General features: G+C 43.5%; 1 long non-coding RNA gene across 1 annotated transcript; it reads right to left on the bottom strand.

Annotated features, from left to right (window-relative positions):
- Positions 1–78,466: 78,466 nt before the first annotated feature.
- LOC144791222 (uncharacterized) lies at positions 78,467–206,776 on the bottom strand. Its single transcript, XR_013602333.1, has 3 exons — positions 206,644–206,776; positions 151,988–152,049; positions 78,467–79,217 (listed from the first exon to the last, which is right to left on the bottom strand). It is a non-coding gene; the product is annotated as an uncharacterized LOC144791222 (long non-coding RNA).
- Between the last annotated feature and the right edge of the window lie 81,582 nt (positions 206,777–288,358).

Below are 288,358 nucleotides of genomic sequence, written 5' to 3'. Positions count from 1 at the left end.
CGGGTAGTCCTCCTCCTCATACTCTACCTGGAGGCTGGCCTGTCAGGTTGCCTTTAGGCTCACCACTTGTGGCTAGGAGTAGAGGTGGCCAATCAGTAGGCTATACATCCCAGACATCATGCCTTTAAACGGCACCCCATGTAGTAAGGCAGGTGAGCACTGAGGTGAGAGGGACAACCTGGGCTGGGTACCTAGCCTACTTTAAGGTAATGGCGCAATTGGGTGTAGAGCCACTGCTGGGTAGAAGGCAGGCTGAATTCTTCTTACAACATCACAAAGTGTTTGAGTTTACCCCGGAGAGCATGTGGGCCACAGTGAGGATCCCCACTTCACACAGGTGCCCTAATTAAGTATGGTTCCTCCTATGCGGATATGTGGATATCAAGGGAGACACCATCACCGCCATTCATAATTGTGTATCTTGTATCAATTTTTAGCCAAGGTTTTGATGATATGTAACAAAAACCCATTGGTGATGATTTTAAAATATAAATGTATTTACTTAAATAATTAAAACTCACTATTTTCTAACTTTTGTTATTCTCTGAACTCATTTCCTACATTGCGGATGTTCAAGACTGTCTGGAAAGTTTCAATTTCCATTATATCCTCCTATGTGGATACCATTGTTGCGTCAGATGGGTGCCTTATCATGAAGGTGAGTGTCCACCGAGAGTAGCTTGTGAGTCCATGCCAAGATTCTGGACATTGCTTGCAGTATGAGGTTTGGAGTCTCAGCTCTGGAGGTATCAGGCAGAGAGAGACAGTGCAGCCCTTACGGACTATTCATGAGTTGTTTTTCAAGTGCGACTCATAAGGGGGTTCCAGACCAAGGTGTGCATAGACACCAATTGCACCAGGTAGAGGGACATGAAATAATGCTCTAATGGATTGTACACCAAGCCCTCGACGAACCTATAAGTGATGAGTTTTCCAATAGCCAGACGTGGTCTCATCAGACCCCAAATGAAGGTTTTGATGTCCTTGTCAACCGACTATAATACCGTAAGGGACGTCAGCAGAGGAAGCATGGCCAGCACATAAGTGAAGCGTTGGAGGGCCACCATCAACACCTTTGTCCAGCGATAAGTTCATGTGGGACCACTTCTCGAAATTGAGCTGCAACCGTTCAAATAGCAGATCTAAGTTGTCCTCCACTGTGCGCTCCAAACCTCTATTATAGATGCCCAGGTATTTAAGATGGTGGCTCTCCACTCGAATGGGTAGCTGGCGATGGCAACACAGGTGGTCTCTCTCAAGAGTGGGAGGGCTTCATTCTTCCTCAGTTTGACCTTAGAGCAACATGGCTGCAAAAGTTTTAATAGTCTCCAGCACAGCGGGGATGGAAAAGTGCAGTGTTGAGATGATAAGGAGGATATCATCTGCACATAAATAGATCATTGAGGACATCCTGTGCGAGGGGATACCCACAATCCATTCCAACTGGTGTGGGGCCACCACCAGGGGACCCGTGACAAAGATGGCATTGGAGGGGAGACTGTACTTTGGTAGCGCGTGCCCGAATGTACCAGGAAAGAATCTGATAGGAAGCCCTCACAATTGATCCGCACCAAGGGAGAGTCATATAGCAAGCAAACTCTAGAGGTAAAATGCGTGCCAAGGCCACGTTTCAGGAGTACTGCAAACAGGTACTCCCACTCCATCCTGTTGAAGGCCTTCTTGGTGTCCAGCGACAGAGGAATAGGCTCTTCCAGCAGATCACCACCAGCTAGACTGCCTGGGCAAACCCTACCTGCCTGTCATGGACGGAGGAAACAACCAGTTTGAGGCAGGCCGCCAGTATGCTGACCAAGATCTTGACATCCCTGTTAATGAGGGAGATGGGGTGGGAGCTACTGCAGGAAAGGGGGTCCTTTACCAGCCTGGGGAGGATCGTAATCAAGGTTTTGTTGGAGAGGAGGCACAGGGAGCCCTACTAGTCGACCTTTGAAAGGCCTCATGGAGGATCTCCACCACGTAAGTCTTGGTCTACATGTAGAATTTGCCTGGGAAGCCGTCCTCCCTGCGGACTTTATGGTAGGGAAGGTTAGAGATGTCCTGCGCAATCTCCTCTTGGTTGGACGGTGCCTAGAAACGAAGTGACCTGCACCATATCAGGGACCTCATCATAAAATCTTTATTCGGCTGTAACCAGCCATAAAAGAACACATCATTTCATAATAATAAAAATGCAATACAAGGATCCAATATAAATGCCATGTACAAGGAAACAACTACAAGCGTAGCACGCATCAGCAACACAATTCATAAATAGATTTCAACAATAATCACTGTAGGAAAAATAAATAAGATAAAAAAAAATTCCAATGATATTTCGTGTCCGAAATGCAGAAGACATATATTTATAGACCATTAGGCAAGTAAACTTGTCATTTAAAAGCTGAAGATGACACAGGGCGGCCCGACATTTTCTAATATCTAGGAATTTTAACAATGGTTTTAAAAAGGTGCGTCTTTCGTTAGTGTACAGTTTACAAAAGAACATGAAGTGCAATGTTCTCTGTGCTGATTCTGAGTTACAGGGGCATAAATCCATATCGGCATCAGAATATACATCCGGGGGATATGAGACCAACAGATGAGAGATTCCAAACATGAACCTAATGAGATAATACAATTTGGTGTGGCTAAGGTGAAGGGATAAATAAAACTCCATACCTGGAGAACAGACTAAAAGTGAGTGGTGTATAACCCTTTTTTTTCGTTGTTTCCTATGTGTCTCTCAGAAAATATTAGTGAGTTAAAAAATCCCTTTCCAGCTTTGCACTTGATGCTTTGACAATATTCCCGGGGTTCCCGAAGCGATCCAACAATCCCAGTGTCACCAGTTGTGCCTTGACATAAGAGATCCAAGGGATTTTGCTCACCCGTTCCAATTTTAAACAGTCTGTAATTATGGCACGATTTAAAACTGCTGCTTCCTTCACCCAAGTGTTATGCTACAACAACAAAGGAGCCAAGTGTATACAAAAGGACAGGGGAATCACCCCGAGCTCTCTATGACAAATAGGGACCATTTCAGGGGAACGGAAGGCCTGGTAATAGGAGGCAAATGTATCCGCAATTTCCTGCAGCTTGATGGTGAGGTCCCCAGAGTTGGTGGTAATGGCAAGGATAGCCATCCCTACTTCCCTTTGCCTCAGCTGCATCACCAGCAGCCTGCCTGGTTTCTCCCCTTGTTCGTAATGCCTATACTTCAATTTCAGGAGCACGTATTCAGGTTTGGCGGTGAAGAGGGTATTGAGGTCCATGCGCGCCTTCTTGAGGCTGTGCTTAGTGACATCAGAAGTGTGGGCTGCATTAGGCGGGCTATGTCTATCTCCAACCTCTCTTTGCTTGTTAGACAGAGTGGCATCTCTCATCAACTGGTCACTGACAGTCACTTTTGCTGCCGCCACCAGGGTCAGAGCCAATTCCAGCTAGCCTTTACTATGCTCCTGCTAGGTACAAATGTGGGATTTGAGTTGTTCCTTGCTCGCAGGTTGATTATAGCAGGATAGGTTAAGGCACCTAGGTTTGCGCATCGGTTGCGTGAGACCCAGATTAGACAACAGGTAGATTGGGTAGTGATCCGGGAGTAAGCCCTTCAGAATGCAGGTGTTGCACATGAGGGGGAGCACAGGAAGGAATCCAATCTCAATCATGTGCTGTGTACTGGGGACAAGTAGGTGTATTCCTTGTCCATTGGGTGCAGAAAGTGCCACGCGTCCAAAAGGTCGTGGCCCGCCCCGAAATCTCCCAGAAGAACCCGATCTGCATTATTGACTGCATTGATAAGGTCCATACGGTCTAAGATCTTGTCCCATGCCAGGTTCCAGTCACCTTTTATGAACACATTTGTTTTTGTCTATCTGCATCAATATTTGGGTGAGCTGAAGGAAAAAGGAGCATTTTGGTCCCGTTGGTGCATAGACAGAGCCCACGCAGAGCACCTTGTCACCAATCTTTAGTTTGTCAAGTGCATAGCGGCCCTTAGGGTCTGTCCAGGATTTGAGCACAGTGTGAGGCAGGGTTTTGTGAATCGATATGGCCATGCCACATTTCTGGGCTGCCGCCAGACGGCCAAACTGATGCAGAGGAAAGCAACTGTTGATATTACCCGCCCACTCCCGCTGAAACTTCTCTGCTTCTGTCTATGTGAAGTGTGCTCCTGGAGGATTTCTCTTTCGGCATGCTTAGTGTTAAGGCATGCAGGCATCTTCTTGCACTTGATATACAGTATAAGGCTGGTAAAGTTCCAAGAGATGACATTTAGGGCAGTCTTGGGTGGCATTGTGAGCAGCAGTGCCCAGAGGGGTGCAGAGGTAGTTGGGGAATGCAGGGGGGTGGGCAGTGTGACCTGTCAAGCTTAGTGTACAGGTCCACTCGAAGGCAGGACCAGGGAGATGGCCATCCACAGGTCCAGAGAGAGGGAGGAAGGGATGACAGGTGAGGAAGGTAGGAAAGACACAGGGCAAGGAAGGGTAAACGTGGCAAAACAAGAGAGTAAAGGAGGAAGAATGAGGATGGTTAGGGGAAAGCAAAGCAATGAAAATCACAGCTATCAAAACCAATACACTTGTTAAATTTCAAGGCAATGAGCACTAAAACTGTAGTCAGCATGTCTAAACCTTAAGACCCCCTGAGCCCAGGAGGCCCAAGGGCAAGAAGGAGGGGGGAGTGGGAAGGGGAGTGAGCAGCAGTTTTTCTGGGAATGGCATTGAAGTGAGTGACAACAATGGGTGGCCGAGTAAGAGGAGGGAGCCTGGCAAACAGCGGAGGAGGGGGACATTCTGGGAGGTCAAAGGGGGGCACGTTCCCCATGTCAGTCCGAGGTAGGAGCCTGGGGGCATGGAGCAGGTAGTCCAGAAATATGAGAGCGGTACGGATGGAGCGGGAGGAGGGGCACAGCCATGTTTGCCCCCCTGTATCATTAGGGCTTGTATGGATATGGGCATGGAGCGTCACAGTGCGGGTGGAATTATGTCAGGGAGGGGAGGGAATGGGGCAACATGCGTAGAAGTGGGTCAGCAGAGAGTGTGGCAAGCACACAGCATGAGCTACAAATGGGGAATTCCAAGAAACTAACATTAAACCATCAATATTGGACATACCTGCCATACTCAGCCTTCAGGCTGGAGGGTACAAAACATATGAAATACAACCAATTAGCTCTGGATCTGTCAGTCATTGGTTGGCTCCGGCTTCAGTTGCAAGTGTGACTTGTCACGTCCTCTGTCCTGTGTTAGCTCTGTTATAGCTTTGAGACCCTTCTCCCTGCCACTGTGCATGCCCTGCACCTTGTCCTGGTGTTTGGGCCCCCAAGGCTGGTTGTCCACACTCTTCAGTGGCAGCTGGACCACGGCGGAATGGTGAGGGGAGCTCTAGTCGTATCAATGGCCCTGTCTTGCAATCTATTCAGGAATGTTTGTAGCATGCTTCAGGGTCTTAGAAGTCCTTGGATTTGCCATCCATTGTGATCCACATGTGTGCCAGTGCAAACAGCCCAAAATTGGTGTCCCACTTGTGCAGTTGAAGTCTGAGGGATCGAAAGGCCCTCCACTTTTCATTTGGTTCCCTGGAGAAGTCAGCCACAATTTGAAACTTGTGTCCCTCGAAGTTGTAGGGCCTATACTCCTTTGCCGCTGCAAGTATCTGCCGGGCCTGCTCATGGTAGGTAGACATGCTATGCGGCTCATGCCTATCGGTGCTAGGAGCCTACATGACTGGATTCTGTGGCCCTATGCATTTCCAGTAGGGGAGGGAAGGTGATCCTGATGAGGGTGGTTAGGAAGTTGCAGAGGGAGCCCCTGGTATCAGTGCCCTCCGACTTTCCCGGGTTGCCAAAGAAGCAGACATTGTCTCTGCGACTCTGATTCTCGAGGTCAGTGATCTTGCCATGCAAGACTCTATGTTCCTAGTCCCTATCTGGAAGGAGCTCAACTCTGGATTCAAAGGAGGACAAGCGATGTCCTGACCCTCCATCTTGTTGTGGAAGCTGGTGAGTTCCGCACAGATCGATTTTGTGTCCATCTTAAGTTAAGTTATCTTCGCATCCATGGCCTTCAGCTTGTGCCCCACCACCATTATTTCTTTGAGGATCAGATTCATTGTGGCCTCCGAGGGGCCTGGTGGAAGGGGGTAGCAATTTGGATTGGGAGACTACCTCCATGAAGAGCAGTTGTCTTCTCGGCTCCCTGATGCCTTTGTAGTTGGTTCAATGGGTCGGAGAGGGGCACTTGTGTGGGGAAGCAGCAGGCGATATACCTAAGAGTGAACCCCTTGTTTGGGCACCAGCTGAAGAGGGCGGTAGTGATAATTCCAAGAGAGAGTCCAAAGAGGAGGTAGACAGTCCGCTCCGTAAACGTCTCTGTGTACCAGTGGGCACCTGAGCTCAGCGGAGGGAATAGCAGGAAAACATCCTTGGAGGCACTCGCATGGCCCAACATGTTGTAGAGGCCAGATCCCAGAGGGGGTAAACAGGAGGTGGGGGGACATCTCAGCTTGTGTGATAGCAGATGGGCCAGAGAGTCAAACAGGCACATTGCAAAGTTCGAGTAGCCACCTGGGTCTAGGCAGTCAGACCACCTCTCTAAGGCCATTCTACTCCATTTTTGGGTTGTTTGTGGGGGTCTCTGATAAGTGACCCCAGCAGGTACCCCGGGAGTTTGTTAGTTGGCATACAAGTGTCCAGGCTGGCCTTAACCAGGGGTTCATGTGCAAGGCGGTGCTGTTCTCTTGGTGTGGCCCACTTCCTTATGTCCCCTTACTCAGCCCAACTTCCATATCAGTACACTGTGCCCGAGACTGTGCAACTAGTACTGTGCTGCAGGAGTGATGAATGTGGGGGGGGATGTTGAAGGTGAGGGGGAGCAATGTGCTCAATGGCATGCAGTCTCACCTGCGCCAGGGTCCCACTACTCTGGTGTCTAGCACAGTTACATCCAGGGTGAGCCTTTCTTCACCAGCCCCCCAGCCATGGGATCTCTGTTGTGAGAGGCTCACCGCCGATAAGCAACCTGTCACTGGCTGGAGAGCAGAGCTCCATAGTTTGTTGAGGCAGTCTAGGGGCCTTGGGCAAGGAGCTGTGGTGTGCCGCTCATGGGCATGTGAAGTAGGTGAAATGAGGACGGGGAGATGTGGGCACCATGTGTCCTAGGTGCCCCTTAACCTGCACACCAGCTGCTCTCTTGTTTGTGTCCACCATGCTCGAAGTGCCTTGGTTGGCTTCTGCGTGTTCTGCGGGCTGGGGTAGGCTGCAGCAGGCAGCGCATAGGACTCCCTAAAGTGTCTTTGGCTGGGGAGTGGCCTCCCCATCGTGTATCACACATTTGGACGGGTGGGGTGAGACATTCCATGGGCACCCCGGGACCCTCTGAAATGGCTGCGGGCAAGTAGAAAGGGTGCCAGGCAGAGTGCTGGCCCATCTTGCGGCCCTGTAACAGTCCATGGAGGCCTCTTTTGATAGTAGGCTCGCTGGGTCTTGGCCCCTCCTTTTGTTGTCTGCTCCCAGCTTCAGGATCATAGGGTTGGGTCCCTAAGCCGCACGCAAAAGCCACCACTGTCCCGCCGACCTCATTTGTCATTCAGGCTACTGGAGATCGCTATGTGCTGCCGCTTCTACTCCAGAGGCGTCCCGGCGCTGCAGAGCTCAGAGTTCAGATAGCCATCACTGCCGGCTGCCAGGCTCCACTCCTATCTCTGTATTCTTGTTGTCTTTCATCAAAGCTTTAACTTTCATAGGCATCTGTTGATCAGTCCAACCACAATATTTAATTGTTCCTATAAGTACTGGGTCAGATCTGTTGGCACACATTCCAGGCTAAGGTCAACACTTCCTTCATTCAGGTAGGATAATTTCCATTGTTGAAGTCTTGAGGTCTAGTAGGAAACACGCCTGTGGTGACAGGTATCGTCTTCTCAATAAGTACTATTCTCCAATGTGCATTTTGTAATCACCTCCCCCTCGCCATTTGAAACCCTGATGCAAAACTTTAGCAAATCTGGGCCTAAGTGATTTGCCCAGAATCACAGGATTTTGAGCCGATGCCGGGATTTGAACCCGACTCCTGAGTTCCAAAGTCAGCAGCACTGGCCTTAACGTTACATCTTCTCCTCCTGACCAACCTTTGCAGTCGCTTCTATCGCACTACGCCGGTTACTTGTCCACCTGTAATCTGTCAGGATCAGCTCTTCTGCGTCATATGATAGCTCCACTATTGGTCACCTCCCATCATATATTTGCATGAAAGCGCCGGGACACTCCTTTGGAGTAGCCGTTGCGCTATACAAGACCCATAAATAACATAACATAGACTCATACTGATGCATGCACCTGTTCAATTAACTTTAAAGCACCTTAGTACCACACTGCAAGCCGGCCACTCATAGCCATTTTTTAAATACGAGAATAAAATGTTCAATTCCCAAATTCCAAATGGAATTTGCTAATTATGACATTTCAGATACAATGCAAAGGCTGCCAACTAGTTCTACGAAAGACCAAGGGCCATATTAACAAGCCCCAGTGATAATTATCGCTGAGCGTGCTTAGCGCGCTTTAAATTTTCGCCAGCTATCGCCAGAATATATCGCCAAGCTAGCGCTGTATCATCAATGCTTAGCGCTATGTCGATAAATATTCCAGCGATATCGGGGTTTTCCATGGAACATCACTGGTTTTCCAGCAATGTTCCATGGAAAACGGCGATACCTTGTTGATAAGGCCCTGTGGCCTTAGCCCCACAATCCACCTCCCATGTTAGGTATGCCTTAGTCAGGAATTTAACAGACTTTAAATTCCTGCGTTAAGGCAGAGTTAATGCAATTTCAAATATTGCTACCCCTCGTTGATAATATCGCGAAGCTGGGTTAGCGATATTTTCCCATGGAGTTTTGTCAGGCACGTCTCCTTTGCATCTCATTAACGATGCGACACGAGGCGTGCTGACAACAGGCACTAAGGCAAGCAAACACGCGCTAGCGTGTCCTTGTTAATAAAGCGATAATATTATCGCCGCCTATTGCCCGAAAACGGCTGCTAAAGCTGCGATAATGTTATCGCCAGCCCTTGATAATATGCCCCCATAGTTTTCCAATGTCATATTACCACACGGTCATAACAGCTACTGTTTGCTACAACAAGACAGCCATATTTAATAAAGAAATTGCCATTCCGTTGAAAATATAATAATCACATCAACGGGACTGCCACACTGCAGCTCTCAGTCACTCCTCCATCTTGCAAAACCTCATTTCGGACAGCACAAGTCAAGCATCCCGATGGATAGCGTTGTAAAATGGCTGCCAATTATTGTACAGCAACATGTTTGATGAGTTGAACATCATAAAACTGGGGGAAAAAAGTAATAAAGTCGCTTGCCAGCTTTTACACAGGGGTAATTTATACAGGGCTGTACAATGCAATTTCACCCTGCTGGTCCAGAACCTCATTACGCAGGAGCAGTGATTGCTAATCGATGTTTCTAGGTTATATTACCTTTGTGATAAACTTTTACTCCATAAAAGCCCAAGCCTCGCCTACTGTACATTGACACGCCTCATAACCCGACACGAAGGATCGAATATTAAAATGTACTCTGCACCGTTCTCCCATATTCATACATAAATAACCGAGCCGTGCGTCATCTGGAACAGTGGCGTTTCAAGCCGCTAGCTTTAGAATTTCTTCCGCGTAGCCTGTCATGTCTGAAAGAAGACATCTACAATATTTAGCAAGATTACGCATTCAAACAGTTCCGCCTGAGTTTTTAACAGGGCGCAGATTTTTCACATCAATTCAAGCTGCAATAATTGTTGTACAACTGAGAAACTTTACGCAAGTTTGTGAAAAAAGTGATGTGCTCAGAAATTGCATATGTAACTTGAAATGAGTTTGCATAGAGACTGCCAAGAAGCTGAACAAAGAGCAGTCCATGCCAATAAATGTTTGCTGATTTAAGTTTGATTCTGTGCCTTTTTAAATATTATATTTGATTTTCCTTTTTCTATAATTATTGTTATTATTATTATTTTGAGTGGCGTTTAAAGTTTCAGAGAATATATGTTAACCAGCTTTCTAACCCATCTCTGCTAGGGTTAGAAATGAAAGGCTCAGGTTCCAAGTATTTTCTGTGAGCAAAGTCAGGTTTTCAGACGAACAGTCTTATGACTCTGGAAATCTATACATATGCATTTTTTTTGTCATTTCTAAGTAAAACCAAGGGGATTATGCAAATGAAGTGAGCACCCACAAGGTCGCAACCTTGTGGATGTTCACAAACATTTTCTGTGCCTTTCTCATACACCTAACCTGGTTATAGTTCAACATCTATGAACGCCCTTTGAAACAGCTTCTTGAGCAGTACCAGGTCCATCTCCATTTAGAAAGTGGTGATGAATAAGAGTTTACCAAGTAAGGAAAGGGATAGACCTGAGCTATTGATCCTGGGAGTAGTAAAATGGGGGCACTCTACGCTTTGATTGGCCTCGTAACGTCACTCTCCACAGTCTTAAAAATAAGGTACCAAAAATAGCATGCAATTCTGAAAGGATCCTTAACTCCCTAGTTCAATATAGTGATACAGAGCATGTATTTCAAACCTTTCTAGCTGACCCCCCTGTGTATCCAAGTAGGTCCTTGTGTGGGGGTGTTGAGAGTCTTGCTCATGGCACATTTAGAGAGCCAAAAAGTGTTTTACACAGGGGGGCGCAAAAATCCTGTTGAGGGACTGCAAATGCTCACAACCTCGCAACTTCAACCAAAGGAAGTGGTAATACTCCAAAGCTGCCCTAAGATCTGAGCAAAAGGTATGCACAGTATTAGATAGCAAATGGGAAACTCTGTGTGAATTGAGGACATAAAAAAGCTGCCCTGTAAGCAAGCAGTTGACTTCTGATGGTTGCTAAGCCCTAAAGGGGCAAAGGAACAATCTTCTTTCAGAACAACACCTGCCAAAACTCTACGGTAAGTGAGCACACACTTGATCACTCAAAAAGCCTCAAACGATGAAACACGGAGGCGGGACACGTTAGGGCCTATCATTGTATTGTATTGTATTTTAAATTTATAGTGCACGCAGCTACCCACATGGGGTCTCCCGGCGCAAGACTAAGGGCAGTGGTCATGAGGTTAGAGGGATTATCACTGAGGGAAAAGCAGGGTTTTGAGTTTTTTTCGAAATTTGGTCAGGGAAGGCTCAAGTTTCAGAGGAGCCGGAAGAGCATTCCATAGCTTAGGGGCAAGGCAGGCGAAAGAACGTCCGCCTATTCTTGCCAATTTGAAGCGAGGGGTTAGAAAATTCCCTTGAGAAGAGGATCTAAGCAGATGGGAGGGAGTATAAGGTTGAACAATAGACTGGAGATAGGCAGGGGCAAGGCCCTGCTTGATCTTATGCATGAAGCAGAGGGCCTTGAATTTAATTCTGCTTTCAATGCGGAGCCAATGTAGGTCTTTGAGATAGGGGGAGAGGGGAGATGGAAGATCTCCAGGGAACTTTGCAGAGTACGCAGGCAGCAGAGTTTTGGACCAGCTGGAGTTTCCTCTGTGTCTCTGCGGTGGCTCCGATGTAAAGTACGTTGCCGTAGTCCAGGCGGGCGATGACTAATGCCTGGACTACCGTACGCCTTGTTGAATCCGGGAGCATCCAGAGAATTTTACGGAGCCACCCAAGAATGGAAAAACAGATGGCTGCCACCTTGACAACCTGATGTCGCATAGTTAGTGAGTCATCTAGGATAAAACCAAGGTTACGTACCTGTGTGACAGGCAGGGGTAGAGGCCCCATTTCCGGTGGCCAATGTTGGGGGCCCCAGAGATGTTTCTGTTTGCCTAGGATGACTACCTCCGTCTTGTCTCCGTTCAGTTTCAGGAGATTAGCCCTCATCCATTCAGCAACTCTACTGAGTCCTTGTTTGAGAGCAGATGGAGCGCAAGTTTTGGCAGAGGAAAGAGAAAAAATGATTTGGGTATCGTCTGCGTATGAGTAAAGGGAAAGGCCAGAGTCTTCCACGATGGTGGCCAGGGGTCTCACGTAGATGTTAAATAACATTGGGCTGAGTGAAGACCCCTGGGGCACCCCGTGCGCAGATGAATGCACAGAAGAAGCAGAATTGGAAGAGAAGACTTGAAAAGAACGGTCACTGAGGTAGGAGGAGAGCCAGGCCAGTGCAGGTCCGGTGACTCCGGCCACCTCTAGTGCCTTCAGAAGGACAGGATGCGAAACCGTATTGAATGCGGCGCTTAAATCTAAAAGAATAAGCGCCGAGGTTTCGCCCTGATCGAGGCGGAGACGTAAGTTCTCAGTGAGTCCTAGAAGAGTGGTCTCTGTAGAGAAGTGGGTACGAAACCCCGATTGGGATGGATGTAGGAAGCCTGTGGCCTCGATATGGGAGGTAAGGTGGGTATTGACATGTCTTTCCAAAATTTTGAAAATATGGGCAGCAGGGAAATGGGGCGGTAGTTAGAATAAATCTCAGGGTCAGCGCCAGATTTTTTTAAGAGAGGAATCACCATTGCTCTTTTCCATTCCTCCGGGACTATGGATTCTCGTAGAGAAGAGTTAAGAAGATCTTGAATAACTAGGAGCAAGTCTGGGGGTCCGCTGCACCTCTGACAAGGGGGTTCCATTTTATGCAGTGCAGGGTGGGAGGGATGAGCAAGTAATCTGCTCGCCCTCAAGACTGACCCAAGATGGAGCCGCCAATGAGGTTACTCGGGCCGATGCAGCGCCTGATCGGCTGCTGTTGGCTCAGAGTAGGGGTGCGCGAGGGTCGCAGTATCAAAGGGTGAGTGCCCACAATTTATGATAAAAAAATGCAGTTAGAGGAAATATTTTAAAATAATGTGCAAATTAGCAGATTTAAAATCACGTCTGAAACACACACACCGTTCCCGGCTTCCGCCTCAGGAACCACAGACACACTACCTTCAAGCAGCAGCGCTTGAGAAATGCTGGGCTTTTATGCAGTGGAGGGTGGGAGGGACGAGCAAGTAATCTGCTCGCCCTCAAGACTGACCCAAGATGGCGCCGCCAATGAGGTTACTCGGGCCGATGCAGCGCCTGATCGGCTGCTGTTGGCTCAGAGTAGGGGTGCGCGAGGGTCGCAGTATCAAAGGGTGAGTGCCCACAAATTATGTCTAAAAAATGCAGTTAGAGGAAATATTTTAAAATAATGTGCAAATTAGCAGATTTAAAATCACGTCTGAAACACACACACCGTTCCCGGCTTCCGCCTCAGGAACCACAGACACACTACCTTCAAGCCCCTATCATAAACAGCATTCATTTTGTAGTACATTCAGTAGTACTTCAATAATACTACTAACGTACTACAAAAACCTTTTCACTAACCTACGTTCAGAGATCTAAGGCACTCCACCTTTCCTACTTTTTATGTGGGAGCTTCATCCCGATTGTGGATATTTCTGCACACACAGATATGTGTTTTAGTAGTAAATGTGGGCAGACATGGGAATTGTCTAGGCTATGGGCAATTTTTATTAATAAATGGCAAGGGTTTGGGGAAGAGTAAGGACGGGTTAAATGATGGCTACCCGCTAAGTAGTAAGCCCATTGCTCTTCACAGCAGCCCTTCTTTAGATGCTACAGGCATAAAAAACTGTTGATAAGGTACTCCAGTTCAGATCTGAAATAAGATCAGCACTACATATGGCCAGCTACCATGACTGGGTAGTGCAACACCCTCCCATACAAAATAATGGAGGTAGGGACTTAAAAAAAAACATAGTACACAATGTTAAAATAAATTAACATGTTTAAGATCTTTAATTTAGATAAATAATTTTTTATTTTCAATGATTTAATGAACATTTTTCAATTTAGAAATAAATGTAACTTTCAAGTTTCTAAAAAAAATTAAAAAATGTAATTGATACAATACTTTTATTAACTTTTCAAATATATTTTACTGTAGGTGGTTTTAATTTTAAAAAGAATCCTAAACAAATCTTTATTTTAATATGCTTAATTTCTTTTAAATGTAATTTGAAATTCTATTAATAGTGTGATAATATTTTTTTTTTAAACTCCAAATTTATATATATGTATATATAAATATATATACATCTTAAATTTTGAGTTTTTATCTCAATATATATATATATATATATATATATTTAAAAAAAGACCAGAAAAGACCGGAGAGGTCGAAACACGTCAATTTTGAATAAGCTAAGAATCATCAAAGGATTTACCTTGAAGTACGGGCTTGCTTGTTGGCGCGGCGGCGTGAACAAAGTGCATATATAATATATATATATATATATATATATATATATATTCACTGAAAAAAACATAGGTTTTAGGGGTGTTATAGTTAGCTGGACATTTCACTCATACAAAACCATTGAAATTCCTCCGTTATAGTTAGTTGTACTAAGTATAACTCACGAGCCGGCAATCCACTGATGATGATGTCACATATGACATCATTGATGACATGGTCAATGACATCACTAATGAAATCACTGATGACATCTAAAATGACTTCACTGATGACATCACTGATGACATCCTCCAGTGAATGTGGTTTGGTTCGTTAGTTAAATATGTTTTATATATATAGCAATCTGCATTGAAGAATGACTGGATATATAAATATAAATATCTTGATGGAGGATTTAGTAGGAGTGTGATTAACTGTTTACTTGACTAATTTATAGAGTCTCACTAAATATATTGGATAGTCACTAAACTGTGTGAATATCTATATCACTTTGTCAGTTGGTGTGTAAACTACTGCATAAGTTCGTTACTACCTATGTGAAACTCTATATTAGTTTTTAATTAGTTAACTGTCTATTTGTATGGGAGAGTGAATGTATCTGTGGTTGGGTGGGAGGTGTGTGACTGTCCAAAGATGTGTAAATAGTTCATTTAGTAGGTATATGGGGTTAAAACTGCAAGTGGAAACAGTTGCTTAGGTGAGTGAATATCTATATGGGTGAGATGATAAGTAAAATATATTTCTGAATGATACATGTCCAATAAAGTAGAAATATAAAAGGCAGTGTATGTGGCAGTTCTTGTATTTAAATAAGAATATATAAGACTCAGTGATTGTATAAGTTACTGCATAGAATACTGTATACTTATAATGTGATTTTATAACACACATAGGGGGTCATTAGGATGACGGGCGGACTTAGTCCGCCCGCCATCCCATCGGGGAAAGGGACCGCCAGCCATAAGGGCGGGGGTGCCGTGGGGGAAATTAGGATGCGCCCGCCACAGTGGCGGGCGCATCATGCATGTGTAATGTTGTGGCGGGCTGTGCTCTCAGCACCGCCCGCCACAATGCTAAAAATGCTTGTGATGCATTTGCATACACAAAGCGGCAGGCACCGCGCGGTGCCTGCCACAATGTGTATGCAAATGGTACCCCCCATGTGCACCCCCCACCTCGCCTTCACTATGGGGGCCCGCAGGGAGCCCCCAAAGTGAAGACCGCCTGCCAATGCCGCCACGGAAAAGCATCTCCCACAGCCCATGCTAATACGGCTGGCGGTGTCTGATAGACACCGCCACCATATAAACCCTTTTCCGCCCCGGCCGCAAGGTGACTGGGGCGGAAAAGCAGCGGACGGTCTTTCCGTCCACCGCGGACACCCCAGCCATACTAATATGGCGGGGGGTCATTCCGAGACGGCCGAGCGGGGGCGAACCGCCTGCCATCCTAATGGGCCCCTAAGTATCACTTTCTATGAATATGAATAAATAAAGTACTGTTTGTATAAGTATGTAGCTGAGTAAATGTAAGTATAATCAATTATTTGCATAAGTGAGAAGGATTGCTGCATAACTGAATAGGATGTGTGCTGGTGTGTAATGTCAATATAGGTGTATAACTATATTTAATAATGTTCTATTGATCTTTGTCAGCATGTATGTGTGAATCTATAGGTAAGTGTTTAGATGTGTGTGTAGATCTACAAATCAGTGAATGGGTTTTAAGAAAGTTGTATTGGTATGTGATTGTTTTAAATATGGTACTCTATACTTTATAGTGAGTGATGAAAGGTTATACCAGTGTATGATGAGGTGTATCAGATTGTCACATGGATGATGTCATCAATGATGTCATCAGTGATGTCATTTGAGGTGTCATCAGTGATGTCACTGACCATGTCATGAATGATGTCATATGTGACATCATCAGCAGTGGATTGACGGCGTGTGAGTTATACTTAGTACCACTAACTATAACAGAGGAATTTCGATGGTTTTGCATGAGTGAAATGTCCAGCTAACTATAACACCCCTAAAACCTATGGTTTTTCAGTGAATTTCTAAGGTTTTTTAAATGATAATTCCTAACTATAACCTGCCTCAAACCTATGGTTTTTTCAGTGAATTTCAAATTTTATTTAAATGTCAATATCTAACTACAATTGCCCTATAACCTATGGAGTTTGTTAAGTAACATTTAAAAACACGTGTAAACTTTTTTATAGTAAAAACAAACTTAACAGCAGTGTTTTTTAACTTATAATTATACCTCCTGGTTTTATGGTATTTATTTTTGGGACATTTTTAATTGTATGTCTATTTACCCATATATATTTCGGATTTTGTAAAAAAATGAAATTGAAATTAGTATATTTCCACATTTATTTTACTGATAAATATGCACTCATGGCTGAAAGACTGACCGTTTTCACTCACGTAAACACTCTTAGATGATTAACTATACACAACCCTCATATTAAAATGTACAACTTTTATTATAGGAGGATATATATTGCTCTTTAATAATCTTTTCTAAAAGTCTTTTATTGTTTTGCCCCTTTTCATTTTATAACCACAGACCTATTGCCCTACCACTCATCATCGACAGCATTTACAAATGCTCAAAAAATAACCCAATTTCCGTATTCATCCACTCTTTAAAATAAATACAGAGAGGAAAATAAATACTTTTCTGTCTGAATTTATCTGTAAACATCAGAAAAAACATAAGTCAAGGAGCCCTACTTATAATTTAAGAATATTTTCAACTTAATTAGCAGTAATTAACATATAGGTGTGGTAAAAGTATGACACAGCACCTATAATCCCTGGCTTTCAAGAACAGCGTTCACAGTTCGATTCCAAAGTCCATCAGCATCTTAGTCTACCACTATCTCACTGTAAGTAATACCTTGCTTAATCTTCCCAACGCCTCAAGCGCCAGCACACCTTTCCGAGGGTAGCCTTACGATTTACAAATGCTAGCATTTTTTTAATTAAGAAGCATAGTAATAACAAATATTAATCCGTTTTTTTCTTCTTTTGTAAACAACATTTTTTTTATGTCTTCTATTTAGATGTTTTTAATCATGAGAATGCAAAGAACACAGTTTACTGGGTAACACTTTTTAAACTCTCCAACGTATGTAGATAATAATGACCTTATACGTGTTACTATGGAAATCAAAACCTTTACAGCTTCACAGTTTGTAACTTTTTCCAACACGTGCAGAAGAAAAACAGTAAAAAAGTGAGCAGGTGTAAAATGTAAAAGGTGACATCTACATAGGCAGAGCAAATCTTCCTTCCATAAACTATTAAACAACCAAAAGATATATAAACCACACTTAGGGGCCGATTACGATTGCGGATTTCCCGCATCCACCGGGCCGGCGGAAGCCACCGCCGGCCCGGAGGATGCGGGAAATCCGCCGGGGAGCCTTGCAAGACCCACCGCCATATTAGGATGGCTGGTGGGTCTTACTATCTGTCCGCCGCAATTCCGCCGCGGGCGGTTTCCGCCCGCGGCGGAAAAGCATTAACATGGCTGGTGGTGTCTATCAGACACCGCCAGCCATATTAGGATGACTGCGGAAAGATGCCTTTACACGGCGGCATTTCCGCCGTGTAAAGGCATACGGATTTGTGTTTGGGGGCCCGTTGCGGGCCCCCAGGGGTGAAGGGGTGGGTGGGGGATTGCACATGGGGGGTACCTATGGTACCCCCTGCATTTGCATGCAAATGCACAACTTACTTTTTTATCATTGCTGGAAGCAGCACCCGCCGCAATGATAAAAATACAGGATGTGACCACCAGGGTGGCGGTCACATCCTAATTTGCACGGAGGGACCGCCGCTGCCCCTGTGGACGGTCCCTCCTTCTCTATGGTGGCGGACGGACTCAGGTCCGTCCGCCATCATAATCGGCCCCTTACTGTGCAATTAGTTTAGTTTTCGCGAGTTATTTCTGAGTCGCTAATCTGTGATGCAGGTTCCCTTTTCTAGCATCGGATTCTTCTTTTGCGTCAACAAACATATTCCGGAGTTGTAAGTTGTTTCAATATGGCATAGGCATAGTACTTAGTTATAACTGGTGGCTATTTGTCAATATTTAAACATTTCTATCTAGAATTTTTTTTTAATGCATGTCTTTTGCTTTTTCTCTGTAACGTCAGCAGCTTGTTTTCAGAAACAGATAGATTACAACAAACATTGCTCCTTTTCTGGCTCCTTTCAGCCTATATATTGTGACTTTCTATATTATAGTATTGACACTGTACTTCGCTTGAGAGGTGTTGGTGACCCGTCGGCGCAAACCCTAAACATTTACAATCAATGTAACCATCTTCCAGTTGTTACTGTGTTTTCCCCTAGGGATCATATACTGTTAATATGTATATTATAACATTAACAGTTATGCTGATCTCAGTGGAGTTCATGACCCGTCGGCACAAAGAGTAAAGAAATATAAGCAACGTTACCGGCTTCTAGTTTTTAGTCTGTTCCCCCCTTGTGATCATATACTGTGAATATATATATATATATATATATATATATATATATATATATATATATATATATATATATATTATAATTCTCACAGTCATGACCTCAGAGGAGTTTATGACCCGTCGCCACGAAGATCAAACTTTTTCACCTCCCGAAGAAAAGAAGTTCAGTAAATAATTACCGCTCAAAACTATTTCATTATGGATGTTCTGTTAAATAGATAACTTTATTTTCCTTTTCATTTTACTGTAACAATGGTATCAATCGTTGTATTGTAATAGATTGTCCTATTGTTACAGAAGAGGAATAGGAGATTTTTCTGCGCCATCTGTAATACAGCTTTCAAATATTAAAATGGACTTGATCAGATATTTCTTTCAAGAAACATATTTTACGAAAATTGCAGAATAAAAAATATAGCTATCATGCATACTTTGTTACTTTAAATATTTAATAAACCCTACATTTCTCATTGTTATTTTCTAATTTCTATTCTTATTTGCGGTTCCTATTCACTTTCTCCCTTAAGAATATATAGAACCAGTACTGTATATTATAAGAGTACCATCGTGTATATTCTTAAGTGAGTATGTGATTTGTTAGCGGAACAGTGTGCAACCTCTAAGCACTACGACTGAATGTTCCTGAATTCTACAGAATACAAATTTGAAAAATAATAATGCATACATTTCTATGTAATATGAAGTCACTTGTATTTAACTATTTTTTACTTGTTCTCTTAACCTCAAATAATGTAGTGCGGGAGTGTTTGTTGTAGCACTTCTATTCTACATTATCTAAAAGTAACTGATGCCCTCTTACATTATCAAGAATATGGGGCAACACTTTTACAAACTGTAGCAGAAAAAAGAAGGATATAGCCACGCTTAAATGAAATTTTATGAAATTCCTTTTTTAATTGTCACCCCTTTCATATATACAGCGACAATTTCTGAAGAAAGTTTATTTGTATTTGCTAAATAAAAACAGTTTCAAACCTAGACTGAATTATTTGCTGCGCAACCACACCTCCCCATCAGAAAAGTAAACACCACATTATAAGTAAATAGTACTCCTTAGTAGTATGTCACCCGCAAACTTGATAAAAAAAACAGAACAAGACACTGTCATTTTTCCGCCTGGATTTATACTCCACTCGGCAATTATATATATGGCCCTTGAAACATATGAAAGCAATTTTTTCCTTCATAATCCCTCTCTACCACCTTATGAGCACTATACAGAGTTAATAGTGTTCCCAACCTCCCCTCTACTACTTTCTTTTGCCATACTCCATTGGAAGTGCGTCACAAAATCACTGACAACAGTGAACCGTTCCCACCCAATAAGGAGCAAACTTGTGCTCGGAACACTTTAGCCAATAAAATGTCCATGTTGTTCCACAGAGGAGGAAGGAATGACTGCCAAAACGTCAACTTTTAATACTTCACAACCAATGAACATTAAGCTTCGTAAAGTCCCGCTTGGAGCACTTTACCCTAATACTCCGCGAACAGGAAGGAATCGCTAGCAACACTTTCACTTTCAACAGCTAACAGCCAATCAACATTAAGCTTAGGAAAGTCCTCCTTGGAACACGTTAGCCAATCAGATGTCCCTCCTAATCCGCAGTGTGGAAATGAATGGCTGACAACACTTCTACTTTCAATAGTTCGCAACCAACCAATATAAAGCTCAGGAAAGTCCTCCATTCAACATGTAAGCCAATTAGATGTCCTTGCAACTCTCCGGAGCAGAATTGAATTACAGAAAATACTTCTACTTTCAATAGTTCAAACCCAACTGAACATTAAGATTGTTGTTAGCCAATTAAATGTTACATTTGTTTCATGCACACATACAGAACACGCCGTCCCACATTATATTAAAGAAAAGCCGCAATAAGCCGCATTGTTGTTTTCCCGATATAATTTTTCACAGCCTACTGCACTCCCCCTTCCAACATGAGTGATGCCCCAGGACTGTGAGGGCCCCAGAAAACCCCTGCTATTATTTTTATTATATTTTCCACTGACTTCTACGACTAGTGGTTCCTATGGAAAAAAAATAAAACGCCAGCACAGTAACTATTTCGATTAGCAACATAGTGTGGTTAACTTATAACCTCTTTGCTCACTAAACTATCCCATGGACTGTTACTATGGTAACAGGCAGAAAGCCGTTTGGTGGAAGGGTTGAAAGGTACTGGCTGTACAAAAACCATTATATTTACCCAGGATCCTTTACAAGACAGAAAGGAAAGCACTGAACACTGTGTACCAGATTTACAACCCCCTTGCCCACTTTCGTGACCAACGACTCCCCTCAATCCCCGGGAGCCACCACCCTGGGATTTAGTGTATTGTGGGAGGCAGACTGCGTGACCCTATGCCTAGAGCCCTGGAAGGGCCTGGGGACCGCCACGCCCCAGGGCCGGCTCCTGCAGTGTCCCGGGGTGCCTACCCCGGGACACTGCTGTTTGCTATGAGAGGGCGTGATTCTCGCCCCTTCCGCCCTCCCATAGCAAACTTAGGGGCCGATTATGATGGCGGACGGACCTGAGTCCGTCTGCCACCATAGAGTAGGAGGGACCGTCCACAGGGGGAGCGGCATCCTTCCGTGCAAATTAGGATGTGACCGCCACCCTGGCGGTCACATCCTGTATTTTTAACATTGCGGCGGGCGTGGCTTCAAGCTGCACCCGCCGCAATGTTAAAAATGCATGCACCGCATTTGTGTACACAAAGCGGCAGGCACCGCGCGGTTTTCCCGCATCCTCTGGGCCGGCGGTGGCTTCTGCCGGCCCGCAGTATGCGGGAAAACCGATATCATAATCGGCCCCTTAGTTTGGATTTTGAAAGACAGAGCAGTGAAATGTATTTGCACTTTCAAAATCCAAACCAGATTGCTTTTCCATATACAACTTAGCATCTCGCCTTGCGGAAAAGCAATGCCGGCTCCCGAAGGACGCGGAGAGCCGGCTGGACAATGGGAGCATTGTGGCTCCCCCCACGGTCCCCAACATTTTTTAATAAGCCTCGGGGGATGGGGTCCCCGATGATATTAGAAATTACTGATAAGAACTATTTTTTAACTGTAAAATTAAAAGTCGCACACCCACCGCAGTGCTCAGTGTGGCCCCCTGGTGTGCACGCGCTGGATGCACAACTCATAATCTGTAGGGTGCACGAATCCAGCGCCTCTGAAGCACAACTTCTACGCATTTGGGAGCCACCATTGCTTTTCCACATGGAGCACTACTAACATGCACCTCCCATGTAGAAAATCAATCTCATTTACATTTTGAAAGAGAGAAAATATTTCCTTGCTATAGGAGGGCGGGATAGACACCCCAGGACACTGCAGAAACCAGCCCTACCACAATACACAAAGGCCCAGGAGTGATGGTCCCCGGGGCTTTGGATACCTTGCAGCCCCCCAACCATTTTTTTTTAGCCCCGGCAGTGCGGCCCCCTAGTGTGCACGCGCTGCATGCACGACTCATAATCTGTAGGGCAGGGCTGGCGCTAGGCCTCGTGCTCAGCCCACCAGCATTGGGCCCGAACCAATTGTGTGCCCTGTTGTTTCCCTGTCTCTTTGCAATTTGGGTCTAGGGGAGGCCCCACCCCCTCCCTGAGCCTCTCAGGAATGGTGTCTGGAGACTTAGGGGAGGAAGACGCTTCCCCTAGTCCCAATTGCAAGCAGACCCATTCAGAGACACTGCAGGAGGCCCATTCTACAGGATTTTAGCGCCCACACAGTGTTAACTCTCAGCCCACAAACAATTCTTACACCTATCAGACTGAAGGTGTGAGAATTGCTAGTTAAAACTGTGGGGGCGTTAAAATCCTGTACAAAGGGCCTCCTGTAGTGTCTCTAAATGCTTTGCAAGGGGTCACTTCAGTAAATTAGAGGGGCCTTGCGCATTCCCTTAAGTAAATTAGAGGGGCCTCGCGCATTCCCAGATTTTGTTGCTATGGGAGGGTGGGATGGACACCCCTGGACACTGCAGGAGCCGGCCCTTCCACAATACATAATGCCCTGGGGAAAGGTGGTTCCCAGAGCTTTGGAGACCTTACAGCCCCCCAAACCATTTTTTTGTAGCCCCGGGAGTAACTGGGCCATTGAGTGCTCCAGGAAGGGGGCCACGCAGTCCCCCTCCCACAATACATAAAGCCTCGGGAGGTGATGGTCCCCGCAGCTTTGTGGACCTTGGACCCCTCCCCCCACCATTTTTTCTTTTTAGCCCGAGGGGGGGTGACGATCCCCGGGGTTTGGGACCCCCCCGGGCGCCCCATAAAATGTAATAATTTTTCTCCTGATATTTAGCCCCTGACGTCTAATTATAAGCGCCCCCCATAAAATATAATAATTTTGCCCCCGGTATTTACCCCCCCCCTGGTGGCTAATTCTAAAAAAAGCTCTGTTTTATTTTATTTATTTTACGGCAGACTCCGCGCACCCTACACCCACCTACCGGCAATTTAAAAAAAACAAATTGTTAGCCCTGAGGGTCCTTCTGGGACCCCCTAAGCAGGTCTAGAGGGTAGAAATATTTCTACCCTGCCCCCTTTCTCCCTTTTGAATACATATTCCACTGACATCCTCAGTCTCGCTTCTACCAAGGCACAAAATGGCTGCCAACAGTTCCTGGTTTCAAATGTTTACAACCGCTTGGCAGACAATTAGCATTGAGCATGTGTTCGGGACGGTGCGCTTATGCTACGATGCCAATCCTCGCACAATCTGCGGATCCACCGCGCCCATAGATATATAAATTACTTTAACCATAATTTTCTCAGGAACTACTGAACAGATTAACACTATTCAAGCAGAAGGCACAAGTCGGAACTGAGGACTACCTCTTTGCCAAATTTCGTGTAATTCCGTTCAGCCGTTCGGGCTGGAGGCTAAAGGTCCTGTGGGAAATTGCTTGGGGAAAACACTTTTTTGGGATCCCCCTTTTTTCTCGGCCCCCGCTTGACCAATCACCCCCAAACTTTCAGGGAAGGAGCGGAACTGAGTTGGACAAAGGTTTGGAAAATTGGAAAAGTTCGAGAAGATTCATCAATCGGCGCCAAAGATATTGGCAATAGAATGTTGCGGATTTCCTATGAATAATAGGTCCTAACTATAACTACCTACTGGCGACCGGCAGCAGGTAGTATATATATATATATATATATGTATATATATATATTCACAGAAAAAACCATAGGTTATAGACCATATATAGTTAGGTATTAGCATTTACAAAACCTTGAAAATTCACTGAAAAAACCATAGGTTATAGACCATATATAGTTAGGAATTAGCATTTAGAAAACCTTATTTTACTCACACAAAACCATTGAAATTCCATATATAGTTAGTTGCACTAACTATATATCGCGCACCCGCAATCCACTGCTGATGATGTCACATATTACATCATTCATGACATGGTCAGTGACATCACTGATGACATCACTGATGACATCTCAAATGACATCACTGATGACATCATCTAGTGTCTGTGTGTTTTTGTAAAGTTTAAATACGTTTTACATATTGAAGAATGACTGGATGTATGGAAGACTGAGTGTGTGTGTGGCTGGCTGGGAGGTGTGTGACTCTGAGCATATCAATGTGTACTTGTATCAGTGATTGTATAAGAGAGTAAGTATGTGTTAGTATATGTGTGAAAAGTATGGTGTTCTGTGTTTAACTATAGATGAGGAAATCGAAGTGTGATTGATTCTTCACAGGACTGACTAGGTGTATGAGTGCATATGATAGTGTTCTAATAATAAGTGACTGTATGTATGAGTAATTGTATGGGTGAATGAGTGAATGTGTGTGTAGACGTACGAATCAGTGAGTGTGTATGTAGTAACTGGTATTGGTGTGTCATGATGTCATCAGTGATGTCATTTGAGATGTCACCAGTGATGTCATTTCAGATGTCATTAGTGATGTCATCAGTGATGTCACTGAAGTATGGTGTTCTGTGTTTAACTGTATAGATGAAGAAATGGAAGTGTGATTGATTCTTTACAGGACTGGCTTGGTGTGTGAGTAACTCCATGGATGAGTGGCAGTGTGTGACTGTCTGCATAGGTGTATGAGTGCATATGATAGTATTGTAATAATAAGTGACTGTATGTATGAGTGATTGTATGGGTGAATGAGTGAATGTGTGTGTAGACGTAGGAATCAGTGAGTGCTTATGTAGTAACTGGTATTGGTGTGTCATGATGTCATCAGTGATGTCATTTGAGATGTCATCAGTGATGTCATCAGTGATGTCATTTGAGATGTCATCAGTGATGTCATCAGTGATGTCACTGACCATGTCATGAATGATGTAATATGTGACATCATCAGCAGTGGATTGCGGGTGCGCGATATATAGTTAGTGCAACTAACTATATATGGAATTTCAATGGTTTTGTGTGAGTAAAATAAGGTTTTCTAAATGCTAATTCCTAACTATATATGGTCTATAACCTATGGTTTTTTCAGTGAATTTTCAAGGTTTTGTAAATGCTAATTCCTAACTATATATGGTCTATAACCTATGGTTTTTTCTGTGAATTTCATTGGTTTTTTAACAGCTAATATCTGTAGCTGTAAAATGTATTCTTCTTTAAATCCAAAAATATATTTTATATGTTTATGAATAATTTTTTTTTTAAATATTTTTTTTTCTTCGTTCCCGCTTCGCGAATCGGGAAGCTTCCCGTTAGCTGACCTTGATGCCGCGAAATAGACCGCGAGCCGGTAAACGTTTCTTTACCGCAAGTGCCGCGTTAGAAAACAACATCGTGACGCCTCCCGTCCGCATGACGTTTCACGTTGTCGCGTGATACGTCATATGACGTACAACGTTAGCGAACTGGTACGCGAAGCGAGTCGCAAAGCGCAGGTTTCTGGAAGCAAACCGGGAGGCCCTGCAAAGCGCTTAACGTAAACACAGCAAGTCATGTGACTTGGTAATAACACTTTTCATTGGTTCATTTCACTTTTGGTTTCCTAATGATGTAAGACTAGGTCATATAATCTAAAATGAACACTTTTGATTGGTTGAGGACTCTTGTTTTTCCCAAATGATGAAAATCCCTCCTTCTTTCCTCACTCTGACTTTCATCATTGTGAGAGAAAGACCCTTTGTGATCACTGAGCAATGGCTTCTTTAGTAGCTTCAGCTGGTGCTTCCCCACCACCTCCACCACATCCAAGGAAGAGTGGACCACCTGCTCAAGTTATAATTCAACAAGGAGAGGAAGAAGAGGAACAGGAGGACGAGCACGAAGAGAGGCAGTTTTTGCCTGAGCAGCCCAGGACGTCTCACCGGAAAGAAAACTTAATTTGGCAATTTTTTAAAATTCCCAAAGGTCAGAAAAAAGTAAATGCAAGATACGTAACTTGCCTTATATGTCAAGATAGACTGTCCAGAGGGACCGACAAAAAATACAGTTTCGGAAACTACACAATGCATCGCCATATGACTAGGTGGCATCCTAACAATTACAGTGCTGCACAGTTTCGGAACGACCTAGATAATCTCCCTATTATGGCCAGAAGATCTGTTGTACCGGAAGTAACGGGACCAGAGGGCAGGGAGATGGTGCCAAATATACAAATGAGATTTGGTGATGTAAAACACATCTGCGTATTTTGCGATGGATTCATTTCCTACGGAGAAAAAAGCATCACTCTGATCAACAGAGCTATTGACTATCATATGCAAGTTTGTACGAAACGCCCAAAATAATAAATACTTCTTTTTTTTGTTTTGTTGCTCCTGTTGAGCCCTTTACAATGAATCGTTTTCATTGCCCCCTCCAAGAAAAACCCAAAAAAATATAAAACTGTTCAGAAAAATTCAAAAAAAGTAAAAAAATGTTCTGAAAAATAAAAAAAAAAGTTCTTTTCAGAACTACCTCCCCGTTATTAAAAAATTGGTACAATATTTGGAACTGTGCCAACCTCTATTTCTCTTAGTTCGCTTCCCAGTTCGCTCCCCGGTACGCGAACCGGAAGCGAACCAAAAACAGTAAGTATAAGGGAAGGAAACAGACACTTATGTTAAAAGAAAGACAGCTATAGGGGAGTAAACTAGAGATACTATTACCCGTAATCCACTGCTGATGATGTCACATATTACATCATTCATGACATGCTCAGTGACATCATCAGCAGAGGATTGCGGGTTTTTTGGCAACGTGCCTTATCCACGGTTTAATAACGCTGCCTTTTGCTTTATATAAGTTTTCAAATTGTATGAAATATATACCAATAGGTCGTTATGAACCTTTAGGTAGTGCTTTTCTTCATGAGGTCTGGTCGCTTCCATACACATACAGATGTTTCAAAGATGATCAAGAAGTTTATCTGAATGGAGAGGAATGCACTGAGACGCCAGATCATTCACTAATGTGTAGGCACATACAGTTACACGGTTCATGCAACAAACACCGACCAAATATGGCTTGCGTGTTGCAAGGCACGCCAGTTCCTGCTATCATCCCCACGTTCAAGTTGTTGGAAAATGGTAGTTATTTGATGCTCAATAATGAAGATTGTTCTGAGTTAATTAAAAGTATTCCTTTTATCGTAACAGTAAGTGAACGGGTTATTTGCTGCAGAAATGTTCTATTTCCTCCCACACATGAACATAGGGAGTTTTCAATCTGGCCACAAATACCAACCTTGGGACAGATTTCAACGGCATGGCAAGAATAAGAGCTCTTTTGTCTCAGAGAGAGGTGGCCTTGAGTTCGGCCCGTGAAACTTTCGTGCTTCACATAGCGAACACCCGTACAGAGGTGCACACACTTTTCAATTCAGATTTGCCTTTCAAATTCAGCAAGATGGTTCCGACTATCTTTAACGCATCCTCCGCAAAGTCCCTGGCGCACTTTTTTAAAGTTGTTACCAGTGGTCTCGTGACTTCATTTGAGAAAATCTTTGGACTCATCCCTGCTTCCTTTCATTCTATTTTCTCCACTCTGGTTCGTGGATTGGCATTTTTACTTGCATTACCAGCGGACGCTCTTGTGCTTTTTTACATTTTTAAATATGGATGTCCCTCCTATGCAACCTCCCACCCTGCAGCTGCTGACACTGTTCCGCAATCGCATGCTAGAATATTATGGCACAATGCCGTTGGCGATATTAAGCACGGCATATGGATTATCTTTTCGATTCTCCTACTTCACCTGTGTCCAGCCTGTATTTCACTGCCTGACCTGTGATTTCGATTGGGCCATTGATTTGTGTCTCTGCGGACCGGTTTCTCCTGACGTCGACTTTAATCAGCTGATGACTCCTATCATTACTCACGAGTTGGTTTGTCCTGGCGAAAGGATTATGGCTGTGGCATTGATGCATGGACTACTTGGTCCCTGGAATTTACTGGCGGCAGCACAGTCTTTCTTGGAACAGAGCTTTCTTGAAAACCCACCGAGCTGTCCTCTGATGGTGATAGAGGATCCGGTGCTGGGAGAGCACGTATGTTCTTTTCCGCTTTTAAATTGGATGGCTGAACTGTTTTCGGATGAAGACGGTGACTTCCTATTGGAGGCTGTTGCAGCTTATTTTGCATACACAGTTATGTCATAGACCTTTTTCATGTTTGATATGCTGAGTACTAGCATTTCATTGACAATTCATTGACTTATTTGTCAAGTTTTTATTATTTACCTTGCCTATTGGCTTAAGACTCGATAAAGTACTTGGCTGTTTTATTTTTCTTTAGCATTAAATTTTCCTAGTTTTTAATGCTTTACCTTGCGGACCGTCCACATATAAACTTGCAATCTGCTCTCATGAGATGGCACTTCTATTATCTTATTCAGTTCGTTTCCGGATCATGGGGAGGTGTCATCTAGGTCCTGGATATCTTTACACCGTGTTAAGTTAGCATGGGCTCATTACCGGTTTAAACGCCATTTTTCCTTTTTTGCAACTTCTGCACACGACACTTAGTTGTTGCTTTAGCTTTCCACCTAGTAGTTCATCGTGGTTTACATGAGAATAATATGTTATTGCTCTACTATCTGCTTTGCTTGTTCAACTATATCTGTACAGCGAGTGCTAAAGTTTCAAGAACAACACGATACAGAATTGTTATGAGGTCTGATCTCCACGACTTCATACTCATAACATAAGTGCAACTTCTGCCAATTCTGGGCATGAGGCGGGTTTTATATTGCTTTGCCGAACACACATACACAACAGTTGATGCGGCTCACATGAAGAGAGAGCTGGTGTATGCTGATGTGATTCCTTCAAATCTAAGACACTAAAGTATGGGCACGCCCTAAACCAACACAAAGAGACCTTCTTAGCAAATAATATAATATGTGTATTAGGGAGGGTGAGATATAAGCAGCCGCGGGCCGTGGAGGGAGTTACGGTGAGGCAGGGAGGCGGGGAGGGGGAGAAGCAGGGTGGAGCCCTCTCTACCTTGCCCCTCCCCCTCCCCGCCTCCCTGCCCCACCGTAACTCCCTCCACGGCCCGCGGCTGCTTATAAGTGTTGCTAACTCTTATTCATTTACAGCATGTTAACATACTATCACCATTCGCTTTTTATGTACTAGTAACTATGCTGGTAATTTTGCTACTGATAATATGTGTACTTGTATTATCTAAGATACTACGCCTGTGAAGACGGCATTAGTAAATAAACATTTCAAATACACATGTGTTCTTCTTAACTCCATGTTCTGGTTTCTAAGAAATATATAACGACCGACTGTTCATGAGTTCCACGTATCCTGAGGTACTATAAGTTCATATTCTGGATTGTCTAAACATTGAGAGTTTGTTATATCCAATGTGACACTGTACCTAGCTTGCTAAGGAGTTTTTGATTACTAACGTGAGTTTTGGGACACCCTAATTCGCCGAGGTTCCAATCCTCTGTCCACAGTTCTGTGTGAGAACAGAAACCCTGCGACAGGGGCACCCCCGACCCTTGCTGGAGCTTCATCACACTTGCGATACAACTCCAGCAATGCGCCACCTTTACGGCACAGATACATCACGCATCTGTGCTGTTTTTGCCCCATGATGCGCCGCATTGTAAATGCAGCACACCATAGGTGACGGAACAGCGGCACAGAATGACTAACACATCCCTGGTGATGCGCCAGTCATCATAAATGTATCCCTATGCTTCTTATCTTGTTAGAGATGAACCGCCATATGTATCATCAAAGTTTTTTGCATTTCCTAAATAGCGAACTTTAAGGAATAAATAGCGATTCTTTACCATTCCTAGTTTGCGATGAGCTATTTGCTAATTACAAATTACCCATTCATTTCCTTCATTTCCATAGGGCGGTTGGACTCACTTTTAGCTCGAACGGCTGAATGGATTTCCACGAAACTTGGCAAAATTGTAGGGACTGGTAGCCCGATGTGCCTTTGCTATGTCTCAAGATATATGCTCCAGTGGTTTTTACGAAAATTAACTTTGAAAAATATATATTGGGCTACATTGGCCTATATATATGTTGGAGCCCAAATGTAGCCCAATGTAGCCCAAAGATGGCCGCCAGACACACAAAAAAACAAATGTAGCCCAAATATCAGCCAGATGTAGCCCAACTATAGCCCAGTGACAGAATGACCAATCAGCTTCGCAAACCTCCGTTACGCAAAGCGGAGCGCTGTTACAGATATATATCTTTTTTTGAACGTTAATTTCTTAAAATCCACTGGAGCACATATATTGAGACCTAGCAAAGGCACATCGGGCTACCAGTCCCTAATATTTTGCCAAGTTTCGTGCAAATCCATTCAGACGTTCGATTATTATTATTATTATTTTTTTTTGCCCCGCGGGGCCCTTTTAAAACCTCCACATCAAACCTAGGGGGTCAGCGAGGATCTACTATGCCCCCTTATAGTTATTTCCCCCTTTGTTTTGACCTCCTCTTGTCTCTCGATCCTACCGAGAGACAAGATGGCGGCCGCTACGGACTGTTTGGAATGTTGACAGACGCCGGAGAACCAATCAGCTTCGCTTCACAAAGCTCCGTTGCGCGAAAAGTACGCGTCCTGGGCCGCTGCCCAGTCCGCTGTTACAGATATATATCTTTTTTTAAACGTTAATTTCTCAAAATCCACTGGAGCACATATATTGAGACCTACAAAAGGCACATCGGGCTACCAGTCCCTACAATTTTGCCAAGTTTCGTGCAAATCCATTCAGCCGTTCGGGCTAAAAGTGAGGCCAACCGCCCTATGGAAATTAACATGGGAAAAATGCGTTTTGGGACCCCCCTTTTTTCTCGGCCCCCCCTTGACGAACCCCCCCAAAATTTTCAGGGGCTGCTCAGAAACAAAATGTGCCATTTTCCTGAAAATTTCAGCCAATTCCGTCCACAAACGCCAAAGTTATTAGACATAGAATTTTCAAAAATCCCATAGAGAAAAAATCCTAACTATATATACCTACTGGCGACCGCCAGTAGGTAATATATATACATATATATGTATATATACATATATATATATTCACTGAAAAAAACATAGGTTTCAGGAGTTATATAGTTAGGAATTAGTTTTTAAAAAACCTTTGAAATTCACTCAAAAAAATATAAGTTTTAATGGTGTTATAGTTAGCTGGACATTTTACTCATACAAAACCAATGATATTGCTCCTATATAGTTAGTTGTACTAACTATATTTCGCGCACCCGCAATCCACTGCTGATGATGTCACATATTAGATCATTCATGACATGGTCAGTGACATCACTGATGACATCTCAAATGACATCACTGATGACATCACTGATGACATCATCCAGTGAATGTGGTTTGCTTCGTTATTTAAATATGCATTATATATATAGCAAATTACATTGAAGAATGAGTGGATATATATAAATAAATATTTGGATGGAGGATTTAGTAGCAGTGTAATTGACTGTTTACTTGACCAATTTATAATGTCTCACTAAATATAGTGGATAGTGACTAAACTGTGTGAATATCTGTATCACTTTGTCAGTTGTTGTGTAAACTGATTCTACAGTTGGTTACTAGCTATGTGAAAGTCTATATTAGTTATTGATTAGTTAACTGAGTATTTGTATGGGAGTGTGAAAGTGTGTGTGGTTCGGTGGGGGGTGTGTGACTGTCCAAAGATGTGTGAATAGTTGATTCAGTAGATATATGAAGTTAAAACTACATGTTCTAACAGTTTGGGTGAGGGAATCTCTTTATGGGTGTGGTGATGAGCAAATATATTTCTCAAAGGTACAGGTCCAACAAACTAGAAAAATAAAAGGCAGTGTATGTGTCAGTTGTTGTATATAAATAAGTATACATAAGACACAATGATTGTGTGAGTGACTGTATGGATAACTGTATACTTGTAATAATGATTTTATAATTCACTAAGTATGACTTACTATCTAAATGAATAGAAGAAGTGGTGTTTGTATAAGTGTTTTGCTAAGTAAATATGTAAGTATGATCCATTGTTTGCATAAGTGAGTAGGATGACTTCATATGTGAATAGGATGCGTGCTGTTGTTTAATGTCGATATAGATGTATAAGTATTTTTCATAGTGTTCTATTGTTCATTGACAGCATGTATGAGTGAATCCATAGGTAAGTGATTAGATGTGTGTATACATCTATGAATCACTGAGTGGATTTTTAGATACTTGTATTGCTGTGACAATGGATTTAAATATGATACTCTGTATTTTACAAACAGTGATGAAAAATTGTAATAGTGTGTGAAAAGGTGTATGTGATTGTCACGTGGATGATGTCATCAGTGATGTCATTTGAGATGTCATCAGTCATGTCACTGACCATGTCATGAATGATCTAATATGTGACATCATCAGCAGTGGATTGCGGGTGCGCGAAATATAGTTAGTACAACTAACTATATAGGAGCAATTTCATTGGTTTTGTATGAGTAAAATGTCCAGCTAACTATAACACCACTAAAACTTATAGTTTTTTGAGTGAATTTCAAAGGTTTTTTAAAAACTAATTTTTAACTATATAACTCCTGAAACCTATGGTTTTTTCAGTGAATTTCAAAGGTTTTTTTAAATGCTAATTCCTAACTATATAAGGCCTGAAACCTATGTTTTTTTCAGTGAATTTCAAAGGTTTTTTAAATGCTGATTCCTAACTATATAAGGCCTGAAACCTATGTTTTTTTCAGTGAATTTCAAAGGTTTTTAAAATGCTAATTCCTAACTATAACTGGTGTGTAACCTATGGTTTTTTCAGTGAATATATATATATATATACAATTTCTTTGGCAAAATGAAACCCCTCATTTTGTTCCTTTTCAAATTAAATGTATTAAGTGTTACCACTTTATTCCAATCAAGATGACTTCAGGTGTGCCATACTTTTGTCAAAAATGAGACTGTTAGCGTTCTAGTTGTTCTTTAGAACACTCTGGGACATTCTGTCATTGGGCTATAGTTGGGCTACATCTGGCTGATATTTGGGCTACATTTGGGCTCTTTTGTCTCTGGTGGCCATCTTGGGAGACTGCATATCAGAATTGTTTTAATGAAATATAAGAGGATTTGAGAAGTCACTCAAAATGTGCCCTAATTTTTCTTTCTTCAGCACTAATCATAATTTCTATGGCAAAATGAACCCCCTCATTTTGTTCCTTTGCAAATTAAATGTTTCAAGTGTTAACACTTTATTCCAATCAAGATGACTTCAGGTGTGCCATACTTTTGTCATAAGTAAGACTGTTAGCGCTCTAGTTGTTCTTTAGAACACTCTGGGACATTCTGTCATTGGGCTATAGTTGGGCTACATCTGGCTGATATTTGGGCTACATTTGTTTTTTTTGTCTCTGGTGGCCATCTTTGGGCTACATTGGGCTACATTGGGCTACATTTGGGCTCTAACATATATATATAGCCCAATGTAGCCCAATATATATTTTTTCAAAGTTAATTTTCGTAAAAACCACTGGAGCACATATCTTGAGACACAGCAAAGGCACATCGGGCTACCAGTCCCTACAATTTTGCCAAGTTTGGTGGAAAACCATTCAGCCGTTCGGGCTAAAAGTGAGTTCAACCGCCCTATGGAAATTAACATGGGGAAAACACGTTTTGGGACCCCCCTTTTATCTCGGCCCCCGCTTGACGAATCCCCGCCAAACTTTCAGGGAAGGAGCGGAGCGCCGTGAGGCAAAGTTAAGGAAAATTTCAGGAAGATTCCTCAACCAGCGCCAAAGTTATTCCCAATAGAATGTTGCGATTTCCCTATGGAAAACAATCCTAACTATATATACCTACTGGCTATCGCCAGTAGGTAATAAAATTTCTATGGCAAAATGAAACCCCTCATTTTGTTCCTTTTCAAATTAAATGTATTAAGTGTTACCACTTTATTCCAATCAAGATGACTTCAGGTGTGCCATACTTTTGTCATAAGTAAGACTGTTAGCGTTCTAGTTGTTCTTTAGAACACTCTGGGACATTCTGTCATTGGGCTATAGTTGGGCTACATTTGGCTGATATTTGGGCTACATTTGGGCTCTTTTGTCTCTGGTGGCCATCTTGGGAGACTGCATATCAGAACCGGCGCCAAAGTTATTCCCAATAGAATGTTGCGATTTCCCTATGGAAAACAATCCTAACTATATATACCTACTGGCTATCGCCAGTAGGTAATATATATGTATATATACATATATATATATATATATATATATGTATCGAACAACTTTTCCCCTCATGGAGAAAAACGAGCCGCACACACAACGAAATGATTTTTAGCTGGTTTAATCTTCAGCGCTGGCAGTCCTGATGCATTTCGGTCTCCTGACCTTTTTCAAAGGAAAAGCCCAGCTTCTTGCTAAACACGCAGCCTCCAGGTAATTTTTTGCAGTTTATATTGTTCAACCCTCTGGTGGGCGGCCCTTGTTGAGCCTTCTTATTGAAGCATTCTGGTCCCTGTGGTGCGTGGATAGTTATTTATTAACCCTCCAGTGGGTTATGCTTGTTGATATTTTCGCCGTTTTTCTGCTATTCGTTGTTTCCTCACAGATGCCCATTTATCACCGGCAGGAAACCTGAGCCAAAGACAGTCCTTGGCGGCGCACTGCTGTCCCTGGCCGTTTTATCGGGAAAAACATGGATGGTTCATTGCGGGCAGCTGTGGCGCTCTTGGTAGGCAGTGCGATCCTCACGGCAGAACCAAGCCGTTTAATATCTAACAACTTTTCCCCTCATGGAGAAAAACGAGCCGCACACACAACGAAATGATTTTTAGCTGGTTTAATCTTCAGCGCTGGCAGTCCTGATGCATTTCGGTCTCCTGACCTTTTTCAAAGGAAAAGCCCAGCTTCTTGCTAAACACGCAGCCTCCAGGTAATTTTTTGCAGTTTATATTGTTCAACCCTCTGGTGGGCGGCCCTTGTTGAGCCTTCTTATTGAAGCATTCTGGTCCCTGTGGTGCGTGGATAGTTATTTATTAACCCTCCAGTGGGTTATGCTTGTTGATATTTTCGCCGTTTTTCTGCTATTCGTTGTTTCCTCACAGATGCCCATTTATCACCGGCAGGAAACCTGAGCCAAAGACAGTCCTTGGCGGCGCACTGCTGCCCCTGGCCGTTTTATCGGGAAAAACATGGATGGTTCATTGCGGGCAGCTGTGGCGCTCTTGGTAGGCGGTGCGATCCTCACGGCAGAACCAAGCCGTTTAATATCTAACAACTTTTCCCCTCATGGAGAAAAACGAGCCGCACACACAACGAAATGATTTTTAGCTGGTTTAATCTTCAGCGCTGGCAGTCCTGATGCATTTCGGTCTCCTGACCTTTTTCAAAGGAAAAGCCCAGCTTCTTGCTAAACACGCAGCCTCCAGGTAATTTTTTGCAGTTTATATTGTTCAACCCTCTGGTGGGCGGCCCTTGTTGAGCCTTCTTATTGAAGCATTCTGGTCCCTGTGGTGCGTGGATAGTTATTTATTAACCCTCCAGTGGGTTATGCTTGTTGATATTTTCGCCGTTTTTCTGCTATTCGTTGTTTCCTCACAGATGCCCATTTATCACCGGCAGGAAACCTGAGCCAAAGACAGTCCTTGGCGGCGCACTGCTGTCCCTGGCCGTTTTATCGGGAAAAACATGGATGGTTCATTGCGGGCAGCTGTGGCGCTCTTGGTAGGCGGTGCGATCCTCACGGCAGAACCAAGCCGTTTAATATCTAACAACTTTTCCCCTCATGGAGAAAAACGAGCCGCACACACAACGAAATGATTTTTAGCTGGTTTAATCTTCAGCGCTGGCAGTCCTGATGCATTTCGGTCTCCTGACCTTTTTCAAAGGAAAAGCCCAGCTTCTTGCTAAACACGCAGCCTCCAGGTAATTTTTTGCAGTTTATATTGTTCAACCCTCTGGTGGGCGGCCCTTGTTGAGCCTTCTTATTGAAGCATTCTGGTCCCTGTGGTGCGTGGATAGTTATTTATTAACCCTCCAGTGGGTTATGCTTGTTGATATTTTCGCCGTTTTTCTGCTATTCGTTGTTTCCTCACAGATGCCCATTTATCACCGGCAGGAAACCTGAGCCAAAGACAGTCCTTGGCGGCGCACTGCTGTCCCTGGCCGTTTTATCGGGAAAAACATGGATGGTTCATTGCGGGCAGCTGTGGCGCTCTTGGTAGGCGGTGCGATCCTCACGGCAGAACCAAGCCGTTTAATATCTAACAACTTTTCCCCTCATGGAGAAAAACGAGCCGCACACACAACGAGTTGTATATAAATAAGTATACATAAGTCACAATGATTGTGTGAGTGACTGTATGGATAACTGTATACTTGTAATAATGATTTTATAATTCACTACGTATGACTTACTATCTAAATGAATAGAAGAAGTGGTGTTTGTATAAGTGTTTTGCTAAGTAAATATGTAAGTATGATCCATTGTTTGCATAAGTGAGTAGGATGACTTCATATGTGAATAGGATGCGTGCTGTTGTTTAATGTCGATATAGATGTATAAGTATTTTTGATAGTGTTCTATTGTTCATTGACAGCATGTATGAGTGAATCCATAGGTAAGTGATTAGATGTGTGTATACATCTATGAATCACTGAGTGGATTTGTCATCAGTGATGTCATCAGTGATGTCACTGACCATGTCATGAATGATGTTATATGTGACATGATCAGCAGTGGATTGCGGGTGCGCGATATATAGTTAGTACAACTAACTATATATGGAATTTCAATGGTTTTGTGTCAGTAAAAAAAGGTTTTTTAAATGCTAATTCCTAACTATATATGGTCTATAACCTATGGTTTTTTCAGTGAATTTTCAAGGTTTTGTAAATGCTAATTCCTAACTATATATGGTCTCTAACCTATGGTTTTTTCAGTGAATTTCAATGTTTTTTTAATAGCAAATATCATAAGCTGTCGAATGTCAAGTGCGTGGTAAGTAAAAACATTTTCGTGTTTATGCACACTGATCTGCTTTGAATGCTGCCCCCCCCCTCATTTCTATTAGGAGTACTCTCTCTTTGCAGATAGTGAAGGGTAGTTAACGCAGGCCTTTGCCCCCGTTGTAATCCGTCGTGCCTGCTTCTCTCTCCATTTGATTGATTGTTATCCAAGCATTTACTGTTTTAGAATTGGTTCTCTTTCGTTCATTCTCTATTTACAAACAAGCACAGAGTCGCAATACTCTGTTTAGTCTTTGCAGATAGTGAAAAATCGTGTAAAAAAACAAAAGGAATCGAGCAAAATCAGTAGGCCACTAATGGGATCTCTTTTTGACCTCGCTAAAATAGAAACATTAGGAACAACCCCTCATGAGAAATACGAAACTAGTGAGATGAACTGAGCTCCACACCATGATGGCTGCAAGACAGCTCGGCTCCGCCACCCACCCCGCCCAAAATAACGATAAACTCTATGCAAATATTACAAATATATACAACACACCAGCAAAGTAACAGGGTAAAACATTTTATTAAATAACTATTTACATAACTATTTTATACTTTTTGTTGCCCGATCCGGCTAGCTCAATCGATCGAGCATGAAACTCATGCACTCTGATAGTTCAAAGTTTTGAGGAGTGCTTGTTAGACTGTCTGAAGCTTATTTGCACCTGCTACAGCTTCACTATTCTCAATGTAAGTGGGGGCTGTTTGAGGACGTGACTGCATTTGAAAACAATGTGATGCGGTACCTCCCTGAACCGCTTGACGGAGGCCCCCGAGGGACGGTGTGATGGCGCGGACTCGGAGGGGACGCTTGGCTCCGGCCCCCTCCCCAAGTCGTGTTGCCCTGGTGTGGCCTGAGATCGCCCCCGACATAGGTGGCCGGCTCCCGGGGTCAAGCGGAACTTTTTGCCTTTTGGTGACTCTTCCATTCTTGACCTTGTCCCACAATCCGTTTGACCTAAAGACACGCTGTAGTGGGGCGCCCCTTTACCGTTTCAGTTGCCATTCCGCCCGCTTTTGCTACACTGTGCCTCTTCCGCTATTCAGCTGTTTACCACCCGCTCTTGCGACTACAGCGTCTCGCTCACCATGTAGTTGAGTTGCTCCCGCTCTTGCGGTGCAGCGATAGGCGGCTGCCACAGGACTCTCAAAATGGCGGCCGGCTCTTCAGATTTGGGCGTGGTCCACTAAAATGGCCCTGCGACACCTTGGAACTCGGACGCTTGTCTGCTAGGGCTTGGGCTCCATTCTCGAAAGCGTCCCCTCAGCCTTGAAGATTCTACAAAAGTCTTGGGGGCCCCCGACTCCCGCAGGCTTCTGGTGGGGAGCGGCTGCCATAATTGCTCGTGGAATGGCCACGACGGAGCTACGAGATGGTGGTGCTCTCATGCTGACGCCAGCTTCAGTCTGAAACATCCAGAAACACTGTAGACTACCAATTCGATCAGTTCCGGTAGCGCCCCAACGTGACCCGGTAGAGAAGAACTTGCCCTCCCCTCTTTGACTGATGGTTCTTGTTGCCTGTCCCTTCTGTTGTCATTTAACAGAACTATTTAGCCTGCTGAAAAGGGTTGTGTTCCGACCGCTGGTTGGTGGAGACATTTTGACTATATTCTGGACCTGCGTTGTCGCGTAATGCGTCATATGACGCGCCGCGTTAGCGCATCCGGAAGTGCTCCGGTGCGCGAAGCGCAGCTTCCCGGAAGCGATCCGGGGCGCGGCGCGCAGCGCGTAACGTAAGCATAACAGGTCATGTGACTTGTTAATAAAACTTTTCATTGGTTCATTTTACTTTTCTTATTCTAATGATGAAAGGCTTGGTCATATGACCTAAAAATTACACTTTTTATTACTTTCGAACATTATTTTTTCTTAAACATATATGTTATAATGTTCCAGGCTAATGTACTTTCCCGGAAAATTTACAACTGTCCTGCAAGTAAAATATATTCCTTTTTCGAGAAAAAGGGCGTTTCTTCGTCCCATGACGGAGCCGTTGAGCAAAAGAGGCTCGGCCTGCTGTCTTAGTCGCCGATACACCTGAATAGCAGATTCTTATCGATCACTTTATGTTGCAGGAGTAGAAAACACAACAGCCCTTGACCATTTATCTTTACTGCGTTCCTGCGTATTATACCTTTTACCCTTCATGTAATTGGACTGCTTTATTTCACTTGCCTTTTACTGATTCGAAAACAGTGACTATTATTAAAAACTTTACCAATGTAAATACTACTACCATGTTTTCTTTTAAAAACCTTTATTGTGAAAATGTCAGTATACAAATACGGGCCTATAACCACGTGGGCCGGCCACGGAGCAAACTGTAATCGTATATGATGAGGAGACATTTACACTGTAGAGGAACGTAACGGGCGGGCCATTAGGTTGCAAGAACTAAGGTGTCTAACAGTTGCGGAATCGGTGGACGTACATTTTATAATTAAAATACGACAGGGCCAGTTACAATAAAATAATCTAGATATACATTTGCGGGCAAATACCATGGGTGACGTTAATTCGAACTTTCAATAATACAGTAATCAATAACACATCAGAACTTAATATCAATAGGGATGTCGAAATATTCAATCAATTCTCGTCCCCGCCCGCCATGTGCTTCAAAACTGCATACGTATCTCGTGATATCAAGGTTGTGCAACCAGTACACAACAAGGAGTTACGAGTCCCATTTATTTCGGCGCCATTTTGGGCGAGGACAGGCAGGTCCAGGATATAGTCAAAATGTCTCCACCAACCATCGACTATGATGATGTTCATATGCTGTATTTATTAGAGTAACACTCATCTGTCCACATGAAATTAATTTGCCACAATCTAAACATGTCATTTTAATCTTTCCAAAGTTCTTCTGAATATTTGGGACCGTTTCCCTTGCCTCTGATGCTGTCAGTGCCACTTCTTTGGTGAATGTACTGGCAGGTCGGGGGTTGTCCTCCAAATCTCTCTTTTGTGCAGCACTATAATTAATCGGGCCACCTCTCCATATGACGATGCATGGTATAATTACCATAACTATATTTTTTTCGGTTCCTCTGGAGAGTACATCGTGGCAGATGAGGCAGGTAACGTACCGGGCATTTACCTTTTTTGCATGTAGAGGAAAGGAAAAAAAATTCGAGCGTCCGAGTTCTAAGGTGTCCCAGGGCCATTTTAGTGGACCAGGCCCAAATCCAAAGAACAGGCCGCCATTTTGAGAGTCCTGTTGCAGCCGCCTGTCGCTGTAGCAGCAAGAGCGGGCGAAACTCAGCTAGACGGCGCTCCACTGCAGATGAAGTTTCTCAACCTGGAGAGGCGGGAGAGGCTCGTTTGCGCCGCCTCCCCCCCCCCCTTCGGGCACCCCACGCCGTCTTTCGGCGCAGCATTGTAGGATGGCCACACCAGTGCGGCAACTTGCTAGACACCACCTCGGTGCCATCCGGATCTCGGCGCCCCACTGCAGATGAAGTGCCTCCACATGGAGAAGCGGGAGAGGCTCGTTTGCGCTGCCTCCCCCCCCCCCCTTCAGGCACCCCACGCCGACTTTCGGCGCAGCATTGTAGGATGGCCACACCAGTGCGGCAACTTGCTGGACACCACCTCGGTGCCATCCGGATCTTGGCGCGTTGAAACACCAAGGGGCGCCCCACTGCAGCCGTGGAACCTCCATCTTGGGGGCGACGCACAGCATCACATTGCTTTCCAATGCAGTCAGATCCTTAAACAGCCCCCACTGACTGACGCGAACTCACAGGCCAACGGGGCGCCCCACGCCGACTTTCGGCGCAGCATTGTAGGATGGCCACACCAGTGCGGCAACTTGCTGGACACCACCTCGGTGCCATCCGGATCTTGGCGCGTTGTGCTGCCTGTGGTAGTAGGTCATATTCTTTCCTTTATGTCTATGATAGTGTGTTATTAACATCAAATTCTCTGCCTTCGGCCTATTCGCACATCGGTCCGCTACTAACGCCGCCTCACACGCAACTCAGCTGCATAGCGAGTGAAACACCAAGGGGCGCCCCACTGCAGCCGAGGAACCTCCATCTTGGGGGCGACGCACAGCATCACATTGCTTTCCAATGCAGTCAGATCCTCAAACAGCCCCCACTGACTGACGCGAACTCACAGGCCAACGGGGCGCCCCACGCCGACTTTCGGCGCAGCATTGTAGGATGGCCACACCAGTGCGGCAACTTGCTGGACACCACCTCGGTGCCATCCGGATCTTGGCGCGTTGTGCTGCCTTCGGCCTATTCGCACATCGGTCCGCTACTGACGCCGCCTCACGTGCCAACGGATTTTCTACGCTTTTTATAGCCCTATGCCGCATAACAGGTCATGTGACTTGTTTATAAAACTTTTCATTGGTTCATTTTACTTTTGGTTTCCTAATGATGGAAGGCTTGATCATATGACCTAAAAATAACACTTTTCATTGGATTAGAACATTTTATTTTCCCAAACGATGAAAGCCCCACCTTGTTTCTGGATGTTTCAGACTGAAGCTGGCGTCAGCATGAAAGCACCACCATCTCGTGGCTCCGTCGTGGTCATTCCGCGAACAATCATGGCAGCCGCTCCCCACCGGAAGCCTGCAGGAGTCGGGGGCCCCCAAGACTTTTGTAGAATCTTCAAGGCTGAGGGGACGCTTTCGAGAATGGGGTCCAAGACCTAGCAGACAAGCGTCCGAGTTCCAAAGTGTCCCAGGGCCATTTCAGTGGACCAGGCCCAAAAAGGAAAGAGCCTGCCGCCATTTTGAGAGTCCTGTGGCAGCCGCCTATCGCTGCACCGCAAGAGTGGGCACAACTCAGCTGAATGGCGGATTTTGGCACAGTGTTCCAAAAGCGGGCGGAATGGCAACTGAAACGGTAAAGGGGCGCCCCACTACAGGGGCGCCCCACTACAGCAGACGAGCCTCCACCTCCACCGCGTTACGGAGCTTTGCGAAGCAAAGCTGATTGGCTCTCCGGTGTCTGTAAACATTCCAAACAGTCCGTAGCGGCCGCCATCTTGTCTCTCGGTAGGATCGAGAGACAAGAGGAGGCCAAAGCGAAGGGGCAAATGACCATAAGGGGGCATAGTAGATCCTCGCTGACCCCCTAGGTTTGATGTGGAGGTTTTAAAAGGGCCCCGCGGGGCAAAAAAAATAAATAATAATAATAATCGAACGGCTGAATGGATTTGCACGAAACTTGGTAAAATATTAGGGACTGGTAGCCCGATGTGCCTTTGCTAGGTCTCAATATATGTGCTTCAGTGCATTTTGAGAAATTAACGTTCAAAAACAAGATATATATCTGTAACAGCGCTCCGCTTCGCGGAGATAAAATTATATCTGTATTACCTAGCTGTTGCTAACACCAGTTAGCGACGGCTAGTAGGAGATAGCGACCATCTTGGGCCCCACTTTGCATGTGAGTGATATTTATCACTAATGACATGCAAAGTGGGCATGCCAAGATGTTAGCGACTGGAAACAGTCGCTAACATCGCTATCTCCTATTATCAACTTTTGGAAATATTCGAGATAAGCGCGAATATCTCCAAAAAGTAACAGCTGCCCTGAGCAGTTCTTAGCCATGTTATCCAATGGGAGGTGGATAACATGGCTAAGAGCATTAGCTCGGTAATGCATGAATATCGCTGAGTTTTCAGCGATATTAATGCATTGCGGTCGTTTTTTATCGTATTTGCGATAAACCTTGATAATAGCAAGGTTTATCTGCGATAATTTCTGACGGTAAAAAAATCGTTGCTAAGCATCGTTAGGGATAAATATCGCTTAACTTTGGTAATATGCCCCAACGTCTGTTAACGTTCGATTCGAAGGAAATCAGGAAGTGTTGAAAAACATTGTCTGCGCCATCTTGTCTTTTTTCAAATGCCACACTTTTGTCGTGCACAGCAGCCATTTTAGATGCCTTGACCAGACCCACTCTGAGCACGCTGTCGATCCTTAGCATGGCTCCCCACCCTCGCAAGCATCTCCTCCAGGCAGTGGTCACCCCCGCTCTCTGTCTTATGCATGGGTAATAAACCTCCCCCCATCTGCGCTGCTCTTCCCTGAGAATCACACCCTGTGCCTGCCCGACACCTCCCTTTCGCCCTATTCACTACCGCACCCTCTGACACTCCTTTTCCTCTGTGTCCGATTGTCCAGGCTGGTCCTAGGGTATCAGCTAGCCCTGCAGATGTAGTTTATGGCCACAGCTGTAAAGAATCACCCCTCTTCAAAGGAGTTATAGTAGATCAAGGCCCACACTCGATGAGATCCGTCACAGCAGAAGCGTTGCTATTATCTGAAAACCATCCTGTATTGTGATTGGGGAGGGGACCGAGCCTGAAGCGGAAGATTCCAGGGATGACTCTTTGTACATCAAAGTTTTTACAATTATGTGTCACATTAAAAATATATAGCACTCCGACAAAGTAGTAAGATTATAAAACTTTAATAATTTATAAATATATACAAGAAAACAAAAATAGTAATAACATATAAACATTTTTAGGGAAAAACAACGAAGTAGCGGTCGGCTGTGCGAATAGTCCCAACGCAGCACAACGTCCAGATTTCCGGCGTGGGGCGTCGCGGGGGGTGGGTCATCAGTAGCAAACTGTTGTGCGAATAGTTCCAAGGCAGCAGAACGCGCTGAAATCTAGATGACACGAAAGTGATGTCTAGTAAGTTGCCACCCAGCAAATAACGGCGTGGGGCGTCGCGGGGGGTGGGTCATCAGTAGCAAACTGTTGTGCGAATAGTTCCAAGGCAGCAGAACGATGGCACCAAGGTGATGTCCAGTAAGTTGCCGCACTGGTTTTGGTATCCTACAATGCTGCTCCGAATAACGGCGTGGGGCGCCCCGGGGGAGGCGGCGTGAACGGGCCTCTCCAGGTGGAGTGTCATCTGTTGTAGTGGGGCGCCCCTTTACCGTTTCAGTTGCCATTCCGTCCGTTTTTGGTCCACTGTGTCAAAAGCCGCAATTCAGCTGAGTTGCGCCCACTCTTGCGGTGCAGCGATAGGCGGCTGTCACAGGACTCTCAAAATGGCGGCAGGCTCTTTCCTTTTTGGGCCTGGTCCACTGAAATGGCCCTGGGACACCTTGGAAATCGGACGCTTGTCTGCTAGGTCTTGGACCCCATTCTCGAAAGCGTCCCCTCCGCCTTGAGAATTCATCAAAAGTTTTGGGGGCCCCGACTCCTGCAGGCTTCTGGTGGGGAGCGGCTGCCATGATTGCTCGCGGAATGACCACGACGGAGCTACGAGATGGTGGTGCTCTCATGCTGACGCCAGCTTCAGTCTGAAACATCCAGAAACAAGGTGGGGCTTTCATCGTTTGGGAAAAAAAAAAAGTTTTCATCCAATGAAAAGTGTTGTTTTTAGGTCATATGATCAAGCCTTCCATCATTAGGAAACCAAAAGTAAAATAACCCAATGAAAAGTTTTATAAACAAGTCACATGACCTGTTATGCGGCATAGGGTATAAAATGCGGAGAAAATACGTTGGCACGTGAGGCGGCGTCAGTAGCGGACCGATGTGCGAATAGGCCGAAGGCAACACAACGCGCCAAGATCCGGATGGCACCGAGGTGGTGTCCAGCAAGTTGCAGCACTGGTGTGGCCATCCTACAATGCTGAAAGTCGGCGTGGGGCGCCCCGTTGGCCTGTGAGTTTGCGTCAGTAGCGGACCGATGTGCGAATAGGCCGAAGGCAGCACAACGCGCCAAGATCCGGATGGCACCGAGGTGGTGTCTAGTAAGTTGCCGCACTGGTGTGGCCATCCTACAATGCTGAAAGTCGGCGTGGGGCGCCCCGTTGGCCTGTGAGATGGCGTCAGTAGCGGACCGATGTGTGAATGGGGCTGAAGGCAGCGCAACAATATTTTCGGAATAGAAGACACCACTAGGCGCTGAGATGTCAAGATCCGGATGGCACCGAGGTGGTGTGTAGCAAGTTGCCGCACTGGTGTGGCCATCCTACAATGCTGAAAGTCGGCGTGGGGCGCCCCGTTGGCCTGTGAGTTTGCGTCAGTAGCGGACCGATGTGCGAATAGGCCGAAGGCAGCACAACGCGCCAAGATCCGGATGGCACCGAGGTGGTGTCTAGTAAGTTGTCGCACTTCTGTGGCCATCCTACAATGTTGAAAGTCGGCGTGGGGCGCCCCGTTGGCCTGTGAGATGGCGTCAGTAGCGGACCGATGTGCGAATGGGGCCAAAGGCAGCGCAACAATATTTTCTGATTTGAAGACACCACAAGGCGCTGAGATGCCAAGATCCGGATGGCACCGAGGTGGTGTCTAGCAAGTTGTGGCACTGGTGTGGCCATCGTACAATGGTAAAAGTCGGCGTGGGGCGCCCTGTTGGCCTGTGAGATGGTGTCAGTAGCGGACTGATGTGCGAATGGGGCCAAAGGCAGCGTAACAATATTTTCTGTATGGAAGATACCACTAGGCGTTGAGATGCCAAGATTCGGATGGCACCGAGGTGATGTCTAGCAAGTTGCTGTACTGGTGTGGTCATCCTACAATGCTGAAACTCGGCGTGGGTCGCCCCATTAGCCTGTGAGATGGCGTCAGTAGCGGACCGATGTGCGAATAGGCCGAAGGCAGCACAACGCGCCAAGATCCGGATGTCACCGTGGTGGTTTCATAGTTGAGAGGCACTTCATCTGCAGTGGGGCGCCGAGATCCGGATGGCACCGAGGTGATGTCTAGCAAGTTGCTGTACTGGTGTGGTCATCCTACAATGCTGAAAGTCGGCGTGGGGCGCCCCATTAGCCTGTGAGATGGCGTCAGTAGCGGACTGATGTGCGAATGGGGCCAAAGGCAGCGCAACAATATTTTCTGAAGAGAAGACACCAAAAGGCGCTGACATTCCAAGATCCGGATGGCACCGAGGTGGTGTCTAGCAAGCTATGCAGTTGAGTTGTGTGCGCACTTGCGGCGAATAGGTCGAAGGCAGCATAACAATGTTTTCTGAATAGAAGACACCACAAGGCGTTGAGATTCGGTTACCACCGAGGTGATGTCTAGCAAGTTGCCGCACTGGTGTGGCCATCCTACAATACTGCTCCGAATAACGGCGTGGGGTGCCCGAAGGGGGGGGGGGGCGGCGTGAATGGGCCTTCCTAGGTGGAGGCTCGTCTGCTGTAGTGGGGCGCCCCTTTACCGTTTCAGTTGCCATTCAGCTGAGTTTCGGCTGCTCTTGATGCTACAGCGACAGGCGGCTGCAAGAGGACTCTCAAAATGGCGGCCTGTTCTTTGGATTTGGGCCTGGTCCACTAAAATGGCCCTGGGACACCTTAGAACTCGGACGCTCGATTTTTTTTCCTTTCCTGTACATGCAAAAAAAGGTAAATGCCCGGTACGTTACACGCTTCATCTGCCACGATGAACTCTCCAGAGGAACCGAAAAAATATATAGTTGTGGTAACTATACCATGCATCGTCATATGGAGAGGTGGCACCAATTAATTATAGTGCTGCATAAAAGAGAGATTTGGAGGAGAACCCCTGACCTGCTAGTACATTCATCAAAGAAGTGGCACTGAGAGCTTCAGAGGCAAGGGAAACGGTCCCAAATATTTAGAAGAACTTTGGAAAGATTAAAATGACATGTTTAGATTGTGGCAAATTAATTTCATGTGGACAGATGAGTGTTACTCTAATAAATACAGCATATGAACATCATCATAGTCGATGGTTGGTAGAGACATTTTGACTATATCCTGGACCTGCCCGTCCTCGCCCAAAATGGCGCCGGAATAAATGGGACTCGTCTCTCCTTGTTGTGTACTGGTTGCAGAACCTTGAAATCACGAGATACGTATGCAGTTTTGAAGCACATGGCGGGCGGGGACGAGAATTGATTGAATATTTCGACATCCCTATTGATATTAAGTTCTGATGTGTTATTGATTACTGTACTGTTGAAAGTTCGAATTAACGTCACCCATGGTACTTGCCCGCAAATGTATATCTAGATAATTTTATTGTAACTGGCCCTGTCGTATTTTAATTATAAAATGTACGTCCACCGATTCCGTAACTGTTAGACACCTTAGTTCTTGCAACCTAATGGCCCGCCCGTTACGTTCCTCTACAGTGTAAATGTCTATTCATCATATACGATTACAGTTTGCTCCGTGGCAGGCCCACGTGGTTATAGGCTCGTATTTGTATAATGAAATTTTCACAATAAAGGTTTTTAAAAGAAAACATGGTAGTAGTATATACATTGGTAAAGTTTTTAATAATAGTCACTGTTTTAGAATCATTAAAAGGCAAGTGAAATAAAGCAGACCAATTACATGAAGGGTAAAAGGTATAATACGAAGGAACGCAGTAAAGATAAATGGTCAAGGGCTGTTGTGTTTTCTATTCCTGCAACATAAAGTGATCGATAAGAATCTCATATTCAGGCGTATCGGCGACTAAGACAGCAGGTCGACCCTCTTTTGCTCAACGGCTCCGTCATGGGACGAAGAAACGCTCTTTTTCTCGAAAAAAGAATATATTTTACTTGCAGGACAGTTGTAAAATTTCCGGGAAAGTACATTAGCCTGGAACATTATAACATATATTTAAGAAAAAATAATGTTCGGAAGTAATGAAAAGCGTAATTTTTAGGTCATATGACCAAGCCTTTCATCATTACAATAAGAAAAGTAAAATGAACCAATGAAAAGTTTTATTAACAAGTCACATGACTTGTTATGCTTACGTTACGCGCTGCGCGCCCCGGATGACTTCCGGATGCGCTAACGCGGCGCGTCATATGACGCATTACGCGACAACGCAGGTCCAGAATATAGTCAAAATGTCTCCACCAACCAGCGGTCGGAACACAACCCCTTTCAGCAGGCTAAATAGTTCTGTTAAATGACAACAGAAGGGACAGGCAACAAGAACGATCAGTCAAAGAGGGGAGGGCTAGTTCTTCTCTACCGGGTTACATTGGGGCGCTACCGGAACTGATCGAATTGGTAGTCTACAGTGTTTCTGGATGTTTCAGACTGAAGCTGGGGTTAGCATGAGAGCAGCATCATTTCGTAGCTCCGTCGTGGCCATTCCGCAACCAATCATGGCAGCCGCTCTTTATCGTTATTTTGGGCGGGGTGGGTGGCGGAGCCGAGCTGTTTTGCAGCCATCATTGTGTGGAGTTCAGTTCATCTCACTAGTTTTGTATTTGTCATGAGGGGTTGTTCCTAATGTTTCTATTTTAGCGAGGTCAAAAAGAGATCCCATTAGTGGCCTACTGATTTTGCTCGATTCCTTTTCTTTTTTTTTACACGATTTTTCGTTATCTGCAAAGACTAAACAGAGTATTGCGACTCTGTGTTTGTTTGTAAATAGAGAATGAACCAAAGAGAACTAATTCTAAAACAGTAAATACTTGGATAACAATCAACCAAATGGAGAGAGAAGCAGGCACGGCGGATTACAACGGGGGCAAAGGCCTGCGTTAACTACCTTTCACTATCTGCAAAGAGAGAGTACTCCTAATAGAAATGAGGGGGGGGGGGCACCATTCAAAGCAGATCAGTGTGCATAAACACGAAAATGTTTTCACTTACCACGTACTTGACATTCGACAGCTTATGATATTTGCTATTAAAAAACCATTGAAATTCACTGAAAAAACCATAGGTTATAGACCATATATAGTTAGGAATTAGCATTTACAAAACCTTGAAAATTCACTGGAAAAACCATAGGTTATAGACCATATATAGTTAGGAATTAGCATTTAAAAAACCTTATTTTACTCACACAAAACCATTGAAATTCCATATATAGTTAGTTGCACTAACTATATATCGCGCACCCGCAATCCACTGCTGATCATGTCACATATTACATCATTCATGACATGGTCAGTGACATCACTGATGACATCACTGATGACATCTCAAATGACATCACTGATGACATCACTGATGACATCTCAAATGACATCACTGATGACATCACTGATGACATCTCAAATGACATCACTGATGACATCACTGATGACATCTCATTTGACATTACTGATCACATCACTGATGACATCATTCATGTGATAATACGATGAACCTCTTCAGACTCTAATATAACCTTAGATACACTCAGTGTAAACAGACACTCATAGACTGTCACTCATCCATGGAGTTACTCAGACACTTAGTCAGTCATGCAAAGAATCAATCACACCTCCATTTCCTCAACTATACAGTTATACACACCTTACTTATTCAAACATATACTAAAACATATTTACTCACTTATACAATCCTGGATACAAGTTCACAATGATCCATACAGCCACTCACACATTCACTGGCTCTTATGCACAGTTATTTATATATGTCAACTCTCACATGTACTGTGTTTTACATATGTACTTACTTTGACATGTAGCACTGAGATATCCATTCACTCACCAATACACTCATGCACACAGTCAACCGCCCATACAGCTGTTTCCACATGCACTTTTGAACCCACACATCTAGTCAATCAACTGCTCGCACATCTATGCAGAGAGTCATACACCTCCCAGCCACCCACACACACACTCAGTCTCCCATACAAATGCTTGGGCAACCAATCAATAACCCATACAGTTAATCATATAGCTAATGATCAACACATGCAGCAGTTTACAGAACAACAGACATAATGATGCACAAATTAAGACAGTTTAGTCACTAACCCATGCACTCAGTGAGACACATTTAATCAGTCACTCATACAGTCAGCCATGCCCCTACTAAATCCTTCATCAAGACACTTATACATTCACTCATTCTTCAATATGTAAGACATATTTTAACTTTACAGAATTATACAGTCACTGGATGTAGTCATCAGTGATGTCATTTGAGATGTCATCAGTGATGTCATCAGTGATGTCATTTGAGATGTCATCAGTGATGTCATCAGTGATGTCATTTGAGATGTCATCAGTGATGTCATCAGTGATGTCACTGACCATGTCATGAATGATGTAATATGTGACATGATCAGCAGTGGATTGCGGGTGCGCGATATATAGTTAGTGCAACTAAGTATATATGGAATTTCAATGGTTTTGTGTGAGTAAAATAAGGTTTTTTAAATGCTAATTCCTAACTATATATGGTCTATAACCTATGGTTTTTTCAGTGAATATATATATATATGGAGTGAGCAAGGCAGCAATGCCGAAACATGTAACAACAGAAAATAAAACGCAGAAGTAATTGGAAACCCAGACTCTGTGTTGATGTCTGTTTCGTATGAAAGAATCAGAAATGGAGTGTGTGTATATATATATATATTCAAAATGCAAACTGGCACGAATTTCTGAGGCCCACTGGAGGGCTTGTAAAATGGAAAAATAATTATCCTGCAAGTGCACAGAAGATTATCGCAGTACACACAAGAGGAACTACAAATCCCAGCAGGCAAGAACTTTTTGGTGAAGCCCCAGGCGGGCGAAATAATAATTAATTAGCGCAAGGTGTGCAGCGTTTTTTTCTGTGACTCATGCAGGCTTCCCTCGGAAGAAGGAGCAGCCAGCTCCGAAATGCATTAGGGAAATGTAAATTGCAGAAACTAAGCCGGTTTGGAAAATAAAGGGTTCGGATGAACTTACCAGTGTGGAGTGGCGTCCTCATGCTCAGGGCAAACTTTGGGAATATATATATATATATATATATATATATATATATATATATATATATATATATATATATATATATATATGCCAAACAAAAAGTCTCTAGTTTCCGGAGCCCGGACCCTTCAGGGCGGCCTCAATGAAATGGGCACAAGCAGCCCACAAAGCGCTTGCCATGCAAACAAGATTTTGAGGCCCAATACCGCAGTTTCAGGATGCCACACGGTCCAGCAGCGCCTGCTTCCCTTTCCCTAATGTTTCGGCTGAATGCCTTGCTCACAGGAGGAAGAAGACACCAACGTGTGCTTGGGCGCGCTTTTAAACAGATTTTAATAACGTGACTTCACTTTAAAAACATCAACTCCCATAGTGCAGTGTTGTTCATATAGTTGTTACTATCGGAAGTCCTTATTTCAAGCCTGGTTATACATTATTACTTGAAAACTGCACTGATGTTCAAGTGGTTCAGTTTTAATCAAAGTTAGTCAGGTGTAATGCCGCAGTGTTTCCATTCTGCGTGCGACCGGCAGACACCTTTACCTGCAGCACGATCGTTGCAGGAATCATCCTGCTAGAATCCCTTCCACACGCATTCCGTTTTTGCTATTTAGCATATCCTCTGTAGGTCAGGTGTGTGAGTGAGTCAGGCTCCTCAATTTTAATGCCAAACACAAAGTCTCTCATTTCCGGAGCCCAGGACCGTTCAGGGCGGCCTCAATGAAATGGGCACGAGCAGCCCACAAAGCACTTGCCATGCAAAAAAAAGATTTTGAGGCCCAATACCACAGTTTCAGGCTGCCACACGGTCCAGCAGCGCCTGCTTCCCTTTCCCTAACGTTTCGGCTGAATGCCTTGCTCACAGGAGGAAGAAGACACCAACGTGTGCTTGGGCGTGCTTTTAAACAGATTTTAATCACGTGCCTTTGATGAAGCAAGTTTTCGCATATTACGCGACTTGCTTAAATCATGAACCTCGAATAACTTATAATCCAGTAATACAACTGTATGTTTTACTAATTTCCTTTAATTTGGATATGCATGTATCTTAGTGATGCTTGCCTATGTGTTTTACTAATACGAATAACCCTTGTCTTAATATGGCCGCCGCTTGGGAATTCTCTACTGCGCATGCGTTAGTCACACTCACGTGACGTGACGTAGTTGCAGTTCTGGTGGGAAAATGTGCGCATGCGTATTAGCTTCTAAAATGGCTGTCTGAAAACTCACATGGTGAAGCTTGCGCAGATGCTCTCGTGTTATTGTTTGTTGCACTAATTCATAATAGCATAGAATATTTTTATGGTAAGAAATATAAGGTGGCTACTCATGATATGTAGTAAAATCATTTATTTCTATGTTTTAATTTGTTTTCGCTTACTTTTCATGTACCACGGTATTGAGGGTCTGATGCACGGCTCAAGACTCCATATTAAGAGGATAGTCTGCGCATGCCCAAACTCAGTGAAAAGATGCCAACTGAAGGTCCCTGCCAAGACGTGCCTAGGAAGATGCACCTTCACCCAGCCGGAGAAACAGAATTTGCACTGCATTTGCAACAATTGTATACTCTGCTATTGTATTCTGTAGAATAGGTCATGGGAACCCCAAATCTGCTAGGCGGTTCCATAAAATGCAAATACGAGCTTGTAGAAGTTTGTTCTGATTGGTGTGTTGACCTTTCCTACTTGGGGACCAATCGAAATTGGGGATTCTGACACTTGCAACATTTGGGGGGTGGTACACTGACCCGAAAATAGTATAACTAGCCTAGGTTTAGCTAGAGAATTTGTCCGACTTGTCTGAATAGCTGACCTGTCACTGACCCAACGCACTCAATAGGTGACTGAATACAGAGCGCTGCGGAGCACTCTGTCAGAATTTGACCATAGACTTTAAAGGTTTTACTAAACCTTAAGTGCTGGCGGAGCACTTTCCTGGGGAGTTCGCTAACCCAATCGGGGTTCTGACTGATAGCTGCAGAGAGGGTGGAGCGCAGGCGTTGCTTCCGAACTGCGGGTGCTGGTCGTGCCTTGGTGGTCCTGTCCTGATCCTAATCTGGTTTCCCTGTCCTGTCCTGGGGTGTCCAATCTGCATGGCTGTCCCATAGATGACTGTCCTTCCTTGGGGTATTTCCTGTCCTTGACTGATCCGTGGCCAGGGTTGGTCTGCACACCTTTCTAGGTAAATATAGTGCGAAAACTCTATACTGCACCTTCTATTTTTCCTGTCTTTGCTTTAATAAAGACATTTCTTTGCATATGTTAATTTTCCATGCTTTCCGCAACCTATTATAAAAGTCATACAGTATATTTTCCTTAGCATGTTCCTATGTTTCCCTACCTTTTAGAACACATTCTCTCCATACTGTTTATGAAACATAACTGTGGTATATAAATTTCTCCTGAAATCTTATTTTACGTAAAGATGCTAGGACTATAGCGTGTTCCCTTTTTCCCCCTCCCATAGATGTATAGGATTTCCAATCCTTACCTTGCAGTATTTTTTACTCAAATAGTAAGGTCTAGTTCATGATCCAAATTTCTAAAATCCACTTAGTAGATCGCATTGTTATAACTTTCTTGTAGACTCATAAATGGTTGCCCTGACACTGTTTCTCTATGGTTATGTTCTTTTCGTTATCTTGATTATTGATTGCCTCTTAACTGTAAACTTGATGATTTCCGAATCTGATTCTTAGATAAACTTTTAAAACTTCCCAGTTGTCTGTGATCATTTAATGCAAAATAGAAATAAGTTGGGTTTTGTATTTTGCCTGCCTTTCTTTTACAGCTAGCTCCCTGATCCATTTTGGATCATAGGTACCCGTAACAGTGGATTGGTAAGTCGGGTACAATAGAAATAAGTGAGAAGGAACCAGGGTTGCTGGTAGTAGAGTTGTTAGATCACCCGATTAATGTATATGATAAATTGGAAAAATATGGGCCTGGTACGTGTATGGTGAAAATTGTTGGCCGGGTGACCTGCGATCTCTGACAGTAATTTTCTGGTAGCAGAGGTATGGTTAGGGACTAGTTGAAGTTAGGTAGGACTAGATAAGCTAGATAGGCTGGATGCTGCTAAAATTTTATGATAATATGTTTTGCTGCTACGAGGGTAAACAGTTTGTGTGAATTGATCACTCACGTGAAATGTTTGCTTTGAAAAATTATGAAATGTTTTAAATTGTTTTTCTTATTATTATACTCATATATGTATTAACCCACTCGTTAGTAAAGTGTTTATATGTTTGTTGGGAATCCCCGGGGAATTGAATAGCGAGTGGTGAAGAGAATCCACTTCGCAGTTGAGGTCACTGGCCTAAGGAAGGTTAGTGCAGGTTAGGCAGAACTGGAAGCACTAACTAGGGTTTTCTGAATGTATGTTTGAATAAATGATAGCGACGAGATCGCTGGCAAAACTTCTATTGTGAGAAAAACCTAGTAAGGGTCACATAGGAAGGAGTAGCAGGTTCATCGGAGCTTGGGTGATAGCAAAGGGGTTTGCTGGTGAAACTTTAGACTTAGTATATATCCCGGAAAGAAGTGGATAAGTCAAAAGAAGTAACAGGTTCCCTAATGCTTGCGTGAAGGGTAGGCGGAAGAGATCTATCCGTAGTGAGTGAAAAGTAAAATGGAAGTAGTTTACTTGCAGTGAAACAAAGCTTTGCTGTCTAGACACTTGGGTACAGTGGCGAATGTGTATTAGTTTGTAAAATAACAAAGCACTTGCACTTTTAGAGAGAAATTAAGTTTCCGTTACCTTGTGAGGGAGGGAGTCAGTTGCGGAGCTGCTCTGACGTCACTTTGTGCCGCGCTGGGATTGGTAGACGCAGCGGGTGTGTAGCGGAGCTGGAATTGTAAAGGAGGGGTGAGTGCCGAAGCGTGAGAACCTGTCTCGCGAAAGGCCGCGCACCCATTGGTCGAGATTATTTGAAACCGCGCACTTCATTGGTTGCACGAAAATAAAAAACGCACTTGGATTGGAAGTAATTTGTAAACAGAGTCACTAGCAGAAATCGTATGTGGCACTCGTATAGACCACACAAAGGGCATAAAACCGACATTATGGGGCTCATTAGGATGGCGGACGGAAGAGCCACCGCGGCCCTGGAGTAGGCGGAAAAAGCCTTTTCCGTGTCCGCCTGCCGCGGATACTCCGTCCGCCATATCAGGATAGGAAAACGTGTCAAATTTCCGTCCGCGACGGAAAAGCACGCACCGCCGCCGAACGACACACGACCACGTGGCGGATGGAACACATCCGGAGGCCCCGCCGTACGTACTGACGTCTAAGACCGTCCCCCAAATCAAGATGGCGGAAAATACACATAAAACCGCAGCGGAAAAACAACCTGTCTGAACACGGCGGAATCCCCACAGCGAACATAGGTGACACAGGAGAGATACCCACCGCAAGCTGACCACCACCATGGACCCAGCGCTACACGCTTTCCTGATGCTCTTCGCGATCCACCACGTCCTAGTCATGGCCCACTATGGACGACGACGCAGGTAAGGCACAAACCATTGGCTGTCTGGAGGGGAATACCAGCAAGGGACGTGACGTAGGGAGGGGGAGTGTCATGTTACCGAAACCACTGATGAGAAGCAAATACGAATACACATTTGTAGTACGCAAGCAGGAATGACAACGACAGACCACGAGACTTGATAGACTACCTTTATTGTACATAATAGGGGTATAATCACAGTGTATGGGCAAAGTGGGCACCAGAGCAGCTACATCATTGGCAGTAAACGAGAGTGCAGAATGCAGTATCAGAGCATCAACAGGGCATTGTGGAGTACAGAGCAGGTACATCATAGGCAGTAAACGAGAGGGCAGAATGCAGTATCAGAGCATCAACAGGGCATTGTGGAGTACAGAGCAGGTACATCATAGGCAGTAAACGAGAGGGCAGAATGCAGTATCAGAGCATCAACAGGGCATTGTGGAGTACAGAGCAGGTACATCATAGGCAGTAAACGAGAGGGCAGAATGCAGTATCAGAGCATCAACAGGGCATTGTGGAGTACAGAGCAGGTACATCATAGGCAGTAAACGAGAGGGCAGAATGCAGTATCAGAGCATCAACAGGGCATTGTGGAGTACAGAGCAGGTACATCATAGGCAGTAAACTAGAGGGCAGAATGCAGTATCAGAGCATCAACAGGGCATTGTGGAGTACAGAGCAGGTACATCATAGGCAGTAAACGAGAGGGCAGAATGCAGTATCAGAGCATCAACAGGGCATTGTGGAGTACAGAGCAGGTACATCATAGGCAGTAAACGAGAGGGCAGAATGCAGTATCAGAGCATCAACAGGGCATTGTGGAGTACAGAGCAGGTACATCATAGGCAGTAAACGAGAGGGCAGAATGCAGTATCAGAGCATCAACAGGGCATTGTGGAGTACAGAGCAGGTACATCAGAGGCAGCACAAGTACGTGTCCCTACCAACCCGTCACAGGAACCACAAGAGTGCCACGCAGTTCTCAATGGACACACCATGTGAAATAACATTTGAGTGAAGTGTTCAGCACCTCACATCACAGAATCAGGGGGACTGCGTGAACTACCTGCCTCGGACACACTGTCAGCACCAGCAACAGGAGTGTGAGACACAGCCACAGCCCGAGTGACACACACATGGGCCACGGACCCAGACACACTGGCAGCACCAGCAACAGGAGTGTGAGACACAGCCACAGCCCGAGTGACACACACATGGGCCACGGACCCAGACACACTGTCAGCACCAGCAACAGGAGTGTGAGACACAGCCACAGCCCGAGTGACACACACATGGGCCACGGACCCAGACACACTGGCAGCACCAGCAACAGGAGTGTGCAACACAGCCACATATGTAGTCACTGACACGTGACCCACTGACCCAGACAGACTGCCAGCACCAGAAACAGGAGTGTGCAACACAGCCACAGATCTTCTAACTGACACGTGAGCCATAGACCCAGATACACTGCCAGGACATGCAACAGGAGAGGGCACAACTGAGACTGTGCCACTACATGATGCATGACAGCCAACAACAGACACAGTGCCACCATCTGATACATGAGAGTCAACTGCACCAGCGCCACTGGGACAACTGAAATGATGAGCCACAGGGCTGTATGGGCCAGGAGGCAGGGTGGGCCTGGGAGCTGGGGATAGCTGACCGTGAGCCAAATCGGGGTTGGCAGGTGTCAATGGTGTGTGTCTGCGTTTCTTAGGGATGTGTGAGTGCACCCTGGACAGGACAGGACTGCCAAGTGGTGGGGACTCTAAAGAATCACCACCCACCATAGGTGGAGCATCTGCAGCCGGGGATCTGGTTTCTGGGGACGTGCTGGAGCCTGCTTGTCGTTTGCTCTGTGCCTGCCGCCTGGACTCGGAATCATGTGTAATGGGGGATGCAACAACAGGGGACACCCTCCTCTGCTTCTGACTGGCCTGGATGGGAGTGGAGGTATGGGGGGACTCCGCCGCGGAGACATCTGTTTGGCGTTCACTAGAAAACATCAGCCTCAGTGCAGCCAGGGGTGAAGTATGCCTGTCCTTGATTGCGCCATTGTCCATGCTAGATGCCTTGTCCGTAGGATGTGCCTTATCCTTAGGTGGAGTGTTGTCTCTGGATGTAGCCTGTGCCCTGGTCGCCGCCCTGTTCCTGCCAGCAGACTTGTCGTCTGTGGTGCACCTGTCTCCAGTAGATACCTGCTCTCTGTGTGTGTCCCTGCCCTTGGGAGATGGACCTTGCTCTGCTGTGGGCCTGCCCTTGGGAGTCTCCCTGCTCCTAGGAGGTGCCTTTGTCTTTTCACTGTCCTTGGGAGTGACCCTTTCCTCTGTTGTGGGCCTGCCCTTGGGAGTCTCCCTGCTCCTAGGAGGTGCCTTTGTCTTCTGACTGGCCTTGTCCAAGGTACAGTCCATGGACATGTGAGTATCCCTTGCCTTGGGAGTACCTTTTGTGTTGAATGCCTGTGTAGCTCCTGAAGGCATGTCCCCCAACAACACTTGTGGATCCTGTGTGTGTACTCCAGTGTATCTGACGTTGTCTTCGTGAACAGATTTTGCTGACCTAGGGGATGGTGTCTGTGCCCTCCGTGCCCTGACGTGCTGTCTGACGCTGCTTCTAGTGCAATAACCTGTATTAGAGTCCTGGTCAGAATATTCACTACCCCCTGAGACATCCAGTGGTGTAGATGGGGAAACAGAAGTAGCACCCTGTCCATGCGACTGTACTATTGCAGACGACACACTGCTTGCCAATGACTGCACTGTCCTGTGTAGACCAGCAAGATCGCCATGCATCCCTTCCATGAATGCCACCACCTGCCCCAACTTCCTATCATGGTCCTGGAAAGCATTTGTCATATTGGTCTGCCCCACACACAGCTGTCGCAGCAGATCAACGGCCTCAGCACACAGTGCATTTTGGCTCACCGTGGCAGGGGCAGCGGTGCCTGCACCGAATGCCACTCTGCTCCCCCTACTCCTCCGGCCACGAACAGTACACGGTGCAGTTGGCGGAAGTGTGGGCCCTGTGTGCTGTCTTCCGACAGAAGGTGATGAGTGCCCACTCCCAGTCTGTGACAACAGTGCAGGCTCACCAAGAGTGTCCGACGAGGAGGACGATGGTGTCTCCACATGCGAGTCCTCAGGGACGGTCCTGTCCCCCTCTCCGGCGCTGGCCTCCTCTGTGTCAGTCTGCGTGTGTGCGAAGTCTGAGCCGGACTCATTTCCTCGACTACTCTCCACCGTCTGTGGCTGAGTGTCCTCTGTCATAGCTGAAATGCACATAAAAGATGTGTGAGTCATGGGCAGACTGACGTACAGAAGGACCAGGATTGCCAAATTACATAGCTGACAAAGATTTTGTAGCCCTCATCCTGCACACGGCCCACCTCTACCAGTCATACTCACATTTCCTGCCATGGGGCCATGGACCACTAGGGCATGTGCTTCAACACTCAACTATTAAGCAAGTGGCGTGTCAACATGGCGGACCTGGATGTCAAATGAGAACCACCAAATGGGACCAAAATGGCATCACAGAGATACATACACAACACGGAACTCAATACTGTGTCTGTGCACCAATACATGCATAGCACTCACAGGTTTCCTACACAGACAGTATGCTCACCGCTAGTTTGCTGTTGATCGGCACTCAGACGTTCGGCCAGTTCAGGATGCGTCACTGCAATGATACGGTGCATGAGAGGGGTCATGGAGCGTCGGGCCAGACGGGGCGTCCTTGGAATCATGCCCAGTGTTACTTCCGCTACATTCTTGCTCAGCCTGGAAATGTCGTCCCAGCGTTTGTGGCAGTGTGTATGTCGTCTGTTGCACACCCCCAATGCCCGTACTTCCCGTGCTATGCTCCTCCACAGGTCCTTGCGAAGGTGCAGCTTGACCTACCATGATGGGAGACAAAAGGGTTTAAGTCAGTGGACAGTTGGCCTGTCACACACATAGGGGCAAGACGTAACTGTCAGCAGCCATGCACAATCAGGAACATATGTCTAGCCCACACTACACAGCTAAGATAGAAATAGGCCTGATCATTTGGCCCCCTCATGCACACCAACATGTCCCACACTGCACTTACCACCCGTCCTGGTGCGCCGTAGAGGCGTCCATAGTTGCGGAGTACACCGTCCACGAGGACATCAAGCTCCGCGGCGGTGAAGGGTCGAGACCGGATCTCTTTGCCTCTCGACATGGCAAGATCACGGAGTATGGCACTAGAGCAGCAGTCGGTGGTCAGCTCAGCAGCAGCAGCAGGTCGAGGTGATGGTCACAGGCAGCAGTCGGAGGTCAGCTCAGCAGCAGCAGCATGTCGAGGTGATGGTCACAGGCAGCAGTCGGTGGTCAGCTCAGCAGCAGCAGCAGGTTGAGGTGATGGTCACAGGCAGCAGTCGGTGGTCAGCTCAGCAGCAGCAGCAGGTCGAGGTGATGGTCACAGGCAGCAGTCGGTGGTCAGCTCAGCAGCAGCAGCAGGTCGAGGTGAACAGGCAGCACTGGTCCCCAGGGTAGGAAGTGTCATTTTGGCCAACACACATATATAGGGCCCTCAGCACGTGTCAGTGGCATACGTCGCCAGCAATTGGTCAGCCCTGGAAGCGTGTTCGTGAAATGGGCCAATGACTGGCCCTGTTGTTGCGGTGCACTGCTTCCGCTACTTGCGATTGGCCATATGCGGCCAGCGTCCCTCTTCCCATTGGCTGCATGTGCAGGGACCGTCACGGGCACGGTGGTTGTGTACATGGCCGGGCACGGCGGTTGTGTACATGGCCGGCCACGGTGGTTGTGTACATGGCCGGCCACAGTGGTTGTGTACATGGCCGGGCACGGTGGTTGTGTACATGCCGGGCACGGCGGTTGTGTACATGGCCGGGCAGGGACGTCCTAGGCCCGGCCGCTCCGGCCGGTGTACGGTGGATGATGCAATGTGACTGTAAGGGGGGTCATGAACTGGCATGTCCATTGAGTACATCTACAGGGTGTATAGGCCTGCACCTCCCCCGCTGAGTACGTGCACCGCCATGGAGGTGCCAGTGATAGAACATTGTTGCAACTGAAGCATCCGTGCCTGAAGCTTGCACGTGCGGTTGCCGATGTGTGCCCGTGACGGTCCCTGCACATGCAGCCAATGGGAAGAGGGACGCTGGCCGCGTATGGCCTTTGGGAAGTAGCGGAAGTTGTGCACCGCCATGGCGGCGCCAATTATGTTATCTTGTCAGACGCTGCACCGTGATGTGTTGTGTGCAGTTGCGTCATGAGGGTTGTGAGCGTGAGAGGGAAAGGTCATATGTCATACAATATAGCATGTGTGTCCATACTATGCCCATCGGTCGGCACACAATGGGCAACAGATGTGCATTTGTACGTGTTGACGTCGGGTGTGACCCTACAGACGTTCTTACATCTTCACAACTACACAGTACATCACGGCTGTATGGCCAAATTATGCATCTGTTGTCAGTGTCTTGTTCTGGCGAGGTGACTACAGTGGTGGTGGTACACATGCATTCCGTGTATGTGTTTTGGACGTTGTGTCACCATGCATGTAATTACCGTATGCACAACATTATTGGTGTTGGCATTTGTGCTTGATGACATGGCGTGTGTATAATTATCGTTTGTGTGCATGCAGTTGCATGTGTGTCTGTGATGTGGCTACTAAACATTAGGGTGAAGACTGAAGTTTTGTCAGTAAGGTTCACATGTGATGGAGTTGTACACATATGCGTCGTTTGTAAGTTGACCTAAGTTACATCTCTCTCCCACACAGGAGGGCTCCAAATGTGCATCGCCCATACACTGTGCTGGAGGATATGGTTGACGAGGAGGTGATTCGGAAATTCCGGCTGGATCGACGTCGGTTGCTGGAGCTTGTGGCTCAATTGTCTCCTCATCTGCAGCCACGTAGGACGTATCCTGGGTCGATTACACCCACTGCAAAGGTCATGGCGGTACTACATTTCTTTGCTACTGGCACATTTCAGTACACAGTTGGACATGCCGGGGGGATGTCACAGGCCATGTTCAGCACGGTTCTTCGGGATGTCTTAACAGCTATGATGCTGTACAAGAATGACTACATACATTTCCCACGGCCGGAAGAGTTGGCAGCAGTCAAAGCTGACTTCTATGCATTGGGCCACATACCTCACGTTGTGGGTTCAATTGATGGCACACACATCGCTATCATTCCACCACGGGCACGGGAGCAAGTTTTCAGGAATCGCAAACACTTCCATTCGCTGAACGTGCAGGTGGTGTGCCTGGCAAACAACATCATCTCCCATGTGTGTGCAAGATTTCCTGGCTCTGCACATGACGCCCACATCATGCGGAGCAGCATTGTCCCACGACTCATGGCAAATCTGCGACCCGGTCAAGCGTGGCTTGTTGGTGAGTGTGCAGTGGGGACTCTTGTGATCTCTGTGTTGCATGGGGTACCCACCATATCTTGTTGTGATGTTTGTGTCTGTCATCCCCCTACATAGGCGACTCGGCGTACCCAAACCGGCCCTGGCTCCTCAGTCCCCTACGTAATCCTACAACAGCGGGTGAAATGCGGTACAATGATGCACATGGAAGGACACGGAGAGTCATCGAACGTACCTTTGGACTGCTAAAGTCTAGGTTTCGGTGCCTCGATAAGACCGGAGGGGCCCTGCCTTACTCACCAGGAAAAGTATGCAGGATCGTGATTGCCTGCTGCATGCTCCACAACCTGGCAGTACGCAATGACATTGAACTGCTGTTGGACCCTGAAGACGAAGAAGTTCCTCGGCCTCCCATCCCACCCATGTCGACTGATGAGGATAGTGGTGAGGAGGAAGGTGTGGACCAGAGGCGCCAGCTCATAGATCGCTACTTCCCTTGAATGTGAGTAACTACCTCTAGTGGCGGTTGACAATGCCTCATGTATGTTTGCTGGTGTTGTGTGGATGTGGGGTTCATCAGCTGGGTGTTGTTTGTGATGGTTGCATATGTGTGTCTTCATGTCTTTGGACATACAAGTCTCCATGATGTGTGTGCTCCCATCCCATGCTTTTGTGATGGTTGTCGTTTGAGTAATGTTGCTGTGCATTGTGTTGTGATGTGTGTGAATCTGTTTCCTGACGTGTGTTTGCTGTCTCTGATTTTCCCTAGGTCACTCCCGCAGCGCCATGATCATGTACGACTATGATCCCTGAACCTGTTTACTTCTGTTTCTGAAGGCAATCATGTGAATAAACATGGAGGCAAAACATCATTGTGTGTGTAAGTGCAATTTATTTACAGGTTGTGCTTTTGTGCTGGTGAATATTTACAAGTAAGTGGGGTGGAGGGAGTTGGAGTTGAAGGTAATGGCAGATGAAATGTCCGTGCTGACACCACATTGGGGGGTGTCAGGGTAGTCCAGCAGACCAGTGGGAATGATTGTCTGTGGGACAGGATACTTAGCAGGGTGAATGTCTGGCACAGGCAGTGACATTGTCATTGGCGTCCCCTCTTGGAGCGTGTGGATGGCGCTCCAACACTGCTCTCAGCCACTTCCTGCCTCGGCCGGCCCCTCCGTCTCTGAGGTGGAACAGAGTCAGCTGGGGGGGCAGGTTGTTGATGGGCCACATCCGTCGCATGGGGCACAGGTGGTGGTGGCGGCGGTGGAGGCGGAGGTGGCGGTGGCGGTGGAGGCGGAGGTGACGGTGGCGGTGGCGCTACGACAATTGGTGGAGGGGGGGGGGTTGTTCCGGCCAACCCATTCCCTCCACATCGTTGCCTGCTGGCCCATGATGTGCACCATCTGGCCAAGGAAGCCAGAGATTTCGCGCAGGATGTTGGTGTTGTCCACTGAGTCCTGGTGTGCACGATCAGCGTTTGCCTGGGACCGGTCGTATGACGCCTGACACCTGCCAAGGGCTTGTAGGGACTCTGCCACTGGATGGGGTAGCTGTCCTTCCTCTGCACGGCGGTGTGTGGCTCGCCTGATCGGCTGATGTCCCGTTGCCTGTGTTTGTGGCCCACTCACCCTGCTTGTGTGTGAGGCCGATGGACCAGCGTCGTGCGCTGGGTTATGCTGGGTGACACAGGCAGGAGTCGTGGTACTGGTGTTACTGGTGGTACTGGTGGTACTGGTGGTACTGGTGGTGGTGGGGACTGTGCAGATCACAGAGACAGGTGTCGCTGGAGTCACACATGCGACGTTGGTCGGTCCCGGGAGTCCCTGTAAACCAGATGGCCCTGGCTGCGTGCTTGGTCCCGCTCCATCCTCCGCACCGGAGCTGCCTGTGTCCTCGTCACCAGAGAGTCCTGTATGTGTGGGAGGCGAGACTGGCGGCCGGGTACTGGTTTCCCCAGTCAGTTGACGATCACCTGAGGGACAAGATAGAGCTGGTCAGTAATGTGGACATTACATGGTCATATAGATTTGTAGACATTTCTGTTTCCTGTCGCACACACCCCCCCCTCCACCACCACCACCCTCCCCGTGAACATGGGGGCCTGTTGGGAGTTGTAGTTTGGGCCTCTCACACACCCCACCCTCAACCACCACCACCCTCCCCGTGAACATGGGGGCCTGTTGGGAGTTGTAGTTTGGGCCTCTCACACACCCCACCCTCCACCACCACCACCCTCCCCGTGAACATGGGGGCCTGTTGGGAGTTGTAGTTTGGGCCTCTCACACACCCCACCCTCCACCACCACCACCCTCCCCGTGAACATGGGGGCCTGTTGGGAGTTGTAGTTTGGGCCTCTCACACACCCCACCCTCCACCACCACCACCCTCCCCGTGAACATGGGGGCCTGTTGGGAGTTGTAGTTTGGGCCTCTCACACACCCCACCCTCCACCACCACCACCCTCCCCGTGAACATGGGGGCCTGTTGGGAGTTGTAGTTTGGGCCTCTCACACACCCCACCCTCCACCACCACCACCCTCCCCGTGCACATGGGGGCCTGTTGGGAGTTGTAGTTTGGGCCTCTCACACACCCCACCCTCCACCACCACCACCCTCCCCGTGAACATGGGGGCCTGTTGGGAGCCATGTACATGTTTGTGAGTTGGTGTCCAACGTGCATGGGTTGGGGCGTAGGAGATGTTTCTTCTCAGTTGTGTGAGCCTGACCATGTCGTGCTGATCGTGGTGCTTGGTTTGTACTCACCAGCCTCTTCTCCTTCGTCAAGTCCGTCTAGGCTCTCTGGGTGTAGTATCACCAGCACCTTCTCCTCCCAATCGGTGTAGGGTATGGGCTCCGGGGGTGTGCCACCGCCAGTATGATTGGCTCTAGCAAAGTTTTTAGCTCGGATGCCCTTCACCCTGGTCTTCAGGTCATGCCACCGCCTCTGAATGTCATGCTTCGTCCTCGGCACAGTCCCCGACGCATTCACCCGAGTGACGATCCTGTCCCACATGTGGTTCTTTTGCGCCACGGACGTCTGCTGGACTTGGGCCCCGAAGATGTGGGGCTCAACACGGATTATTTCATCTACCATTACCCTCAACTCTGTCTCCGTGAATTTAGGTTTTTTTTTGGGTGCCATGGTGTGTGGTGCTCAGTGTGTGAGTTGAGTGAGTTGGGGGGTGCAGGTGTGTGGTGTGTGATGTGTAGGATTTGTGTGGTGGGTGTTTGTGTGGTGGGTGTGGTAGGGTGGTGGTTGTGTGTCTTCTATGTGAGTTAGCAGTATCTCGAATAGGGCCTCTTGCTAGCAGCAATGCTGTGATGCAAAGGATTGTGGTAGTGTGTGGGTGTCATTTTATAGTCGTGTCTCAATGGTTGTTGGCAGTCAGGTGGTAGGTGGGCGTGTTGACTAGTGTGCATTATTGGATACTTGGGACGTGTCATGGTGGCTTGTGCTTGGTGTTGGTGTATGGGGGGGCGTTGTCAATGTTCGTATGTTTGCTTTGGACTTGCGGTACACTTTCTAACATTTGTTTGCCGCTAGGGATGTTGTGCGTGTTGGCCTTCCGCAGTGATGCTGTGGTTATCGTTGCATTCTTCCCGCCGCAGACGTGGATGGCTGTGTGTTCCGTGGTACGGGCGGATTTATCCTAATTGCGGCCACGGAGTATTCACAGGTATGGCGGTACATGTGTTATTTTCCGCGGTCATTTCCGTCCGCGGCAGTGGTTGTTCATTGGACTCCGTCCGCCGCGGACGGAGTTGGATGTGTTCCGTCCACCGCGGACGGTGTTGGTTATGATCCGTCCGCCGCGGTCGGAGTTTCGTGACATGATTATCCTAATCCCAACCGCGGAATCTCCGCGGCGCAGCCGGGAGTAAAATTTCCCCCACCATGGCGGACAGTACCCATTTCCGTCCGCCATCCTAATCGACCCCTTAGTACGGAAATAAGACAAAAATATCCCTTGTAAATAAGGTAAAGAATTATTTCAAAAAGGACAAGCCAATTAAAACCAGAGAAGGTGTTGTCATTCCGCCACCTAATACTCCAGCATCTTTCATGATGTTTGATAAAGGGTACCACTCGTGTGTATGGTTAGAAAACTGGGCGGAATACACCAAGGATGACGGAATTTTAGCTTTTCCGTTAGAGGGTACATTCAATGGCAGAATTCTATTTAATTTGAGAACCCGAATGAATGACTTAAATCCCAGACCTAGATTAACGCAGTACGAAGCTTTAGAGGAATGGGAGATCGAAGCTTTTGAGAGAGACAAGCCCCGAATGGATAAAGGGTTGACAAAATTTTATCCAAAGTTAAAACAAGAGACCCGTGATAAAAAAATGAAACAGTGGAGACAGAATATGATCGTAGAAGGGTTGTTTCCAATGATGCCAATGGGTGGTCCTCCTGCAGGAGAGAAGAGAACAGAAAAATGCAAACATTGGGTGCCCATGGGGGAGTCGGATGATGAATTATTAGATGACATGTTTTTGAGAAGTCCGCCTCCTTATAATGAAGGACACCGACCCTCTAGTGAAGGGGATAATTCACGGAGACCTCCTCCCCAGGAAGAGGTCAGATCAGTAAGTGTAGGAGAGAGTTGTCAAATACCTCCGTATAATGAGGGTGTGTGACCTCTAGGTGCTAGAGATATCTGTCAAAGAGCACCATTTAGTGGGGAGTCAAGATATTCGAGAGAAAGAGATTTCTGCTCTAGACCTCCCTACGAGGGTGAGGCAAGGCCTTCCACGTCAGGAATTCCTTTCTCAAGACCCCCGTCTGAGGAAGAACCAAGATCCCTAGACACAGGAAGTCTGTTCCCAAAACCTAATTACGGTGAAGGACCAAGTGAGACACATCCCACTGCCCCGAGTTATGCCCCAACTTTGACCCCGCAGGTATTACATGACAATCCTTTAGACAGGATGCTGGAGGACAGGGAACGAGAGGCATTAGCTAAGCAGAGAGCCGAGATAATTCAGAAAATTTCCCAGTTAAATACAAGTCCTGAAGCCTTAACAATCCCGGTAACTATTGGACCAGTGGTTCCGCTGTATGGGGATAGACAGGGAAGTCCGAAGACTCCAGTTATTACTCCAGTTGTAGCACAGCCAAGACAGGAGCCCTTAATTGTGGATGACCAGACCAGTGAATGCGAGTCCGAGGTCTCGCTAATGGATCTGCCCATTAGGGGTGCAGGGAAAAGGTTACAGAAAAGACATAATCCTTTTAACACGAGGGAGATTCAAATGGAATCGACTTCGGGTACCAAGAGTGTCACATTGGTGACTCCTGAAGAAATTGAAAGGTGGAGTCGAGAGTTAGAGAAACAAACTCCTCAGTCGAAACCTTTAGATATTTTCAAGCTCAGAATAGAAATGAAAGAGCTAATGGCGGGAAATGTAGGGTTAGACAGATTAAATACCTATTCTGAAGAAGAGTTGCTGTTTATTGGCAAGAGTTTTACCCGAAACACCAGAGTGCTTCATGAAAAATTAACGGACACTGCAGCTAGTATGGGAATTGATATTTCAAAATCAAAGCCACTGCAGAAACCCTATAGAGCTGAATTTTCCGACAAAGATCTGGAAAATATGAATGTGTCAGGGAAAAAGGCGCAGGTTAAAGAATTATTGACAGTGTTGCAAAAATGGGGAGACGTAGAAAAGTGGAAAGCCAGATGGGCAAAAAAGAAAGATGAGGCCAGATCTAAACAGACGGCTTCCGAGTTCGTTCTAAAAGAAGCTGACAAACCTGAGCAGTTATACCCTATGCGTGAAGTGCCATGTGGAAAATACGTGCATGTTCCATGGTCCAGACAGGATATTGTGTCCTTTACCAATGACTTTCCAAAATTACAAGAAAAGCCTGTGGATTGGTACAGGCAGGTGGAAAGGTTTGTAAAGGTGCAAAAGTGCTTGTGGAAAGACCTGGATGGGTTTTTCGACATTGTGGTTCCTGTGGATTTATGGACCGAATGCAAGGTTGCCATTGATTGGCCCAACAAGGAGTATGATAGGGACCCTGTAACCGGTGCTCCCTCTGATGAGGTAATGAGAAAGTATGACCAGGTCATGTTACATCTGAAAATGAAGGTGCCTGCAAAGGAAACTGATTGGACCAAAATAGATAGAACCACGCAGGAAAGGGATGAGTCTGTGCACTCCTTTTATGAGAGACTGTTGCAGGTGTTCAAAACTTACAGTGGAATAGATAACATCGAGATGAAGGACATGACCCACTTCATTTACAGGTTTGTAAACGGTTTAAGACCCGAAATTTGCCAGTGGATCAAAGACAATAAGATTTGTTGGCAGTCTAAGAAAATGGATGAGGTCCTACGGTATGCAAAGTACTGTGAGGACGAGATGGCAGATAAGAAAAAGGCACTCAAGGAGAAGGTCATGTGGGCACAAGTGAAGCTAGCAGAACAACAGGAAAAGCAGTTGAATAAGATGAATAAGAATACCCAAAATCAAGGCTCTGGGGGTGGAGGGAAGCCCAAGGTAAAAATGAGCAGAGAAGAAGCTAAAAAGAAATTTCCCTGCCACCAGTGCGGAGAAATCGGGCACTGGAGAGACGAGTGTCCATATTTACAGCATGATAATACCCAAACCCCTGATTTAACTCCACAGACGCAGAATGAAAAACCAAGAAAGACTCAGCATCAGGTAAAGGCAAGTCAATTGCCCCGAGCGCCAAAACCAAATTATAAAGGAAAATCACCACAGGGTGATGACATAGAGATCTGGGGAGGCGATGAGAACAGAAATGCAGCAACTTCGCAGTTTTTGTTGAATGATACCTTTTTCTGTGACGATCAATACTGACGGGGTCTGAGAGGGGAGGACAAGGAGTGTGTTCTTGGCGCCTCCTTGCCGGTAGACCAGTCAGGGCCATACATTGAAGGAAAGGTTGATGGAAATGATTTCACCTTTCTATTGGACACTGGTGCTACCCGTTCTACTGTGAGAACAGCGGACGTTCCGAACCTACCCCTCTCGGGAGAAGCAATCCAAGTAGTGGGTGTATCTAATCAATTGATTAGTACCCCAGTTACCGAGCCCATGGAGATCACAATAGGGAATTTCAAAGAAATGCATAGATTTGTAGTTTGTGATACCAGTCCAGTAAATTTACTGGGACGTGATTTGTTGTGCAAAATGAACTGCACCATCTTTTGCACACCAAAAGGCGTTGAAATTCAAACCCCAGACGAGGATGGCATATACAAATTAATGTTAATTAGACCAGACTCAGAAATTAAACAAATGACTATACAGGACTTACCTGAAGAACTCCAAAAGACAGTGAAACCAGAAGTATGGGACTTTACAGGAAAGGATGTAGGATTAATGGCAAATGTAGACCCAATACAAATAGCCATGAAAGAAAATGCAGTTTATCCTAATACCAAGCCATACAAAATGAGTGCAGAAGTGAGAGCAGGAGTTGCCATTGAAATAAAAAGACTGCTAGAAGCAAACATCATACAAGAAGTGATGAGTAGCCCATGTAACTCACCCATAATTGGAATCAAGAAACCTAGTGGCTAGTACAGGGCTGTGCAGGACCTGAGAAAGGTAAACAAAATAGTGGTTCCTTGTTGTCCTATTGTTCCAAACCCAGCAGTGATCCTATATCAGATTCCCTGGGATGCTGAATGGTTTACCGTGATAGACCTATGTCATGCATTCTTTTCGATCCCATTGCATCCAGATAGCAAATTTCTTTTCTCATTTGCTTTCGACAGTCATGTGTACGTTTGGAATAGGGTCCCCCAAGGGTACACCGAAAGTCCCTCTATTTTTAATCAGATTTTGAAAAAGTGCCTTGAATCTTTAGTGTTACCTGGAAATTCTGTCTTGGTGCAATATATAGATGACCTTTTGGTGGCATCTAAAAGTCATAGAGATTGTGTTGTTGACACCATTGCTTTACTGAATCACCTAGGTGAAAAAGGACATAAAGTGTCCCCTGACAAATTGTAGTTCTGTACAAAATCCGTAAAATATCTGGGGCACCAGATCGAAAAAGGCATCAGAAAAGTCACTTCTGAGAGAGTCAGAATAATTCGGAACATGCAGTTACCACGTACTCAGAAAGAAATCAGAATGTTCCTTGGAGTGGTAGGTTACTGCAGGCAATGGATTGTGGGATTTGCAGTCCTGGCAAAACCTTTGATAAAAATGACAAAGAAAGGAGCAAAGGACCCAGTGGAATGGGATGATGAGGGCATGACAGCATTCACTAAGTTACGAGAATTCCTGTGTACAGCACCTGCTTTAGGGATGCCTGACTATTCTAAAGAATTTGCACTATTTTGTGACACACAAGATAATTGTGCACTGTCAGTCTTAACACAGGAGCATGGTCTGACTAGACGTCCAGTGGCCTATTTTTCTGCCACTTTGGATCCAGTGGCTGCTGGATTACCCGGATGTCTGAAAGCAGTAGCTGCAACTTGCACGAGTCTAGAACAGAGTGAATCTATTGTCATGGGACATCCTGTAACTGTGTATGTTCCACATGCAGTTGTAATTTTACTGACCCGAACTAAGACCCAGTATCTCACCCCTAGTCGGCTGACTAAATACGAGAGGATTCTCGTGGGTGCTGCAAATGTGGTTATTACTCGGTGTAATATCCTGAACCCAGCTACCCTGCTCCCCGACTCAATGATTATGGAATCCGAGGGAGAGGATGAACATGACTGCATAGATCTGACAGAATTCAGTACTAAACCACGCCCAGACATTAAAGAAGTACCTTTGCCTGTAGAAGATGAGGAGCTGTTTGTGGATGGCTCATGTATGAGACACGAACTTGTAGGCCTTAGCGCTGCTTATGCTGTAGTCACTATAGACGCCATTAAAGAAGCTTCCTGTTTATATGGAGTAAAGTCTGCACAAGTAGCCGAATTGATTGCATTGATAAGAGCCTGTAAAATTGGGAAAAACAAAAGAATAACAGTATATACTGACAGTCAGTACTGTTACGGAGTTGTGCATGACGTCGGCCAATTGTGGCTACAGAGGGAGTTTCTGACTTCTTCAGGTACTCCCATTAGAAATGGGAAAGTTGTACAAGATTTACTGGAAGCAATCCAATTACCAAAAGAATTGGCAGTGGTCAAATGCGCTGCTCATAAATCTGGTGTTGACCATGTAACTTTGGGAAATAACTTTGCTGATGAAGTGGCCAAACATTGTGCCAGAAATCGCATGTCTGTAAATGTTAAACTGGGGGGACCTGGAAACAGCTGCCAACTTATGGTGTTTGAAGAGGTGCCTACCTGGGAAGAGTTGAGAGATTGGCAGCATGCGGTGCCAGAAAAAGAGAAAGAAAAATGGAAGAAACTTGGTTGTCGACCGAGAAGTGAGGATGGTGTCATTGTGGACCCAAATGGTATGCCTGTGTTGCCTAGACATCTGCTTGCTTCTATGGCCAGACTGATACATGGAAATTCACACACTGGTAGGGATGCCATGGTTCTGGTTTTCCAACAAACATGGTACAATCCGAAGTTCAGGAAGGTAGCAGAGTCACTCTGCCAGAGGTGCTTAACATGTCAGGAGTTTAACGCTGGAAAAAGGACTGTAGTCGAATTGGGAAAAATTGGAAAATCAGGAGGTCCCTTTGTAAGAATACAGATTGATTTCATCACCATGCCTCGCTGTGAGGGAATGAGATATGTCCTTGTCATTGTCTGCCTGTTTTCAAAATGGGTGGAGGCCTACCCTGCTAAAAAGAGTGACGCCATAACTGTAGCTAAATTGTTACTACGAGAATTAATACCTAGGTTCGGGGTTCCAGTCACTATTGAATCAGATAGAGGCGGACATTTTCAGAATGAGATAATTGAGCAACTCTGTAAAGCATTCAAGATCACACAGGTGCTACACTGTGCATATCGTCCAGAGGCTTCTGGAGTAGTGGAGCAAATAAATGGCACTATAAAATCAAGGTTAGGGAAAATGTGTGACTCTACGGGCATGAACTGGATAAATGCTTTACCTCTTGTTCTGATGGGACTTAGAAGTATTCCAGATCGGAAAACAGGCCTGAGCCCTCATGAGATCCTGATGGGAAGAGTGATGAGACAAGCATGGGTACCAGGACATAAACTGCTAAACATTTCTGATGATTTGGTACTTGAGTACTGCAAGCAACTGGGTGACCAAGTGCGTTCTATCTGTAGCCAGATTGGGGAAGACGCCGTCGCCAATCCAACAACTCCAGTCCACAAATTGGTTCCTGGCGACTGGGTTAGACTCAAGAAACATACTCGTTCGAGTTGCCTTGCACCGAGGTGGGGAAAACAACGCCAAATAATACTGGTGACCACGACAGCGGTGAAGTGTGCCGGCGTTCCAAAGTGGATCCATGCCAGCCATACACAGAAGGTGATTCCAGACGAGAAAACTGACGCCTGAAGGTTGTCCAGCTGAGGGGTCTGCAGAAGTTGGTCCTGAAGTAGCTGATGACGAACAACCGAGCACCAGTCAAGATGATTGGATACCCATAATCGACCTGACTAATGACCCAATCAGAACAAGAAGTCAAACCTATGCAGATAGAGAGTGGGATAGAGAGGAAGAGATAGGCACAGGCGAAGATCCTCAGATTATTGAGATTCACGTCAAGTCTGAGGAAGAAGAAGGTCAGACAGGGACAGAGCAGGTGATCAACACACCTCCACAAACTCCTGAAATTGAAAAGGGACAGACAAGAATTAGTGAAAAGGTTCAAGCAGAAGAAAATCAAGGGACCGAAGTGCTTGAACAGGATCAGATAGAACTAAAAGAACGTGTTCAGGACACAGAGACAGAGACGCGTGAAAGTCAAAATCAGGATACACCTGAACAAGGCCAGCTTAGTAACCAGGCAGAAGAAATAGAGACAAGACCTGGAACTAGTCAGACAGGAAGGGAAGAATCAGAAGTGCCACAAACAAACGAAGATAAAAGAGCATTAGAAGAAAGCCAAATCACAGTGCCAACTAAAAGACTAAAGAAAAAGAAACATATTGAACCAAGATATATTAAGAGACTGAGACTGAGAATAAAAACAGTAGAGGAAAAACTTGCAGAAAGAAGGAAAAGTCCTCGTATTGCAGAGCAAGTTGGAGAAAGTTCACAAAGAAGGAGTGATCGAATAAAAAGACTGAACGAAAAATACCAAGATCCTGAATGGACATATTTAAGAATTTGAAGATCTTGATATTACTGACGAAAGTGACGAAGAACAGACAGCTGATTATTCTGCCGAGGAAGACGAACTAACCTGAAGTTGTGCAGGGTAAGCTACCTGTGCAAAGTTACAAAGAGGGGTTGAGAAATCTTCTTCTGAACGAAAATGTCTGATTCAAATGTGAATGGAAGGCCTAGACGCAGTTGTTGCAAAACATGCTGCAGAGTATGTATATGTAGCATAGCAATAGTATTAATAATTTGGATAGGACTAACAGTTTTCATTCCTTATATGGTGAGCAAAAATACTAAAATTGACCCTACTCAGACTGTGACCACTGACACTGAAGAACTGACAACACGAAGTGTAGAAAGACATGAAAAAGCACTCAGACAAACAAAACGAGACTTAGAAGCATCAGATGAGGAAGGACTACATTATCATGGAGTTAAAAACCAGACACAGTTAAATGTTTTCGCTAATCTTTTAGTGCACTATGTAGAAACTATGGAAATAGAAGACTACTATGTCTGCATGAAGCTACCTACTTCTGTAGCTGAAGGCGTGACTTATCATCACCTACCTTTGACCTATGGAATTTCCTGTAGCATTTTAGCTAGTTTATTTTACAAAAGAGGACCGTTACAGTACTATTACTCTAACTCTGACGTAATATTTTCTGAACTTTCCATACGTGGAAATCTGAATCCTGTACATACTAAAAGTGACGTTACACGTCATATGGGAGAATACTTTCTGACTATAGGTACCATAGACTTAAATGAAGCACTCAGAGATAACTTGACCTGTTCATTACATGAACAAGAAAAAATGTTTTTAAACATGGCAGAGAAAAGAAGAGAGAGTTTCCAAAGAAAGGCAAATGATAAAAGACAGAAAATTCCTAAATGGGCTGAAAACATGGAAAGCACCTCAAATGGTGGGAGTGGTCCTGCTTTGTTGCTGGATTTCGAGTGGAAAGGGAAACTCTGTCTTCACCGCGAGAAGACTAGTTATTATAATAACATTTTCATTGGTTCCAGTCAATGTGAGCACAATTACAAGGTAATTGGAGGATGGGGTTTCAAAAATGGGTCAGAACCTGTGTTTCCCGGAATTTATTATATATGTGGAAACAAGGCTTATTTCAAATTGCCGGATCACTGGTATGGAAGTTGCTACTTTGGCATTGTCTTCCCGAAAATATACCATGTGAAGGAAATTGCTGGAAGCAATGAAAACACTAATGGCTTAGTGCGTAGTAAAAGAGAAAGCGTAGGTGAAATAATGGGTAGTATTTTTAGTGCACTGATACCTGGAGTGGGAGTGGTTCTGAACACACACAGAATTTGCAAATTATCCACAATAGTGGATGTGTTGTCTACTGACACAGCTCATGGATTCCTGCTGGTCAATACCGAAATGGTTGCGATCAGATCAGTGGTTTTGCAGAACAGACTTGCGCTTGATACCTTATTAGCAAAAGAGGGCGGAGTCTGCCGGATGTTGAAAGCGCAACATTGTTGCACTTACATACCGGACAAAAGTGTACAAATCAAAAAGTACGTAAAGAACATTACAAATTTGGAAAAGGAACTCAAACCACTGGAGGTTGATAGTGCCTGGAAGAGACTTACTGATGGTCTCTCCGCTATAGGTCATTGGTTTGCTAATTTAGGTAAAGGTTTATTGTTTAAGGTACTGATGCCAATTGGAGTGACAGGTTTCATCATCTTTCTCATATTTGTCTGTTGTAAATGCCGCAAACACACAAAGAAATACGCTGTGAATAAAAGAGGTGTGAAACGGAGTGTGGATGAACTTGAATTAGAAGACTTGAATAATCAGATTTACAAAAGGGTGAAAAATTCTCACCCTAACAAAGATGTGAAAGAGAAATTGAATAGGATGTTGGAAGAAATAGAAATGCACAAAGTGTGAGAAAAGTTGGCATCTGGTTCCATTAGTTTGTGATGATAGTAAATATCATCAAAGAGGGGATTGATGAAGCAAGTTTTCGCATATTACGCGACTTGCTTAAATCATGAACCTCGAATAACTTATAATCCTGTAATACAACTGTATGTTTTACTAATTTCCTTTATTTTGGATATGCATGTATCTTAGTGATGCTTGCCTGTGTGTTTTACTAATACGAATAACCCTTGTCTTAATATGGCCGCCGCTTGGGAATTCTCTACTGCGCATGCGTTAGTCACACTCACGTGACGTGACGTAGTTGCAGTTCTGGTGGGAAAATGTGCGCATGCGTATTAGCTTCTAAAATGGCTGTCTGAAAACTCACATGGTGAAGCTTGCGCAGATGCTCTCGTGTTATTGTTTGTTGCACTAATTCATAATAGCATAGAATATTTTTATGGTAAGAAATATGAGGTGGCTACTCATGATATGTAGTAAAATCATTTATTTCTATGTTTTAATTTGTTTTCGCTTACTTTTCATGTACCGCGGTATTGAGGGTCTGATGCACGGCTCAAGACTCCATATTAAGAGGATAGTCTGCGCATGCCCAAACTCTAGCTGTGGCATTGACAAGATGCCAACTGAAGGTCCCTGCCAAGACATGCCTGGGAAGATGCACCTTCACCCAGCCGGAGAAACAGAATTTGTACTGCATTTGCAACAATTGTATACTCTGCTATTGTATTCTGTAGAATAGGTCATGGGAACCCCAAATCTGCTAGGCGGTTCCATAAAATGCAAATACGAGCTTGTAGAAGTTTGTTCTGATTGGTGTGTTGACCTTTCCTACTTGGGGACCAATCGAAATTGGGGATTCTGACACTTGCAACATTTGGGGGGTGGTACACTGACCCGAAAACAGTATAACTAGCCTAGGTTTAGCTAGAGAATTTGTCCGACTTGTCTGAATAGCTGACCTGTCACTGACCCAACGCACTCAATAGGTGACTGAATACACAGCGCTGCGGAGCACTCTGTCCGAATTTGATCATAGACTTTAAAGGTTTTACTAAACCTTAAGTGCTGGCGGAGCACTTTCCTGGGGAGTTCGCTAACCCAATCGGGGTTCTGACTGATAGCTGCAGAGAGGGTGGAGCGCAGGCATTGCTTCCGAACTGCGGGTGCTGGTCGTGCCTTGGTGGTCCAGTCCTGATCCTAATCTGGTTTCCCTGTCCTGTCCTGGGGTGTCCAATCTGCACCGGCTGTCCCATAGATGACTGTCCTTCCTTGGGGTATTTCCTGTCCTTGACTGATCCGTGGCCAGGGTTGGTCTGCACACCTTTCTAGGTAAATATAGTGCGAAAACTCTATACTGCACCTTCTATTTTTCCTGTCTTTGCTTTAATAAAGACATTTCTTTGCATATGTTAATTTTCCATGCTTTCCGCAACCTATTATAAAAGTCATACAGTATATTTTTCTTAGCATGTTCCTATGTTTCCCTACCTTTTAGAACACATTCTCTCCATACTGTTTATGAAACATAACTGTGGTATATAAATTTCTCCTGAAATCTTATTTTACGTAAAGATGCTAGGACTATAGCGTGTTCCCTTTTTCCCCCTCCCATAGATGTATAGGATTTCCAATCCTTACCTTGCAGTATTTTTTTGCTCAAATAGTAAGGTCTAATTCATGATCCAAATTTCTAAAATCCACTTAGTAGATCGCATTGTTATAACTTTCTTGTAGACTCATAAATGGTTGCCCTGACACTGTTTCTCTATGGTTATGTTCTTTTCGTTATCTTGATTATTGATTGCCTCTTAACTGTAAACTTGATGATTTCCGAATCTGATTCTTAGATAAACTTTTAAAACTTCCCAGTTGTCTGTGATCATTTAATGCAAAATAGAAATAAGTTGGGTTTTGTATTTTGCCTGCCTTTCTTTTACAGCTAGCTCCCTGATCCATTGTGGATCATAGGTACCCGTAACAGTGGATTGGTAAGTCGGGTACAATAGAAATAAGTAAGAAGGAACCAGGGTTGCTGGTAGTAGAGTTGTTAGGTCACCCGATTAATGTATATGATAAATTGGAAAAATATGGGCCTGGTACGTGTATGGTGAAAATTGTTGGCCGGGTGACCTGCGATCTCTATCAACTTCACTTTAAAAACATCAACTCCCATAGTGCAGTGTTGTTCATATAGTTGTTACTATCGGAATATATATATATATATATATATATATATATATATATATATATATATATATATATATATATATAGTCCAAAAGCAAATTAAAGCGCACACTCAGGGGAATATACTAAGCAGTTAGAATTCATTCCAGTTACGCGTTTCGACTGCAAACAGTCTTGATCACAAACATATATAAAATAATTTACCATGAACATCTGAAACACAAAAATGTTTCTTTTTTAAAGTTTAATAAGCTGTATTGTATTTATGTATACATAACCATATGGAGATCAGCACCTCTAACATAGTATGGATTGTAAAGTACGGTCATAAATTCACTACTAATAGTAACTTTATGGTAGTATTTTGATGTAAGTAACTTTACAGTCATAATTGGTTAATAGCCAAAAGTAGTAAAGTCACTCAAAAATGTAAGAGTAATTTTAGAAATGTAGTTTTACTCCTGTGCAAAGTTACCTTTGTGAATAGGCCCCACAGTTTAAAGGCATTATAGAAGGCATGAAAGCAGAACCACAACATGCACTTAAAGAAGAATCTGAAAATAAAATCTTCTATCCCACCCACAAATGACCTCCATTGCCCTCCTAACCTGTGAAACCCAAATATGACCCCTAACAAGAGTTACCGGCCACAGCAGAATTGCACATAAAATGGTAAAACCACAATTACGTTGTTTCTTTTCAGGGCATACACCTGCAAAAATGAATTCCAGTTTTTGCCGTTATTCCCCATTACTCAGGAAATTACTTTTATTCACATGGCAACCCCGCATCACAGAATACCTAGCCCTGCTGTATGATTATCAATGGGCGCAGGATTACTAATGCAGAGTCAAATGCTCATCTATGTGTCTTAAGTAGTTAACAAAATTGGAATTTGGGACCCTCTCTTCAATGATTGAACTGTAACAATCCACAGAGATTGTGATACTCTTATTGTTCTCTAGTATCACAGAAAGGCAATGTGCAGCATTTCATAAAGTTACATAATAAGTAATGCAGCGCTACTCCGGAAACAATTTCTAAAATCATATCACTTTTCCCTGAAGTACCAAATCATATATTTACTCATCAGTGGGGCCCATAACACTGTGAGCTACTCACAAAACATTTTCATCCTACTTCATGGATCAGTGAGATTCAAAGGAGAGCTGCTGTATCATAGCGGAGTGTCTAAATTAAAACTAAATATTTATACTATTTACACCTGCAGTTTAAAATGTTTCACCATGGTTTCTATCGATAGGACATTTATTTAGACACACCACCGTTATGGTCAACAGATTTGCTTGTAAAAAATTAGGCGTAGGAAAATACAAGACCAGCTTAATTCTCCATTTATCTAATTTTTATTAAGAGCAAAGTTTAGCATGTCTAACAGTTTACTCGTTTATTTATTTCTTTATTCAAAAGATAACTTTAAAAGAGTAAAGTTTTATTTCAAACAGCTATATTCATTTATTTCAGAGATTCAGAAATGGGCATTATTATTTAGATTCAGAACACAAGTATTAGCAAAAGACAGATAGTTCCCAAAATTCATTTTCTCCTAACTTCCCTAACTAATAACCTCATCTAAAGCTCAGACCTCATTCAAAGGAAAATAGAAAATTATTCAAAGTCTTACATCTTAGGAAAAATCAGCATACCGTCAGCATCTCCAGAGGAAATTGGAAGAGAGTTTTTTCTTAAGTAAAATAAGCACTTTTTATACCTTATTCACTAACTTTATCTATCTGCAAAAGTAACTTTCAGCATAAACTCGAGTTCTGATTGGACAATTTGGGGGTGGATGAGCATCACCTCATCATTTCAGCATTCAATTTCCGTTATGTCAGCTAAATTGTAAAGAGTTCTTTGTTTAAGAAAATGTCCGGCCTAGTCATGTTCTCAACTAGCAACTCCATGGACTTTTCCCACGTTCAGTAACTCATACGTCCATTCTTTTGACGGTCATCTGGGCTTCCAGGGCATGCTGTCCTTGAACTTGTTTTCGTTCGTGCACAAGCAGCTCGCATTCATTCTTGGCTTTCACCGCGCCTGCGCATTATTTCTCACTGTCACAGTAATCGAGAGACTCCATGTTTTTCTAGGCCTCACGAACCAAAATGGGAACTATCATAGAAACAAACACAAATAAATGTTAATTATTGAAGTATATCCTTTCTGTTTACCTCCCCCATACTAAGGTTTCCCTGTTAGTTATTACCTAGCAAACAAGCTACATTTATGCGTAATATGCTCCCCTGTCTCCAACCTTCAGCCACAAATACTTAAACAAAAAGCACATTTACAACGCTTTTCATTAATTTAAAGCTGCTTATTAGTTCAGGACCCAACATAATCACATAATTAGTTAATTATGATTGCAACATAAGCAAAATTAGTTTCCCATGCGTATTTGTGTAGGTGCAACTTTAATCCTAGGTAGGTTAATTTCACACATCACTCAATTAGTTCAAGTTATGGTTATGGAAGTGTGACTTCATGAGGGGTATACAAAATTTTGTTTCTCCACCTCGCTCCATCATAAGTAAACACAGAAATACATTCCTCAGAGAAAATTACTTCTCCTCAGATATTCACAGCGTTCTTCATTTTCAAACATAATTTTCATAAATAGGTTTCCATTACAGAGTGGCTGGCAATTGAGAAATATCTACTTCAAAGTGGGAGGAGGAATGTGAAAATCAATGAGGGACACCAGTAAGGTCCTGCAAATACAAAAATACACCTACAAAAGGGTATTTCAGTTACAACTCACAAACGTCACACCCTCTTCTACGCCAATAGTACTACTGCCCACAAAGGCTCTAAATCTACCCCAACCAAGCCTTAAAGTAAGTCACAAGTCGCACAGTGATACTGCCAGGGAGACACATTCCAGGTAAAAAAGGGCCATTCTCTTCAAGGGACAATCTTTGCACTATTATTCCATTTTGATGATTTGCTTTATGTTTACAGCGTTCAGGAGGTCCACAAAAATTTCCAGCTGTGCAAATCAAATGTATAGTCCTGAAGAAGTGCACATACCTTTGTAAATTGTCTGCTTTGTGACCCAGCACTGGTTTTTGCACAAGGTATCTGGCATCAGTGTGAAGGGCTGAAGGGACCCAAGGGTTTCCCCTCTTTGCCTGGGCTATGATTACTTGGGTTCTGTCCATTTTGGATCCTCTGCGCCTGTGTGTTGGGTGCTGGACTATCTGGAGAAGGACTTCACATCCCCGAAATTGCGGGGTCCTAGGAGGTGGCCCTGTGATTGCCCGCACCTACTGCCCGTTCAAAGCGCTACAAAGCACATTCAACCATGAGGGCCCATCCTAGCCAGTAGGAGCCAGGGCAGGGTTACCTCCCTTGGTTTATGGTGAGAATATTTGGCATTTATCTTGAAAATCTAACTGGAATAAGTTATAGCTGATGTGTATAATGGAATGTGCATGTGGAATTGTGACATTCTCTGCACTCCTACACAAAAATAAAAACGTGTTATCCAGGAGGTGGTAAATTAGAAAGAAAAGGGACTGGAGGAGGAAAGACTAATTAGGTCTACCATGTGCTGTTGAATAATAGTGTAGTTATAAAGGACAGCCTCATCTCAGTAATATCACCTGCACCAGTGATTAAAACCCGAGGCTGAGTGTAGCAAGGCCTAACTTGCTGAGCGTGAGGGTTACAATCAACAATGGTTAAAAGGAATTTAATTGAATGCCCAATGGGGAAAAGGCAGATGAAAACCACTAACGTAATTGCCAACTATCTAACAGATTCTGTGGGCCTAATTAAAAGCGAAATATGTAAAGTGGAAGAAATGCTCACTGCAAAGAAACAAGCTGTAAATGAGGCTTTATGTAATGCTATCGTAGAACCTGTGGGGGATATAATCCCTATGGAGCCATCTGAAGTTCTAAAACCCTTGAAAAGTACTTTTACAGATAAATACTCTCCATTTGTACTTAATCAATCACTAGACCTAATTAAGCTCTTGCCTACTTAGGAATCAAACTCATCCCCAGTTAAGAAAAGTAAGCAACGGGGGGGGGGGTAGGAGGGTTGGGGGGTTTAATCTTTGACTGTAATTTCTAATAAAACGGCTGAGGCCTCTAGTTTTGCAGGAAAAATGACAAAATCACAAGATTTGATCATAACACGAAACTTGGAGGCACTCATACAAAATGTAAACGTAAAGTTTGATAATGTAGAGTGGAAGGTCCTTGTGAAACTCAAAGAAATTAAAGAGATGGTAGTAGCACCTGAGAATATAGCTAGGAATTCTGTAAAAATATTACAGAAGGATGCTGCCACTAGCACTATTTCCTCTACAGAACAAACTATGAATAAATCAGATGAGCCCACTAGGTTAGAACATTCTATAGTAATAAAATTGGCCCAAGTGCCTTTCCCCTCATCAACACAAAGATATTGAAATAGGGAAACTGGCATCGTAGAGGGTCCATTGTTTGCATCTTCACGGGAAAGGGAAGCAAAATCTTACCATCATAGAACAAATAGGTCTGGATCCTGCTCATCTGCCCCAGCAACATTGCATTTACACTCTGAAGCGACTCCATATTTAATTGTTCTGATAGGAGTCCCTAACTGTTAAAGAAACCTGGACAGACTTAAGAAATAAAGTGGCCCACTGGATGTTGTACTGTGGTTTAAATGTTGATCTTTTCTGCCATGAAATTATCAGGGTCAGAAGGGTGAACTGGGTGGGGGCCACCCAGAAATTAGGCCATGGGTATTGCGTTAACATAAATATTCAGCACCTGGATGTGGTAAAAGTTTTTTTCAATTAATATTTAGGCCAGACAACAACATTTGATTGGCCCAGAGAAAAAAATCATTGCTCTGCCACTAGATTTTGTCTGTAAACCACCAATAATGAATTGAAGATCACAGGGTATTCTGCGGTACTGCCAACAAGATAACCTTAGTCAGGGTTTTTCAGTAACGTGTTCAAATCGCTTTGCCCCGCTGTCAAGTCGCAGTGACGAGGACTAACTTCAGGGAGGGAGCATAGAAGAAGATATACATAGAGTCACGAGGAACATAAACATTGCACGTAAAGACCATGGGCAGAATATGAACAATACATTTTTGGGCAGTTCATAAAAATTAGATCTTGGAATATTGTGTTTATCAGACATAAAATGATCAATAATAATTGGCAGGGCTATATAGAATCTGGCACCCACAACCACTTAATATTGATGGTTTTATCACTATATCCACACGAGCAGTACCATCATGACATGGACAGGCCAAAGGAGTCCTGGCAATCTTGATAGCCACAACAGCTCCAGTTTCACTAAAGAAGACTTATACTGATGCACCTTTTTTCCAACTGGCCCTTTTGGAAATGGATAATACGCATCTCTGTACTGATAAACTTTTTATAACATTATTTCAACACTACAAGATATACTGTTGTGGAGGAGCTTGGCACTGAGATTGCTGATTTTGTAAAGGGATATGATCCAGATTCTGTTTATATCTGGATGGGGTATTTGAACATCTGCAAGTGTTGTTACTCAGGGCTGAGTGTGTGTGACTTTATTGACACTTTAGGGATCTATCAGATCCACTTCCCACAAGAAATACTGGAGCCAAATGAAGGTGAAGAGAATACTTCCACTTTTCAAGGGAATGGAAGTTCATCTTGTATCCATTATAATATAAAGTTCTTTGAATGGCATGGAGCTTTTTAGGTCTCTTTTTGTAGAATTCAGTTGTTTTAATAACCATGATCCTCTTACCTTAACTATAAGTATTAAAACAAGGAAACATGAAGCCACCCCATTAGTACCTATGCACAAAGAAGACTATAGTAGTGTTGGTATAAATGTGCTGCACCTCCAAAGAAAACAGCTATGTAAGTAACATGTACAGTGACGTGTGCTCTATGGGCCAAATCATACATAAAAGGGAGAACTCTTCCATACAGTATAAATAGATTTGTAGACCCAGAACCCTACAAAGAGTCTTTTGTCAGGTACAATTTTATTGATGAAGAGATCAGAAGTCCAGTAGTTGTGACAATATGAATATGTAAGAAGACAGCCAACACATGTTTTGTCTTGCAGCGTTTGGAAAGGGTTAATAAGGGTATTAAAAAGTAGAGCACAGGATGGTTCAACCACAAATGTGCACGTGCTAACCAAAATCTAAGAAAAGTTTAGCATTGGTCCCTAGGGACAATGCTGAGGTCAAACGGCTCAGACTTATATGCAAACAGATCCTAACCTAGAGATTTAGAACCAAGAGTAGAGACGTTAGTTGCTCCAAGGGATTGGATAACTGATTATGGAAATATTTTTAATGTTTGAAGTAAAAACATAAATTTAATCGGAGGTGAAACTACCCTTAATACCCTCATCCCCCTACAGTGGGTTAGTATTGAGGAGTTCACACTTGCAATTGACAAAACCCCACTTGGTAAAGCACCAGGCCCGGACAGGGTTCCAGTGGATGCATACAAAGCACACATGACACTATGGGTTCCAATTTTAACACAGGCCTGCAATGTAGCTGCTCAAGGATGTGTTCCACCTACTTCGACAGATAAAAAAGGGGATGGGGATGTAAATGCTGCAGCCCTATGTCCCTTGTAGATTCATCTGCTAAGATAATGGAAATAATTGTACTTGATAGGTTGGAGACTTGGGCAGTAGAAAACATTGTACTAACAGACTCCCAATATGGAATTAGGAGGTATATATAAGGACGGTGGAACAGTGTATGAATCTTAATCTCCTTATTGGTAAATATACGCGTGCTAAGAGGGAAGATATTCATCTGTGCTTTGCTGGCTTAAGCAGTGCCTTTGATTGTGTTAATCATCTCAAAATGTCATCTGCACACTACTCCCTACATACTGCACAATGGTGATCACCATTTGGAAAAGTATGAAGTGGATTCTCTTTAGCTCAATGTGTAATTTTGGCACTTTATCATACGTAGCCACAGTCTTCGGACAGTGGGAGTTACTCTGGTGTGAATGGCATTTATGACAGAAAGATGAGTCAGCATTAAGGCAATAAGGCTTGGAATGATGTCCTTGCAGGGCTTAGGGAGACAAGGGAAAAGCTTGTGTTTGTCAATCTCATTGTCAGATATGATTAGGAATTCTTTTTCTTACAATACTTACTATTCACTAGCTTCTGTACAGGGCTATGTTGACCTTGATTATGCTTGCAACATACAAGAGACTCATACATAAATACATACATAAACACTGTAAATACTAGTAGACCTTTGTAAGTGGACATGACTAGAAGTTAATTTTAAGTTAGGTAGCTAGCTCCCCAGCCAATTAAGTCAGTGAAGGCTATTGCCTCCAATATCCTGGTGGAGGACTATTCACTCTTTTCAGAGATCCCTGCCTTTCTTGTGAGGAGCTCAGAGCAGACAGTGGAGCCCCTAGTGTATCAGTTCTACTGGAAACTGAGGCGAATTCCCAAATGGTATCACGTTATTTTGGCAAGAGATTTCAAGTGTCACCACTTGGCCTCTGCGCACTGTTGCCTAAATAAGGATTTATTGAAATCTAGTGAGAAATAATAATACTGCGCTTTTTTTGCTATGTCAGTTATCTGTATTCTTCACAACAGAATATTCACATCATAAAAAAACATTTAGGGGCCCATTAGGATGGTGAGCGGATCGCCCCCAACGGCCTGGCGGGGGTGATCCGCCCGGCATCCGTGCCGGAATGACCCTCCACCACATTAGTATGGCTGGGGGGTCTGCAGCAGACGGAAAGACCGTCCGCCGCTTTTCCGCCTTGTTCGCCTTGCAACCGGGGCAGAAAAGGGTTTATATGGTGGGGGTGTCTATCAGACACCTCCAGCCATATTAGGATGGGAATTTAGCAATGCCTTTCTGTGGCCACAGAAAGGCATGCGGAGTCTGCTTTTGGGGCCCGTTGCGGGCCCCCAAGGACTCCGGGGGGCTGGGGGGTGCACATGGGGGGTACCTATGGTTCCATGCCTGCCATGTTGTGCATGGAAGTGCACAGCATGCCTTCCTGCCATTGTGGCGTGCGGTGCTGAGTGCACCGCCCGCCACAATGGTAGGCATGCTGGATGCGCCCGCCACTGTGGCGGGCACATCCTAATGCCACCATCGGGACCCTCGCACTTATGGCGGGCGGTCCCTTTTTCCAATAGGATGGTGGGCGGACAAAGTCCGCCCGCCATCCTAATGGACCCCTTACTTTCTACTTTGTTTACATCACAAAACATTCCTTTCAAAACATAAGTTACATATGTATCAAAGTGACAACATTTTTTTGTTGAACCGCCCAATGCATTTCAGGCCCCATCGGCTCTTCTTCAGGGGATGATCTGTAAACAAAAGTAAATAAAACATTCTCTCATAGTCATAGAACTCAAGTACAGGTAAAGCAGTCGGTAACACTGTCCACGAGATGTTATATTAGATGCACTTAGTACATAAAATATGGTGATATAGTGTTAAAAATATTAGGTGTTAAACAGGAATTTTTTTCAGGTTAGTGAGTGAAAAAATCCAGGGACAAAGAAAGCGCTTGTGAATTCAAATACACCTACTAAAACAATACTCTAATGTGGAGTCGCCCCATCGTGTCAATAGTGGTTGCAACTATAATCCGAACACTAGTGGTGAATGTGCTCATAAACCAAACTGCTTACTTTCGCAACGCTCTGATGGTATAAGTCAGTCGATAAAAAATCTGAAAATAAGGCACAGACCGTTCTAGATTCTCCCGTCACAGTTCTAAGCAATCTGAGGCTTGTTTTTTAATGAACAATCTCCCCACAGTCCTTTTTAGGCGGCCAACGGTTCAGGGTACTTCCCGTAAGGTTGTCTCATCGAACTTTATCTTTCACCAAGCAGCCAAGTCTACAAAAATTATGTAAATGAATACTGGTGAAAAACCCGTCGTTTATGCCTTATATTATGCGTAAATGATCTTGTGCAGAAATACTGACCGTTCAAATCGGAAAAAAACAGTGACAATAATCTGCTTTCGTGAAAACCTCTTCTTGATGCCGGTTCCTCAAAACGCGACGCCTGCATTTAAGCTTACTCGTGACGTCTCTTATTAGCCAACTGGCTATAATCAACAAAGGACTACCGGGCTCGATAAACCTATTCTAGCACCATGTTTAAACTGGTAAAATCATCTATTCTGCTCACATGTAAAACCGAAAGTGAAGACCATAGCGTATTCCCGATGGCGCAAACTTTCATAATAGTGAGAATGTGTATTCATGCCTTCTAGTGTGATTGAGCAACCTAAGAAACATGACTGAAACCAGAAACTCCTGGTGCCCATTTCTGTGATAAAAACAGAGTAGAAAAATATGAAAAGACAATGAGAAACATGACTAAAACCAGAAACTCCTGGTGCCCTATTTCTGTGATAAAAACAGAGTAAAAAATATGAAAAGACAATGAGGTGAGAGAAAATGTTAAAATAATAAAGCCCCATACAGGTCTATGTGATGCATAATTTAAACATGGACATTAATATAATGTGAAAAAATCAAAACAATCCTAAGTACATACTAATTCCTGCTCCAGTGTAGAATAAATAGCACATAACCTGTCATGTCTTCCTATAGGAAACATCCTAAATCTATTTTATCATTGATCCCTTTGGGATCTTGGGTATTTAATCGTCTAATCCAATAGATCTCTCTTTGGAGTAAAGTTTTAGTTAGATCTTTGCCAGGTGCGGGTTTCACTATCTCTACCACCTGAAATTTTAGTTGGTCTATAGTATGGCGATTTTTGGTTCAATGTACTGCTAAGCTACTGTGAGTATTGGCGTTTCGGATTATGCTTTTGTGTTCTGAAATTCGAGTTTTAATTTTATGTTCAGTTTTGCCTATATACAATAGGCCACAGGGACATTTAATGGCATAAATCAAGTTTTCTGTAGTTTATCTGTATGTATATTTATACAAAAATAGTGGAATTGTCTATGCGCATATGGGTGCCTGTATTTCTGGTTATGCATCAACATCACACAAACCACCATATAGGCCACTACAATAAATAACACTTACACCTCAAACAAGCCAGACCTTCAAGCATTGCCAATATTTGTTTCCCTTTTCTCCATTTCTATCGAGTGTCTCCATGAAAGTGAATTAGGGGTCGCCAGTGGTAGCAGCTGCCCCTGCTTGCTCTTTGGTACCTCTGGCTTGCTCCTTGCTACCTCTGCTCTACCGTGGAAAATAAGTCAGCAGCCGAAAAAAGTCAACAGTGTTGTAAAAGCAATGTTTACTTTCTGTAGTTTGTTCTTCTTGTCCTCCCTAAGGCCATTTAACACCATAACGGAAATTGATTTGTGACTAATATCGAAGAAGAAAGACTCTTGAAGTAGAACAACCAATGCGGATCTCAGTTGAGGCCTTGAAAACTCTAATTCTGATTTGCTGGCTTTTTGTCTTTTGTTTAATACAAGAACCATACTTCTGGGTTCTAGAAGACTGCAAAGGCCTAGGAACGTCCATTTAGGCAACAGATTTGCTAGATCGCTGTATAAACACCCCCCCCCAATCTGACAGTTTTTTACTACGCGCACCCCATTCATTAAACCCCAGCTTTATAGCATCCTGGCTGCAAAGACCTCATGGCTCCAACCACTGGGCCTTCATGATTTTGTTTAAGCATGAAGGTAAAATTTAATTAGGCAGCCTGCATGCAATGTGTGTCTCCTGTGCTCGGCCAAGTTTTTTCACCTAGAGCTTTTTCACACAGATGTCCAAGATACACGTCAGTCTCCTGTAATATGTCTGAAAACCCCTGGAGACATATTATACAAAGTGCCGGGGGACGCAATGGGCATTTGCGCCCACTTTGCACGCCTGGGGCACTTTGGGATTACAGAAGAAGCTGCAGACGCTCGTCCATCCCCTTCTGGAATATCGATAGCTCTGGTACATATCTTCAGGGGGTGTTCTCTCATTTACAAGAGGGTGTGCCCCATTCAAATGAGGGACTACTTTTGCCTCTGCGCCCGCTCCATATTACAGATGTGGGCGCAGAGGCAAAGAAGATCTCAGGAGGCGCACTGACAGTGTGCCACTTAAAAGGTGGCACTGCCAGTATGCCCCCTGAGGGCAGCCCTCTGGAGGAAAAAAAGGGGGTCCTATGGACCAACGGACATCCCCTTGCAGGAAGATGGAGTCACTGACTGCACACGCCTGCAAGGTAATCTCTAATTCAATTTAAAAGTGCATGTGTGTTGCCATCTGCACTTTGAAAATACTGAGCGGCTTTAAAGCAGATGCTTTGTTTTTCGAAGGAATGTGCTACCCCATTCATCAAGATACAATGCATTTTATTGCGCTGGGTGCCCCTTTTAAAAGGAGGGCCCAGGACAATGAAGGAAACTGTACTGCATGTATAATGCAGCGTCTGGAGTTCTTCAATCCATGTGACATCTATATGCATTTTGAACTCTGTACCTCTTTTTCTTCATTTTTTATTTTTTGTACTATATTTCCTTTTGCATGTATGTAAATTATGTTTACGATGGTGGGCGGACACAGTATCGGTAACAGGACCACCTGACAATCTGTTGGTGGTCCCGTAAGAGGCATTACAATGTGACCTCCGCCACGTAGGTCGCAGTGCTTATATTTTGCATTGCGGTGAGTGCTGCTGGCTGCAGTACCCTCAGCAATGGAAAATAGGGACACCTGACATATCCCTGCACTACGTGGCAGGCATCATGCGGTGCAGGAATGTGTAGGGGGCCCCCAGTGCCCATATCAGAGGGCCAGGGGGAAGTGGGGCCCATCACAGGCCTCCAAATTCCCTTTCCACGTGCCTTTTAAGGCAGACAGAAATGGACATCATAATCCCTTTGGCACTGCCACCGTTGTGGGGATATAATTCCCCTCCGACGGTCCGATGGACTCCTTGAGCCTATCAGAACCATGGAGGCTGGTCTTTTCAACCGCCAACAAAACGCCCGCCATTGTAATATGACGGACATGAAACCTGTAGCAAGGTGGGACGGAGAGTTCCGCCCTGGTGGGTGCGTGCACTTTTACATAACTTCCAAGTTTTATCAGGTCTCGAGTATGACCCGAAATGCATTGGGTAAAAGTAAAACTATGAAGAAATAATAAAATGTCAAACAAAGCAAAATGAAATAAAACATACAAGTAAGTATGAAATAAATATTATTCTTGAAACAAGACAAAAGTGTGACATGAACTGATTACTATAGAGAATAACTGATAAAACTTGGAAGTTATGTAAAAGTGCACGCACCCACCAGGGCGGAACTCTCCGTCCCACCTTGCTACATTTGAATTAGAGTGCTCTCAGACAAAGCACTGGGATGAAGTAGCACAAAAACTACACAGATAAAAAAAGAATACTTAAGAATTAACAGAGTGCACCGATGGATCTGCAAACCAGGACATGAAACCTGCTCACAATGGTGTCGAGACCGCCACAGGCTGTTTGTGGTCTCACCACCATCGTACTCAGGCCGAAAGTTATTTTACTGAGGACTGCATTACTAGTCAAGGAGGCAAACTATCACAGTTGAGCTAATCGGAATTGGCCACTATGTGTTCTTTTCCATAAGAAAGCATGTATTATAATTCTTCAAAGTCTATTCATCAGACTCGAAAATAAAACTATAAATTTCATTAAAAATCGTGACTTGTCAAAACCAGTACAAATGCCAGTGCTCTGAATAAACCTTGCTCCTTTTACATACTGCGCCTTTGAATGTGATTCATGTTTCATAAGAATTAATTGAATTCATTTAAAATGTACATTAAGATGGAAGAATGGCAAGCTTAAAACTGTATTTGATGCACTATGGTATTCTCAGCGATGCTTCATTACCAGTCTTAAAGGTAACCTTATGACTTCAAAAAGCACTCTACCATGATGTCACCAAAACCCTCGGTGATTTTCATTGCCTCATAATTCGCAGTGGAGGTTCTTTATTTAATCCTTAAATAGAACTGGTACATCTCAGTAATTGGTTGAACAAGGACCCCTTGTAAATGTAATTTATAAAGATGGTCCTGGTATTTTACAAGATTGCAGTGCGGTCTTGAAAAATTATAACTCAGACCTTTAAATTGGGATAGTTAGAATGTCAGCTTTACGGGACTACAGTCTTGTCTTTTTGCATGTTTTCAAGGTTACCAGAATAACTAGAATGGCCGCAAATTCTTTAGAAGACTTTCTACGTCTTTTTGAAGACGCAGTAAGGAAAATATAGCTTTTTTATTGGGCATCAGGGGTATCTGTCAGAGAGGTTCTCAGTAGTGCTTCATAAGCTTGAGACTGCTACTACTACTACTACTACTACTACTACTACTACTACTACTACTACTACTACTAATATTAATAATAATAGTTATAATTTCTTTTTCATTAGCTGCTGTTTCGAAGTACTACAAAAACAGTGGCTGTTCCATGAACATGTTGTGCGCTAGCACACTGACGTGGAATGGAGCCGGACACCATTTGATGTGAAATTGTGCTACTTACGGAGTATGTCCTAATGTGGTGACAAAGCAAATTATTGTATGAGCTGCAGGTAGAACAGTTCAGAAACTCAGAGCAAATCTTTCCTTTCCTTGTTCCCATGCTCTGGTATCTACAGCTCATGTTGTAATTCACAGGGCCTGATTCACAAACTTCATTTTGTAATTTTTAAAGTAGAACTACAGCAGTACTACTTGCTTATTACAGAATGCAATTCAGAAACCTTCAGGTGGAAATCTCCACCTCTCCCATATTTTCTATTGGGAGATCCTCACACATGTAAGTTCACTATTTAGGGCCCTATTATGAAGCCAGTCGGAAAGCCTCCGACTACCAGTCGGAGGCTTTCCGACCGCCATCCATGGTTTGACTTCAGCCGCCTAATTACAATGTAGGCGATTGAAAGTCAATCTGGCCTGTCATTCCATCAAGGAGCCCATCAGCCAGTCGGAACCGCAACGTAATCCCTTTAGGACAGCATTTCCGCAGTCGGGATTACAATGTCGGTTTCACAAAGCCTTTCCATGCCGGGCTTTCCGACATGGAAGACTGTCAGAAAGTGACTTTGGGGGCCCCTAGCAGGGTTCCCATGTCTTTGCAGCCTACCGTTGTGGGCCTGGAGGGCACCTATGGTGCCACCCCGTAAATCCCTTCACCCTGTGGCAGACACCATAGAGTGCAGGGATTTACACAAACTCCCATTTGCTCATGGGCGCTTGTGCTCCGTGTGGTTTTTGACCGCAGCACAAGGTCCCATATGGAAATGAGAGTGTGCGACGCACCATGGGCTGAATGTCTACTACAAAATGGGAGGGGATTAGAGAAGGGTAAGAAGGAGATTAGGGAGGGACTGACACGCACTAACGAAACCCGTTGCTATTCACAAAATCCATTTCTGAAAGTTACTGCCAGAAAGAAGAACACAAAACAGCATTAAAATTACTCAACCTCAGACCTGGAGTAAGTCTAGCACCACATATAGTCAACCAATGGTATATTAATACCCTCCCTTAAAAATAATGGTAGGGACTTAAAATAGAACACCATTGGAAATAATGATAACATTAATTAATTTATTTAAACATATTAAAAATATATATATATTTATTTCACTGTTAAAAAAGAGATATATGTTTAAAAAATATTATTTTATGGTAAACATTTTAGGGGCCTTTTTAATTCAGAAACAAAAATTGCAATTTACATTTCTTTCAAATAAATGTAATAATTTCAATTTCTTCTATTTATTACTTTCGGAATTTTAATGTAAAGAAAGAAATATAAACTTGTATTATATTTACATTAATTACATATTTAATTCAAAGTTCATTTACTAGTGCTGTAGCATTTTTCTATTTTGTTTTACTTTTATTTACATTAATATATATCATAAAAATAGTAATTTTTTTTAACACAAATGTAAAAAAAAATCTATTTTACCATACTGAGGTCTCTGCCACGGTGATGAAGAACTCCGCCAAAGTGTGAAAAGTTACTAGTAGTTAATTTGACTTCACTTTGTAATACACTTACACTCAGAAATGGTGAACAGCTAAAAGTAATAAATTAACTACATATTGTAAGAGTAAATTTATACACGTAAATGTATCTTTGTGAATAGGCCCCTTTGTCTTAAGGTGCAATACGTATTTGTGATTTATGCTTCGTTGTTATTATTATCAACTGCGCTCCGATAGATACAAGGTTGGGTCTGCACTGTCAGTGTTTAAAGACATCCCTACAAATCACTGTATGTCAGTGATAATCATTTAAGTTACTAAATACCTGATTACAAGCCATACTCAAATCATGGGTGCTCTCATTTTCATGAGAGTGCAAGTTCCACACCATGGAATGAAGAATGATATGCAAGTTTCATATGATTGCATCCAATCTGGTGGTCAGTGAAAGGTTTTACTTGCTGGAAATTGTGGGGTAGAGAACTGCTTCTGGTACAATTTAAGCTTTGCTTGAAACAACTTTTGCCTACAAATGATGGTCTGCACCCAAAGCAGGATTACAAGCCCATTATAATCAGGGTTTGAATAATCTAATACAATAATGGGCTGAATGTCTATGAGCCTCACTGTTTCTCTAATATTGCTGGGTTTAATGTTTGTTTTCAAAATAAAAGACAGATAATGCCCCCGTGGAATGGGATTCATCACCCATGGCACAGGGGGCACAATTTCTTTGTTTTGTATTGCCCCTGACAGTCAGGGTTTGCCTGGTAATGACGGGCAGTAAAACATGGCTATATGTTCGCTCATCCTAATTGGGCTGACAAACATATAGCCTTTGGGTTGTCTGAAATGTTTGGCTATGACGGTGATGGAGTAGTGACCACAGTAGCCAAACCTATGGTCCACCTGCATACAAATTGGGTGGGCAGACCACTGTGTTGGCAGGGAGTGAACTCTGTTGCAAAGAAGTTCCGCCACTGCCAACAATTAAATAGACCCCTTTGTCTATAACATTCACCCTTCAGTAACGTACTGCAAGGTGTACCAACAATCCACTAGGGTTTTAAAACAAACACCCAGGAAGTCCCAAAATAGCTGGAAATACAGCCTGTGGCAATCAATATAGACAGTTAATTTCAAACATCAGGTTCAATGACAAATTAGCAAAACCACAAATATTGTGAGACATACATATTGTGCCAAAAATATCGAGCACAAAAATATCATTATTCGATACTTATAGTGTAAATAACAAATATATCGAAAATAAAATCATCCACTAATATTGAACACAAAAATTTAATTTTTTAACATAAACATAGTTGAAAATAGTAAACATTAACTATATGAGCATTAAACAGTCATATAATGTCAATTAAATATATTTAAATACTTTGAACTTATATATTTTCTACATATTAAAAAAACTCATATATATGTGGGTATGCTCATTTAAGCATATATAATTCAAAACTGTTATTATTTTACAATTTACATTTAATTGTAAATAAATAACACATGAATATATATATATATCTAAATATATATGTATTTACAACAAGGGGTGGTGATGGACAGAGTCTCTGAATTAAGCAGAAAACTCTCACCCAGTCAAGAGATCAGGGCTAGATCCAACACCGTTTTTTAGCTCATTGCACCATCCCAGTTTCAGAACCTGGCTGTATGCAAATTAGTCTGTCCCTGGCCCAGTGCATCATGGGAACAGGGCAGACCAGACTACAAAAGCCAATTCTTACACTGGGAAGGAAACAAGCTTCCGGGGACCGGTTGCTGGCATTTCAGCCGTCTTCGGCCCGACTTGCTTGAATCCTGATGGTGCAATGAGCAAGGGACTCACATCTGAGTATACCCTTCCACGCTTAGGGTGGACAAAAATATTTACAACAAGGGGTGGTGATGGACAGAGTCTCTGAATTAAGCAGAAAATCTCACCCAGTCAAGAGATCAGGGCTAGATCCAACACCGTTTTTTAGCTCATTGCACCATCCCAGTTTCAGAACCTGGCTGTATGCAAATTAGTCTGTCCCTGGCCCAGTGCATCATGGGAACAGGGCAGACCAGACTACAAAAGCCAATTCTTACACTGGGAAGGAAACAAGCTTCCGGGGACCGGTTTCTGGCATTTCAGCCGTCTTCGGCCCGGCTTGCTTGAATCCTGATGGTGCAATGAGCAAGGGACTCACATCTGAGTATACCCTTCCACGCTTAGGGTGGACAAAAATATTTACAACAAGGGGTGGTGATGGACAGAGTCTCTGAATTAAGCAGAAAACTCTCACCCAGTCAAGAGATCAGGGCTAGATTCAACACCGTTTTTTAGCTCATTGCACCATCCCAGTTTCAGAACCTGGCTGTATGCAAATTAGTCTGTCCCTGGCCCAGTGCATCATGGGAACAGGGCAGACCAGACTACAAAAGCCAATTCTTACACTGGGAAGGAAACAAGCTTCCGGGGACCGGTTTCTGGCATTTCAGCCGTCTTCGGCCCGGCTTGCTTGAATCCTGATGGTGCAATGAGCAAGGGACTCACATCTGAGTATACCCTTCCACGCTTAGGGTGGACAAAAATATTTACAACAAGGGGTGGTGATGGACAGAGTCTCTGAATTAAGCAGAAAACTCTCACCCAGTCAAGAGATCAGGGCTAGATCCAACACCGTTTTTTAGCTCATTGCACCATCCCAGTTTCAGAACCTGGCCGTATGCAAATTAGTCTGTCCCTGGCCCAGTGCATCATGGGAACAGGGCAGACCAGACTACAAAAGCCAATTCTTACACTGGGAAGGAAACAAGCTTCCGGGGACCGGTTTCTAGCATTTCAGCCGTCTTCGGCCCGGCTTGCTTGAATCCTGATGGTGCAATGAGCAAGGGACTCACATCTGAGTATACCTTTCCACGCTTAGGGCGGACAAAAATATTTACAACAAGGGGTGGTGATGGACAGAGTCTCTGAATTAAGCAGAAAACTCTCACCCAGTCAAGAGATCAGGGCTAGATCCAACACCGTTTTTTAGCTCATTGCACCATCCCAGTTTCAGAACCTGGCTGTATGCAAATTAGTCTGTCCCTGGCCCAGTGCATCATGGGAACAGGGCAGACCAGACTACAAAAGCCAATTCTTACACTGGGAAGGAAACAAGCTTCCGGGGACCGGTTGCTGGCATTTCAGCCGTCTTCGGCCCGGCTTGCTTGAATCCTGATGGTGCAATGAGCAAGGGACTCACATCTGAGTATACCCTTCCACGCTTAGGGTGGACAAAAATATTTACAACAAGGGGTGGTGATGGACAGAGTCTCTGAATTAAGCAGAAAACTCTCACCCAGTCAAGAGATCAGGGCTAGATCCAACACCATTTTTTAGCTCATTGCACCATCCCAGTTTCAGAACCTGGCTGTATGCAAATTAGTCTGTCCCTGGCCCAGTGCATCATGGGAACAGGGCAGACCAGACTACAAAAGCCAATTCTTACACTGGGAAGGAAACAAGCTTCTGGGGACCGGTTTCTGGCATTTCAGCCGTCTTCGGCCCGGCTTGCTTGAATCCTGATGGTGCAATGAGCAAGGGACTCACATCTGAGTATACCCTTCCACGCTTAGGGTGGACAAAAATATTTACAACAAGGGGTGGTGATGGACAGAGTCTCTGAATTAAGCAGAAAACTCTCACCCAGTCAAGAGATCAGGGCTAGATCCAACACCGTTTTTTAGCTCATTGCACCATCCCAGTTTCAGAACCTGGCAGTATGCAAATTAGTCTGTCCCTGGCCCAGTGCATCATGGGAACAGGGCAGACCAGACTACAAAAGCCAATTCTTACACTGGGAAGGAAACAAGCTTCCGGGGACCGGTTTCTGGCATTTCAGTCGTCTTCGGCCCGGCTTGCTTGAATCCTGATGGTGCAATGAGCAAGGGACTCACATCTGAGTATACCGGGCCGAAGAGGCTGAAATGCCAGAAACCGGTCCCCGGTAGCTTGTATCCTTTCTGGTGAAGAATTGGCTTGGTAGTTTGGTCTGCCCTGTTCCCATGATGCACTGGGCCAGGGACAGACTAATTTGCATATAGCCAGGTTCTGAGCTGGGATGGGGCAGTGAGCTAAATAACGGTGATGGATCAAGCCCTGATCTTTGGACTGGGTAAGAGTGGTCTGCTTAATTCAGACACTCTGTTCATCACCACCCCCTTTTCTGAATCGTTTTTGGCCACTATAGGTGTGGCAGGGTATACTCAGACATGAGTCCCTTGCTCACTGCTCCATCAGGATTCAAGCAAGCCGGGCCGAAGAGGCTGAAATGCCAGAAACCGGTCCCCGGTAGCTTGTATCCTTTCTGGTGAAGAATTGGCTTGGTAGTTTGGTCTGCCCTGTTCCCATGATGCACTGGGCCAGGGACAGACTAATTTGCATATAGCCAGGTTCTGAGCTGGGATGGGGCAGTGAGCTAAATAACGGTGATGGATCAAGCCCTGATCTTTGGACTGGGTAAGAGTGGTCTGCTTAATTCAGACACTCTGTTCATCACCACCCCCTTTTCTGAATCGTTTTTGGCCACTATAGGTGTGGCAGGGTATACTCAGACATGAGTCCCTTGCTCACTGCTCCATCAGGATTCAAGCAAGCCGGGCTGAAGAGGCTGAAATGCCAGAAACTGGTCCCCGGTAGCTTGTATCCTTTCTGGTGAAGAATTGGCTTGGTAGTTTGGTCTGCCCTGTTCCCATGATGCACTGGGCCAGGGACAGACTAATTTGCATATAGCCAGGTTCTGAGCTGGGATGGGGCAGTGAGCTAAATAACGGTGATGGATCAAGCCCTGATCTTTGGACTGGGTAAGAGTGGTCTGCTTAATTCAGACACTCTGTTCATCACCACCCCCTTTTCTGAATCGTTTTTGGCCACTATAGGTGTGGCAGGGTATACTCAGACATGAGTCCCTTGCTCACTGCTCCATCAGGATTCAAGCAAGCCGGGCCGAAGAGGCTGAAATGCCAGAAACCGGTCCCCGGTAGCTTGTATCCTTTCTGGTGAAGAATTGGCTTGGTAGTTTGGTCTGCCCTGTTCCCATGATGCACTGGGCCAGGGACAGACTAATTTGCATATAGCCAGGTTCTGAGCTGGGATGGGGCAGTGAGCTAAATAACGGTGATGGATCAAGCCCTGATCTTTGGACTGGGTAAGAGTGGTCTGCTTAATTCAGACACTCTGTTCATCACCACCCCCTTTTCTGAATCGTTTTTGGCCACTATAGGTGTGGCAGGGTATACTCAGACATGAGTCCCTTGCTCACTGCTCCAACAGGATTCAAGCAAGCCGGGCCGAAGAGGCTGAAATGCCAGAAACCGGTCCCCGGTAGCTTGTATCCTTTCTGGTGAAGAATTGGCTTGGTAGTTTGGTCTGCCCTGTTCCCATGATGCACTGGGTCAGGGACAGACTAATTTGCATATAGCCAGGTTCTGAGCTGGGATGGGGCAGTGAGCTAAATAACGGTCATGGATCAAGCCCTGATCTTTGGACTGGGTAAGAGTGGTCTGCTTAATTCAGACACTCTATTCATCACCACCCCCTTTTCTGAATCGTAAATATATATGTATATATATATATAAACATTCAATCACTTTCAAGAGGGTTAGTCTCCGGGATCCGGTTCCCGTCGCCAGGTGGCGTGTTCCACTCGGCCACCTGAGAAGACTTTACAAAGGTACACATATGGACCAGATACATAGACGACCTCTTTGTAATCTGGCGTGGTACAGAAGAAGAAGCAGTTAACTTTATTGCCAAGCTCAATCGGAATAGCTACAACATTCACCTGACATATAACATCAGTAAAGATCAGGTTGATTTTTTAGACACAAGCATTGAGATCCTGGAGGGGAAACTGATTTCCAAGCTCCATAGAAAGGAAACCGCAGGCAACAGCCTCCTGCATGCCTTCAGCGCCCATCCTGACCCCCTTAAATGGAGCATCCCGTACGGGGAACTCTTAAGGGCTAAAATAAATTGCACTAGAGAGGATGATTATACACAAGAAAGCAACAACATCCTTAAACGGTTTAGAGAAAGGGGTTACCCAGAGTGGGTACTCACTAAGGCTATTTCAAAAGCCTCCACTGTTCTTAGATCAGATACTCTCAACCCTAAACCTAAACCTAATGTCATATCAGAACCTCCTAGAATCATAACCACGTTCAATCAGAAGTCCAACAAAGTCCAAAAAATAATGGCTGACAATTGGAAAATTCTCAAGGCTGATTCCATCATAGGTCCTAAACTTACAAATAGACCTCTTATAACATACAGAAGAGGTCGCAACCTAAGGGACATGTTGGTTAAAAGTGATGTAACAGATAAGAAGGGCCAACACATTCAAGGGCTAAGTGGGTTTTATCCCTGTGGCCACTGTAGGGCCTGTCGGACCAGTGTCATGGTAAAAGACTTTGTAATACCTGGGACTAATACAAAAAGACAAATTAAACAATTCTTAACCTGTAGCTCTACCTACGTCATATACATCTTGGAATGTCCATGTCATAAAAAGTACGTGGGTAGTACATCCTGCATGGCAAAGAAAAGGGTCCAAGAACATTTAAGGGCCATTACCAACAAAGACCCTAAATACCCTATTGCGAGACACTTTCAAGTTGCACACCAATCGAATAATGACTTGTTAAGGTACTATGCAATTGAACAGGTCAACATTGGTAAGCGGGGCGGAAACCGTGAACTTGCCCTAAGGAAAAGAGAATCCAAATGGATATTAGAACTGGAGACTAAATTCCCTGTGGGGCACAACTTGGATGAGGAGCTTGCAACCCATCTCCATATGGATTAACTCTACCATGCTTGAACTACAGACTTTGTAACTTTTGGTTTGGTTCCTTCTAACATAACAGTGTCCTAATGTGTATTAGAGGCAATCTGACTAGATCTTGTAATTTTGTTTGATGAAATAGTATAACCTTTTTGTGTTTTTAAACCAATTTTAACCACTTTTTTGTAACTTTGTCTTCCAGGAGCTTGTTTGTGGGACACTACTCCTTAGAAAACTTGAGCACTGCACTGACACCCACATGACTCCTATGAATGAAGATAATCACTTCACCACGATAAGCTAAGACACTCACCTTCACTTTTGTAATCAATTGAAACTTTTTGATCCTTGGGATCTACATGCACTCTGATTTTCTTTGATGGAACAATAATGGATACAACTAATATTGATCACTTTTAATAGGAGAGATGTACTTTCCTCTCATTTTTTCGTAATTTCCTGGACATACACGAGACTTGGCCTATTTAATTTTGTAATCTATAGTTATGACTTTATCGGGCAATAGACTGAATGAAATGTGTATGTATTGGTTGCTGTACATGTGCTACCATTCAGTTCTGGGTCAAATGCGGAAATGTATCAAGTGTTTGTTACATAATCTGATCCAAGAAATTAATTGGGAACAACATGGGTTCCTCTGGTTGAGTCAATGTGACTATGCATATTCATTAATCATGACGTACATACGGGCATGAAGGAATGCCAGGCCAATGTGGCGGAAACAGGTGGTTTCGGATCTGATAATATCCGCGAACCATAATCATCTTGAAACGTTTATCATGTAATGCCTAATTGCAAATTACGTTTTACTTTTATTTAACTTTATGATTTCATAGAGTACCCATGTAAATCATCCCATTTACAAATGGCCGACACACTTTCTGTGTTTCAAATGTCCTTCTTTTGTGTTCATTGAATATGGTGGTCATTCACTTTGTATTTATAACTGTTCCTGATTTGACTAAGGTTAAACGTGTGACCAAGGCACTCTTGTGCTGAAACGCGTAGCGTTACCTTGAGAATAAACGCCCACCAGCTGTACCTTTTCTGAGTGCGTGTATTGCTTATCGTAGCAAAATTTTTGGAACTATATATATAAACATATATATATATATAAATATAAATATAAATAAATATATATATATATATATATATATATATATATATATATATATATATATATATATATATATATATATAGGCAGGCGAGCGGCGTTTGGCGGAAACTGTTTCAGCCGTAAAGGTCTTTGTCAAGTTACCCGGAAGCCAGTGAACTGGCATTTTGTACACACCATAGAAACATCATCATAGACATGGTAGAGTAACTCACACGGAAGTGCCGGATCTATTGCTGTACAGTGGGAAATGAAATTTCAATTATTTTCAATTCACATAACCTGTGCATAATTCATATTCAACGGTCACATTCCATGAACCAATAAATAATAAATAATTGTCATACTGAGACTTATAATTCACATTTCATCTTAACAACGTATCCTGTTGTAAACAGCATGCATCAGCTTCACAAATTATTTATGTGTTAAGATCCCAGCCCAGACCGTAGTACACTCCATCAACAAGTACCTGACAATCAGAAAAAGGGGAGGATGATGAATTTGATGAATCTGATTTGGTGCGATTACAACAAAAGCAAACACACAAATGCATATTAAGATGGATTCGATCGAATCACATCAAGCCCGATATTGTGGCTAGCTGCACCAAAACCTATTGAACAACTACCCTATGTGTGATGACTGGGGTGGCCAATGGTCCTAATATGGATTAAAATGAACCCAATGCTATTCCATTGAGCCCTAAAACCTGTATGCATGCTCTAGTTACGCTCTCCATGATTGACGTATCTAAATGTAAATAGGGCCGCCCCGCTCGAGTTAAAAAGAAATATGTGCTCGCCTTTTTTGAAGGGTTGCACTCGTCATTGTGAAAGAGTGCTCAAGATAAAGTGTAGGTGATTAGAAACCGGGACTGGTCAAACTGAGCATGCTCCTCTCATATACAGCATGGGTCAGTGCATTAGTGGCTAGTTCTTTAGGCTCTCATAAACTCCCAGTGGAGGTACTCGTAATGTAGTATGGATTAATGGGCATGTACCAAGCGGTAAATCACCCAAGTTTCTTTGGTGTGTACAAAATGCTGTTTCACCCGCTTCCGGGTAACTTGACAAAGGCCTTTACGGCTGAAATGCGTTGTTTTTTTGAGCAATAAAACTCTTCACGGATTCGAAGGGAGTGCTCCCTCATTCCTTTGTGGTCTGAACTTTCAGAATAATATACAATCTACAGAATAAGATGTAAAATCGAGTAGATTTATCACTACATTTTCTGGTGAAGCAGAGGGACTGAGAAAGATACTGAACCGGAACTGGCATATTCTTAAGTCAGATCTGGTGATCGGTAAAGATCTACCAGAACAACCACAGATAACTTTCCGGCACAGCAGATCACTAAAAGATCATTTAGTGAAGAGTCCTTATCAAGCTGTTCCCTTCGTCCCTAGATTAGATACCATGACAGGCTTCTTTCCATGCTCCAAATGCAAGGCATGCAAGAACAGCACAAAGGTTCAAACATTTCAATTGCCAGGTACAAAGGTCACTAAGAAGATAAAACTTTTCTTAACTTGCACTACACCTTTTTGTGTCTATTGTTTAGTTTGTCCTTGCATGAAAATGTATGTTGGCAGTACCAAACACCCTGCGAAAAAGAGAATTCTTGAGCATGCACAGGCTATTGAAAACAGAGATCCCACTTATCCGGTGGCGAGACACTTTTCCGAAGTTCATAATGGTGACCGAACATTGTTAAAATGTTATTGTATTGACCATATCCCAGTGAGTGACCGAGGTGGTGACAGATTGCAAAGATTGCGAAGGCTCGAATCAAGGTATATTATTGATTTACATACTGTCATTCCATCTGGCCTTAATTCTGAAGAAGAACTTTCAATACATCTTGGATAATAACATCTTGTTCTAGAGATGTACCCAATGACATATATATACCTTTTCTGCCAGTACTGATGTAAATATTTCCATGTTCTTGATGAATAGGAATGCAGTAATACCTATATAGAAATGAGAAAATTGATTTATTGAATTATTGATTAGTTTGGTAATTTGAATGAATTATACACATCATTTCATCACGCCCATACAGGGCTCAAAATTGTTGAAACTTTATGAATTTAGCGGTTTTGCCCATACAGGGCTTGATTGTTTATTTGTCTTTTCATGACATGATATATGATTCCAAATCATGGCGGGATAATAATCTATAATTAGCATAGTGGTTCTCAAATTTTTTTTGAGTATTAAGAAAACCACTTTAAAATGGCCGCCAAAGATACAATGATGTTTTTGTCCGTCTTTCATGTTAATGAACTCACACAGAGACAAAAATGTGTAATTATTTGCTTGTTAGCTTTAAATGGAGGCAACTCTTGTAATTCAGGTTGACACAGGGGAAAAAGGCATGTCTGCCGAAACGCGTCCTGTTTGTGCAATACATATTATTTGAAAACCTTCACGCAAGTGCGGCCGCTTCCTTCCCTGGCGGGGGAGGGGGATTTTCGAAGCTGAATATATATATATATATATATATATCTCCAACAAAAGCAGGTTAGCCCCAAAGTTGAAGTTAAACCACAAGAAGTTTAATCGGCATTTCAAAATTTGCATCCATTTCACAGCTTGCCAGCAGAGAAACACACAACTGCAGTCTTCGAAGATTAATGTCAGGTTAAGCCCACCGCCTGGAAGCGGGTCCTTGCAGGCTCATCATTTTGCTTGCAGCCAGGAATGAAGAGGGCAGTGCCATACGCAGGATGGTGCTGTCTGAGGCATAAATTCCACAGCTACAAAGCAAGGCGGAGTGCACCTGGTGTGGTACTTCTCTCCACTTGGAACATTATTTCAGTTCGAAATTGAAGGTATTAAAGGCAGCCCCACGAGGGGAAGATGTGGCGCACTGCAATGACCAGAAGGCCTTGCGAAAGGACACGCCCACTGAGGCAGGTGTTTAAAATATCTACAAATGTGCGCTGTTTAAAACTGTCTGCTAACATCCTCTGAACTTTGCCTCTGATGAAAGGATGAGGAAATCCTGAAACGCGTCAGGCTGACATTAATCTTCGAAGACTGCAGTTGTGTGTTTCTCTGCTGGCAAGCTGTGAAATGGATGCAAATTTTGAAATGCCGATTAAACTTCTTGTGGTTTAACTTCAACTTTGGGGCTAACCTGCTTTTGTTGGAAGTATTTACGGCTGATGCCCAGCCGGGAGGTTAAGCCCACCGCCTGGAAGCGGGTCCTTGCATGCTCATCATTTTGCTTGCAGCCAGGAATGAAGAGGGCAGTGCCATACGCAGGATGGTGCTGTCTGAGGCATAAATTCCACAGCTACAAAGCAAGGCGGAGTGCACCTGGTGTGGTACTTCTCTCCACTTGGAACATTATTTCAGTTCGAAATTGAAGGTATTAGAGGCAGCCCCACGAGGGGAAGATGTGGCGCACTGCAATGACCAGAAGGCCTTGCGAAAGGACACGCCCACTGAGGCAGGTGTTTAAAATATCTACAAATGTGCGCTGTTTAAAACTGTCTGCTAACATCCTCTGAACTTTGCCTCTGATGAAAGGATGAGGAAATCCTGAAACGCGTCAGGCTGACATTAATCTTCGAAGACTGCAGTTGTGTGTTTCTCTGCTGGCAAGCTGTGAAATGGATGCAAATTTTGAAATGCCGATTAAACTTCTTGTGGTTTAACTTCAACTTTGGGGCTAACCTGCTTTTGTTGGAAGTATTTACGGCTGATGCCCAGCCGGGAGGTTAAGCCCACCGCCTGGAAGCGGGTCCTTGCAGGCTCATCATTTTGCTTGCAGCCAGGAATGAAGAGGGCAGTGCCATACGCAGGATGGTGCTGTCTGAGGCATAAATTCCACAGCTACAAAGCAAGGCGGAGTGCACCTGGTGTGGTACTTCTCTCCACTTGGAACATTATTTCAGTTCGAAATTGAAGGTATTAGAGGCAGCCCCACGAGGGGAAGATGTGGCGCACTGCAATGACCAGAAGGCCTTGCGAAAGGACACGCCCACTGAGGCAGGTGTTTAAAATATCTACAAATGTGCGCTGTTTAAAACTGTCTGCTAACATCCTCTGAACTTTGCCTCTGATGAAAGGATGAGGAAATCCTGAAACGCGTCAGGCTGACATTAATCTTCGAAGACTGCAGTTGTGTGTTTCTCTGCTGGCAAGCTGTGAAATGGATGCAAATTTTGAAATGCCGATTAAACTTCTTGTGGTTTAACTTCAACTTTGGGGCTAACCTGCTTTTGTTGGATATATATATATATATATATATTCACTGAAAAAACCATAGGTTATAGACCATATATAGTTAGGAATTAGCATTTACAAAACCTTGAAAATTCACTGAAAAAACCATAGGTTATAGACCATATATAGTTAGGAATTAGCATTTACAAAACCTTATTTTACTCACACAAAACCATTGAAATTCCATATATAGTTAGTTGCACTAACTATATATCGCGCACCCGCAATCCACTGCTGATGATGTCACATATTACATCATTCATGACATGGTCAGTGACATCACTGATGACATCACTGATGACATCACTGATGACAACATCCAGTGACTGTATGTTTCTGTAAAGTTAAAATATGTCTTACATATTGAAGAATGAGTGGAAGTATAAGTGTCTGGACGAAGGATTTAGTAGGTGCATGACTGAATGTATGAGTGAGTGATTAAATGTGTCTCACTGAGTGCATGGGTTAGTGACTAAACTGTCTTAATTTGTGCATCATTATGTCTGTTGTTCTGTAAACTGCTGCATGTGTTGATCAGTAGCTATATGAGTAACTATATGGGTTATTGATTGATTGTCCAAGTATTTGTATGGGAGACTGAGTGTGTGTGTGGCTGGCTGGGAGGTGTGTGACTCTGTGCAGATCAATGTGTACTTGTATCAATGATTGTATAAGAGAGTAAGTATGTGTTAGTATATGTTTGAAAATGTAAGGTGCTCTATGTTTAACTGTATAGATTAGAAAATGGAAGTGTGATTGATTCTTTACAGGACTGACTAGGTGTGTGAGTAACTCCATGGATGAGTGGCAGAGTGTGAGTGTCTGTATAGGTGTATGAGTGCATATGATAGTGTTGTAAAGATGAGTGATTGTATGTATGAATGATTGTATGGGTGAATGAGTGAATGTGTGTGTAGACATAGGAATCAGTGAGTGTGTATGTAGTAACTAGTATTGGTGTGTCAATGGTTTCAAAAATTATACTCTGTATTTAACACTGGGTGTAACAGAGGTTATATTAAAATGTGAGGAGATGCATTGTATTGTCACATGAATGATATCATCAGTGATGTGGTCATTGATGTCAAATGAGATGTCATCAGTATTGTCATCAGTGATGTCATTTGAGATGTCATCAGTGATGTCACTGACCATGTCATGAATGATGTAATATGTGACATCATCAGCAGTGGATTGCGGGTGCGCGATATATAGTTAGTGCAACTAACTATATATGGAATTTCAATGGTTTTGTGTGAGTAAAATAAGGTTTTGTAAATGCTAATTCCTAACTATATATGGTCTATAACCTATGGTTTTTTCAGTGAATTTTCAAGGTTTTGTAAATGCTAATTCCTAACTATATATGGTCTATAACCTATGGTTTTTTCAGTGAATTTCATTGGTTTTTTAAAAGCTAATATCTATACCTGTAAAATGTATTCTTCTTTAAATCCAAAAATATATTTTATATGTTTATTAATAACTTTTTTTTTTAATATTTTTTTTTTCTTCGTTCCCGCTTCGCGAATCGGGAAGCTTCCCGTTAGCTGACCTTGATGCCGCGAAATAGACCGCGAGCATATAAACGTTTCTTTACCGCAACTGCCGCGTTAGAAAACAACATCATCACGCCTCCCGTCCGCATGACGTTTCGCGTTGTCGTGTGATACGTCATATGACGTGCTACGTTAGCGAACTGGTACGCTTACCGAGTCGCAAAGCACAGGTTTCTGGAAGCAAACCGGGAGGCCCTGCAAAGCGCGTAACGTAAACACAGCAGGTCATGTGACTTGGTAATAACACTTTTCATTGGTTCATTTCACTTTTGGTTTCCTAATGATGTAAGAAGCTTCCCGTTAGCTCAATTTGATGCCGCGACCCGGTCCGCGAACCGGTAAACGTTCCGTTAGCGCAACTGCCACGTTAGAAATCATTATCGTGACGCGTCGCGGAAGCGTGACGTATCACGTTGTCGTGTAATGCGTCTTATGACGCGCCGCGTTAGCGCACCCGGAAGTGCTCCTGGGCGCGGACCGATGCGCGAAACGCAGCTCCCCGGAAGCGATCCACGGCGCGTCGCGTAAGCGCGACGTATCGCGTTACCGCGTAATGCGTCTTATGACGTACCGCGTTAGCGCACCCGGAAGTGCTCCGGGGCGCGGACCAAGGCGCGAAGCGCAGCGACCCGGAAGCTATCCGGGGCGTGTTCCGCAGCGCGTAACATAAGCGTGAGAGGTCATGTGACTTGTTAATAACACTTTTCATTGGTTCATTTCACTTTTGGTTTCATAATGTTGTTAGGCTTGGTCATGTGACCTAAAAATAACACTTTTCATTGGTTTAGAACTATTTTTTTTTCTCAAATGATGAAAACCCCTCCTTCTTTTTACCTCATTCTTACTTTCTATTTCCAGAGAGCAAGACCTATTTTTCACAATGGCTTCTGTAATAGCTGCAGCTGGTGCTTCTCAGCAACCACCACCACCACCACCACCAAAAGGACCACCACCAACACTGGACTTTGGTAGAGAGGAAGATAATGAGGACGAAGAGGAGGAGGAGGAGGAAGAGCAAGTAAGGCAGTTCCTGCCAGAAACACCAAGGCAGAGCCATATTAAAGACCACTACATATGGCAATTCTTTAAAATTCCACCTGGACAAAAGAAGGTCAATGCACCCCAGGTGTCTTGTTTGATTTGCAAAAATATACTTTCTCGTGGCAACCCCAACAAGAAATACAGCTTTGGCAATCATACAATGATTCGCCACATGGAGCGATGGCATCCCAATAATCTTTCCCAAGCACAAGTAAGGGATCTTGCTGCCAACCCCCCAGATGTCATCCCCAGCACCAACAGGGGTCAAAGCTCATTCGCCGGACCAGAAGGCCGAGAAATAATCCCCAATATTCAAGCTCCTTTTGCACACTACAAAATAGTTTGTATATATTGTGGAGGAACTATTGCTTATGGAGAGAAGAGTATTACTTTGATTAACCGAGCTGGAGAAAATCATAAATGCTACAAGATGAGAAAACAATGAATCCTTTTTATTTTTTTTTGCTCCTGTTGAGACATGTTCTAACCCTGCTTTTTTGTTATTTCCCCCTTACAAAACACAAAAAAAACACAAAATAGTTTTCAAAAATCCAAAAAAAAATCAAAAAATTGTTCAGAAAATTCATAAAAAAAATAAAAAAAAAGAAAAAGAATAAAAAAACAGTTCTTTTCAGAACTACCTTCCATTTATAACAAAATTGCCAAAATGTTTATACCCTGTCTTTCTTTTCTCCTCATAGTACGCTCCTCCGACCGCTTCCCGGTACGCGTACCGGGCGCTACCCACGCAAAAAAAACAAAAAATATTTTTGTTTTTTTGCCCCGCGGGGCCCTTTTAAAGCCTCCACATTGACGCCGCCTCACGTACCAACGTATTTTCTCCGCATTTTACACCCTATGCCGCATAACAGGTCATGTGACTTGTTTATAAAACTTTTCATTGGTTCATTTTACTTTTGGTTTCCTAATGATGGAAGGCATGATCATGTGACCTAAAAACAACACTTTTCATAGGATGAAAACTTTTTTTTTTCCCCAAACGATGAAAGCCCCACCTTGTTTCTGGATGTTTCAGACTGAAGCTGGCGTCAGCATGAAAGCACCACCATCTCGTAGCTCAGTCGTGGTCATTCCGCGAGCAATCATGGCAGCCGCTCCCCACCAGAAGCCTGCAGGAGTCGGAGCCCCCAAAACTTTTGATGAATTCTCAAGGCGGAGGGGACGCTTTCGAGAATGGGGTCCAAGACCTAGCAGACAAGCGTCCCATTTCCAAGGTCTCCCAGGGCCATTTCAGTGGACCAGGCCCAAAAAGGAAACAGCCTGCCGCCATTTTGAGAGTCCTGTGACAGCCGCCTATCGCTGCACCGCAAGAGTGGGCGCAACTCAGCTGAATTGCGGCTTTTGACACAGTGGACCAAAAACGGACGGAATGGCAACTGAAACGGTAAAGGGGCGCCCCACTACAACAGATGACACTCCACCTGGACAGGCCCGTTCACCGCCTCCCCCGGGGCGCCCCGCGCCGTTATTCGGAGCAGCATTGTAGGATACCAAAACCAGTGCGGCAACTTACTGGACATCACCTTGGTGCCATCGTTCTGCTGCCTTGGAACTATTCGCGCAACAGTTTGCTACTGATGACCCACCCCCCGCGACGCCCCATGCCGTTATTTGCTGGGTGGCAACTTACTAGACATCACTTTAGTGTCATCTAGATTTCAGCGCGTTCTGCTGCCTTGGAACTATTCGCACAACAGTTTGCTACTGATGACCCACCCCCCGCGACGCCCCACGCCGGAAATCTGGACGTTGTGCTGCGTTGGGACTATTCGCACAGCCGACCGCTACTTCGTTGTTTTTCCCTAAAAATGTTTATATGTTATTACTATTTTTGTTTTCTTGTATATATTTATAAATTATTAAAGTTTTATAATCTTACTACTTTGTCGGAGTGCTATATATTTTTAATGTGACACATAATTGTAAAAACTTTGATGTACAAAGAGTCATCCCTGGAATCTTCCGCTTCACGCTCGGTCCCCTCCCCAATCACAATACAGGATGGTTTTCAGATAATAGCAACGCTTCTGCTGTGACGGATCTCATCGAGTGTGGGCCTTGATCTACTATAACTCCTTTGAAGAGGGGTGATTCTTTACAGCTGTGGCCATAAACTACATCTGCAGGGCTAGCTGATACCCTAGGACCAGCCTGGACAATCGGACACAGAGGAAAAGGAGTATCAGAGGGTGCGGTAGTGAATAGGGCGAAAGGGAGGTGTCGGGCGGGCACAGGGTGTGATTCTCAGGGAAGAGCAGCGCAGATGGGGGAGGTTTATTACCCATGCATAAGACAGAGAGCGGGGGTGACCACTGCCTGGGGGAGATGCTTGCGAGGGTGGGGAGCCATGCTAAGGATCGACAGCGTGCACAGAGTGGGTCTGGTCAAGGCATCTAAAATGGCTGCCGTGCACGACAAAAGTGTGGCATTTGAAAAAAGACAAGATGGCGCAGACAATGTTTTTCAACACTTCCTGATTTCCTTCGAATCGAACGTTAACAGACGTTGGGGCATATTACCAAAGTTAAGCGATATTTATCCCTAACGATGCTTAGCAACGATTTTTTTACCGTCAGAAATTATCGCAGATAAACCTTGCTATTATCAAGGTTTATCGGAAATACGATAAAAAACGACCGCAATGCATTAATATCGCTGAAAACTCAGTGATATTCATGCATTACCGAGCTAATGCTCTTAGCCATGTTATCCACCTCCCATTGGATAACATGGCTAAGAACTGCTCAGGGCAGGTGGTAGCTTTTGGAGATATTCGCGCTTATCTCGAATATTTCCAAAAGTTGATAATAGGAGATAGCGATGTTAGCGACTGTTTCCAGTCGCTAACATCTTGGCATGCCCACTTTGCATGTCATTAGTGATAAATATCACTCACATGCAAAGTGGGGCCCAAGATGGTCGCTATCTTCTACTAGCCGTCGCTAACTGGTGTTAGCAACAGCTAGGTAATACACATATAATTTTATCTTGTTTCTGAACGTTAATTTCTCAAAATGCACTGAAGCACATATATTGAGACCTAGCAAAGGCACATCGGGCTACCAGTCCCTACAATTTTGCCAAGTTTCGTGCAAATCCATTCAGCTGTTCGATCCTACCGAGAGACAAGATGGCGGCCGCTACTGACTGTTTGGAATGTTTACAGACACCGGAGAGCCAATCAGCTTCGCTTCGCAAAGCTCCGTAACGCGAAAAGTACGCGGTGCGCTGTTACAGATATATATCTTTTTTTGAACGTTAATTTCTCAAAATCCACTGGAGCACATATATTGAGATCTAGCAAAGGCACATCGGGCTACCAGTCCCTACAATTTTGCCAAGTTTCGTGCAAATCCATTCAGCTGTTCGATTATTATTATTTTTATTTTTTTTTGCCCCGCGGGGCCCTTTTAAAACCTCCACATCAAACCTAGGGGGTGAGCGACAATGTACTATGCCCCCTTATGGTCATTTGCCCCTTCGCTTTGGCCTCCTCTTGTCTCTCGATCCTACCGAGAGACAAGATGGCGGCCGCTACGGACTGTTTGGAATGTTGACAGACGCCGGAGAACCAATCAGCTTCGCTTCACAAAGCTCCGTTGCGCGAAAAGTACGCGTACTGGAGCGCTGCCCGGTCCGCTGTTACAGATATATATCTTTTTTTAAACGTTAATTTCTCAAAATCCACTGCAGCACATATATTGAGACCTACAAAAGGCACATCGGGCTACCAGTCCCTACAATTTTGCCAAGTTTCGTGCAAATCCATTCAGCCGTTCGGGCTAAAAGTGAGGCCAACCGCCCTATGGAAAACTCAATGTTAAAAACACGTTTTGGGACCCCCCTTTTTTCTCGGCCCCCCCTTGACGACCCCCCCCCAAATTTTCAAGGGATGCCCAGAAACAAAATGTGCCATTTTCCTGAAAATTTCAGCCAATTCCGTCCACAAACGCCAAAGTTATTAGACATAGAATTTTCAAAAAACCCATAGAGAAAAAATCCTAACTATATATACCTACTGGCGACCGCCAGTAGGTAATATATATGCATGTACATTTGTAAATGGGTATAGAAAGAACTAAAGACATTATAGGAGTGGAATCCTTCACTTTAGGACTGTATGATAACTCATACATCAAGGAAATGTATGATGTTGGACTAAGTACATACCTGAAACCATTATATAATCAGGAACCGAAGAAATCAATCAGATCATATAATGTGAAAATTGAATGAAGTATAATGAATGATTAGGGAGGATGAGAACTAAAAAGGCAATGAATATTGAAAAAGCACAACGAAGAAAGGATATGGTTAGATAAAGTACTTTACAGAAATTATGTTCTTACTGCAAATGGTGATGGATGATTTAGAGATGTATATAATTGTAAATAATAGGTTGAACACAGATCACAAATTTATATACTATGCATTATCTAGAATACATCAATACCTTGTTTTATACTTCATAATTTTAAAAAAATGCAATAGACATCATTCTTTTTCTTCTTTGTTGTCACTTAGTTAAATGTTGTAGATAATTAATATCTACAAATATTGTTTTTGGAAACTACTCCCTCCCTCCCTTCTTTACTTCGTTTTCCTTATACAGGTTAGTGAGAGTACTTCACTGAAATAATTGAAATTTAATATCAAATCACTGTATATAGAAGGGACTTGATCTGATTGTAAATACTTTATTGTTATTGGTATAGGGTTACCTTTGTACTTCACGCAAATTGTATATATTCATGCAAAATGACTACTAGTATGTACCAGCCATATATCTACTATGCAGGGTTGGTGGTCTAGATGACCATGGAAATAGTAGAGGGTACTCACATATATCACTATATTTAAGTAAGGTCTAGACCGAAGGACTCTATGGTCCAGTTGAAGGCAGGAGCCGAAACGCGTAGACCGTCCATTTGATACACTTTCTTTTTGCACATGGTGTGTAAATAAAAATCGTGAAGAAACCATCTGTTGCGGTGCCGTGTCTTTGTCTACGAACTTGTAGGAAGAAGAAGCTGTGATAATATATATATATATATATATATATATATATATATATATATATATATATATATATATATATTATTCCGTTTGTCCCCTTGCAAGGACGGTTTTCCTCAAGCACTCCCGTGCGGTAATGATAACTCCACACTCAATCTAGCCAGAATTCAGTTTATTTTGTTCATAAACCAGCAACACCTTACGCGTTTCGATCTCCACTGAGATCTTACTCACAGGTCAGTAAGATCTCAGTGGAGATCGAAACGCGTAAGGTGTTGCAGGTTTATGAACAAAATAAACTGAATTCCGGCTAGATTGAGTGTGGAGTTATCATTACCGCACGGGAGTGCTTGAGGAAAACCGTCCTTGCAAGGGGACAAACGGAATAATTCAATACGCGGCTGGTCCTGCCGCGCCTCAGCGTGCACCGCCCGAGAGCGCCCGGGAGCCTTGAACCTGGACAAATGGGAATATATATATATATATATATATATATATATATATATATATATATATATCAAAATGTGCCCTGAAGCAAGGACTCCTCCACACGGCAAAGTGCTGCAAGCATTTATTTATTAAAAAACCAGCAGGTCAGCTCCAGATTTGAAAGTCTCCTTATGCGTTTCAAAGCAATTAGCTTCTTCTTCAGAGGATAACACCCACTGAACTGCATTCAACAGTACCTTCGCGCATGCAGCAATAAATACGCCTCCCATTGGCTCTCAGGTGAGTATCAGGAATAACAGCATGCTGGTCTCTGTAGTTGAAAGCTTTTTACCCATGTGGGTTTCAGTTTCAAGTGGTGTTTGTATCTTTCATCAGCCCCGGTGGGTTGCAGAGCTGAATCCCCGGTTTTCTTCTTTCAAACTCGGCCGTGCCTAAGGTTTAGAAAGTTCGCAACCTCTCAGGCCCCATCGTTACCTCAAGGGGTGTGGCGTCCTTCGCGGCCAGGCTGCCGCGTTTAACTCAATTAAAATGTGCCCTGAAGCAAGGACTCCTCCACACGGCAAAGTGCTGCAAGCATTTATTTATTAAAAAACCAGCAGGTCAGCTCCAGATTTGAAAGTCTCCTTACGCGTTTCAAAGCAATTAGCTTCTTCTTCAGAGGATAACACCCACTGAACTGCATTCAACAGTACCTTCGCGCATGCAGCAATATATACGCCTCCCATTGGCTCTCAGGTGAGTATCAGGAATAACAGCATGCTGGTCTCTGTAGTTGAAAGCTTTTTACCCATGTGGGTTTCAGTTTCATGTGGTGTTTGTATCTTTCATCAGCCCCGGTGGGTTGCAGAGCTGAATCCCCGGTTTTCTTCTTTCAAACTCGGCCGTGCCTAAGGTTTAGAAAGTTCGCAACCTCTCAGGCCCCATTGTTACCTCAAGGGGTGTGGCGTCCTTCGCGGCCAGGCTACTGCGTTTAAATCAATCAAAATGTGCCCTGAAGCAAGGACTCCTCCACACGGCAAAGTGCTGCAAGCATTTATTTATTAAAAAACCAGCAGGTCAGCTCCAGATTTGAAAGTCTCCTTACGCGTTTCAAAGCAATTAGCTTCTTCTTCAGAGGATAACACCCACTGAACTGCATTCAACAGTACCTTCACGCATGCAGCAATATATACGCCTCCCATTGGCTCTCAGGTGAGTATCAGGAATAACAGCATGCTGGTCTCTGTAGTTGAAAGCTTTTTACCCATGTGGGTTTCAGTTTCATGTGGTGTTTGTATCTTTCATCAGCCCCGGTGGGTTGCAGAGCTGAATCCCCGGTTTTCTTCTTTCAAACTCGGCCGTGCCTAAGGTTTAGAAAGTTCGCAACCTCTCAGGCCCCATCGTTACCTCAAGGGGTGTGGCGTCCTTCGCGGCCAGGCTGCCGCGTTTAAATCAATCAAAATGTGCCCTGAAGCAAGGACTCCTCCACACGGCAAAGTGCTGCAAGCATTTATTTATTAAAAAACCAGCAGGTCAGCTCCAGATTTGAAAGTCTCCTTACGCGTTTCAAAGCAATTAGCTTCTTCTTCAGAGGATAACACCCACTGAACTGCATTCAACAGTACCTTCGCGCATGCAGCAATATATACCACATGTAACTGGAACCCAAATGGGTAAAATGCCTTAACTACAGAGACCAGCATGCCATTATTCCTGATACTCACTTGAGAGCCAATGAGAGGCGTGTATATTGCTGCATGTGCTACGGTACTTTGAACTTTCCAGTTAAATGGGTGTCATCCTCTGAAGAAGAAGCTCAATGCTTTAAAACGCGTAAGGAAACTTTTAAATTGAGAGCTGACCTGTCGGTTTTTTAATAAATGCATTCAGCACTTTGCCGTGTGGAGGAGTCCTTGCTTCAGGGCAAATTTGGATTGATTTAAGCGCGGCAGCCTGGCCGCGAAGGACGACACACCCCTTGAAGAAACGATGGGGCCTGAGAGGTTGCGAACATTCTTAACCTCAGGAACGGCCGAGTTGGAAAGAAGAAAACCGAGGATTCAGTTCCGCAACCCACTGGGGCGGAAAAGAAAACAATCTCCTTATGTAACTGGAACCCACATGGGTAAAATGCCTTAACTACAGAGACCAGCATGCCATTATTCCTGATACTCACTTGAGAGCCAATGAGAGGCGTGTATATTGCTGCATGCGCTACGGTACTTTGAACTTTCCAGTTAAATGGGTGTCATCCTCTGAAGAAGAAGCTCAATGCTTTGAAACGCGTAAGGAAACTTTTAAATTGAGAGCTGACCTGTCGGTTTTTTAATAAATGCATTCAGCACTTTGCCGTGTGGAGGAGTCCTTGCTTCAGGGCAAATTTGGATTGATTTAAGCACAGCAGCCTGGCCGCGAAGGACGACACACCCCTTGAAGAAACGATGGGGCCTGAGAGGTTGCGAACATTCTTAACCTCAGGAACGGCCGAGTTGGAAAGAAGAAAACCGAGGATTCAGTTCCGCAACCCACTGGGGCTGAAAAGAAAACAATCACCACATGTAACTGGAACCCACATGGGTAAAATGCCTTAACTACAGAGACCAGCATGCCATTATTCCTGATACTCACTTGAGAGCCAATGAGAGGCGTGTATATTGCTGCATGCGCTACGGTACTTTGAACTTTCCAGTTAAATGGGTGTCATCCTCTGAAGAAGAAGCTCAATGCTTTGAAACGCGTAAGGAAACTTTTAAATTGAGAGCTGACCTGTCGGTTTTTTAATAAATGCATTCAGCACTTTGCCGTGTGGAGGAGTCCTTGCTTCAGGGCAAATTTGGATTGATATATATATATATATATATATATATATATTCACTCAAAAAACTATAAGTTTTAGTGGTGTTATAGTTAGCTGGACATTTTACTCATACAAAACCATTGAAATTGCTCCTATATAGTTAGTTGGACTAACTATATTTCGCGCACCCGCAATCCACTGCTGATGATGTCACATATTACATCATTCATGACATGGTCAGTGACATCACTGATGACATCTCAAATTACATCACTGATGACATCACTGATGACATCATCCAGTGACTGTGTGTTTCTGTAAAGTTTAAATATGTTTTACATATTGAAGAATGAGTAGATGTATAAGTGTCTGGATGAAGGATTTAGTAGGTGCGTGACTGACTGTATGAGTGAGTGAGTGATTAAATGTGTCTTACTGAATGCATGGGTTAGTGACTAAACTGTCTGAATGTGCGCATCAGTATGTCTGCTGTTGTGTAAGATGCTGTATGTGTTGATCAGTAGCTATATGAGTGGCTATATGGGTCATTGATTGGTTGCCCAAGTATTTGTATATGAGACTGTGTCTGTGTGTGGGTGACTGGGAGGTGTGGAAACAGCTGTATGGGCGGTTTACTGTGTGCATTGGTGTGTTGGTGACTGAATGTATATCTCAGTGCTACATGTCCAAGTAAGTACATATGTAAAACACAGTGCATGTGAGAGTTGGTATATATAAAAGCCTATACATGAGAGCCAGTGATTATGCAAGTGGCTGTATGGATCAAGGTGTACTTGTATCAGTGATTGTTTAAGAGAGTAAGTATGTGTTAGTATATGTTTGAATAAGTAAGGTTTGTCTGTATAACTGTATAGATGAGGAAATGGGAGTGTGATTGATTCTTTGCATGACTGACTAGGTGTGTGAGAAACTCCATGGATGAGTGAAATGTGTGAGTGTCTCTATAGGTGTATAAGTGCATATGATAGTATTGTATTGATGAGTGACTGTATGTATGAGTGATTGTATGGGTGAATGAGTGGATGTGTGTGTAGACCTAGGCTATATTAAGGTTATATTAGAGTGTGAGGAGGTGCATCGTATTATCACATGAATGATATCATCAGTGATATGATCAGTGATGTCAAATGAGATGTCATCAGTGATGTCATTTGAGATGTCATCAGTGATGTCATCAGTGATGTCACTGACCATGTCATGAATGATGTAATATGTGACATCATCAGCAGTGGATTGCGGGTGCGCAAAATATAGTTAGTCCAACTAACTATATAGGAGCAATTTCAATGGTTTGTATGAGTAAAATGTCCAGCTAACTATAACACCACTAAAACGTAAAGTTTTTTGAGTGAATTTCAATGGTTTTTTAAATGCTAATACCTAACTATATATGACCTGAAACCTATGGTTTTTTCAGTGAATTTCCAAGGTTTTTTAAATGCTAATACCTAACTATATATGACCTGAAACCTATGGTTTTTTCAGTGAATTTGCAAGCTTTTTTAAATGCTAATTCCTAACTACATATGGCCTGAAACCTATGTTTTTTTCAGTGAATTTGCAAGGTTTTTTAAATGCTAATTCTATTAGCGGATAACGTTTTTATATATTCAGACGTTTTTTTAATGCTAATTCCTAACTATATAAGGTCTGAAACCTATGGTTTTTTCAGTGAATTTCAAAGGTTTTTTAAATGCTAATTCCTAACTATATAAGGCCTGAAACCTATGGTTCTTTCAGTGAATTTGCAAGCTTTTTTAAATGCTAATTCCTAACTATATAAGGCCTGAAACCTATGGTTTTTTCAGTGAATTTCAAAGGTTTTTTAAATGCTAATTCCTAACTATATATGGCCTGAAAACTATGGTTTTTTCAGTGACTTTCAAAGGTTTTTTAAATGCTAATTCTATTAGCGGATAACGTTTAAATATATTAATATCCTAGTGGGACCACCTGAGCACCCTAAGGGGTCAGGGTGTTTCTACCCTGCCCCCTTTTTGTGTTCTACACGTTTGTTTTTCTGCTTTTTTGTGCCTCAGTCTATTAAGACCCAAGATGGATGCCAACACTTCCTGGTTAGAAGTGTTGACAGCCAATGAGCATGCAGTTTTCTCGGGAAGGCATGCTGATTAGCTGTCACTGTCTGTCAACACTTGCACAACATAGATGCCAACACCTCCTGGTTAGAAGTGTTGACAGCCAATGACCATGCAGCTTTCTCGGGAAGGCATGCTGATTGGCTGCCACTGTCTGTCAACACTCAAAACCAGGAAGTGTTGGCAGCCATCTTGTGCCTTGTTAGAACCAAGGCACAAGAAAGCAGTGAAACAAAGGTGTGAAACTCGCAAAGGGGCCAGAGTAGAATCACCCCGACCCCATAGGCCTGCTCAGGGGGTCCCACAAAGACCCCAAAGGCAAAACAAAAATTTTTTTTTTTTTTTTGTAAATGTCGGGGTACGCGTACCGTGCGCGTACCCCGTGATTTAAAAAAAAAAAATAATAATTTTTTGCCTTGGGGGTCCTTGTGGGACCCCCTGAGCAGGTCTAGGGGGTCGGGGTGCTTCTACCCTGCCCCTTTTTTGAGTTCTACACGTTTGTTTTTCTGCTTTCCTGTGCCTCAGTCTACCGAGGCACAAGATGGCTGCCAGCAGTTTCTGTTTTGGAGTGTTGACAGACATTGGCAGCCAATCAGAATGCATCTCGAGCTCAAAAGCTAAGCTTACAGTAAGCGTACCGGTAAGCTCACCGGTAAGCTGCCATAGATATATACATTTTTATGAACCTAAATTACTCAAAATCCACTGGAGCACATATCTTGAGACATAGCAAAGGCACATCGGGCTACCAGTCCCTACAATTTTGCCAAGTTTGGTAAAAATCCATTCAGCCGTTCGAGCTAAAAGTGCGACAGACCGCCCTATGGAAATTAACATGGGGAAAACACGTTTTGGGACCCCCCTTTTATCTCGGCCCCCGCTTGACGGATCCCCCCCACACTTTCAGGGTAGGACCGGAGCGCCGCGAGGCAAAGTTGCTGAAAAATTCAGGCAGATTCCTCAACCGGCGCCAAAGTTATTCCCAATAGAATGTTGCGATCTCCCAATGGAAATCAATCCTAACTATATATACCTACTGGCTATCGCCAGTAGGTAATATATATATATATGTATATGTATATATATATATATATATATATATATATATATATTCACTGAAAAAACCATAGGTTATAGACCATATATAGTTAGGAATTAGCATTTAAAAAACCTTATTTTACTCACACAAAACCATTGAAATTCCATATATAGTTAGTTGCACTAACTATATATTGCGCACCCGCAATCCACTGCTGATGATGTCACATATTACATCATTCATGACATGGTCAGTGACATCACTGATGACAACATCCAGTGACTATGTTTCTGTAAAGTTAAAATATGTCTTACATATTGAAGAATGAGTGGATGTATAAGTGTCTGGACGAAGGATTTAGTAGGTGCATGACTGAATGTATGAGTGAGTGATTAAATGTGTCTCACTGAGTGCATGGGTTAGTGACTAAACTGTCTTAATTTGTGCATCATTATGTCTGTTGTTCTGTAAACTGCTGCATGTGTTGATCAGTAGCTATATGAGTAACTATATGGGTTATTGATTGATTGCCCAAGTATTTGCATGGGAGACTGAGTGTGTGTGTGGCTGGATGGGAGGTGTGTGACTCTGTACAGATCAATGTGTACTTGTATCAATGATTGTATAAGAGAGTAAGTATGTGTTAGTATATGGTTGAAAACGTAAGGTGCTCTATGTTTAACTGTATAGAGTAGAAAATGGAAGTGTGATTGATTCTTTACAGGACTGACTAGGTGTGTGAGTAACTCCATGGATGAGTGGCAGAGTGTGAGTGTCTGTATAGGTGTATGAGTGCATATGATTGTGTTGTAAACATGAGTGATTGTATGTATGAATGATTGTATGGGTGAATGAGTGAATGTGTGTGTAGACGTAGGAATCAGTGAGTACGTATGTAGTAACTAGTATTGGTGTGTCAATGGTTTCAAAAATTATACTCTGTTTTTAACACTGGGTGAAACAGAGGTTATATTAAAATGTGAGGAGATGCATTGTATTGTCACATGAATGATATCATCAGTGATGTGGTCATTGATGTCAAATGAGATGTCATCAGTGATGTCATTTGAGATGTCATCAGTGATGTCATCAGTGATGTCACTGACCATGTCATGAATGATGTAATATGTGACATCATCAGCAGTGGATTGCGGGTGCGCAATATATAGTTAGTGCAACTAACTATATATGGAATTTCAATGGTTTTGTGTGAGTAAAATAAGGTTTTTTAAATGCTAATTCCTAACTATATATGGTCTATAACCTATGGTTTTTTCAGTGAATTTTCAAGGTTTTGTAAATGCTAATTCCTAACTATATATGGTCTATAACCTATGGTTTTTTCAGTGAATTTCAATGGTTTTTTAATAGCAAATATCATAAGCTGTCGAATGTCAAGTACGTGGTAAGAATTTTTTTTTTCGTGTTTATGCACACTGATCTGCTTTGATTGCTGCCCCCCACCCCTCATTTCTATTAGGAGTACTCTCTCTTTGCAGATAGTGAAGGGTAGTTAACGCAGCCCTTTCCCCCTTTGTAATCCGTCGTGCCTGCTTCTCTCTCCATTTGATTGATTGTTCTCTTTGGTTCATTCTCTATTTACAAACAAGCACAGAGTCGCAATACTCTGTTTAGTCTTTGCAGATAGCGAAAAATCGTGTAAAAAAACAAAAGGAATCGAGCAAAATCAGTAGGCCACTAATGGGATCTCTTTTTGACCTCGCTAAAATAGAAACATTAGGAACAACCTGTTGAAAATAGCAATGCGTATGTACATAAGCGGCGTTCATTTGTGTTCACAGTACCCCTTGTTGATTGTTTCAATCGAGCATTGAATTGTTCGATGTTAATTCTCTTAAGGATCTTCTCTACCTGCAAACGAGGAAGAATAGGAATATTCTCTCTCCCTTTGCAGATAGTGAAGGGTAGGTAACGCAAGCCTTTAACACGTCGTACCTATTTCATTCCTCATTGATTGATTGATTGTCCGAACATTGACTGTTTGGGAATTAGTTCTTTTTGGAGGTATTCCCTGTTTGCAAATAAACGTAGGAAAATCTTTGCAAGTAGTGAAAGGGTACGTAATGCGGACCTTTCTCCCCCGTTGTAATCTATCATGCCTATCCCCACTGATTGATGCACCTGTTTCACCCGGACCATTTACTAGACATACGTCATCTGGCCCGACCAGAGAGCACCCCTAGTGAAAAGGACATATGCAATAATAACGAAGTGATCACTGTATCCTGTTAACAGAAACTTTAGCATGAAACAACCTGGAAAGAAAAGAATAGGAAAACGAAAATCAGTAGGCCACTGATGAACATGAACTTTTATTAAACAACGAACAAAGAAACGATAACATAACGTAATGATAAAACCTATTAATGTCCTAGAAACAAGAAAACGTTAAAATATGCCAGTGGTGAGAGACCAGAAAAACAGTAAGAGAAACCAAATCACCCCTCGCTGTCCCACCGCCTGCCACGCCAAAAAAATCGATAGACTAGGGAAAATGCAAGTCAGTAGAACATCCGCCCCCACTCTGGAAACTTCCAAGGTGGGGCAGGGTTCCGGCTACGCCCAGCCGGGAGCAGCCCATATAAGGCAGGTCCTGCTGCCACGCCTCGGCCAGGAGATCCTAACGTAGGGTGTAGCCGGAGGAGAGGCCGAGACCAACGGGACCCGGCCAGGGGATTGCCTTTACAACGCTGAACAGTTGCAGGGGGGGGGGAATGTCTCCTCGACCCTCCCCTCTCTCTCCCAGTCCGGCCGCGGTGGCCCTTGAGAGTTGCAGGTAGTCCCGCCACATGCTCTTCCGGTCCGGCCACCAACGGTCGGGGGGCCGAGGCCGACGGAATCCGGCTGCAGCCGATAAACCAAGAAACCCGTTCATGGGGCCAGAGCCAGGGGCGTCCGGCCGACATCCACCGGAAGCCCGGCCCGAAGACGGACGGGACACTTCTTTCTTTTATAATGGCTGCGACAACACTGGGGGGGGATGTCTTGCACATGCCTCCGACCCCCCCCTCGTCCTCATCGCCTGGTCCGGCCATAACAAATCTCAAGCGAGACGCCGTGGGGTGCACTGGGAGGGAGAGACGGTGCGAACAGGCCTCTCCCGCCTCCCCAGTGTAGGCTTCCCAGCTGCACCCTCAGCGGTCCAGGCGCCCGGAAAAGAGTTCTTCCACTGTGGCCATGCTGCAACGTCTCGCCCGGCAGGGTGGAGCCCGTCCGTTCATTTGACCCCGCGATCGCCAGTAGCTACCGAACTCTCAAAATGGCGGTCGACCTGGCAAGAGCGGGCCCAGCATAAAGAAATGGCCCGGTCACTGGTTGACTCCACCACCGTAGTCCTCCACGACCTTGAAGATTCTAGAGGAGCCGCGGGAGTCTCCCACCCCCGATGGGGAATGACTGCCATGATCACCCGTGGAGTGACGAAACTGTATCCGCGGGACGTCGGCGCCAGCCTCACTTTGAATTACTAGAATCCTGCAGACCTCACTTCCGGTGAAAGCACAGTGTGACCCGGTAGGAAAAATTGTTGCACCCCCTCCCCTTTTTGACTGATAGTTCAAACCACCGATCCTTTCCTTTGCCCTTTTAACGGAACTTTGGACTGCCTCCCCCTCTTTTACATTTTCTAGAGAAAACAAAACATTAACCACTACATTAGCATAGCAGTTGACACCAGAACTGTTTTCAAATTGAAAACCAACAACATCTTCAACAGAATCCTTTTTGTTTCTGCTGTGACCCTGCTCCAGCACAGGCATTGTCCCCAGCAGTAATTCTGCAATGCCGGTAAGAATAGCTGTGGTGCCTACTGGACTCACTCACCCCCGCGGCGCCCCACGCCGTTATTTGCTGGGCGGCAACTTGCTAGACATCACCTTCGTGACATCCAGATTTCAGCGCGTTCTGCTGCCTTGGAACTATTCGCACAACAGACCGCTACTGACAAGAATATTTCATTATTGGTGCTGTCAATTTCAATAAATCTATTACTGTTTTTGTTTTGTTGTATATATTTATATGTTATTAAAGTTTTATATTCCTACTACTTTGTTGGAGTGCTATATATTTTTTATGTGACACATAATTGTAAAAACTTTGATGTACAAAGAGTCATTCCTGGAATCTTCCGCTTCAGGCTCGGTCCCCTCCCCAATCACAATACAGGATAGTTTTCAGATAGTAGGAACACGTGTGGTGTGACGGATCTCATCGGGTGTGGGCCTTGATCTACTATAACTCCTTTGAAGAGGGGTGATTCTTTACAGCTGGGGCCATAAACTACATCTGCAGGGCTAGCTGATAGCCTGGACAATCGGACACAGAGGAAGAGGAGTGTCACAGGGTGCGGTAGTGAATAGGGCGAAAGGGAGGTGTCGGGCGGGCACAGTGTGATTCTCAGGGAAGAGCAGCGCAGATGGGGGGAGGTTTATTGCCCATGCATAAGACAGAGAGCGGGGGTGACCAGTGCCTGGGGAAGATGCTTGCGAGGGTGAGGAGCCATGCTACGAATCGACAGCGTGCAGAGAGTGGGTCTGGTCAAGACATCTAAAATGGCTGCCGTGCACGACAAAAGTGTGGCATTTCAAAAAAGGCAAGATGGCGCAGACAATGTTTTTCAACACTTCCTCATTTCCTTCGAATCGAACGTTAACAGACGTTGGGGCATATTACCAAAGTTAAGCGATATTTATCGCTAACGATGCTTACCAACCAATTTTTTACCACTAAGCATCGTCAGAAATTATCGAAGATAAACCTTACTATTATCAAGGTTTATCGCAAATGCGATAATAAACGGCCGCAATGCATGAATATCGCTAAAAACTCAGCGATATTCATGCATTACCGAGCTAATACTCTTAGCCATGTTATCCACCTCCCATTGGATAACATGGCTAAGAACTGCTCAGGGCAGGTGTTACTTTTTGGAGATATTCGCGCTTAGCGCGAATATCTCCAAAAGTTGGTAATAGGAGATAGATATCTTGCATGTTGTAATGCAAGTTATTGTGGTATATGGAACTCATACCATAATCTCTCAGGAAAGCAGAAACTGATCCTTTTGGGACCGCCTAAAAAGGCCTAGGGGGTGAGGAGTACTCTACTTTGCCCCCTTTTCACGTTCCGAACTATTTTATTTTACTCTCTTCTGTAATTACACAAAATACCAGCGATAAGATGCATCGGAGACACACAGTGAGAGAAAGGAGGCCGGAGATGAAGAAGACATGTCAAATACACATTGGAGATAATATAGTGGCAGAAGGGAAGTAAATATGAGTAAACTTACCATGTAACATAAAAATGTTGCACTCTATACTATAAGTCTCATTTTATACTACAATCACTTCGCTACAACCTCATAAATTAAAAATAAAAATAAATAATGTCTCAAACAATTTTTGATTTCTAAATATAAATTTATTCTTCAAAATTTTCTAAATTTGAAACAACTAGTAACATGTCCTCATCAGTAATTTCCTCTTCAATCATCTCATCTGGAATCTCCTCATTAAAAGTCTGCAATGATGATTCTTGTAACTCTATGGTCTCCAAACACTCGATAAATTCGCCATCAAGAGATTGATCAAAAAAATCATTCAAGTCATCTCCTCCTTCTGACAATATTTCATTATTGGTGCTGTCCATTTCAATCAATGTAGTGGAATCATTCAAGTCATCTCCTCGTGACAATATTTCATTATTGGTGCTCTCAATTTCAATCAATGTAGTGGAATCATTCAAGTCATCTCCTCCTTGTGACAATATTTCATTATTGGTCCTGTCCATTTCAATCAATCTAATGGAATCATACAAGCCATCTCCTCCTTGTGACAATATTTCATTATTGGTGCTCTCAATTTCAATCAATGTAGTGGAATCATTCAAGTCATCTCCTTGTGACAATATTTCATTCTTGGTGCTGTCCATTTCAATCAATCTAATGGAATCATACAAGTCATGTCCTCCTTGTGACAATATTTCATTATTGGTGCTCTCAATTTCAATCAATGTAGTGGACAATTCAAAAGAAATTGCCACGGTCTCTTCATTGTGAGCCATTTTATTTTGAAATTGCTTGCTGTAAATTGCAGAAAAAAATAATCACTTTCATTTATCGTTTTTAGTAATACATAATATAAAACTAACTTCATCAACTATTTAGTATAACAGAAGGACTGCAAATAAATAACAGAAAACATTTTTCAAATTATCTTCAAGTGTACAACATAGTTCCCCTTACAAATTAACAACTCACCTTTTTAAAAGTAGCAGAAGTGTTAGTACTGTGTAAATCAAACACCAGAAATTCACCACCAAAAATTCCTCACAAATGTACCTCAGACAGTAGTATCACAAAATGGCTGTGGTTTCCTCTCATTTGACATATATACATAACCAATTAACTTTCATCACACACAAATACAAAACCAAAGTAACATTTTAATTGGTTCTAAATTTCAACACTTTCAAATGTGTTTTCCCCATGCAATTTTCCATAGGACATTTACATACGTCTACAGCCTGAATGGCTGAACGGAATTACACCAAACTTGGCAAAATGGTACATCAAACCTAAGAGGTCAGGAAGGATCTACTATGACCCCTTATGGTCATTTCCCCCTTCGCTTTGGCCTCCTCTTGTCTCTCAATCCTACCGAGAGACAAGATGGCGGCCGCTACGGACTGTTTGGAATGTTGACAGACGCCGGAGAACCAATCAGCTTCGCAAAGCTCCGTAACGCGAAAAGTACGCGAAGCGGAGCGCTGTTACAGATATATATCTTTTTTTGAACGTTAATTTCTCAAAATCCACTGGAGCACATATATTGAGACCTAGCAAAGGCACATCGGGCTACCAGTCCCTAATATTTTGCCAAGTTTCGTGCAAATCCATTCAGGTGTTCGATTATTATTATTATTATTTTTTTTTGCCCCGCGGGGCCCTTTTAAAACCTCCACATCAAACCTAGGGGGTCAGCGAGGATCTACTATTCCCCCTTATGGTCATTTGCCCCTTCGCTTTGGCCTCCTCTTGTCTCTCGATCCTACCGAGAGACAAGATGGCGGCCGCTACGGACTGTTTGGAATGTTGACAGACGCCGGAGAACCAATCAGCTTCGCTTCACAAAGCTCCGTTGCGCGAAAAGTACGCGTCCTAGGACGCTGCCCGGTCCGCTGTTACAGATATATATCTTTTTTTAAACGTTAATTTCTCAAAATCCACTGGAGCACATATATTGAGACCTACAAAAGGCACATCGGGCTACCAGTCCCTACAATTTTGCCAAGTTTCGTGCAAATCCATTCAGCCGTTCGGGCTAAAAGTGAGGCCAACCGCCCTATGGAAAACTCAATGTTAAAAACACGTTTTGGGACCCCCCTTTTTTCTCGGCCCCCCCTTGACGAACCCCCCCCAAATTTTCAAGGGCTGCTCAGAAACAAAATGTGCCATTTTCCTGAAAATTTCAGCCAATTCCGTCCACAAACGCCAAAGTTATTAGACATAGAATTTTCAAAAAACCCATAGAGAAAAAATCCTAACTATATATACCTACTGGCGACCGCCAGTAGGTAATATATATATATATATATATATATATATATATATATATATATATATATAAATAAATTACAACATAAACTGGAAACAATTCTAAACAACATACCAGCTTAATTACACTTAAAACATAATAAAAATATATTTTCCTAAGAATATATCACATATTACAAACATTGGTACATAAAAATAATATAATGGTACACAGAAACATCATAATAATATAAATCTAAGCAATATAAACACAATTATTAAATTGTAGAAATAATACATATACAATTCCCACTCCAATCTCTGCAACAGTAGAGAAATTGTTGGACTCAAGAGGGGTATAATTTACTATTCTCATTCCAGTCGATGCAACAGTAGAGAAATAGTTAAATTGCGGAGGGGTAAAGTTTACTATTCCCAGTCCAGTTTGTGCAACAGTGGGGAAAGGGTTGGACTTAGGAGAGGTAGAAATGACTGTTCCTACTCCAATCTGTGCAACAGTAGAGAAAGTGTTGGAATCAGGAGGGGTAACATTTACAATTCACACTCCAGTGTGTGCAACAGTAGGAAAAGTGTTAGATGCGAAGGGGTAAGATCTACTATACCCACTCCATTTGCTACAGCAGTAAGGAAAGTGTTGGATTGAGAAGGGGTAACATTTACTATTCCCAGTCCAGTCAGAGCAACAGTAGGGAAAGGGTTGGACTTAGGAGGAGTAAAAGTTGCTATTCCCACTCCGTCTCTGCAACAGTAGGGAAAGTATGGAGCTCAGGAAGGGTAACATTTACAATTCCCACTTCAGTTGGTGCAACAGTAGGGAAAGTGTTGGATTGCAGATGGTAAAATGTATTATTCCCACTCCAGTCTGTGCAACAGTAGAGATAGAGTAGTTCACTGCAATCAAACAAAATATGTTAACAACTACATTAAATAACAACAAATATAAATATTTAAATCTAAAATATATATGTATATAATTTGTTTTTAAATGAAAAAAATCCATATTTATTACAATGTTTGATAAACATTTTAAATTAAAATAAATAATATTTATATAATTAAAATACCACACTATAGGGCTCATTAGGATGTCAGTCGAGTTTGCCTCTGACCGACATAATTAGGCCTTAAATATATCAAGATTAAAACACAACATTTGAGACCTGATTCACAAAGGTAATCTTACACTTTTGTGTTAGTCTACTACTTTTTGGTATCCACAAAATACGTGAGAAATTTTAAGATCCCGCACTCACCATACTCAGGTGTAGTCCAATCTTAAAAATGGTCACTCAAATAAAGAATTTATTTGAATGACTCTCTTTTTTTTTTTGTCGCTGTTTTAAAGAAAATGTGATTGTCATTTTAATACATATACATTTAAGAACGGCTATACAACAGAGTGCCAGCATCCCCCACCCACGGGTCCACAAAGGTCAACATTTATATGCAACAATCTAACTAAATATAATTAAGTTAATTAATCTATTTTATCTAGACCATTGAGTTCCTTGTATAAGCAAAGAGGAATTATAGAAGAAAGTGCATATCAGGCTAATGTGCTAAGTGCCAGAAAAAACAAGCTGCAGGAACAACACAGTTTCAATCCAATAGTGAGCAACCAGATGTGCATATTCTCCCTCAGGGCATGTTGCATAGATACCGTAGAATTTATAGACACAGTTGAAATCCCCAGATAATCTGAGATAAGCCAAAAGTGTCCAGTGCAAAAGAGCGGAGTGCAAAATACAAGTACAGCAGCTATGTGACGAGAGAAAATCTATTGGTCTCCCACAGGTGAGAGGGTTAACGTATAAATATGCATTTTATAAAATATACAGTACTGATACCTAGGTTTACCCGGACTGCCAGTTCGCCTATAGGGATTCAGCTCTCGCCTTGTTGCACAGGTGGGCGATGAACCAACTTGGTCAGCAGGTCCAGAATAAGCAATCCATTTTGCACCCTTTTTTGCGTATATTGCTTTTTCCAAGTTATGAATTGAAAGCTGTTGGACTTGGCCCTTTTTGCAGGGTCATCCCTGAACTTTTTGCCTCCCTCCTGTATTTTGTCTGACCTGTTTTTGTTGGTTTTATGACTCTGGGCACATTACCACTGCTGATCAGTGCTAAAGTGCATATGCTCTCCCTATTGTAAATTGTTGTATGGATTAGTAACTCCATGATTGGCTGATTTGGTTTACTTGATAGACCCTAGGACAGTGCACTGCATATGCCCAGGGCTTAGGGGTGGGCAGAAAACTACGCTCTGACAGCGTAGTGGATGAAGCCAGCCACACCTGCTCTCCAGGCCCGGTCCCAGCTTCCGAACCCTAGCCATGCCGGGGAGAGCCTCCCCGGGCCACTGTGGGCCCCCGTCCCCAGCGCCCGGACCCTCTGATGCCTTGCAGGATGGGGGTCTCACGCACCCCGGGGCCTGCCAGACAGAGCTCAAGCCCCGGGCCTGGTCACAGCTTCCGAACCCTAGCCAGGCCGGGGAGAGCCTCCCCAGGCCCTAGTGGACCCCCGTCCCCAGCACCCGAACCCTGTGATGGCTTGCTGGACGGGGGGCTCACACACCCTGGGGCCTGCCGGACGGAGCTCAAGCCCCGAGCCGGTCCCAGCTTCCGAACCCTAGCCAGGCCAGGGAGAGCCTCCCCGGGACCCAGTGGACCCCCGTCCCCAGCACCCGGACTCTCCGATGGCTTGCAGGATGGTGGGGCTCACGCAGCCCGGGGCCCGCCGGACGGAGCTCAAGCCCCGGGTCCGGTCCCAGCTTCCGAACCCTGTAATGCCTAATTTCATCTGCCATTTCCCGGAGATCTTGCTCAGGTCGTCTGGCATCAGGCTATTGAGAATTCCATAGATAGTCCCTATTCGTTGCATGTTATACTCGGCTAACTGCACAGACCCACCTGCCTTGCGCTGTAAACAAATCCTAATTGAAAGATATTTAAAAATCTCATGTGACTGAGGCCAAACTTTATTTTCAAATCTTCAAAAGATATAATCCCATCAGAGGAGTAGAAAGCTCCCAATTTAATAATCCCAGCTTTCTACCAGTTTATGAAGTACTGTCCCCCCAATATTTCAGGCAACTTCTCATTATAACTTGTGGGAGTATAGTAGTTTAATCTGCCAATTCCTAATAGTTTAAGGACAGCAGTAAAAACCTTATAGGTCCCAATAAGGGTCTTGAACCTAACTCTCTTAAAGTTCCCAAATTCTAATTGTCGCTATAAGCAACCCCAAGCTTCTGGGCCAATCAGAAGTTCGAACGGAGACAGAATTTCCGACATTGAAGCTTGGGGATGATCCTGCAGCAATATGGGGTATAGCTACAGAATGGTGGACCAGTAGTATAGCTTTAGATTTGGGAGCGACCTTTCGCTCCTCTCCCTTGGGAGTGATAAACATGGGCATAAGCCCATAAAAACGGTGTAAAAAAAGGTTATCAAATTTTTTTAACATTGGATTTGTAAATTCAAGGGGGATAGCTCTAAAAAAATATAACATTTTCGGAAATAGAATAATTTAAGACATTGCACCTGTCCACTAAAGAGAGGTGCAGAATTTTTAGCCGTTGCAATGATTTTTTCATTTCTGAGGCTAAAGGGGCTTGATATATTTCAACAATCAAATCAGTATTCGACCAAATATTCACCCCAAGATATCTCGCCTTGCTAACCAACCTATGATCATCCCAATTAATTTTCTCATTCAAAATATTTTTCTTTGTTTAAAGCCTAGCTGGAAACCTCTCCAAAGTTTTGGGCCTCCAATTCAATGGCCTCGATTGCTGTTGCAGGATCAGAGGTTCCAAGCGCTAAATTGTCGGCATAAGCCATAATTTTAGTATCAAATCCATATCTGTTAATTGAGGGATCCCGGGATTCATTTTTAGTTTCTTGATAAATGGGTCAATATACATAGCAAAAAGCAAGGAATAACAAGGGCAGCCTTGGCGGGTCCCCCGTATTATAGCAAATTGCACAATCTGTGCCCCATTTATCATAACACTAGCCAAGGGATTTATGTGTAGTGTTTTAACAGCCTGGATTAAACTGGGCCCTATCCCCATTCTATGCATGATGGTCCACAGGAAAAGCCAGGAGATCCGATCGAAGGACTTTTTGGCATCAAGCAAGATTAACGCCATCGGGTCTTCGGCAATCTGAGTTGCATCAAACAATTTAATACATCTCCTTTTATGATCAGTAGTGCTTCTCTTAGGAATAAATTCATGTTGCCATCTAGAAACTAGTCTATCAATTACTATCGATAGCCTGTAGGCTACGATTTTGGCGTAGATTTTAGAGTCTCCGTTAATTAAGGTGATTTGGCGGTAAGAGACCATTTCCTGGAGAGGTTCATATTTTTGGAGGAAGATAATGATTTTTGCAAGTGACCAAGATGGAGGAGGGGCATGGCCGGTAAAAATTGGTCCAAGCGTGATTTTAAATGTCTCTTTGATTTGGTCGATAAAGACTTTGTAATATTCAAATGGAATAAGGTCAGAACCTGTGGCCTTTCCCTTGGGAAAACTAGCTAATGGGGCAGCAATGTCCTCCCATGAAGGGGCGCCTTCTAGGAATTTGTGATCCTCATGACTCAGCCCCGATATCAGAATTGGATCTAAGAAGTTATTGATGGTGCTTTGTCTGGTTTCTACTGCCCCAGCCTATTTCTCAGTTTACAGAGCTTGAAAGAACTGGCGAAAAGCTATTCTGATTTTATCTGGGTCAGAAATGATCCCAACCCCCTGGTCTCTGATTGAACGTATCCCATTATTGGTAATTTGTTGTGTGGTTCTTAAGGCTAACTGATGGCCAGTTTGTTTGCTGAATTCTTAAACCTTTTCCCTGGCGGCGGCCCACATGGAAGCAGCTTTCCCAGCGAAAACTTTGCCAATAGCTGCTCTAGAAGCGACAACCTTTAAATGTGCAGGTTCAATTTCCTTCCTAAGTTGCACTGCCCCTATGAGTTTTCCTTCAGCACTTGCTAATTTCCTTTGGAGCTCTTGAATCAAATGTTTATCCTCCTTATTCTTCCTTAATGTGAATTAATGAATCCATACAATCTGATGGTGTTACATTGTTACAGCTTTCTGGCATGGGATCCAAAACACAGCTGATGTTTTGTGAGAAAAGGGAACTATATATATTATTTTTTAACTTGTTTTAATCAATTGTAGAATTGTTCACCTCTGGCTCTTTAGGGATGCTAGTATTGCACTCTCCATTCTCCTCAGCGAGCTCCTTCATCCTCATGTCCCCAACAACAGCAACCTACTTAATTACTACAAATTATTTTATTGTCCTAAACGTATTAGTTTTATTACATTATTCTAATACCTTAGTTTAAATTTCTTCCACAAGAAGGCAGGATCAGTCCACTATGCAATAGGGAACCTGCAGAAGTGTACACCCTGTACTACTGTCCTGACATTTTGGGGAACTAATTGAAACTAATGATACTGTTGTCAAATTTGTCATGCTCCACTAAATCAGAGAACTGTGGATTCAGTTCACTAATTGTACTTTATGGGCTTTTTATAACGATCTTTGAAGTTATAAGGAAAGGAAATTGTTATAAGAAAGTAAAATACTTTGTAACAATTGTGTGACACATATTGAATGTCAGTAGATATTTTCAAACAAATTAAATATTATGATATACATGTAAAACAAAGGTGGATGTTGCTCTTGAAAAATGATTGTCTTATAGAAACTGAATACTCTCCACACTATGGTAGTCTCCAACCTTGAGTAAGCTATTGTGATTGTGTTGGCCAGGATCTCATTTGTATCCCCCAGTCTCCAAGGTCTTCTGGTCTTTAATTGATTCTTCTGCCTAAATGATGCAGTCTGCTGCACCTTTGATGACTTGTACTCCATCTGCACTTTCACCCATTAAGCTACCAACTCTCACTCCTGGTTCCTCCTACTATATTGGCTTTGTGAATGAGCCTGCACCCCTTTCTGAAATCAGCTGGAAAAAATAAAACCCACAAATACCTAGCAACCTACAGCTCCACCTCCACCTTGGATGGTAAAAAACCCATCTGCCTTTACTCAGTCATGAGCTATCTTCATTCCTCTCACTTATTCATGTACAATGACCACAATCCTCCAATTCATCGTTACTCATTTCAGTTTCAATAGGTTCACTCCTTTAACCAAACATCTAAAATATAGAAAAATCCCTACACACATGAACTGTGTCCCGCTGCAATTTGTTTCACTCAGAACCTCTCCAAAACTAAACTCTTCATCCCCTCCACCCTTTCAACAACCATTTAATTGGAATCTCTCTAAAGCATTATCTCCAGTGACTTCACCCATGATACTGAAATATTTAGCTATTTTCATCCTCTACCTTCTTTCAAATATTGTCAACCAACACTTGGGCATCCCATCCATCCTGATATTTAAAACACTCAAGGCCTAATTACGATGTTGGGAGTGCAGAAAAGGAACCACCCAGCCTTAGGTTGGCCGTTCCAACCACTCTATTATGTTGCAACTGACCATTGGGCGGTTGCAAACCTCCATTTCCCAATGGAAGATTGTGCGGCGGTCTGGAAAGGCTCACAGCACAAGCTTCCATTGAGAAATGGAGGTTTAAAAACATCCATGCACCGTGTGGCACATGGTGCAATGGTGCAAGCCACATGGTGCAGGGATGTTAAGGGGGGACACCATAGGCGCCCCCCCAGGCCTCATAGCAGAGGCCCAGGGCGGAAGCCAATCCATGTCAAAAAGGCTGACACGGATTGGCAGCTGGAAACCGACATTGTAATCTGGACGGCGGAGCCAATGTTTACTCCGCCATCACTCAAGGGATTACAATTCCTCTCCTCAGCCCATCCAAAGAGGAGCGGCATAGCCCCACGGGTTTCCCTTCCAATTGCTGAAATCAAAATACGGTGGTCATAGGGAAAACTCAGGATGTCTAGCGGAGAGCCTCTGACCACTGGTCGGAGGCTCTCCACCCGACATCCATATCGGGCCCATGGTTGTTATATATGCTTAAAATACATTTCCAATTACTCTCTTTCTCTTTTTATCTCAAAATATCTCAAATTACTATATTCATCTGACACACATCTCTATTTCACATCAAACAACCTTTCCACACATCTACATATGGCATTTCATAGATATGTTTTAAAGCCAACAGGAGTCAACCAACTTATATCTTCCACTCCAGTTCCCAACATAATCACCTGCCATATCTTTGTATTTCTCCTCAATTTTGCATCCACTTTTAATATAAATGTATTCTGTGAAAGTCTTTCCTCCCTGTGAATCATTTCACAAACAATGATTTGCTCATGTCCTTCTTCTATAACTCACCCCTATTACACATTAAAGTAGTGCCTAAACTTTCATTAAGTCCCTTTCCTGTGAGGCTTTTCCAAGATACAGTGCCATGAGCCACTCTCGGCTTGCTATACAATTTTAATTCATGTTTAATTCATGTGAAATGTCTGACTCCAATTTTAGCTTGCAACCAAATGTCCTTTTTGGAGACATCTTGAAAAGATGAAGATTTGGAGAGTCTCTATTCTCCAGACCTAAATAAGAGACCATTTTAGGAACCAATTAGTACTTTTTTTACCACTCTAGAACAAAGCCTTTAGTCCTTTTTGCTGACATTACCTCAATACTATTATACAGATAAATCTCAGTACTCTAATCTAAATAAGCTCCAAGTATTACAGAACATTACATTAACAGCACACTTTGGCTAGTGAAGGGCAAATGTTTTTAACCAGGGACCCACAGTGAGTTCCTGAATCTACTCTGACAGGCATATGTCAAGGCAAGCCTCCCTCCTGTCATGCAGTGTTTGTCACCCCAGCTAAAGATAAAAGGCCTTGCATGATCCTGCAAGGAATCCACAATTGAAAGGTTCAGCCAAGAGAAAGAGTTAAAACAATTGTCGTCTCCTCCAAGGCAGAGTCTCAGAAAAAGGACAATGAGGGCCTGTCACAGAAAACGTAGCTCATAAAACATGAGGGTCTATCAAAAACTGCCCGCTGCGAGTTGCCCTCTCTCCTTCTGTAGTGTAGTTCCTATATTCCCAATAGGCTCTGCGCATTGGATTAATATAAACAGCAGTGTAGACGTAGGACTGAGGTCGACTAGGTCTCTACTGACTATATTAGACTTAATTAGTTTTGCCAGCTAGCTCAGAGGCCACTAGAAACTTTTTCGAATGTTCAGGAAAGAGTTAACTCTCCGGATTTAGACAAGAAGGGATTAGGTTCTGACAACCGCATAAACATGACAACTTTGCTCCCTCAGAATAAAGAGTGTATCTCTAGAGTCGTGTGAAAACAATAGACGGTTATTTCACTCAGTCAATCGTGCGTACTTAGGGGCAGATGTATCAAGCCTTTTGCGACTCGGGAATTTCGGCCTTCGCGAATCGCAAAAGGCCTTTTTGCATGTTTTGGCATGCATCAAAAATTCGCAAAATAAGAAATAGCAAAAATTTGCGATTCCTTATTTTGCCATAGCATTTAAGGAATCGCAATTTTGCAATTCCTTAAATGCTATGTATGTAGCATTTTTGAAATGTGATTTTTGTTTAAGAATTCGCAAATTACCACCGACTTGTAGTTGATGGTAATTTGCGAAGTCTTTAAAAAATGCACAATTTGGCATTTTTGGTGGTGGCATGTGACGCACACACATGCCCATAGGGTATGTATGTGCACCATATGCACACACATGTACATTTCAGGGGTGCAGCAGGGTGTCTTTGAGACACCCCTGCACCCTTGAAATAATTCTCACATTGCGATTAGCAAATTGCGAATTCGCAATTTGAGAATTGCTTCACAATCATTCCTATGGGCCTCCTGGCCCATAGGAATGCATGGGAAATTATTCCTTATTTGCGAATTCGCAAAATGCGAATTCGCAAATAAGGAAGATTAAGGAATCGCAAAAAAATAGCGATTTTTTTCATACATTCCATTTTGCGATTTCTAAATAGCGATTCCTTAAAAATCGCTATTTAGGAATCGCAAAATGGAATCTTGATACATCTGCCCCTTAGTTTCACCAGAGTGCAGAGAAATAGAGAGACAGGCGTTTTCAATAAAAGGTGTTATTTATTGAGCAGTCTTCTTTCTCATGCAAGAGAAATGAATTGCCACAATTGCAATACTTATCATAAAGTAAAGTGCGTACAGTAAAAGGGGTATTATGAAATAATACTGTAAAAGCATTGATATGGTTTCTTAGCCATATGATACTTTAAAATGGATAAAATATATACATACATAAAAACATTGACTAACGTACTCAACTGGTGCTTCTAAATACGCCTACCCCGGTGTACCTGACCTAAGCCTAATACGTGGGAAGGAGTAAGTAAGTTGCAGTTTAAGTTAAGTTTGTTTTTGCCAAGGAATCTGAATCAAGAATTCTCTTAAGGGTTTAGTCAGCTCCGTACCTTGGTAATAGAATGTGGGAGGTCTTGTATCTCTCTCTCAGGACTCGATCTCCCAGCAACCCGCAAGGGTGACTGGAAACACCGGAGCTGGATTTTCTCGACTGGAGAAAAAGACAGCGTCTTTCTCAGTGCGTCAAAAGGGAGGGGCGGCGTCCTTTGGCTCCTCGCATCAGCTGGGCTTCCGGGCAAGTAGATAGCCGCTCTGCTCCAAACCACCGCGTGTTTGCTTAAGGCAACGTTGGTATATTTATGGCTGAAAGGTGCCGGGTTTGACGTAAGGTTGGACATAAGACGTCACTAAGAACTAACAGTTCTTTCTGGAATCTAGGAGTTCTTGTGCAAATCAAAACAAGAGCAGGGGGATTTCCCGGGCTGCTGGAGGCTTGGTTTGTTTAAAGAACGCGTTGTACTTTCTAGGAGTCATGGGGAGTAGCCTTGCCGTATTTGGACTGCATGGGCTATTACTAAATATGGATATGATTCTTATGCCTTTTTAAGGATATTATTTATTATAACCATATAAGGGCATACATCGGGAATATCGAATTAGGGTCCTAGATAGAAACACAACACTTCACAATTGAGTGAGCCACCAGCTGCTCAAATACAAACTGCTACCATAAATATTTTAAGCCCAAATTTAGAAAAAGTCTTGAAATTATACTTTTCTTGAATGATATTGCTTTATCTACTGAGTCTGGAGTGGGCAACACTGATAGGTTATTTCACCTGATAGAGAGGTTCTGAAGGATTTCTGGCTGTCTAATACGCAGGACCAAGACTGAAATCACCCTATACAATATGGATGAAGGTATACTGGCAAAGCTCCTCAAATGGTGTGTCAAACACTGTGCACCAAGTTGAACGATGGTAGGCTGGATGCTACCAGACTTTGAGGATTATTATCTAGCATTCATATTACAAGTTGTCCTGTGGATTATCAAAGATTAAAGGATGTCCTGTTTGGATTTCCCTTGAAATGTAAAAATGTCTGTCTTTCAAATGGTTTAGATACCAAACACTGCAAGCACATTTGAAGGATTATGGCTTTCATTGAAAAGAGAGTACCCCTCCATGCAGTTAGGGCATGTTTCCCAGTTAAGGGACCATTATTTTCTCAGAAACACTAACAACCTTTATCACTGTGGGAAGCCAAAGAATTGAGAGAGGTGGTCACTTAATAGGTCAGAGTGAAACAGTAGGTAATGGGTATTGGATATTAAATAAACAATCAATCTATTAACTTATAGAGCGGAAAGCTGCCTATCTAGGTGTCCTGCGCTAAGAAGCAAAGAGTAACCATCAAGGTTAACTTTAGTCATCAAACAGCGAGTTGTGAGCCGAGATCTGAATGTGTTTTCTTTTTTTGTTCTTTGCAATGGGAGAGGTAGCTTGTTCCAGACGATGGTAAGCAAATAGGTGAAAGATCGCCGGTCACACATGGCAAACTTGACCATAGGAATTCTAAATTGCAAATCTTCTGATGATCTTTAGAATTTAACAAGCTGCTGGCGAGCAAGCCTTTTAATCGAATAGCTGCTAGTGGTCTTGTAGAAAGGCCAGTCTTGTTCCAATCACCGCTAATGATGACTGTAGCAGAGCAAAATTCAGTAGGAAGAAGAGTCAGTTTAGTGAACCATAGTTGCTTAGTCCTTGCTGGACCATATATGGATCACTGAAAGCAGCTTGATTTGGGATCTGCAAAGAGATATTGGCCCTTAATGTCTGTCCATAGTTTTTAAAACTTACACTGACAGTCTATAATTAAGGAGTGTTGCCACTCCATTCTTTCAAGAGGGGGCCGAAGGGCCAGCATCATCCATACATGAAGCATCTGAACAAGAGGCAGCTATATCTTTGCCCACCCAGTCGCGTTTCAGTTTGGTGGATTCAAGGGCATTAAGATGGGTTTCTTGCACCAGAGTAATATAGGGTCATTTGTATCCCAGGAAGGCAAGGGCCTTTTGCATATAATGAAGTGGACCATGCTGTTGATGTTGAGGGATCAGAAGTCGAGGTCCATGAGGCGGTGCTGCATCATGGTTGGGAATCATCAGGAAACATGGATGGATGTCCCCAAAGCAATATGGAATGTAGGCTAGGGCCAATTGCAAGGGCTCTACTTACATCCTTTACAGTAGGGTTGAAGAAGTCACCAGCATGTCGTCTTCCGCGATACCTAACAAATGAAGAGAAGTGATCCAGGGGAAAGGAAGGGTGATAGCACAGTGGAAATGATTTGTAAAAGGAGACCAGAGGTAACAGGGAGATGCAGCACCTGCCTACATTAACTCTCAAGGGGGAAGAAGGAGTTATCTCTGTCAGCATGATATGAGGGATTCTCCTGTTTGTTGTGATTCCTGCCAATCCATTTCCCTGTGTTGGATTTAAATAAGGGAGGGTCTTGGGCCTCCTCGGGAGAGGGATGTGAAGTGTTCATGTTCGTAAGTTGGGCCCCTGCATTTTCTAGTCTCGTTTTTTAAGCAAGGCCAGAAATTTCTTGGAAGCAATGTGCTTTACTTAGGGGAAGTCAGTTAAAATATCTACTATCCTTGAAGGAATATGGTCAATGCTGGCTGGCTTCTGATAGAATAGCCCAAGCAGATCATAATCCCCAAAGCGTTGTCTGAGAAGGCACCGCCTCCATTGTGGGGAATGGGATGTGACCGATGGGCTCCTTCAGCCAGTTGGCAGCTGTCGATAGGTCCCTGGGTGTTAGACTTGGCATCCTTGGTGTGGTTTCCATTGACTTTGTCCCTCTACCTACTGTATTTTGTTATGCTGTGCTGGATTTTGTTTTTGCTGGTTTAGATGCTTTGGGCACTTTGCCACTGCTGATCAGTGTCAAAGTGTGAGTGCTCCCTGTGTAAATTGATATTGCAATTGGTTCTCCCTGATTGGCACATTTGATTTACTGGTAAGTCCCTAGTAAAGTACGCTGAGTGTTCCAGGGCCTGTAAATCAAATGATACTAGTGGGCCTGCAACACTGATTGTGCCACACAATAGGTATTTCAGAACTGCCAGTGCAGTGTCTGTGTGCAGTTTTAAACTATTTCCAAAATGGGGTTTGTGCTGTTTTTGTAGAGACAAGGAGAGGGAGTAGATAAAGTGATGCTAGTGTTCCAGTAAGGGGGAGTGCTCCATTAGGAGCAAGTGCCCTCCCACACCCCAAGGGGTGCCATGCTTCATCATTGGGCAAGCTCCTCGTTGGGTTGGCGCTGCAATGCCCAACAGGCACCCATGAGGGGGCTCCTGGCCGGAGGTCTTTAAATGTATGCCGTGTGATGAAGTGGGGGTTAGAGGGTGGTGATTTTTGTACTGTGTGAAAGAGTTTTAACAGCAGTGATTTAAAAAAGATATGGTGCCGCTCATTGTCAATTAATTTTATTGATTGAAGTCACTACTCTAGTTAAAAGTGTGGTTCATATACAGGATAGAATGGTCCAATAAGACTAATCAGTGTGTAATCTAGACTATGGTCAACATGTTTCTCACCTATGTAAGTCCAGTCGGATCTAGTGGTGATTCTTGAGGACCTAAAGCATCTTACTACACTACAAAAATGACTCAATTCCTTAGTCTATTTGTAATGTCATGGTAATCGGTCAAAGATCAGGTCAGAACAAATCATTAATTGCACCTTAACCTGGATAATGATATGAAACACAATGGACAAACATAACATAATTAAACAGGTATAGGGATACAAATATCAGTGGTTCCTCTGAAAACAATTTGCAGATCCATATAAAAGTGCTTATACTGCATAACCCATAGTAATTCAACACGCATGCTCCAAATAATTTTCATTCAGAGAATAGTAAAAATAAGTTACAAAAATAACATATCACAGTCATCTATTGATAAAGATCAAATATCAGTGTGATGTTTGTGTATGTATTATAACAACCAGGCTGTCACTTACCCCAGAACGGGTAACTACAGTCTCCTTAAAGCTTAGAGCGGAGTGGAATGTATATTAAGGTCCTATAAAAGGAAACAAAGATCAAGAGGGGGCTCAGTAGAGTCAGAGTCGGACGTTCGATTGGTAGAATAAGGTTGTATGTAAGTTGTCGGTTCTACTTACTTGCACGCAGATTAGCGTCCTCCTTTGGACCTACCCCGACTCTGCTCGCCTTGGAGGACTGCAGCCGTGGCCAGGGGTGGTCTATTATGGAGACTCAGTGTGCCTCAGTTCAAGCGCCATGCCGTATGGGAACTGTAGTGCTGACATCACCCACCATATTGAAGTTAATATTGGCTCCCCACAGGTGATTGAACAAGTTGTGGGTTTGGGTGTTGGTCTATTCTGTGAGTCATTTATTAAGTCCCTCGTGGTGCCAGTGGAATATTCCAGTGGTGATTATGGACAATATATTATGAGGTGGAAAACGGCACTGTCCATCATCTCAATTATGGTTAGTGGACACAGGCAATTATACTCAGTTTGACATGTTAAGACCAAGATTGTATATTTAATCATTGGGAAGAACCAACTATCTTGTATTGGTTATTTACAAGGCCCGGTAATCAAATTGTGATGGTATATTAAGTGATCATTTCTATGCTTGTGGTCTGAGGTTTAATATTATCAGACTACATTTATGTGGAGCACTAGTCACATACCGGTATAAGACCTCTCTGTGACACAATAGAATTCTAGATGTTCGTAAGTTCCGTTGAGTCTCTATTAGTAATCATGTGGGGCAATGTCATAGGGGATTAAACAATTCGCTCCTAGTCTCATTGTTCCTAGAATCCCTTAATAACATTGATAATCTTTGTCAGCCCTTTTTGCTAAAGGTGTAATTATTTGTTTAATTAACCCCCTGATATGTTCTCATTCATTTACTCCTTATGTGTGAATAACCAGAAAATCCACTTTTGTTCCTTCCAAAAGAGGTCTTCTTGCCTTATAAAGGGATATATTTACAGGACCATCCATTTTAGGTCATCTGGGATATGTCCAGCCATTAGGCAGTGTGTAGTCATTTTGGTGTTAGATTTTTTACATCTAATTTTACTTCGTTGTTCTGTCAATCTTGCTTTGACTGCTCATAATGTCGTTCCTATGTACCTCATTTGGCACCGACAGGTGAACATGTGGATGCAATTGAGTGAGTTGCAATTGGTGTGCCTCTTTTGTTTCCATGTCAGGGTGCTACTTAACTGGATGGCCTTTCAATCAATCAATCAATAAAAGCATTTATATAGCGCACTACTCACCCGGGGGGTCTCAAGGCGCTAGGGGGGGGGGTCCGCTACTGCTCGAACAGCCAGGTCTTGAGCTGCTTCCTGAAGGCGAGGTGGTCCTGGGTCAGGCGGAGGTGGGTCGGGAGGGAGTTCCTGGTCTTGGCGGCGAGGTACGAGAAGGACCTTCCCCCTGTGGTGGCTCTTCGGATGCGGGGGACGGTGGTGAGGGCATGGCCGGTCGATCGAAGCTAGCGTTTGGGAGCGTAGAAGTTGAGGCGGTTGTTGAGGTATCCTGGGCCTTCGTTGTGTAGGGCTTTGTGTGCGTGGGTGAGGAGGCGGAAGGTGATTCTCTTGTTGACCGGGAGCCAGTGCAGGTCTCTCAGATGTCTGGAGATGTGGTTGCGACGGGGGATGTCCAGGATGAGTTGGGCTGAGGCGTTCGGGATCCGCTGGAGTCTCTTCTGGAGTTTGGCGGTGGTTCCGGCATAGAGGGCGTTGCCGTAGTCCAGACGGCTGGTGATGAGGGCCTGGGTGACCGTTTTCCTTGTCTCGGTGGGGATCCACCGGAAGATCTTACGTAGCATGCGCAAGATGTTGAAGCACGGCGAAGAGACGGCGTTGACTTGTCCGGTCATGGAGAGGGAGGAGTCCAGGATGAAGCCCAGGTTGCGTGCGTGGTCTGTTGGTTTGGGTGCGTTGCCTAGGGCGGAGGGCCACCAGGAGTCGTCCCAGGCGGAGGGTGAAGATCCCAGGATGAGGAATTCCGTCTTGTCCGAGTTCAGTTTCAGGCGGCTGTTCTTCATCCATTCGGCTACCTCTTTCATCCCTTCGTGAAGGTTGCCTCTGGCAGTGGCGGGGTCGTTGGTGAGGGAGAGGATCAGTGCGGTATAGACGCATACATTGCAGTGTCTCCATGGGTAGTGTCCTGTGACCAGGGGTAAGTTCAATAGCGGTTCCTGTGTACAAACCTGTTCCTTCCTTGGTCTCAAGTTTACGAGTGTGTCTTTCAGATTGGCACCTGCTCCACATTAAAACACCCCCAAAATAAAAGTTGCAAAACCATGCAAACATCTCAACAGAACATACATGTGAGTACAAATAGAAGTAATTGCAATGTATAACACTTTAAGAACAAACATGCAAAAGTTAAAATATAATGTATGTATAACTATTATACTACTTACAGATACAATGACAGTGGCCGCCAAATGTATCACTTCACAGAACAGAAAGCATTTACTAATTCACATGGGCTACACCTACAGCGAAGAAAGTGCATCATCAGAAACTATAAACTGGAAAGGTACCAAATATTATTCCAATGCATGCTATGGGAGGGCAACTGCAAAAGATGATGTTATATTTCATGTAAGCGATCACAACCTCCCTGCAAATGTGAGAGAAATAGAAATAAGAGAAATATTGCAAGATATAAGAGGCAAGTGCTAGCTCCCACAAACTCACAAGCAATCATGAAAGATATACTACATAGTCTCTGAATACGTAACAGGGCAGCTACCACCTATACCTACTTTAAAACTCTTAATTGCATGAACTAAAAAGCCACCAGCAGTACCCCACCCGCCCTTAGAAGGTAGCAAGACATAGGGCTTGATTATAAGTTTGGCTGTATTATAATTCCATTATATCCTTCCGCGGTGAGGATAGGATATCCCTCACATTTGTGACAAAGTATCTCAACCACTTAACTTATAATCAGGCCCATAGACGTACCTGAACATTTAACAATTATACATAATAAGGAACCTTTCCTTTTAAATGACAACCTAAATAATGAGAAACAAATCCTAATATTCTCTACTGCAAACAACTTAATGAACCTTATCCATTGTCAAACCTGGATGATGGATGGGTCTTCAAAATGTGTCTCGAACCATTCACTCAGATAGAGGCTATACATGGTGAATATCAGAGCCCAAATATCCCGTTTATACAAGCCCTACTACCAAACATACAAAGCAACACTTACTATGAGCTCTCAAACCATATAAAACATAAAACAAATAACTACTACCCCCAAAAATAATCATAGACTTTAAGCAAGCCACGATTCAAACCATTCTAAAAATATACCAACACACAGCCATTCAAGGCTATTACTATCAATTCAATCAAAGTATATGGAGACACCTTCAAAAATCTGCGCTAAGTCTAGAATATTCAACAAACAGTCAATTTGCCTTTGAGATCAAGACAATTTTAGCACTCGGCTAAGTCCTAGTTACAGAGGCAGCATACCACTATGATTTACTAATAGAAAGCCTTTCTAGCAACAAAATGAAGACAAACTTAGTTCCCTAATGGACTATTTCGAAGACACTTGTGTTGGTAGACAGCATCTCTGTAGACACAGACGCCAATCCAAATTCCAAATACCATGGTTGAATATGTATGACAGCACCTTGCCACAGGAAGCCAAAATGTAGTGCAAGGATGGCCAATACCTTCCAATCCACAATAGGGAGAACTCAACTTACACTGCTCAAATTTATAGAAGCTTTACAGAAACACCAAGGGGCATATTATCAAGACAATAATCGGTGCTATAGCTGTCATTTTCAGCCGAAAAGCAGCGATAATTCTATTGCAGTATTAACAAGGACAAGCTAACAGGCTTTAGTGTGTGTTTCCTTGTGTTAGTACCCGTTTCACTAACACCTTGCATCTCATCGCTAATGAGATGCAATGTAGGCGTGCCTCACATTCACTATATGGGAAAACATCGCTAACGCAGCTTCGCGCTATTTACAACGATGCCCCATACCTGCGTAGCACCAATAAAAATCATGCTAAGACCCCATTAACGCTGGATTCTTTTTTTTTCACAACAAATTTTATTGGTAGGAATAAGCAAGCAATTTGCGTGGCTCCCCACAATCAGGAGAACACCACCAAACATCAATTCTCCAGTTTAATACAGAACCAAGTGTCCAGCTAAGCAATCCAGAAAAGACAGATATAAAGGAACATTATTATGCCTTCCCCCACCTTTTCAAACCCAAACTACCCATTCCTCCCAACTCCCTCCCAACATCCCACCCCACCCCTTAGCACGTGTGTATTAATCGCCGCTGTGTCACATCATGGAATAAGATTTGTAGCACAATGCAAGAACTGGCCAACAACACAAGTCTAGAGGTCTTCTTCCAGTGCCGCCGGAGGGTCAAGAGTCAACCCCCTATACTCGGCCCACCTCTTCCATATCTTGAAATGTTTGCGGGGGCAACCGCGGGCTTCAAAGATCGGCCGTTCCAGGCCCATGCAAAAGTCCAGTTCGGCCCTCCATGCACCCAGGGGGGGGGGCCTTACATCCTTCCAGGCTCGGGCCAAGTCCCTCTTGGCCACTACCAGACCCAGGAGCAGCAAGTGCCGTTTATATACATTTCCACCAACTCCCTCTAAAACGTGGAGCAGGCCCAGGCGATGGGTGCAAGGAAGAGTCCAACCCAATACCTCCGACAGGCAGTCCCACACACCGCTCCAGAAGCCCACCAACCTCGGGCATGACCATAATGTATGAAGCAAACTGCCCACGGCATCTCCACAGCGCAAACACTCCGGGGACTCAATCAGGCCAGCCTTCCACAATCGTTCACGGGTGAAGTAGGCCCTATGGAGAATTTTGAACTGAATGAGCCTAAGCCGCATAGCAATGGCTGCTCCCCTAGGGGACTCCAGAGCCTCCCTCCAGTCATCTTCATCGAGGGGGCCAACATCAGCTTCCCAAGTCGCCTTTAACGGAAGAAGGGTGGAGGAGCAATGAGTGACCAAAGTCTGATAGATGCGAGAGACCTTTTTCTCTCCCAGATCCCCCATAAAGACCTTCGCCTCGATGGGACTAAAGTCGGGGAGGGAATCCAAGTTGGCGATGCTGGGCCACAATGCATGGCGCAGTTGTAAATACCGAAAGAATTGGGATTGGGGCATATCGAACTCAGCTCTAAGTGCCTGAAAGGACTTGAGCGTCGTACCGGACATCACATTCCCCAGCCGCGAAATCCCTATCGCATCCCAGCCATCGAATCCCGTCAACGCCGACAACTCAGGCAATAGACCGTTACGCCAAAGCGGCGTCTCCGCGGTCAGGCGACCCCACCAGCCCATACGGCGCAAGGCCTGTCTCCATATGGCAAAAACAAGGCATGTCACTCTCGGCAGATCCCGCCGCAAGCGGGCCGAGTAAAGCACTGTGTGGAGTGGGTTGTCGCCCATCAAGGAGCGTTCCAGGGCATAAGCCGGATCCCCCCTGTCACTGTACCACCAGTCGTTCAGGATAAGCAGATGTGCGGCCTGGTAATAGGACAACAGGTCCGAGGTGGCCAGGCCACCACAATAGGTGGACAAGAAGCACGTACGAAGTGCCACTCTGGCCGTCCCCCCAGCCCACAGAAAACGGCCTAAGATCGAATTAACCTGTCGGAACCACTGGGGTGCAATCGGATACGGATGGTTCTGCAACTGGTACAGGAGACGTGGAAGCGCCACCATCTTAAAAATGGCGGACCTGCCAAATATCGAGAGGGGCATCCGAGACCAAGTTTTGACATCCGACTGTACTCGATCCCAAACCGGGACGACATTACGCTCCCAAGCAACGTCGGTCGATTTCGACAGGAATACTCCCAAATATTGCAGGCCGTGTGTAACCACTTGTAGATCCAGCGCCCAAGGATCCGCCACATCACTTCCATCCAGCACCCAGAGGATAGATTTACGCAGGTTCAGAAAGAGACCTGAGACCTCTCCAAATATTCGCATAATGTCCAGTACGCGTGGTCCCGATCGCTGCAGATCAGTAAGAAAGAAAAGGACATCGTCCGCGTACAGCGCAATTCTATCAGTCAAGCTGTCATTCCATACAAACCCCCGCATTTGTGCATCTATGCGCACCCAGGCAGCTAGTGGCTCCATAAGCAAAGCAAAGAGATAGGGGGAGAGTGGGCATCCCTGTCGAGTCCCTCGACCAATCGGAAAAGTCTCCGACACCGCCCCCGCAACCCGCACCGAGGCCGTAATATCAGTGTATAGTAGCCGGATATAGGACAGGAAAACCGGGCCTAGATTGAGTCGGGGCAACAGCGCAAAGAGGTAGGTCCAGCTGACAGAGTCAAAGGCCTTATTAATGTCCGCGAGCAACAAAGCCGCTCGCTCCCCCGTAGCTCCCACCGCGTCAATCGCCGCCTGTACGCGTCTGATGTTATGTCGCGTCGCTCTATGGGGCATAAACCCGGCCTGATCCGGATGAACAAGATCTGTGATATGTGGGGACAAGCGATTCGCCAGAGCCTTGGCCAGAACTTTAGCCTCAAGATTGAGTAAAGAAATGGGACGATACGAGTCATGCCTCTCCGGGGGTCGACCCGGCTTCTGGAAGACCACAATTTCGGCGTGCCTCCAGTCCTGGGGCAGAGAGCCCCGTTCACGCGCAGCCTCAAGCGCGCGGTGATAATGGGGCCCCAGCTGTACATGAAACATTTTAAAGAACTCACTCGGGTAGCCACTCGGACCAGGGGCCTTCCCAGTATTTAGCTGTCCCAGGGCATCGCCTAGTTCCTCAGCCGTAAGGGGTACATCTAACGCCAGCCTAGTTTCTTCAGACACTGCCTTGGGGGGCAGGTCCTCAATAAATTTAATCACCTCGTCAGCGGCCAGGCGGTCGCAAGGGGCGTATTGGGTAGCAAAGTAAGCGGCAAAACTCGCCGCCAGTTCGATCGGATCAGTAATGACCTCCCCGTCGGTAGACGTGAGTCCCGGCAGCGCAAGCGGCTGGAGATGGCGTTGGCAGAGTCTATGAAGCATTGTACATGATTTGTCCCCCCACTGGTATATTCTACTACGCGTAGCCAGCCACGCCTGTCTAGCCTCATCCAGAAGGACGGATGCATAGGCCTGTTGAGCCTGAAGAAGGAGTCGCAACTCGGCCTCACCCCCACCCATTCGGTTCTGCTCTTCTAAAGTTGCCATTAACGCTGGATTCTAACGTCAGAAAAATTTCTGACTTAGCTATATTACCCCATGGGAGGTGAATTGTCAGGCTAAGACCACCATGGCTTGTTATCAAGGAATTCCCTATTGCTGAAATGTTATCTCTGGATTACCAGTGATATTCCAGCATTTCGCCGCTATTGCTGGAATTTTTATCGCCTTGGAGATATCCGTTGATAATAACGCGCTATCTCAGCAATAAAATCCAGCGATAGCTGGCGATAACTAAAATCGCGCTAAGTGCGCATAGCGATATTTATCGCTGTCAGTTGATAATATGCCCCTAAGAATTAGGAATGGAGGAATCTGTTAGCCAAATTGGCCGTAAACCTTGAAATCAAACCAAAAGTATGTACAACATGCTACAATTTAAAGTCAAACTCTTCATAAAGGACAAAAATTAGATTACTTTGAAATCATAGCCAAGAGCCTATCATAAAATAAATGAAAACTTAACAAAGTCCTCACAAGCCACAAAAGAGGTGACTTTTACTATTTTCAATCCAATCTAAACCTATTTTTAAAAGGGGTTGGACACTGAAGGAGTGACATTTACTATTGTTACTCCAATCTAACCATACTGGGGGTAGGTTTGGTCCCTAAAGGGGTGACATTTACTATTTCCACTCCAATCTAAACCATTTTGGGGAGGGTGTTGGTCACTAAAGGGGTGTCATTTACCGTTGCCAATCCAATCTGAACACATTTTGGGAAGGTGTTGGACACTACAGGGCTGTCATTTACTAACCCTGATCCAATCAAAACCAATTTTGGGAAGGTTTTGGACACTAAATGGTAGCCATTTACTATTCCCTCTCCAATCTAGAACAATTTGGACACTAAAGGGGTTACAATTACTATTCTCACTCCCACCTAATCATTGGGGGAAGGTTTTGGGCATTAAAGAGGTGTGATTTATTATTTCCCCTCCATTCTGAACCAATTTGAGGAAGGTTTTGGGCACTGTAGGGATGAGATTTACTATTCCCACTCCAGTCTAAACCAATTTGGGGAAGGTGTTGGAAACTACAAGATTGCTATTTACTATTCCCAAACCAATTTGGGGAAGGAGATGGACACTAAAGAGGTGACATTTACTATTCCCACACCAATCTAAAACAGTTTGGGGAAGGTGTTGGACACTAAAGGGGTGACGTTTAATTTTCCACTCCAATCTAAACAAATTTGGGGAATGTGTTGGACACTAAAGAGGTGACATTTGGGATTCACTCTCAAATGTAAACACATTTGGGGAAGGTGATGGGCACGAAAGGAGTTACATTTACTACTTCCACTTCAATCTAAACCAAGTTGAGGAAGGTGTTCCACACTAAAGAGTTGAAATGTACCATATCCATTTCAAAATAAAACATGTTACATAACATATTATAAAATACAAATATTACATACATAATCAATACTTCATATTCTCACGTTTTGTTAAATAGAATCAGCTAATATTTTATATAAAAACATCTTAATCTTAAGTACAAACCTTTTTTATGCATATTTATATTTTAAATTATAAAATTACTTTTTTAATTGCTATTTAAAAATGATTTAATGTTCAAAGTGTTTACTGCCATTCATAAAATGTAAACAATAAAAAAATCATGACAACCTTAACAATCATACATGTTAAAAAGTATGTACATTGTATGATTTTTTGTATTTAAAATTAAAATTGATCTTTTTTATAATAAATGCATACAACAGTAAATAATTTTTTTACAGTACATTTTTGATTTTGAACATAACAGTATTTATACTATACTTAATTACAGACTGTTATATGTTTTTAATATTTTGTAATATTTTTTTTCTTATGCCAACTCTGGTGTTTTGCAGCCCATCAACCACCCTAATATGCATATGTGATTAAATGTATGCCTGCCTGTTGTCTGTGTTTGTATATATCTTGCCCTTGTGTTGCATGTGTATTCAGGTTTACCAATTGTCAGACATACCTTCCCCTATAATTGAGAGGCTGCCAAATAGTTTTAATTTGCACTGTTTGCACTGCTGCTGCTCGGTCTGATACCTTTTCCTGAGTACTTGCTTAGAATGACTATTAACCATGCATGGTTCATGAACTGTTACTAGATTGGATCGTAAGGCCAATACATTTCTGGCAACAAACATGAAACACTTGCTGTTGTGATATTTATATGGGCAATAAACTGCTTATTACAGGAGCACCTTAGTCTGCCCAGCTAATCTATTAGGTATTGTGCACAGTGTATTGTCATGGCAATGAGAACAGTCATGTGCCCAGGCATATGTTTACCATAGAGTGAATCCAGGAATGCCAATGTTTAAAGCACGTAGCAAGCACTGGTCTGTCCGTGTAACAAGCATAACAATTACCTGTGTCCCCCTGTGTATTTTTATTGGACAGTGGATCGGGTTTCATTTAGAATTTCCAGAACATATTCTCACTCTAAAATGTGTCATTGGAATAATTTAAAAAATCCGTTTAAAGAACACCTGACCTTTTCTAATTTTTATGCACTGAATTAACCATCAGCAAGGGAAACGCGCTTTTCAAAATTGCTCTAATATTTAATTAATGTTTCAGTACATGTCCAAACTGTGGCTGTCACTGAACACTACACCAGACTTTTTAATTAAAAAAGGCAAATTAGGCCACATTTTCCTTAACTATTCTCGAAGCAATCCCAAGACAGGACTTGATGTACGTAAAACTGACTCCAGTCACATATCTGATTCTAGGCAGAAAAATATTGGTCTAATTCGGGCTGAAATGTAGCTCTCAAGCATTTGTGACTGATATTGCAGTGAGCTGTGAGCCTTGTCCGTGTGATTTTCGCCCTCCACTATAGTGCCTTTTCTTCAGGAGTCACCTCTTTCAATGAATTGTTTGCCAGGTGTGGCTATAAAGAATAGAATGGAGAAGCCACCTAGCATGCCACTTTCATCGCTAATGTTACCATGATGGCAGGGGTCACCCTAGCATTGTTATTGCCCCAGGGTAGAAAAGGACCCTTAAATATCAGTTGAAACCCACTGCCCCTCATCCCATATCTATCATAGGTCAATGACTATATTTTCAGGGACTTATTTACAAGCCCCTTGCGCCGCCAGTACGCCACATTGCGTGAGGCACCGGCGGCACAACCTACTGCCTGATATTTACAAGGACGCGTAAAGCCACCCTGCGTGGCTTTATGTGTGCTTATAAATATCGCCCCTTCTCACGCAACACTTTGCGTGTAAGGGGCATGACATGGGTGTTCCTGTATGTGTTCCCACGCAACACCCATGTATTCTGATGCATTTCGAGATTTACGAGAAATCGTAAACCTGGAAATGCATCAGAATGCTAGGCCACCCCAGGGGTGGCATAGAGAGGCGCAACAAGGAGAAATGTTAACATTGCATTCTACAGCATGGATGGAAAGAGGAAATTAACTCAATTGATTGTTTTTGTGGAGGAAGGTGTCCCTTCCGGCACAAAAACAATCTCCCCACGATGCAGGCATCCTTGCACCATGGTGCAAGCGTGCCTGCGCCGGCGCAAGGCATCCGATTGTGCGCCAATGCAGGGGAAAGCACAGGAATGCAACGTATTGTTGAAAATATGTCGCATCCCTTGGCTTTGAAAGTGACTCAATGTGGCGCAGCCAAATGGCTTGTGGCTCGCACTGAGTCACTTTCATTGTAAATATGACCCAAGATGTACTCTGAAGGTACACATTCACAATATTTAAAAATATATTTTTACCTCTCTCGTTTGAAAGAACCACCTGAGTTTTAAAATGTACATGTTGCTGTTTATTGGGCAATAACTTTGATTTGCTAAATTAGGTGATGAGTGATTATAGATTTTAAAAGTTACGCAGAAATCATTGAACGACAATGTAGAAAGTGTCTCCAAAATGGACAAATTATGAATTTTTAAATTTTGCAAATAATGGACCTGTTAAATGTATATGATAGTATGAAGAGGTTAAAACGGCAAAGCATCACAAGAACTTTATAAAGGAGGCCATTCAAATACAAGCAGATTACTTACAAGCATGTGTTCCCTTGGCAGGGAACAAACTACCTGTAGCATCTAGAGATCCCTGCATGCCTAGTGGTTATGTCAGTACCTTTAATGTATCTGTTGGTGCTACAGATGAACTGAAGGCAAAGCTAAATGCCAATCAAGCATCATGTTTGTTGGGCCTGCTCACCATTGATTTTTTTCTGACACCAGCTCTAAAAGGTGGTCTAGAAGCTAGAGCTCACGGGTTTGGATCTGAGGACTCAGGTTTGAGTCTTGTTAGTGACTCCATGCCCTGAAATTCTGGGCAAGTTACCTAATCCTCCTATGGTTAAAAAAATGTGTAGCACTAACTGTTCCTGCTTCCTTCAGATCCACGTTTGCGCTCTATAAATGTAGTGGAGAAGCGTGGCTCAGTGGTTAGAGGCGGCAGACCCGGAAGCTGAAATCGACCGTGGACCAGGGTTCGATTCCCCGCCTCGGCGGGTCTCGGGCTCAAAAATTCCACGGACTCAACAATTCTCGCTCCAGTGCCTACTCGAATCACGGGGTCACACTCTGCAACTCTGGGCAATAGCTTGCTTAATCTCCACTACGGCCACAGGGCCGGGATGCCTGGCTTTCACCTTGTGGACACCCTGCCAGGGTTTCTCACAGGGGAATACCAGGACGGGTTCCCTAAGCAAGCGCCAGGATGCCCTTTGGGTGACAGGTTTGCGCTATATAAGTACACCTACATTTACATAAATCAACAAAGAAGCATTGAAGCCATGTCTCTTTCTTTTGTACAGGATGCTATGATGTTATCATGACATAGTGGCACTCATTACTCTAATGGAAGTCATCACTTATTTTGTAAAAACTAAAACAAGATAAAAAATAAGTGCCGGCTCCCAAAGTTTTCCTTAAGAGTTTGCTGCTGATGCTGCCAAATAATGTGGTTGATGAAGACAAAGGTATTTATTCCGGATTCCACCCCATGCCATTCTTTCTACCACTGTGTACTTGATGCCTCTTTATCTCACTCTTGCACTTTTTTTCATTCTTGCTGCATCCCTTTGGCTTTATGTTCTTCTTCCTCCTTCATTCTCCCATTACAACCATGTTCTCTCTTGCTCTCCATCAAAGTCAGTTGATAAAAGATCTTGTTCCCCAAAAATATGTGCAGATGTCCACCACCTGGCACCACTGGCACAAAATAAGTACTAAACAGAGCCAGCCATGCCGTCTCTCAAATGAGCCTGAGATTATGTTTGCTGGTCACATACTAAGGGCCTAATTTAGAAGTCACAAATGTGCCAGATATCCAGTCTGATGTATTGCAATCCCCATAGGATAGAATGTGATCGTTATACTTTTATGATGGAGTGATCCCCCGCCGACTTTTAAACCTGGCCCTAAATCCTTAATGGCAGTGCTACTCACCGTGTGGTCCGGAGACCCCTGGTTGTCCACAAGGCTTCTTCTGGGGGTACGCAACTGTTTTACTAAATAAATATAAAAATGAATACATTAACATTATTAAAGTATATAGAAGCAACATTTAACATTGGAATATGTTTCTAAATTAGTGAATTACACTAAATATTCCAATATTTGAGCATTTTCTTGGTGTATAGATGTTTTTTTTACTTTGGGGTATTGTTTTAACATTTCAATAAAGAATCACTGGGGGTCCTTGTATTTCAGTAATGATTCATTTGGGGAGAGGGATTAAAATGAGAGTAACTTTGTAGACACAATGAAGATGAAAGTGGTACTTCCCTAACTCACTTGTGTTTGCTTAAACTTATAAAAGACAATTATATTACTACCAAAGCCAAGAAAATAATCACATTTCTCTTACACTGGGCATGAACCAGGGCAAAAGTGGTGATTCTGAATGAACAGTCATATAATATAGTTCCACCGTCTCCTTTGAGATATTCTTGCCATCCATACTTGTATAGAGAAAGAAAAAGTGAATGAACTTTTAGGAGAAATTTCAGAATCGGTTGTAATCATATTGCCAATGGTTATTTGTAATTACTGTCCACAAAAAATACTGGCCAATATTGAAGGAGAAAGTGCTTCCTACTAGTAAAATCCACTCAGCAGTGTTACTAGCTGTTGTAAGATTACCAGTGGTGGAGACGGCATTGTCACAAGTGGTAACTACATTAAACAGCTATCTGCATCACAACAAATACTTCCTAAAATAGTATCCGTCCTGATTGTAGCCCAGAAACACTTTCTGTAGGATGGTGAGTTGGGTATGAATTGTTTTTTGCTTGTGTTTCTTTTACTGCGTTGGTAATCACAGCCAGCAAAATGTATTCACACTGTTGACTGTGCATAATACAATGTTGGTTCTGATTTCTGTGTGGGTGTGATCCCAATATTTTCTTCAAGGAGTCAAGTCAAATTTACATCTTTAGTTACATTATGGGGCTCATTACGATGTCAGGTGGAAAGCCTCTGCCCGACAGTCAGAATCTTCATGACCGCATCGCAGCCCTTCCGACCGACTCGGTCAGTTTACAGTCCGATCACCTGATTCGGATGTTTGCGGTCAGAACCTCACCCCGCCAATCAATCCGCCTCAGTTCCATCCCACTCGTGGAGTATTCCTGTTGGTTGGAACCGCACCATAACCCCCAATGGATGAAGTTTACGCCGTTGGGATTTTGATGTCAGTTTCCAACACGGAAAGGCTGTCGGAAAGTGACTTTGGGACCCTTAGCCGGGCCCCCTTGCCCCCGCGGCATACGGTTGTAGGCCGAATAGATACCTTAGGTACCCTCCTGTGAAACCCTGCACTGTATGGCAGGCACCACGGGTGCCTGCCACAGGTGCAGGTTTTCCACATACCAAATTTCCCCATAGGAGCCTGTGTTACGGCCGGTTCTCTGGCGTAACATGAGCTCCCATAGAAAACAATGGAAATCCGACAGAACAGTGTTTGCTTGCATCGCAATACGGTAGTCGGAACCGCTGACCGCAAGTCGGTCGGTCCCAAATCCATGAAGGTGTCGGGCGGAGGCTTTCTGCCGTTCATTGTAATGAGCCTCTTCGTCTGTACAATATCTGTGTTACAAATCTCTGTGTTCTTGTTTTATGTAGACGTTTCTCTAGATTTGAATACTGTGTTGTGGACTTCTAAAATCAAATTAAGGATTTACATCATGTATGAAATCTCTTAAGGTTTATAGAAGAGTTAGGTCACCCCTGTTGCTTATCCTAATGTTTTCTGTGATCCTTCCCATTTTTACGAGAATGTTAAATTGTTAAAAAGTAGAAATGCAGCGTCACATGATTTGCATTGATTCTGTTTTTAATATTTCATTTGTATATGTTTACAGTTCGTTATAGCTCATTTCTATATTTAGGAGATTTGAGGTACCAATACTACAACATAATTATTTCTTTTTAATATTGTGATGGAGGTTTAAAGTGGAAATGTTTCACCTTTAGCATGAAGCAGTTCATTTTCTTCTTTCATGGATTGCATTGACAAACTGAACCAGGCGGTATGCTCTACCGATCAAGGAAGCTAATATGATAATTGTCCCAGTCCTTCTCAGGTTTTGTGGCTGTTCCTTGGAAGCAGAAAGGGTGCAATTTGTAGTTTTCAGTCAGAAATATTGCCCTGGTCTCTGTGCTCCCCACAGTGCATCTCACAGTGAGTATCTGTGGTGAGTAATATCAACAGAAACCCATTAGAACAGTCAGTGGTTAGAACAGTCAGTGACAGCATGAATTGTGCGAGGGTACAATATGATATTTCTTGGTGTTCCACAATGCCTTCCTCCAGTGAGAATGTGCTCTTATATGTAGGAGTGTGCACTATTGTGCCAATTTTTTCAGTACATTTTATGACATTTACACAAAATTACATAAAAATATGGTGTGCCTGTATTAAAAGTGAAAATTGTACACATGACCATACTTTATATACAAAAGTCATGTATGATACCTTCAGGATCATAATGTTGGTTTGGAACAACTTTACTAATCCACATAGACATTTTATGGGGGAAGCAGTCTCTTGTAGGGCAAAGGGTAGACAAAATCAAATAATGCTAAATTTTGCGAGTGTTGCCTAGCCATGAGCGGGGCTGGGCGGGGGGGGGGGTAGGTTTTTTTCCTTCCACTTGATAATTAAACCCATTAGCACTTCAACCAAAAAGTTGATTGAAGGTCAACTTTATAAATCAAATGAACCCTTGAAACAATCTAAGATCCATCTGATTTAAAATGTTAAAGAATCCACAATTGGATCAATGAAGATCTTCAACTTTACATTCACAGGGTAACCTTCTGGATCACCACACATGGGTGAGATTCAGCGGTATAGTAACTGGGTAATAATTTCCTAAACATATGTAATAGGTCAACTTCAAGTGATTTCTAATGAGTGGAATGTTACTACTTGTGAAGGCTGTATAAAATCGGACCTATGTAGGAATCTTAGCCCTGTGGACGTCACTGATAATCATAAATGTAGACTTCTTTGGCTGTAACTTGAGATAATTGGTCAGGGTCTTTCTGATTTCATTGCCGCCTTTCTGGTAATAAGCTGTAAAATATAATTTTTTATTATGACATTATCATTGAGGTATTTGTTGCAATCAGATTTTTTGCTGTAATTTTCCTGTAGAGGAATTATGTTAAGTCAACTCAGGTCAAAGCTCTGTTACTGTCTGTGGCCAGATTTTGAGAAGGAAAATCGCCAATATAAAGTTCCTTATCATGGCTGGCAACATCTTGGCTCAGCTTTGCTGAGATTTTAATCTGTTTCAAAGTGATACAGAGTCATTCAAAGTGGCGCAAAGCAACATATTTGTATTTACTGTCTAGTACTAAAAGTATTTTGAAATGCGCCCTTTTTCAGCACAAAAAGTGCTTTGTCCTGCTATGCTTCAATTCGCATCAAGGGACATTACTGGGGCAATACTGTGCAAATACCCAAAGTTGTTGGTGCAAAGCTCGGTCTACTAAAATAGCCAGACCGCGTTTTACATCAGAAAGACATGCCTCCTCGAAGTGGGTATCAACAAAGAGAAATGTTTTCACTTGTTAAAAAACCCTGCATTGTGTATGTGTTGATGTTCACTGCACATATCCATGTTTTTGTCTAAACCTAGGAATTTGATCCTGAAGATCAAATACATATGCTTTCACTACAATGTCTATGCTAGACAGACCACACACTCCCTCTGTGAGGCTTTGCATCTTACAAAGCATCCTTTAGGAGAGCTAGCACTGGAAATACTGTATTAGCAGTCCAATCGTAATCGGTATGGATCTGTACTGTGATTTCCCACTCAGTAGTGTAGAGATCATGTACACTTCTGAGTCAGTGCACATTTGCAAAGCTGTAATGTTTTTTTGAAAGAACAGCAAAGCACAGTCTTAGGGAGATATTCACAAGGAAGTGCCGGAGACAGGCCTTAGCCTTCTTGGCTTAACGCTTCTCTCCGCCACTTCAGATAAGCAAGGCTGCACCATATTCACAAGGACATGGTGCAGCCTTGCTTTTTCCCCTGCAATGGCGCTAAGTTTCACAACTTAGCACCAAGGCAGGCACCCTTGCACCAGAGTGCAAGGGTGTCTGCAAGCAGGGAGGTTTGTTTATGTACAGAAAGGTGTCCCTTCCCACACATAAACAGACCTAAAATGCCAGTTTGTAACTTACATGTGTGCTGCTTCATGAACACCTTCCTGAACAAAAACAAACCATGGCATTGTGCATTTTCAATGTGTGCTGCACAAGGCAGCACACATGAAAAATTTAAAAACAAGGAGAAATAAAACATTTTGTCCTCGTATCGCCGACTTAAGACCAGGGTTTTCATGGTCTTAAGTTTGGCGTTAGCTCCTATTTACGCTGCCGTTGTAAATAGGGGGCAGTGTAAATATCAATGGGTGTTGCGGTGGAATGTCCACCACAACACCCACTGCATGCTCCTTTCAGGCTAAACACAGCGTGAAAGGGGGCCTATTCACAATGCAGCGTTAAGCCAAGTTAAGTGGCTTAATGCTGCCTTGTGAATAAGGCGAGGCCCCTATCGCCACCACAACGTCACTGAAAGTGACGTTGTGGTGGCAATAGGGGCTTGTGAATATGCCTCTTAGAGTACCATCAATATGATCTAGCTTGCGTCAGTAGAGCTCCTGTGTTCCTTGCGCGCGGGGCAGATTGTCCTCACTTTGAGGTTCATCTGAATATTCAGGCAAATGCCGAGCCACCTCACCAACATTAGACTGCTCTATTTGGACATTCCTGGGCTGGTGTCAATTGGACCAAAAGACCAGCCAGTTTCAAAATCATACACCATGCACTGGGACATGGAGGAAAGACATAATATGTTTTTAATCATGTGATTAAACTTTATTAATGTCTACCACTGTAGTTGTTGTCTAACCGTGTGCTGGTGTACCAAGTGGGATGGATAGACAAGTGCACCAACACATTTTGTTATAGCAAAGGTGATTTTGTTCACCCAGACTATTGGTCATGTAGTACTAATTCTTCAGCATACTTTCAGCACTGTCTTGTTATATAAGGTGCTGTTGGACTGCAGCACTCATATTTTAGTCTGAAAACACACTGCAAACAAATGTTTGACAGTTAATCAATCACAAATATAATAATATTTGGTAGAAATTTAAAGAAAGCTGGCAATTGGCTATCTAGGAATCTATTGTAAGACACCTTTCTATAAATATCTGGCTGCATGGGAGAGGGCGGTGTCAAGATTATCTAGCTAGTTTACGCCCTTTCTTCTTTGTCCTAACACATCTGGCTAGTGATCTATCTAGCCCTTTTTTGAAGTCCTGTTTTTGAATTTGTATGTGCTAAATCTTTACCACTAATTAGGTAGAGCAATGAGGCTCTCTGTGGTACGTTTTATTCCCAGATAAATTTGGCACAGTGCAGCTTATTAAAGTGTCCATTTATATTGCTTCGATCAGCATTTTAGGGTCAGATACGACAGGAATCGGTTGTTGAATGAACAACAGGCCAGCAAATCTGCACTGATGTAATGCTGCTTTAGGAATAAAATAGTCACATCTGGAAATTTAAATGCTGGGAAGAAATAAACAGGACAAAAAAGATGTGCAATTGCTGGCCTTCAGTCGTGAGCACAGCCCTGAAAGATTGAGGAATGGAGGAGCATAAGGGGTTATCCTAATGCATCATGAAAAGGATCTTGGAAAGGAGATTAGGCATAAATGTTTGGTTTCACAGGGATCTCTTACCCTGGTGCACAACTTTATTTTACATATGCTTTGCGAAAATCTTTCAAAATCGATTTTCTTCATATCAGGATTGGACTGTTCAGTTTCACTGTGACTGGCAAGAGGTGGAAAAATAAAATAAATTCTATTAACTCTATTGCGTGCAATTCAAAAAGGTGTAAATTGATACATTTTCTTTTCCTCTGTATGGGCCCGATTCACAGAACTAACTTAAGACAAAATCCTAAACTTACTACCTTTTTTGGTATTCACAGAAGACACTTACTCAGTTTGGTATTCACAGAAGGCACTTACTCATTTCGGTATTCACAGAAGTTAGGAGTCCGAACTTTACTACTCCTAAACTGAGAAAAATCATAACTTTAAGACTTTCGGTATTCACAGAAGGCATTTAGGAGTCCTAAAGTTAGGAGTCCTAACTTCTGTGAATACTGAAATGAGTAAGTGCCTTCTGTAAATACCAAAATGGTAGTAAGTTTAGGATTTTGTCTTAAGTCAGTTCTGTGAATCGGGCCCTATAACTTTGATCAACAAAAGGAGACACTTCCAAAGACCAGAGTTTCCTAGATTAGGTATGATGACTTGCAACAATGCAAATGAAAGATGCGTTAACTGTAGAGATGAACAGCTAATGTCTGCTTATGTTGAATGTATGAAATTTGAAGAACCTGAATAGTAGATGGCAATGGAATTAAATCGGAGGGGCGATTTAAGCTGGGCAAAAATTGTACTTCATTTTTGTGTTTGGAATCGCTTAAGGACATTTTTAAAGATTGATTCAATATGTATTAGTAATAGAAACAATCATAGCTTGGCACAGTAATAAAGGTTTGTCTACATGATGGGTATGTATGTATATTAAAGTTTGGCTCAGTCACGAAGGTACTCTGCGTGATGGGGTTTTATGTATTATCATAGCTTGACCCAGTAATAAAGGTTTGTCTGTGTGATGGGTTTTTATGTATATCATAGCTTGGCTCAGTTATGAAGGTTTGTCTGCATTATGGTGTTTTTGTAATCATGCACAGGACATTTATTTATCAGATAGTTCAATTTTGCATATTGATTTGAGCAGAATTCGCAATGTAGCCATTTCCTCTACAGTTATGTATAGATATGTTACTTGCCCCTTGAGCTAAATGATGAATTAATGCAAATGTGAAGCATTATATGTAGTATGATGATATATTGCAACAGTTTCAATGAACTTTAGACTGTAGATTTTCTTAATTTGTAAGGATTGAGAAGGTAGAGCATACAGGCACCTTCCCTTAAGGGTTCTAGTATTCATCACCCTTCATTTAACGTCAGAGGAGGGTAAGCAATGAAGAGAGATTTAGGAGTGGGAGGTGAAACTAGTATGAAAATTCACTATCCTCACTTGCTGGTTAGAAACAAAACTTCCAGACAAAAGAGATAGAGTTACTATATAAGACCCACATAGTCCAGCGAAATGGCTGACAACACGTCCCAGTTGTTTCAGCTATTTCTGCTATGCTCAGTTTGCCACCCATTATTGCAATCCTACAGTTTATAAGTGTAGTGCATTCTTGGTTCTCTTTTCCAAGTTGCCTTATTTTCTGCTTCTTCCTCCTCCCTCGACTGTTAAATCTGTATTCAGCCTTCCCTGAATCCATAATGCCCTCTAAGAACTGCCGGCTTCCTGGCGTCTTTTTCCAATCTTGGTTGTACATCTCTGCTCTACTTGGAGTATTAGCTCGGGTTAGTCATGCTATCGTTCTGCGAAGGGAGAGTTTAGCTATATTTCAATGTGCACACTATATATGACTTTACCAACTTGTTTAACAGAGATTAGTAGATTATTTATTTCTGTGTGTTTTGTCAACATTACAGAGTGCTGGTTCTGAGACAATTCCAGCTGCTGATGGATTCATTCTGAACCAGTGTCTTCAGTGTCTTATCCGTTCCCTTATTTTCTCCAGGTTCATAATTTAAGTATTAACATTTAATTCTTCAGTTGGAACCGGTGGACACTTGGGAATGTCGCCTCTATCCTTTGATTAACTTTAACCTATTCTCATAACCTGACACTTCTTCTAAGGAGGCGATGGATGGTTGCTACTCTTCTGGGTTTCTGGTGCTTTACCACTATGTGTGATTTTGAACAAGAGCAGTGCTTCAGTTGTTATCGTGGATACTTCAACAGGGAGCTTCTGCTGTTTTTGAGAAGTTTACATTTAAAGAGGTGCTCAGCTTGGGCTTGAAAGGTTTTTAAAAAATAGTAACATCAGTCCAACAGGACTTTGCTTTTAAAAAATGTGGCATCTAACTGGCCCAGGTAATGTTTTCTGCTTTAGGCCTTAGTCCCGCTGTATGGAGTAATCTGGTTGGCAGGCCACAGACAGAAATACATGCTTTGGTTGCCCATCCAGGATTCAGGTACTCTGTCCCAGAGTCCTGAATTTATTTTTAAAGACCTGTGGAGCCCATATGGTGGGGTATTCCAAAAGGAAATCTGTATTCTGTTAACAACATAATACATTTTTTTGGGTGATGGGAACCAGGATCCCAATCAGTTGTTACCCCTTTACCCATTTCGGACTCCCCGTGATACCACGACCCTCGTCCATACCGTGGTACTGCAGATCTTTCTTTTTTTTTTTTAAATAAAGGAAATTTACACAGCTTACTAAGGGCAGCAAGCTGGCTATGGAGGACTGGAGTAAAGGGGCAGGGGCAGCAAAACAGCCCATGGAGGGCAGGAGGGAGGGGCAGCAGACAGACAATGGAGTTCAGGAAAGAGGATCAGTGGAAGCATGATAAGCCTGGAGGGCAGGAGGGGTGGACAAGGGCAGCACAATGACCACAGATGGCAGGCTGGAAGGACACGGGCAGCACAATAAACCATGGAGGCCAGGAGGGAGGGGCAGCAGACAGACAGCAGAGGGCCAGTGGGCGGAGTAGGGCAGCACAAAGGACCATGGAAGGCAGCATGGAGGGGTTGAGCCAACAGATGGACCATGTGCACTCAGAACACACAATCAGCAGACAATTATAAGAATATCAAGAAACCTGGTGGCACCTCGAATGAGATGCTACACAAAACCTGCATTATATCACAGAAAAGACATGCTCAAGTATTGCCTTTTCTGATGGGTGCCTGAATGCAGCCTAACCTTTATAATTGCAATAATGTTAAGAAAAAGAGACACTGTCTAGCAAAACACAAGAAACAACCCTTTGATATGTTTTACTTTTTTGCACCAGAGATGCTCAATCCGAAAAGTGTATAACGTCTGTACTTAAGGGTGCTAGTGCTCATGTTTGTTGAGATGATGTAATCTTAACAAATTCTTCTGTTTTTTTTTTTATTATTTTATTTTTACTTTCTTATTATTGAGTTTCAAAATACCGTGTCTAACAAACACAGTCATGTCAGTATACAATATACATTGAATTTCGGCTTCTTATGTTTGGATGCTGGCGTTTCTTTCTGAAGAAAAGACACCCGACAAAAATATACTCCTTTGTAGCAGAGCTTTTTTCTCAAATCTTTTTCGTCAGTTTTGCAGACATGTCTGCCTCACTGAAAACCAGCAGGGAAGAGACGATATCCGATGCGTCATTTTAATCCCACGAACGGTGACAATGACATACAGCAGAGCCCTGGACGGGAAAGGAGCACACATTTGAAATGGAAATGTGAGACCGAATAGTACATTGCCATCACAGAATGTAGTCACAGTCCCTGGAAATGCATTGAATTATCTGAAAACCTGCACTCGTTCTTGTTTTCATGTAGCTTATTGAAGAGGACATGCTTGAAAATATTCCTTCAGTCAGTTCCCAATCACCATTTTTTTTGCTTAGCTTTTCTGCTTCTTGAAAATCACTTTCTCCTCCAGAACTGATTACCATAGGTGGAAAAGCTGGAGCTAAAACCCATCTGAGCTATGCCATGAGTTTTAAGTACTTCTTCTATTTTATTCAGTCTTGGCCTATATAGGGCTTCAAGATAAGCACTCCACTAGTTATTTTTCAGTGAATGCTATACCCAATGAAGAATAGTTTTATATACAATATCCAGGTCACAATATTTATGTCAGAGAATATATATATTTTTTTATTTCAAAGTATTTTATTGAATTTTACAGGTACAATCGCTATTCTGCTACAGGACACAAATCAATCTTGGTTACAGAGTTTTGGCTACATTTTTTGTTATCAATATTCGACGGACCAAACTAGTGTAGTAATCTGTGCTTTAGCAAATGTAGATATTCTGAAAACCCTCTTAATGAGATTGTCATTCTGAGTAGATACCAACATTTTGGAGAGCCATGAAAACACCAGAAAAAACGGCACCAAAAGAGTACAAATGACAATAGGACAGGAGGTCTGATTTGTTTCTGCTTAGTCACCAGAAAACTCAAGGGTCTTTGGGGGAGATTTACAAGACTTGGGAGCATATTACCAACAACTAGCGATAATTATCGCTGTGTTGGCTTTGCGGCAATATTTCTATCGCCGCCCTTCACCTGTTTTTATCGCTGAGATACCTTGCTATTAGGAAGGTTTATCTCAGGAGCGATAAAAAACAGGCGAAATGCGTGAATATCGCTGTCAATACAGCGATATTCAGGCATTACCGAGCTAATGCTCTTGGCCATGTTATCCACCTCTCATTGGATAACATGGCTAAGAACTGGTCAGGGCAGGCGTTAGCTTTTGGAGATATTCGCGCTTAGCGCGAATATTTCCAAAACTACGCCTGTGTTGATCATAGGCGATAGCGATTGCAGCGACTGTTTTCAGTCGTTGACATTTTGGCACGCCCACTTTGCATGTCATTAGCGATAATTATCGCTGACATGCAAAGTGGGCCCCTAAATGCCCTCTATCGCCTACAAGCTGTCGCTAACTGGTGTTAGCAACAGCTTGGTAATAGGGCGGTAAAATTATCGCCGCTTTAGCGGGAAAAAGTCCAGTTAAAGCGGCGATAATGGCCCTTGGTAATATGCTCCTTGGTTTGTGCTGGTAAGCAACCACAAAGTAGCGCAAAGAAATGCAAAGCACTGAATTGCGTTACTTAGTGCTGCCTTTTAAACCAAAACCATATTTACAAAGATTTGTAGACATAGTTTTGCACCAAAAGTTAACAACCCTTCAAAGGAGGCCCTAACAGAAGAAATGCTTTAATTTCTCCGTGCTTTTCTGACTTTTCATGCGTGCTGCACTGTGCAGCATGCACACAAAGTGGGAAAAGCTTTCCATTGTGTCTAGGCATAGTATTTTGTACAAGAAGGGTACCCTTCCTGTACAAAACCTATGCTAGACTCATGCACACACCCAAGCGCAAGGTGCAAAGGCGAGTGCCTGGCACATGGCTGCTGAAATCAGTGCCGGCGCAAGGGAAAGGGGAGGAGAGAGCCAATTCTCTGAAGATATGGCGCTCTCCTGCTCCCTCCCTGTCTCGTAACGCCGTGCAGCCTCGCAGGGGCTGCGCAGCATTGGGTGACTTTTTTGTAAATCTCCCCCATAAAATACAACTACAACTACAACAACACAAAGTCTTGTAAGATCACTGTAGCTATTGGATGGTCTTCTACAGTGGTGTTGCCTTTTATTTCATCAGTGATTATCTAGTAAATTATTACTTCCTCACATGCTGAGGAAGGTTTCTTATGGATGGAATGCTGTGGTGCAATGTTAGGTGTAACTCTACATCATTGGTAGGCTATTTCATAGGAAATTCAATGTTTGGGTACGGCAGTATATGGTTTTGTGGTTAAACATGGTGTGTTATGGTATGTTGTAAGTTCAATGTGTTTTGATGTGAGGCACGATTCATTGGATTAACATGTATATGATAAGGCGTGGTGTTCTACGGTGAGGTGCATTCTGATCCTGTGCTGGGTGTTTCTGAGTGGTGATGGTGGATGTAGTGCAGCTTTTGCCTTTAATGTTTAGTGTGCTGTGTGATAGGTCATTTTATTGGTGAAGTGTAGTGTACTGTGGAGCGAAAGGATATTGCAGTGTTAAGTAGTGATACTTAACTTGGCGAGAACATCCTTGTTAAACATTGTGAGACATAAATATTGTGATCTAAATATCGGTCATAAAACTATCTCCACATTGGAGTTAATTATGTCAAACTGTATTTTTAAATGCAATATTCTTACATCTACCCACTTGGTGTGGTATGGAGAGATGTTAGATGATCTGGGGCCGTATTACCCATTGGCATTGTTTGCGCCCGGCTCACCTTTCAAAAGGTGCACCGGGTGCAAACAATGCCAATGTGCCCTATTATTATCTATGCGCTGCCCCCAGGGCAGCCGCTCTGTGTTTTCACAGTGCAGGAGGCACCGGCCTGCACTTTCAAAGGGGAAGAAGCCAGTGACTGCACCCACCTGCAAGGGGATGTCTGGGGGAGTCCATGGGGCCCCCTTTACCCTCTGCAAAGGGCTGCTGTCAGGGGGAGCACTGACAGTGCTCCACCTTTTAAATGGCGTACTGTCAGTGCGCCTCCTAAGGGCTTCTTTGACTTTGCGCCCCTTTTGTAATATGGCACGGGTGCAGAGTCAAAGGAATTCTCTCATTTGCATAGGGCACGCCCCTATGCAAATGAAGGAACACCCTCTGAAGGTAGCACTGGTGCATTAAGTGAGCTGCCAGAGCTATCAGCATTATAGAAAGAGACGCACAAGCGTCTGCGCCCCGGGGGCGCGCAAAGTGGGCGCAAACGCCCATTGCGCCCCTGGGACACCTTCTGTAATACTGCCCCTGGTATGTTTAGCAAGGTTTTATATAAAAATGACATAGTCAATGACATCACCAGTGAGTTCATATATCTCATCTCATCTACCTAATTGTTGACAACTCTCTGTCAACCAATCCTTCTCTGGAATATGCGTCTGCCCACAGATGAAATACTGGCTTATTTCTGTATCTATCACTTGTGAGGACACCTGTATGTTGGAATTGAGACAGCAACCTTTAGAATACAATCAAAGTGCATGTGAATACGTCTTACTAGCAAGTTTAACTACAGAAGACTTTCCTCTTGTCAAAAACACATTTGTTGAGGGAAGCACATCATGTTTGAACCTACTTTTTAAATAGTGATATAATTTGTGATTTCAATGTGATCTGTGACGTTATTGTTGATTTGATACGTAATAACATCTGTGCTGTCATATGCAAGGTCATGAGCAGGCCATTCTTTTCGAGTGATTGTTGAGATCTCACCATAATTGTGCATTCCAGTTTTTTAGGTTTTGATCTAAAACACAACATCCCTTTGTGAAGATATTTAACCCCTTCCGACGGGGGCAATTCCCCCATGATGCGGGGGAAGGGGGGTGAGCGTGGCGCTGCAGTGCTCATGACCAGACCAGCTCGTCATGAGTCACAGTGGAGCTCTGCTCATGACGAGCTGGTCTCCTCACGACCCCACCCCGCCCACTGATTAATTCGCCCGCACAGGTGGGGAATCACTCGCGCGTGGGCCGTTATGATGAAACCAGCTCGTCATGAGCACAGCTCCACTGTGACTCATGATGAGCTGGCCTCATCATGAGAACCGAAGAGGTTAAGAACTGTGGGACAGATTTATTAATGTCTTTAATTAGGTTAGTGTCACTTTTGTGATGCAAACCCAGCGCAAAGTATTGGAGTGGGATTTACTAACCAACATAAATCAGGATTTGCATTCAAAAGCATCCCCAAGGAATGCAAAGTTCGCTACTTTGTGATACTTTGCATGGAAGTGGCCTTCCATGGGTGGCACATCGACATTCCCTTGCACCCACCCATGGGTGTTGACACAAATCCCTATCTACAAACATTTGAAGACAGGGATTTGTACCAAAACCTTGCACCTCCTTGGTGCATGAGTAAGCTGGCATTATACAGCACACATGCAAAGTGGGAAAAGATATAATGCATAGTTTTTGTACCAAAGGAGTCCCCTTCCAGTTGAAAATGTATGCTTTCGATAGTGCCCATACCCTTATACAATGGCGCAAAGGTGTGTAATTTGGCACAGGACAGTCAAATGTTTGCCAGTGCAGGGAGACCGAAACAAAGGTGCCATATATTAGTAGATATGCCTCATAGGTGCAGAGCAGTTAATTGCATCAAAAAATAGTAGATCTGGGTTGCAATGTTTTTTCGGCAAACAACCTTTACAACAAAACTTTTACAACGCACTACCATTATAACGCGGTCATTACAACGCAAACCATTACAACGCATTGCGCTGGGGGGCGCTCTAGGATAGGGAATAAGTTTAATTTACTATCCAACACCTTCCCTAGTGTCCACGGGGACTGGAGTTGGAATAGTAAATTAAACTATTCACTATCCAACACCCAAAAGCACTATGCGTTGTAATGGATTGCGATGTAAAAACCGCGTTGTAAAGGCAGGCGTTTTAATAGCCTGCGTTGTAACGTCGTACATCCGTTTCTTTCATGATAATGTCTATATACATATTATACGAGTAGGAGAAGTAGTAAATATGTTTATTGAAAAGTAAAATAAAGAATTTAGGCTGCTAAAATAAGGAAGATGGTGGCTAAGAGCACAACCGGATGACAGGACTCTGCTTGCTCTCACAGCATATAGCCATAGATCAACTCACCACCGTTCCCATTTTTGAAAGAATTGAGCAATCTGTCTGCCTGGTGTTACCATTCCTTTCCTGCTATTGGGGATTATCTCAGTCCTGTTGCTCCTAGCAATTCAGTGATGGCTCAGTGTCAGCTCTGCTTCTGTGTTCATGCTTTTTATTTTTTGGTTTGTTCTTGGCCTTGGATATGAGTGTCCTGTGGACAAAGCAGGTGGATACTGTCACTGTTCCCTAATGCTGCTTATGATTGGTGTGTTTGTGCTTCCAACTTCAATCTTCACTCCTATCCCCCTTTGAAAGTACTAGACCTTCTCTCCCTTTTCCACCTGCCATCCATGAACTGCTTATTTCACAGCAGCCGTGTAAGGAATCTCCCAGGCACTGAGGGGCAGATTTACAAGCCCCTTGCGCCACTTTTGCGTCACTTTTTCCATGTTAAAAGAGACATAAACGTGGCGCAAAAGGCTTGTAAATCTGCCCCTGTGTCTTTCGATGGATGTTGTGAGCTCATGCTGAACTCTGCTCATTGACTTTCCCTTTGACTTTCTTTTTGTTTATCCTTTGCCTGCCTGTATGTCTCATTCACCTGATTCGGCACCCAATTGAGCAGGATCCAGGATGGCTAACACATGGCAATGGACGAGAGGACAGGAAAAGAATATGAAAATATTGTCCCTTTTTGCTGACAAGAAGATAACTATGTAAGATTTCCACAGAGTGCCATAAACCATCCCTCAATTAAACCAAGAGGATAATTTAAAGAAAGAAATCAAACATCGACACTGGGAGTCTCTCCATGAGTTTATTCAATAAATTAGCTGCTTACTCACCTAACCTAAATCCTAGAGCCAGGACTAATCCCCAAAAAAGTAATAGAACGGAAGCCTATAAAGGGGCATGCTGTGGTTTGTGATTTTAAGTCACACTGAAAAAAAATAGTGAATTCACTCCCATAACGAACACTTCACTGCTGCAGGCTTGGTCAGCAGGGATAGTATTCTTTATAATGGTGAATTGGTGGAGTTAAATTAAGAAATACAGAAAGATCCAGAGAAAAAAACCTATCCACTACCACCAACATTGTAAAACACTCCAGGGACAGAGGGCGGGGATAAGTGAAAAACAATATGAACATTTCACTTGTAGAAAAAATATTGCAGGGTTGATCCTAAACGCAGTATCTGATGCCATTTCCTCTCTCTTGAGTTCCACTATGTGTGATGACCAGATACAGACCTGTGCATTTTTTAGGTCTATAGCAAATGGGATTTTTAGGTTATGACTACCAGGTTTTTGGATCTTTACTGTGGGGGAGTCACACTACCTGAGTATCACCCATAGTAAATTCATGATAATTAGACTGAGAGTGTGTACAGACCATATTCATCTAAGACAACTGTAGCGAAGCTATTGTATGTATACTGGGTTGGTAGCACGTGAACACACCATGATGGATTGTTCCAGAATGCTGTGCAAGAGAGTTGGGACAGGGGTAGAGGAATGATGTGGCATTCAGGGGTGTCTGGCTTCTAGAGCTCTTCACTACCACTTAAAAACTTAATATCCCCTGTTCACGGGAGAGACAGTTGAGAGGATCCAGGACCTAGGAGGCAATAGCAGTGGAAAGGATGCCAAGCTGGAAGGAGAAGCCACCTGATGCCCTGCAACATTGACAAGGACTTTGTCACCAGCTGACCAACAGGACCAGGATGGATCTCTCCAAGGCCAGTTGTTCTGACTCCATTATTCCCCTGAGAACCAGTTGGGGAATGGTCTGGACTGCATTGTAACTTAGATGCTCTGCAAGACAGCCAGGAAGCTCTGGAGAGTGCAGGCAGAATAGTTTGCTGGTTGGTCGAAAAAGCAGGATTAGAGTTCAGGGAGCCAAGCAGAGAAGGAGGCTGGTGCATGGAACAGGCAAATTCAGCTCCCTACAGAATGTTCCTCTTTATAGGCCAGGAGCCCTGTTTGAAGTGCTCCTGGTTGGTAAGACAGGTTCACGACCAAGAAGAGCCTAAGATGTGGAAAACTGGCCCAACTGTGCATTAGATAGGCAGCTTAAAAGCCCTTTCTTAAAAGGAAACCAGGAAACTGAGTGTTACCACTCCACCAGACTCCTTAAATTTACGGCAGGGCCCAGTAGTTGGCACAACATGGATTTTTAATAATGAAACGTACCACTTTGGGGAGGAGGTGTGTATAGGGCCACCTTTCCTGTAGTGATCTACCCCACCCAGGGCTGGCACAAAAATATGGGGAAGCGTTAACGCAGGTGCAAATGTCCAGAGACCCATCCCGAGGGACACAGAAGAGCATATAGAAGAGCTGGGCATACAGGGTGCTCACCCACCTCCTGTGCTGTGATACAGGGTGGGTACACCTTACTTTAAGTCTTCTGCCTAGAGGCAAACTGGATCCTGCTCCCACCCACAGTTGACATCGTCAGCAGGAGCATGAAGGCACCCTTTCCTGCGCTGTACCAAATATGCTGTTCCGCCCGTGGGTAGACGACTGGGCAGCAGGGTCGATGGGACTCCATACATGACATTCAAAAATCTACAAGACTGTGGGTTTTGTAGGTGGGTCTGGGACACCCAAGATAAAGTAAAGATGCACAGAGTGAGGCCACACTAGAATGAAGAGCAGAGTGGCTTTCATGCACACAAAACTATTCAAGAGCTCAAGTGAGGAGCGCCCCATAATTCCCCACAAGGGGGCTGAAAAGAACATGCAACTTCTTTGTGGTGTCCCAAGGAGGAGCAGAGGCACCCCCAGCATCCTAAGATGAATATTTGGGGGCTGCAAGGAGTGCAGCAGCCCCCAGAAAAGCATTTTACAAATAGCCCTAAGCCTCCTGGGATCATGGCCATGACCCCAGGAGAGTTTAACCAATATTGCAAGTGCTCCCAGAGCTGGAGCTCTTGCTCTTGGGCTCTGGAGTGCTGGGTACCCTAGTGGTTTATCTTATGGCTGCAGCTTGTAGCCTGAATCAAATAAGCCTGAATCATGTGTTTATAATTGCTTTGGATTGCACTGCTTTATTTAAAAATGGTTTGTGCACAATAATAATGATGACCACTGCAGTGTTTTGCTTATAATGAATGCATATGAACCTAGTTATTGTCCCCATTTCTTTAAATTAAGATATTACAGTGAATGATGAAATGTGGCTGGTTTAGTAAAGTTACGAGAGCCTGACAAAGCCAGTAGGCCTGTTTTATATATAATTACACCTCTTTATAGTCTGCTGTTACGTCTGGTACAGGTGTGAGATATTGTGAATTTACAGTTCCGGACCCACTAGGGGTGAAACGTTACATAAGGATGTAATCAAATGTATTTCCCACTACAAGATGTATTGCTTTGTAATTTGATAAATTGTTTGATGTTTTTGGGTGCAGTAAAATTACTTTTTTCTTTTTAAAAGTGAAAACGCTAATTTATTGAGTGTTGTTGTTGCATGCTAGCGAATTGTGATAAGTAGCCACTTCACACCCAATGAGTAGGCATTGGATTGCTCTGTTTCAAATCCCAGAGAGAATCAATGCTACATTGGGGTATTGGGTTCCTAGTAAACCTTTGGGTCTCACATCCTTCAAAACTGCTAGCCCAGTTTCTCTCAAGGTCCAGTCCAAAATGAGCAAGATCAGTTAGAAGACCTGGTGAACCAAGTTACGAGCCCTACTTGAGCAGAATCCCCTCCATTAAGGCGGCCAACTGAGTGGCTCATGCATCAGCTACACCGTCACATATTGATAAAGCAGAGCAGTTCTCAGTATCCTCTTCTGGATCGGAGGTTAAATCAACTCTGACTCACTCATCTGTCTTTGCTGCTGGCAAATCTGAACTGGCTGGACCTGATTACTTTTTTCCTTCATAACCTGAACACAAGCTTTAAAGGGGCTTCACTGGTATTAGCATTGATACAATCAATGCCAGGCTCTGCCTCATTCTTGATTTCATTATTACCATTGCAATTTGCAATGGTTCTACAGACCTAGAGCCAAAATGGTGGACCAATACTTGGACAATAAAATGCGGCAACAAGCAGGATGATGAAGGAAGTACAAAATGAAAATCGATATTAAAATCTCCTTAGAAGAAAATTGCATAATATCAGATGATTACAAAGAGTTGGAGCCTCAGAATATTACAAATAAAATCAAAGGGCAAAATAAGACATAAAAGAAGAATCAACACAGCCCAAGCCCTATGCTAGAAGTCTTCCACTACTATCACTATTACGTTTTGATAGTCAAGCCAGCCTGTTCAATCCAACCAATCCTAGCCAACCCATCTGTCCACAAGTTTCTGTTCTGAGAGGACCTGGTAGAGCAAAAATGTGAATATTCAAGGCTACAATGCTGGTGTGATAAAATCCACTAATACTACTATGACAAAACACCCAACTCATACAACATCATTGGTAGGAGTATAGCTGCAGTGTGAAACGTATGCCTGCAGTCAAAAGGAAGGTCATTTTGCAACTAAAGCCTGGTTGGCCAATCACTATCAGGTATTATCACTTTTTAAATACCTTTAACTGTGTGATTATAAAACTAATAATTGTAAAGGAATCGAAACAGTCACCATTACAGACTATAGTGGAATATGAAGCATTAGAAGAAACAAATAACCCTCCATCTTCAGAAGCATAATTAGCGTCTCCTAAAACTAAAGTTACAATCATTCAAAAGTAGATCAAACTGACCTATGACCCTCTGCTTGCATTGTTTTTGCCTAATCCTGTATTTTTCCCCTGTGCCTAACTTGCTTTCTTGCCCAGACTTGCTTTTATTCCCCTGTGCCTGTACTTGCTTTCTTGCCCAGACTTGTTTTTATTCCCCTCTGCCTGTACTTGCTTTCTTGCCCAGACTTGTTTTTATTCCCCTGTGCCTAACTTGCTTTCATGCCTAGACTTGTTTTTATTCCTCTGTGCCTGTACTTGTTTTCTTGCCTAAACTTGTTTTTCCTTCCTGTGCCCAGTTCTCCCGCGGCCCTCGCCCATTTTTCCCGCCGCTGCATCCCTGCGGCCCCGCCCACCTGCAATCCCATTCGTTGCCCTGCTCCCGCCTCCCAGCTGCTCCTCCCTCCCACATCCCCTCATATGGAAGCCGCTACGCGGCCGCTACGCAGGCGCGCTCAGCGGGTGCGCTGCTGGCGCACCTAAGGCAAGCCCGTCTGTGCCTGTCCGTGCCTGGACCACGCCCAGCGCCAGGACCCTCGGGCACAACGAACGCCACGACGCCCGACACCACTACGATGCCAGAACCCTCCATGCACTCCACACCGGCCGATCACACACCTGCTTCCTGGCCGCCCCGAAGCGCACCCACAGAGCTTTCACCTACCGGAACTGCAGCTTCACAAGCATCCGCCCCACCATGCTGCCAACCAGGAAAGAACCCAACCACCTCAGATGCATCCTTCTCAACACCCGCTCCGCCCGAAAACATGCCGTTGAACTCTGGGACCTACTCGACTCAACCTCCCCAGACGTCGCCTTCCTGACGGAGACCTTGCTGAACCCCGCCTCGGCACCCGACATAGCCATAGCCGTCCCAGAAGGCTACAAGATCACCCGGATGGACCACACCAACAGAGCGGGAGGAGGAATCGCCAATCGTCCACAGGAACACTCTCAGAGTCTCGACCAACACTGACGACACCCTCTGCACCGCCGAACACCTGCACTTCCAGAACCACACCGACCCCAACACCACCCTCAGAGGAACCTTCATCTACAGACCGCCCGGACCCCGGCCAAAGTTCAGCGACTCCATCGCCAACTTCGTCAGCACACACGCCCTCGCCTCCATGGACTACATCCTCTTCGGGGACCTGAACTTCCACCTCAAGAACAATGACGACACCAACTCCACCACCCTGATCGACAACGTAGCCAACCTCGGACTCAGACAACTCGTCACAACACCCACCCACTCCGCCGGTCACACGCTTGACCCCATCTTCTCCGCAAGCCCCCACGTCTCCTTCAACCATACCACCAAACTCCACTGGACCGACCACCGCAGCATCCACTTCACCTTCAAGAAACCCACCACGCACCACCGCACCCAACAGATGCCTCACCGCTGCTGGAGCAAAGTCACTGAAGACCAGCTAACCACCACCCTCACCCAGAGCCCACCCGCCGACCATACCGACCCGGACACCGCCGCCCGCAACCTCAGACAGTGGATCAACGACTGCGCCAACACCCTCGCCCTGATCAAGACACCCTCCAACAATCATACCAACAAGAAAGCCAGCTGGTTCACTGAAGACCTCTGGTCCTCCAAGCAAACCTGCCGAAAGCTGGAGAAGATCTGGCTCAGTGAACGAACACCGGACAGCCACGCCGCCCACAAGAATGCCACCCGCAGACACCATCACCTCATCAGATCCGCCAAAAGGGCCTCCTTGAAAGACCGCCTAGACAACAATGCGCACAACAGCAAAGAGCTCTTCAGTCTTCAACATCATGAAGGAACTCTCCAACCCCAGCTCCAACACCAACGACGTCCCACCCTCGCAAGACCTGTGCGACTCGCAGGCCACCTTCTTCCACCGCAAGATCATAGACATTCACAACAGTTTCAACACCCGACCGCCCCGGCAACCACTGAGACCTCCGCCCCCACGACCACCATCCGCACCAACCGCCTGCTCTACTGGACCTACATCATCGACAATGACACCGTCAAGATCATGAACACCATCCACTCGGATCTCCGTCAGATCCATGCCCACACTACATCTTCAACAAAGCCAGTCATCCAACCCACCCCATCTCCGGAAAGTCATCAACACCTCCTTCGAGACAGAAACCTTCCCGGAGAGCTGGAAGCACGCCGAGATCAACGCCTTACTCAAGAAACCCAAGGCAGACCCCAAGGACCTCAAGAACTTCCGACCCATCTCCCTGCTCCTGTTCCCGGCAAAGGTCATCGAGTAGACCGTCAACGAACAACTGACCCGCTACCTCGAGGAGAACAACATCCTGGACCCTTCCCAGTCCGGGTTCCGCAGCAACCACAGCACCGAGACTGCCCTCATCGCCGCCACCGATGACATCAAGTCCCTGCTGGAGAACGGAGAAATGGCAGCCCTCATCCTCCTGGACCTGTCAGCTGCCTTCGACACGGTCTGTCACCACACACTACGAACGCGCCTCCACAACGCTGGGATCCAAGAGAAGGCCCTGGACTGGACCACCTCCTTCCTCTCCGGCAGAACACAGAGCGTCCGCCTTCCCCCTTTTGCTCCAAAGCCACCGAGATCATCTGCGGCGTACCCCAGGGCTCATCCCTCAGCCCAACCCTGTTTAAAATCTACATGGCACCGCTCGCCCACGTCGCCCGTTGGCACGACCTCAACATCCTCTCCTATGCCGATGACACCCAGCTGATACTCTCCCTCACCAAGGACCCCCACACTGCCAAAACCATCCTTTACGAAGGAATGAAGGCCGTTGCTGAATGGATGAGGAACAGCCGGCTGAAGCTGAACTCGGACAAGATGGAGGTCCTCATCCTCGGATCCAACCCTTTGGCCTGGGACGACTCCTGGTGGCCGACCGAACTGGGAACCGCTCCAACACCCACAGACCACGCACGCAACCTAGGGGTCATCCTCGACTACACCCTCTCCATGACTAAACAGGTCAACGCTGTTTCCTCCTCCTGCTTCAACATCCTCCGCATGCTCCGTAGGATCTACAAGTGGATCCCCACTGAAACGAGAAGAACAGTCACCCAGGACCTTGTCAGCAGCAGGTTGGACTATGGAAACGCCCTCTACGCAGGAGCCTCGGCCAAACTCCTGAGACGACTCCAACGCATCTAGAATGCCTCTGCACGCCTGATCCTCGACATCCCTCGCTGCAGCCACATCACACCCCACCTGGGAGACCTGCACTGGCTCCCGGTCAACAAGAGGATAACCTTCAAGCTCCTCCCCATGCACACAAGGCACTCCACAACACCGGACCAACGTACCTCAATATACGACTTAGCTTTTACACCCCCACCCGCCAGCTCTGCTCCGCCGACCTCGCCCTCGCTACAATCCCCCGCTTCCGAAGAGCGACCTCAGGTGGCAGATCATTCTCCCACCTCGCCGCCAAGACCTGGAACACCCTCCCCATCCACCTACGGCAGACCCAAGACCTGCTGACCTTCAGAAAACTCCTCAAGACCTGGCTTTTTGAGCAGTAGTAGAATTCCCCACCGCCACCGCCTTGAGACCCTCACGGGTGAGTAGTGTGCTTTACAAATGATATGATTGATTGATTGAAAGCAATCAAGAAATGTCAAGCAGGCCGGGCCTTCAAAATGTAAATATCTCTCCTAAAATTGCAACAGTAGATGACCGCCTGTCTTCTCTGATTGATTCACTGAAAGAAACCAACATGAATGACAACCTTGGAATCAGTAACAGTTGGAAATGTCCAGAGGAATGAGAATTAGTTAAAATCTTTAAGTCGCAAAAGTGAAAATCGGAAGAAAATGTTGCAACTTTCTTACCTGCTGAATATAGGAATTCCTGAGGCCACCAAAGGGGACTCAAGGCCAGTCTCATTCCATGGCTCAACAAAGTATTAAAAGGGATTTGTTGCAGACTCTGAAAACGGCACTACCAACTTAAAATCACCTGGTATTGAGTGGGTGGGCAACGAGCAATGTAGACAACTACTAATAAGTGGAATAAAGTGGGCTTGTGTGTAGGTTGGAAAAATATGTTTGTGTTAATGCAGTTTACGAAGACCAATTGGCTGATTGGTGAAGATTTTCTACACAGAGCGCATTATTGTAACTTATCATGTAAATGTTTGCCGTACCAGTGATGCATTCACAGTGTCAGCACTGTCTTACGACCAGGAAAATGCCAATAAAAATAATATCTCCATCAAGAACAAGTACTGAAGGTAGTCAGAGAAAAGAGATACATCACCCCTAAAGGTGATTACTCATTTTCTGTCTGCCCGGATTTGGGTTGGGAAATTGCTACATAAAAAGGCAAGCTCTAATTCTGAAAGGGCCAGAAATGATTATGGCTGGCTCTTCTGTTATGATCAATTGGCATGAATGTTTCTAAATATTTACTGAAACAGAACAATTAAGGCTTTTTATATCATAGCACAGTAGGGAGGTATACTATTCCTTCTTTCCGCTCTTTCCCCTGCCTTTTATCATACTTGTTTCCTCAATATGGGTTATAGATAACCATCCCCATCTTTTAAGATGCATAATAACACGATCATGCTAAGGAGGAATTGAGAAGCAGCTGCTCACTGGCATAGCCGGACCACTGGGCATTTAGCATGGGACACCAGGGCAAACACCTCCTGCACACCGACGTGCCATGTCCATGATCAAACAATAATGAAAGTATGGATCAATGTAGGGGCAGTGACTCCCCCTTACGTACATGTCGCCCATGTCATGGGACTTTAGTCACAGGGTGCATCCCTGCATCATGGCGGCATATATCAGAGCCCCAAAGAATCCACGTTGTCACTTGTAGGCCACAAGTGACAGCCAAAACTGAATGAATTGAGACACATGTGAAACGCTGAATAGTGGGATCCCGTAACAACTGTGACACACAGAACTGGCAGTTTGAATACGTGACACCCTAAACAGCCTCACTGCACAGAGGTGACACACCCACCATCCATTAAAACATTCCTAAATTGTCAGCACAACATGTCGCACCCACATTTGTCTGAGTGAAGTGCATGCACAGATGAGTGACATGCACCGAGGGAATGTGAATTGGAATGCATTTATTAGCACATTCTGTGCCTGTGGTCAGTCATCATACTGTCCCATTACTGCTAAGGACCCTCACAATGTGATGTCAACCAGAGAAGAAATTGTCAATGATGTAGTCACCACTGGCTATTCCTGCTGCGGCTGCAGTGGGTGTGGTCCACTTGCCTCATCTTCATCATCATCGTCCAGGGTATCTGGCACTCGTATCCATGGGGCTTTGCTGTGTACACATATGTTGTGCAACACACAACATGCAACGATCATCTTGCACACGAGGTACAGGAGCATTACAACTGTGACGTCCAGGCACCCGAAACGTGACTTCAACATGCCAAATGTGCGCTCCACGATGCCCATGGTGCGTTTGTGGGCCAAATTGTACTGCCTCTGGGCATGTGTGTTCAGAACTTGGAGGGGTGTCATCATCCAAGCACAGAGTGCATATCTTGGTCACCTGTGACAGTACAGAGAGACATGAGTCAATACTACGTACTTCATGATGTGTTGGCAGGCTCACTGGTTCATTGATGTGTGATATGTGTGACTTAGTGATTCCTGTATGACATGTACTGCATGTTGCAAATGAGCAGCATCACTGTGTATTACGTAGCCTCACTGCTGCACCTCCCCCGAGCACATTCACTAGTGTGCGCTGCACGAGTGCATCACATGCACCCTTACAGCACACCATTGCCATGCCTGTCTGCGCATGCCCACAAGCCTGACTAAGACACAGTGATGTTGCTGCACAGAATTTGGCTTGCCACGTGTATGTAGGCACATTGCAATGACAAAGCTGACACAGATGTAGAACACCTGCCTGGCTGAACTCGACATGCAGTTGAGGGTACATTTTTGACTCATGCTGCACTAATTGCGACACACAAAACAGTTGGCATGTGTGATCCCTGACCCCGAACGGGCATGCCCTCCCCCATGTACCCCTTCGGCCAAGCTTGCACACCGGGGGCATGCCACATACCAACATTGTCGGTTGCGTGACGGGTGGCCCAGACACTAAAACACACGCATCAGCCACATCCATGGCAATGCCTACACAGAACCACACCCAGATCCACCTGTGGAGGAACCACACTCCTGCGCAGTACTGTTATATGCCTGTCCACCCCGCTTACGCTCACATGGAGGTACGACACGGTTACATGTCCCAGGTCTACACCACTGCCTGCGGTGACTTGGCTGCGCATGCTGTACATAGCACAATGTAATGTGGAATGTCCCTGCTCCCTCATGCATACATAATGACCAAACGGACGCACTGAGTGAGTTTGTGGGACTGGCTACGGGCACATGCGGACCCTTTTATTGCCAGGGTCACATCTCCAGTAATGCCTGTGCTGGATGGGTGTTAGGTAGTATAAGCCACCACTCAGGGGTTGGTTGGTGCTGGCAAAAAACCACAACAGTGAGCAGACAATCAGCAGTACAAGGTACGAACAGCAAGGGTCCCTGACCTGAGCAGCACAGAGTTTGTGGCCCCGGATGCACAGTGGCCGGCACAAGTACACCGCCACAGGATGGTGATTTGCAGTGCACTGAGGTAAGGCCACGCGAGCTGAGCGTGTACTCGTCGATGTCCAAGGGGAATGTAATGGAGGGTTGCGGTGGACCGTGAAAGGTGTCCTTCCAGGGCATGATGCTGAGGGCAGAAGTGATTAGAGAGAAAAGAATATATTGACGCTCTATATATAAATAACCTGGACCCCTTTTTGTTTCTATATTGATGTGCAACTATTTATGATATATTTAGCTTAAAAATAGCTGAGAAATTTCATCTAAATAACTTAGCGGCCAGGTTACGCAGGACGGATGAATGTGGATCCGTTACTGTGCTGTTAATTAATTTGAATATTTTATGTCACTACCTTTTTGAATTCTTTTCTCTCTAATCACTACACACATCCTTTTGCACCTCTTTGCTATGTTGCACACTCCGGTTGGGGCAACCACTATGATCTATAATGTTTTGCAGCTATGAATTATGTTATTTGTTTGGCCAAGTGACAATGGATTAAAAATATTGTTCTTGCTGATACTGTTGCCTTTTTATGCCCTTATCATTTTCATGAATATATGCATATATTGGATAGAGCTGATTAATGTGTACATGCTCAAAGTTTAATTAATGATTGTTCACTGATTAATTCAGTTCTTAAATCATAGAGGTCTTGGACCACTGTTTTTCAATATCGCTTGATACCCAGGTCCGGTACCTTTTGGGTTACCCCATTATCTTAATAGTGTTGGCAGGTGAGCAGTGACGTCTGGATGCGCAGGGGCGGCCATGACGGCTTTGGGGACCAAGGGCCCGGGGTGCAGCAGGCGCAAAGAATCCCAGGCAACCCAGCTCATGGCATAGGCCACTTGGTGTGGTGAGAGGCACCGCCCTGGCAGGGACGTTCGGCATTCCGGAAGAGGACCATACCCAGGGCTACGTGCTTTTTATTCAGACCCCTACACTGATCTGGCATATGCCGGGCCAGCCCACTCTGCACATGCTTACCGGGGGGGATGTAACAAGCTACATTTCCTCGCTCTCCCTCACTGGCTGGGGTGACATGGTTGCATCCACTGTCCACTACACTCCAAACACCAGCGGTGTGTGTTGACATGGATATGTCTGTGGTCTGCATGCTGCAGTCTGTCCGATCATCTTGCACACGAGGTACAGGAGCATTCCAACTGTGACGTCCAGGCACCCGAAACGTGACTTTAACATGCCAAATGTGCGCTCCACGATGCCCCTGGTGCGTTTGTGGGCCAAATTGTACTGCCTCTGGGCATTAGTGTTCAGAACTTGGAGGGGTGTCATCATCCAAGCACAGAGTGCATATCTTGGTCACCTGTGACAGTACAGAGAGACATGAGTCAATACTACGTACTTCATGATGTGTTGGCAGGCTCACTGGTTCATTGATGTGTGATATGTGTGACTTAGTGAATCCTGTATGACATGTACTGCATGTTGCAAATGAGCAGCATCACTGTGTATTACGTAGCCTGACTGATGCACCTCCCCCGAGCACATTCACTAGTGTGCGCTGCACGAGTGCATCACATGCACCCTTACAGCACACCATTGCCATGCCTGTCTGCGCATGCCCACAAGCCTGACTACGACACAGTGATGTTGCTGCACAGAATTTGGCTTGCCACGTGTATGTAGGCACATTGCAATGACAAAGCTGATACAGATGTAGAACACCTGCCTGGCTGAACTCGACATGCAGTTGAGGGTACATTTTTGACTCATGCTGCACTAATTGCGACACACAAAACAGTTGGCATGTGTGATCCCTGACCCCGAGCGGGCATGCCCTCCACCATGTACCCCTTCGGCCAAGCTTGCACACCGGGGGCATGCCACATACCAACATTGTCGGTTGCGTGACGGGTGGCGCAGACACTAAAACACACGCATCAGCCACATCCTTGGCAAGGCCTACACAGAACCACACCCAGATCCACCTGTGGAGGAACCACACTCCTGCGCAGTACTGTTATATGCCTGTCCACCCCGCTTACGCTCACATGGAGGTACGACACGGTTACATGTCCCAGGTCTACACCACTGCCTGCGGTGACTTGGCTGCGCATGCTGTACATAGCACAATGTAATGTGGAATGTCCCTGCTCCCTCATGCATACATAATGACCAAACGGACGCACTGAGTGAGTTTGTGGGACTGGCTACGGGCACATGCGGACCCTTTTATTGCCAGGGTCACATCTCCAGTAATGCCTGTGCTGGATGGGTGTTAGGTAGTATAAGCCACCACTCAGGGGTTGGTTGGTGCTGGCAAAAAACCACAACAGTGAGCAGACAATCAGCAGTACAAGGTACGAACAGCAAGGGTCCCTGACCTGAGCAGCACAGAGTTTGTGGCCCCGGATTGTAGTGTAGCTCCTATTTTCCCAATAGGCTCTGCGCATTGGAATAGTACCTACAGCAGTAAAGGCCTAGGCCAGACGTTAACTAGGTCTACTACTGTCGATACTAGACTTAATTTTTGGGTTTGCCAGCTAAGCTCAGAGTTCGCTAGAAACTTTCTCGAATGTTCAAGGAAGGAATTAACTCCCCTGATTAGACAAGAAGGGATTTAGTTTCTGACAACCATAGAACATGACAACTTTGCTCTCCCCTAATCAAGAGTCAATCTCAAGAGTCGTGTGAGCACAAGGCAATTATTTTACTCAGTCAGTACGTGCATTCTTAGTCTCATCAGAGTGTAGAGAAAAGGAGGAGACGGGCGTGTTCAATAAAAGATGTTATTTATTGATCAGTCTCTTTTCTCGTACAAGAGAAATGGATCGATATTATTGCAATACTTATAGTTAAGTAAAGTGCATACGTTAAAAGCAATAGTACAAAATAATACTGTAAAAACATTGATATGGTTTCTGAGCCATATGATGTTTAAAATGATTAAAATATATTTACATACACATATACATTTGACTAAACGCACTCAACTGGTGTTTCTAAATACGCCTACCCCGTGTACCTGACCTAAGTCTAATGCGTGGGCGGGAATAGAAAGTTACAGTTTAAGTTAAGTTTGTTTTTGCCAAGTGAATAACTAAAGAATTCTCTAGGAGGGGTTATTCAGTTCTGTACCTGGAAGTTAGGATGAAATGAGGAATGGTATCTCTTTCTCTGCTCTCGATATTCCAGGCTGCCTGCGAGGGCTACCCGGAAGCGCCGGTGCTGGGTCTCTCGGCTTGAGATAGCAGCGCGTCTCTCAGCGCGTCAGGAAGGCGGGGCTGCTGCCTGCGGGGTCTGCTTCTGCTCTCGGCTTCGGCAAGTATGGCTGCTCCGTCTTGTCACCACGCGTGTGTTTGCATAGGGCAAGGTCGGCAATATTTATACCTTAAAGGTGCCGAGATTGACGTAAGGATGGACATAGGTACGTCAATAAAGATGTCATACGACTTGCTCGTTAGCACATTCTTTACTAAAGTTCTCTGTGAAATCAAAACAATGGCCGCACGGATTATCCAGGTTGTCATAGGTTTGATTTGTTATGAGAACGTCGTATGCCTTATCAGGGGCTGGAGGAATGTCGCTTGTCTAATTAGATCTCAAGCGTTATGACCTAATCAGATAACACGTTCCTGTGCCGTAGTGTGACTGCGTCAGATAACGGTATCTGCATCATGGGGGTTTTCTTGCCTCATGGGCTGACTGTTAGTTAACTTGATAGTTAGTTTAACCAGAATAGGGTCAGGAATAGGGGGACTGATTCAGAACCTATAGAAATACACGACACCCACTCCACGCTAACTATGGTCATATCTACTAAACTATGCATAGTATAACATAGTACAACATACTATAGAGTATAGTGTATACCTTACCACCCCAAAATACATAAATGCATTTTGAAATTTTCAAATATACTGAAAAATTGCAGTCATATATATTGTATGCACTTAAGCTATGAATTAAATGCAAAAGTAAACACGCATTGTTATGCATTATTGCTTGTTGGTATATGAGAAATACACATGAAATGGCTCTTAATATGGCTATACAGAAAAAAAGTCGAAACCATTTCATCACATAAAATATATTGTGAACATACCAGCGGGCAGCTAAAGTCTATATAAAGTCTATAAAGTATCTAAAAAAATAGAAATCTTAGTTCTCTAGGAATAGTTTCTTACTTTAAGCAGAAGATCAGTGTCCCGGGAAAAAATATATAGAAAAATATTTTAGGGGCTTGCTGAAAAAAGTTGCTGTCCGTGAACTGGATTGTAATTGTTCATGTGACTTTATTGTTAAAGTTGAAGGCCGAATTCAGGGAACGCCGTGTGCGAGTTTACTCAAAAGTCTCTATTTCTGTTCCGGAGAGAACATCATATCATTCAGGCTTTCGAAAAAACTGTCAACAGCTTCATGGGAAAGTTCCTCTAAGTCGGAAATAGGGGTAACCATGCATTCGTGCGCATGATTGTCTCCATTGACATTCTGATTTGCATTGCTGACAGAAGGTCGTACCTGTTCGATGCTGCTTTCATCTTGAACTTCACTACTCTTCAATCGCAGTGGTGAAGATTCCAGGAATGCCGTCATCAGAATTGGCAGCCTTTGAGGGCAGCACAGTGCGTGAACCTTGGTAGGAACCAGCAGTGTATCTGCATCCACCGGCGCATCCGATTGTAGCGTCAGACAGGTGTCTAACACGCATTCTTCTCCGCATAGCAGACACCTTAGTACAGGTAAAACACACCTTTGCCACATTGGTCGAAATGATAGAAACCAAGTCATGTTCAGGTCTCTAAGCCGGGAGAGTCCCAGGATTTTTGATATCCGGTCCCGGTATCCAATGGCTAGGATCGTTTCTTCCATTGTCGTCAGAGTTTGGTCTGTGACATGGGTTGCCATAACGAAAAATAAGGACTAGGAATAGGATTCCTGCAATTAGTCCCAGGATCAGGGGAAGTCCGCCAAAAATTGAATGGACGAAATCTGGAAAAATACCCAGTATGGCTTTGAATGGTGTTAATGCCATCGAAAATACTGTCTTAAATACCTTTGAGACCCCAGTGGTATCAGAAATATTTAAGATTTCGCTCAGGATTTCCGCGAAATGTACGGGGGAATTGGTTGATAATAATGTATGTATCTCTGCAGTCGTCCTTGCGACTTGTAGATCATACGTTTCTTTTGATGACTTGAGCCTTGTAGGCGTCTGAAGAAGCACTGTTTTCATTCTGCTTAAAGTGTCTATTCGAATAGAAGTAATTTTCAAACTGGGCCATGCCCTCGCCTCCCTGTCTGGAAAGGAGCTGGGGAACAAAGAACGTCCACAGCACTTGACCTTCGCTGTTGTAGTTACTAGATAAGGAGTCCCGGGCATAAGACTGCAACATCTGCGGTCTACAATAAGAATGTAACTCCCATTATAGAGTCTTTGAAAGAATGGTTCTATTTCAGTTGCAGGTGCGCCTTGCTGGTGACATGAAAGGTTGTATGAATTCCCTTCACAGGCTCCGTGCAAACTAATACCGTTACATAGAAGCGTGCCGCTTAGTGACATAGCACAATTGTTGCCACTAAGAAACACTTTCTGTCCTTTATTACTGACACATGCATGTGAATAGGGCAGGTTCCATGTTGTTTTAAGGTACCCCTTTCCCAATTTCTCGTACATGCCAGCCTGTATATATTTTTGGCAGTATTGAAACCTGAAGGTTGAGATTGGAATATTTATGATTCCGTGGATTATCCATTCACTGACAGGTCGTTCTGACATTGTCATTGGTAATCTTTCTAGTTTTTCAATGCTCAAGATTGTATAATCAGCACCCTTCTGCGCCATACCGATTTGTCTATCAGTAAGGTTAAAGATTTGGAATAGTGACGTTGTGTTGATTAAACGCCAAGGCACGTAGCCTGAACGCAGATTTTGTAACGTCCAGCCAAGCTGTACAATAGAACGCAATTGTGACTGACCATGTTGTAATAACAGTAAGTCTTGCGATAATATATCGATTGCTGAAGACACAATGCTGTCCAATGAAAAAATTCTGGAGGACAGAGTCATTAACCCATTGTCCACTACAGAAAGTGATTTTTCCAAATTAATACGGTCAATTTCCCGTATTCTTTCTGCTGTCTCAATTTGAGTAACCTTCCAGGCCTCATTGTATGCTGCATATACAGAGGCTGCTATGAAACGCTTTTGACGCTGTTTGCGTGGTCCCATTATGAAATCACGCAAGTCAGCACCATCAGTAAGTAAAGTTAGGTGTTGCTTAATTTCAGGCAGTGTGGAAGTTTGTAGCCATTGAAGGCATAATTTGCCCACACTGTAGGTTGTTATTATCCCTGGGTGATGTCTTTGGGGATATCTAGGGTCTGGCCTGGTCATTTTGAAACCCTGTGTTTTATTCAGGAATCTATCTTGACAGTTATTTGTATCTGTGGGCCAGATCAACCATTGTTTCCAATCAGGATGTGTTCTGTTTTGGTTAAGTATATGGTTTATGTCTATTTCTTCATCTGTATCAGAGTTATTGCTAAACATTGTTGGCTTTGGAATAGACAGGTTATTTAAATCTTTGATTTTGGCTAAGCCAAGACAGGTGGTTTGTTGAACAGTGTCATTTAAAAATATCATTTGTTCTGGGATCATGCAGGCTCTAAACAAAGCTTCTATACCCTGTACTTGCCATTCTTTTGTACCCCAAACACTTTTCAAATCAACATTTTTGTCCCAATAATTAAATCCAAAAGTATTCATTTGTTCAAAGAATAAGTCAGAATAAATCAATTTTGTGTTGGTTATCATGGTTTTGGTCCCTGTCTTGTTTGACAATTTAAAATAAAATGTTTCCGCATTACTTGTGTTAAAACCTGAAAAATATGAATATTTGCCATACACGGTTCTTGAGCTCCCTTTTGGAGGTGTAGCACAATGTTCCCATTGATTAAAATTTAAAACATTTCTAGGTTGTGCAGATTTATGCAAGAAATGGTTTCCATAATGGTTATAGCAGTACATGCTGTCATAATTTGTAGAACCCTGCAAATAATCATGTTTTGTAAATTTAGCAGACATTACTAAGTCAGACATCATATTGTTAATACTTTCAAAGTCCCAATCATCAGCAAATGAGTTTGGTTTTGCAAAGTCACTCAAGGAGATCTTGATTTGGTGTGGATATTTCAGGATCTCGACCGGACCATAAATTTCATAGTCAGTGTTGTCCCAGGCTACCCCACCAGGTATTGGAATTGCTGTGAAGTTGGCTGAAGAAAGTTCTGAAGAAAGTTCTCGTTTCTCGACGTGTGAAGATGTGTGTGGTTTGAGGACCAAGTTGATGTTCTGACTTGCTGTGTCCATTTTAGCATATTTTCCCTCAATGAAGCGTCCCAAGGTAAATACCATGATGAGCCAAAGTATGAGGATAAATGCACCAAAACCCACCCAAAATTCAATCCATGGAGAAATCAGATATGTTTCTTTTAGTTGTTTCAAAAGTTCCTTTGCTTTGTCTTTAAAGGATTTTGGTGATGGCTGTGTCTTTTGTTCACTGAAGCCGTCAGAGGAATCATCGAAGTTGATGAAGTAACCAGATGCAGTTCTATCAATTGTTCCAATTGGTTCAGGATTTTTGTTTCTTGCATTTTCACTTGGTACTTCTGTATAGATTGGTGTGTCTCTGCTAAATGTCTTTATTTGGGTTTTCAGAGGTCTTAGTTCTATTGCATTGTTGCATAGTCCTTGTTGTTCTTCTGTTGGCGTTTCGAATGTGATGAGCCTCTTTGATAGGACCTCTGTACTGGTAGCAAACCTTGGTGTTCTGCTACTTATTGGGAGTCCACTTGGCCTACCGTTGGTTATCGGCCACATGTTGTGGTTTTACCAGGTCGATGGATACAACTCGGTTCTCCTTTTTTCCAGCAAGTGGCGGTAGTACAACTGATCTTGTCCCGTTGACAGACAATACAGGAACTGCTTTTCTGTAAGAAGGCCCAAATTCCTTCTTTACCGCGATCTTCTCCCTGACTAGATCCCCGACTTTTGGAATCCAGACAGGTCTTGCTGGGACAGGTGGTGAATCTTCAGTGGTCGTTGGCTGTTGTTTCAACTGTATGTTGCTCAGGTCTTTTCTTGTTTTGTTTAAGTCCTGCAAAATAGCCAAACGGTCTTTGACATCAAAGCTTTTTTCTGTTACCACTGAAGTCTGACTATCAAGGTCAGAGATCAACATCCTAGTTCCGAATAATAATTCGTACGGACTGAATCCCTTCAGAGAATTTCTTGGCAAGTTATTTAGACTACGTTGGACACTTATTAGATGTTTGACCCACCCAGCTCCCGAACCTAATATCCTTTCTATTATAGATTGCTTTCTGTCTTGGTTTTTTCTTTACACCATCCCATACCCTCAGGAAGGAAGTGAGAAGATTCCCGCTGGGCTGTGCTCATTTGGCCATTCTTTCCCCCCCCAGGCTGGATTGCCTGAGAAAAAGAAAAAAATGGTCGAACGTAGCATGCTCTTAGCGTATATGCCATTTAGACTCGCAAATCTTGTATAACAGTCCGGACGTCAGCCGAGTGCTGTGGATCTACATTATAAGTGGAACTAGCCTGTGTATGTTAATCGCAAGCCATTCTTTTTGTTGGTAATATTATCTGCCTTGATTCGACGAGGTATTAAACTGCTTCTCTCCCCACTGCGATCTCTGTTGCAGTTTGGGCAGTTTTTTACAAACATGGTGTAGTGCAGGCTCATGCCTGGCCACCAGTACCGTGATTGTAATTCTTCCAGAGAATCTTTTAATTTATGGTGTCTGAGACCCTCGCCCATGTGTGCGTCTGCGATTAACAAGTTTCTCCTGTCCATGTTTGGAATCACTCTATCCCCCACTCCAGGGATTCGAGCAAAAGGAATGGAGTTTGCATCTATGATGTATGTGTAATTGAGTGGATAGTTGATCGGTAACGCTGAGCAGTCGCCTTTTGATGACGTTTTCACCGCCAGCAATGTTTCGCCGTCAATGTATTTTAATGTACGCTTTTTTCGATCTACGGGAGCCGGTTTACTGGCTGCCGCTGCGGCTGTTTCAGCCAATGAATTCCCTACAACGTGAACGCCATCACGCTGGTGACTCAGTGAGTGTGTCACGTGAGTCTTTGGTAGTTCTTTTTTCAAAAGAGCTACCTGTTCCCAGAGCAGTCTCTGCTTTATTGGTGCATCCGTCTCATCTTTGTAACCGTTCTGAATCCAGGTCTGCAAATCCTTGTTATATGCTTTGACGCAGAAATATGAATCTGACACTATAAGTGTCGGGAATTCGCGATCCGCATTATCTAGCGCCATTTTCAAAGCTAATATTTCAGTTTGTAGTTCTGAATTAGTTTCTACTGAGTGTGATTTTGTTAATAGAGGTCTTAGTTTACCTCCGTGCCACACTTCTTTTGTAATCTCACATGTGGGATTGTATGCATGTTCTCCCCAAACTGAGGGTTGAGCATGTCCGTCTGTATATATTACACAGGCGTAATGTCGTAGAGGCAAAATGTCGATTGGCAGAGGATACGTCTTTTCATATTTTAGATTTTTCAATTCTTCTAGTTCTGGATCAAAGAAGTAATATACTTTGTCCGTTGTGATTGAATTTACCCATTGTAACCATTCTGGATCCAATGTTGTTGTTGGTAAATTACACGGTGTTGTTAATGCCTCAAAGGCTGATTCAGCTGTTCTGACTGTGATATGTCTACCGTCAGCTATGTCTTTTTCTCTAGCTATTGCGGTTTGAACTGCTTGAACAATTTTTCCTTTGTTGTTGAATCTCTGTTCAGCTTTTGTGTACAAATGTGATTTGAATGCAATTGGTACCTTATCTCCCTCATTAGAGGTTAGGTATGTGAATCCGCATCTCCCTGGGATGACTCGGATCACAAGGTTGCGTGTATTATCACGGGTTTCTAATTTTGTTTTAATTAGCATGTCTGTTTGTAAGGATCTCAAAATTTCTGTGTGTGCTTGAGTCCAACTGGATCTTTTAAAGTCTGGTTTAATTAGATCATAAAGGGGTTTGACCCTTTCTGCGTAATTTGCAATATATGTTCTTCCGAAATTTAGGAAGCCTAGAATTGACTGTAGGTTTTTTAGTGTTTTAGGAGCTTGGATTACGGCACATTTCTCTAGGAAATTGTCTGCCAGGCTTTTGCCTTCACTTGATAACTCATATCCTAAGAATAGGACCGTCAGATGGGCAATTCTGGACTTTTTGAAGTTGAATTTGTAACCCTCTGCAGCGAAACCAAGTATTATGGTGTTCACTCTTTTCAAGTGAGTCTCCAAGTCATCATCTGTTAAGTAAATGTCATCGACATAAGATAATGCTTCATCATCATATAGTTGTAGTAATTCTGTTACTCTTGCTGAGAATACCCCCGGGCTGTTCTTGTACCCCTGGGCTAACCGACAGAATTGTTTTTGAGTGCCATTTACTGAGAATGCAGTTAAATATCTGCTCTCTGGTGCTATGTTTTGACAAAAGAATCCGTTGGAGATGTCCAAGGTTGTTTTGTATTTTTTGCGCACTATGTTATTCATTAGTGCAGCACTGTGTGAGTTTTGCACTGCAAAAGTTTTGCAACATGTGTTAAGGTGTCGGTAATCCAAAACTAGACGGTACGAATTGTCTGGTTTGGAGACCGGAAACAAAGGATTGTTCATTTGTGAGGTGCAAGTTTCAATCACCCCCTGGTATTCTAGCTGATCTAGTATTTCATTTACTTGTTTTTTAGCTTCTTGCTTAATTGGGTACTGCCTTTGTGCAGTAGGTTGTGATTTTAACTGGATTTTGTGAGGAGGAGAATCCTCATCCCATCCTACATGATTTTTATATAAAGCAGGTGCTAAGGCCACTGCCCACTTTCTAGCAAGTGTATATTTTTTATGAATCGGTATTTGATTCGAGAAGGCAGGCATAATTACTTCTTCGCCATGAGGGCACTCCCTGACAAACTCTGGTGGCCAGTCTTTTTCAGCTAGAAGTATGTCATAACCCTTTGAGAGGTTATCCCAAAATAGTCCCCTTATTTTCCTAGTCTTATCTCCCTCTATACGTAATGTTATCTCGTATATTTTGTGGGGCTTGCTAACTCTGGTATCTGCAGTTTCCACTTGAAGATATTCATTCGTGTCCACTGTCTCCAGATGATTCATAAGGACTTTGCGAGCTATGCTCACCTCTGCTGCGCTGTCTAGCATTGTCTGAGCCCATTCTCCGTTTTTCAGTTGTGTCCTCAGTATTCTCGGCATTGTTAACTACCTTGATACTGGCTACCTTCTTTTTGGGAAATTGTAATTTCTTTTTCAGTTGAGCAGGTTCCTTGTCTTTGGACTTGGCGTGCTCTTCTGATCGTCCTCTTCTTTCCGATTTCTGCGAGGAAGTCTGAAAAGATTGAGAGGGACGTGTATCAATGTCTTGATATCTATCAGGTTTTTTAATATTATCCCTATTTCTAAGGTTATATCTATTCCCAGAGGGTTCACTCTGAGGTGACCTTTGTCTCGGGTTTGGAGATTTCTCTCTTCGCCTAGGAGACCTTCCTCTGGACTGGAATTTCTTTTCTTTAGGATTGGATTGTTTGTTTCCATCCCAGTTCTTTTTTGGTGATTTATTATTATTAAAAAATATTTTTTCTGGACTTGTAGTCAGTTGCGGTTTTACTGGTATTCCACCTAGACTATCTCTGCCTAGTTCTTCATAGGATTTTTCTATGATTCTGGCAATTTCAGCTGGTTGGTCTGCTATATCTGTCTCTTTTAACCTCTGGCGGATCGCCACGTTTGCTGCTTCACCCTTTATGTTGGCTAGTAATATAGCCGAGACCTGCTTGAAGTCTTTTAGTAATTTCATACCAAGAGTTAAAGCAGGTTCTGGACCGTATTCATCTTGAATTTGTTTTAGCACATCTGGTATTACCGAAATGGATGGAACACCGTGCGTTTTTGTGTAGATGGAAGCAAAGACTGTACCCCAAGTGTCACAGTCCTCAATGTGTGGTGCGATTCCCATTGGGAGACATATAGTCAGAATTCTGTGTTTTTCTAATGGGGTGGTGTCAGGAAACACCGCCTCTATTTGGGTAATTTTCTGTGCCAACCAGAATGGTATCTGTTCCCGTTTAGCTGGAACTTTACCTAGGCAGGGTTGGATGTTCTGTGGTGTAATTTTATTTGTGTTCCCCTGGTGAGGGGTCAGCTGTGGAAGTTTAATCGCTGGCTGAATTGTTGAAGTCCGCATTACATACTGAACTAATTGTCTGTGAATTTTTAGTAGTTGTTTTAGCTGTATTAACAGCTCTGCTGCAGGCATTCTTTCGATGTCTGGATATGGTGTGTATCCGGCTAGGACCGGCCACGTTGCTCCTGGTCTTCCTAAAGGACCGAGCCTTGTAATGTGATTATTATGTTTTAGGGCGCCATCAAATAAGAGCAAATGCTCTTGGAATTTGAGTGGTACTTCCACTTCCTCGAAAGGAGTGTACTCATTAGGAGGTTCCTCTACTTTGTAATAGTGGAAGTACTTTGTTATAGTATTAGCTGCTGGAAAATGTATCCATGTATAGTATACCTCTGTCTGCCGATATTCGTGTGCCTCGATTACGAATATGACTGTGCCACCTCTAGGTGTCAGTCCATTTTCTATAAGTTTTAAGGTTATAGATCTCCTTTTGGCGACCGGAATGAGTATTATATCCGCGTCTGCTGCTTGCATGGTAGCATCAGCATCTGCTATTTCAGTAGCTAATCTAGTAACCTCTCGTTCTTCATCGCTGTCCATTTTGCTGACAGGATGGTATTATGTTTATTTGCAGATCAGGTTTCTTTATGGAAACAGAGATTAGATGCACAATATTTTGGAACTGTTTTATCCTTCAACGTTGACTAGACCAAGAACCATACATAGGAGTTCCCTCCTGCGAGGTTTTGGAGGATATTATAACCTTTCACCCACTCCAGACGTCTTTGGAGTATTTGGGAAAAGGGGTCTGAGTGAGAAAGCACGACTGAGTTACTCTAAATGTCTTACGTTAGTTTTATCGCCCTTTCCAAACGCGTTGGGCGCCATGTAGTGTAGCTCCTATTTTCCCAATAGGCTCTGCGCATTGGAATAGTACCTACAGCAGTAAAGGCCTAGGCCAGACGTTAACTAGGTCTACTACTGTCGATACTAGACTTAATTTTTGGGTTTGCCAGCTAAGCTCAGAGTTCGCTAGAAACTTTCTCGAATGTTCAAGGAAGGAATTAACTCCCCTGATTAGACAAGAAGGGATTTAGTTTCTGACAACCATAGAACATGACAACTTTGCTCTCCCCTAATCAAGAGTCAATCTCAAGAGTCGTGTGAGCACAAGGCAATTATTTTACTCAGTCAGTACGTGCATTCTTAGTCTCATCAGAGTGTAGAGAAAAGGAGGAGACGGGCGTGTTCAATAAAAGATGTTATTTATTGATCAGTCTCTTTTCTCGTACAAGAGAAATGGATCGATATTATTGCAATACTTATAGTTAAGTAAAGTGCATACGTTAAAAGCAATAGTACAAAATAATACTGTAAAAACATTGATATGGTTTCTGAGCCATATGATGTTTAAAATGATTAAAATATATTTATATACACATATACATTTGACTAAACGCACTCAACTGGTGTTTCTAAATACGCCTACCCCGTGTACCTGACCTAAGTCTAATGCGTGGGCGGGAATAGAAAGTTACAGTTTAAGTTAAGTTTGTTTTTGCCAAGTGAATAACTAAAGAATTCTCTAGGAGGGGTTATTCAGTTCTGTACCTGGAAGTTAGGATGAAATGAGGAATGGTATCTCTTTCTCTGCTCTCGATATTCCAGGCTGCCTGCGAGGGCTACCCGGAAGCGCCGGTGCTGGGTCTCTCGGCTTGAGATAGCAGCGCGTCTCTCAGCGCGTCAGGAAGGCGGGGCTGCTGCCTGCGGGGTCTGCTTCTGCTCTCGGCTTCGGCAAGTATGGCTGCTCCGTCTTGTCACCACGCGTGTGTTTGCATAGGGCAAGGTCGGCAATATTTATACCTTAAAGGTGCCGAGATTGACGTAAGGATGGACATAGGTACGTCAATAAAGATGTCATACGACTTGCTCGTTAGCACATTCTTTACTAAAGTTCTCTGTGAAATCAAAACAATGGCCGCACGGATTATCCAGGTTGTCATAGGTTTGATTTGTTATGAGAACGTCGTATGCCTTATCAGGGGCTGGAGGAATGTCGCTTGTCTAATTAGATCTCAAGCGTTATGACCTAATCAGATAACACGTTCCTGTGCCGTAGTGTGACTGCGTCAGATAACGGTATCTGCATCATGGGGGTTTTCTTGCCTCATGGGCTGACTGTTAGTTAACTTGATAGTTAGTTTAACCAGAATAGGGTCAGGAATAGGGGGACTGATTCAGAACCTATAGAAATACACGACAGGATGCACAGTGGCCGGCACAAGTACACCGCCACAGGATGGTGATTTGCAGTGCACTGAGGTAGGGCCACGCGAGCTGAGCGTGTACTCGTCGATGTCCAAGGGGAATGTAATGGAGGGTTGCGGGGGACCGTGAAAGGTGTCCTTCCAGGCCATGATGCTGAGGGCAGAAGCGATTAGAGAGAAAATAATATATTGACGCTCTATATATAAATAACCTGGACCCCTTTTTGTTTCTATATTGATGTGCAACTATTTATGATATATTTAGCTTAAAAATAGCTGAGAAATTTCATCTAAATAACTTAGCGGCCAGGTTACGCAGGACGGATGAATGTGGATCCGTTACTGTGCTGTTAATTAATTTGAATATTTTATGTCACTACCTTTTTGAATTCTTTTCTCTCTAATCACTACACACATCCTTTTGCACCTCTTTGCTATGTTGCACGCTCCGGTTGGGGCAACCACTATGATCTATAATGTTTTGCAGCTATGAATTATGTTATTTGTTTGGCCAAGTGACAATGGATTAAAAATATTGTTCTTGCTGATACTGTTGCCTTTTTATGCCCTTATCATTTTCATGAATATATGCATATATTGGATAGAGCTGATTAATGTGTACATGCTCAAAGTTTAATTAATGATTGTTCACTGATTAATTCAGTTCTTAAATCATAGAGGTCTTGGACCACTGTTTTTCAATATCGCTTGATACCCAGGTCCGGTACCTTTTGGGTTACCCCATTATCTTAATAGTGTTGGCAGGTGAGCAGTGACGTCTGGATGCGCAGGGGCGGCCATGACGGCTTTGGGGACCAGGGGCCCGGGGTGCAGCAGGCGCAAAGAATCCCAGGCAACCCAACTCATGGCATAGGCCACTTGGTGTGGTGAGAGGCACCGCCCTGGCAGGGACATTCGGCATTCCGCAAGAGGACCACACCCAGGGCTACGTGCTTTTTATTCAGACCCCTACACTGATCTGGCATATGCCGGGCCAGCCCACTCTGCACATGCTTACCGGGGGGGATGTAACAAGCTACATTTCCTCGATCTCCCTCATTGGCTGGGGTGACATGGTTGCATCCACTGTCCACTACACTCCAAACACCAGCGGTGTGTGTTGACATGGATATGTCTGTGGTCTGCATGCTGCAGTCTGTCCAACACATCCACGCCACACTTGGCATTGTGTGCAGTCTCATTCATCGGTCACATCGCCTCCTTCGCACATGCCTGGTTCCCTCCTCTTCCCACAATCTGCTATTGTGTAGCTGAGGTGTCATGAAATTGATGGCTCATGTACATGGCTAGGTCTGGTTCCCACAGTTGGTTGTGCTGTTGTGTCTGGTGTGTGGGCATGTTGTGTGGCATGTTGTATGTGACTCTCTGACGTGTGCATTCCCAGAGTTGTGGATTGCATGATTGTGTTTTTGAGGTCTGTGATGTGTTCATTTGGAACTTACCAACGAGCATTGCATTCCCATAGGTACCATCCTGGAAGCACTGGTTGATGATGGACTATCGGAAGATGTAGGAATCATGCACACTGCCTGGGTAGTTGGTGACGACGTTGGTGAAGAGTCCCCAGTGGTCCACCATTACCTGTACATTGATGGAATGTGTGTACTTTCTGTTGCGGTAATTGTGTGCAGTGTCAGCAGGGGGCACAAGTAGGACATGTGTGCAATCGATTTACCCCAACATATGCAGGAAGCCAGCTATGGCGTAGACCCCTTGCTTGGTCTCCAGCTGTCCCTAAGCAGTGTGGGGGAAGTATAGGTACTGGGATACCAAGCTGATGATGGCATCCAGGACAGGATTTACCTTACCAAAAATACACAAACGGATGCAGAACCCCCCTGGCCGACCAATCATCTCAGGCTGTGGTTCCTTGATTGAACCTTTATGTAAATACCTGGACGTTTTCCTGAGACCCATTGCTGAGAATACCGCAACATACCTTAGGGACACTATGCACACTATTCAGTTGGTGGATGAGCGGCCTTATAACAAGGATATAAGCTTACTAGCTACCATAGCTTACTAGCTACCATGGATATCTCTGCGCTCTACACTAACATACCACAAGACCAAGCGCTAAGATGTATCCTAACAGTACTCAACAAACGACCTAGATCACACCTAGTGCCTACCAAATTTCTGATAGAACTCCTAGAGGTGGCCATGACAAATAATTTTTTCTGTTTCCAAGCCCCAAAAACTGAGAACAACCCACATAGAAAGCATATAGATCTATGGCGTCGTTACATAGATGATGTTCTGATCATTTGGAATGGTAGCGAAGAACAACTAAAAACCTTCCATATTTGGCTTAATACACGGTCAACTAATATCCAATTCACCATAAAGTCAAAGTCAAAGTCAGATAATTTATATAGCGCGCTACATACCCAGAGGGTCTCAAGGCGCTTGAGGAAGGGTGGGGATTTACTTGTCGAATATCCAGGTTTTAAGTTGCTTTCTGAATGCTAGGTGGTTTTGAATGAGGCGAAGGTGAGTGGGAAGTGAGTTCCAGGTTTTAGCCGCTAGGTAGGAGAAGGATCTTCTTCCCATGGTGGTTTTGTTGATGCGAGGAACAGCAGCAAGGGCTTGGTTGGAAGAGCATAGCTGGCGGGAGGGGGTGTAGAAGGAAAGTCGCGTGTTGAGGCATTCGGGTCCAAGTTCGTAAAGTGCTTTGTGTGCGTGGGTGAGGAGACGGAAAGCTATCCTCTTATTGATGGGGAGCCAGTGGAGGTTTTTCAGGTGACCAGAAATGTGGTCTTTACGCGGGATGTCTAGTATGAGTCTGGCTGATGCGTTCTGGATGCGTTGGAGTTTTTTCTGAGGTTTTGCGGTGGTACCGGCGTATAGGGTGTTTCCGTAGTCCAGGCGGCTTGTAACCAGTGCGTGGGTGACCGTTTTTCTAGTTTCGGTGGGGATCCAGCAAAATGTTTTTTTGAGCATGCGAAGAATGTTGAAGCAAGATGATGAAACGGCGTTGACTTGTCTGGTCATCGAGAGTGAGGAGTCCAGGATGACGCCCAGGTTCCGTGCGTGGTCCGTCGGAATGGGTGCTTTTCCAAGGGCCTCTGGCCACCAAGAGTCGTTCCAGGCGGAGGGGGAGGTACCTAAGATAAGGACTTCTGTTTTGTCTGAATTCAGTTTCAGACGGCTGTGCTTCATCCACTCGGCTATTTCTTTCATTCCTTCATGTAGGTTGATTTTGGTGGTGTTAGGGTCATTGGTGAGTGAGAGGATCAGTTGAGTGTCATCAGCGTAGGAGATGATGTTGAGGTTGTGTTGGCGTGCGATGGTCGCGAGGGGGCTCAAGTAAATGTTGAAGAGGGTGGGGCTAAGAGAGGATCCTTGTGGCACGCCGCAAATGACTTCGGTGGCTTCTGACTTGAATGGTGGGAGGCGGACTCTCTGAGTTCTTCCGGCAAGGAACGAGGTGATCGATTCCAGTGCTTTTCCTTGGATTCCGATGTCTCTGAGGCGTTGTAATAGGGTGCTATGACAGACTGTGTCGAAGGCTGCAGAGAGGTCGAGGAGGATGAGGGCGACTGTGTCTCCATTGTCCAGTAGAGTTCGAATGTCGTCTGTTGCTGCGATGAGTGCGGTTTCAGTGCTGTGTTTGGCTCGGAAGCCGGACTGTGAGGAGTCGAGGGATTTGTTGGTTTCGAGGAAGGCGGCGAGCTGGTTGTTGACAGCTTTCTCAATGACTTTGGCCGGGAATGGAAGGAGCGAGATGGGGCGGTCGTTTTTGAGTTCGGTGGGGTCAGCTGTGGGTTTTTTCAGAAGGGCGCTGAGTTCGGCGTGTTTCCAGCTTTCCGGGAAGGTGGCGGAGTTGAGGGAGCAGTTGATGACGTCTCGGAGGTGTGGTGCTATGATGGAGTCTGCTTTGTTGAAGATGTGGTGAGGGCATGGGTCTGTGGGGGATCCTGAGTGGATGGAGTTCATCAGGCGGATGGTGTCCTCAGTGGAGATTGGGTTCCAGTTATTAAGGATGTTCAAGGGGGGTGAAGGTATGGTAGAAGGTTGGGTGGCTTGGTCTCCGGGTTGGTTGTCGAAGCTGTTGTGGATGTCTGCTATTTTGTTATGGAAGAACGAAGCTAAGGAGTCGCAAAGGGTTTGAGAGGGAGTGATGTCGTTGGAGTTGGCAGAGGGGTTGGCAAACTCTTTGACGATGCTGAATAATTCCTTGCTGTTGTGGGCGTTGTTGTCTAGTCGGTCTTTGAATGCGGCTTTCTTGGCAGTCCGGATCAGTTGGTGGTGTATGCGGGTGGCGTTTTTGAAGGCGTCCCTGGTGCTGGTGTTTGGGTCTTTTTTCCAGGCCTTATCAAGGGAGCGACAGAGTTTCTTTGATTTCTTAAGATCATCGTTGAACCAGGGGGCGTTTTTGTTGCCTAGTTTGATTTGACGTTTTTTCAACGGTGCTAGGATGTCGGCGCTGTTGGTTAGCCATTGAGTGAGGGGAATGGCTGCTTGGTTGGGGTTCGATGAGTGGGCAGGGGGGTTTTGAAGAAGCGATGAGGAAATCTGGTTGATGGTGATTTTGTTCCAGTTTCTTCGCAGAGTGGGTTGAGGATGGTTGTGGGTTGTGGTCTTTTTGTAGACAAAGTGAACGCAGCTGTGGTCCGTCCAATGGAGAATTGTGGTGTGACTGTAGGAGATATGTTTTCTGGAGGTGAAGATAGGGTCGAGTGTGTGTCCTGCGTAGTGAGTGGGGGTATTAACAAGTTGTTTGAGTCCGAGGTTGGCGAGATTGTCCAGGAGGGTGGTGGTGTTGCTGTTGTTGCTCTTTTCCAGGTGAAAATTGAGGTCTCCCAATAGAATGTAGTCCTCGGAGGGGAGGGCGTGTGGGGTGATAAAGTCAGTGATGTCTTCACTGAATTGCGCACGGGGTCCTGGTGGCCTGTAGAGGAGGGTGCCTCGGAGTGTGGTCTTGGGGTTGGTGTGGATCTGGAAGTGAAGGTGTTCGGCGCTAGCGAGGTTGACGTCTGAACTGGTTGAGATGCGGATGGAATTCTTATGGACGATAGCGATGCCTCCTCCTGTTTGGTTGGTGCGGTCTTTTCGGATGATCTTGTAGCCTTCCGGGATGGCTATGGTGATGTCTGGAGTTGATGAGGCGTTCATCCAGGTTTCTGTTAGGAAGGCGACGTCCGGAGAAATGGTGTCTAGTAGATTCCAAAGGTCGATGGCGTGTCTGTGGACCGAGCGGGTGTTGAGCAGGATGCATTTTAGGTGGTTGGTGTCAGATCTCTGTTTGGTGTTTGTGGATGAGGAGTTGGTCTTGGTGCCGTCATACTTGCAGGAGTTGCAAGTGAAGGGTCCATGGGTGTGTCCAGGTGCGGCTTGGGCGCAGTTGGGTAGTCGACCGGGTTTTAGTGCTAAGATGGTGGAGGCGTCGTATGTAATGCGGGTGGGGTGGGTGAAGCGGGGGCCAGGGGGTCTGGCGCTGGGCGTGGTCCAGGCGCGGACGGGTGTAGACGGGCTTACCTTTGGCGCACCTTCGGCGCGACCGCTGCGCGTGGACGCTGCACGTTGGGACATCTGTCATAAATGGGTAGTGGAGGGGGCGGAGCGTGGGAGGGGCCGCTGGGAGGTGGGGTCGCAGTGGAGTGACGGTGTGGGAGGACGGCACTACAAACAAAATGGCAGCAACAGTAAACAAATGCTGCAAGGCAGGACGAGATTAGGCACAGGCAGTAATAATAGTGGAGCGCTTATGGGGGAGGGTAAAGCGCTACGAGATTTGGCAGTACTATAGGTAATGTGCAATAAGCTATCGAATTGTGCAGCCAGTAAGTCGAGGCAAGATTTACTCAGCAATGACAAAGCCCAGCAGTGAGCAGAGCGCAGAATATTTCAGAGCTGTGAGGTGTACTCGGTGATCAGTAAAACACAAAGTGCTACAAATGGCCAGCAGTGCGATATCACCAAGCGCTACAAAAGCCCAGCAGTGCAAGCGCTACAAAAGCCCAGCAGTGCGATATCACCAAGCGCTACAAAAGCCCAGCAGTGCAAGCGCTACAAATGCCCAGCAGTGCGGTAAATTTAGCAGAGGTTGTCGGAAGAAAGGAGTACTTAGCTAAGTTGAGGTGCTATGGTAAGATGCCAGGTCGGGAGGAGGTGGTGGGAGCGACCGCTTCTGCCGAGGACAGGACGGTCACAGCTCTCCACGAGGGCTCGGACGCCAATTAGCTATAGTGGGTGGGAGGGGCCGCTGGGAGGTGGGGTCGCGGTGGAGTGACGGTGTGGGAGGACGGCACTACAAACAAAATGGCAGCAACAGTAAACAAATGCTGCAAGGCAGGACGAGATTAGGCACAGGCAGTAATAATAGTGGAGCGCTTATGGGGGAGGGTAAAGCGCTACGAGATTTGGCAGTACTTTAGGTAATGTGCAATAAGCTATCGAATTGTGCAGCCAGTAAGTCGAGGCAAGATTTACTCAGCAATGACAAAGCCCAGCAGTGAGCAGAGCGCAGAATATTTCAGAGCTGTGAGGTGTACTCGGTGATCAGTAAAACACAAAGCGCTACAAATGGCCAGCAGTGCGATATCACCAAGCGCTACAAAAGCCCAGCAGTGCAAGCGCTACAAAAGCCCAGCAGTGCGATATCACCAAGCGCTACAAAAGCCCAGCAGTGCAAGCGCTACAAATGCCCAGCAGTGCGGTAAATTTAGCAGAGGTTGTCGGAAGAAAGGAGTACTTAGCTAAGTTGAGGTGCTATGGTAAGATGCCTGGTCGGGAGGAGGTGGTGGGAGCGACCGCTTCTGCCGAGGACAGGACAGGATTGTACCATGGAGTACAATTCGTCCTCCATCCACTTTCTAGATATAACCATCAATGCAGAAGAAGATAAACTGTACACTAACTTGTATCGGAAGATAAGTGACCGCAACACCTTACTCAGATACACCAGCCACCATCCCCGCAATCTCAGAGACAATCTACCATTCTGGCAGTTCCTGAGATTGCGGAGGAATTGTTTCAAGAAAGAAGATTTTTTTGAACAATCTACAGATCTTCTCAATTGACTAAAAGACCGAGGATATCCCTTCAGGCTCCTCAAGACGGCCAGTAAAAGAGCGTCGTTTAACCACAGAGAATGCCTTCTAACACCACATATCAGGACACAAGAGGAAAGGGAACGCCTAGTCTGCGTAACCACATTCTCGACTGAGAGCAACGCAGTTAAAAAGGTGATCAACCAACATTGGCATCTAATCCAGGAAGACATAGGGGGAATACCACCACCTCTACACACTTTCAAGAAAGCCAAAAATGTAAGAGAGCACATCGGCAAGTCACTGTTGCCCTCGCCTGAATCACAATCAGTGTGCACATTATGGGGTACACCACCTGTCAAGGGACACCACAGATGTGGCAACTGCAAGGCGTGTCCTATGACTAAAGAATGCAAATCCTTTAGTCATAATGACTACACTCATCACCTTCAGGAACACACTAACTGTAACACATCAGGGGTTATATATGCCATCACATGCCCCTGTAATCTCATGTATGTTGGTCAGACCATACAAAAGGTGAAGAGCAGCATCCTGCAACACTGCAGCCATATTCGCTGTAAGGTCCAAGGGGCGCCACTAGTGGAGCATTTTACTATGTTCGAACACCAACCAGAGAGCTTGAAGTGGTGGGTCATTGAAAAGGTTAAACCTAACCCCTGAGGCGGTGATTTCACCAACATCCTTAACATAAGGGAAAGTAGGTGAATACATCTGTTAAACACAGCGAAAGGGGGTCTAAATGAATCAATCTAAGGAGATGGGATGACAGGTAGCAATCCTCTCAAACAACTAATTCAACAACCCCCCTTTTTAGACACTGATCCAGAAGCCCCACCAGGGCACATTCGGTTATGTCTTGCCTCTAATACACGATACCCTGAGAGAGGCTCCCACACTGGGCCAGGATTTCAAAGGCCACTGTAACCATTGAGGGTCTCGGGCTGGACTAGCTTCACATAAGGACAACACCAGGGCATTGACACTAGACATCTCATTTTAATGCATACTCCTTATTGATTTTATCCCCTTGGATTGTCATGGATCGAGCACAGTATATATTGTAAATGTCACCTATGTATCTATTGTCACGGATTGAGCACAGTATATATTGTAATTGTCACCTATGTATATATTATACATGTCAATTATGTTAGTCCACGTACTTGTACTATTTTATGGTGTATAATTCCATGCCCCGCCAATTGATAGTGTAAATTCAATTTATAACTCTTGGAAATTTCTCTTCCCAATCTCAATGTAATTACCGTCCCTAATTTCTTTGCCCCGCAAAAGATATTGTCCAAGGCACCAATTCTCATGTAATTTAATCACTGGAGATACTGCCGCCATTAATCCCCATTCGGACTCACCACCACCAGCGTATGATGGCAAGCGTTTCAGAACTATAGTCTGTCCTCCCTCTCTATTCTCCACGCGCAAGGAGGGAGAATCGTCCTTAGTACGCATAAATGAGGAAGCGCTCGCAGGTCCGGTCTCTGCCATCCGCAGCGGACAGCATACTTATTAAAGGTGAGCATGAACGTCTGACACAGCCCTAATTGTATTGCTTAGTGCTCGAGTGGGACGAAGGCATTTTTAGATGTGAACGTATTTTGAATCTGCGGCATGTATGAGTATACGGCGGACGTGTGCTGACCTAGTTGTGTGTTTTTGGAGCATGTATGACAGAATTAGCCAGTCACCTGCCTACTTCCTCCGAGTCTGTGGAGGTTTTATATGTGCAATTTCGGCTACCACTGCTTTGCCAGGACTATGGGGCGAAGATTATGTTAGAGATGAGCGGAATAACCTCCCCTTCTGCCTGCCATATTCGATCAGATGCATGAATAAATGTAAACAGCCGTTGGGGGCCACCAAATAGCCAGTTTTTAGGACGTATGACCCATAAATCAGGTTGCCGGTCATCTACCCACTTCCTCCGTTTTCATTTTTTTTTAAAACATGCAATGTAGGCTACCGCCGCACTGCCATGAATTACCCTTTAGGTTGAAATAATGTCACTTTTGCAATTATGGATTGGTAGGCCTTGAGAGGAAGAGAGCTCGTAGTTACACCCAATTTGTATTCAACCAGTATGATCAGGGATGTGTACATTATCCTCTCTAGTTATTAATTGTGTGGAAAAATGGACACCTAGTGGCGGCTGCCCACTTGCTGATATATGCCTAATTACTGAGAGTTTCTTTCCCTATGTATACAGATTTCGTCAATTGAATTGACTTCAGGACTGACCTTTCAGGCATCTGAATGAGATTGATTTAGCCCTTCAATACGGCTACCCTTCCCACTATGGCAAGTGAGGGTAAGCACGTTTAGTTACCTCCTAATTTTAGGTGTGGATGTTTATTTGGATGGGATAACTTACAGTCTCTCTCCTTACCTCTAGATGAGGGTTCTTAACCACCAGTTGATTGCCCCCCTTCCCACCCCCATGCTGTCCTGAGGAAGACTCACAGGCTAAGGTTCTAAATCTCCCATACGCCACAAGTCGAGTCAAAACATCGACGAATACATCCCCCTGTACCTGGACCCGCCGAGCCCGTATTGAATACGTGCCACAGATGATTACAATCTGTGATTGTACTAACAATTGTAAATAGACCATGTAAAATAGACAACTGGGCCAGGACACCTTGATTGATACACTTGATCAATCCCACCTTGAATTCTTTAACTATTTTCTTTCCTATTTCATGTTGGAAATACTTCCCCACCCTCGAGCACTTTTTCCTTGCACGTTCCCCTTGGAGCAACCACTGTTATTATCATTGATAAATGCAAATAATTTTGGAATGAAAATAAATTTATGCCGCTGACTTACCAATTGAAGTCTCCGCACATCCACTCTCTCATGTTTTTGAAAATGTGTTTCATTTATATACAGATGTTTGTACAAAACTGAAAATGGTATATGGTTGGACATTTTTGGTCTAAAAGGAGCCCTAACTTTATTTTAGCTCCCTACTTAGAAAAACACTGAACTAATATCATTTGTTTAATTCATTGGTTTGAGGGCCATTATTTTCTATACCGTATTGGTACCTCAGCCTGTGGGCAATGATGTTCAGGATGCGGAGGATGGTTCACCATTTGAGCCCATAGTGGGCATTGACATACTCTGGTGTTAAGTCTGTGAGGCTGGTCCATTTTCTGTAGGTCCGCCGTCCGTGTCTGCACTGCATCTGTGGTGGTCCAGGGGGTGCTGGGGGGTCCAGGGGGATGGCAGGGAGGCCCGGGGTTGGCGGGCCTGGAAGTGGTGGCGGTGGGTGTTGTGGGCATGTTGGGACTCCAAGCTATATGATCAGTAGCTCCATGGCATCTGTTGCCCTTCAGGTGTGGCTCTCGGTTGGGCTCCCTTTTCTGGCACCGGCAGCCATCCGACTTTACATCAGGTCAGAGCAGGTGTTAATTTCCTGCTGCTAATGCGCCTAATTGCCTGTTTTGAGTTCTTATTGCCGATCTGGCTGGTCATTGAGATTGATGCGGAGTGGTTTTGTTGCAACTTTTTGTATGGGAACGCCTACTCTGCATCTCATTAGCGATAGTTGCCGGTGTCATCTGTGGTGATGTTTTTTGTGGCTGCTATCGCGGGTAAACTGGTGCTATGGGCTGTTAGCACCAGCTTGTGAATGGGGTGATAGATTTATCATGACTTTGGCTGCAATAAAGTGCCGATAATTCCTTGAGAATATGCCCCCATGCATTTATTTCACCTCTAAGGGCTAAATAATTTTATGTTAACTTTCAAACAGCATCAGTTAAAGGAACTACTATTGTTATATTCAACCATTCTCTTAGAATCTCCTATAGCATGCTGCATCCAGGAGGATTATGGGTAATGGTAGGTATTAAAATAGGCACACATAATTTACATATATGCTCCTTATTTGGTCCTAATGGAAGTTTCCCCACTACACACTCAGTTTGAAAATAAACTCATTCAATTCTGGATGTTTTTCTGTAGCAGGTGCTTTTAACTCATTATATCTCTTTGAGAAATGTCACCAATGCACGGTTCACTGACAGGCTATCAAGGAAAACTTATTAGGTAATTTATGTATGTTTTTCCAAGACTATGTGGCACCTGATGCATGTATGTTACATAATGTAGTAACTCATTTGGGCACTGTTAGACCTGGCACCTTGGGTTGGGTCTCCCTTCCATTGTTTGCTGTTGCCTCATGTGTTTTTGCTGGTTATTGATGCTTTGGGCACAGTGCCACTGCTGTCCGGTGCCACAGTGCAAGTGCTCCCTATGGTAAATTCATGTATGGCGCAGTGACTCCATGATTGGCTGCAGGGCCGGCCTAAGGCATGTGCAAGCTGTGCACCTGCACAGGGCCGCCAAACCCCAGGGGCCGCCACACCAATATATATCCTTAGATACATATTTGCGTGGCGGCCCCTGGCAGGGATTTGGCGGTCTCGGGCCCCCTACCTACACTCCCTGCTCAGGGCCTCCGTGAGCCTAGAGCCGGCCCTGTTGGCTGGTTTGGTGTACTTGTCAGACCATAATACAGTGGACCAGGGCTTGTAAACCAAATGCTGCTGGTGGGCTTGCAGCACTGGTTGTGCCACCCACCGAAGCAGCCTGTAAAAGTGTGTCTCAGGTTTGCCATTGCAGAGCCGGTGTGCAGTCTGGTACTGCCATGTTGACTGGGCAAGTGCACCCACTTGCCAGTCCTTAAACCTTCCCTTTTCTGCATATTAGTCACCCCTATGGTAGGCCCAAGGGCAGGGTGCATTGTAGGTAAAAGGTAGGACAAGCCCTGATGTTTGTGGCATGTCCTAATAGTGAATTACAGCCATATTCGTTTTTCACTATTGCAAGGCTACCTATTCCTCATGGGCCAGAATGGGCAGTTTGATTATTAAATCTTATAATCCTAACTGACTCAGGGAACTAGGTAGACATTCGAGTTTAGTATGCTTGAGCTCAGAATGATAACATACATCTTTTAGTGAAGCTGGTTGTAACATTCTGTGTTTAAAAGTACCACTTTTAGAAAGTGGGTATTTTCTTGTCTAACTATCCAAGCCTGCCTCTGCTAGGTTGTGTATTCCTTGTCTGGAGTTTGAGTGACAGGGGCTGGGGGATTCTAGGAGACAGGGTGAGTCAGCACAGGGCTGAATAGAGAGATCTGCATGCAGATGCTAGGGAGGAGTTGCTCCTGGGACCTGAACAGGGCTGTGCCTTTCCTCCACAATGCTGGCTCTACCTCCTGTGGTGCGTCTGATGTCCCTGGGCTGCACTGTGAAAGGCAAGGAGGAGTCTTGTAAACAAAGTGCTCCAAGACTGACCGGAACCGGTTTGGACTAGGCAAAGGCCTCTGCCTTCCGAGAACAAAGAGAAGATGAGTATGTGGTGATGAAGGTCAACGCAGGTAGATTGCATTTTAAGACGTTTTATTCAGGTAGTTAACAGGTAGTAAAGTACAGGACATCATGTAGATATGTGGTAGATCAGAGCCCCACCAGGAGCTTCCTGTCAGCTGCTCAGCCTATGACTAACTCACTTCAGCTCTCAGTCCCAACATTCCGAGGCATCATCAGACTCCAACATTCTAATGAGTCAAAGCACAGGCCTGGGCTGAGCAAGGGTGGTAAAACACTGTACAATGTAAATGCAGGATTCTACATATCCCTGTTCTTCTAACAGAAACATTGAACCAATATGTGAATAACAAATAGCGAGAGAGAACCAAGGAAGAGATAACAAGGAGGAACAGCAGAGGATCAGAAACAACGTCAAGGAGAGGAGTGAGCAAAGCAGTGCAAAGAGACAGGAGAAGGAAAACGAGGAGGAAGAAGAAGAGGAGGAAGAGAAGAGTTAAGCGGAAACCGATAGAAATAACCCTGACTCACAGACATAGAAAAGATGTGAGGAAAAGACAAGTAATCAGAAGATGGAAACAACAAGGGGCAGAAGAACACAGATGCACCAAAGACTAACCCCCGAACACACCAACTGGCCAGGAAGGCAAGGAAGAAAAAGGCACGACGCAAAACGGACACCAGCATCCACTCAGACACAGGAAAGAGGGAATAACGGATTTCCTCCTGAACAGGGAAGAAAAAGACGGAAAAATTTGAACGAGGGAAGGCTGGAGACAAAAGACGACAACAAGCAGTGCAGATCCAGAAACCAAGGATGACAATATGAATGACACCACAAAGAAAGCTGGACGAATAGGAAAACAGAGAAGAGGCAAAGTAGATACAAGAAGTATAACTAATACTTCCCCCTATTTTCAATAAACAATGACAATACGATGTAAGTGTAACATTGCATTATGCAAAACAGCAAAATTACAGAATGTAAATAGACAATATCAGCCAAAGGGACTAAAACCCATGACCGTCGTCTACTCCTGTGCAAGAGTGTGAGGAGCACTGTGAATGGGACTGAAACCCATATGACACCCTATGTAGGGAGAATGAGTAAATGTAAATGGGTATAAGACCCATAACATTGTGCCCTGTGTAAGGGTACTATGTGAATGTAAAATGGGACTGTGACCCATAAGACGCCCTGTGTGAGGGTGACAATGCAAAAGTAGATGGGACTGTAACCCATCAAATGGTGCCTTGTGTAAGGGTGCTATGTAAATATAAAATGGGACTGTGACCCATGCAACGGTGCCCTGTGTAACAGTAAAAACGGTATGTGACCTATGTAGGAAAGTGTATATGGGCAAATGGGGCTAGTACCCATTCCCATCCCTGTGTAGGGAAATATATATTGACATATGTAAAGATGTAAATTGAACCATGAATGCAAATGTCAAGTGAGGAAGTGACAGGCTATAAAATAGATGAAACCCTACAATCCCATTTAGTAATATACAATGAGCAAAAAGTTACCAAAGTATAGTGTAACAAAACCCCATGCTGGAAACTTCTAAACTATACGATCTTGGTCAAACAAAAGCTAATAAGTGCATTATATTGTGGCAATGGAAATTAATGAAAGCGTGAAAATGTCACAGCCACAGACGCAGATCAACTAAATATTTTGTTGCAATGAACGATAATATTTTAGTTTTCCGTGGCATTCAGTCCAAAACAGAGAACATAGCAGTGAATGAGAGTTCAAAATTGTGCCAGCTATGAACCGTAGGCAGTCCTCATTAAAGTTGCAGAAAAGTGCATACATGCACTGCGAAGTGTGTAGGAAAATGTTGAAAGCGCATGCCACCTGGCATCTTTATGCACCGTTGGGAAGCATGAGAAAAGGAGCGAGGAATAGGAGGCTGAATTGAGAGAGAGACTAAGGCCAAATCGCGCGTGTATCAACTACAGATAATCCCTGCATCTCTCACCTCATAAACTTGAAACCATTGTACTATGGCAGGAAGCTGACCATATAGAATGACAGTCAAAAGATCCTACCGATATGTAAGGCTTACAGTACAGTATCCATCGGAAAGGAGTTGACAGCGTTGACGGCTTCCCTTTCTAGGTGTAGTTGCATCCGTCGTAATCCCTCTAGATGCAAAGTAAAAATACATGGTCGAACGCACGGCACGCCATGTCTCCAGGAGGGCTCTAGTCACTCCAGTGCGCCAAACTGTGACACAAAGAACATTCGTGCGCACAGATGTGGCTGTCGTAACAGGATACGAAGAGAGGCGCGTGGCATTCAGTCGCAGGTGCTGTGACACAAAGAGCATTCGTGCGCAAAGATGTGGCTGACGTAACAGGATACGTAGAGAGGCGCGCGGCATCCAGTTTTAGGTGAAAAACGCGCGATGAGTTTATACTAGAAAATGACAGTTATTAACTGCCGTTGTGCCCGTAGTGCGCAACAAATGGTGAGGTGAAATAAAACTCACCACAGTTTGACGGTTGGCACAAGAAACAAACCTCCATGCTAGGCGGTAGCGATGTGAACAGTCGCTGAAGAAGACGCAATGCATGCACATAATAAACAGCACAAATTCAATTCAATGCGATGCCAGGCAAAGGGTCAGCAGCAGTTTATACCTCAGTAACTGACAAAGTCTAAGTCAAAGTACAGATAGAGCAGAACACCCTCGTTCACCACTGCCACACAAAGCGCAATGGGTGTAGGAAAGAAGAGAAATACCTCCTGATAGACTTTCTTGTAAAAAACAGCTGCACATTTTCACGAGGCGTGGCACTGTAGTTCAACTCTCTAAGGCAAAATAAGTGTAGAATTGAGGAAAGAGCCAGCAGTAAACTTTAATGCAGTAAGGATACCTTTGCGCTGTGCCACTTGGTGAAGAAATTTGAGGGAAGAAAAAAAAAAATTAATTCCCATCTATGTAGTACAGCCACATTGTGAAGGACTTGAAGACAGGATCCCTAGTAGAAGGAATCGAAGTCCAATTAACATAGGGTAGATGTGCACAAGGTCACACAGCGTAGGCAGCAGAATTACTCCAGTACCTGCAACATTGTAGTTGTAAGCAAAAGGGTAGTAGTGTGTGTGCCAGAGAGTGCACCAGCGTGATAGAGAAGAATGTTCTGGCTGTAAAGTAGATGGTTCATCAAAGTCCAAACAGCGTAAGACAGATGTGCACAGCATGCTTGAGCTAGGGCTGGCTGATGGTGAGGCCACTGGTGGAGCTTAAAGGCGTAGTGCTTCATGCTTACTTGTTTCTTGTTGTCTTCTTTTTTTTGTAGTTTTTTCTTCCATGTACTTATCTTTGTAGTTCTGTGTTAAATATGTCTGTTTCTTGTGTACTGTAGTTCCTATATTCCCAATAGGCTCTGCGCATTGGAATAATATCTTCAATAGTATAGACGTAGGACAGAGGTTAACTAGGTCTTCTACTGACGATATTAGACTTAAGTTTTGTGTGCCAGCTAGCTCAGAGTTCACTAGAAACTTTCTCGAATAGGCGAGGAGGATTTTAACCTCTCTGGATAGACAAGGGATTTAGTTTCTGACAACCATAGAACATGACAACTTTGCTCTCCCTGATCAAGAGTATATCTCTAGAGTCGTGTGAAAACAAAAGACAGCTATTTTACTCAGTCAATACGTGCATACTTAGTTTCACCAGATTGCAGAGAAAAGGAGAGACGGGTGTTTTCAATAAAAGGTGTTATTTATTGATCAGTCTCTTTTCTCATACAAGAGAAATGAATCGCTACAATTGTAATACTGATGGTTAAGTAAAATGCATACAGTAAAAGCAGGATTATAAAATAATACTGTAAAAGCATTGATATGGTTTCTTAGCCATATGTTACTTTAAAATGGATAAAAGATATACATACATATATACATTGACTAATCGTACTCAACTGGTGCTTCTAACTACGCCTACCCCGGTGTACCTGACCTAAGCCTAATACATGGGAGGGAGTAAGTAAGTAGCAGTTTAAGTTAAGTTTGTTTTGCCAAGAGTCTGACTCAAGAATTCTCTGTAAGGGGTTAGTCAGTTCTGTACCTGGGATTTAGAATGCAGGAGGGCTGGTATCTCTTTCTCAGGACTCGGTATCCCAGTCACCCGCGAGGGCAAGCTGGAAACGCTGGAGGCTGGATTCCTCGGCAAGAGGAAAGGCAGCGTTTTTCCTCAGCGTGTCAAAAGGGGAGGGGCAGCGTCCGTGGGCTCTCGCATCAGCTGGGCTCTCCGGCAAGTAGTCGTTGCTCCAAGCTCATCACCACCGCGTCTTTACTTAGGGCAGTGTCGGTATATTTATACCTGAGAGGTGCCGGGTTTGACGTAAGGATGGACATAAGACGTCAATTAAGAACTGGTCGTTCTTACATTCTTTACAGGAGTTCTCGAACGAAATCAAAACAATAGCAGCGGGGATTTCCCAGGTTTGCTGGAGGCTTGGTTTGTTTAGAGAACTCGGAGTGCTTTCTAGGGGGCTGGAGGAATAGGGCTTGCTTAATGTGACATCATGCGCTATGACTAATTTATGAAACTGGTTTCTGTGCCGTTGTATGGATATTAGTGATTTATAACCGGACAAGGGTCAGAAATTGGAGTATCGATACAGGTCCCTATATAAACACACTACACCCACTCCACGAATTCATGTCCATATTTACTAACCTAATCAATAGTAAACATAACTAATAGTGCATGTGTATACCGAACCACCCAAAATACATTTTTTGCATTTGAAAATAGGCATATTCGAAATACACGAAAATGAGTATAGGTACTGTATGCATTCAAGCAGTGTAATCATTCAAAAAGGGATGCACAATTTATCTCAGCATGAATGATTTGCGAAAATAACACATGAAATGGCTCTTAATGCAGAAGAAAAAGTGCGAGACCACTTCATCACATATAAATACAATTACTCGTAAATATGCTAGAGGCTGAGGTAAATTATTGTCTCTAGAGTTCCTAAAAATAGAAGCTCTGTTCTCTAAGAATAGTTCTACTTTAAGCAGAAGATAAGTGCCAAAAGGTAAATATTTTGGATTTGGGAAAAAAAGTTTTCGTTTTCAGGGGAAGAAGGAAAAAATTGTCAGTAGCTTTGTTTTTAAAAGTGAAGGCCAAATTCAGAGTTCAGGGAACGCTGTGTGCACGTTTGCTTATAGTCACTCTCTCTGTTCTGGTGAAAACATCATTTCAGACAGACTTTAAAAAAAACAGTTTACTGCCTCAGGTGAAAGTTCGACCAAGTTGGAAAATGTCGCTACCATGCAGTCGTGCGCATGTTCGCTTTCAGTGATGTTTTGATCAGTATTGCTTACAGAAGGCCGTACCTGGTTGATGCTGCATTCATCCTGTACTTCACTACCCTTCAATCGTAGTGGTGAAGTCTCCAGGAATGCCATCATCAGGATAGGTAGCCGCTGGGGACAGCACAATGCATGAGCCTTTACTGGACCCAACAAAGTATCTGCATCCAATGGTACTTCTGATTGTAGTGTAAGTCATGTGTCCAACACGCATTCCTCGCCGCATAGCATGCATCTCAATACAGGTAAGACACAATTCTGCCATATGGGTCTGAACGAAAGAAACCAGGTCATATTCAGATCTCTTAGCCGGGCTAATCCAAGGACTTTAGTTATGCGGTCCCGATAGCGTATAGCTAGGATCGTTTCTTCCATTGTTGCTGGGGTCTTGTCTGTGACATGGCTTGCCATAACGAAGCAGGAGTAGCAAAAATAAGATGCCTGCTACGAGTCCCAACAGGAGTGGAAGTCCGCCAAAGACAGAATGGACGAAATCGGGAAATATACCCAGGACTGCTTTGAATGGAGTCAACAGTCCAGAAAAAACGGACTTAAATACACTCGCGATACCATTTGTATCAGAAATATTTAAGATTTCGCTTAGTATTTCTGCGAAGTGTGGGGGCAATTTGTTGATAACAATGCATGTATCTCTCCCGTTGTCCTTGCAACTTGGAGATCATACGTTTCTTTTGATGACGTCAAGTGAACTGGCGTCTGTAGGAGCACAGTCTTCATTCTGCTTAAAGTATCAATTCAAATAGAAGAGATTTTCAAACTGGGCCAAATTTTTCCCTCCCTGTTTGGAGTGTCGTTTGGACACAATACTCGCTCACAGCAAGTGACCATGGAGCTCACGCTTACTAGATAAGGTTTTCCTGGCAGTAAGCCACAACATCTATGATCTACAATTAGAATGTAACTCCCGTTAGAAAGTCTTCTAAAGAATGGTTCTATTTTTGTTGCAGGTGTGCCGAGCTGGTGACATGAAAGGTTATTTGAAGTCCCCTCACAGGCCCCATGTAAACTTATACCCTGACACAGAAGTATACCACTTAGTGATTTTTCACAATTATTACCACTAAGAAATACACTCTGTCCTGTATTACTATAACATGTGTGTGTATAAGGTAAGTTCCATGTTGACTTAATGTATCCTTTACCCAACCTTTCATACTGGTCTGCCTGTATATATTTCTGGCAGTATCGAGATTGGGAAGTGGTTATCGGAATAGTTATGATTCCATGTATTATCCAATCAATGACAGGTCGTTCTGACATTGTCAATGGTAATCTCTCAAGTTTTTCAATGCTCAGAATTGTATACTCTGCACCCTTTTGTGCCAAGCTGATTTGTGTATCAGTAAGGTTAAAGATACCGAATAATGACGTTGTGTTGATTAAACGCCAAGGCACGTATCCTGAACGCAGATTTTGTAACGTCCAGCCAAGCTGTACAATAGAACGCAATTGGGACTGACCGTGTTGTAACATCAGTAAGTCTTGCTCTATTATATCGATTGCAGATGATACAATACTGTCCAGTGAATATATTCTGGAAGACAGAGTCATTAACCCATTGTCCACAACAGAAAGTGATTTTTCCAAATTAACACGGTCAATTTCCCGTATTTTCTCTGCTGTTTCAATTGGAGTTACTTTCCAAGCTTCGGTGTAAGCTGCATATATAGAGGCCGCTATGCAACGTTTTTGACGCTGTTTGTGTGGTCCCATAATGAAATCACGCAAGTCAGCACCTTCTTTAAGTAAAGTCAAGTGTTGCTTAATTTCTGCCAGTGTGGATGTTCGTAGCCATTCGAGGCAGAGTTTTCCTACACTGTATGTAGTTACAATCCCTGGATGTTGTCGCTGGGAGTATCTAGGGTCTGGCCTGGTTAATGTGAATCCCTGTTTTTTGTTCAGGAATCTATCTTGACAGTTATTTGTGTCTGTGGGCCAGATCAACCATTTTTTCCAATCAGGATGTGTCCTGTTTTGGTTTAAAATATGGGATACGTCTATCTCATCATCTGTAGTGTTATTACTGTCAGGTGTTGGTTTTGGAATAGACGGTTTGTTTAAGTCTTTAATTTTGGCTAGGCCAAAACAGGTTGTCTGTTGAATTGTGTCATTCAAGAATATAATTTGTTCTGGGATCATGCAGGCTCTACACAATGATTCTATATCTTTGACCTGCCAATCTTTTGTACCCCAGATTGTTTTCGTTTCAATGTTATTGTTCCAGAAATCAAAACCGAATGTATTCATTTTGTCAAAAAATGTCTCTGAATAGATTCATTTTGTATTTGTAAGCATGGTTTTCATTCCTGTCTTATTTAACAGTTTGAAATAAAATGTTTCTGCGTTACTTGTGTTAAACCCTGAGAAATATGGAAATTTTTCATAAAATGTTTTCATACTGCCTTTTGGTGGAGTTGCACAATGTTCCCATTGGTTATAATTAAAAACATTTCTAGGTTGAGCAGATTTATGCAGATAATGGTTACCATAGTGGTTGTAACAGTACATCTGGTCATAATTAGATGAACCCTGTAAATAATCATGTTCTGTAAATTTAGCTGACATCACTAGATCTGACATCATATCATTAATACTTTCAAAGTCCCAATCATCAGCGAATGTGCTTGGTTTTACAAAGTCACTTAATGAAATCTTGAATTGATGAGGATACTTCAAGAGCTCGACCGGGCCATAGATTTCGTAATCAGTTTTGTCCCATGCTACCCCACCGGGTATAGGATTGGCTGCGAAGTTTACTGAAGAAAGTTCTCTTTTCTCGATGTGTGAAGACTTGTGTGGTTTCAGGACCAAGTTGATTTTCTGACTTGCTGTGTCCATTGTAACATATTTTCCCTCAATGAAATGTCCCAAGTATTGTACCAGGATGAGCCAAAGTATGAGGACAAATACACCTTGTGCCACCCAAAATTCAATCCATGGAGAAATCAGATAGGTTTCTTGTAGTTGATGAAAGAGTTCTTTTGCTTTGTCTTTAAAAGTCTTTGATGTTGTCGGCTGTTCCTCAGGCTCGCTCGGATCCTCAGAAAAGTCATCGAAGTTGATGAAATAGCCTGATGCAGTTCTGTCAATTGTTTCAATTGCTTCTGGATTTCTTTTTGTTTTTGGAATTTTCTTTGTTGCATTAGCATAGTCAGTGGTTACATCATTGTAGACTGGTGTTTCTTGATGTAGGATTTGGATTTGGGTTTCAAGAGGTTTAAGTCCCATGGCTTTGTTGCATAGTCCTTGTTGATTCACTGTAGGTTTATCAAATGTGATTAGTCTCTCAGTTTGAACCTCTATGTTTGTAGCAAACTTTGGTGTTCTGGTATTTCTTGGGAGTCCACTCGGCCTACTACTTATTATCGGCCACATGATTGTGGTTTAACCAGGTCGATGGATACAACTCGGTTCTCCTTTTTACCAGCAAGGGGCGGTAGTACAACTGATCTTGTTCCGTTGATAGCTAAGACAGGTACTGCCTTTCTGTAAGAAGGCCCAAATTCCTTCTTCACCGTTATTTTCTGTCTGACCAGATCCCCGATTTTTGGAATCCAGACAGGCCTTGCTGGGACAGGTGGTTTCTCTTCAATGGTTGTTGGCTGTTGTTTAAATTTTATGTTGCTCAGGTCTTTTCTTGTTTCATTTAAGTCCTGTAAAATAGCCAAACGAACTTTGATATCAAAGCATTTCTCTTTAACCACTGAAGTTTGACTATCGAGGTCCTGGATTAACATTCTAGTCCCACACAATAATTCGTACGGACTGAGACCTCTCAGAGAATTTCTTGGCAGATTATTAAGACTACGTTGGACACTTATTAAGTGTTTGACCCACCCAGGTCCCGAACCTAATACCTTTGCTGTTATAGATTGCTCTATGCCGTGGTTTTTTCTTTACACCATCCCGTTTCCCTCAGGAAGGAAGTGATAAGAGTCCCGCAATGCAATGCCCATGCTGGCCATGCCCCCCCCCCCCATAAGCTCGAGAGCTAAAAGCAGGGCAATGGTCAGAATGTAGCATGCCAATTGCGTATATGCCATTATAGACTCACAAATCTTTTTATAACAGTTCAGACGTCAGCCGAGAGCTGGGGTCTACATTTTAAGTGATGATAGTCTCTATATGTTAATTTGACGCATTAATCATACTGGGTTTTATATATTTATTGTTTAATCCCATCTTGAGCAAAACGCCATGGCAAAACACCGTCTCGGTCGCCACTGCGATCTCTGTTGCAGTTTGGACAGTTTTTTGCAAATATGTGATGTTGCAGGCTCATTCCTGGCCACCAGTATGTGGATTGCAGTTCTTCCAGAGAATCCTTTAGCTTAAGGTGTCTAAGACCCTCACCCATATGTGCGTCTGCTATTAACAATATTCTCCTGTTCGTGTTTGGAATTACTCTATCCCCCACTCCAGGGATTTGAGCAAAAGGAACGGAGTTTGCATCGATTATGTATGTATAATTGAGTGGATAGGTGATGGGTAGCGCTGAGCAGTCGCCTTTTGATGACGTTTTCACCACCAGAATTGTTTCCCCGTCAATGTATTTTTTCGAACGCTTTTTTGTAGCTACGGGAGCCGATTTAGTTGCTTCCGCTTTGGCTGTCTCAGCCAATAAATTCCCTGGAACGTGAATGCCATCACGTTCATGACTCAATGAATGTATCACGTGAGTCTTTGGTAGTTCTTTCTGCAAAAGAACTACTTGTTCCCAAAGCAATTTTTGCTTTATTGTGGCACCAGTGTCATCTTTGTAATCGTTTTGAACCCAGTTCTGCAAATCTTTATTGTATGATTTGACGCAGTAATATGATTCGCACACTATTAATGTCGGGAATTCGCGATCGGCATTATCTAGCGCCATTTTTAACGCTATTATTTCAGTTTGTTGTTCTGAATTATTTTCCACAGAATGTGTTTTAGTTACCAGAGGTCTCAATTTATCTCCGCGCCACACGTATTTAACAATTTCGCATGTGGCGTTATAGGCTTGTTTTCCCCAAACCGAGGGTTGTGCATGTCCGTCTGTATATATTACACAGGCGTACTGTCATATGGGCAGAATGTCGATTGGCAGAGGGTATTCTCTTTCATATTCTAGATTTTTTAATTTTTTCATTTCCGGGTCAAAATAGTATTTCACTCTGTCTGTAGCAAGAGAATTTTCCCATTGTATCCATTTTGGATTTAATGCCATAGTAGGTAAATTACATAGGCTTGTTAATGCCTCAAAGGCTGATTCTGCTGTCCTGACTGTAATCCGTCTGCCGTCAGCTTGGTCTCTTTCTCTTGCTACAGCTGTTTGAACCGCATGAACAATGTTTTCCTTAATGCTGAATGTTTTTTCAGCTTCTGTGTACAAATGTGATTTGTAAGCTATTGGTACCGTTTCTCCCTCATTAGAGGTCAGGTATGTGAATCCGCATCTTCCTGGGATGACTCGGATTACAAGGTTGCGTGTGTTATCGCGTGTTTGCAATTTTGTTTTAGTTAACATATCTGTTTGTAATGATCTCAAAATTTCTGTGTGTTTTTGAGTCCAATTGATTGTTTTAAAATCTGGTCTTATTAGGTCATAGAGAGGTTTAACTCTCTCTGCATAATTTAGAATGTATGTTCTACCGAAATTCTGGAAACCTAGAATTGATTGTAAGTTTTTCAGCGTTCTTGGTGCTTGAATTACGGCACATTTCTCTAGGAAATTGTCTGCCAGGCTTTTGCCTTCACTTGATAATTCATATCCTAAAAACAGGATAGTCAGATGGGCAATTCTGGACTTTTTGAAGTTGAACTTATAACCCTCTGCTGCGAACCCAAGTATTATGGTGTTCCCTCTTTTCAAGTGAGTATCCAAGTCATCATCGGTTAGATAGATGTCATCAACATAAGATAATGCCTCATCATCATATATTTGTAGTAACTCTGTTACTCTCGCTGAGAATAATCCTGGGCTGTTCTTGAACCCCTGTGGCAAACGACAGAAATTTCCTGCAAGCCATTTATTGAGAGAGCGGTCAAATATCTGCTTTCAGGTGCTATATTTTGACAAAAGAATCCATTAGAGATGTCTAATGTTGTTTTGTATTTTTTGCGCACTATGCTATTCATTAGTGCTGCACTGTGTGAGTTTTGTATTGCAAAAGTTTTGCAACATTAGTTAAGGTGTCTGTAGTCCAAAACTAGACGATATGAATCATCTGGTTTGGAGACAGGAAACAAAGGTTTGTTCATTTGTGAGGTGCATGTTTCAATCACCCCCTGGTATTCAAGTTGATCTAAGATCTCCCTGACCTGTTTTTTAGCTTCTTGCTTAATAGGGTACTGCCTCTGTGCAGTTGGTTGTGATTTTAACTGGATTTTGTGAGGAAAAGAGTCCTCATCCCATCCCACATGGTTTTTATATAATGCAGGAGCTTGGGCTACTGCCCACTTTCTTGCAAGTGTATAGTTTTTATGAATTGGAATGTGATTTGAGAAGGCAGGCATAATCATTTCTTCGCCAAGAGGGCACTCCCTGACAAACTCTGGTGGCCAGTCTTTTTCAGCTAAAAGGATGTCATAGCCTTTGGAGAGATCATCCCAAAATAGACCCCTTATTTTCCTAGTCTTATCTCCCTCTATACGTAATGTTATTTCGTATATTTTATGAGGTTTGCTAACTCTGGTGTCTGCAGTTTCCACCTGAATGTATTCATTCGTGTCCACTGTCTCCAGATGATTCATCAGGATCTTGCGAGCTATGCTCACTTCTGCTGCGCTGTCTAGCATTGTCTGAGCCCACTCTCCGTTTTTTAGCTGTGTCCTCAGGATCCTCGGCATGTTTGATAACTTTAATACTGGCTACCTTCTTCTTTGGAAATTGTAACTTTTTACTTTGATGAGCAGGACTTGAAGTGCTCTTCCCTTTGTTCTGACCGTCCTCTTCTTTCCGATTTCTGGGAGGAAGTCTGAAAAGACCGAGAGGAACGTGTATCAATATCTTGATATCTATCAGGTTTCTTCAAATTATCCCTATTTCTAAGGTTGTATTTTTTCTCAGAGGGCTCCCTCTGGGGAGACTTGTGTCCTTGGTCCGGAGATCTCTCTCTCCGCCGAGGAGACCTTCCTCTGGACTGGAATCTTTTTTCTTTGGGAGTGGATTGTTTATTTCCATCCCAGTTCTTTTTTGGAGCTGTTAGATTATTTTTAATAAATACCTTTTCAGGATTTTCAGTTAGTTGGGGTTTCACTGGTTTCCCACCCAAACTATCTCTTCCTAGTTCTTCATAGGATTTTTCTATGATTCTGGCAAGTTCAAATGGTTGCTCTGCTATATCTGTTTCTTTCAACTTCTGGCGGATCGCCACAGATGCTGCTTCTCCTTTTATGTTGGATAACAATAAAGCTGAGACCTGCTTGAAGTCTTTCAGTAATTTCATACCCAGAGTTAAAGCAGGTTCTGGACCGTATTCATTTTGAATCTGTTTTAGCACATCTGGTATTACCGCCATGGACGGAACACCATGTGTTTTTGTGTATATGGAAGCAAAGACTGTGCCCCAAGTGTCACAGTCCTCCACATGTGGTACGATCCCCATTGGAAGGCAGGTAGTCAGAATTCTGTGTTTCTCAGTAGGGGTAGTATCCGGAAATACCGCCTCTATTTGAGTGATTTTTTGTGCTAACCAGAATGGAATTTGTTCCCGTTTAATGGGTACTTTGCCTAGACAGGACTGTATGTTCTGTGGTGTGATTTTATTTGTGTTCGCCTGATGAGGGGTCTGCTGTGGAATTTTAATAGCTGGTTGGACTGTTGAAGTCCGCATTACATATTGGACTAATTGTCTGTGTATTTTAATCAGTTGTTTTAGCTGTGCTAAAAGTTCTGGTATTGACATTTTTTCAATGTCTGGATGTGGTGTGTAGCTGGCTAGAACCGGCCACGTTGCTCCTCGTCTACCTAGTGGACCGAGCCTGGTGATGTGATCATTATGTTTTAGGGCACCTTTAAACCAGAGCAGGTGCTCTTGGTATTTTAATGGGATTTCCACCTCCTCGAAAGGAGTGTACTCATCCGGTGGTTCCTCTATTTTGTAATAGTGGAACTCTTTTGTGACAGCGTTTGCTGCTGGAAAGTTTATCCATGAATAGAATACCTCTGTCTGCCGATATTCGTGTGCCTCAATTACGGATATGACTGTACCACCTCTTGGTGTTAGTCCATTTTCTATAAGTTTAAGTGTTATAGTTTTTCTTATGCTGACCGGGATGAGTATTGCATCCGGGTCTTGCTGTAGGAGACTTGTGTCATCCGCTAGGAGTTGAGCTGCTATTCTAGCTGTCTCCCTCTCTTATTCAGTTTCTGACATTTTTACTGATAGAAAGGTTTTTGTTGCAGATCAGGTTTTCAAGGAAACAAAGATTAGGTGCACAATATTTTGGAACATTGTATCCTTCAACGTTGAATAAACCAAAAACCATACATAGGAGTCTCCTCCTACTAAGTTTGGCGGATTTTTAACCTTTTACCCACTCCAGACGTCTTTGGAGTATTTATGGGAAAAAAGGGTCTGTGTGAAAAAGCACGACTGAGTTACTCTAATGCCTTGCGTTAGATTTATCACCTTACCAAACGTTGGGCACCATGTAGTGTAGTTCCTATATTCCCAATAGGCTCTGCGCATTGGAATAATATCTTCAATAGTATAGACGTAGGACAGAGGTTAACTAGGTCTTCTACTGACGATATTAGACTTAAGTTTTGTGTGCCAGCTAGCTCAGAGTTCACTAGAAACTTTCTCGAATAGGCGAGGAGGATTTTAACCTCTCTGGATAGACAAGAAGGGATTTAGTTTCTGACAACCATAGAACATGACAACTTTGCTCTCCCTGATCAAGAGTATATCTCTAGAGTCGTGTGAAAACAAAAGACAGCTATTTTACTCAGTCAATACGTGCATACTTAGTTTCACCAGATTGCAGAGAAAAGGAGAGACGGGCGTTTTCAATAAAAGGTGTTATTTATTGATCAGTCTCTTTTCTCATACAAGAGAAATGAATCGCTACAATTGTAATACTGATGGTTAAGTAAAATGCATACAGTAAAAGCAGGATTATAAAATAATACTGTAAAAGCATTGATATGGTTTCTTAGCCATATGTTACTTTAAAATGGATAAAAGATATACATACATATATACATTGACTAATCATACTCAACTGGTGCTTCTAACTACGCCTACCCCGGTGTACCTGACCTAAGCCTAATACATGGGAGGGAGTAAGTAAGTAGCAGTTTAAGTTAAGTTTGTTTTGCCAAGAGCCTGACTCAAGAATTCTCTGTAAGGGGTTAGTCAGTTCAGTACCTGGGATTTAGAAGGCAGGAGGGCTGGTATCTCTTTCTCAGGACTCGGTATCCCAGTCACCCGCGAGGGCAAGCTGGAAACGCTGGAGGCTGGATTCCTTGGCAAGAGGAAAGGCAGCGTTTTTCCTCAGCGTGTCAAAAGGGGAGGGGCAGCGTCCGTGGGCTCTCGCATCAGCTGGGCTCTCCGGCAAGTAGTCGCTGCTCCAAGCTCATCACCACCGCGTCTTTACTTAGGGCAGTGTCGGTATATTTATACCTGAGAGGTGCCGGGTTTGACGTAAGGATGGACATAAGACGTCAATTAAGAACTGGTCGTTCTTACATTCTTTACAGGAGTTCTCGAACAAAATCAAAACAATAGCAGCGGGATTTCCCAGGTTTGCTGGAGGCTTGGTTTGTTTAGAGAACTCGGTGTGCTTTCTAGGGGGCTGGAGGAATAGTGCTTGCTTAATGTGACAGCATGCGCTATGACTAATTCATGAAACTGGTTTCTGTGCCGTTGTATGGATATTAGTGATTTATAACCGGACAAGGGTCAGAAATTGGAGTATCGATACAGGTCCCTATATAAACACACTACACTTGTTCATTGAAATTACCATCTTGTGGATACCTCCTCTTCTGTAAATTGTGGTAGTTGCCACTGTAGTTTCCGTAAATTTCACCATCTCTAGGTCCTGTTGTTTGTCATGTACCAAGACTTCTATTCTCTCTTCACTCTGCTGCATTTCGGCGTTCGGCCCTGGCGGTACCCAGATGTTAGACTGGTCCGCACTGCACAAGGGGTTGACGCGCTAGTCTATGTGAACCGGAAAATATTTAAATTACACTGGGGTGTCCGTGCAGCGGTGTAAGTGTTTGTGGCTGCCGGTCACCTACATTTTCTACCTATATCTGCTGCTAAACCTGTTTTGTATTCTGCAATCTTGCACATATTGCCACCGTTTTTATTTTCGATACTGGTTTTAGAGAGCATTATCATTTTAATGTTTTAAAACTGTTCCCGACCAATTTGTCTACTCACTGTTCTCCCGCTTCCATTCTCTCTTCACTCTGCTGCATTTCCATATTCGGCCCTGGCGGTACCCGGATGTTAGACGGGTCCGCACTGCAGAAGAGGTTGACGCGCTAGTCTTTGTGAACCGGAAACTATTTAAATTACACTGAGGTGTCCGCGCAGCGGGCGCGCCGCGCCAAAGGCCGCCAAAGGCAAGCCCGTCTGTGCCCGTCGTCGCCCGGAGTGCGACCAGCGCCAGGACCCCTGGTCTGTTTCCTAGCATGTACAATAGGCAGCAGTTGCTGGACTTAAATGCAGATCAATGCTACCCGCATAATATAGTCTTGCACAAAAAGCACTCTGGTGAACAGGTTTGCATACATTTTTCCTTTGAACTGAAAAATTGGACTACCAACCTCCGGGTCAAAGAGAGATGGAGGGAGTGTACCCTGAATTCTGGTATGTCGGGGGCCACCAAGAACAGAGCTGTGATAGACACATCTAGTAACCGTCCAAGACAGGACTCTTATAGTACTTCTACAGTGCAGAATCAGAATATATATATAGCATCCTGGTAAATGTGCATTCTGTTGGCAAACATAATTATCAGATTGAGGATCTGATTCAAAGTACAAACCCAGACATCATCTTTCTGACTGAGACCTGGACAGATAAAGCATCAAGTCCCGACTGGATCATAGCACTACCCAACGTCAATACAGTCATTTCCCAGGATAGGGAGGAAGGCAGGGGAGGGGGCATAGCTATAATTCAAAGGGAACATGTAAAAGTGCAAATAAATGCTATTCAGGACCTACCGGCGGAAGCATTAGATTTTACTGTCAAATCAAATAATCAGTTTTATTTCCAAGGATTCCTGATCTATCGTCCACCAGGATCTAAAGCCACGGTTGCACAGTCATTGATGACACTGTTGGAATCCTATACTGATCCCCACCCTTCGGTAATTCTTGATGATTTTAACTATCATCTGGAACTTACTAATAATTCTGATACAAGCCTATTATTGGATAATATGGCAACTTTTGGTTTTAACCAGCTGACACATGAACTCACTCACCAGGCAGGCCACACTCTGGACGGTATTTTCTCCAACAATCTGGAGACGAGTCTGTCTAGAGTGTCTGCCCTCCCATGGTCAGACCATAAAGCGATCTATTTTAACATCAAGGTCACCTCATCAATACACCAAACTCTATCAAAAGGGGTGAAGATAAAGACTGGACACTGGCATAAAATCCAAGCGGATGATCTGGAGACAGCGCTCGGTCAATCCTCTCTCTCACGGGCGACGAATAATGATGAGGCTGTGTCTAGGTTTACTTAATGGCTTTTGACAGCAGACGATTCTATCGCGCCCGAAAAATGGCTGACAGTAAAGAGATCTAAGCCCTCATCACCTTGGTATAGCCATGAGTTGAAGGGACTTAAGATAAATTGTAGGAGGGCAGAACATTTATGGAGACAAGACTATAGTAAAGCTAAGAAAATAATGTATAATCTTGCTCTTAAACAGTATAAAGAGGCAATTACTGCTGCAAAAAAGCTATTTTTCTCCTCCGAGATAATGCAGCTGGTAATTCCTCCAAGGAACTTTTTAAAACCGTTGCATTGCTTTCCAAATCCCAGCAAACTAATATGTTCCAACCAGACCAAAGTATGTGCGACAAACTGGCCACCTACTTTCAGAGTAAGGTCCAAATAATTTATGACGACTTGCTAACTACACGCATGGATCTAGATAAACTGGATTGTCCATCGGTAGAGGCAGGCACTATAAACTCCAGGCTAACATACTTTCCAGCTATTACAGAAGAAGAGACATATCAATCTCTACTCTCAATCAGATTGGGCTCACCGAAAGATCTGGGCCCGGTCACAATCATGCATTTGGCTGAAAGGAAAATTGGAGACAAATTGACCCCTCTAATTAACTAAGTATTAGAGTCAGGCAGCTATCCAGTAAGCTGGAAAAAAGCGATGATCAGGCCCATTTTTAAAAACCCCACATTAGATCACTCGGAACCTAAGAATTATCGTCCAATAGCCGGCCTGCCCATAGCTGCTAAAATTCGGGAAAAATCAGAAATTAAGATACTAACTGAGTATTTGGACACTAATCATTTGCTGGATTCTACTCAGCATGGCTTTCGATCGCACCATTCTACAGAATCTGCTCTGATTGTAGCAACGGAAGAGATCCGAGGTGTGGTGGAAAGCGGGGGCAAGGCAGTTCCGGTTTTATTGATCTGTCGGCTGCCTTCGACATAGTGAACCATCCGGTGTTAGTGCGGAGGCTGCGGGAGGTTGGCATCGATGGGTCAGCTCTGTCTCTCCTTTTGTCATTTTTGGACGATAGAGAACAGAGTTTGTACTCGGAGAGCTTGCAGTCAGAGAGTTTTCACCTGCACTGTGGGGTCCCACAGGGGGTAGCACTGTCACCAACCATATTTAATATCTATGTTATGCCCTTAGCAAAACTAGTCAAGAAACACGGATTTGCATTAGTTTCATATGCAGATGATTCCCAACTGATAATTGCAATAAACAAACAACCCAAAGACACGGCTATTAAGTTCCATACATGTTTGGACGAAATCATCACATGGATGAACCATAGCTTTTGAAAGATCAACACTGACAAGACAGAGATCATCGATGTGGAATGACTCCTGGTGGCCAGTGAGAGCTGGAATTTGTCCCAACCCAGTCCCTAAGGTAAGAAACCTCGGTGTCATTTTTGACAGTCAGTTAAATTTTACAGCCCAGGTAAATAGCTTTTCCCCGTCCTGTTTTTTTCTTATAAAAACATTCAGAAAAATCTTTCCTTTTATGGGACAGGAGTTGCAAAAGACAGTAGTAGTAGCTTTACTACTGTCCAAGCTAGATTATTGCAATGGCCTGCTGCTAGGAATAAACGAAACACTGACGAGTAGGCTGCAATCGTTACAAAACGCTGCTGCCAGGCTTATCCTGAATATACCAAGAGGCCAATCAACCTCCGCCGGAATAAGAGCTCTTCATTGGCTACCCTTACAGCAACGGGTGGAATTTAAGGCGCTGTGTCTGGTCCACAAAGCTATCTATGGAGGAGGCGCTAAAGACATTCAACAAATGTTTAGGCCTTACCTCCCAGCCCGTCCCTTAAGATCCAATAAGTTAGGCCTCCTTCAGATTGGCAGAACTAGAAGAGTAAGATGGGAGGGACAGACCTTTTCGCACTGTGCTGCAAAGCTATGGAACGAACTGCCTACTTCCATTAGGTTTCATTCTAATAGACAGCTCTTTAGGAAGGAATTGTAGACATGGCTGTTTGTTTGAATATATTCAGATAACGTAGTTCGCACCATTCCCACTTACACCAGCGCCAAGACGCCACGGCATTCGAGCGCTATATAAGCTTATATCCTATCCTATCCTATCCTATCCTATCTGCTTGTAGCTGTAGGTTCATCATACCTTGTCGCCAAAATATGTGGTGATGAAGGTCCATGCAGGTAGGTTGTATTTCAATACATTTTATTCAGGTAGTTAACAGGTAGTAAAGAACAGGACATCATGACATCATATGTTGTAGATCAGAGCCCCTCCAGGAGCTGCCTGTCAGCTGCTCAGCCCATGACTAACTCACTTCAGCTCTCAGTCCCAAAATTCCGAGGAATCACCAGACTTCAACATTCTAATGAGTCAGATCACAGGCCTGGGCTGAGCAGGGGTGGTAAAACACCATACAATGTAAATGCAGGATACTACAGAGTATAAAAGAGGGGACCCAGACCCCAGAACTTTATATCACTTTTGGGAAACAAGAAGAAACCTTTGCTGAGGAGAGAAACCAGAGAGACCGAGAAAAGACTATCCCTAAGCACGAGGGCTTGGCCTGCAGTGGTTGCCTGAATGCCAAAGAGAGGAGAAAGTACTTTGTGCTATTTTCCTTCAACTAGTGAAGTATCTCCAGGGGCTTGCCTCCTGCTGAAGTCTCAAGGACAACAGACTTCACCAACCAGCTCCCCAAGAGTTCTTTTGAAGTGCCTGCTGTTGTGTTGGGCCTTCTGAGGGACTGCATGTTGCAAGGAACTGGAAGTGTGACTCATGAAGAAGAAGCGTGTCGCCGCTGCTGCCGCTGCCGCTGTCGCTTCGCAACGCAGAAGGCCCTGCATCGCTGGAGAAAAGGATCAACGTCACATCAGACACCGCCGCATCATTGGAGAAGTGTGTCGCCGCGCAAGCCGCTGTCGTTGTATCGCTGGGAAAGCGTGTCGCCGCTACAGCTGTCGCATCGTTGCCGAAGCCCATCGCATCACCGAAGAAGAGGATCAACGTTGCATCAGTTGCCACCATATCATCGGGATGCAGGTGGCAGCGCCTGTCATGGCTCAGAACAATTGTTGAGTCAGGGCTTGCACGCATCGTGTTGCATCAAGGAGAAGACGCCATTCTTGATCAATGCACCAGATCGTCATCGCATCACGGCACTGCTGGTCGCATCACCAAGGAAGAGCAGTAAGAAACCGACGCATCACCTCCCCACGCCGAGAAGAACCGGCGCATGCACTACACATCAGTAGGGACCCTAAACATCACCGTTCTTGCGTGTAAGGAACCGACGCATCACCTTCCCTGCAACACTTTTGTTGTACAGCTTTACGCATCAAAAGGTACATTGAACTCAAACTGTCGCATTTTACATGGAAGAGGTGTGGAACAGCGGCCAGGGTGCCTGACTCCGGACCACAGGGTTCACGGTTTGATCCCCGGCTCTGGTGGCAGGTTAGCCCAGCACCATGTGACTCTGGGCAATAGCTTGCTTAATCTTCCCGATGGCCCCCAGCGCCAGGACACCTCCGTCGGAGGTAGCTGTGCGCTTTACAAATACTGGCATTTGGCATTTACATCTTAAGAGAACAAAGTTATTTCTACCATGTTTAAAGTACAGTATTGTGGATTTTTGTCATTTGTGGTCTTGTGTTAAGTCTATATAAAAATATTTATTTTTATACTACAACTTGTGTGGTGTCCATCTGTAGTGTTGTCACTGGGTTACTGTATGTGTTCACAAATGCTTTACACACTGCCACTGAGATAAGCCTGTCTGCTTGTGCCAAGCTACCACGAGGGTGAACAGGGGTTATTTTAGGAGTGTACCCCCATAACCTGACTAGACGCAAGCGTCCCTATTTTGGTCAAAGGTACCTACCTCTGTCAACTAGAGACCCCCAAATCTAATAGGCACCAGCTGTTATGAAGAGCAACATATGGGTTACTATTCAAGTAACAAATAGTTTATTAATCATGATTTGTAATGTATGTTTTCACTTTTGCAATTTGGTCAATTGGTGTATTTAGTTGACACATTGAGCATGACTTTCAACTCTGGGTATTTTGAATTAGGCACCTATATTCTTTTTATTTTTTGGGGATTATATTAATTCGTTTGTTCATTTTGCTCATGACTAGCCATATGCATGTGAAGTTGCTGTGAGAGTACTTACAAAATGGCACCCATTTTAGCTCATTCTTTGGTTGAAATGTTTTTTCAGTTTATGCTGGAGTTCAGTTATTATTTTTTTTTCATTCTTTTATAGGATTTTTGATGATTTTTTTTTATTTGGAATATCCTGCATGCAGATATTTGTTCTACTTTAAATTATTGGTAGAGGCCTTTACACACACTAACTTCACTGGTGAGGGTTTTATTTACTTCCAGGTTTTCGTACACGTGTGTGCGAGCATATTTAAATTGGAGGTTTGATTGTGATTTTAACAGTGCTCGGAGCGATGGTGTGACATTAATTAACAACAGGAGGTGGCCATAGTTTCTCATTTTTCTTTCTTGGCATTGTCTGTGGACACATTGTTACTGGAGATTTTCCGTGTCACGATCACTAACTGGCAGATGCATCAGCCAAAATAGCTCCCGGTAAAATAGCGAATCGGTAAACAGGCCGTTACCAAACACAAAACCTAAAATCCCAATACATCAACCCCAATACCGAAAAAAATAAAGAATCGCAAAAAAAAACCCCGCGGTAAATTAGCGAATCGCAAAATAGCGAATCAGTAATATCCCTAAAAACATCAGCCCCAGGAAATATAGAATCACTATTAAAAAGTCGCAACAAAATGCATCAAAAATCGCAAACACCGAAAATCCACCAAATCGCTGTTTAGCATGAGCAAAATAAGGGGAATCTCAACCAGGAGGTAAAGTTGGTTTAAGGTAAAAAAAGATTAAAAAATAAAAAATTCCTACAGGTGGATACAATCAGAAACCCTTCAAATATGCCTCTGAAGACCCTCTATGTCTTTCAAAATGGCTGCCCTCTACGTGCTTGCTAGGAGGATGAGAATCAATGCTGCAGCACAGCGCAGGAGGAGGATCCAGGAGAGGGTATTCAGGGTGCGCATCACATTGCTGGGCCAGACTGAGGAACTAATCTATGACAAGTACAGACTGAATCGTGCCATGATCATGCGCCTCATTGCTGACCTGGAACCACTACTGCAGCACCAGACCCGTAGGACCAATGCCGACCCTGCCCACGTCCAGGTCCTATGCAGCCTGCACCTGCTGGCGTCTGGAAGTTTTCAGGGGGTTGTAGCTGTTGCCGGAGGCGTGTCGCAAAGCGCACTTTCACGCTTCTTCAGCAAATTCCTATATGCCATGCTGACAATGATACATACCCACATCACCTTCCCCACAACCCCACAGCAGTTGAACCGCACTAAACAGGACTTCCACCAGGTGGCACAATTTCCCCATGTCATAGGATGAGTTGACTGCACGCATGTCCCCATCTGTCCCTCCTCAGCCAATGAATACATATTCTGCAACCGGAAGTCCTATCACTCCATAAACGTGCAGGTCGTGTGCAATGCCAAGCACATCATTATGGACATTGTAGCGCAATTTCCTGGAAGCACACACAAGACATACATATTCCGACACAGTGGCATCCACAGGCGTCTGCTCAACGGTAAATTTGGAGAGGGACACCTACTAGGTACATACTTATGCCTAATCATTAACTCCATCCTCACATATGTAATTGTATTCATGCCGCTAACCCTTTGCTCCCCACCTTGCAGGTGACAGCGCATATGCCTTGAGTGAATATCTCCTCACTCCCTACCTCAACCCAGCAACATCTCAGGAGCAGCGTTACAATACAGCACATATCAGTACCAGGAATGTGGTAGAGCGAACCTTTGGCATCCTTGAGAGTCGCTTCCGGATCCTACCAAGGCAGGAGGTGCCTTGCAGTATGACCCGGTAACCTGCTGCTGAATAATAGCGGTGTGTGCCATGCTGCACAACATTGCCACAAGAAGGGGGATACCAGTAGAGGTGGATGGAGATGACAACTTTTGTGCAAAGCAACCCTCCCACAACACCAAAAGGCAAACATGCCTAACACAGCTGAAGGTCAAAGGAGGCGGACATAGATCACACAACATCACTTCAGAGACAGATAAGAATTAGCCATCACTACATAATCTGGTGTGCAAATGTTTAATACACATGAGCACTTGTCAGGTGAATATGAATGATACATCTACATGACGCAGACTCAAAATATTGTTAACGATACATATCCATTGTCATCACAGGAGTATCCTGAAGTAATGTAGGTGGCCCATGGTTACATCACCATGGCCAAATAGCCGGTAGTACATGGCTATTTGCACCTTCCACGTACCCCCAGCCTCCTGTCGTGTGACTCCGCCACATCACCACAATGTGTGTCGGTGGCTGTGGAGCTGCCCGAACTGCGCCTCCGATCGCTGGGATCCGGCACAGAGACGCTGCTGACACCTGATGCCGCCTCACTCCCCTCCTCCACTCCCAAATTGCTGGCACTAAAAGTCCCAGACTGCAGATGCTCCACTGCAGTGGTCACTTGGCCTAAGGCCTTGGCCACATCACCACAGTAATGGCCCAGGTCAACCTGCAGTGACACAGATCTCCGTGAAAGTACAGCTGTGCTGTTGCAGAGCTTTGTGATGGCCCTATAGGACGCATTGGAACGGAGCAGGTTCTGGCGATGCCTCCTGCGCTCGCTGTGTTGCCCTGCTAGGACGGCACAGGTTAGCTCCTGTAGGTACAGTTTGATGTCTCTGTGACCCTCAGCAATGGCTGTGGTCATTTCACGCACATCGTCTGTCATCGTGCCCATTCTGCTAGCCAATTTTGCTATGTTAATTGATCCCATGTGTCTCCCCTGCAGGCGCTGAACACGCAGCATCTGTGACTCAACCACACCGTAGCAGTGTGCAGGCTCTTCAGATCCCTCTGCAAGTTTTCCCAGGGGCCTGCGCCGATGTCTGACTCGGACACGTGCTGGTGTTTGAGGTGGCGGAGTGACAATTGACTGTAGTGGTACATTTGTGGCTACTGGCCTCTGCTCCGTCTCCATTACCTGCAGGGAGGGGACATTTACCCTGTGTCTTGGAGGTGTTGTCCGTGGTGGTGGTGGTGATGATGGTGGTGGTGGTGGTGGTGTTGTGGAATGGCGTCCCTCCGGAGTCTCCCCATAGGTCCCTGCCGGGGGTTCTGAGATGAAGAGGCGTCCGCTGTCATCAGAGTCCAGGTGTGATGCATCTGTGTGTGAAACAGTGCATTGTTATAATTTTTTCTGAATGTATATGTTAATCATTTTGCATACTTTAAACTTCATAAATGCCATATTTGGACAGACTGTTGGCCCTGTTCTGCTGGTCTCATTTCTTTTACATTGGGGATCATACATGCACACTTGGATGACATGACTACAACTCCCATGATGCAACACTTCAGTGAGGATATATACGTTAGGCACTTCTACCTGTGCACTGTGATTGGCCTGGGGGGATGGGCATGGGTAGACACAGGCATGCATCTTACCTTGTTCTCCTGGTGCAGCGCCGGAAGTGTCAAATTGGGTAACCCCCCACAACTGCCTCAGGCTCAATGGTACCCTCGACGAGGTCCTCAAGGGCTGTGTTGGGAGTGACTGTGGATGTCCCCCCTCCTGTGGCAGCTACATCCTTCACCCTTTCAGCAATCTTCTCCTTTGCCCTTTTTCTGAGGTCATACCACCTCTTCTTCAAGTCGTGACTCCAACCGCATTCACCCTCTCCTTGATGCGCAGCCAGATCTTGCGCTTCTCCGCCTCAGGCACCTTTAGTGACAGCTTCCGAAACAGCCTGTCATGCTTGTTGCTCAGCCCCTCAAACAGAAGTTCCAGTTCCTTGTCAGAAAACTTCCTCTTCCTCTTTCTGGGCGTGTCTGTGTTTTGGGGTGCATCCTTCTCCATCCTGGATTACAGTGGTGTTGCTGGTTTGTAGGATCAGTGTTTCTCTCCTCAGCTCCTGTGCTCTGCCTCCTCCTCTGAGCTCCTCAGGGCACTGAATGAAGCATGGGCTGGATGACTTCCTGGTTCTGATGTCATCAACCTGCTTCCAATGCGACTCTTTTTTTGCGAATTCGCTAATAGCGAACTCGCAAATACCGATTCGGTATTTGCTAATTCGGTATTTGCTAATCTTTATTTTGCACTCTCGCTATTGTGGTTTCGGTATATTTTAACGATTTTTAGCGATTCAGTAATAAACACTGAATCTGTTGATGCATCGCGGAAAACGAATCCTTATTTGCGATTCCTTATTTATAGCAAATAAGGACTCATTTTACCGATTTTTGATGCATGGCCCATAAGTCTTAAGGAGATTGCATAGAGGTCACTAATTGTTGCTTTGGTGCCCTAACACATCTTCTGGGGACTTTATTATGGAAGTGCTCTTTGTAGAACACTATGGTTGTGGCATTATGTTGATTTATGAGCTTTAAGTTTGCTGTTTTATCGAGACACTATAAGGGTCATAGTGTGATGTACTGCACGTTTTATGTGTTACATTGGGCACCCAGCAGAAGGGCTTTACCTGATTTATATTATCTCATTTGTTGTAAATTACTCCTGATGAAGGGTTATAAAAAACCTGAAATTAATTGGGCAGTTGAAAACATTAGTGATAAAAAGTCATAAATCCGAATGGCTGCAATTTATTTTTGATTAGCTTTCTTTGAAAACAGTGACATTATGAAATGTTGGATTTACTGCAATGTTAATGAAGCAATTAAAAGTTTGATGATTCCATTTTTGCATGAACTATGATTTAATTCTTGGATAACTTAAATTTGACTTCAATCAAAAGTGATTTAGCCTGATTGGAAAACGTGGCTGCAGCGCTTCCTGGGGTGAGCATACCCTACCACCCGCCATTTATAAGTATCTATATGTGTTCAGAGGACAGATAAAGCTTCAAGACAGAATGCTAGAGAACAAGATTAGTTTCACGGAAACTCATATTACGTAAAATCAGAGTGCATTTCTGCAGATTCATTATCGGTAAATCAACATTAACCCCATTCACTCCAGCTTTCCCTGTACAATCACACTACAGAACCAATCACGTCCAATAATTTATCTTGGCATAATCTCAAAGATTTCCCCAGCCCTTTCCTAAAAGTTTTGCTTAATTTTATCATGTATTTCACCATTTTGGGGTCCAAGTCAGGGGTTAAGCATACTTTATTGGTACTACTGGTCATCATGAACATTTTTACCCTAAAATATTACTCTCCTTAGGTTCCCACACTTTATTATGCAAATATTTTGATACATGGTCCATAGGACCACATACTTTGGATCTCGGATGAAGCGTGCCTCCAGGCTCAAACATTTCTATGCCTTAGAGATCTTGTAACACATTTTTGCGGTCTTCATAATCTTTAAATCTGTTTCCACATAAATCATCATCTAGATCATCTGAATTACTTTTGGTTACTATATGTTGCAGAAAATCATCATTTGATTCATTGAGGGAATCCTTTCCTTGCAGTTTATTTTCCAGAAAGTGACACGGTGAGTTGTCCTTCCATGCCTCGCAGACAGATTTCTTTACCTGTTGTACTGAAAACACTTTCTGCTTTCTTCTCAAGAGATACTTTTTCCTACATAGAGCCATTATTATAGGATTTTTTATGATTAAATCTTTAGTTGTTTTTATCTTTTTTAGCTTACCACTTTTCTTCCTCTTTACACCTACCTCTTCAGAATCAGATATGGAGAAAAACGTTTCCACCTCTGGCTGATCTAAAGGTACTTTCATTTTACCCATTTTCCTCTTCATTGATTTAGACATGAAAGCTTCCCCAAAAGCTTTAGAAATTATTTTCCCCATGTCTGAGGCAACCGTATTCCTAAACTTGTCTTTAGTGATCCCATTAGTAAAAGGTATGGATTCCATAATCACTTTTTTTCTATATCCTCACTTCTGTTCAAGATTAATAGAGATTCGTTTTTTTTAAACTTTCAAAGTGCTCAAAACTCTCCAGTAAAATCTGTGATGCACAGGACTGCAGGACTGTGAACCTTGCTAGTCACATCAATGTCTGCGCTATTTTGAAAGTTTAGAATAGTCAATAGCCTTAATTTTTCTGCTTGTCATATAAAGGTTTAATATTCTTATTTATTTTGATATAGCTCTCTTTAATTTTTGACCTTGCTTGTTTTTTGAGGGTACTAGCTTGATTGTTAAATATTATAGTATTTGAACAGTTCCTTTCTAATCTATGGGAATACACTTGACTATTATAAGTAATAAGGTTTGAGCTGAGGGCCTAATTTACGAGGCCACGAGCATCTCCTTTGCGCCACCAGGGCGTCCCTTTTTTGACACTCCAGTGGCGCAATGTGCCGGAGCATATTTAAAAGGCCACGCAAAGCCACTTTCCGTGGCTTTTCGTAACCTGGGAAATATGTGCTCCTTTCACGCAGAACACTGCGTGAAATGTGTGGGTGTTCCCACGCAACAACCATGGGCTCTGAAACATTCCCAGATTTACGACGAATCGTAAACCTGGGAATGCATTAGATTCTAATGCCACTGCATGGGTGACGTTAGAGAGGCACACAAAGAAGAAATATCCTTATTTCTCTTCGTTTTTTCATTTATTCTGCCGCACACATAGAAAGAGGAAAAGCAGCTCACATAGAGAGAGGAAAACATCTCTCATGATTGTAGTACTTTCCTGCACAAAAACAATCAACCCTACAATGCAGACACCTTTGCACCATGGCGCAAGGGTGCCTGCATTGGTTCATGGCAGCCCATCGTCCGCCAGTGTAAGGAAAAAGGACAGAAATGCGCCACATCACATAGATGCAGCGCATTCCTGCCCTTTTCATTTGATGCAGGGCAGCGCAGTAAGACTCCCTGTGCCACTGCTCTGTGCCAAAGCCTCGTAAATGGAGCCCTGAGTGTTTTTCACAAGAGGAAATTAAGTTTATGGTCTGCACAGTAGAAAATTCAAATCAAAATAAGTGTGTTAGCCTCAGCTTTCAAGTTCGTAATCGTAAAATAACATAAAAAAATGATTATTTTTAAAAAGGAATACATAAAAGTGAGTAATATCCCAGTGGCATAGAGCTTTTGCCACCTGAGGCGATCCCTGAGTTTGTAAGGTAAGAGGGGTAGGGTGGAGGCGACAGACAACGATGAGTGGGGGGACGGAGGTGACAGATGAGGGAGAATAAAATACAAAAAAAGAAAACTTACCTTGAGCTCGCTGCCGCCACCCAAAAAGTGCCTCTCGAGCGCCCCCGCCCTCCTCCCCGCCCATCTACGCCACAGTAATATCCAGACTTCTAACTTTTCGGTCATTACATATGAACTCGAGGAACTAGCAGATCCTGTGACCCCCACTACCCCATTCCCAGTTACTAAAAAACAAATAAACAAACAATGAATACAATTAATACATTTAATGGTTTTACTTCAAAGATATTGCCACAAGGGGGGTTTGGGGGGCAGCCGAGCACCGCGAGGTCTGCCCCCGGGCAGATTTGGGAGGGGGGCGAGCAGGGAGCAGCCATTTTGCTGCTTTGGGCTGCCTGGGAAATAGCCCAAAGGCAGCCCAATTTGAATTAGAAGTCCAAAGATTATGTATATTGGTTTCACGCTTGCCCAGCCACCATTTTAGGTTCTGGTGACCTGGTGGCTGGGAGCTCTGTAGTCAGGGTTTTTGTTTGTCCCCGCCCACCCTCCCTGGGCTTAGGTTTTTGGGGGAGGCTTTTGTTTTTAGTAGGTTTTGGATAGGGGCTTTTGTTGGAACAGGTGCATAGGGGTTTAAGTTTCTGTACTGTTGTCGCTTGGAACAGGTGCTGGCGGAGTTGTTTTTGAAGTTGGCCAAGTTTGGCTGGAGTTTGGTAGTTTATCGTTAAGTTTGGGGAGTTGGTGAACAGGAGCGGGAAAAGGTTACGCGGTTTGGAAATTTACATTAGAGGGTCGTTAGTTACAGTTGCACGAAGGCAAATAGGATTGTAGGTCTTGGGAGGGTAGGTGTTCTAATGATAGGTGATAAGATTGTGTATTATTTAATGTATTGTAAGTTATGTATTGTATGTTGCAGGGTGGTGTTTTTTTCATGTGAGGATCGTAGGGGTGGGGGGAGGAAATGTCAAGGGGTCAGGTAATTCGGTGTTTACAGAGGTTTTAGTTTTGTAAGGCAAATTGCCAGTTTTAATATAGTGTGATGTCCACCAGTTTCAATAAAGCGGCCGTTTACACACACAAATGGTTGTTGGTGATGCTTGCCCCCCCTTTCTCCCTCCCACAGCTGGCCACCAACCTACATGGCCAATTAGATACTGACTGAACCTGGAAGCCAGGAGCAGCCAACTACAGTAACAATGCAGCCATTTTCCCCAACACCAGGTGCAAGACAAATGAAGCGCATTAGTGCCTACTGGGCACTGACAAACACCACAACACCACAAACAACACAGAGCCCAGGACCAGCTCGCATCAGGGGCCTCATTTATGAAAAGTGACGCATCGCTGTGAGAAAACAGCGATGCGTCACTTTTCATTGCGCATTCCTTGCGACCCCAATGATGCGTCATATTTACAATATGACGCATCATTGCGCAAGGACTTACAGATACGTCAGTATTTCTGACGTATCTGTAAGCGCAAAAGTGACGCATTGCTGGAGTGTGTCACAAAAGTGAAAGCCCCATGTGAAAGGGCCTGCGTCAGTCTTATGCCTGCTGTGAGGCAGGCGCAAGATTTTGACGCAACAGAGTCCTAAAAGGGACGCAGTGAAATCTCATAGATTTCACTGCGTCACCTCTACGAGGCTTTTTGCGGGGGAACGGCCCCCTCTGCATACATTATACCTGATGCAGGTATAATGTAGCGCAGGGGTTTACAAAGTGACGCATCTGCTTAGATGCGCCACTTTGTAAATAGAGCGCAACAGGAGGCATGTTTTACGCCGCCGATGCGTCACAAAAAGTGACGCACCGGCGGCGTAAAAGTGACGCTTGAAATGTAAATCCTGCTGACAATCCGTCGGAAATCTAGCACAGACACTGAGGAAAAGTCAGAAGGGTTCAGAGTTCATGCAGGAGGTCAAATGCCAGGTTAAAAAGCACATGGTGTCGCCCAACACCCTCAAAGGCCCATGATCTGCTAATTTGCGATTTGTGGTCGTTGCGGAAAGGAATAAAGGCACAAATGGCAGAGCACTCCGCATGAGGACAGATGGCCAAACATTTACAAGTTTTAAAAAGAGAATGCTAGCAAAACCCGAGTTAGATGATTAAAATGCTATCCGGGATTCGACTGAAACACTTTATTCTCACAATTTGTAATTAGGAAATAGCTGTTAAGAAGAAGGCCGAAATTATAGCCTTTGGAAAATGAAAAAGCTTTTGAATTTAATGGTGCACGGGGCCATTTTTACACAGAACCTGCTAATAAAATAAATGATTAATTCAGGATCTCTGAAGACGCAGGTGATAAAAAGATAATTGTGTCACAGGAAGGCTTATTTGGGAGGCGGTGCTCGTGCATCAAGTGGCATGACTGATGGGCTGCTAAAAATGGCACGTTCCTAGCAAACCAGAATGGTGATTACTTATTTTGTTTTACTCTAGAAAATACACCAAAATGCTCCGACAATGAATGCTCACCACGTGCCCTTCTCTGCTGCCTTAAAGCAACAAAGGGTTGAATTTGGTAGGAACAGAATGACCAGTCATAAAGAGATACCGGTTCACCTCTAATTAGGTTTTACAAATACTTTTACTAAAATCAAGCAATTTCCTTACAGTGCTCTTTTGAGGCTAACTTTCCTTTCCTTTTAACTCAGGAGTGACTGTGAGAAGGGTTTTATGCTTTTAAACATATTCAATTATGTGTGTTATATTTTTTTCAGAAGCACCCATAACTTTGGCCTTTTGCTTTTAATATGTGATGTCAATACACCGAAAAATACCTTATTTTTCCTAGAAACAACATCAGATTTCCAGATTATGTTTCCATAAAAATCATCTTTCCATAGCTGAATGATTTTCCTAAATAGTAATTGATTCAAATGTAGTTATGATTTGTTGCACCTGTCTATTACGTCACCAATATTAGGTACACTGTGTAAGCTTAAAGGCGAATGCACTTTCTGCAGGAACCTCTGAACAATTTGCACTTAAAAGTTTTGAATTACAGCACAGCAGAGCAGCACTTTGCCACTTAGTTAATACAATGAGTGAAAGCTAAGGGTGACACTGATGGCCTGGTTATGAGTTTCTCCGGTTGGTTGGTCGCACCTATAAAATCCGACACCCTGGGGACCGAGATTTACCAGGTGTTATTAGTAGCAACTTATCTGAGGTTTCGGAAAATAACATGTGGATATTGGTGTCTTGGTAAATACCGTATTATTTTGCCGTGTTAAATTTCTGCAGGTATGCCCCGCTGAAATTCAATTAACGGCAAGGAATTTAACAGTGGCAGCTCCTCCGCTATGGCGGAGTATTGGGGCCTCCTCTATCAGCAGCCAAACAAATGAAAAATAAAACCATAGTAAACACTTGTTTATTATTGCTTTATTCTGACTGTCGATCCAAGGCTTGTGGGCGGGGCCAGAGATGATAGGCTGGTGATGGGGTGTTTTGTTCTGTAATCAATGCATATAGCGGTTTGGCCAGCCGTCTCAGGACAGCCAAACCGCCATGCGCACTGAAGCGCTCTCCAACCTCAGCTGCACTAATAGGTTGGAGAGAGCAGGCACAGGCTCCTAGTCTACCTGGGAGCACAAATCCATGGTGCTCAGGCCAATCCTGAAGCTTCTTGCATGCGAAGTCAGGATTGGTCGCAGGGGATTCTGGGAGCATGTACCTGCAGTGTACGGAGCCAGATAGGAGCGTGGATGTAGAGCAGTTAGTTTTTAATACTTTATTTTATTTTAGTTTATTGTCTTTCCCTGCTTCCCCCTCCCTCTGCACCACCACTTTGCCAGGTAACAGCCACTACAGGTATTTAATGCACCCAGTAATCACCAAGCTTGGAAATACCACCAAGCTTGGAATTAAGGCCCCTGTGCAAAAAGTGGTTTGCGCATAAGTTGAAAAACCCTGATACACTTGGCAGCAGAGTCTTAGAGTAGCACTCACTTGGAGAGCAAAGAAGCAGATCTGTTTTCTCACCAGCTCTCCAATTAGACCAAATAGGCATACAGGGGTGGAGGCTTCATATCCAGGAACATTTCAAAAACATGATGCAAAGAAAGTCCACTTTACAGCACACTTGTCAGATAAATCTTCTAAAATTATAAGTTTCTGATAGTCTCTCATGGAATAATCAGGTTTCTTCATTCATGTGCCAACCAGGCCCTATCCAGGACTTCTGCAGGTTTGCTTGCCCCAAAACAATAATGAGAAAACAGTGAGAAAATGGAGCATTACCTCCTCGAGCAACTCCAGAAAAATTTCAAGCTGATCAATTTAACGATTACAGAAATGATTTAGTGTGAAAGTTATCACAAATATAACACATTTGTCACTAACTCAATCATGATTGATACAATAATGGTGCCTTGAAACTATGATGGCATGTTTAAAGTATATTTAGTAAGAGTGTTGACAATACAAAGATGGCAGCCAAATGTCACATCTGTTTCGACACAAAGAGTATTTTATCTATTTCTAATGTCTAGGTCTGTCTACATCTGTTGTCTTTTTCACTGTAATTGCACTCTAAGGTGTTTCTCATACACTGGCCTCTATCCAAGAACAAGGACCTTAGAAGACGCAGCGTGAGAGACAAATACATAATGTGTCTGTTATGAATAAACGCTTTTTTACCAATGACTTTGGTAGTGTGAGTTTCTCTTGCAAATTACTGTGACAGGTTAAGCCTATTGAATTCAGATTCCTTCCTCTGGCAGCAAGCACCACCCCCGCTACTTATATCAATAAATCTAAGTCACAAAATGTATTAGGAATTGTCTAGAAATGTAAGGTTCCATTTGCATTATAGTATACAGTAGGAAAAAGGAAAAATACATTAAAAACAAAACCAGTGGGATTTATTATCTCCATTGATTTACATTGAAATAGAGGCAATTGTAGGTGGGGCAAAGCTAAAAAAAGATAATCTCCCATCTAAATAGAATGTGTTAGAATGTGAATTTTGAAATATTTTACTTCAGGGCTGGTGATTTAGCAGCCAGGTTTGATATAGTAGCTTCACTATCATTTGGGACACACATATTGGGCAATCCATAATCTGTTACTCTGCTCTATAAGAAAATATTCAGGAAGAAATCCTGCAGCAAAACTACTGCACTAGGAAACATATGTGCCTCAAATAGTCCCAGGATGTCCATTTGCCTAAACACTCAAGGCTTTTTATAGTCTCAAAACCTGAATCACAAATGTGAAGGCTTTGCAACTGTGAAAAGCAAAAGTCACAATGCACAAAAGTTACATTGCGAAGACATACATTTGTTTGCAACTCCCAAAGTACAGGATGCGGCTCATGATGGATCATTAGAAGAGGTCGAGAAACGGCTTTCCTCCATTCCTAGACATTTACAATGAGGTGTATCAGTGGTTTTCTATCCTACCAGTCAATAAATATTGCCGAGACCGTTTCAACATGGAATTCTTTCTCCAAGTTTCAAAGTTATTAATTCCCAAGCTCTTTACTCTTATTAACCAGTTGACCTTACTTAATAAGCCTGATGGATCTTTTACTGTAGCCATGTTGGGTTTGAATACCAAAAAGGATAGAGACCTCTCTTCCTGTGAAAATTGTAATTAAATGTTCACTGTAAATGTTATGTTCAAGTTTTTGCTCTTTGCTTGGAAAACCTATTAACAGAGCTCATTGGACCTGAACAATTTGGTTTATTAAAGGGCATAAGCTTAAAGATAATTCCAGAACTTTTCTAAACATTATCAATAAAGCCTCTAAGATGAAAGATCCAATGGCAACAATTACTATGGATGCTGAAAAAGTCTTTGATAGAGTGTAATGGCCATTCCTTTTTCAATACCTTAAAATGGCATGGTTTTGGTAAAAAATGCATACATTTGGTTTCTGATCATCTTTTGTTATAGTTAATGGCTCCCAATCTCCTACCATAGGATAGTCTCGAATGTTTTTGGTTACAATCTTAACTGTGCTAAATATGGATTTAATAAATATTGCACTGAGGAACCTTTTGAGACCTTGGGTTTGTTATAGTATTCTATCTAGGGTTTAGTGCTTAGGGATCTGGTACACTCATTCTATTAGTGGTACTGTAAAGAAAAATCCTGAACAACTCTTAATTATGTTTCATTCATCTAAATCTAATGGAGGGGTTAGTTTTCCAAATGTAATTATCATGAAGCTGTTGGTATTAAACAAATATTAGTATTTCTAAACAATACAGATTCTAATGATTTTTGATGTGCCCTAAGGTACATGCCTTTTGGTTAGACAACATATCATCGCATAACATTACATAACATAGCATAACATAACTTAACATAACATACCATGGGGGTTGAAATCCTACTGAAGCAGAAACTACAATCCTTGTAACGGTGAAGTCACAAGCAACCCTAAATTAACCTACACACAACCCTTAGGTATCTTGGCACAGAGCAGTCAGACTTAACTCAGAGGAAATGTGTAAAGTATTTGTGCAGCATTGTAAATAGTAACACAGTGAAAACAAACCACAAAAAGACCCTTCACTAGTTTAGAAAACTAGAGCAATCGGTATTAAATAAAACAAGACCAAAATGACAAGCACCCAATCAGTAGTACCAGAGATATGCAATTTGAAAAGTTTCCTTGAAAATAGCACCAAAAAGCACAAAGTGTTAACTCTGGATATCTGGGCGCAACGGACTTGGGCAAAGTCACAAGTTCGGGATGACCAGGATGGAGGGCGAGCCAGCTACAGGGACCCAGCTAGGCTCGCTGAACAAAATATTGGAAATCCTGATTTGCGGAGCATTTTGAAGGGCCACATCAAAGATGAGCCTCTCAGCAGAAGCGATGTGTCGGTATCGAGTTGCGGCAAGGCTGCGATGCAAGGTCCTTTGTCGATGTCAAGGATCTCATCGACAAGGGATGTGAAAGACTGCACTGAGGATGCATCTTGAAGCAGTGGTTCCAATGAGGCGGCAGGCTGCAATGCTATGCAGGTCTTGGGACGGGGAGACCCACACAGTTGCAGCAATATGTCGGTTCTGCTCAGAGTTGCTCCGCACGTTAGGGGGGATGCATTGATTCTGATGGATCCACAGAGGCTCGTTGACACCTCAAGCCCACATCCAAGGGTCGAGGTCTGGGGTGGCACTACTTAGAAGGGTAGACTCACAGATGGCAGAGTTCAGGTCCTGGGGTCAAGGTTCTTGGAATCTTTTGTCCCTGAGGATCAAGCCAGGAGGCCATTCAACTGGCCCTTGGAGTCACTCTGGGGTCCTGGGCACAACAGATGCAGGTCCAGTGCTTCTCACCTCTGGTGACACAGCAGCAGACAACAGGGCAACACCGCAGGGCAGCAGTCTTCGAGAGCAACAGTCCAGCAGAGTGGCAGCACTTTCAGCAGCACAGCAGTCCTGGCAGAGTATCCACAGGCCCAGATGTGTACTGAAGAGTTGGTGTCTGAGGTCCAATATTTATACCCAGTGCCCATCCTCTGAACGGTGGGAAAAGCTTCAAGAGGTTACCCAATAATGTTCCCAGGCCTGTCCTGGCTCCACACTAACTACAGGTGATATCCATACCTTTGTGAAGAGGCAGGACACAGCATATTTAAGTGTAAGTAGGGCTCTTGCTAGCACCACCCTTCCATCCTGCCTGTTATGGCCCATCTAGGCACAACTAAGCTCTCTATTGTGTGTGGATATTTAGGAGGAATGCACGAAGCCCAACTATCAGATACACCCGGTTATGTGATCAAGAGACAGATTACATGCACTAAATGGCTAGGGCAGGACAATGCCAACTTTCTAAAAATGGCATTTTCAAAATTGTAATTTAAAATCCGATTTCACAATTCCAAAGACACCAAACATAAACTGGGTACATGCTCCCATTTGAAAATGACAGTTTATTAAAGGTAATAAAGTGACTCCAATGTTATCCTATAGGAGAGGCAGGCTTTGCAGTAGTGAAAAACTAATGTAAGAGTTTTTCACTACCAGGACATGTAAAACTTAAAAGTATATGTCCATCATTTTGAATACACTGCACCCTGCCCACTGGACTGTCCGGGTCTACCCATGGAGTGACGTACATGTATTAAAAAAGAAGATTTGTACCTGGGAAAAGGTTTATTTTACCAGGTCAAAATGGCTGCTTAAAACTGTACACACAGGCTACAACAGCAAGCCTGAGACATGTTTAAAGCGTTATTTAAATGGGTGGCGCAATCAGCGCTGCAGGCCCACTAGTTGTATTTAATTTACAGGCCCTGGGCACTGGTAGTGCCACTTTAATAAGGACTTAGAAGTAAATTAAATAAGCTATTTTGGTATGAGCCAATTCTGCGATGTTAGAGGAGAGAGCACATGCACTTTAACACTGGTTAGGAGTAGTAAAGTCTACAGAGTCCCCAAAGGCAATAATAACTGGCAGTTCAGAATACAGGAGAGTAAAGGGGAAAGTTTGGGGATGACCCTGCAGAAAGGGACAAGTCCAGCATTATTGATCTGTTAATAGCAATTGTAGTACAAGTTATTGTTTCTGATTGGGAATCAAAAGATCAGCCCTCAGTTCAAACATGGTGGAATTTAGTTTTCATAATCAAAGACTGGATAGACATAAGATACTTTCTATACAATTAGCAGTTAAGCAAAATCATTTATGTCTTCCTGTTATTAACTATTTATCTTATATTACTCTTAAAATAATTCTTGATGTATTAATCAATGTTCTATATTGTAAACACAAGTTAAGTTGGAAGGGGGTGTGGCACACTGCCTGACATCACAGCACAGTTCGCCCCTAAGCATTATGGTAAATGCAGAACAATGTTTGTGCTTACTGAGCTTAGTTTTTCACTAAATTGGTGCAGATAGTGCTGTAAATCACTCGAAGCGTGTTCCTGAATTTTATCCTTCTTCAGTAGAGATAAAAAAAAAAAAAGATTTCATCAGGACTTGCTGAGAATGCTGCCACAATCCTCTTAGGCATGAGTTGTAGTACCTCTCACTGGTGCAGAGGTGCACCTCAAAAAGTTCATCAGCTTACAAGCTCAAGGGAACCTTTTTAAACAGAAGTGGGGTGGGAGCACATGAATAAACTGAAAAAAGAACAGAAACTAAGTTGTAAAGACAATACAAGTGTCTGTTATTAGGTCGATGTGGGACAGTTTGTGAAATCAAGATCTGGGTGTGACTTTGGTGGCTTTGCTATCTAGTATATTGTCAAACAAGATGGATGCATCAACACTGGTGAGGGGGTGCAGTGTTGAAATGAGGATGGACAGTATGAATATACTGCTCAAGCCATGTTGGGTCTAAGATGTCCCCTGGAGTGTGCTAACATGTAGCTTATGGTTATGTGTCAGGGGCTATGTTACTGCAATGAGGTTGTGTGAGAGAAAAGGACAGGGATAAAAAAAGAGAAAGCAAGAAAGGAAGACAGTGGATTGGCCTGAAGGGCTTTTTTGCCTGTCTCACATGCTGGGCTCAGTTTTGTTGATGTTTTCCATCCCAGTTCTTCAGAAATGTAGGCACACTGTATAATGTCCTTCTGTGAGTGTGTGGAAAAAGTGGTGGAGAGCATTAAGTGAGATGGCTTTTGTAGTAGTTGAGATGAGAACCTCAAACACATTCAAACAGTGTCATCTGGTCTCAGAGTCTCTAAACTACATGTACATGTGCTGCAAGGTGCTGCAATTATATTAGAGAAGTGCCTTTGTCAGATCTCTGTCATGGGTGGTTAGTAGTGAGACACAGGGGCAGATTTACACGCCCCTTGCGACACTTTTACGCTGCTGTTGTGTCACTTTTGTGACATTTGTTAAAATCCATCATTAAAAGAAATAGACATTCGTAAAAAATAAAAACGTTTTATGCTGATGATTTAAGTTCATTTATCACTTTGTGTATAGTTTTTTTCATAGATGTAAAACACAATTTTGTGATGTGTTTGGTGTATAGCACAATTTGTTAGTTTATTTGAAATGTTTTTGAAAGAATTTGATCTATCGGTTGAACATGCTTTTTATCCGTGTAAAAATATAAAATAGATCCAAAAAACAAAAGAAAAGAGCAAAATAAAGATAATGAGATAAAACATTAATTGGTTTGTCTTATGAGCCAAAGTAGTTAAGCTCAGCAAAGAAGCTTGAGGTTTAGGTGCACTTCATTGTTTTTGCAGCATTGTAAATGTAGCACATCCATGGTGGCACAAAGGGTTTTTTGAGTCACGTACAATAACTGGCGCATCCGTGCTAATATTCAGGGATGCGCCAGTTATTGTAAATCTGCCCCTAAGTCTTTAGGTCTGCAGTTTTGTTGTAACATCATCCTGTATGTAAAAGCCAATTTTGCAGTTTGGAAGAGGAAGGAAAGGCAGTCAGGGTGGTGAAGTTCCTCACCTCTGTCACACTCACTTTCTCACACCCACCAAATATCGAGTTCACCAGCAGCCTTTCAGTTAACTCTGTGGGTTTGTTTGAACCATGGCCATAGCAGTTCAAATAAAACCATTTAAACCATTAGTGTGCATTTTTCAATGGTGACAGACACTTACACCAAACATTTAAAAACTTTTACTTTTCCCAAAAACAAATTCTCAACTTTTTTTTATATTTTCTGTCGCTTATCTCCACAATATTCCCATATTTCCTTGTGCTGTCAGAGGATGATTTATGCTGATGGACTAATTTACTCTGTCAGCTAAAATCTGGCAGCCCAATCAACTCAAAAATGGGAGGGAGGTCCTTAGTCTGGTTTCTTATTCTGCTGTGTTGCTGTGTAGATTGGACATTAATGTGTTGTAAATAACAGAGATCAACCCATTCTACTTGCTGCTTTTTGTCATGTAATAAAGGAATAGGTAGTCCTTCAGAATGATCAGCCCTTTTACTAATGTGCCAAGCAATGCATTAGCTGATGATGTTGCCATCTTTTTGAAGGGCTCATGTTAACTTATTGACTAAGAGCTTCAAATGATTATGGGGAGTCATCTTATACAATGTTATTTATTGTATGCATGCTGCTAGTAACCCAGGCTTGTCAGCGAAATGTATTACATCCGATCATCAACCCTGCATTATTCCAGAGGGTAGCTCCACAGTGGTTGTAATTGTTTCCCAAGAGGCTAACATGGCACGTAATGTTGGGGGCGGGGTAGATGCTTTCCTCTCATAGTATAAATAAGGCTGGCAGATCACCCAGACACACACGTTCCATAGCTGTCTACAGAAGTGGTTCTCTGGAGTGTTGCACCAGATGTAATGATTGGGAGAGTTGTTTGGTTAGATGGTACTAGTACTTGTTAGGGAGACTTAGGCTTCCAGAAGTGTAACGTGGATGGTGAAAGCCTTGCAAACCACTCAAAGTTCTATATGCTTTCTGTTATAAATTTCAACACTTTAGTGTGGATTGGAAGGGGAAGCAGGTCTTATTAATTAAGGGTTGCAAGTTGTCTATTAACATATTGTCTAGTCTCCTCTTGACCAATAAGCCAATGTATTGTCAAACTTGTTTCCTGCCATTTAAAACCCAGCCACCCACTGGCATTCTGTGGGAGTTCTTGGTGAGAAGCAATGCTTCGCTTTTGTTTCAATTAATGGTAGAGAATGAAGAAAGTGATACTACCAGAACAATCAGTTAAGGAAGGGACAATTTGGGCTCCCTAAGGGTTAATATGTTATCCATGTATAGTAATAGATTGGATGAACCGGCAGCTACTGCCATTCCCCTTAAGTTTGTTCAACCTGCAGCTGCCAGTAGCAAATGAAGAAGAGCGGGTTGAGGCAATTTTTCTCTATGTATGGAGACTATATCTGACATAACATCAGTACAATTTGTTTAGACAGTCAGGTCATCATATAGCCATCTTACATTACGTAGAAAGTTTGGACAAATCGCTGCACTCACCAGTCTTCAAAATTTGAAGCCCCATTCGACACACTCAAATGGTTTCTTAGCATCCAACCAAACCGTCATAGCTTCATTTGAGTCATCCCACATTATATTAAACAGCATTCGTAGGTAGCTTCTGGATGGCAATCCAGGTACGGTACAAAAAACACCTATTAGTCATGTATTAGGCTTGAGATGACTTTGCTGGGATCTTGGTCAATAATTTAATATGAGAGTTTATAAAGGATATGGGTCTACAACTTGGCCCTTGTGGTGGGTTCTTAACTGACATGGTAGAGGAGCCGAATATTATCTTTGTTAAACTCCTTATACAGCTCACCTGAAGATTCTGCTTTCTGAACATATTATGCAAAATGGGGGAGATCAGATTTTTGGCAATGCTATAGACCTCACTTTGTAGACCATCATGTATAAGGTCTTTATTGTAGGGAGGAAATGATCTTGCCTCTTCAATTTATTTGGTTGTTATTTCCCCCTATAGCAAGGCCCTGCCTGCAGCACATAAAAGAGGAGGGCATATGTTATTAAGAAATCCTAATTTTGCTTGGGATGTGTCTGGGCAATCGGAATGATATAGGTCCTAATGGCCAATGCTTAAGTTACCTTTTTGAAAATGCCTGATGTTTGACGCGTGACGTGACGCAGCGAGGAGGAGCCACAGCCGAAGCCGGAGCAGCAGCCACCCGTCGCAGCCGCCCTTCGCCGAATTCTATCTATAAGCCATAAGCTATCAGCCATCAGAAAACAGCGGATATTGCCCATTACCATTGCTGTTGTTGCCTTTGTTGCTTCCGGCCGGCAGTCCAGATCCTTGAAGGTGCTGGTTTCTAGAGAGTGAAGTCCAGTGTGTGCAGCGAAGTGCAGTAGGTGCGGTTGGCGGCGGGTGCGGTGGGCAAAGGAGAACACATAATTCAATCATCAAATCTCCAAATCACCTTTAAGTGAATTATAGAAGAGAGCAGTCTGATGGCGGAGCCCCAGAACTGCAGAGTAAAAGTAGAGTCAAATCGAAGGTGGTCTGAAGGATTGGACTGATGGCCTGAAGCGGCAAGTTGGAGTGGTAGAAGAGGCTGACGGGCTGACGGGCTTGGAGACATAGGAGAAATTGTAAAAGCCTATTGCTCCACCCCCCCTCCCTTGTGGCTTAGCCCTGGTTTTTGCCTTCTTTTTGCATTGTAAGCACTCTAAGCAGATTTTGCATTTTTAAACATCTTAAGCCTTTCAAGGCCACCAAGACATCAAACACCCAGGCCAGCCGATTTGCTAAGCTGCCAGGTATTGAGCAATCCGGCAATTAAGCAACTAAGAACCTAGCATCCAGTCTAACCCCGTTATAATTCTGCCACATCCTCACTAAGTTCGCTAAGTTCCTATATTTGTCCCTGGTAAAGAGATCTACTGGAGATATGCAGGAGCTAGAGGGTGCCTGTTGTGTGTAACTATAGTGACCTCTGAGCATTGAAGATCTTTGTAGACAAGAGCGCAGACTGCTGGAGACAAGCATGGCCCCCCTTCCTGCGCCTTCCTGCATCTTCCCGAGCCGGCAGCAGGAATACAATCTCTTGCCCGAGCTCGTGAGATTACGAAATTGTGTACTGTACGCCAGAGAGTGGAAACTCGGCGCTCAGCGCTCGGTGTTCGGTGTAGCATAAGCAGTGCATCGGAGCAGCGGCGCATTAGCGCATTAGAGCCATGGGAGCCAAACCTCCCTGGCTGTGCTGGTCAACCTGGCTAAGGTACTTGTAATATAATATAAGAACAAAGTCATGACCGCAAAAAAATTACGCTCTGGCAGATTGGAGTACACAAGAGCTTGCAAAAAAACTAGAGATAATCCTCTAAGGAACAACTCACTGCAAATAAACTTTTGGATGAGCTTCAATACCATCCCTTCCTTCTTTTCAAAAAAAGAAACAAGTTTAAAATCAGTAGGGATGCCGGAGTCTTTCCAAAAAGAATATAAAGATCATGTAAGGCTAACGTAATTCCTGAAAAACCATTACCAGTAGTACCTTCCATACTACTATCTAAAATCGAGGGATCATGGCCCACAGATCATCAACATTAGGAATCTAGGATGGCTGACTCCTTTCTGGCAAACCTAACCATTCACTCCCTTGCAAAGGGAGATTTTGAACCCCAAGGAGTTTCTCAACCAGTTCTAAAAGCGGGAGAACACATAATGGAAGATTTTATGTTACCTAACATTAATTTAGATCAGTCTCATAAGTTGTCCCACACTTATAATCTAGAATCATCCAGGGTCCTTATTCCTATCACTTCACTTTCCTCTAAGGATCATCCAGCGAAACTGCAATTGTTCAGTAGTACACCCAGCGGAACAAGCTTATTAGACCCTCGGGGTTCATTAAGTCCTGAACTATCCCCAAACTATCTACCTTTAATTAATAAACCAGAGTAAAAAATGTTGATGTCGGAATCGTTACTTTGCTAAGAAAGAATGCTGGCTTCCATTCTAGCCCTAATGGAGAAATCAGTAAGTAACTCCGACTCTATTTTGGACTCTGTTTTGGCCCTGACAAAGTATTTAGCCTCTGAACAAAAACTAATGTCAGAAAAAGCTTGCATACTTTCCTTATTAAGTCTAATCCATTGAAGGGATCTTCCACTCCCCTTCAAACAGACTCTCTTCCACACGTTAAAGAGTGGGACTTTGGCATCTAGGCTGGTAAGCCTTTCTTTAGTAGAAATAATAAAAGCAAAATGAAAGAAAACGAAGATACACTTGATAAGTTACACTCCTCTACTTTACAGCAGCTCTTTGACTCTGAGTCTTTAGCTACAGTGGTTGTTTCTACATTCCGCCCGCAAACTAAGAAGGAAAATACAAACTCAAATACAATTCGAAAGGTTTTCCCTATCTTCCTAAAAACTGTTTTAAATTCCTCAAAGCAGTCTATAGACTAGGATCTTCTTAATGTTGGATGCTCTCCCATTAAGGAAAACGCTATCAAGAACTGGGCCCGTAAGAAAAAAGTGAAGGTAAAAAGGGAAAAACGCCGAAGGATAAATGTAAAAGGTCATAATAGTTACGCTTCGATCCTAACCTTGTCCATAATATATCACCAAAGCTGGATTTAAATGTCCTGAAGAAAGAAGAGGGACAAACAGAGTACAATCTATCGGGTCCTTGTTCTTCCCCTCTGAACTCAAATGTACCCATTAAAAGTACCAAAGATGCAGTGACATTAGATATAAGTGTTACTCCTATTGTGCAGAGTATTTTGAACCCTATTGCTTCTTTATCTGCTTCCTCTCTAGGTAATAATGTCAGCTACAGTTCCAGTAATAATATTTCTGAGGTATCCAGCCTAGGTAATAACTCCCAGCCTGCCCCTTATAGCTTTGATTTCTCGTTTATTTTTGATCATGAACTATATATGAATAGGATCTTTTTGTTGGGTTGCTTTGCTGAAATTTCAGGCCCACAGATGATCGAAAGTAATGACATTGCTCTGGTTGAGGTTCTAAAATAGACAATCTTAGGGGTGCAAGAGTATCATTTGCTTCCAAAGCTATCTCCCACCTGATAATGGCACACAGCGAAAAACTACGATGTTGTGGCATTGATGGTCTAGTACCAGAAGTGGAGCTATCATTTAAAAAAGTGGCCCAAAATAACCTGCCTAACATTGATCTAGTATCCCCCGCAAGAAATATAAAATTTTTGGAAAAAGAGAGTACTCTGCACCTTTTCCTCAGTAAAGAAGGTAGGAGGGTTTCCCTCCATATAGAGAAAAATGCTCAGCACATGCTTCTCGTAGAGGAGGAAGATAAGAAATGGAGTTGGGTTGAAGGTGTTCTCAATTCAAATAGACCCTTGGGCCTAAAATGTGGAAACTCTTCCTAGCAAAGATATTAATGTGATATCTTGGAGCGCAGCCGGTTTAAGCACTGATAAAAACAAACTCCTATTCTTGAAAGAGCAGAATGCCGATATAATTTACCTACGGGAGACTTGGATCACAAAGAACTGGTCCACTGAAGATTATATTGTGCTGAGCCAGCCTGCGCTCCCTGTGAATAGAGGTCACACTAAAGGAGGTATTGCTATTTTGTTAGGTACAAGCCTCAGTTTGTCATATAAAGAAAGTGTTCATGCCTCTAGCCTAATTTAGGAAATTAAGTTAGATCATAACGATGGCAAGGTTCACTTGGACTCCTTGTTGATCATAAATGCATACTTACCTCCCGATGCATCTTCCTCTTATCTACTAAAAGATCTATTCCTTTTTATTTCCTCTACCCTGGAAATTGAAGACTGCAAGTCCCTATGATTAGTTAGGGGTTTGAACTCTAAAGTTTCATCTCATAGTATAAGGGTATTTTCTAACATCGAAAAAAACGAAGCCCTAAATATCCCCATTGCCCAATTTCTGAATAACAGCAGGACAGAAAAAAGAGGAGTTTTATTACTTGAAGGTTTGAGAAGTTTAGATCTCATAATTACTAATGGGAGGGTAGAAAAAGATATTCCAGCAAACTACACTCATAAGGCGCAAACTGGGAGACCTATCATAGAATATTTAATTGTTTCTGCAGATTTTTTCCATAAACTTACCAATATGTAAGTCCTAGGAACTTTTTTCAGTGATTATATGCTGATTTGTTTCAAATTTGATTTCACTTGGGCGAAGGTAGGCCCCTGTAACTTCAAAGGTGACACAGTAGGGTTCAATGTAACAAATGGCAGAATCCACTGGAACACTCAAGTGATCGCTAAATTAAAAGTGCACTTATCAACACTAATAAGAGATTAGCAGCACTTAATAACAGTCGAGCATGACGCCATCCAAACAGATTTACTTGAAGCCTTTTCTTATAATGTAGGTCTCCTGGCTAAATCTTGCAAATTAACACATGCTCCTGTTAAACGGAGATCATATTTTAACCCACTGCTTACTATAAACAGGGAATAAATAAATTAGTGTGGACTCAGTTTGTGAATTTTTCGTGTGTGCGAAGTAATTTAATTAACCTACTAAAGAGGAAAAGACAGAGGAAAAAGTGCTCCCTAAGACAATTAAAGGAAAATGGTGTATGGATACAGCTAAAAGAGGCAGCCACTAAAAATAATTCCAAAAGGTATTGGGAAATAATCGCCGACTGCTGTGGCACTAGAGTGAAATCTCTCCCTAAACCCATAAAAGAAGAGGAATGGAAACTTAATTTGTTAAAACTGTATTCTGCGCATTTCTATTCCTTCAGATTAAATATTGTGGCACCCAATCAGTCTAAAACTTCTGTATCCAATTACACATATTCAATCGATGAAGTGACCGGAGCTATTAAAAAAATGAGATCCTCAGGAGCAATGGGCCCTGATGAAATTCCCATGACGGTAATCTAAAAGGAGCCACTAGAGCGGAATAGACAATATCTTTATGTTAAAATTAATTGAGGAGAAATACACAATTACTCGTAACTCAAATGTATACATGGCTTTTATAGACTTTTCACCAGCCTTCGATAAGGTAGATCGACCTTTATTATGGCGAAAAATGCAAAAAATGGGTTTGCCTTGACCCCTACTATCATTAATTATTGCACTACATTTGCAAACTTGGTGCCAGATATTAATGGGTGGAAATCAAGGTTTATCAGATGTAATCCCTATAGAAAATGGTTTGAAACAAGGCTGCTTGTTAGCACCGCTGCTATTTTTTCTATATATAGCAGATTTACCCGAGTGCTTTGCTCAAGCTGATGGAGATGCACCAAAGATAAGTACCCGGCATTTTGCATGTCTTTTAAATGCAGATGATATAGTAGTAATGGACCTAACCCCTTTTGGGTTGAATAGAAAGCTGGTATCACTACAAAAATATACAGTGGGCCACTTTCTGAAAAAAAATGTCTCTAAAAGTAAAATTGTAATTATGAAAAGTATTAAAAGTTGAAAATCATGTAACTTTAAGTGGCAAATTGCTCCTGAAAAGCTGGAAGTGGTTGACTTTTACCTTTATTTAGGGGAATTGGTGACAGGTAGTTCGAAGAACAAACCTTATATTGAACACAGCACTTGTAAAGCTACATCTCACGCCAATGGTTTGCGTATTTTTTACAGTGCTATGGTCAGAAGAAACTTTCCACATCTACTGATGGTTTTTAAGGCACAAATTCCTCCAACCCTGCTCTATGCAATTGAATCAATCCCTGTTAAGGACTGGAGTTTTTAAGATAGGATTGAAGGACAAATAGAACATAAACTATGTAATTTTAACACGTTAGTCTCAACGGCAGCAATTAGATTGAAATTCGGCTTGATAAGCTCTTACATCCAAGGTTTATCCAAGGTTCTACGCTGGGGATATCAGCTAAAAAATAGCGAGCCAGATTCACTAAGAGGTTTTATGTGTCATGAAATCTTCGATGTTAAGGCAGGTAATCACTTTTTTACCGAGATTTCACATTGGCACTAAAAACCTTTGGTATACAAGAAGAATCAGTGTTCACACTCCCACCATTAGGATTTAAATCTCTCTTAAAAACCTGAAGTGGGAACATTTGCTTTTATAGAGATACTGAATTCTGCAATTCTAAAGAAAGATTAAAACTAATAGCCAGTACAAATTCACATAGAATTTCACAAAATACTTGACTTGTAATTTAGATCACGGTATTCGACGTTTGCTAATTTTATGTTGCATTAATCTCTTACCTCTAAATGATGTAACAGCAAACTAGTCCCAGAATTTGAATAATGGAAAAACGTTTAACTTGTGTAAGCTGAGCATTCAGACCCTGGACCATGTTTTGTTTGTTTCCCCAGTATTGGCCTTGAGTCATTATCGTTGGCTTTGGCCGATATTTTTACAAAATTGTGTTAAAAATGGAGCATCAGTCCGTGACTATCTCTTTTGTCCAAATAACAAAGCACTGTGTGTAAAACGTTTTAATTATTTTAAGGAGTTATGCATATATTTCAAATTTTTAATACATTCTTTTAATTGGGGGGCAAACCCCCTTGTTTGTCATCTTCTTACGAAGTATTGTATTTTGTCCTTTATCAATTTGTAGCACACTGATTGGTTGCTATTTACTGCTATTTTGCACAAAAGATATATGTTGCATTTGTTTCCCACTATGTTCTTGTTGTTAACTTCAAAACTTAACTGAAGTGGGATTTTGGATGTATTATTCACATGAACTGGCTGCTACTGAATTGCTAATTGCACAGGTTTGGATATGCTTAGTTATAACTTTTTTCACAGCTAATTCCAAATTAAATATTTTAGTTGAAATTGAACTTTGGACTTTGTTCTGCATGTGAACTGACTGATACTTACTGCCCTTTGCACTTTTTAGGAGATGCTCTGTTATTCCCTTCTTCTTGCTGCCAATTCTAAATTGATCTTCTAGTTGAAACTGCACTTTGGATTTTTTTATGTATATGTTTTTTAAGTTGAAAACCTTAAGTATTTTACGTACTGGGATAACTGACAATATTGATGCTATTACTTAAAGGGATTCTAGCCTTTCTAACGCAGGTCCATGATAATTTAATGATGGTTCGTGGAATGAGTGCAGTTATGCTTTATTACTTAAATAATATGTATGTACTTTTATGTGGAGCTCCTAGGAGTTCCAAATCTTTAATAAATATTGAATTGACTATTGATATAGGTTCCAAAAATAGTTTGCAAATGATTTTGTGATGACCACTGGGTGGGTTGGAAGCATGCTAGTATAATCCCTTATAGCAGAAAATGCACACCTTGCCTCTTTCTATTGAAGTTGGGCTGCCAGCATTCTGCTTGCCTTCTCTTCCTATTCTGATTGGCATCATTTCAGACAAGTCTGGTCGCTGAATTGTTGATAAGGTCAAATGTCTTCCATTCAAGATCACTTCTCAGATCTGATGTAGAAGTGCTTGGGGAGAAGAGTTAGCCTAATGGCTAGGGCGGTCGACTTCAAATCTGGGGAACTGGGTTCGAGTCTCGGCAAGGACTCTCAACATCCTGTGATTCTGGAGAAATCATTAAATCTCCCTGTGCCTAACAAAAATGAAGGTATCCTCATGTAACGCAACTGGTGCTTGTGTAAAGCGCTCTGATACCCAATAGCGTTGGGTCAAGTTTGTGCTAAATAAAACTCCATAAAAAATAAGAAGTGGTATTTAGAGCTCTAATTTCCCTTTCCAGCATAGCTCTTGATTACCCTTAGTGTGTGCTTAGGGAAGGCTGGGTACTGAATTATGTTGCCTCTCATGAGTGACTATGCGGACAAGACTGAATCTTGATTCCTTTCCAAGTAGTCACATTGTTTTTCTTTCACGGGGGCTTTTTCCACAGCCAGTTTGCATATACATAAATGTATCTACCACCTTTTGGAGTTCAGAGAGGCATGTCCCAGGTCAGTGCACCTTGCATTTGCACTGATGAGTGATCAGAGAGCTGGCATTCTAGTATGAATAAATTGGATATGAATCCTAGAAATGGGATAGATGTCAGAAAGGTTTATAATAAAGAGTGTGTGCCATGAAAGCAAGACAGAAACGTTTATTCATTGTAGTTTGATGTGCACAGGACCATGGGTTTACTAGGGCATGGTCCTCATAGATGCACAGCAAATTGTTATGTACCTGTTATATCTCTTGTCAGTGAGACCATTCTGCCAGTGATAGGGTCTATTACTAAATTCCAGTCACTTCTGATCACGGTTATCGTGGAACTTAATTCCGTGAGTAGGAGAGACAATGTGGAGAAGGGGTGTATATATAGAATTATTAAGGGCATAGATCAGTCCCACAATCAGAGTAGAACTCAGGATGTTTATTTTGGCAAAGATCTTTCTTCCTTGTGGGTTGATATAGGTCAATATGCTGCAGAGATTGACAGATGCCGGTCAACACTTCATATCACATTAAGGATAGGTGGCATGTGTCAGTATTTGAATGGTCAGACTGTTGACAAACCCTGTTGCTGCTAATGACCCTCATTATCCAATATCTCTTATTTTTTTCAGATTCATTCTAAGAAAGTTGCATGATTTTGTGTCTCATACATTTTCCCATGACATTGACAATGAGTGACTCACATTGAGAGGTTTACATTGACACATCACATGCAATATTAACAGAGTCAGAAAATGTCCATACCCATATGTATTAGTTTGTGTATGTGGGATTTGTGTCAGAACACTGGGGATGTAAATAGGGGATAAGAATGCTACCATCAAGTGCAAAACAAGGATGTGAGTTGAAGGACAAGATGTCTTGTGGTGTGCAGTGAGGATCTCTGGCACAGACAGACCCCTCGGGACTATCAAAGACAAAGTGGAAGTGTGAATGAGGTCAAGAAACGTGGTGAGCCAGGCAGTAAAGGGGGTGATGGAGAAAGTGAATAGAATATTGGGATTTATTGAAGGATATTGGAGTTTTCCACCCATGCCCAGAAGTGAAAAAGGAACTAATGAGAATACCCACAGAATGTTGCATGATTGTCCTAACTCTGATCTAATAAAAGGAACCTTTTTACTTTGAACCATACTTTAACTTTAAGTCTAACATTATATAGGTCAGTGCATATGTCCTCATATTGTTGTTGGTTTAAAGCTGTAACACCTGAGTGCATGCAGAAAGTGAGGGGGCACATGATGGAGACATAGTCTACTTGGAGAGTTTTAGGTGATTTCCAGAAGACCAATTCTGTCGGATATACTATCATGTAGTCCGGCCTGGGTTGTAGTTGAACTCTGATGTTAATGTTAAGCCTGGGTAATCACATTCCAATACCAAAGCTAGCCAGGGGGCAGTGGGGAAGGTATGAGTTGTTTGTAGACATTTTGATCTTCATTATGATAGTGATAACACTTGAAGAGACATTCATGTGTAGATCCCACTATGCACTCTGGAGAACTGAATTTGTCATTACAACTGTGTTGCGGAGAAGTGGATGTTTTTAACAGAGATGTCTTTGAAAGATATTTCAAATGTTCAAGGCAATCTGTAGTTGTCCCTTTCTCAAGAGTTTTGTCTCTCCCCACTTTTGTGATGTCTGCCCATATTCTTGTGATTGATGTTTTGAGGTAGTTCTATTGGGTTAGGGGCTATTTTAATCAGGGTTATCTGTTGCTGTATCACTCCCTTGAATTGATGGCTTAGAGGTGTCTATTTTGTCCAGGAAATGCGTTCCACGACCTCTGGTTTGTAAAGTCCCCTGTGCTTTCCATTGATGGTTAGTAACATGGTGGCTAGGTCCAGCAGGCCTGTCCAATTTCTGAAGTTAGGGGCAAAGAACCAGGAACTGTTTTGATGTTGTGATTTTTTCCTGGGAGTAGTTAACTGTTACAAAGTTCCTGTGATCTAAGTAACTAATGGTTCTACTCTACTTTCTTGCCATAGTGATTACTTGACACACCTGATTAAGATGTAGGAAGCAAGGTATAACAGGTCATGGAGATTGTTGCAGTTTTTTTTCGTCCTAATACAAGCCATGTGAGTCCTTTGAAATGCCAAAGGGGGATAAAAAATGTGAATACCATTCTGGAAGGGAAGTCAGTAGAAAGCAATCATGTCCTGTGATTTGAGTTCCTATGAGATCCCCAGGAAGTGAATATTATTCAGGTGACTCCTTTCCTCCATTTCCATCTTTTATGCTGCAGGTGCCACAGTTCCTGACTTAGATGTGGCCTGTAGTCAAAGAGATTCACGTATCACAGTAATGCAGCACTCTTCTTGTCTTTCTTGTCCATCCTAGATTGGTAGATATGTAGATCTACTCTCTGATTTAACTTTAGATGCTGTGACCAATGTATCATCTCACATGAAGTCTATCTTTGTTTTGGTAGAAGTGAGTTCCCTCATTAACGTCTAGAGGGGAGCCATTGCCCTTTTTAACAGTTACCAGCCACAGCTTCAGCTTTTGAAAAGACAAATTGCCTTGAGGATTTGTGGCATATGTCAAGTGGAGTTTTATAATATTTTTCTATTGCATTCCACGTGTTGGGCTTGTGTTTTGTGCCGGTGTCAGACTGGAGCTTTCACACCAGGGGTTAGCATACATATGTGGCTGCAACCTGGCACTCACAGCTTAGGTGATGAAGGGGATTTATGGATTGTCTTCACAATGTCATGGATTGAAGAGGCTAAAGTCCTACGTTCATTGAGGTGTTTGGTTAATGGGGTAGAGGAAGCCAGTTAGCTCCTGTCAATGGTTAAGTAGAACATGGTCAGGTATGCTGTTGCACTCCAGTGAGATTGAGGTATCCGAATGGTGGGAATAGCATTAATGTATTGCACTGTTCAGTGGGACAGCTTAGAGCAGTTTTAAACTGTTAGCATCAACATCAACTTTATGAATAAAGAGATGCTTGTTGGGTACCGTCGTAGTGAGCACACTCCATCACTGTCTGTCTCCTTAACTACATAGGGTCTGCGTTTAATGTTGCAATATGCACAGTATGCCTCAATCCGCTCTGTTCTTGGACTCTCAAAGAACCCTGGAGAGCTAGGCAGTGAGTGTGCCTCTGGGTCACTTGGATAGCGATTCATGCTTCTGCAGTCACCCCTTCATCCAAAGGTGCTACTGATCACCAGGGAACTGTCACTGTGCGCAATTGATGGGGTCCCAGACACATGTGTGGCATTCAGCAGGCACCCAGTGCTGGAAGTCTCTTCTCCACTCACTCCACTGTGGCTGTAGCATCCTTCAATTCATAGGCATGACCAGGCTGCAATCATCTTCAGCACTGTATTCTCAGTAGGAGCTACTGTTCTGCAAATCAACAGGCAAAATGTTACCCAGGTTCATACCACTTCCACCGCACTCCTCAGGAAGCTGAGATAAGTAAATCAGGTGTCTTTAAACGGAGAAAGAACACCAGGGTGGCTGAGAACTTTATTGAGAGCTGACCATTTTGGATACAGCCATGCTCCACCTAAGATGTTGTGGATTTAATGGTACTTTTTTGTGGAAGATTAAAACAAATATATATCTGCTTGATTATTTGTGATAGAGCTTCACCATTTTTGTTCTATTGAATTGCATTGACGTTAATGCCTGTTTTTAACAGTCACAAAAAGGAGCACAAAGAAATGTTTATAACAAATGGTAGTCACATATAACTCATGTATTGGTGGCATACACATTTTAAGAATTGTTGTGAATTATAAGGTTGTTTTTTTTGGGTGTTTAAAATGCTTTATTGAAGGAATAAAAGCAATCTCAAAAATCATTCAAAAAAGAAATGAGCAAGGAAATAGGAAAAAATTAACAATTTGGAATGCATAACAAACGTAGAAGAACAATGTCCTATAAATATAAACTATACTTAGTAACAAGAGCATTTTGGAAAGAGTTTTTTAACAGAGGGCGAAAAGAAGAAAAAGAAAGAGAAGAAGAGAAAGAAGGAGAAAGAGAAAACGGAAAAGAAAAAAGGAAAAAGCATCAATAATAAAATTACAATGAAAAATTACAATAAAATCAGCATAAATCAGGTTGACTTCCTAGACAAAAAGGTAATAAGGGGCAACCAAAGTAAGTCTCTCTTGATTAACAAGGCGGTGGAGCTAGTGTAAGCTCTGTCCATTCTATGATGATGACATAGTAAGTTCCACCAAGCTCGGTAAGAAATTGCAGACGTATCCTTCCAATTGACAGTAATGCATTGAAAGGAAATTGCCAAAAAGGGGCAACCTCTTTATGATCAGCAAAAACAGGGGAAAGACTACCCTAGAAAATATGCTGAAAATGAAAGGGAAACGCAAGTTGGAGGATATCGTTGAGTTTATTCCAAATAGTGGTCCAGAAGGTGTTGATCAAAGGACAATGAAAAAACATGTGTAATAAGTCTGCCTTAGCATGAGGACATGACCAACATTTAGGGGAGTCTGTCAAGTGAAAACAATAAAGGTCGAAAGGGGTCAAAAAGAGTCTATTTTAAGAATAATACAAGGTTTGTGTTGTACTAGCAGAACGGGAGGTAGTGTGGATCCTAGACTAAAGCAATTCCCAAGTATGTATAGGAAGGTCTAAGGTCAAATCATTTTCCCATTGTAGTTCTAAGGGGGATTTTACTCTTGCAGTCTGGGTATAAGACAACAATTTGTAAATAGTAGCCGCCTTAAATTGAGTGGAAAAATCAATAGTGATGGGGGGATTAAGTGACTGGTCAGTGGAGGAGACGGGGTGGAAGGCGCAGATGTGTAGTGTCGAGTGAGGACAGCAGTGAGTGCATTATAACGAGAAGCATAATGCAAGGGAAAGTGATATAGAGACTGAAGATTCGAAAAACGCATAAAAACACCATCTTTCATCAAATGTTGAGGGGGCATGCTACCCTTATCAATCCACTCCTTCCAAAACAAGGCGCAATTATTAATCTTAAAATATTTATTATACCAAAGAGGAATGTTGGTAGAGGTAGAGTTAAAAGAGGGATGGGCACGTAATGAAGAAAGAGCTAAAGTCTTAGAATGAGAAAAAGTAGGGAAAGAGAAACGTTTTGGAGGTAAGGAAATAAGGATGGCAGAGAGAAAAGAAAAGGGAAAATATTGAGCCTGCTCTAAAGAGCTCCAAGCAGTACAAGAAGAGGAGGTCGGATCTGAAAGGAAAGTCCAGATTTGTTTCAAAGTAAAGGCTGAATGATATCCTTTAAGGTTCGGAAAATTAACCCCCCGAATCTTTAGGAAGTTGGAGTCTAGCGAGTGATGTTCTGGACTTGCGGTTGTTCCACAAAAACTTAGTAAGTATAGAAGTAATGGTACGAAATAAAGTGTTAGGAAAAGAAATGGGAAGCATAGAGAGATAAAAGTTAATATTAGGGAGAAGCATCATTTTAATCGTGGCCAATCTTCCCCACCAGGAAAGGAAAAGTGGAGGCCATCTATCGATAGTTTCTTGCAAATTTCAGCAGGATTAATTTTGATAAGATCCTTGAGATTATTACAATAGAGAACACCAAAACATTTGATATGTGAAGAGGACAATTCAAAGCCAGAGTCTGAAAACATAGAAGGAAGACAGAATTTATTGAGGGGTAAAATTTCGGATTTATTGACATTTAGCTTATAACCAGAAACAGCAGAATAACTACTCAATAAGGAAAAAAATTCTGGTAACGAGACGGATGGGTTGAAAAGGAAAAGAAGGATATCATCAGCATATGCCGTGAATTTGATATCAACATTTTGAAAGGGAAAACCGGTATACAATGTGGAGCGTCTAATGGTTTCAAGAAAGGGTTCCAGGGCAAGGATGAAAAGGAGGGGAGAAAGGGGGCAGCCCTGCCTAGTGTTGCGACGAAGAGGGAAATACCCAGACTGGCAGCCATTGACCCAGATTGAAGTGGTTGGAGCAGAATATAACAATTTAATATGATTAATCATAGTGTGGCTAAAACCATGCCATCTCAGGGAGCCAAAAATGAAGTCCCACCTAACCCTATCGAAAGCTTTTTCGGCATCCAGAGTAACAGCTGCAAGGGGGGAATCAGATTTTGATGCTAGGTGAATAATATTAATCAGGGTGCGCGAGTTATCAGTTATTGAGCGGCCCTTAACAAACCCAGATTGATAGCTGTTAACAAGATCAGGTATAACCTTATTAATACGGAGAGCTAGAAGCTTAGCATAGATTTTACAGTCAGTATTAATAAGGGAGATTGGTCTATAATTCTTGCACAGGGTAGGGTCTTTGTCCTTTTTTGGAATAGGAGAAAGCATGGCCTGCGTGAAAGAGCCCTGAGATTCACCAGCAGAAAAAAAAGGAATCCAACAGTGACAACAAATGAGGGACCAGAAGGGAATTAAAGTAGAGGAAAAAACGGACCATGAAACCATCCGGTCCAGTTGTTTTGTCTTTGGGCAAGAGGGACAGTGCCTTAAGAAGCTCCACAGCAGAAATGGGTGAATCCAAGGAGGTGAGGTCAGGGACATTATCAGGAGACTTAGGGATTTTTTGGAAAAAGGAGTCTTGAAGATCAGAAGAGAGGGAAGTCTCCGGTGTATATAAGGAAGAATAATAATTAGAGAAGCAATCAAGTATAGAGGAGTCTGAAAAATTTAAGGTGCCAGAAACATCTTTAATAGCTGCTATGTTAGATTTTTGTTTTTTAATTTTCTGATAATTCGCTAGGGACCGACCAGCTTTGTTACGACCACCATACATCTTAGCGTTAAACTTAAGAAGGGTATTACTAGCAGAATCCCAGGAAAGTTTGTTGTATTGCATCTTGGTAAGAATGAGAAGGGGTAAGGTATTAGGAGACAAAGTAGTAAAGTACTTATGCTCGAAGGCTTTAATTTGTTTGAGAAGAGATAAAGAGTGGGAAAGAGCCTTCTTCTTCTTCCGAGAAACATAATCTATAATAAAGCCCCTGGCGGAGGCTTTAAAGGCGTGCCAGAGAACATGAAATTGAGAAACAGAGGAAAGTTAAGCTGAATGAATTCCTGAGCAAAGGCGAGAAAGTGTTCAGAAAATTGGGAATCTAGAAGAAGGGAGTTATTAAAGCGCCATCCCTTGGAAGCAGAGGAAAGTGAAGGATAGTCCATATCTAAAATGACAGGGGCGTGATCGGGGATGAGGATGGAACCAATGACAATTTTGTTTACAAATTTAAAAGCAGGTGTTGTGAGAAAGAAATAATCAATCCGTGAGTGTGATTTGTGGCCAGGGGAAAAGAAGGAGAATTCTAGAGTGTCGGGATGAGAAGTGCGCCTAGCATCTATGATGCCTCTATTGGCAATAGTTTTGGAGAAACCTTTCTGCATTCAATTGGGGACATATCTAGTTTGAGACTTGCGGTCAAGGAAAGGGTCCATTAATTGGTTACAGTCTCCACCAAGAATTAAATGCTCAGCAGGATGGGAGGAAAGGAGGGTGGAAAAGTCATTCCAGAAGGATAAATCAACACCATTGGGGCCATAAACATTGCACAATGAAAAAGGGTGGTTATTAACCATATTATCTAAATATAACCATCTACCATTATTATCAGAATATTCATTTTGCAGAACAACATTTAAAGACTTATGAAATAAAATGAGCACACCATTCTTGTTATTCCTGCAACATAGCAATTTGGCAATTTAAATAAGCAAGGTGTGAAATCACTTGGTGTCTTTTAATGGGATTAGGCAATCCCTTAACATTCCAAGTGATAAGACGTAAACCTTTCATAAGAGAGGAGTGAAAAAAGATAGAGAATTAAAGTAAGATACAGTTTTAAAAGGAAAAGAAAAAGTAATGAAAATCAAGTAAATAAGAGATAAAGGGAATGAGAAAGTTGAACAGTAAGATTAAATATCATAAAAGAGGGCGGAACTAGATGGAAAGAAAAAATTCAAAGGGAATATGAAAAGAAGATAAGGAAGGGGGAAGAACCCAGAAGTATGAGATGAGCAAAAATCTGAGAAACGGAAGGAGATAAAAAATGAAAAGAGACCAAAGGATGAAGAGAGAAAATAGAAAAGCAAGAAAGAAAGGAGAAAGAGAAAGAAAAAGAGAAGCGGTGGAGGATAGGACTCCACCAGAGAGAGTATCGAGAAGAAGATGAACAAGAGTCCGCAGACTCGAGTCAAGGAGCATTGTAAAAGGAAAGACATTAGAAGGGGAGAGGGGGCGGCAAAATGCAATACAGCAACACAGGAGCTGTACACCGAGAAAGTGAAAAGGTAAAATGGGACAAAGTGAAGAAGAAGTATATGAGAAAAGATATGAGAAGTGGGATGAATGAGAGGGTACCATCTTACAACTAAAAAAAAAAAAAAATAAAACACAAAGGATAATACATACAAAAGGGAGGATACAAGGGGCTTACCATACAACAGGAAGGAACAGGGTCAAGAGATAATACAGCACACGTGGGATTCGTAGGAGGGCAACAATGAAGGGGAGGCCAGCAGCTGGACTAGACAGAAATACCTGAAAAATAAAATAAAACAAAGGCGGTGATAATGAAAAGCTAGACAATTAACAAGGAAACAGCATACAATGAATAATAACCATTGATAGGAGACATAAGCAGCAACCACAAGTAAGACAAACTACAAAAAGAAAACAATGGCAAATCTTCACGGTCTGCTGAGTTCCATCTGTTCCGCATGTGTGGGTGGATGAACCTGCGAAGGTCTGCTGGATCCTTGAAGCTGAAAGTTCGTTCTTTGTACGTGACCTTGAAAAAACAAGTATGGATCAACCCATAACGAGCGTTCATTGAGCGAAGTGCAGGTCTCAGATCAAGGAATTCCTTCCGACGACTGGCAGTGGATTTGGAGACATCTTGGCTCAGAAAAATGTTATGACCTGACCAGATGAGTTGTTTATGCTTCTTAGCTGCAGTAAGAATAGCCATGGGGTCTGAGTAAAGGAGAAAGTAAACAATGATGCCACGTGGTTTGGAGGGAGTAGAAGAATTAAGAGGCCCAAGCCGATTAGCCCTCTGAATGTTAAAATCCATAGTTTTAGGAAGACCAACAAGTGGAAGAATTTGTGCTTTAAGGAATGCTAGTAAGTCATTATCCTCGGAATTTTCTGGAATACCAAAAGCGTAGCTTGTTACGCCTATTTCGATTTTCCAAAGTCTCCGAAGTCTTTTTCAGCATATCAACCTCCTTTTTAAGGGTTTCGACCATTGTCAGTGCATCCTGGACATCACTGACCCTCTGTTCCACGTCAGATAATCTGGAGTCAAGACCAGTCCATTTTTCCTCAATGCGCTGAATGGCGGCTGCAGTGTCTGACATGAAGGGCTTGAGAAGGCGCAATTCTTCCATCATATCCTCCTATGTAAGTGGTAGAAGCGACTTGGAAGGAGATGGTGGGTATTGTTTAAGGCGTTTACTGGTGCTAGCCTTAGTGTCATTCCGGCCCCCAATTGAAGAGACCAGGGATTTCTGTGAAGATTTCATTATAATAGCAAAGTGGAACAACAAGCAAGGCAATGCTCTGACAGAATCCAAAAAGAAAGGGCAACAATGCATCTGGACCAATAGAAAATGAGGACGTTTCCACAAAAAAAATTAGTAGAGAGAAAAATTATCCTAAGGGGCAAGCGTAGAATGAGAAGTTGCGCATAAATTGAGGCAGAAGAGGTCACCACGCCATGAATTGATGTGTGCTCCCTAGTAGGTAACAGCAAAAATCAATAAGTGAGAGCTGGGAGCATGAGGAGAGGAAAAAAAAAAGTCGCATTGCCCCAACAAAAGTGCTAGTAATCAGCATTAAAGGGCAAAGAATGGGGCAGAAGAGGGGAAAAAAACCGACATCACAGCATTACACCAAGTGAAAAGTAACTGCGCTAATGAAAAAACATCCAAAATGGCGGCCGTCAGATCTCCGCGAAAAACGGGAGCTGTAAAAGATGCAAAAAGACCTCCGTGCAGTCCTTCAAGGAATGGAAGCAGTCTCCATACGTTCGAACGACCGGAACCACCATCGGATAGCCTGAAGGACGTGCAGGAATGGTCCCTGGCAGGCGAGCGCTGCTCGGTGTGGCAGAGACTCCCTAGGAAGTGGCCATCTTGGTTCGCTGCGCGCCGCGTCTCAGTTATAAGGTGATTTAATATTGAAGAATGGTGATCTGCTGCCCAGATTTGATGAGCCATCCTTGATAGAAAATAGTTTGGTCTCATGTTTTTCTCTTGGAAATTGTGGTTAGTTCTCCAAAATCTAAAATGAGGATATGTTTTTCTATAATGCCACCAATATATTGATTATCTTATGCTGTATGGAACATGTAGATCTACCATCAGCAGCATGCTGTTAGTTGATTGTCCAGTGTTCTAATGTAGTTTCACCATAGAGTTCAAATGGAGAACTGTGATTCTGCTATTCTGTATTTATGACATATGTTATGTACACCTGAGTGCCATGTTGTTGACATCCTGCAGTAAACTTTCAACCATTACTTGTTATGAAAAGGAGTAAAAAGAAGAGTTATTATGTCATGGAAATATGGCTAGTGCTCCAGAAAGCTTAAATGATGATTCATTTTCTATGAAATAGCAGATATCCAACTCATCCATATGAGAAAAAAAGTCTGGCATGCTGAGTAGAACATATTCTTCCAACAGTAGCAATAGTCTGTCTGTTGATTCTCCTGTAATCTCTTCTAGCCTCGCCACAGAGGTTTAATGAACAGCCATACTGTTAACAGTCGATTTTCATGAAACACCAAGGTACTTTGGGATGCCTCATAGCTGGAATAGGAACTGCTGAGCCTTTCCTCTGAAGCAGGATGAAGTAATTGAGTACTGAGGGGTTAGTGCAGATATGAAACCTGCTGCCTCAAAAGAGTATAAGATTTTGATCATTTGAGGCATAAAATATTTTTAAAGAGCTGATAATAATTCATGAGAGCAGTCCCTACCACAGTCAAGCATGCCCTTTCTTACTTAAATTAAAACAGTAACATTTGGTAGCTATGCCTTTTTAGGTTTTGCCTAGCCAATGCGTACGAAGTACGCATGCGCTAGCAAAACCTCTTGAGATGTATATGTGATCGATGACCCGCCTCTGCCTCTCATTGGCTAGCTCCATAAATGGAGGCTAGCCATTGGGAGACAGAAGCTGTCAATCGCGCTTTCTCGGGGAAGCCCCGCCCCTTTGTCCCGGGCCGCGCTGTGATTGGCTGCCGGCCCGGGACACCCCCTGACGTCATTTCCCGGGCCGCGCTGTGATTGGCTGCCGGCCCAGGACACCCCCGTGACGTCATTTCCCGGGCCGCGCTGTGATTGGCTACCGGCCCGGGACCTGACTTGTTGTAAATGTAACTTGTGGCCATGGTATTCTGCATTCACAAAAGTGAAGTTTTTGTGAACTGGGTCCTAGGCGTTTTTTCCCAGCCTCTCATGCTATAAATATTAGAAGGCAGACTGCATTCTTCACTTTCTCGCTGAGAGGCCAGGTATGTGCTCACGAACAAGGACATTTGCTGCAGCACATGTGACAGGGACGAGGCGTCGCCCTGAAGATTGTTGCGGGTTTATCTCTCAACAGCTGTTTAGGCGGGAGAGTGATGCGGAGGGAGGGGCTCGCGCTGCCCTCCTGGAATGCTCGCACTCTTGCGTCCTATTGTCGCCACAGGCACAAGGTGGGGCACTGTGATAATGCCGCGAGAACACAACCTGCCATAGTTCAAAGGAAACCTATGTACTGCCCACATTCCAGAAAACCATAGAAAGCACGATTACGTTACTCGGTATCCTATCAGCTTGTGCACTCCGGCACAGGCAGCAGCAGTGTGCAAATAGCAGGGCAAACAGTTTACACAACACATGCAATCAGATTATAAGGACAGATGTGGCGGTGAGGTGACGTCTCAAACCTGGGAGAATGTGTAGGTGTTGAATGACTCTGACAAAGCACAGGCAGCTACTTCCATTCAACCCACATTCCTTAACTCTTCCTTTCGTCCCGTCTTCATTCTCTCTCACACCCTTCTCTCTCCTCTCCTCTCCTCTTTTCTCCTCTCCCCTCCCTTCACTTCCCTTCCCTTCTCTTCCTCACCTCTCCTCTCTTCTTTACTTCTCTTCTCTTCCCAAAGCACTACGTAAATGCTACAACACAGTCCACTACAATAAAACACAATGTGAAGAGGTAGGAGGGGAGGGAGTAATGGGGCTGTGTTCAATACCAAAAAAGTAATCCAAAGGCAATTCAAAAACCCATATAATCCTTTCATAATCAAGAAAATATGACAACGTTGATGTAAAATACACCACTGTTTTTACTTGGAAGATTTTCACATTGAACCATTGAAACTGAATGCTGGAAAAGTCCGTGATAGGGCAAAGTGCGCCAGGGACAGACGTGCACCGTCGGTAACAAGAGGCACCGACAGCTGTAAGAGTGCTCTTCCAGAGCAGGGTGCCGGCCAGCAGGAAAAGAGCGCCTTCGGTAACAAGGGGGTACCAGTTGGACATTAGAGCTCCCCGGAACAAGAGTGCACCTCAGAAAAAGAGAAATCCCCAAGATAGTAGTGCAGCTCTAGAAGGAGACGGCACCTCAGGTCAAAAGTGCATCATAGGAGCTATAATGCAACCCCAGGAATAAACGTGCACCCCGATATTACAAGAGGATCTCAGCAGAAGACGGGACCGAGGAACAAAGTACACACCAGGAGACAGAGTTCACCCCCTGATATAAGAGCGCGCATTTCAGGGGTAAACGTTCACCTGTGAAGCGGGGGTTCACACCCGAAGCAAAATCTCACCCCCCAAAAAAGGCGCACCCCTCCCCAGTCTGCACCCCGAGTTCCTGCCCAGCCTGCATATGATGTGCGCCCAGAGACTGCCTTGAGCAGCCCAGAACCAGAACCGCAGAGGTCAGGTACGTGGTGGAGGGGGGAGGGGTGCACGAGGGGCAGGGGGCTTAGGGAGACACGCCAGGCTGCCGCCCATCCAAAGTGAGACCCAGAAATGGTACAGGGTGAGAATAAAACTGGGCGGAGGGGACGGCGGGGTGGACTGTGGTCACCTGAGCTCACTAGCATGATGCACTTTTAATTTTCTTTTATGCCCTTCGGGTTTCTTTCGCACATTCATTCTTACTGCCACCGCTCCCTCTCTTTCTCTACTCCCCTCTCTCCCTCCACGTTGGCCCCTCGTTCTCCCCCCCTTGCTCTTTTACTCTCCTTCAATTCTTATCTTTGCCGGTTTTGACCCCTTTTCTTTATCATCACCTTTTATTTTCTCTCGTTCTTGGCTGGTTTCTCGCGCATTGGTGTAATATAAAAGTTATAGGCTAGAGCAGGGTGTAATATTGTCTCACCAAATACCATCGAAATATAAAAGTTATAGGTTATTGCATGGTGTAATATACAATGTCAACCAAATACCAATAGGGAATGTACCATGATCCACCACAATCCCGGGGGGGGGGGGGGGTCATATTTAATAATTCAATGCCTCCACATGCACACTATACAGAGCCTATGCCACATACTAAGGGTTATATTAGCAGTTGTAAAAGTATCGACCTGTAAACTGTTATTGGCAATATATAAAACATTTATCCTTAATGGAATGGGACGAGAATACATAACAGTGTAATGTTTCTATAATGCCATAGGTGCACCTGACATGATAATGAACTATAGTGCAGGGTTATGGTTGCGATAACTTACCAGAACCTGCGTTGTACTATGTCACGAAAGTGTACCACCTGTTTATTCATTTTTTTATATGTCCTGTGATTGCTAAGAGGACTTAACTGGAGCTGCTGCGTAATTCACTGAAGAAAGGTTTGGAACCCTTGCTTTCGTACAATACAAAAACAGATAGGCGGTGTACACCACTGTCTCTCACCCCTCCTACCCCCATGACAGGATTTAAAACGTGTTACATGTCCGCTCTGATGGTGAGATTCATTAACATACTGCTGCGTTTCAGAGGCCCCTCGGATGCCCAGACGCAGACAGATGTTCAGAGAGCCTCAGCTCGCCCCAGAGCTAGTCCCACAGTTCGCCCTCGGTGTTGGCGGGTAGGTGTTTATATGGTCGGGTCACCCACTCACACTATCCGTAGGTGCTGAAGGCAGTCATTGTTTTGCTCTTGAAGTTCCTTACTGTTTTGTACCTTATTTTATTTTTGACGCAGAAAGATCTTTTGAAATGTACAATGCATTTCATAAACAGATTGAAAAACGCTGTACAATACCTCATAATGCGTTTCGTATTTTTAATATAAGGTTCAGTCTTGGAGCAGCCCATCCCCTCTTTTTGAAGCACTCAATTGGTCAGCACATGGCTGACACTAACAAAACAGGGCGTGCACCAAGTACCAAGGATGCATCATATGAACGGAAGTGACATGCTCTGTTTATACATGCATTTCCATGTAACCAGAAAAAGCATAGGACAGACACTTGATGGATTTTAGCATAGCGTGAGAGCCATCGCATGTCAAGTTTGTTGGCCTAAGTGGTGTCAGTATAATAAAGCAAAGTTTCGGTTTGTTAGGTCGGAGAAACATGTAAACATCACAGCAGTCATAAATGGCCTAAGTCGTTATTTGTGCTAGTACTAGCTTTATTTCTTTTAAGGGGCGTTGAAGGCAGCTTGTCCTTTTTTTACCCGTTAGGTTCATACGATCCTATGTAAATTTGGAAGCGCTCAGACTCTACAACAGTGGTTTGCATCACTTGGTAAAGCCGTTAAATACACGATGCTGTGTCTCTGTGGCCCCCTTATACTGGCATATTGAAAAAAATGCACCACCCACGACTAAAACAATGGAGGTCACTTGCCCGCGCTCACCAAAGCCTTTACTTTGCATTTTTTCTGTATGTTTCAGATGTTCTGGATTTGTAACATTATATGCTGTAGCTTACAAACTACCCCACCACATCCACCACCACCACATCCACCACCACATCCACCACACCCACCACCACCACTTCCACCACCACATCCACCACCCCCACCACCACCACATCCACCACCACATTCACCACCACCACCACATCCACCACCACTTCCACGACATCCACCACCACGACATCCACCACCACGACATCCACCACCACCACCACCACCACATCCACCACCACATCCACCACCACCAACACATCCACCCCCACATCCACCACCACCACATCCACCACCACCACATCCACCACCACCACATCCACAAGCACCACATCCACCAGATCCACCACCCCCACATCCACCACATCTATGTGTGTGTGTGTGTGTGCGTGTGGCTCTGTGCGTGTGGCTGTGCGTGTGGCTCTGTGTGTGTGTGGGTGCAAACGCAATAGGTCTTGTATTTGCGAGAGATTAAGCTATTGGCATTGTAAATGACAATGCCATTTATTTATATGTTTTCAAAACCAACACATAAATAAATAATGTGTCATTTACAATGCCAATAGCTCTAACTTTTGCAAAGGCGAAACCGTTGCATTGTAAATGCTTGTTAATTGTGCATGCAAATGAATAGGGGTTGATTTTTAGAGAGGCAGGGAGCTATTTACAGACAGATCTATTTAAATTGAAAAGGTCTGCATTCCTATGGGCAATGAAACCCTCTGAATGATATGCTATTCATACATTAAATTTTTTTGTATTCCTCCCAGTACCTTTAGTCAGTAATTGCTTCTCCCTCCATGACTATGCACTGTCTTTAAAATAATTTTTATGTTGGGTAAATATATGGAAATGATAAAGCATATTTAAAATATTGACTATAAAAATGACTCTCTGTACACCTTAAAAATGCCCTTCTGTATACCTTGTAAAGGACTGCATTCAAATATAATTATGTAAACACATTTTGAAATAAATACCATTGTAAATCACTCAAAATAATGAGGCAACTATTTAGGTTTAAATCATGTTTATTGCTCTTTATCACCTACAAACTACGTTTTCTACTTCGGCGAGAAGTGTCTCATTAGCCATAATTACTAGCCCCACCGGAGAAAAACTGATTTATATAATAATCCAACCTCCGCATTTACCTCTATAATATCACTCACCCAGTCCATGCAGGACTATCAGTGGCTAGAGAAGAGAGGCAAAGAGGGACAAATGAAGAAGCATCACACACAGGCATTGGAACACATTAGCCCTGCTAGACTCATTCTCCCAAAGGAAAATCCTTGGTGAGTGAAGAGTGACCCCACCCATCAGAACTCCCAAATATAGCCTCACCTCAAGAACCACCACAGTGCAAACACCCAATATCAACCGAGAACACACTTTGTTGTTATGTTATGTTATTTCTACTTGGTATAGCATGATGACTCATACCCAACAGTATGCAGCGCTGGGTCAGCACAAAAACACTACGAAAGATAGAAGAAAGGTTGTAGCTGAGTTCATCTAGGTAAGATATATTTTTTCCCTTTATAGTCCACTCTAAGGGCCTTATTACGATGTCGGTGGGCCCACAGGCCATCAGTAGTAGGCCCCCGACATCCAGCATAGCGGTCTGACCACAGCATTACGATGCGGTTTGTTGGACCGCAGCGGACAGAGGCACTGACCCACACCTCCAACAGGCTCAAAGAGCCCGTCAGAGCATTGGTCCAACCGTAATTCCTACAATGGGAGCGGTGACTGCAGAGGCACTGCTGTAAGGATTATGATGTTCCTCTTCCCTCTGCCTTTACATGGCTGTTCAGCCGCCATTTAAAGACAAACAGAATTGGCCTTTGGGGCCCCTAGCAGGACCCCTGTCCCCCCCGGCCTCTGTTATGGGCCCAGGGGGCACATGGGGCACCCACCAAACATCCATGTGCCAGGCACCCCATGGTGTCTGGTACAAGGTGCATGGATGTTTGAAAACTGCTCTTTTGCATTGTTGCTTGTACTGCAGTCCTTTTCCAGGGCCCCAGTACAAGCCACATTGCAAAACAGTAGTTTTACAACCGCCTGAATGGTGGTCACATTGTAGGTGGCTTGGCAGTGCGGGCTGGACTGTTCCCATGAGGCACAGGGTCAAGACTGATTTGCATATGGCCATGTCTGAACTGGGGTGGCTTGGTGAGCAACATAACGATGCATTAAACCCAGATCTGTGACTGGGGGTGAATGTTTTGCCATTGTACAACATTTCGTCCATCATCTTGTGTGTTTTGCTGTTCACCCTATGTGGGAAGGGTATGCCCAGACGTGGGTCCCTTGCTTACTAAGCCACTGGAGTCAAGCTATCCTGGCTGAAGACGGCTGATAGCCAGAAACCGGTCCTAGAATGCTTGATTCCGGTCCAGGGAAGACATGGCTTGGCAGTTCCGGTTGGGCTGTTCCCATGAGGCACAGGGTCAAGACTGATTTGCATATGGCCATGTCTGAACTGGGGTGGCTTGGTGAGCAAAATGACAATGGATTAAACCCAGATCTGTGACTGGGGGTGTATGTTTTGCCATTGTGCAAAATTCCGTCCATCATCTTGTGTGTTTTGCTTCTCTTGGAGCAGGGCAGGGGAGGAGTGATTTGCTCACTCCTGAGTGAGCAAAGACTGGCCACCCAAACCTGTCTTGCGCACTCTGCCCTTCTCCATGCATGCTGCATTGCAGCCTGCATGGAGAACATGCCCACCCCACTAGCCCATGGCTGGGTGCCATCCCAACCAATCACAACACTGCATGCAGCGTTGTGATTGGCTTAGGGGAGGAAGCATAGCTGCCTTCTTCCTGATCCTGTCGGAGGCAGGAGAGCAGGAGCAGACAAGAAGTGGGACTTGCCGGAAAGGTAAGTTTAATATTATTTTTGATTTTTGATTTTCTCATGATCCCCACCCACGAGCAATGCCGGCCGCTACTGGTTCTGATAGCATTACAGCTTGATCTCCACCAGCGTGAAGCTCTTTCTTGGACTTGTAAAATATCAAGTCCTGTACCTCTGTACCAGATTACTTAACCTGGCATCCAGTACCTGAATATTGTTCACAGGCTTCAGTTGACCTCCTCACATGCTCTCCACCTTGACAGTTCAACCCTCCAACTTGCCTTCAACAGCTTCTCAAATTTCTCAGTGCCGTCAATTTTCACAACCAGATTGGATATCTATTCTGGACCGTATTCAGTAAGGGCTTGTTTCTATACCACCAGCTCCTCACCAGTGGCAGGATTAATGGCAGGCTCCCCATTTCTCTTTCCCACTGCAACATGTAATAGAAAAAAATCCCTTTTGCATCGTCTCCTGCCTGTTAGAGTGGGGTAAGGTTATAGGATAAGCAGTATCTGTTGGAAGTATGAGGTCTCAATACTTAACCTATTCTAATTGTGCCATGTACACAGAAGCTGGCATTGTTTTTATTGATAATTAAAAGTCATGATCCAGCATTAAGTGTTGCTTCAGTGGCCTCAATGGCACTTGTTGGTTTCAACCAATGAATGGCACTAGGGAATGAAAATGTTATTTCCTTTCCCCAGGGTGCCCTCGTCTGTTTTCTGTGCCCGGCTAAACTGGGGATGTGCTTTTAAGGACCCTCTCTCTTTCTACTATGAGCACCTCATAGTCTTGCACTTCCTGAGTTGTGCCAGGATTTCCACCTTGACCTCTACCCACTTCTGGGTTCTCGCTGCTAGTATGGGTCATTACTCTTCAGTAAGATTGCTGTGCTCTGCATCTATTTGGTCAAGGTGGCAATGAATGAGGCTTCAGCTGATGCTAATGTTGGTGCAGGCCCAAAATGACTCCCAATTGAGGTTAAATGTTCCCACACCTACTGCTTGCTCCTAAAGTCCTTTTAAGAGCAAGGGGAGATTATTGTGGGTGAGGAATGGGGACCTCAACAAAGACCCACCATTGAGGCAACTGTTTTAAAATAGAGTTAAAAATTGCCATGAACATCACCGTTTTCACAGCCTGGGATCACTGTGAATATATCATCCTAGCACATAGAAAGGAATGCTTTAAGGATTGATTTATTTAAGATACTTAAGATACTTGTAGCAGAGATGAGGAACATTTTCATGTACATATTCGGCCGTCTGCATAATAAAGTATATGGGCCTGATTAAGAGATTGGCAGATGGGATTTACTCCATCAGGGCGATTGAGTAAAGTACTCCACCAACCTGAGGAAGTACTAACCCTCATGCTTTAGAGATGTCCGCTGGCCCAGTGGACATCTCTTGCATTGGCAGGAGCCACTGTCATATCAGTTCCTGTTAATGCATTGAAAGTTTGACAGATGGCTTTATCCACATGATGGAACCATATGGCAAACATTCAATTTTTTTACTATTTTCAAAAACAACATTCCAATGCAGGAGTTTCTTATTTAAAATAAAAAAACAATACCTTCCTCACCATGGTAGATTTCTTCCATGGCGTGAAGGATCATTTGATAGTTTTCACTACCCCCTTACCGCCAGGTGTCGGACAATAAAAACTGGTCATTTGACCACCTACTCTAAATCATGCGAGCAGTCAAATGGCCAAACCTCCAACTGCCCTTACTCTGTCGGTCAGTCAGAGGTGTTTGTCAGCAGCAGAGATGGAGTAGTGTCCACCAGTTGAATATTTCAGTTCCACCTGACTCTAAATGAGGCGGGCACAACTTCACTTTAGTGGAGAGGGTACTGTGCTGGCTTTGCAGTGGAATACCCTCTTCACCAAACGCTAAACAAGGCCATACGATTCTAAGGTGTCTTCTTTAGCAGCATGCAGGGCCGGCTCTAGGGCGGTGCGAACGGTTCCACCGCACCGGGTGCCCGGTTTCCTGGGGGCGCCGTGTTTGCAAGTTTATTATGTTTTAAAGCACCTGCTGCCGCGTTCCTTTCCTCCGGCAAGTACCAGGCCTCACAAAAATGTCAAGTTAATTCGTACGATTAATGTTCTTCCTGTAGAGAGATTGGAGTTTTGTATAGTTGATGTTTTGGCTTATGTGAAGATAGTGCAGATGGTTAATATGCCTGCTGCAAAGAACGTGTACCATGTAGTTTGCAGAGTGCATATAATATAAATAGATCAGTAGGTTACTGCTTTTAAAAGAGAAATCCTTTTTTACTTGCAATTTATAACTTAAAGTCCTAATATAGAACAGTGAGGTATTAACTTTCATTTTAGAGCTGCATACATACTATAAAGTATAGATTAGAGCATAGATTAATGTTGCAAAAAAGGTTAATTTGGGTAGCAATTGATTCTTCTTATTAAAAAAAACTCCCAACTATGCTGTTTCTTTATCGACTCTGAGTTTGTGCTTCTCAACACCAAGCACTCATACACTATACGGCCTACCAGTATGGATGTCATGTGACTCCTACACTTTAATGTCTTTGGCTTATGTAACATTTCCTATAAGCTGATTTACACACGTATGTTTCATTGTCTATGTGCAATGTGTGTGTGTTGTAAAGCGCACTGATATCCTTTACTGGTATGAGTGGTGCTATATAACTTATTTAATTAATCTGAGAGAGAGTGGTTATGGAGACTTGGTCACTGTTAAAGGGGTCTAGTGAGAGTATCCGTGGTGGATGTGGTCATGGGGGGGCGCCAACTAACATTGTCGCACTTGGCGCCACCAGCGCTAAAGCCGGCCCTGGCAGCATGCTTCCCAGTGCAGACATTCTGTGAGCTAGGTGATCGCTCTAGTTCGTAAATAGAACCCTATGAACTCCATAGGCAGCTGTTAGAGGAGCAAAGCACAGAGATATGTGGGTTGACACAGTAATGAAGATTGTCACTAGTACCAGCTATGAATATCTTGGGTAGATATCTACCAGCTAAGAGGCAATCAAAATGCACCACTTTGGCAGTGTGCAGCTGTCTGATTTACAATATTGCTTTGAAGGCACCTCTCTTTACCGTTCGACTCCAGACTAACATAGTGTATGTTTGGGAAACATCCTTTATAACTCAACTTTTACCACGCAGTGCTATTACAAAGCAGGTTTTACAACGAAAACCATTACAACGCATTACGCTGGGGGGCGCTCTAGGATAGGGAATAGATTTAATTTACTATCCAACACCTTCCCTAGTGTCCACGGGGACTGGAGTTGGAATAGTAAATTAAACTATTCACTATCCAGCACCCCAAAGCGCTATGCGTTGTAATGGTATGCGTTGTAAAAACCGCGTTGTAAAAGCATGCGTGGTAAAAGCATGCGTTGTAACGTCATACATCCTGTATGTTTTTATGCTTTTCTTAGGATATATCAGCAAGTCGTCCCAGAGATAAACATTCAGGGGCAGATATACAAGGACTGGCGCATCCCTGCATATTAGCAGGGATGTGCCGGTAATGATGCGACATGCAGGAATACCCTTGCACCACCACGGATGTGTTACATTTACAATGCAACGCACCTTGGCGTAAGGATAGTCAGATGTGTGTCCCATCTTCTGGCGTAAGGGCAGCGCACTGCTGGAGTCATGTCACAAGCGCGACGTAACTCCAGCAATGCTCAGGGGTCTAACATGCTTTGTCACTCCTTACGCCTGCTTCAAGCAGGCGTAAGGTTTTCAACGCAGCATGGACGTAAAAGTGACACAGTGAAATATTGTTGATTTCACTGCATCACTTTTACAGGGCTTCCTTGCGACGGAGCACCCACCCTGCATACATTATATCTGACGCAGGTATAATGCACTAGATGCGTCACTTTGTAAATCTGTTGCATGGTGGGGCAATATTTAGGATGCCGCTGCGTCACAGAAGTGACACCACGGTGTCGTAAACATGTCGCAAGGGTCTTGTAACTCTGCCCCTCTCTTTGTAACTATATACTAGCACACCATAGTAAAAAACAGTGATAGCGAAATCTACAAAGGTTAAAAAGACCTGACTCAATGCCTAAATATTTTCGATAGTTGCCTCCAGGGTCACCAGTGCATTGACACTATGGGGACAAGCTCCTGCACTTTTTCTCTTTGTATACATAGATATTGAAAATAGAACCCAATAAGAGTGTATTCGAACGCACCTTGACCCCTGAAATTGCTTAACCAAATCATAAATCTATTGGAAAAAAAAATAACTAAAGATATTAAACATGAATAAAATTACACATTTGCCTCTGACGAATAGCGTGGTAATTATAATCACACCAGAGCTATTTAATTCCTCCAAATGAAACTTTGCGAGTTCATCTTTTCAGACTAAATATTGCTGATGCACAACACTGCACAGGAAGCCTTGCATTGATTTTCATCATCCAGGGCAGAGAAATGAAAGAGCTATAGATCAAACGGCGAAGAAGGTACTAAACTAAACAGCAACTATATTACCTCTCAGAGCTGTTGAAAGAAAGAGATGCTTAAAGAGATTACTTTTCAATTATTGATCACCAGCCCGCTGAATGGCTATAAGGAAAATGACAGCCTGGTTTTCAACAGTTATGAAGTAATGGGTTTCATTTGTTTGCTTCTTGTAAAGACCCTTTGATACAAACAGAATAAATTGCTTGAGTGACAGGTGAGAAGATTAGTGATTCCCTGTTGATGCTGAAGGGAAGAGCAGGAAATGCCTAACACTTGATTTATTGAAGACTCTTGTGGATACACGCAGTGTGAGGCTCCCATAAGAATGACAATGGAAGTGCTCATTAAGGAGTGATACTTACATGATCATTGTCAGTCTTAAACTGGCATCATTTTTTCTGAGCTAGTTGTTCTCGCCGGGGTCACTAAACCAATAGGCTGGTATTACAGAGATTGTACTAGGTTCTAGAACAGTTTTGCACCCATTTTTATTTTAAATAGTTATACTTTGCACTGGCTGGTCAGTTCAAAGTGCTAAAATAAATGTTGGTGCAAAATGGTTTTGTTACCAGTACCTTCCCGGTGATCTGGGTAACTTTGTGAAAAATTGCAGAGCACAATGTTGAAACAATCTGTTCCAGCAAGACAAGAGTAAGGTCTGCCACCAGCATCACCTGTCAGCAGTGCAAGCAGGCCATCTGACAACCTGCCCCACCAAAGCAAAATTCCAAGAAATCTCTGAAGAGAACCTATCATGCTGGTTGACTATCTGTTGCAGATCTGACATGGACTGACCTCCTACCCTCCTCTCTTCTCTCAAGAAAGCAAGCTTACATCTCATCCCCGCATTGCCAAATATCGAAATATCAATCAATCAATCAATCATAATACTTGTATAGCGCGCTACTCACCCGGAAGGGTCTCAAGGTGCTTGAGGGAAGGGGGTCGCTACTGCTCGAACAGCCAGGTCTTGAGTTGTCTCCTGAAGGCGAGGTGGTCCTGGGTCAGCCGAAGGTGGATGGGGAGGGAGTTCCAGGTCTTGGCCGCCAGGTAGGAGAAGGATCTGCCTCCGGCGGTGGCTCTTCGGATGCGTGGAACTGCGGCGAGGGCGAGGCTGGCAGACCGTAGCTGGCGGGTGGGCGTGTGGAAGGTCAGGCGGTCGTTGAGGTACTTGGGGCCCAGGTTGTGGAGAGACTTGTGTGCATGGGTGAGGAGCCTGAACTTGATCCTCTTGTTGACGGGTAGCCAGTGCAGGTCCCTTAGGTGGCCGGAGATGTGGCTGCGTCGAGGGATGTCCAGGATGAGTCGGACGGAGGCGTTCTGGATGCGTTGTAGTCTTTTCTGTAGCTTGGCTGTAGTTCCGGCGTAGAGGGTGTTTCCGTAGTCCAGCCGGCTGGTGACGAGGGCCTGGGTGACCGTCTTCCTGGTTTTGATCGGGATCCATCGGAAGATCTTGCGGAGCATGCGGAGGGTGTGAAAGCATGAAGAGGAGACGGCATTGACTTGTCTGGTCATCGAGAGGGAGGAGTCCAGGATGAAGCCCAGGTTGCGTGCGTGGTCTGTCGGCTTGGGGGCGGTGCCCAGGGCTGGGGGCCACCAGGAGTCGTCCCAGGCGGAGGGTGATGGTCCAAGGATGGCTGAAGGGAGTGAATCTGAGCAGCCGAAAAAAGCATGACAGTGGAAATCTATTCCTTCCACATAGGCACCCTAAAATATCTCCGCAATAGAATCATAATATAAATAATAATCATGTAAATTATTTAATTGTTGCTTGCTTAGTTTATATTATTCAAAATTGTTATAGAAATCATTAATCATGGCTAATTATCCTATTAGGTATGTAATGTTGTAAAAGAACAATGTATTTTTTGAATTGAACTATGTATATATATCGTTACTTTACCAATGTCTCCGACTCTGCTGCCAATGGAACTGTGAGGCTGGGAGTGAGGGATGCGAACTCCATCTAGCCCTGTACAAGAGCCACAGCTTCAATCTGGCTACGTTACTAGTCGGCTTTCCAATTGGGAACATGAAGTGAATACCGACTGAACGGAACCTCCAACCAGCAAGATGGATACACTGCATGCTGGGTAATGCAGTCCAAATAGTGTTCCCATTGACATGCGAGGATGGCCCTCCTGCAAGTGTCCTAAGAAGGGAGTCAATGGCTCTTTCCCGGACCACCTCACACAACGGAGACAACAGAACGCTGCCAAATAGCAGTCCATAAATTCATGGAGAGACGTCGTTACTTTATCGATGTCTCCGACTCTGCTGCCAATGGAACTGTGAGGCTGGAAGTGAGAGATGCGAACTCCATCTAGCCTTGTACAAGTGCCACAGCTTCAATCTGGCCACGTTACTAGTCGGCTTTCTAATTGGGAACATGAAGTGAATACCGACTGAATGGAACCACCAACCAGCAAGATGGATACACTGTATGCTGGGTAATGCAGTCCAAATAGTGGAGACATCGGTGATTCCGTGCAATGTTTTCCAGGTGCACTCAACACTACTTCAGTGATTGAGCCAATAAGAGACTTACTTAGAAGCTGCCAGCACCAGAGGAACTTTTTAAACTTAAAGGCATTTGATAAAGGTTGAACTCCGAAACGCGTGATGCCTGTTTAAATAAATGGTTGTTTTTAATCCCCGCAGTGTCGCCTCTTCTACTTCGAGAGAAGATAGCCCTGGTATATATTGCGTGTTCCCATTGACACGCGAGGATGGCCCTCCTGCAAAGTGTCCTAAGAAGGGAGTCAATGGTTCTTTTGCTTGCCGCCTCGCACAACGGAGACAACAGAATGCTGCCAAATGGCAGTCCATACCTTCATGGAGAGACGTCGTTACTTTACTGATGTCTCCGACTCTGCTGCCAATGGAACTGTGAGGCTGGGAGTGAGGGATGCGAACTCCATCTAGCCCTGTACAAGTGCCACAGCTTCAATCTGGCTACGTTACTAGTCGGCTTTCCAGTTGGGAACATGAAGTGAATACCGACTGAACGGAACCACCAACCAGCAAGATGGATTCACATCATGCTGGGTAATGCAGTCCAAATAGTGGAGACATTGGTGATTCCGTGCAATGTTTTCCAGGTGCACTCAACACTACTTCAGTGATTGAGCCAATAGGAGACTTACTTAGAAGCTGCCAGCACCAGAGGAACTTTTTAAACTTAAAGGTATTTGATAAAGGTTGAACTCCGAAACGCGTCATGCCTGTTTAAATAAATGGTTGTTTTTAATCCCCGCAGTGTCGCCTCTTCTACTTCGAGAGAAGAAGATAGCCCTGGTATATATTGCGTGTTCCCATTGGCACGCGAGGATGGCCCTCCTGCAAGTGTCCTAAGAAGGGAGTCAATGGTTCTTTCCCGGACCGCCTCGCACAACGGAGACAAAAGAACGCTGTCAAATGGCAGTCGATACCTTCATGGAGAGACGTTGCTACTTTGCCGATGTCTCTGACTCTGCTGCCAATGGAACCGTGAGGCTGGGAGTGAGGGATGCGAACTCCATCTAGCCCTGTACAAGTGCCACAGCTTCAATCTGGCTACGTTACTAGTCGGCTTTCCAATTGGGAACATGAAGTGAATACCGACTGAACGGAACCTCCAACCAGCAAGATGGATACACTGCATGCTGGGTAATGCAGTCCAAATAGTGGAGACATCGGTGATTCCATGCAACGTTTTCCAGGTGCACTCAACACTACTTCAGTGATTGAGCCAATAAGAGACTTACTTAGAAGCTGCCAGCACCAGAGGAACTTTTTTAACTTAAAGGCATTTGATAAAGGTTGAACTCCGACACGCGTCATTAAATAAATGGTTGTTTTTAATCCCCGCAGTGTCGCCTTTTCTACTTCGAGAGAAGAAGATAGCCCTGGTGTGTGTGTGTGTGTGTGTGTGTGTGTGTGTGTGGGTGTGTGTGTGTGTGTGTGTGTGTGTGTGTGTGCGTGCGTGTGTGTGTGTGTGTATATATATATATATATATATACCTGATAACTCACCCAAGTCCCGCCCCAGTGGGCGTGTTCGCATGCAAATCAGCACAGCGGTGTTTCAGCTCCCTCCTAACCCACTGGGGTTTTAATTTGGACAATTAGAGGAGAGATGGCAAGACCCACGGAGGTCAAATATGTGGGAGACTTCAAGTACCAGCATGCTTTGCATGCGAACACGCCCCCATGGGGCGGGACTTGGGTGAGTTATCAGGTGCTCCCCAGCAAAGAACTGCCATTTCTGCTTTCCAAAGCGCCCGTGAACAAGAGCACAGGAGTGCTTGAAACGCGTAGGGCTGTTTGCACAATTGGAAGGAAAACTGTAACTCTGTGTGCTGAAATCCACAATTAAAGGTGTTGTTACTCCCTGGTTAGCGGCGTCTTCATTTGGGGCAACCTGTTGTGATGGATTTGAAAGCGGCTAGCTTGGCCGCGAAGACGCCCTGCTGCTAATGCGGATCCAGCGTTTGAAGATTCAAGCGCATCGGAACCAGGGATAGCCGTGTTGATGGACATTGAATAATCAGCACAGCGGTGTTTCAGCTCCCTCCTAACCCACTGGGGTTTTAATTTGGACAATTAGAGGAGAGATGGCAAGACCCACGGAGGTCAAATATGTGGGAGACTTCAAGCACTAGCATGCTTTGCATGCGAACACGCCCACTGGGGCGGGACTTGGGTGAGTTATCAGGTGCTCCCCAGCAAAGAACTGCCATTTCTGCTTTCCAAAGCGCCCGTGAACAAGAGCACAGGAGTGCTTGAAATGCCTAGGGCTGTTGGCACAATTGGAAGGAAAACTGTAACTCTGTGTGCTGAAATCCACAATTCAATTAAAGGTGTTGTTACTCCCTTGTTAGCGGCGTCTTCATATGGGGCAACCTGTTGTGATGGATATATATATATATCTATATATATACATATATACTATATATATATATATATATATATATATATATATATATATATATATATATATATATATATATATATTACATTGATAAATTGTTTTTAACATTTTATTTGAATAATTATGCTATTTATTATTTAAGCTATTAAACCATTCAATTCTTTTTTGTTGTGATTTATTGATTCATTCATATTTTTCATATCATTTCATAAATTTTTGTGTATTAGTAGGTGGGAAGTATATTTATGGTAATGATGTTTAGTTTCTTTAATTTGGAAATAATGTTTACATTGGCAATGTTTTCACAAATGTCTTTATTATTAGTTTAGTAGAGTTTTTGGTTGTTCAAAAGAAATTACTTTTCCAAATAAAACACCTTTTTCATGATTTTTTTATATTTGTTATTAATGTGATATTTAAAGATATATTACTTCATATTTATAAGATATGTTTTCAACCTTTTTCTCACTGTTGCTTAGGTTGGAGCTGGAATAGTACATTTGATGCTCCAAAGTCCAGCACTAACCCTAATATTCCTTAGGCTGGAATAGGAATAGTCAGTCTTCCCCCCCAAAGTCCTATACATTTACCAATGTTGCTTAAATTGAAATGGTATTAGCAATCTGATCCCTCCAATGTCCAGCGTTCTCCCTACTGTGCTTTTATTTTGTAAGAGTTTTTTTAATAGCGCAAACTAGCCCCAAGATATTGGGTATCAGAGCACCTTAGGTTGAAATGGGAATAGTGAATCTGACCACTCCAATGTCTAATGCTTCCCCTACGGTTGCTTAGATTGGAGTGGGACTATTACATTTAGGGTTCTATTACTGTCCACCCGCCATCGTAACGGTATGCTGGACCATCCACCAGGGGTGCAGTGGTCCCGCTGTGGCAATCAGGATGCCACAGTGGTGGTGGCATCCCCCATCCACAACATTGTGGCAGGCAGTGCTCACAGCACCCCCGCCACAATGCTGTGGATGCACCTTGTGCATTGGCATGCGCGGTGCCTGCCACCTTGTCCAAGCCAATGTAGGGGGGTACCATAGGTACTTCCCATGTGCACCCCCACTCCCCCCAACACTCCGGGGGTCCACAACGGGCCCCCACAAGCAGCAACCACATGCCTGTCCATGGCGGCAACATCGCCATGGAGAGGCACATCTCCGCCTTCATATTAATATGAATGGCAGTGTCTTGCAGACACTGCCACCATATTAAGCCCCTTTTCCACCCGGTCGACTCGTCGACGGGCGGAAAACCTGCGGACGGCCTCCCCACACATTGTAATATGTCGGGGGAAATGGTAGGCGGGCGGGCGGTGTTCTACAAGTGTCCCTTTTCTATTTCGCTATTTATACCTTTGTACTGCTCGCATCTAAGTGGTGCATTCTGGGCTATGTGGTCCTTATTTCAACCAACTTTATTGTACCGTTGCGAATTAAGCTCTGGGTTGCGTGAGTGTGATTGGTGCACCAAATAGCGAAATAGAAAAGGGACACTTGTAGAACACTGCCGTGAACAAGGACTACGGTTCGAAACGCGTAGGAGTTTTTGCGAATTGAAATAAATCATCTATAAAACCACGAAGAAGTGTGCCGCGCCATTATTGTATTGCAAAATGAATTGAGACACTTTCCTGGTCTCCAACGCGAGCACCGACCAAAGCTGTTCCTTCTGCGACGGGAAAAAGTGAGAGAAAGCAATATATATATATATATATATATATATATATATATATATATATATATATATATATATATATATATATATATATATATATATATATATACATATATATATATATATATATATATATATATATAATATATATTCATATATATGTATATATATATATATCAAGGGAGTCCTCCAATTTGCCACAATAGCAAAAAACCTGTGATGCGGTACACCAGGAGACAGCACAATTGTTTATTGTGCACCAAAGTCATGGATGACGCTTTTCGGCGTGTTGCCTGTGTCAAGTGACTTCCTGTACATCAAATTCCTATAGAAATGGACTCAAGAGTTCATAGGCATAAAAAACATACTTCACATGCCGTGTGGTATTACAATCCCAACATTTTAAACCTCTTAAATAAAAGTGAATTCATTATTGAACGATATCCAATGCCTTCAATTGATTATATATTTAGCGCAATCGTTACTGTTGTAGGTCAAAATTACTCAATACAATAAAGTTTTCAATCCTGCTGCAACAGTTGTGAGTTCTTTGCGATGCAATTAAATTACATAGCGGGCATAATTGTGTCGTATGTAGTCATTAAAATATGACAAAACATATTTCATGGTATTGCAATAAATAAAATACTTGACATCAGCCAAGAACTGCGCAATGAATAAAGTTTCAACTTCAAAACCACTTTTTTCATGACACTCCAATGAGTGAGGTACTAAATGGTGGTCTACGAACTGCACAATGGATACAATTAGAATAATTCCAAACCCCATGATGGTTCATGACAAATGCCATCTCATGAGCTTACACAATAAGTGAGGTTTCATTGATTGTTAACCGCCCAATAGTTCACTGCTAGTTTAATGACATAAGTACCATAATACTTTGCAGGGATTATACAAGTATCCCTTGTGATGTCATTGCGCATTCCTGAGATTCTCACTAACTTTACAGCCAATCAAATATGATACTACAAGTGCCCGCATATATTATTTCTAATTAACAGTAGGATGACTCTGTGATTGCATACACTGAAGTGACTTTCTGAAGAGATGAATTGCTCCTCTTTATCCACACAGATATGTACTAACTCGGGTTCTCCAATGATACCAGCAAGTCTCTCGGGGCGTGAATCCAACTCTTGCCTTTCTTAAGCAAAATCACCAAATCATGATTAGATTTCTCTCTATATTAATTCAATGTCATATTGAGATGAAAACCCCAGGGCTTCTGATTTGTAAGACCGGAATGAGCCTATTAGTGGTGCAAAAGGTGAATGGGACTAAAGTGGGTGAATGTCCCCTCACACTAGAGGAAATACCTGGAAAATGAAAGGAACACTGCCCTGTCTGTGCGGTACCTATATATATATATATATATATATATATATATATATATATATATATATATATATATATATATATATATATAAACAACCAAGTCCTTCGAGAGCACGAAGTAGGGCAAGACTCCAGCCAGCGCTTCTCAAACAGGAACGGACCGCAACAAAAGGTAAGTTCTTAAAGTGCAATTTTATTCTCCTCCAACATGACACTTTTCAACCAGGTTGCTCCGGCCTTGATCACATGACATGCTTAGAGAACCCACGCCCTTAAATACCACATGGCTCCATTTAAAACACTCCCCAACAATTCATAGAAATGAAAAACAGACTTTGCAAATAACGTGCTAGAAAAATCACACACAGTATTGTTTGAGTTCATAAATACAATGACAAATCCAGGGCTAGTGCCCATATTGACAATAATAGCAGCAAGTTAATATCTCATATTTCTGAAATTCTTCAGGGGAGAAAAAACGAGCCAAAATGAAGGTACACCCAAGTGTAATGACAAAGTACAAATAGATTACTCAAATACTTGTCAAAAATCTAATTAAAATCATGTTAACGGGTGCGAATCTATAGCAAAGCAGCAAAACAGGATGTCATAATTTTTATGCAGTCTTAGAGATCTTTAGAGATTGTTAAACAGAACTTAAGCAACGTTTTAAAATCTATAGTGCAATAATCATATGTGAAAACAAAGGTCAGGATAGTTTAGTTGCAATTGGAGAATTAATTACACCCCTGCCAGAGAAAACTACTAGTAAAACTAAGAACCTAGTTAAACCAATAAAACTCTACAATATCAGGTGAAATTCATAAGACCAATTAAAATGCAATAAATATCTCGTCATGAAACCTAAAATTCATCATTATTATATATACACATAGATGTTCAGAACCTCAAATTTATATAACGAATTTCATATTATGTGCAACATTGCCAAAGAGAGTTTGTTTGTCATCATAATGGCCAACATATTTCCTAATTAATGTTTAAAAAGCAGACTAAATTTACCACTTAAAGGAAATTTACCAGATCTTCCCCAGTATTAAGACCGTTCGGCATTTTAGTATTCAGCCGTACAATGTATTGACTTTCAAGTTGACGTAATTTTTTCTCCCGATTCCAACCCCTGATGGATTTGGGAACGGAGTCAATAACATAGTATTTCAAATCCTGAAGATTGTTTTGATGCACTAGTTTATATATATATTTTCACCTCAGATGCTCCTTCCGATTACTTTTGGGCCCCACGGGAATTGGCGTACACACCGGCGGAGGGCACCGTAAATCAATGATTCTTACAAAAATTCCAAATATCGTACGCTCTCAATAATGCAGGGAGACGCCAGCAGTAGTTTCAGGGTGTTTATTCCTCCAACAACATGTTTCGGCCTTGCTCACGTCGAGGGAAATGTGCAACAAAACATACTAATAAAGCATTACACAGCCCTCTGAATTACTAAACAGAGACATAGGACTAAAGTCTGTTCTTACATTGTATGGCGGCAGCGGCTGACATTTTGAAATGGGTAAAATAATAGTGGAAACATCCTATGCATACATGAATTCATATGCAAACCATACCATTATCAAAAAAAATTATAATACAACTCTATACATCCAATATAACAAAAATAAACAGAATGTCCAATCTGGACTCAAATTAATGCTTTTAAATTTTTACATTTCGTCACCCGCTGTATACCGTTTAATTAATATACCTTACGCCCTAATTGTTGTTCGCGAATATGTATGGATGCACTATATTGTTTGTAGTAACTCAATCTATGTTGTGCATGCTACGCCCCCTTAGTATTGAACGCTGTGCCTCTCTCAACTGTTATCCCCGATTGGGTGAGGCAAGTGTCGATCAAGCGCATTATGGATCTTGTAGTCCTGGGCATCCAAGGTTATGGAATGCTGTTAGGCATGGCGGACCTCATGTGGTATTGTCTTGCTCAGTGCTGCATTAAATAACTCGCGCACCTTGTACACCCTAAAGTACTGGGCTCATCTAATAAAAATAATAATATAACAAATATCACCAGTCATCAGGTAAAATACCATTTGGCTATTGCGAAATATATTTCAAAATCAATCCTAGAAACATTCTAAGTGTCACATCAGTTACCATGTAAAATACGGTGATACCCACATGATAATTACCATATGCCATTATGCCTAACTGCAGTAAATCGCACAGCAGCCCCTCAATAATAGCGATGCTATTCATCACATGAGCTATAGTCATACGGTTCAGAGATGCCAGTTTCATCTAATCAGCTGTAATCAAACTTATACAATCAGCTATTTCTAGTGCATATATTTGTCCCGGGTGCTGTAGGCTACTTTACTGTGCAAAAAGTGCTCAGTGATACTGCGTTACAAAGGATAGGAAAGCCCGTGAAGGTGAATACAGTGATTGGGCCCCTTCCTTTTCATCTGTTAAGAGAAAATAAAAGGAATTAGTGAAGTGATATTAAAAATGTTAAAAACAAAGTCATCAAGACATTCAAAAGTAATTAAGAATTTACAGTACCTAATCACAAATGTTTGCGGAGAGAGAGGGGGAGTGATTATAGAACAGACTGTAAGGGCGGGACAGAAGTGGACCTTTAACATCAAAGTAAACATGGTACATCATGCTACCTGAAAATAAGAATCACTGGTTGAAAACAACTCAGAGATGCCTAAGTCCTAGGATGGATTGCTAGTTCCTCTTCTTGATTGAGACCACCTGGGCCTTTGGTTTGGAACTCGATGATATACTTTGATTCCTTTTGTCTTAGTTTGAGTTCTCTGTTCCCTCTCCTTGGGTTTCTTTCTATCTGTTCAAGAATGAAGAATCTCATTTCAGAGGGGTTTGAAAAATGCTTGTCGCTGAAATGTCTGGCAACAGGATACTTCTCATCCTTATGCACAATGGCACGGTAGTGTTCTAAAACACGTTTCTTAGCTAGCAGTGTAGTGCTCCCTATATACCACAATTTGCATGGACATTCTATTACATAGGTAGCAAAAGTGGTACTACAGGTGAGAAATTGAGTTATCTCTTTCCGAGTTCCATTGTAACTGACCTCATCGGTGAACAGGCTGCTCTAACAGGCCTTACAATGGCCACAAGGGAAAAATCCCTTGAGGCCATGTTGATGTCCCTTTGTGTACTTAGTGACGTCACTGTGGACAAGCATGTCTCTAATACTTCTACCTTTTCTGTAGGTCACACAGGGTCTTTTTGATATTTCTTCACCAATGACATGGTCACATTTCAGTATCTCCATGTTTTTGCACAGTATCTTATGTACATATTTGGACTCAGAGTTAAATGCCATTATTAAGCGAGTTTTGCTTTCTTTGTCATCTTCAGTGGCATTTTTATCAGTCAAAGTATCCTGTCTGTGAATCTTGTCTGCCTTTTCCTTCGCTTTCCGGAGTACCCAGTTAGGATAGTCTCTCGCTTTAAAGCATGCCAGCATTACTTTGCATTCCTGCTGATATGCCATGTCAGTATTGCAATTCCTTTTTGCCCTCTGCAGTTCACCTTAAGGGATGCTCCATTTAAGGGGCTCCGGGTGACTGCTGAGGGCATGTAGGATGCTATTGCCGGCTGTGGCCTTCCTAAACGGAGAGGTAGAGATTTTGTTGTTAACAATTTCTATTTTTACATCTAAGTACTCAACTGCCTCCTTGCTTATGTTATATGTAAGGGAGATGTTCTTGTAGTTATTATTGAGACTGTTGATGAATTGCTTCGCCATCTCTTCTTCTCCCTTCCAGATGATGAACAAATCATCAATATACCTCCACCACTTGATGACATGTACGAGGTATCCTGCACAGGCTGGGAGCAAAACACGAACCCATCCTGGTGCCAATCACCTGCCTGTACAGGACACCATCGAACAAGAAGACGTTATTAGTAAGGCAGTGTTCCATCATGTTCAAAAGCATCTTGCTATGTTCTCTAAACCTCAGGTGGCGTAGTTTGAGGAATTGATTACAGGCATTGAGGCTCTGTCTGTGGTCAATGATCGTATACAATGCCTGGACATCTAGTGTAATTAGAATAAAATCCTCTTCCCACACTACATCTTGGATTTTCGCGAGGAAGTCTTTAGTGTCCCATATGTAACTCGGTAGACAATAGTGGTCTACATATTTGGATACGTGTTCCCCCATACTGCCCGTGGAAGAGACTATGGGCCTCCCTGGTGGATTGGTGTGGTCCTTATGTATTTTGGGCAAGAGATAAAGGACGGGGAGTATAGGATGATCATTTTTTAAATATCTATACTCCTCCTATTCCAAAAGTCCCATATCCTTCTACAAAGATAGCTTCTCCCAGATGTCAATTATACTCTCATTATATGCCGCGTGGGTAATAAGTTGGTACGACTTCCCATCTGTCAGTTGTCTTTGGGCCTCTCTAATGTATGAGTCCCTGTCCAAGATGACAACATCACCACCCTTGTCGGCAGGGCGGATGACAATGTTGTCATCTTCCATAAGTGTTTTAAGGGCCTTTCTTTCTTCTGCTGTAAAAATTATTGGTACGGCTGCTTCCTCTGTTCTTTCTATGCCTATAAGTGCATAGGGCCTTACTAACACTCTCTTGGAAGGTGTCTAGTGAGTCATGAGCAAGTGGTGGCAAAAACGTGGATTTTGGCTTAAAGTTAGAGAGAGCACAGTCATCAATGGTAAACTCTGCCATCTGCAAAATTCGTGTGTCACCACAGAAGACCTCTTGCTGAACACTTGAGCTTGCTATGTTTTCATGACCTTCCTGTTCTAATTGGATCATGTTTACAATGGTCTCAACATCCCCTATAATCAAATCAACATCATCTTTAGGCTTAGGTGACCTGGGTTCATTATACCATCCCATTCTTCTGAGTTTGTGCCACTTTTTCAATTTCAGCTTCCGGGTAAATTTAAACGAATCAATCCTAGATTCCGTATAGTTAAAGGGCATAGAGGGGCAAAAGGACAATCCCAAACA

Source organism: Lissotriton helveticus, chromosome 11, assembly GCF_964261635.1.
Source record: "Lissotriton helveticus chromosome 11, aLisHel1.1, whole genome shotgun sequence".
NCBI classification, from domain to species: domain Eukaryota; kingdom Metazoa; phylum Chordata; class Amphibia; order Caudata; family Salamandridae; genus Lissotriton; species Lissotriton helveticus.
The sequence above is the reverse complement of the archived record's forward strand: the minus strand, read 5'-3'. Positions and strand labels throughout refer to the sequence as shown.